Source organism: Platalea leucorodia (assembly GCF_965183815.1).
Source record: "Platalea leucorodia genome assembly, chromosome: 5".
NCBI classification, from domain to species: Eukaryota; Metazoa; Chordata; class Aves; order Pelecaniformes; family Threskiornithidae; genus Platalea; species Platalea leucorodia.
In genome coordinates this window covers 19,672,382-19,960,739 of record NC_138827.1, presented here as the reverse complement: position 1 = coordinate 19,960,739, position 288,358 = coordinate 19,672,382, and the positions used below count along the sequence as shown (strand labels likewise).

General features: G+C 38.3%; 1 protein-coding gene across 1 annotated transcript; it reads right to left on the bottom strand.

The window, feature by feature from the left end:
- Nucleotides 1-77,390: 77,390 nt before the first annotated feature.
- Nucleotides 77,391-270,796, bottom strand: SHISA9 (shisa family member 9; the record flags this gene model as incomplete). Its single annotated transcript, XM_082312460.1, has 4 exons — nucleotides 269,972-270,796; nucleotides 262,599-262,726; nucleotides 97,979-98,134; nucleotides 77,391-77,761 (listed from the first exon to the last, which is right to left on the bottom strand). The coding sequence occupies exons 1-4, from the start codon at nucleotides 270,580-270,582 to the stop codon at nucleotides 77,391-77,393; spliced, it is 1,266 nt and encodes a 421-aa protein (XP_082168586.1). The 5' UTR covers nucleotides 270,583-270,796.
- Between the last annotated feature and the right edge of the window lie 17,562 nt (nucleotides 270,797-288,358).

Below are 288,358 nucleotides of genomic sequence, written 5' to 3'. Positions count from 1 at the left end.
GCATTTGCAAGTCATTCAATCTTTTTTTGAATAGTTGCTTAAGCCTTCATTATTAACTAAACATCGCTTTTTCTTTTTCATACATTGACTAGAGGTTTGGGATATGAAAAGCAAAGCTCAGAGGTCTGATGGTGTGTTGTCTGATGCTTAGAAAATGGATACTGTCTGCAGACTCAAATACAGGAAAATGGGTCTCTCTTCTCATTTTTTCCACGGCATCAATATACCACAACCAGTGTAAGCATAAAACAGATTTCTTAATGGGCCAACATCAATAATAAACTATTCTAATTCGTGTGACATGTTTGAAAGGAACAATGTGAATAAAGAGTGAATACTACATGGAGTATTTCAGTCTGATACATTTTCAAATAGAACTACAAAAGCTGTGAACCATTACATACATACAGGGTTGATTGATTTTGCTTTAAAATCACATTTAATGGGAAAAATTGTCTTAAAAATAAGCCAAATCAGGCATGCTAGCATACCTGGCATAAGTCAAATCAGAAATGTGAGTGCTTATTGAATAAGACATCAAGATCAGTCTTGTGACTAATGCAATAGACTGGAGCTGAGGAAAACCTGATACCTAATTATTTTTCAGTTTATTTGTAGGGTGGAGAATAATATGGGCAAGAGAATAACTCTTAATTCCAATTATGAAATATTTTGAAACAAATGGAAACAAATTTGGGTCAGCCAAGCACTGGTTGACCTACATATGGTCTTTTCAGTAAAAAAGTAAAATTCAGACTGAAGTATTCACCCAGCTCTGAAATTGAGGGCATCTTCTATATTCAGTCTCTAGCTTTTTCACCAGTCTCTTATATGCTTGGCGGAAACACACGTAACCTCCTCCTGTCCTCGTCCCAAGTCTGTAATAGGTATTAAAAAAAAAAAAAAAAAAAAAAAAAGGAAAAATAGCCTTGTGTAAGAGGGCAAAGGCTCTTCTTTATGCAGTATATGCACATCAACTAGCATAGGTGGGCTTTACCCTTCTTGGGTCTATAGGCTCTACCTTTATAAAGCTGCAATGTGATTGGGATTCTTTTTAAGCTATTTGTGTTGGCACTGAATGGGATCAGTGAAGATAAAATCTTTGAGAAAGAGAAATCTCATTCCAACATCATGAAACGCCTTACTAGCAAATCCTTTGGATTAATTCATCACCCACAGTCTTTCCAGATAGATATTTATTCAAAACCTTTAATTTTCATCATAGATTTAACTTTGTCCTAAAGGAAACTCTGACAGAAATAAACTTTGTTAAACTGTACTGAGCACAAATATAGAGTGTAATTACAGTGAGTAAATAATAGAAAGACCAAAACCTGGAGGTCAGAATATTCAAAACATTCACAGAGAATAAAAATTACATTTGATTTTGTAAACATGTTGCCTGCTAACACTGGTATTAAGACCTCATCCAATAGTTTAGGAGCATGTTTAAACGGGAGCTTCACATTATTTGAATCTCTCAGCCTCTATTGACAGGCTGTCTGTAGAGCACCTCCTGTTTTCATTTTAGTATACTGCAAATGATAAAAATGATGTTCCAAATCCAGTAAGGACTTAAAAGTTATATCAGAGATATTAACAATTTAGTAAGCAATCTTGGGCTGCAGTACCATCCTTTAACAACCACAGTCAGACTGATGGTCTAATCCACACAACTCTTTTGTCACTATAAAAAATAAAGTACAACAACCAAAAAGTGCAGTAAAAGGCCAAAACAGTTAGTTTAGTGAGAGGCTGATCTGTAATTACTGCTCCAACTCCACTGAGAGTTCCAAACTTTCTGTTGTTTCTATTAACCTCTCTCCTTCCGACTGCCTCCAAATTACGCCGCTCAGCCTCTTGCACCAGAAGACAAACTGGAGATGAATTTGCATGTTCATGTGCTGATACTTTACCAGGAATTTAAGGTAATTTTATTGATATAATAATATTTATATTATCTGGGTACTGAAGTTTTGTGACAACTTCTAATAAACATCCAAGATTTTTTTTATCACAAGCACAATAACAGAAGCAAATATTATCATATTATTAAACTGTTATGTGCGACAGTATATTTTGTAGTCTACCTCAGGCCATCTAGGTTTCCAGCAAAGTAAGGGCCAAGAAAGCAGAAAAGCTACAGAACACCCAGGGAGATTAAATATCACAACACCAACTCAATAAAGCTGAATCTTGACTCAAGAAAGCTCCAGCTGTTCAAAAAACTTTTAAGTATCACTCTTCATACATATTTTTTTTTTCTCAAAGATCTCTCTAATGTTCTGATCTGAAAATCTTGTGCATTTGCCATCATTCTTTTGCATATGACTTTATTGTTCACTCTGTGAAAAATAAGTTTTGTACTTTTATTTCTTCTCATGAAGTAGGGATTTTTAAGACTCCTGTCACTTTAGTGCATCAGCAATAAATAAAGCTTCAAGTCAGATTGAAAAGGAAGTATTGCCACACCATTTTCAACTATCTTATATATCAAAAGGTTTTATGTATTCTCGTGTTTCACTTTTTTCACTTGTGTATTTATGAGGACCAGGCAAGAGATCCAGCTGTAATATAAGGAATCTATTAATAAGAAAGCAAATTTGCTCATCTTAAAATCTCTCTAAGACAGAAAGCAATTTTGAAAAAAATGTGATTTTCTTTTAGCTAAATTTTTATGTTACTGTGTTATTTTTTTTTTTCCCTCTGCCTAGCTATTGGGAATTTCAGGGGGGTTGGTCAATTTTCTGTTGAAGGAGAAACAAATGACATGAAGTCAGTGCATTTTCTTAGTATAAACTCTTTCAGTTTTAGTGTGCACAAGCAGAAGTACTTATAAATAGCCTGCAGTCAATCTTGTTTTTAAATATACCAGCCTAGACATCAGCAGTACTTTTCTAGAAGGCACTGTGCTGTAAGAGCTTGCTGTAGTTACACAGAGAGTTATACTTGCCTATTGCAAGGGCATCACAAAATTATCAATACATCTTTCTTCAAAGTTAAGCTATGGCTTTATCAGGTGATCATTAATACCTTTTCTCACTGCTATAGATTCACCTGGATCAAGAATCACGGTCCAGATCAGGTGTACAAATCAGCCAGAGTATGTAGTATGAACTTTACACTTGTTTTATTTCACCCTTAGGACAGATGATACTCTCCTGTTAGTGTTCCACGAGATAACACATTATTTGGGTTGAAGGATTGTGTTTTGATTACATAAATGGTTGATGCTGTGATTGCACCTATGAGCCCCAGCAACTGGGTAAAATACACCCTGGAGTAAGTGGGTCACCTTGCCCTTACACCTGTGTCTTGTGGAACAGGATATATACGTTCTATCAGGAGGACTTTGGAAGCCTACAGTTCTGTCGCAGGGAACTGCTTTTTTTTCCTCCATCAGCCTTATTATTTTCTGAAATGAAGATTATAGTGATTTGGACTCAGTCTCTTGGGGAAGGAGAGGGGAGGGGCTGGATTAGATCAAGGGGATGGCAATCTTCAGCAAAGACTGGCCATGTAGGAGTAATAGAGGTGAATCACAGAACTACATGATAGGAGAGCAGGAATGGATATCATTGGGGTAATTAGCAAGGACTTTCAGGCTCATGGGAATTGTTTGTGAATATATTCTGGAGAACAGAACATTGAACAATTAGTGCTTGAAGCTGAAGGCATTACAAAACACCAGATTAACTGATCCGGGCTATGCTCATGTAATTGTTTTGCACATTAGCTTCTAAAGGTACAGACGATTCCATGTTACAAAGGCTCCTGAGAATTTGCAAGTGTGAAAAGCTACTTAGTAGGCTAATGAGAGAGGTTAGATTTTCATTTCCAAAAGCTAGATATGGGAGTATACTTCTGAACAGGGACTTAGTTTTATTTATTTCAGAGAAGATCCTGTGAGGCAGTATGAACCTTCTTGTTATCACTTGCACTTGATGTTTACTGAATAACTATTCTTTCATAAAATTTTCTACTGAATTATTACTGAAATATCTGTTCAAGTTTTTATTCTGTGGATCTAATCAAGATTATAAGTTCCAGTAGAATTAGAACAGGGATACATTTGTCCCCCTGTTGCTGTTTCTAGTTCTTATGCTTTTCTGTATAGGAACCCTGAATCTATGATTAAATGTTATTTATTAGGCCCTTTCCTTTGAGAGCTGTTTCAGAGAACAAATATGTGAACAGACTGGTAAAGGAATTTTCAACCTTTACTTTCAATTGATCAGACTTGAAATCATTACTGCTTTTCGTTTGGTCTTTTTCTCATTTCTTTAAAATCAATCTGTACTCAAAGAACAGTTTATAAACTGAATACAAACTAGGGATGTCCTCTCAGCTCTGAACCAGAGTTATATTTGGTGAGCCTCAAAAGCACCTTCATATGTGTAACACAGAAGTTTTATAGAGTGCCTGCTGTGGAAATAGATTAGCTACCTTGCTGATAGGCCCCTTTAACTTATGGTAGAAACAGAGACAAAGGGAGAGGATAGATTGCCAACATATCCCACCTTTACAGAGAGAGTTATTTTCCTTCATTAACTTACTATGTTTTTCTTAAACATCATATACTGCTTTAAATATATTACTTCTGTTAGATTTGGACTAGGATTATTTTTACATGCATTCCAGGATGCATGGGATATGTATGCATCCCACAGGGGAAAAGATGATTATTTTGTTTTTGAGACAGTTGTGGAAAACTACTGCTACTGTTACTCCGAACGCATATGAAACTCATCTGGTTTGAGGCCTTTCCCTAAAATACTATCTAGCCACGGAACTGGCAAGAATTCCTTGTGGCTTGCAGATACTGAGAGAAAACTGGAAGTTAAATACCTGGCTTAGTCTAAATATAGCTGAATAATAAGAAACTGAGGCAAACTTAACTTTCACTCACATCTGGAGTAGTGTGTCCTGTTTGACCGCCAGTACAAGAAAGACATTGACATACTGAAGCCAGTCTGGCTGAGAACCATGAAGATGATTAGGGAGCTGGAAGATGATGTACCAGAAGACTGAGACCTACATGTGTTCAGTCTTAGAAGGAGAAGGCCATGGAGGGAGGGGATCTGATTGCTGACTTCAGGGAGATTATAGAGAAGGCAGAGCCAGAGCCTTCTAGAGGTGCACAGCAAAAGGACTAAGGCCAACAGACACAAGATGTAGCAAGGACAATTCCAATGAGATATTATGAAAAAGATTTTTCATGGTGACGGCAGTCCAAGACTAGCACAGTTGCCCAGAGATATTGTGGAATCTCCATCCGGGGATATAATAAAAAAGATCTCTGAACTATTTGATCTAACTTTGAAGTTGACCTTGCTGTGAGTGGGGCTGGATGGGATAACTTCCAGACATCCCTTCTAATCTGAATTTTTTTACTGATTTCAACTGCGGGTTTCTTAGTATGTACATAGGGGATGTAAAATCAGAGCTTGGGAGGCTACTCAAGTGAGAAGGACAAAGTATACTGAGAGAAAAAAGAATGACAAAACAAAAGAAAGAAATCTGTTTACCCTTTGGAAAAAAATCACACATAGTAATTCTGTCTTGAGTTGCCAATTATTGTTTGCAGATAATAAAGGTTCTTTAAAAGCTTAACAGCTGAAAAGTATATTATTTTTGCCTTGATATGAGAGACCAACTGTTATAAAAGTTTTAATGTCCTTTAAATATTGTAGCATGCGGGAAAAAAATCAGAACAAGCTAACAAAAAAAAATTAAAAATGTGTTCCTCAAAACAAGTTAACATTTTCAAATGCCTTAGCTTAGTGATTCCTATAGAGGCATGGATGATCACAAGATGTTGGCCCTAATTTTGTCTCTAGCTGTTTCTATGACTGCCTAAGCTGTTCAGTGACGAGATCCTGGAGATTTGTAAAAATATTTAGAAACAAGGAGGTTATTATACAGCTACACATGCTGCTAGGGCTATGTTTGAGGAGGAAGAAAGAGATCCCCACAGAGACAGGAGATCTAAGGCACCATGAAGAGAGGGGAGTGCAGAGGATAAACACCAGGTATCAGAGGATGGCACATAGGCTGGAGGAAAAAGTACTTCTAGACATTGGAATTTTTATGGACTTTGGTCCTGGTTTCCTCACACACCAGTATATAGGTACAAGAACACTGAAACAATGTAGTTACTGTGGTGTTTACGTTATTATTTTTGAGTTAGCTATTTGCAAACAGCCATAGAAGTTTAAAGATTTATAACCATCTGTCATGTAGCTAGATGTAATGCACTAACACATGATGTTCAATCTTCTTTGCTCACCTTATTCCTGCTGTCTTAGGTTCTATATCTGGAAGTTAATAAGTGACGCAAATAACAGAAGTTCGACAACTTACTACATCCCATCTTCTTTAACACAGTCTGTACTATTAACATGGTAAGTGCATAACTTGAACAGTTATGTTTTAGTGATCCTGCCAGCAAAATAGTTGCTGCTTTTTTTAGCTCATTCCATGGCAGAGATTCTGTTGCAGGGTGCTGGATATTGCTGTAGAAGGCTCCAAAAATTTTCTGGGAAAAAGGTATTTTCATCTGCCATTTATTCACCTGCTGGAGGTTTATGTAAATACTGGGAAGGAAGTTACAGATAAGCATTTGGAAGAGTTTTTGTCAGGATTTTTATTGAAGTTCTGTAACATATGAAACTGTAAGGTTACACAGCTTCAGATGATAAATGCCATTTAAATACAACGAGGAAAATATTATCTTGCTTATATTTTATATTTGGTGAACATACATTCTAAATACAGATTTGGAAAGGAGGGCTTCCAGCTAGATGTGTATTAAAGGTAATAAATAAAAAAGCCAGCCAGGCCAGTGGAATGATTTAGTAGTTCTAAGAGAGCTGGAAAATAAAATAGTATGTAGTAATGACTTCTGTTGGAAATTGGGATGAAACATTGAAATTTGCTTTTTTTATACTGAGTAAAAAAAACCAAGATACAATAGGTGATCTCCCAAATTTGCTGGTTTTGTTCCTTAGTGCACAGAAGGAAGATGAAATAGTTTTTTCTTATAGTACAAATGCACCGCAAGAGGAAAAAAATCAGATAAAAAAAATACATCAAATTTTCTTCTCTAGGGTAAAACTCTTTGAAGTGTCCTTCAAACACTTGTCCAATTTCATTGCTCCCCTGGTTGCTGCCTATGGCTCTTTCAATATATTTGTACTTATATGCAGGCCGTGTTTCACTCCTAATCTATGAGAGCTGGGGGACAGAGGTGATAGGAATAATGGTGTAAGTTGCACATCACATACTGTAGCTCTTTCATCTTGCATCTTCTTTCATCTTTTTTCAGTTTCAAACCTCTTGTCACATAGGTTGCATCATCCTGCACTAATAGGCTACACTTACCCAAGCTATAGAAATGTGTAAATTGTGTTAACTTATACCGACCTATCAAACTACTTTTCTAGGTGAAGGTTCCTTAAAAAGAGAACGTACTGTGCCCCTCCTTTCTCTCCATCTGCTAGAAAAGCTCATTTCTTATATCCTGTGAGAAAAGGTTACTGACGGAATGTACAGAACAATCCTATTACCTGCTTCTTGGTTACCTGACCATTTTCTGGGATGTTGAGATTTTTTGTACGTTATTTAGATCCAAGGAGTTTACCTACTCTTGAACTCAAACCCACTTTTTTAAGCCACACTTATATACTAACTCAGGGCCTGTCTCCCATTTGCTGTGCTTCTGATCTTGGTCTGTTGTGTAACAACTGTAGTAGCAAGAGATAGAAGAAAGTTTAAACTACAGCTTTCTTGAATGATATCATGCCTTAATGTGTATTTTTTTCTTTGGTTTGTCCTCAGCCCGTAGGGACTAGAAGATATTTTTGGGGAATTTTTCTGTTCTTCCCATTATGTTCTCCAGAGGGTGGAAATGGGAGAAGAAAGGACAACAATGTCACACACTTAAATACATGTGAGTAATGGCACAAGCACTTATTAAGTCAGATGTTTCTCTGAAACATCAAAAATGATTAAATATTCACAGAAAGCTTGAAACACTGTATTAAAGCACAGTCACTGTGCTTCACATTTTTAATAGCAGCCCTTGACTTCCCTTTCTGAGACCATCATGGCAACATCACATACCCATAGAATGATGCTTTCTTGAAATGATTATACAAAAATGGAATCGTAGTTCAACCCGCTGACATTAAACATTGCATGGGTGTCAAAACTGGCTAATTTTATGTGAACTGTTCTACAAGGCATAACTACTTGAATGGCAGCCTTAGCTTTTCACTAACCTTGATGAAACTGAGGGTTTGGAAGTGCATTTTAAATAAATGGTCAAAACAACGTGCCTTCTGAACTGTGGCTTTGGCTCCAATAATCTGCAAAACTATGATGAACTTTCTCTGAGCTTCTTGTAGAAATCCACACTTGGGCTGTATTTGTAAACAAAGGGGCAAGGCCAGCAGCTCTTAGTGGCATAATCCATACACATCAGTGACATGAATGCCAGGTCAAACATCACTTTTTTTCTAGATTAGACTGTGTTATTGTGTAGTAACATCTTGTAGCATAATAGTGCCAACTCAGGCTAAAATTTGTTCTACAGTCTGGAGCTGCTGCTGCACAAGTTTATGCATTAAGATAACTTTCTGTTACATGAGCACACGTCAGTTCCAAGAATTAGCCAGAAAACAGCAGCAATCAAATGTTCTAAGCTTCCTAGATGTAAATGTGTAGCACCTCATAGCATTATGTTCAAAGTGTATATGCTGGGCAGTATAGCAGATCAAACCGTAGAATTTTTTTTCATTACCTTGGTTATACTTCATACCACCATAGTTAGATTTTTGTATGCATTTCAAAAATATAGTTTTGAAAGTCTTAATTATTTAAATTTAAATATTTAAATAATAAATAAATAAATTTAAATAAAAATAAATTTAATTATCCAAGTATCATTATTTCTAAAGATTTCATAATCTTGATTTGCTGATGCAGTTGCATTTCCATTTATGTAAAATAGTAGCAATGAGAGGAAACAACAACAAAGAAAATGGAAGGGGTCAACTTCTGTTAACCTTGGGGCCAATATTTCTTAGTTCCCTGCTACAATATTAAGCAGCACAAGTGAGTTCAAAATCTGTCCTATTGTAATGTCATTGTTCCTATGGTCACCTGTTATGAGTAATGTACACAGTGTTACGAGGTTCAGGTGAAAGCAAAGATCATAACTGAATACACATTATATTCCCCCAAATTTTTTCATCAGTACAAGAGCAGGAAGGGGTTCTGATCTCATGACTAAGCCTTGGCAGTATCTTACTCTAGAAGTTGTCCTGCTATTCAATGGACAGTGTGTAGACGGTTTCACTGGAATCTAGTCGTCAGACAAGTTGCCATACACAGCCATGGCTTGAAGCTAGAAACTGTTGTTAATTGACGTAATAATACATTTGCACACACACACAAAAATACACAATTAAAGCTCTCATAGTTCTTAAAAGCTTAATCCGTACTTACTGAGACTAGCATTTATATTTTTTTTAGAAGCTGGGCTGAATACTTATTTGAACTATAAAATTCTAGGTTACTGCATAGGAGAAATAGGTTCCCTCTGTGAAGTTACCTCCTCTCCTCTAGCTACGCTAGAGAAGATAAAGACATATTCCACTGAGAAGAGAGGGAGTGCATCTCCGGTGGCAGCTTCTCTGATTTCAGTGCAGGTTCTTGTACTCTGGATAATAAACATGAGACAAGTTGGCTCCTTAAACACCTGTGTGAGATTGTAGCAAGGGCATCATTCATCTGTAAGAGATTAATGAGAGGCCTTCATTTGCCAGCCCTCCTACAAGCACCTTATGCTTGCTGACATCTGATATTTCCCATGGTGACTGGAGTTAACACATTTCCAAGGTAGTGCCACATTGGAACCTTTATCACCTCATCAGCATCTCTGCTTGTGTTGGCTCTACACAAGGGACAGGTCTTAGGTCACCCCTTCTTGATCAGTGCCAGGCCAGTCTCCGCAGCGTGCAAATGAGGCTGCTGAGCTGCCAGTTGCCCTGATTTTTTATTTTTTCTTTGCTGTGCAAACAATCAGAATGCCTGAAGGTAATTCCTGTTGTTCAGACAGTCTATTAGACAGGTGCATTATTTTCAATTTTGTGACTCTACAGGTCTGCAAAGCACATTGGACATATATGATGTCACATAAGAATTCTTCTACTTAGTATAAACATAAAACTTGAGAATATTGCCTAGAGAAGAAATGTCCTACTAAGGAGAAGAGAAAATCTTTTATCTTGTAAAACTTACCAAAATCTTATTTATAGTGAGCAGAGAAACAAATACTTCCTCCATGCAGGCAAGGCTCTTCCCTTTTCTTTATATTATTAATACTGAAGTTAAAAAAAAAGTCATCGGAATAACCTACTAGCAAAATCATTGTTGCAATACAGGTCAGAGGTGGTACTTAGTACAGATGATATATGGCACAATGCATGGTGTAAGAGTTAAGTTCCTTTTAAGATATCCATGGTAGATTTGAGTGGTAGGTGGAATGTAGAGCACCCTTACCAATTAAAGTTTTACGAAAGAAAATCTACTTGTTGTTCAAGTTACATATTCTAACTACTTTGATATTTGTTTGTGCTAAGACAAAGAAACATGCCATGAATTTGTGAGTGACTTTATTAAAGTCTTTTCAGATAAAGTACATTGATTTTCATCTGGGCTGATATTCTAACATTCTGTTCAGGATTTGACAATTTCATTTTGTAGTTGCTTGCAAACGTTTTTTGCCTTAGATGTAGATATGTATAATAGTATAATAGCATTAACTGTAGTATAATACCATGCTCAATAGGGTATATGTCTGTTAATTGCTTTAATTTGGGTTAGTACATCAGAATTCACGATTTGTCTGTGATTAAAATTTTGGACACTTACAACACACACAAACACCCCCCACCACACATGCCATGCCATTTGTTCTGAAGTACCTTTTTGCTAAACCCTATTAATGGATGGACGGATCATTACCTTACATCCGGTTCTCCTAAATACATCTGCATATATTTAGAAAGTTAGCATTGTATCAAAAGGACCTAAATTCACATTACTCGTTCCCTACATAGGGAAGATCTACATTTAAAACACCAAACTTTCTAGTTAGTGTATTTAAGTGGCTGCATTACTAACAGTTCTGGTAGAACAGAACCTCGGATGTGTTTTCTCCTGAGCAGTGCTCATTGCATACCCAGGTACTTTTGGACTCACTCCTAAAGGAAATTTACAATATAGAAACTTTCTTCTTTTGTTTCATGCTTGATGTTATCACGGGATACAAACAAGTGGTCTGAAGCTAATTTTAAGGAAGCATATGCATATGCTGTTTTTCATTTTCAAATATATCTTCTTTTCTTTGGAATTGTAATGATTCACATTGTGCTTCATATTTTCAGCAGATAAACAACTTGATTGTGCCAATCCCTTAACTCCATCAATACCAATGCTTTCATCAGCAGACAGGCTAAATTCTCTTTTTGTTTGTCCTTCTAAGGGATTTCCTCCTTTCTTCCCCTGAGTTTCATATTAGGTCAGAGGACAGCATCAGGGAATTAGGAGAGGTATTCTCTTTAGTAGAAACTCCACATGGAATTTCTTCCTTAGTCCTAATGGTCCTCCAGCTGAATGCAAAAGAAGCCATTAAAAGCAAACTACGCCTGGTGAAAGCAGGAAAGATATAACCTGATTTCTGTTGTAACACATTGACATCTGTGGGAAATACGTAAATGGGATGTTAGCATCCCACAAACTTCACAATACATATCAGTTGGCAAAAAATATTAGATATTTTACTAAAATGCTTGTACATTTTGGAGGTAATTGCTTTAAAGCATGATCCTGTACAGTCATCTGGTTTAAAAATCCAGCCTAGTAGAGCAAAAGACCAGAATGGGGGATACAGATGTTTATGCTGTGTTTGAAGCAGTTTCTGCCTACCCATCCCCTCTCACCTCAGAGCATGCTCTGCATCGTTAGGGCAGAGTTCTGCTCCCTTTCTCCAGCACCATAAATCTGCTTTTACTTTCTGTAGAGCAGTATGGCTTTGATGGAAGGGGTAAAGAAAGCCCTAAATGAGTTGTGAAAATAGTTTGCTCTCCAGAAAGGTGAGAAAAGTGAGTTTTTACTGTTACTTCTTCAGATAAGCAAGAGACTTGACTTTGACTCCCTTATTCCAGATTAGTGCTCTCCTGAACACAACAGGGCAGAGACGGCAACCACAGATCTTTTAAAGCAGAAACAAACCTTTAAATTCATTCAAGTTTGGCCTTGCAAACTTCAAGTGGAAGCAGATGCTGCCTTGCAGTAGCATGTAAACCATTGACTCTCATGAAAGGTAAGTTTTTCAGGAGCTTACCCTGGATCTTTCTGTTCATGCTGCATTTAAGCAGCTCTTTGATCATCATAGTAATAGTCAAGGATCTCGTCGTGAAGCCTGTGATTCCCTGTGCCTTTCACTAAGGTTTCCAGACCCAATTCAGAGCTGTGTGTTTAAAGGCTCAGAAAGCTCAGTGCTACAACTCCTAAACCTACCCCCCATTTATTTATTTATTTATTTATTTATTTATTTTTAAAGTTGACCTTTTTGTACCTCAGGAGGCCTCAATTTAATTTGAGTCTTTGACTGAAAAGTCTAGAAGCCCCAGCTGAGGAGGCTGATGAGCAGATGCTGCAGGTGGGGAAGGGAGGAGCTGGTTCCTGTGAGGAGGCTCTGGGGGTGGCAGTGGCACCTGTGGGCGATTGAGGTAAAGTGGCTGGGCAGGAGGCTGCATCCAAGGGCATGGAAATGGTCAGGCTGGAGAAGCTGGAGCCTGTCTCAGGAGGAATGGAAAAGTTTTAGAAGAAGGTGTCTGTAGCCTGTTGCCTCACTCACTGTGGACTTTGGAGGGGTTCACCTGCTGCTGGGCTGCAGTGGCTGTGCCGTGTGCAGCACTGGGCGGGAGTGCAACTGCTTTATCTGTGAGTGATTTTTGAAGCACATAAAAGGGCTGGGGTGTTACTAGAAAGCCACAGCTGAGACTAGGATAAATAGACAGCTACGATGGAAGGACTGCCTGGTATTTTTTTAGAGCATGAGGGCATGGAAAAGCCCTTCCTTGGGATATTAGCTGGAGTGTGAATACGGTAGGGGCTTGTGAACTAAGATGGCTGCTGAGGTGATGTGAGGAGAGCGACTGGGGCAGATGCACGTTAATTTTGTGTTTAAAAGCAAATAGCTCAGAACATAGAATTTTAGTGCCTTGTCTTACCTTTGTTTTGCTGAGGAGAACTACTGCTCTTATCCATGGGATGGACGTTAGATCGAGTTTAAAGCTGAATTTTAGATGGTCCTTTAGAAGGCTGACTAACTTCCTGCATTTTCTCTAGGAAAGTATATGTTCTTTGGTTTAGCTGAAAGACTAAATAATTTGTGTGCTTTAATTTTACTTCTTGAAAACAAGGGCAGAAAACTCCACAATAAGATGAAGAAAACTTAAAGCTCATAGGGACTGAAGTGGCGTACGATGGTTTGGTGGGTTGTGGTCTGAGCGGGGATGGACATGCTTTGTTTGAGTGTGACTGCAACAGTCAAAAGGCTCTTATGCATGGTTAAACTTCCAGATTTCATGGCATGGATAAAGTATAAGCTACTAAGTTGTTCATAACAACATCATTTGAAATAAGGCTCCAGTGATGAGGATAGAGCTAACTCTTGTAGTTAAATGGTGCAGTGTTATAGTTGGAGGAAAAAATGCTGTGTTAAGCTAGCTCCTTGATGGGATAAAAACCATATCTGCGATAAAGGATTACTTAACTAGTGCTCAAATTGAGAATTATGTTACTCAATAGACAGTCATTGTGCTAGATCATTGCCACCTGTATTAAAAGTCATGTAAGTAAAGGAATTGATTTCTTGTGGTTATCTCTTTACATTTTTTTCCCTGTGGGCTGTGAGGGAAGGTGATGAGAGAAGCTGGAATACAGGCCCCTTGCTCACTAGCTGCTGAATGCACCTTCCCTGATCCTGCAGACAGCCTGCACTAGCTCCTGGGACAACTGGGGACTCTGCAAGGTGAAATCGCTGTCTTTTAAGTAGTAAACTTAAGGTGCAATCAGGTGCAGTTACCATTTCTATCTGCCTTTTCATCCTCAGTCTCACTGATGTGTAGATGTCAAAGATGACTGTTGGCAATCTTCAGGAAGCTGATACTCAGGTGTGTCTAGGGCAGGTACAGGGACTAATTCTGTGCACAACAGTGATAGGTGCTTGGTTTAATGATGGACAGAATGTGAGACTCTACCAGAACAAGAGAAGAAAAGCATGAAAATCTGTCTCTGGTACATTGACTTATGTTGACCAGAACTCATACTGGGTTCCTATGGGTAACGTACAGCTGAAGATGCTATGATGTGTCTTAAACTCCTCTGGAGAGGAGTGAATTGCACGGCTGTTGGTCAGAACTCAATTTAATTGTATTTTTTTTAACTCTTCCCCACACCGCTCCCCACCCCTAGCACATTTGGGAGAGAGGGGTGACATCCAATGGACTTGCCCTGCCTAACCTTTAGTGTACTCAATAGAGGGAAGGAAAAAGAGGCTTTATCAGAGGTTATGAGTATAGTATGAGTGCTCTCAATGCTCTTCTGGAAAAGCCCATTTCTCCCCATTGATTAGAGATGCAATTTTCTTCGCATCAGCTACCTTTATGGTCTGAAGTTAATTTCTACTGTAGTGACAAAAAGGCTAATGCAATCCGTGTATAAATGCTATAAAATGCTAAGCAGGCATGAAAAAGTGCACAGCCTCTGCATTTGATGCTCATATAATTGCTATTGGAGTATTGTCTGGTGTTTACAGTTCTAGGAGGCCAAAACCTGCAGGGTTTAGAGGAGCTCTTTTTTTCTGACTTAAAATATAGAAAACATCTCCCAAGGTCAAGAAGCCTACTCTATAACTGTATCAAAGCAAAGGCTGAAGAACAATGTGATTGGTCTATAAATACATGCAACCAATTCAGTAATTTGATAGAGAATTAATCAGTGAATTCAGCAGACAAAATAGAACAAAAAAAAATAATCTTTTAGTGGAAGAGGAATCAACTTGCACAATGTTAGGAATACATACTTAATCATTTATGTAAATTAATTGTTCTTGGAACAACTTACCTTGGGTGATAATCATGTTATTGAAACATCTTTTAATCCACTTGGGATGCTTTTCAGGAGTATGTGCTGTAGTTCAAGTAGAGATATCATACATGAAGCAGTAATATTAGGCAGTCTCATGGCCTCTGATATGTGGGCCGTTGGGATAAAAGATTATAGAGGTTCCTCTGATCTGAAAAAAAGAAGGAATCATAGTAACAAATTTCCTTTAATTGAGCTACAAATGTGACTGTGTATTATGTGAAGTAGGAGAAAACTGCCGCCTTAAAGGTGAAGCAAGCCTATGTGATCCAATGCTCTGCTTAATTGATTAGCCAGCACCAAAGCACTGCCTGAATGAGGGAGGAGAGGAAGTATATTTTTGAATTGACAGATCCCTACTTTTAAATCCCTTAGTTCAAAAATTTATCTATAATTAGAAAAAGACATCCATATGGTGACTTTTCTAGTCCCAGATGGGTAGCTGTCATTTTGCACATGATCTTTGCTTCTCTTTTGAAGTAGAAATGAGTAATCTTGGAAATATTAATCTGACTTCAACTATATTTATCCTTCTATCAACAGTGGTGACACACTTTGATTTCTTTCTTGGCGTATGCAGTATGTGCTGCGGTGCAGAGGATTCCAGTTGCCATAATTTTCAATGGAAAGAATAATTATTACAGGGAACTGGTAAGTAAGTTGTTATGGAATATTTGTATATTTAATTAAGAAAGCCAAAATTTTCAAGAGTAGTGACGCAAAGATACGCCAAACTTGAAACTCTGCTAAGGGGGTGATAGAAGGTGTTCTGCAAGTGCTTAAAATTGGCTCCTCTCTTCAGCAGTGTGTTACCTGGCACAGTAGCAGCTGTACACCTGCTCCTGCCTGGCAGGCTTCTGCTGGGAATAGTTACATCAGAGCAAACAAAGAAGTAAAAATAATTTACCATATCAGAAAAGATGTTTAGGTATCTGACTTATCTTTTTCTCCTAACTACTGGAGTATTAATCCTTAGCATGGATCTTTCTGTCCTTGTCAATATAGTTTATGCGGTGACATAACTATAGGCATCTTGTGCATTTAGACTTCCATTTTCTTTTTTGGGGATGGGAAGGGGAAAGTTATTGTGTGTGTAAGGGGAAGGTATTTCGTAGCAAGTGTTATGTCTGTGCATGACTTTCCCCTTCTCATTTTACAAAAACTAATTTTGGTTGTTTGTGCTTAAATATCCATATAGAGAGGCTAGCAGTCTCTGTAAGTGGTGCAAAAACTTGACATTCCTCTTAGTAAGCATTCTCGTTAAAATGCAATCTTATTTTGGAGGGGAAAAATGTTACAGTACCCTTTTTTTACCACAGGCAGTGTCAGAGGCAAGAGGCCAGATCCAATCAAATGAAGTAAATGGAATTACCCTGAATTTACTCCTGTATAAGTGAGAGCTTGTTTCAAGCCCCAAGCTACATGAAAATGATTGCTGTTCTCTTTGCTCGCATTGCCCATATGAAAGCTGACATAAATACGACCTAGAGTGAACTTATTTAGCAAGTGATAGGGTACATTTTTTTTGCCATGATTGAAAGGCCTTAAGAATGCAAGTCTCAGATGTACAAAGAAATAGAGGTGCCTGAGTTCCATTAAGATCGATAGGAATTAAATGCTTAAGTGACTCAGGCCTATGCCTCTGAAAACATTCAAGCATTTTTCAGCAACTCAGTGATCATAGTTCCTTCTTTTTAGGACTATCTTTATGACAAAATTTGATTCTGGTTTTTTTTGTTTTTTTTTTTTTAACATCTATGAAGCACAACTGATTAGAATGAATGTCAGAAGTTTATTTTTTAGGTTAATGCTTTTTATAAGCTATTAATATTTTAGTGTTGCTGGCCTAATACTAGGGGAAATTTTACTGTAGTTGTAAATTTTTCAAGTTACTGAAGGGGTAAAAGATTTGAAAATTAACTTCGTCATTACAAGGGTAGGGGAGACCTGCACTCCACAGTGAGGAGAAACCCCACACAGTCAGTCATGTGAAATCAGAGAATACAGTCTTGTATGCAGCTGTGTTATGACTTCAAAAGAACTTTAATACCTCATATCTTTTTTCTTGATCCCTCCCCACCCCCCCCAGCTACAGCAGATGGCAGAAGAAAAATATTCTGTCCCTCTATCAACCTTATTCTTAGAACTTCCTCTGGGATTTCAACCCACTACTTCAAGTCCCTTTATTGTTTTGCTTTAGATACTCTCTTAACGCTGTTGTACGGAAAGATGCAAACTCAGTTAAGAGACTGTCTTTAGAAATAAACCCACGTGGATTAGATCAGTAAGAAACCAGTAGGAAAATAACATTGCTATTGTCTACTTGCATGTTCTAAAACAAGATGAAAAAATGTATGCATCCAGTGATGAAGTAGCTTGCTAATCAAACAAGTGATATGTGGCTTATTTTGCTCCATGTCTCTTTAAAGTCATGAAGATTAGATATTAAAAGGAAACTGCATGTTTTACAGTTACAAGATTAAATAATCATCTAGCACTTAATATTTGGTAATTTTAAGCTTGAGTTGTGCCTCTAAATGCTTGACTAAGTAAATAACTTTAATAAAACTTGTATATATGCTTGAAATATATGCCAAAGATTTAAATATTGTGGCAGAACAATGGGTATAGTAATATTTGTTGTGTACCTCTCATCCTAATAAATCCTTCACAAATTAAGCAAGCCACAACTAAACTGTAACTAAGGCCAACTGATTTGTGCAACAGCAATATTCAAATCTTCACTTCTTAAGAGCCTATGGAAAATGCAAAGTCAACTGAACCAGTACATTGTGGTTAATTAGAGGGAGGGAAAAGATATTACTCAGATTGAACAGTGGGTACCCAATGCAAATATTTGAATTGGACAGTTTCCAAAAAGATGTGCAGGTGCACTTGGGGAGCACTTGTACCTTAAAACATGCAGAGTGAAGCTCAGCTGGTTAAGACTTAATACGTACCAAATTTTCAGTTTTGGCTATGGAATTTGAGAGTTGTGGATTCTCTCAGCTGACTTTTCTTCAGTCAGAACCTAACGAGTACCAGTGGGGAAAAGCTTCCTAGGTTACAGCTCTTTCCATGTGCAGTTTCTGCAGGAGACTTGCTACCACACTAAATTGGCAGGAATCTTGCAGAAAAATACACAAGGTAACAAAGGACACTTAATCACACGCAACACACTATGAAACAATATTTTCTTCCTTTTAGAACAACAGTAGACACCATGTCCAAATCTTTCTATCAGTTAAAATGATTCAAGACGAGGAAATTCTGCTGCTATGTTTCAGGACTTATCCTAATAAGTGATCGATGCTTAATAAGGCTTAAAATTTGTATACGTACCCCTATGGGGTGTTGGGATTCTCTCCCAGTTTGACTAGGTACAGTCAAGAACCAAAATTCATATGAAATGACAGGTTAATGAGTCCCTAAAATTACTTAGTGCCACCTAATTGTGTTTTGCTTGACTTCTCTTAGAATTAATTACAACTAAAGAAGCAAAAGGCTGAATTCATGAGAGTGAGAATGATTGCCAATTTATAAAGAGTTTTGGGGTGACCAAAATATCATGTAGCTCTAGCTGGTAATACTTAGTTTTCAGCTGTCTTTAATGCTTGATGCACTTTTGTTATATGTTTGCCAAAAAATATTACTGTCATATAAACCTTCAAAAAAAAAAAAAAAAAAAAAAAAAAAACCAAAAAACAAAAACAACAAACAAACAAACAAAAAAAAACAAACCCCCCAAAAACACCAAAAGACAAAAAAAAAAAAGAGACCAAACAGGTCAGTAGAAATAGTTAGGAATCCCTTTTAGGAAGGGAAGGTTTGTGCATAAAGAACTTGTAGGGTCTCCGTGGGTGAAGTTGTATTCAGGTACGTTTTTCTTTAGTGTAGGAAAGAGTTATAAACAGTTTGCAGTATAATCACCAAAGTAAAGGGAATAGTCCTATCGACATGTGTGCAGATACGGCACCCTCCAGAGAGGTTTAGAAATCTGATTCCCGTTCTGTTCTCGTTCTGATCTTGTTCATTTAATTACATGCTGTTTGTCAGGATCTGGGACAATTTTAGAGCTGAATGCTCAGAGAGGAGACTCATACTTGTATTTTTTTATTATTGTTAATGAGAGTATGCAGGGATATTTTTATGTATAGCAAAACCTAGAGTGCCTTCTCAAAGCTATGAATTCTGATTCTTTCCTGATGCTAGCTTTAATCTGTTGTATACAGTATGTAGATGACAAAAGCCTTTAGCAAGTGTAACGGGTCTACTTCTAATGCAGATGTATAGAAAAGAGGGATGAGTCTGTGCAAGGAGGAGCCATTTAGAATGTGACAGCAGGGAGCTATGGGAAGCATTGCCCCGTGTTATTCCACATGCTGCTTCCTCACAAGGCTTCAGGCAAGTTAGAAACTATGTGATTGAGAATAGCTTCACAGAAATCTGAGAGGAAAGGTACAATTAATGTCAGTTAGTAACAAATTAATTACACAAAGATGAATGTTCAGTTATTTTATTGTCTAATTTGTTTCCAACACATTTATGTCATCCATCTGCATTCTAAGGCTCCACTGTTGTTGAATTTATTATTGGCCCAAGGTCCATCCACATATTTCTCTATACTTCAGCATGACTTAAACACAATGAAGAGAAATGCTTAGAGACAGTTTTTAATAGTATTGAAGTGACATTTCATTCTGGGCTTTGGCCATACTCTTATTAGTTAGATCTATGTACCTTTTAGGTGGGTTCTGAGGGGCTTATTTAGCAGTGTATGGGTGGGAGCCCAGTTATATGTAAAACCTGTTTGAGACGTGCCTGCTTCTTAGGGAGGAAGCAAGTTAAGATGCTTAAATACCTTCCAGTAATCCTCTGCTGAAGTTTATGTGCACCCACAGATGGCTGTGGGAGACTTCTGTAAAGCCTGTACATCCTTATAATCTGTACCTGATTGTTCTTTTGTTATGTGATATCCCCTCTTCCTGTATAGATGAGGTGGAATGATCAGAAATTACCATGCAGATTCAAACAGTGGAAGCGATGCTGCTTCTGGGCACCAAGAGGAGTCTAATAATAAGGACGTCCCACTCTGCAGGAATCTCTCCATATGGGAATTGTTCCATCCAAACTGCATTGTAATTCTATTTCCAATGTCCATTTCTCAATTACTTGGAAACTGTCTGCTTTCCTAAGGGATGATTCTTATTTTAGCACTTCAAAATTATGCATGAAATTTACTGCTCTATCAAAACAATAAGTTATTTGCTCCTCACAAAAAAAGGAGTCCTGGGACTGTAGGTGATTAAAATGTTGCAAGGCTGCTTTATCAGCCATGTTATAGCCTGAGTTATTGCCTTCAGCTGTTCTTTATCTGGTGTTTACAAATACTTGTTTGCATCAGTGTTTTCTGCTGCTTTATCTCCTTTTTATCACTATGTCACTAAAAGCTGGTTCTGTCACTCTTCTCTAGTTACCCATTTTTTGCCTCTGTTGACTGGGTAGTTGTAACATTATTATTCTGTGTTATTGGAAAGCAACTTACTTTTTATTCTTTTTCAGCTCTCTGCTTCTGAAAGCTGTGATTGCAAAATCACACCAAGCAATTCTATTGGGTTTTTATCTGTCTCCCTCTGCTACTATTTGCATTTTACTGAAAGTCATTTCTGAATTCTTTTTTTTTTTTTAGTAAACATAATTAGCTCCTGTGAATAGGAAACTGTTTTTCTTTATTGCTTTTTATTGAAGTACATTTTTTTTTTCTTCTCCCTCGAGACAGAATTGTAAACAGGACTGTTTTGGAAGGTATTCTTCCTTGCCTTTGGATTTAGAAACAAAGACGGCTAACATCTGTTATCAAATAATATTTTATTGAAGATTTGAAACTGTTGTTAAACTGTTAGAAAGCCTTTGAAATCTGTAAATCTCTACTTAATCTACACTATTTGAAATTCTTACCTAATTATTTTTCCAAAACATTGAAAGCCATGTGCCGGATTTAATCATTGCCTTATACTGACAGGAGTTTCCGAATGTCTTTCTGCTCAGTTAATTAGTTCATTCTCTAATAGGAATTATTTGGAAGGTACCTCTTGGGCATAGTGTGATGAAACAGTATTGAAAGGTGCAGGAGTGTTCAGTGATCCGATCATATCTAGATGTTAATCTGACACTGATTTTCCATATGTTCCTTTTCATGAAAACCACAAAGATACTCTATCATCCAAATTACATTTCCTAATCTTGATTAATCTGCAAGTCTTTAATTCACTGTTCTCTCTATCTGTTAGTAACTTAGATATCTTGTGTCAGCTTTTTTCCTTTGAAGGAATGTATACTTTTAACATAGAATCATTCTGCATTTAGAAAGCAGAAGGGTAGTTTTTGCATTTAGATTTAATTTGATGTGACATATTTTGAGTATCCTCCAGGATACTTTTCTCTTTTTTTTTTTAAATTACATTCTCGGAATAGAACATGAATTCATTACCTTAAATAATAAAATGTTCAATTTATTTACTTTGGTATCACTAGGATTTTGTACTTCCTATGACTGGAAAGTTCTTACAAAAAGAAGCCTATAGGAGGTAGTGGCATTGGGAGCAAGGCAGAACAATGCAAAATGAATGTCCAAGTAAAAGCATTTTAATTTCTCTTGAACTGAGATGAGATTCAGGGGATGATTTTTTTTTTAAGCATGTAACTAGCAGAATCTGCTTGTTTACCTTGGTATTTTGCAAGGACTTTTATTGTTCCGTAAATTTGAAAACAGCTTGTGTGTTTTTATGCAGTCTATCTTTATATACTCATCCCAAGATACCTTGTGATGATTCAACTGTTAATAATATCTATAAGTTGGAGACAGCATGGTTTGTTGTATTGAATATCGAATATCTCGCTGCAGAAAAAGGCCAAAGCTCATATTAAAAAAGCAATTATGTTTCAGTTAGCTGGTTGATATTCTTACTTGGATTTGGTGTCCACTGAAAGCTAGAGCAAGATCTGTCCTCACATGTTAGGAGACTAGGTGTATTAAGTATTTCTTAAAAATCTGCAACTATATTAAAACATGGTAAATTTCCAACTACAGGCTTGACCCTTCTTAAATCCTGCTATGTTTACAAACCTGGCATGCTTATATGGCAAAGATGTGACAAAGTAAGCTATCCCTGATTGACTTCAGGTAAGATATGTGGTGTTGTATGTGTTTAACATGTTAAACTTCACAACTTCTACTGTGGAACTTCAGTGTGGTTACAAAATGTCTGTCAAGAGTTGCTGAAGTATGACACTATAAAATCCATGGCTTATATCCTGGTAGTATTGAACTACTTCTTAATGAAGTTACATGTATTGGAGACCTCTTTCTGATAGGTTCTGATCCCAAATTACCTTTACCTATAACTGTTGCCACCTGCTGATAAGTATTTACTTCCATCTTACTCCAAAAGTTAACAGTCTGTTGAGGTGCAGTCCTTCACATAGTTTGCAAAGGCCTTGAGCTCCTTTGGGAATTTGTAATAAAAATGTAAAATATGTCTAGAAATGACATTGAAAAATATGTTGGAAAGAATTAATCAGTAGTTAAAGCTTGGCACTGTTGTAGCCTGGCTTAAGCTCTGCCACAGGGATACCTAGTACCAATGGGAGGGAAGGGGAAATAAGCCTCTTGCATATGTTTTGGCTGTCATGCTGCTTCTCTGATGCATACCAATACTTTATTGTCGCAGATGCCATCAGAAAGGCTTTTTCCCTTCCAGTAAATACTTTGGGGGCAAAGCAGGTGAAATCACTGGTGACTGGGAAATTTTAGCGTAAAGCAAAATAAACTTAAAGTTGAGGCTACAAATTCTGTTTTCCTTTCTTGATAGTGCTACATGAGAAATATGGCAACATTTACACTTTGATTAAATATAAGAGAGAAAGAAGGTGGGGATAGGAAGCAATCTGAAATAGAATGGACCCTATTTTAATCTGAGATTGTCCTGAGAAGAAATTGCATTTCAAGGGTTAACTTGAAAATATAGTCTGACAAAGTTCTAGGGGAACCTTTGGAAACAGACACCCATTTCCAACACATTTTCAGTGAGAATTTGATGCTTTGTCCCATTATGTCTTTGGACATTTGTTTTTTATTCTATATTGTATTGCTCACCAAACTTATTACAGAGGGTGGTATTTTCAGATTTCCTTCATAGCTCTTGGTATCCAACATTGATGGTCAACCCCAGAGCTAGTATTCTGCCGTTACCCTTAATAACCCTGTCTACTGGCTTTTCTCAGTAGTCTTCTGGTCTTTGAATAAATTGCAGGCTCCTAGATCTTGCTGAGCTCTTCTTACTTTCTACCTCTTTTTCTGCCTGCCCTTATGCTAGTCTGAACCTTCCCTCCCTGAAAAATGAGGTGGCTTGAAGTGGAAGAACAATCTTCGTTTTCTCACCGGAGGGTTCCACCTGATCCAGTCACGATCTTAAAGAACATGAGTTGTTGTAACACAGAACAACTGTTGTCTGCTGTACCTCTTCAGGTGCTGCATTGCTTACTGGTGTCAGGACCTACATGGTCTGCGTATTCTGAAGTGTCTATAGTATTTCATAGATGTAATCTGGTGTGTGTGCCAGGACTTCCCATATTTTTGTTTGTGCATTTGACAAGTCTACTTTTAAAGCCGTAATTTGGAAGCTCAGTTTTCCTGGTTTTGCTTTGAACTCATTTTTTTGTTTGTTTGTTTTTTACATCATAAACAGAAAACATATAAGAGGAATCCTCTGTGAGGTACTACCTTGCAAGTGTCCACCATGCAGATGTAAATCCCAAGCATTATCAACCACTCTATGAAAAAATGCAGCTTTTAGAAGTGTTCCCTGGTTTGGCACAGGAAAAGTTAAAATTTAGTCAAATAGAGGAAATCAAGTTTGATTCAATTGGCACATTTCAAAGCTTTTAAAAGAATTAGATGTGATAATTTGGTATGTCTCTCTCATCCATACTTTCAGAAACTTTGACTTCTGTTTCTTGCACAAAAAAACACCTAGGAGCATAACTTTTCAGCTAAAATGGTGCCTTTTTGTCACCTTCAAGCATTGTTTTCAAGGAGAGACGTTTAACACGTTTCCTAAGCAAAGCATTTTATTTCAGTGATTTTTGGTGTCTTAAATGAAGTTAAAAAAATACTGGCTGAACTATTTCTAAGATATTCTAAACAACTGTAATTACTTTATAGTTCCTAGCATATGTTAGGGGCCAATGTGCTTAAAATGCAAGGGTTTTTTTTTTTTAAATTTCATTTTCTTTCCCTTATAGGAATTAGTGCTGATAAACATATTCAGAATAATTTATCTCCCTTAATCATAGTGACTAGGCACAGCTGCAATGTTAAATAAATGGTTAAGAATACTGTAAGAGCCTCTTTCAGGAAATAAATGATAAGCAAGAAACTTAAGGATTATATGTGAGTTTGTTCTTTAAAGCTTCACTTAAATTCTACTCCTTGTCATTTCAAGTTTAAATAATGGTAGTAGCAATATAGGTCTTGATTGTATATGTAATTTGTATATGTAGGATTTTCCTTTGTCACTTTATCTGAAGTATTTGTTCTGAAATTCTTTGAAGTGGCTTAGAAAACGGTACTAAACATAGCTACATATGTGTCCATAGTGTGCTATTTTATAATACCTGAGGTGACTACAAGGAACCAAGAATATTGCAGTATTCAGGTCTCCTTCTTGTTGTTATTGCTATGCTTCCTAAGAAGCTTAATGTTTGTCACTATAGAAATTTACATCAACTGTGTCATGAATGAGCGGTTAGGTTGTAAGGTGGTCCAGAGGAAAGGGGGTGGGGGGGATGATGCACCACCACAAACTAAAAAAATTAATAAATTACTCTGTATTTACTAAATTTGGACATCCTGAGATACAGTTCAGTGCTGCCCAGAACATGTCTCCCAGAACATGCCCAGAACTCTGACTCCCTGTTTTACCCCCTGCTAGTGGGGCAGAACAGATACCTGCAAAGGTGGGCTTAATTTAGCAGATACTAGCACATCAGTATTTTTGCAGCAAAGCAAGAAATTTTCCAGTCTGTCAGTCTTGATTGTTTTTGTCACAGAGCACAGGGAAAGGATACAGTTCTCCAATGAACAGATTTCAAAACAATTTTGATTCTGTCCCTTCAGAGTGTGTACAAGCTCTTTTAGATTAGTGACATCTATAGCTTTATAAACACATCATGACTCGAAATATCCACACTGTTAAGATTAGATGAACTGTCTATTAAGGACAGACTTGTGCAAAAGTTTCTTTGATATGACCTCATAGTCTGACAGCAAAATATTGGTAACGGTTCTGAGTGCTTCATACCCTTGGCACCTTAAGTATGGTAGCTGATCTCTGATATGGTAGCAGGTCTCTGATCTTAAACCCTTGTAGGTAAACCAAAAGGTCAGTGTCTCACAGATGAGTATGTGGCACTCCTGTTTCATGTCTTACGAGCATAAAAAATCTACCTGAAGAGCTGCTCTTTAGATTTCTGTCTTTGACAGTCACCCTGGTGCAATATACAGCACTATAGTTAGAAAGTACACGTGCAGTCTTGCTTGTACTTCATCTCTTCAGCATGATTGTCAGATGGTGCATGACAACTGACAAACCAGTTAAAGGTAACATCTGTGAGTCAGTGAGTCTAAATAATTATGCCCAGCCTCTAGTGCGCGTCTGTATGCTTCGAGATAAACCCTTTTGAAATGGCATCTCAGAACATCAGTAGGAAAAAAAGACAAGATATGCCTTTTGTTCTTTTGCCTTCATCTTCCACTTACCTTTAGCAGTTTTTGATATTTACTAGTGGTGTCTAGGAAGGCTCTCGCAAAGCTTTATTTTTGTAACATTTTCCTGCACCTCTTCCAAAATGAACTGTTGGGAAATAATCATGGTGACACAGCTAAAGGTAAGTCTGCCGCAGAATTAGGCCATGTGATTGGCATGGAGTCTGAACAGATTCCCTCCTGTGTTGATGTGCTGTCACTTGGTCTATTCTCACCTGTGTCTCTGTGGATAAATTGCAACATTCTCTGTGCCAAATGCCCAAGGATTATTTTCCCCCTCAGGAAACCTTGGGAGAATGTTCCTTCTAAATACAGAAAGATATTTAACAACTCCTGCAGTCAACTGACAGCAAGCACTAGAAGAATAAATTCATGGATTGTATGTAATTTGGGCAAAAACACTTGTAGGGACGCAGGTGAAACCTACAGTGTAGACATAGCCCTTGTGTAAGAGTTCTTTATAGAATAGTCTGCAATAATTTGGATTTAAAGGTGTAAGAGGAGTCTGTGGACTACTACTTTGCTTCTTATTCTGGAAGACTCTTTTAGCTCAATTTCTTAATTGTATCTTTTTTTTTTCCCCCTCGCCCTATTTTTTTTTTTTTTTTTTGCTATGCCTTTCTTACTGCATCTTTCCCTTGAACCTTCTCTTCCTGTATGTTATATTCAAGCTGAGAGATGCTCCAGATGCTTCAAATGGCCTCTCCATTACTCTCTTTGCCCACTAACCCCACCCCAGCAGATTTGCCTGTTCATCCTTCACAGGGGGAACTTGGCCTACTGATACCTCATGAAGACAATGTCAATATGTCCAAGGGTACCCCTCGAGCCTGAGCTATTTATGTTGTTTTCTTCACTTGGGGCAGCACTACTTCTCACAGTCAGTAAGTCTCAGCCATCTGAGTGCTGGAATCTAATTAACCTGCTTTATTCAACCAGCTGCTACAAAAAGCTGAAAAGTAGAAGTCCCTTTGGTGCTCATTATGAGCAGGTTTTGCTGTTTGTTTTGCAGAAGCATTCATGTTCCACATAAATAATAAAGAAGCTCAAACACACAAACTTGCTGTTACACATTGAAAAATAACATGAAGTTTCATATAAACTATGACACAGTTGTATGAATAAGCCAGCTCTTGCTTTACTCAGACTGAAAGGATCACTGCTGACGGGCTTTGGCCTGAAACCCTCCAAATACTGTCCTGAATAGTCCAGAAGTGCCCTCTTAGTCCAGGCGTAGTTTTCAGTCAGTGGCAAGTTATGTGTACCTCACCCTCTCCTCATCTCTTTAACTCCATGTTGACATGTGAATCGCTATTATCTCTATTACTATAGTCGTGTGAATTTATCGACCACTATGATTAATTTATTGGGAGGCTATAAGCTGGTCACGTATGGCACTGTTATGTTTGGGTTAGGGAAGAAAATAAATTTGTAACATGGTTGAAATCAGTGGGCTTTTCCAGTTTTTCACACTGATGCTTAAAGCAGTTTGCTCCAACGTTTTAAGTACCCTGGTGCAGGGAAATACTAAGATTTCTGGAAAAAAGCTCCTAAGTCTGTCTGATCAGTGCTTTATGATGGTATTACACAGCTGTAGAAGGAAATTTGTTTATTGTACATCAACAGCCCTCCTTACATAGGACTGTCAGGTATAAAAATAATTTTGAAAATCAGGAATGTGTATATTCTGTTTGTATTCTTAACTCATCTTTTTTATTTTGACAAAAATAAACAAAACAAGCAACCGCTGGTCACTGGCATAGCTCTGTCTACTGAGTGGTGAAATCACTAGTTTTCTTCTAGCTAGTAAAAGGACTGCTTAAAAAGTGCTTTGCACAGTCCCAGGTGAGAAATGAGGAATTGGAAAGTGGATGGAAATTAGTTCTTTTACCCAGATGTGCTTACCCAGAGTTTTAGATATGCAGGGCTCTGTGCATTTCATTTTTATCTATTTGCTCTACATAAGGTGATCTGAAACTGTACTGCAGTGTGGCTGGAAATCTACCTTTGTGGACTGTGAATCAGAATTCCTAGCATCAGCTTTTTCCCCAAAATTAAATGGATCTATAATAAATCAATTTTCTTGGGAATAAAAATGTCAAATGTTGGCATTTCTAATTAACAAGGCGTGTCAGTTTCTTAAAATTTTAATGTGTCCCATGTCTCTACCGAATAGTCTCTTACAGCTGTAATACTGTTCACTTGACACCTCATAAATAATAATTTTCACATGAAGACTTCTGTATGGAAGACACTTTAGATTAGCTGAATGAATTAATACATAAGAATTTTATGCATTGCGGAGAAATGGGTGAAATTAATACTGAGTACTAAAAGTCACCAACAAAAACTATGTAATTTTGGATGTAATTCTTAATGTTGTTGATGTTGTTATGCAATACCCTTCCTTCTGTTAATATTTTATGTATTCGGGTCAGCAAAGAAAAACTGTCCTGCATTATAGGAACTCCTTATATGAAAGCAATTCGCTAATTCCTTTTAGGGTAGAGAGAAGAAAGTAATCCTCAGTAGCAATAGGGTGACTCTCCTGAGAGTTTGTGTGTGCATGCAACTTTAAAAAAACAAACAAACAAAAACAACTGCCAAAACCCCTGCAACAGATGAATTGAAAATTCCTGTTTCCAAGAGGTGGTAACACATGTTATCCTGCCAGAAGTTGTATGCTATGAAGTTTCAGTGCATTTCTGAAGTTGTGAAGATAAGTTCGTATAGGGCCAGATGAACCTGAAGCAATTGCAAAAAAGACAAACCAAAACCAATCAAAGAAAAAGACCCAAACCACTTGTCTTAAGTTTTAAAAATTCTATCTTGAAGTACTGTAAATGGGACTCTGATATAAGGAGGGCTTCTGACTAATCACTATTGTTAGTAGCCCTTGAGGAAGATGAGTTTTGGGGTCTGGACAAAAATCAGACCTGTTCAGATGATCTGAGTTTACCTGCTGGTCAGAGTGGGGGAAAATATTCTGCTTCTGGAGGAAGGGGAGTGCTGGCTAAGAGTGTGTTCTGAAAGACCAAAGTCTCCATCAGTTTTATAAGGGGGACATTCTCTTGGAGGTAAACACAGTGTGAAGGGCCCAGTGTGGATTGAGGCATTACACAGGCTTGGGGTGAAAAAGCAGATTCCCAGAGCTCTTTTAATCTCCTGTTGCTTTTCTGTATTTTATCTTTTATCTTTTTTTCCCCTCCATGTTTATCTTACAAAGAAAGAAGCAAAAATTCTTAAAACCTTTGTTCCTTATTTCTAAGAAGTACTGGAGAGTAGTGAACTATCCTGGCAACACAAACTGGTAACAATCTGTCATCAGGGAAGGAATTATTCTAATTTTTTATTAGTTATTTGTAATGCGGGGGTAGGACCTGGAGGCCTTGATCAGACACAGCAGCAGTGTTTGTCAGCATAACAAATGGGCAGTCCCCACTTCAGACAAACTTACTACCTTAGAGGCAACAAAAAGAAACTCTTCCTTGAGATGGGAAGGCATGCAAATGAAGAAGGAAACTGATTCTGTAGCATGCAGTCTTGTGGAGAAGTATGGGGAGAGGGAGCTTGCGCCTGCTGTCCTTCAGTGCCCAGGCACGTGACTATACAGCCTCTCCAAACCTATCTCCTAGGAAGGTTCATACGCTCCACAAACCTCTGTCTGTGCTTCCTGCTAGTCCCCACACAGAGTATTAAGACAATCTGAGCTGGGATTTGCCATCTGTTATTGAGTAAGGTATGCTACATTCCGCAAAGTAGTGATACAACTGCACTTTCCTGTAATTTTTTACTTGATCCATAGAGGACCGACCTCACGCATGACACTTTTAATGTGGGTTTGGGGGGCTGGTTTATTTTTTTGTCTTGCTACTACATTTTCTTCCTTTTGAGGTGATTGACCTTAACTAATCACTAATTCCTGAGTCAGGGATGCTCTGACTTTCCTTAGGGATATTTCACTTGCCCAGACTCTGTGCTGTGACTAGGGTACTGATCTGAAGTAAGAAGACATAGAATAGTATCAAGTATATTGCACTTCTCCTGTAACTACCTCACTCATGCACATACTTATCTAGTTCTCTTCCAGATAGGGTTTTTTTTTGTTTGTTTTAAATTAGGTTTAGCAGTCAGTAACCTTCGTTTGTCCCAGGAAATTGGCTGCTAGCTTAAGGCTGTCTATTGTAGTGCACACACCAGCTAATTTTGTGCAAATTTTTCTTATTCTCAGGACCCAAGCTTGAGGCATTCTGTTTACTTGGCATATGTGATGTGGGTACATTTTTATTGCCCACATTCCACCTCTTCATTAGTCTCATTCTCTGTTTTCATCTCATTTAAAATGTCAGGATCTGCCATTTCTCTGCCAATTTCATGATGGCCTACACTGGCAAATACCCTGAATTGTGCTATAGTCATTTCTGCAGGTGGAAAGGGCAGTGTCTCTTGATGTTTCTTTTGGATGATGTCAGTTTTGGTGTTTGGACACTGTGTATTGAAGTTGCATTTTCTAGCTGTTTTAATCTCTGAATCTGATTATTTGGGATGGAAACAGAAACCTCTGACTGAAAGGGACTTATTTTTATAATTAAGTTCACGCAGTAACATGCTGTTTTGTTAGATTATCTTTTATATAATATATAATTGTTTTGTCTGTTCTTATTTCCTGGTTGGGTAAAAAGTAAGGAGTTTTGGTTTCAGGTGTAGCCTTGCATGAAAAAACAAACTCATTTGCATGGATCTATAAACTTCCCCAAAACATCTAGTGACTTGCCATGCTCAGGAAAGAGAAGTCACCATATCTAAATGAGAAACTTTCTCAGCATGGCGTGTGGTGTTTGCTATTTCTGCTTTCCAACAAGTAGGCTTTATTTTTTGTGTATCATGATTGGAAAGTATTTTTATTTAATTGAATATAAATACTTTAACCTTGAACAGTGAACAGTTGAACAGTGGGAGACAAACTGTCAGACCTTCCTCTTCATTGCCTCTTACCTAGCCATACACAACAGCACAAAGGATTGTACCTTCCTAGTATTTGTTACCCCCTTTATACGGTGGTGAAATTATTCTAGATGTACAGTAGTGGCAATTGAAGCATATTGCAGCCACACAGGAAATCTCACACTTGTGGAATGCAGCATTTCTCCTGATGAAAACTCATTGCCCTTGAGGGGTTACAGTACAAGGAGGGCAGCAAAATCTCCTGTTATTTGCTGAACCTTGATGTAAATGAATTGTGTGCTCTTACAAAATAAGAGGATGTTCAGGTTTGCAGTTAGCCAGCTCTCAGCCAAAATAAAATTTTATCCTGGTCTCCTGTGGCAGGCTTTGCAGCAGAGATCAGCTGTGGAACCTTGCTATCAACACTGCATGCTGAGATCCTTCTTTCATGCAAATGATGACTTTTTCTGTGAGCAAGTGATAAGCTTTTTCAAACCGCATGGTAACCTAGCAAATAAAAAGCTTCCGTATTCACATGAAGGAGTGGCTTCTTTTGTATGCCTCTTAGTGACCTTAATTTCCACGTGATAAAATTTTGATCTTTTAATGATTTCACTGTGATGGGTGACAGAGAAATGAGGGACAAGCAGGAGAAACTGGCATATCATTGCTTGCAAATGAGCTCATTTGAAAAATACATAAAATAGATTTCAAAATTCAAGAGAACTGACTTCTTCAAATTAAATTATGTTGTATTCTCCTTGTTATTATTTTTTCATAAAGATGGCTGGATTTCTGATTAGGAAATAGATCATCAAATACAACTTGACTGAAACATATAACAAAAATAATTGGAGAAACCCTAGAAAACTTGAGCCACTTAATATTTCCTATACTGCTTATTTCATATTAAGTATATGAAGAGTACTATTAGTGAGTTTAGTTGGATAATAATTACATGTTCAATTAGTAAGGTAATGTTTATTGTAAAATATTTTTGATGCTTCCACTGTTCGAATGCAGAAATCTCAAAGATTACCTCAGGAAGAGCAATAGGGAAAGTAAACCACTAACTCAACCTAGTGGTCCAGACTCTGAATGGCCTTGCTTGAGTAGAAGTACAATTATTTCCATAGCTTCAAGTATTATTCATTTTAACTAAGTTATTTCTCTGTAAATTACATTAGGATTTGATCCATATATGACAAAAAAGGTGTATGGGGGGGACTTGTCATAGAAGTGCAGTTAATAATACAAGGAGAACATTAGCCAGCATATTGATTCTTGTAAAAGTGTCACAACGATGATCTATTAAATGCACACACTTTTGATTATTATACCCTATACTGAACAATACAAGCTCTTTGAACCTGACCTGATTTGTTTACAATAATATTAAAGTCATTGACTTATTTTTCTGTAAAACAAATGTGAGTTAAAATTAGGCCCATGTTTTCCAACTGAGGAAGACTCTGTTAATGCTGTGTGAGATTATTGTTCCCTGCTAGCTTAAGATCTGATTTCACTAAAAGATTCTTTTGAGCAAAACCACTGTAAACCTTACAGCTGTTTTCACAAGAAAAGGAAAGTGCCACACAGTAAGCTTGAAATCATGACTTTAGGTTCTCCAGCAGCAAGGGAATCCTCTACCTGAAATTGCTCTCTACTAAGACCATAAATCAGATTTTACTACTGAAAAAGCTCTGCTGGCATAAGGTGGTGGTTTTCCTCCGTTAGGTGTTACTGTTTTACAGCAAACCTGTTTTGTACACTTTTCATCTTAATCAGGAGAAACTTAGGGAAAGGTAGGAATAAAAGATAGTAAAAGCCTCTGGAAGACTTTGCTTAATTAAAATCAGTGGTAGCCAGATTTCTTCCCTGAACAGTGCTGAGGACAGTACTTTGTAAAGTACCAGTATTGACAGATATGTCAAAACCTCAAACTTTTTATTGTCCTTTTTTCCTCAGGTATATTTTCCCATAAAATAAAAGTTTTCATGAAAAGGAAAACACTGTTATATTATCTGAAAGATGTGAGCTTTGGATGTATATGTGACAATGCCTGCAAAAGCAAAAAAGAACCTCCTGCCCCCTCAAACAAAAAAAACCAAACACCAAATAAACCAAAAAAAACCAAAAGAAAGATGCAGTAAACCTTCTTCAAGAAATGTATCTGTATCTAAACTCCGACTAGACAAGCTTATAGTTTTTTGCACAGCACAGCTCTCATATGTATATCTTCACATATTTGCTGAGCACTAAATCCCCTTGCTTAAGGGGCTTGATTAAAAATTCCTTCTCTGTGAGCAGCAAGTAGGGTGGCAAATTTAATAACTGCTTTGTTGTGAAGGCTACAAGTAGAGGAATATAGATACAGCATCATGGTGACTTTGATAAGGAAAATACTAAGGATTTTTTATTGTGGCAGTGTTCTATGCATACTGTTTCACCCTTTTATGTTAAACATGCACAAGGAGAAACGTAACATCATAACACTGGATGTTTTTTTTTTCCATTTGTTAATATTTGTATTTGTGGACTCTATATCTGACAGTTTTAGCTGTGACAAGTCACAAGACTTCCTTTGCATAGTCAAACAGGCCTCCTAGATCACTAGACCATCCCCTGTGCCACAGTTGAATGTGGCAGAATCAATCAGGGGAAAAAAAAGACATATGCAGTTACAGGTAGAGATTCAGTGGTGGTATTTTACCTGAAGTTTTGAACTAGCATTAATAGAATGATCCTGATCTCAGAGCAGTTCCTCTTTCAGAGGTGTCACTTCTGATTTATAACTACATACTGCCATCAGTTATGGCTATTTGTAGAATTGCAGAGCACTATAGGTTGCAAAGGGCCTCTTGAGGTTGTTCCAACTCCCTGTTTAAAGCAGGACCACTCAGATTCAGCCTATAAACAACTTATGTGCCTCTGCATAGCACAGGCAAAGTTTGAGAAACAGCCTTGGTATTTATTCAAACCTAAATAAAACACTTGGTCTTGATGGAAGCTTGTAACTTCTGATTGTCTAAAATGTGTGGGATAAATTTCAGGCATTCATGTGTTTTCTATGTTGCTAGAGTTGCCTCTGCATCCAAGCTGAAAAGAGGTATTTCATATAAAACTTGGAGGCAAAGGCAACTCTAGCAATATATAAAACACATGAATGCCTGAAGTTTATCCCACATGGACCAGAAGCATCAGCCTGTTGAGTTACCTGCATAATCTCACTGCTGTGAATTGGATTTCAAATATGAAAACACAGTGAGGCAGACTATAGAATCCTCCTGCATATTAGAATATATTGTGATGAAATTGAAGAGGTTACTATGAATGTAGGTAAATTCCTGTACCTACTCCACCAGAAATCAAAGCTTAGCTTTTGTATTTCCCATCTGTATTTGAGCCAGCTTTTTTAGCTTTAGTCAGGAACCCTTAATCTGGTAAGGGCGATTCCTTTTATATATTTTGTTCTCTGTGAGAAGCTGCGAGCTAAAATGAAATACAACTTCAATGAAATTTGCATGTACTTTAGCAGGCACTGCAGTTCAAAGAAAAATGGGCTCTAACAGACCTTTGAAGCATCTTTGGCAGTTACATGTTGTAATGTGGTGACTACTTTGTATGTAAAATTGTCCTCAACTGTGTGGATTTGGAAGCACCAAAGAACTGTAATGATAAGAGCAATCACAGATGATTTTGTTCAGACACTTCTATATGTTTCAAGAGCATCATCATCTGGATGTTTTTTCCAGTGCTCACATGCACTAAAAATGGCTTAAATGATTAGCACAGCAGCTTGTGGTATGGCTGTGGTTAAACATGGATGAGCCCAATAGGATAGTATTTCCTCTATTCTCAAATATGTCGCATAGGTGTATTGTGTGAAATGAAAGCTGTCATCAGAAGAGATGTTATGATCAAATCACAAATCTGAGAAGCTCTTCAAAACTTCCCTTGTTTTTACTGTTTTAAATAATTTAAATTGCAGAAGTATTAAGAAAAGTGCTCTCCAGTAATTAAAGCAAAGAAAATACCAGCATGCACAAAAGTGGGGGCAGGGAGATAAAATAAAACATAACAAAAATCAGTCAGTACAGAGAAGGAAATGCAATGAATGGTCAGCCTAGCTTTTCTGGCTGTGTATTGTATAACTGCCAAATCTGAGGTGGTGTCGTATGTTGCTCTTGGCAGCAACTTTGCTTTGGAAAGTTATTTTCAGTTTGGATCATTTCAAAACTGTGACAAACTGCAGTGCGGGGAACAAGTATGGCTGGCTTGAGCAAAAGATGTTGTGGCCATTTCTTACAGTGGTTTTGCTACTGAGGAGAATATAATATGTAAGCACATCCTACAAGAATGTCTATGCGGGGACTGAATTATTTTTAGCAGCTTAAACAATGCTTAACCTCTGTATAGGCAACCTTACTCATAATTAAATTGGTCTTAATTCAATTTGATCTAAATTACAGTGAAGGTGAATTAAGACACGTGAAATAAACTATTTAAATTCTGAATTAAACCAGCTACACAGTTTTATGCAATTTAATCAGTCCTTCAAATTCAGAGACCTAGTTAAAGTAGTTAACTTTTCTAACATCCTTAAGTGCTGTGATGGCAATTTGAGTCTGAAAACTCTTGTGGAGTGCAATATTTGGAGACTACAAAGGCAATATCTTTCTAGAATCCCATTGGCTAAATCTAAATAGTTCATATATTATCTTTACAGGCAAAGGTCAGATTGAACAAAGCATGAATGAACTTGCTCTGAGCTGACAGAAAGTGTTCTTATGTACCCAGAGAGAATGACCAGTAGAAGTTTTTGTGTTCACGCCAAGTGCAAAGCTTGCTAATTAATTTTGTCATAGTTTAGAGGGTGAACGGAATTCTGATACCAAGGCTGATATTTTTTGGCAATGTTTCAGGGCAAAGCTAAGAGATCAAGATAATGAAGTACAGAAAATAAAAATGTTTTGATTCCTTCATTGGAACTGAACTGAATTTACACTTCAGTTTTAGATTTAAAAGAAAGATCTGTGAATTAATTATATCCTGAAGAAATGCAGAGAACTCTTTGTTTTCAGAGGTGTGAGGATTAATACCATAAAACATTTCTTTGTTTGAGTTTATACTAAAATATAGATTTCTCTTTGATATAGGGCTTTGTTTTAATCAGGCAGGTTTTCTGATTTTACATATGTAGTAAATTTTAAATTACTTCCAATAATGTCTGCCTGACCCTTGCCTCCTTCCCGTACCTATTTTATATGGTAGTCAGAGACTAATTGCCTCTGCATTATCATCACAGTGGTCTGTCTGTCTGCCTTCCTTTCTACCTGCCTCCCTCCCTCACCCTTCTCCCCCTAAATGTATTCTAGCATTTATAGGGCATTTATTCAACAAGTTGAAAGGAAAAAAATTGAATTAGGTCTATGATGCAAGCTTCCACAGGGACTCCCAGAATTTGTCCATGCGCTAAACTGATTTCTTTGCTCATGTTTCTCTTGCTTAAGGGAACTTCGCTAAGGTCTAGCCAATGTCACTACAATGTCTGTCTTTGTTAGAAAACACCAAGAGGAGATGATTTAAGTGAGAAACATGGTAAATTATTGTAAAAACAATTTGAACGCTTTGACAAGTGTTATTTTAAGGGACTCAAAACCAAGTTATTACTTAATTCTTCAACTATGGCATTTTGTTCCATGCTGGAGCAATGGAGCTAGGGCACTTGTGGGTATTAACAGTTACTACTGAAATCATTTGCAGTGTACTGAATTGTCACTCAGAATGAACTATAAATTGGAAACATATGGTTTTGAGCATCAGTCCATTCTTACAAGCTGTTCTTCAACTATGACTTGAGTTCAACCATATGTATGAACAGGAAACTAGAAACACCTCGCTTGTTTGCCAGCCATTCTTGATTCTTTCAAAAGAAGAACAAGGAAAGTCTCTCACTTTTTCTTATGGGGCGATGCACGGGGTCTTCAAAGCTGGTGAGAGCAGAAGGTGATGGTACATTTTCACCCTCTGAAAGATGTTGGTCTGGCCTATACTCCTCACTCCAGCAAATATCCTGACTTTTATTAAAGTGGAATTAGACGAACCCTTTCTTTTGTAAGGTTCTGTGGATATAATTGTAAAGCTTTAGGAAACATTTTGTAATTAAGCTTTTCAGTTGGTCGTTTTGCTGTTAGAAATCCCTGTGGCTTACATGCAAATACTGTTCAGTGTCAGTAAGTAAAGACAGTATGAATGCTGCTTGAATACCATACCTTCCATGGAAAAACCTTGGGACATCTCACAGACCCACAGTGTCCTCACAATGTTCTTGTGAGTAATGAAATGTACGTGGACATTGGTTTTGAGCAAAGATTTGCTCAAGCCAGTGATTAATAACTGAGTTTTTTAAGACTCTCTATCTGTTATCTCACAATGATCCTATTTAGTTTTATTTTGCAAAAATGTTTGTCCTTTTCCCAAGTGAGAAAGTCCTTTTGAGAACATATTTTCCAAAACTCTTCATGTAAATTTTTTATTTTGAGAGGTTATCCGAACTGTAAGCATCACATGGGAACCTTTTACAGGTTTTTACATGTGCAGAAAGGTTATATTTCTATTTTACAGGTGTATATACTAGAGTTCAGTAGATACAGTCATTATAAGACTAAGAACAGAACAGAAGATTCTTCAATGGTGACATGTCTTTTCTTAGAAGGCATCACTTCATGAATTAAACAGCAAAAGCACTATGTTCTATGTAATCTCTTCCTCCTGTTGGCTTGTTTCATCCTTCTCATATTGGGAATAAATTCAAAATTGTCTTGAGAGCTCCATATTGTAGCTCATCTAAACATCATTATACAGTCTTAATGGGGCCCACACTGTGCAGCTGCATGTCTGTTTTATAAAAACGACTAGATCTTTTGTAAGGACGTCTCTTATCATATTACCTGCTAACTGTTCAGACAGTTGTCTTGCTTATGGTTTCCTTACCTTAGCAAACCCTTTATAGTGAAGGTGTTAAGCCACTGTTTCATATAGCTTTTCCAGCTGTATCAGTAAGTGGAAGGAAACAAAAGAGAAATTAAACTAGAAAGAAGGAAGATAAGAGATTTTTTTCCTAGATAATAGAAATCATAAAAAAGAATGATTCATTCCTCGCTTTTTTACAGTTCTGATTCCTGCTACTTCAGTTAAGATTTCCCACTGTGTATGTTACCTCAAAGTAATGACATTCATATGCTGGCTATGGTATTCCTACCAGTGATATTTTCTTTTGACATATGCAGTGTTCACAAATACACCATGACTAACATGTCCCAAGCACATGACAGTTGTGTTTTAGGGAAATAAACACCAAACTCAAAGGAGGAGCTTGCAATTACAGTTCTTATACACCAGACAAATCTCCCTCTAACCTGGCAGTGGGTGATTTAGAGTGATTTAAATTTCAGTCCTTTCCTTGACACTTCCAGTAAATATTCTCCTTCCCTAATACTGAGTGTTTTCTGTCTATATCAGCAAGTTTGTTTTTTAATGCATCAAATATGAATATAGTTGGCTTGAACAATCTGAAAATACTTTAAAATGTTTATGACTTTTTGATCATTATATCAAAATACTTCAACCTGCTGATCATTTTTCTCTTGGGAACCATTTTCTTCCTACAGTAATGAGGCCCAGGACTTGTCTCGCTCATGTCTCTTTATACCATCCTAACAACTGAGAGGAGAGGAAGCTGTCACTAGGTGATAAACTTCTGCCAGACTTGACTGCCGGTTGAGTCTGTGATGTGCTTCTATGCATGTTTTTTTCCTGTGTTTTTACCTAACATTTCATAAGCATCGTGTTGATAGAGTAAATTTTAGTGTCTGTGTTGAATCTGAAGTTATAATGCCAGATTACCTCTGTGATCTTTGAGGCAGTACCTCTTAAACAAATGCATTTCTCACTACAGTCCAGTCTGTATTGAATTATTTGCAAGTATCCTGAGAGCTGTTCTTCAAGGTTCGTTCATTCCAGTATCAACCTGACTGACCTCTACCCCTCTATCCCCTCCAGATTTTATGAAGTAATTCACTAGAGAGGAACTTGGACACTCACCACAGAGATTTGGTTTTTTTCATCCTTTCAAATGATCAGTGAAGGGAGTCTAAAAATTATATTAACAGAGCAGCCCTGACATAAGACAGCAAATTTCTGTTTCTGTCATACGGCAATCAAAATCTATGTTTGGCTAACCAGCTGCAGATCACCCAAGTCTGTTGGATATTGATGAAGACATTCACCTAAAACATGGGTTAGTCTTATTATTCTGGTTAGTCATCTTATTCTGAGATCTTTAAGTGAAAAAACAATGGAGTATTGAGGAAGGCATCTTCATCAAGTATTCAGTACCTGTGAAATGATATCCTGAATATCAGAGCATTTTCCTGAATCAGAGCTTAGACTGCCTTTTTGAATGGTTTTATAAGAATCATGAGAGTCTCTGCTGACATCTATAGTTAGGTAATTGCTTTGAAGCCGTAGTCTAGCCCTCCTACAATTTTCCCATTTATATATGCTGCTTTTCAGGTTTGGGGGCAGAATTATTGGATAATTTCTAAATCTATAACATATAACTATAAAAATGCTGTTTCTTGTCTCGTTTTTATGGTATGCAATTATCTTTTAATTCTTTCTGATCTAGTACTTCCAAAATACAGTTTATAGTTGATCCACAGAAACATAATTTTATTTTAACTTTTAAATATGTCATTTTAAACAAATTCATTTAAACTTTTGAGTAACTTGCGGATAGCTTTCCTCAGTGTTAATGCAGTGTTTGCACGTGGGATGCATGAGACACATTTTGTGTTTATAATTTGAAATGAGTTTGTGAACCAAATTCCGTCTGTATGTGATCTGTAGTGCTGAAAAAGGTTTTAGAAACGGATTTCCATTCTGTTGTGGAGAAGTTGAGGGAAAGTGACAGCTGGACAGCCATTCTACCTGCATCTCAGAAGACTCATCACATTACTCTGATACTGCGGAAATTTAACATAATCTCTTTAACTTCTGTATGCTGATCTTAGAAGGTAGTGATCATAGTGCCAAGCAGTTCTGATTTACTTCAGCAACAAAGACCTGAGTGTTTTGGAGTCTCTCTGCCTTTGGCATCACAGAAAGGAAAGGGTTGACTATAGCTGTAGTTATGTTGCCTTTTCCTTCCCCTTAGGCTTGATTATTTTAATATGAAAAGCACAAATCCAATTCCATTTGTATTTAAATTTGTTTTTCATCCAAGGAAAGTACTGCCTACAACTCCTTATGTTGTAACAAACTTTCCGGACTAGTTTATTTGGGTACAATTTGATGTTAAATTAATATAGGCAGCAGCATAAATAATAAGATTCCTGGAGATATGTGATAAATTATTACTATCACAGCCTCTCTCTTATAGTCAGCATGCTATTTGGGTTTTTTAATTCATGCTGTTTGCATTTTCATTAGCTGTTTGGAGCTTAGAAGAATGGTGATATTTGCAGAACTGTTTGGACTATTAAAGAGATTTGGATATTATTAACCAAGACTGGACGAATTATGTACAGATAATAGAAGTCTACACAAAATAAATCAGTGGGAGCTTTACTGTCTGCATCAGTGGGGCCAGGACTTCATATGTGACAGACAAGACACAAACATTTTAAATAGAAAAATGTATCTTGTATTCTTATCCATAAATTAAATTATCACAAAGGGAAGGGGGGAATAGCTAGATTTGAAGAATATGTGAAAGCGTTCAGAAATCATACTCTATTTGTCTAATAAAAACATATTTAAATTCAAACAATTTAAAGTCAGTGATGGTTCCTGAGGATTCTATGAGAAGTTTCAGTGAGCACAAACAAAACCCAGCAGAATTGAACAGACCCATGAAGTCCAGATATTTAAAATGAAAGATTTGTTCATATCTCAAAATAGTCAGAAACAGCAAATGATGAAAAGCTCTTAAAATAGGAATGTACATGTACATAAGGGTGTAAACAACTCATAGGGTTCTTCATGTCAAATTAACAGGACGGGTGGGAGGAATAAAGTGTTCTGTTACGTACCATTGGACTATCAGAGGGCTTGAAGTAAAAAGGAAGAAAAGTTGGTGGACTTAATTACTAAAAGCAAGATGCAGGGTAAGCATGAGAAAAAAAAGTCTAATGCAATTTTAACCACTTCAGTATGTAATAGTAATCAAGAACATAAAATAATGTACACAGTATGTAAAATGAAAATAATTTCTTCTCTGAATTATTATTAATACTTTCTGGTGTCACAACAGAGCTTGAAAAATTACAAATATTTAGTTAAACGTTAATTGAGAAAGCATATTTTCAGATTAGTTTCCATACCTGAAGGTATACGTGCAGGTTAGGTGTAGAGGAAAGCATGTATTTTACTAATGTCAACATATTTGAAATAATTTGGGTAATCTTTTCATAGGTATATTTTGTTAAAAAGATTTATATTCCACGTTCTGAAAACTCCATTGATTACAAAATTCCCTGAAGAAACTGAGCTGAAGTATAGCATAATAGCAGTGACTGAGAGCTTGTAGGCATTTTTTAAAATTAATTTGAAGACTGTCAGCGAAGCAGTGGAGGGTCAAGTTCCCAATAAGTGAGAATATGGTTAATGAGTGACAATCACCTATTCCAGATAATATTCAAAGCTGGTGTGAGAAACTTCTTAAATAGTAATTTTTAATGCCTGAGACGACCTCATCCTCCGGCCACCAAAGAGCTGTTTGTTACTCATATAGTGGTCTTGACAGTCATGGCTCAGTCCTCTACTTTCTTCTCCCTAATAGTGCAAGCAAAAAATATTTTACGTTGATGCTAAGAGATCTCCATGTGAAAGTGGAGTTCTGCCTGCAGACTACTCAGTGCAGAGTTGAGAGTTTGGGTCCGTTCTCAGTTCACATTGCATTCAGCACTCCGGTCGGGCAGTAAGCATGATATACTATTGCACTGTAGAAGGACCATCAGGATGACTTTTGAAAAACGAGAATGCCAGTGTCCCTGAGCTGGGTAACACTAGGAGCAACCTTGCCTTTCACTGGAAATTGTGATAGCCATTCAATACCCCTGGAATGAAAAAATGTTACTTTTGTACCACAAAATGAATGTGCAGATCATTGCATATTGTCAAGATCTTCCTACACCAACAGTATGTTCAGCAGGTAAGCCTGAAGTTTCTGTTCTCACCCAGTTTTCAGTCCCTATATTCAACTGTAGAAAGAGCTTCAAGAAGAGCTAGGGATTGCCTCTGAGATACTATAAAGAAAGATTATATTTTTCACAACCCCATTTTTTACACCCATCCATCTGTCCTTATTATGCTCAGCGCTTTAGTGCCCAAACAACTTTGACAGTTCTGCTATTTCCATTCTCAAGTAAAATCCTGTTTTACAAAGTTGCCTATTTTCCTGCACAATAGAGGTGTTTATTTAAATGCAATTTTCACTGGGTTTTTTTTGTTTACCAAAGTTATTTATCATGGGTTAATTACCATATGTTATTACCAGAGATTGATCTTGGATATTCTTTTAGAGGCAGTAACAGGCATAGCAATTTTAATCCTCATAGAAAAGTGCTTCAGTAGTAAGTAAAGTGGTATTACGATAGATTATTCCAGTGAGATATGTTTTACTGTCTATCCAAAGTGAGATGGAAATGTTAAAAATTTTTTTTTAAAGTTTTAACAGGGTAAAACAGCTGAAATATTTAGTATGAAAACAGTTTAAAAAAAATTACTCCACATTACCAATCTTGTGAGACATGATTTATCTTAAAAGAATCCAAACAAGTGGGATGGAAATCTTTTTTTTATTGGCCTTTAGGGTTTTGTGTTTCTATTATTTAGCATCTTTCTGGTTTGTGGACTGAAGGCGAATTAAAAGTCTATTTTGGTTAATATGAACTATTGAACTTTACAAACAAAATGGAAGAATTGGTCTAGTTTCTTGTTAAATGTTTAATCTAGATGTAACAAGCTTTCAAGATTTGTTATTCATTATAGCAAATAAATGTCTGTGAACAGTTTACATAGTTACAGAAGAAACTGGGCATTAGATCAATTTGCAGTCCCTTTCAAGGGCACCTTTCAGGTTATAGGCTTTACATTCTCACTTACCACTATAAAAATAGACTTTGGCATAGAATCTTCTTGCTTACCATCTAAGGTGGGCGCTAACAAATCCACTGAAATTCACTACTCCCAAGACTTTGTATAAAGGAAGAGACGATACTTGTGAAGAAGTAGGGGATATCACCCATGTTCTCTGTGAGGGCAAATCTGGACTGGCTGGGAAAATGCTGGGATTTTCCTGTTAGGATTATCTGGCAGGGGAAGAGACACACAAAAGAAGCATCAGAGTCACATTACCTCCCAGGGTTAATCCTGACCTAGTGCAATTTACTAATCACTCCTTACTTAGAATTTTGTTTAGAGATAGAAAGTAGGTCACAACTTCTTAAAAAATATGTTCTTTCCTTGTTCCCAAATCACTTCAATTAAGACTCATTTTCTGTAGCAACCAACTAGCAACAGTCATCAGAAGGGCTGTTTCTTTGTTTAAGAAGAAAACTCTATGTTTCTCTCCTAGCGCTCTCAGGTCTGATATTACTCTGCCATGACATAAAATCTTCCATTTTCTGCTGGGTGAATAAAGCAAATTCTCTAACTTCCATCAGAACATGTGCATGAATGCTGGCATATCTAATGTTTGACACATTTGTTATAAACAAAGTAGCAGATGTTACCTTACCCACGTATATTAGTTCATTAGAGAGCATATTTTTTTCATTTCAGTTTTTAATGTTAACTCTTATGTGCACTTTTGCTGCTAACAGAAGAGCCAATATGGCCTTAAAGCTAATGCTTTATGCTCCATATTATTTTGAATGTTGTATTAGATGATGTTGTGTTTTTTTTTTTTTTTTTCATGAGGCAGTGGGGCTGCTTTTTCCTTAACTTGGAGCAAAGTACTGTCATTGAATGTAGTCTCCTTCTTAAACTGGATTTGCTTACAACATACAGTAATGAAATGTGTTTGTATGTTTGTTTTATATATATGTATATAAAAGGTTCAGCAAGAGGAGCAGAAGAAAGTTTTGAGCAGGAAGCTGGTACTAGATAAGCTCTTGAGGTCCCTTCCAGCCTGAATTATCCTATGATCTATCTGAGGTGGCTTTCAAATACTAGTGCCACAGGGAGACAATGAGTTAATGATTCACTTCTGCATCAAAGTTTGATTCAAGTCATCCATGAAATGGGTTCATTGGCCTTAGCCTGAAGGCACAGCTTTGATCCTGCAAGCTTCTCTGCTGAGGTAGTCGTCTGTAGAGCTTCACCAAATGCAACTAGTCACCCCTCCACACCTACGGCAATCCAGACATTAAACTGTGCGAGTTGTTGCACTCATTTCACTTTGAGCTTCTAGCTGACCTTAAGCCAGTTCTTGAGGAATTAACCGTTAGTGTGTTATTAGGACATCTGACCCAAAACTGTCTTATGCCTAAGAACAATTGCTTGATTTCTGGGCTTGGAAATCCAGTGATGTCCACAGTATGTTGGAAGAAGTTGTACCTATGAGGTCACTGTTTAAATAAGCTCCCTTTGGAAAGCAGTGCACATACAGTAATAGAAACCCTGATCCTAGTTGATGAGGTCTAATTATGACTTCTAAATTATGAGGTCTAGCTGTATTTTATCTTTAAAATATCTTTGTGAGTCATCCATGTACACTTTTATTTCTAGAAATCTATTTGGAACAAACTAGTAAATAATAAAAATCGGCTTCACCAGAAGTTACTCCTTCAGTGGGTTAAAAAGAAAACAAACACTGTATGTGTACTTTGTACAATAGAGCAGTCATTTTTCTCTGTAAAATAGTTTTTAAAACATAAAATGGCTGCTGCTCTCTGACCATGATAAGTGGATAATGGTTTGGCTGCAGCGGTTGAAATCATAGCTTGTTTCCCACCCTCACTCCTGTCTGTTTGTGGATTGTATGTGCATGCATGCAGTTTTGATGTTTTTACATTTTCTAATGATTCTCAAAAGAGATTCTGAAACTGAGATTCTAGACATAGGTGTGACTATACATTTCTATATGGGTAGTATGTTCTTTTAGCTGCAGTTAAATGGTGTTAACTAGATAATGGTCAAAAGTGGTTTTCTCTCCTCAGCAGCAAGAAAACTAACGTGATACAAAGAAGGAATTTTGTTGTACTGCAGAGAGGTCAATTACTGTGGGAATCACTTGACTATATCTTGTGTTTTAGTTAAAAATGAAATCTTGATTAAAAGCAATCAGCAGAGAAAGAAGACTAAAGTAAGCTGAGGATTGCAAAGTGGGGAAAGGATATAAATCTTCCCATATCTCTTGCACCTGTAAATACATGAAATACAACTGGTACTCTTGCAAATCATTGTGTAGACAATGACTTCAGAGGCAAGGTAGCATTGTATAATGGGTGCAACAGAGACATTCTAGGGTTAGAACTTTGTGACCTGCAGAACAAAATTACCATGGAAATGAGTTTATACATCACTTCTCAAAATAAAAAGGTTTCATTATTTCAGGACTATAGCTGCTGATTCTTCTTCAGGAGGAGCATCTTCTCCTACATCAGCATCAGGGAGAAAAAAAACCCCTTATCATTGGCATTTTTTTGTTTCACCTTTGATTGATTTAGACAGCTCTTGACCAAACTATTCAATAATATGAAAATATTTTAACACCCTGTAAACTGAAATTGAAATTTAGCCAAAACATATTGTATGAAGAAACAGAGGAATGTCTGTACTTCTAACTTGAAACTGAAGGCTGTTTTCTTTAGTAGTTAGAAATGGAAATTCTCTCAGATGCTTTGACTAAAAAGAGAAAAATGGGTAATATAAAGTTGCAGTTTTAAACTGTAGCCAGAGAACTAAGAAAAACACAATTGCCAAACTATTCCACAGTATTTGTAACAAGAAATTCTACTTCCTTTTATTCTTGTGGTAAAGCACAGAAGCAAAAACCTTCTTCTATGTACCTGTGGATGATAAAAGATATATAACAAATTTTAGAAACTATCAACAGTTTTTATATGATAACTACAACTGCTTATTACCAATCTTTTCCCAAGAACAGACTGTATTTTTTTCCCTCATTTAGTAATTTTGAAAACAGACCTACAGTTTTACATACCATTTGGCATTAGAGTGTATGGTTCATCCTATTAATGTTTTCTCTCCATTCTTTTAATTACAGTTCTACATTTTAAACTATATTCTAATTTCCATGGAATTAGACATGCTAATCCATCCTTTAATAATATGTTTACATTTTGCTTCTTTCAGGATGGGAGTAAATTTAGGTGTGTTTTAATTTATCTTGCAGTTCTGCATTTTCTGAAGTTTGCATTGCAGACTGATATTTTTGAATATATGCATGTATCTGTACCTATATAGATGTGTATCATGATACACATACTGAGGACCAATGAAACCTCAGTCTAGTTTTACAGATCCTCAGGCATTATTTCTTTCAGAATTATTTATTCCTGCTGTGACTGCAGAGTAATAAAAAAATATTAAATGGATTTCTTAGGAACCATTGGTAGTCTAGGCACTCCTGGAACTACTCTAATGTACTCCCTTGCAGAAGGGAATTGAGTATGGGATAGCTCCCTCTGCCAATGCCACAATTACCTGCTTATTTTTTGCCAATATTGCAGGAATGTCTTTAGCCAGCTTCTTAGCCCTGTTTTTGTATACATTTCTGTCCCCGGGAGAAGTATACTAAGTTAACAAAGGGTGATATTAATGTTGCATGTAGAAAAACCTTCTATCTTCCAGCCGTCTAAAACCCTCCCAGCATTAATCACTTTAGTAAGAGTTATGAAGCCAAAAGGGAAGATATATGGATATATATTAAATGTGTCCCTTAAAGAAACAGAATGCAGGAGCTTTCGGAGTAGGTCAGACCTGTTTGTGTGTCCACTGTGGCCACAGTTGCCACAAAGTACAAGAAACCTCTTGTGAGCCATTGGGTAGTCAGCTCTCAAGATAACAGTGCTTTCTGTCCTAAGACTAATTATTTTATATCTGGAAGTATCTGGGCTTGTACCCGTTTATTTTCTGTTTAGTTGGCATGCCTCATTAGAAACAGAAACTGTGTATCAACTACATGATTGTTTCAGTTAATGCAGTCTCCCAGGGGGAGTTGTGCTGGTATGTTCTAGCGCTTTTTTTTTTTTTTTTTTTTTTAATTAATTGCTTTAGAAATACCAATATGTAAGGTATTAAAACCTAATTCAACAAGGTACTTAAGCAAGTACCATCTTAGGTATATATATAGTCATGCTAATTTTGGCCAGAGTGCTCAGAGGTTTAATAACTTGCTGTACCAAAACTAAAACGCTTTAAAACCCCTTTTGTGATAAGGCTCATGTTTAGAATGCAGACATCTAATGAATGTTGCTGCAACAGTTCCTGGAATTATGTCACCATCTTTTGTGCCAGAGGTTAACGTGCCCATACGAGAGTTGACAGAGCAGGATGTGTGTGCACATCTCACCTTTCTCAGCTGACAGGTTGGCATCTCCTGTTAAGCTACTGTAGTGAGTGACCGCTATGGAAAGGTTGAGGTTGACAGATTGGGGCAGTAATGTCTTAAGCTGCAAAATTCCTCTGAGGATACGTCAGTACTTAGAGAACTACCAGGGAAAAGTATGAGTGAAGAAAGAGCTGCAGATTAGAGGACTGCTGTGCAAGGAACACCTTTTCATATTTTTGGACCCTCCTTTTGACACCCAGCACAGCAATAGGCATTTGTGATTTGAATGTGTCTTGTACCCATTGCTTAGCTCACAGAAGTGTGTTATGCTAAATCTGGTCTCTGGGATCTAGCCCAAGAAAGTGTGCCAGGACATTAGGTTGCTAGTTAATATGACTAAAGTGTGGGATTCATTTACTCCCTAAGTACTGGGTGTTTTATTTCCCTTTTTAAGCTGCACTAGTGATCTACAGTCCCATTTTTAATTTGAAGCTTTCCTTTCTCATATTAATTTTCTGCATTTTGCATGCTTGTGCAGTGAGGGGCTTTTGCATGTTTTTATTTGTTTTATTTTTAAAGAAAAAATGTGATAAGAATGGACGGAGGCCACGGTTCTCTTCCACAAAGGAGTAGGCAGCAAGATAGTTCCTGGTGATTAAAACTTAAGATGTAATATTACAGGCTATAAAAGATAATGACCCATTATAAAATGCTTCACAATTTGAAGACTCCACATTTTCCTTAAGCCTCACTAATTGTACTGGATCAGACCCATGAGGCTGAAGCAGACAGATCGTCTTCACAAAGGACAGACTCCCCATTGGGCACTGACACAAAGATCTGCTGAGCCATGAGTCTAGAAAGGTTCATTGATGGTGAAGTGAAATCTGAAGTACCTTTGAGAAAAATTAGTAGAAAATTAAATGGGAACTAACCTGTGTGAGATGATTGGATTGGGGTTTGTTCATTATTGTGTAATTCAGCTTTCCATTGGCGTTAACTTGGGCAAAGGCCCTTCCTGGTGAAAAGCTAGTTTTGGATGAACTTCAGATTTGCTGAAAATGGTCAACCAAGTATTTGTCATGGATAGTTTCTGCTCAAAAAGGATGGTAGCTGGTGAAGGAAACCTAGAGAGTTCAAAGCAACGTTGAAACTGTCTGTACAGGCAAGAATTGCTGAAACAGGATGTTGGTGCAAAGATTAGGACAAGAGTGATTACTCTGTTGTTTATACGAAAACTGGCACAACCACATGGTGATCCATATTAGGGTGTTGCAATTACTTGTTATCCCTCAGTCTTGTCAGTGTCTTTCATAACCTTTCTTCAAGTCTGCCTTTTTTCTACAGCATTTCCCTATTGTAACATACCTATATTCTAGTGATCTTGCTATTATAGCAACTTGTAACTAAGAGAGGTTAGGAGGCAGTCTGTCATTAGAAACCATACAGAAGATTTACTGTTTCACTGAGGAGTGAATTGTGTCCAGCAGTGACTGGCATCTGAGCTGGCCTGCGGAAGGGGGAGTGTATGTGAGAGTATCTACAAGCCACTTCAGAAAAGCAATTTGTTGCAGTTATAAAAGGGAATTGACCTTAGTTAGGTGCATCACTTCAGCTGAAACTTTCTCCTGTCTGTTGTATTATGCAGTCTGCAGTTTAAAAGCTACAAAGATACACTAATATCAATTTCTACCTGTTGTATTTTAATTTGAAGGTTTTTCCTTTTAACTTTTGTGTTTATCATTGAAAATGCATGGCGGTGGGTAGGAGAGGGTTTGAGCACTGGAATGCAGCTTCTGGTATGCATACAGAGTCCTATAAACGTTAGGCTGGACCTTGGGTCTGCATAAATAATGTTGTGAGTATGATTTGTTTTTCAAAGAGTGCTTGCCTTTTCTGAGAAAAAGTGACAACTGCTCTGAGTATTTGAAACAGAATCAATTAATTCTTATTTTGAAACAGGCTGTACTGTAACTTGTAATAACCTGTAGATAATACATTGCTGATAAACATACTATCCATAAACTATTTCCATTTGTATGTGTGCTGTGCATTTTTCTAGCAATTTTAGGAGTTACGAAAGGCATGAGGTTTTGATTACAATGTTATGGTCATACACACATCACCTTACACACTGTTGCACCTGTCTACCTGGCAGAAGTATGCTTAGTTTTCCAAGCGATTGCATTAATATTTCAGGCTATCTCACTTTGCTTGTAAAATTATTACCTAAATCTAGTTTCCTGTTCCTTCTTTATATTCTGCCTTTGATTGCATCTATATCTGGGGGGAAAAATGGAACAGGAAAGATAGTGATTTAATTAGTGGTGATGGCCAGAGGGTGTAACTGTCATCACCAGGATGAATGGCTGCTTTCCAGTTGTAGCAGCAGAACTAGTAAAATTGTATCACCAAATTTATCTACCTCTTGCTACACCCTGGGAATTCCCATGTGTGTTGATCACATACTTACCAGGTGACTGATTAGTCTGTAGCAAGACTACTGAACCTTTTCACAAATGTTTTCAGTTTTTCCATATGCAGCTCTTCCATTTTGTCACATCTTGTTTCCCCAACTTGGACTCTGGAGAGATCTGTACAACATGTCTATGCAGATTAGTTTTGCTATTAATGCACAAGTCCTCTGTAACTGATGTGTCCTCCTTCCATTCTGACTAAACTGCTGAATTGTTTCAGTGAATTAAAAATGAGCTCTGCTGTTATTTTCTCTTCTATAGGGATGTACATTTCTAATTTCCAGTTAGAGAAGTTGGTTATTAAAAAATCTGTCCATTCATTGTTTGTGCTTATGAAGGTGGAGCAACTTCATATGCAGAACGTAATTAGCACTTGGAATTGTTTTGATCTAGTTTTCTCTAGGTAAACTCTTCACTGATAGAAGATTTCTACTGGTGAGAAAACTTCTCTTTTAGACTTTCGGCATCAAAGCCTAAGTAAGTAAGTGAATTTCATGATTCAGCTAGGTTTTCAGTGCAGTGCAAATAATTTGAAATACCTTTTCTTAAACACCACTTTTTATGCTAATTTCGTTTGGGGTTATTTTGGGGGGGAGGTAGCATGAAATGCAAAATATTTCATGAATAAATTAAATAACTGAAGCATAGAACTTCTCCCTCAGTTTGAGGGCTTTATAGAAAAGTAACATACTGAAAAAAATCCTCTTCTGGCTGCACAGTAAGATACGGAGAAGAGAATGGAAAATATCTGTCATTTGAACCGCTGCAGGCACATAAGAAAAGGTTTCTTGTGCAAATCTGTCATCTGTCTCTGGTATTTTGAGGTGGTTGCATTAGTCACTCTGAGGTAGCTCTTTCCATAGCTGGTCTGCCTATTACACCCTATTCCACCTCTTAAAAAACCTAGGAAACAGGACCCCTTTCCAGATTAAGGTTCTAGATTAGCCTCATTTTTACTAAGGATGCAGATTCAGATGTGGTCCACATACCAGTAATGACAGACCCATTCTTTTGAAAACTGGGTACATATTTTTTCTATTACTGGTAATAAAACAAGTAATAATGCTGTGAAAATCCAATTGCATTTTCAGCTGCTGGGTTATAATGCTCTATTTACTTTTTCCCTGATGTTACATTTCTGTCTTGTTTATATGCATGTGTAAATTAAGAACAGAAGAGATAATGAGTATAATGCAAGGATTTTCAAGAAATTGTAATGATCAGTCAGGTTCTGAACATGTGAAATCTCAAAAATGTTGTCTTTTTATATGACAAATATTTGTCTGGCTACTAGAATACTCCGTTCCCTATTATCTTTGTTCCACCTCATTTCTAAAGAGTGGAACAGTTGTCTTTGTGTTTCTCTTGCTCTGCTGAAAGTTGATATGAAGCCAGATCCTTTCGAAAGTGTTACATTCATATAATAAAAATATATAGAGATAGAAACACAAACTGCTGCTCCAGGCTAGTATTTTTGGCTCTGTAGAATACATTTGAACATGAGCAACCATGTATCTTCCATTTAACCATCATCTTAATTTAATTTTACTTGACCTAAGGAGTTGACAGCATCAATCTTCTGTATTGATTAACCAGATGGAAAACAATTCTTCACATAACAGTAAGGTGACAGATTTATAGCCAGAGAACAAGTACTGATGTGTTTAATTTGCTTGCAAATTGAACTGATAAGGTGCAGATTATTTGGACCAAAGTTGGAAGTTAATTCTCATTAACTAGTCATTCTTGCTCAGACCATTGACAAAGACTCTAGACAATAGACAGTTTGGTGGATTCTTAATTGTATTTCCATAGGTAAAACAAGGAGTTTCCACACAAAGTGCATACATACTTTATGTATTAATATATATTTATATTAAAAATATGTACACAAAATATATACACATTTTGTGTACTCTTAAGACTTTCCTCAGATTTGTTTTTACTGATAAAGTACTGATAAAGTAAAAACCTAACAGTGCTAGGTTAATGGTTGAACTTGATGATCTTAAAGGTCTTTTCCAACCTAAGTAATTCTATGATTCTATAATTTAATAAATGAGACAACTATCAGATTTCTTCTGAATCTAGGTTATTCTTTTCTCATTCTGTATCGCATCTTCCTCAAAGAGGAACAGGCATCTCCACTGATAAATGTGTACCTCTGCCTGCCTACATAACTTTCAAAACCCTAGATTTGGAATTAAAACCAGCACCACCTGATCTAGCTTCAATTAACAGTTTGCAGAATGGTCTTCCTTCTCCCTGCAATACAGAAAGTCTCCTGTAACATGGAAATTAGCAAATGCAATTGAAACAAAAAATGTCTTTGAAATGAAAAGAGAGTAAGAATTTTAATCCTTAACTTATCCATTATCACTCTCACCCTTCTGTTTAAGCCTCTTTGCTGCAATAATCAAAACTGCAGTTGCTTAGCCACTGATAAACCTACATCATATATTCATTCCATTATTTTCCTGCAGGCCCTAGAAGTACCTTTTGACCATGATGCAGCTTGTCCAGTGATTGACAAGTGTTCTGATAGCTTGTTTCACAGCTTTCTTGCATTTTAGGGGCTGAATTGCTGGAGGCACAAGCTGTGCAGAGAGAAAATCAAGACTTATCAGTGCTTCCCAAATTCTTGTTCAGGTTTTTCCTCTTGAGCTTCTGCCTGCCTTTACTGATTTAATTAATGCTTCTATGTCCTTAGGTTACATACCTGCTGACTTTAAATCTGTTGCCATTTATCCATTATTAAAGTAACATTCTATGGCTGATGACTTGGCTGACAGCTATAGAACTACTGCCAAACTCCCATTGCCATCAGAGATCCTTGGAAACAAGGACATTAAAGATTTTTTTTTTTTTTTTTTTTTTTTTTTTTAATGAAAAGGGATAAAATTTATCTTAGTAGTTTAAAGTCTGACAACCTGAAGCTCTTCAGAAGCTAATTAACTTACATTCCATTGCCTTGGATATTGCCATTTCTCTTTTTGTTCATGTCAGTGTTGCATTGGAAAAGAAACTCTTTTAAGAGCCACTTGACCCTGCTTTTAATGGTGAAGTTAAGGAAGGTAACCGATGGAACTGGTAATATCTTTAGCCTTAAAACTGTTTCTCTTGCTCTGGCCATCTTGCTTTGAAGTTTAAACTCACATGTGTTTTAAAATAACTCCCTGTCCCGGGGATGACCATATGTCAGAGTAAAAGGGGACTTGCAGCAAAACAAGAGGAAAGCATTACCATCTCCATGTGCTTCCTGACTTTGGGGAAGATCCATTCTACAGCCTGATCTGTGAAAGGGAAAGATCATGTCCCCTTCTGAATAAAAAAATCCTTTAGCTATTATATATTATATTAAAATGATGATGTACTATAGCTCTCATTAGCCGCCCGGTAACTCAACAAGCTTAATGATTAATTCTTCCACACAGTTGTCTGCTCTGCCTTGACTTCAATGGGTTTTTCAGTCTTTTTCAAATCACAGGTTAGATTTTCTAAGAGAAGTGGACCTCTGCATAATAGATTTAAAACTATCGATGAGAGACTTTCTTCTTTTAATTAACTCTTCCTGAGGTTGTAGAAGGAGCCCATAGGTCCTTAGATCTCTGCAGATCATAAGTGGAAGAGCTCTAGACTAGGATCCTACAGGATTAGTAGTGATTGGTTTAGGAGACAGTAGGTCCCTCTCTGTTTCCATTTCTGTATAGCTTTCTTCAGTATTTCTATACTAGCATTTCTGCACTCCTCCCTTTTCTGTCTTTTTGTAACCTTAAGCTTTAATTAAGTTACCTTTTAAAACACATAAATTATCATTTACTGAGCATCAAATATAAGGATAACACATGAAATACATGGATGTAAAGTTCCATAAAGAATAGTTAATCTTATGTTCACAACTTCATCTCAGCCTAAATCCAACTGATCTTTCAAAATGTTCCGAGGGCATCAAATGAAATTAGCAGGAGGTAGATGCAAAACAGGCAAAAAGGGATTATTCTTCATACAATACAATATTTCTGCAGGTTGTTGAGGGTCCTAAAAATTTACATGTGTAAAAAGTGAGTGGGAAACATAATGAAAGAAAAAGGATCCCCTGAGAATTATTAAATAGAAAGATGTCATACGCGGCTCAGGAGATCCTGAACTGCAAACTGCTGAAAGCCAGGAGCATACAAGGTAAGTAAATTTCACCTGTTCTTATATTATTCTCAGAACTGCTCCTACTTCTCAGCTTCCCTGCCCATTGTGAGAGATAAGATTCAGGGTGATCCTGTACTATCCTTATTTTACTATTGAAGTGCATTTTCCCCTTGACCCTGTCTTTCTGTTGGACTGCTTCAGGATTATCTCCCTGGTTAAACATTTGCTATCTATAATGCTTTAATAACAGATATTATTCTAGATGTATTCATTCAAATGTTACTACTCTGTGGATGGCACAGGTGTTTCTGTCGAAATTTTTATGCCTGATTTGATTTAATCTTCTTAACAATGTTTGTCCAAGATTTAACATTTGAGTGAATAAAATTAAAATGAACCTCAGCGTTTGAAAACTAAGTTTGGGAATCCCATCTGCCATAAAATTCCTTGTTTTATACACAGCAAGTTTTGAAAGCATTGGAATCCCAAAATTACGACTTTGCTCAGTAAGATTGGCGTCAATTCCTTTTTTTTTCTTTTAACGATCTTAGACATTTTTAAGCTCCAATTGTAGTTGTATTTATAAGTAGCTTTTATATTTTTGGAAGATGACACTATGCAAATAATCTGCTGTGATTAAAATTGTAACATGTAGAGTCTGAAGTACACTGAATAATTCCTGCAAGTATTGATATAAAAATGTTTTTAGCTTCCTTCCCCCCTCCATATTTGAACAAGTTGTGAAACAGGATCTCAGAAACTTTTAAATAAGTGTTTATTGTTATTACAGAAGAAGCTTGTGTCTCGGTTTGAATAATACAAAATGTCCTTTCAGTTGACAACTAACAGTGCACAGTGAATGAATCCACAATTTGCCATACAAATAAACAAGGAAACAAGTACAACTGGAGTTCAAAAAGTAGAAAAACAAAATTTTAAGTTGAGCCCAATGTATATTCTACTGTAAATGAAAGCTTTTAGAATCCTTTGATTTTTTTTTTTTTTCAAAAGTTTGCTTGTATTTCAAAAAGGCTGAAAGAAGGCTAGAATGTATATGAGTTGCTTTACTCTTTTATGAAACGAGTACCCTGTCTAGGAACTAAGCATGCACATGGAGACACTTTCAGATATTAGTACTGTTATGTCAGGAGCTGGAGACAATTGTACATTTATCAAGAAAAAAAAGCTATAGCTGAATGATGCTTAGATGTCAAAACAAAACATTCATGGGGAAATGACATTTAAGAATAATTTTTCAGCTCAGGTTTTTAGAAAATTTTAGGTTCATCAGTCTCAATTAAACAGAGAAATGAACATCAAAATTTCCCATATAATAGCTTTTCATTTTTAAATTTAGAAAATTAAAATTTCAAAATTATTAAATAAGTTTTCTAACATACTGAATCAAAAGTAATCACATTCTGTTGGAGGAGGTGGGAGAGTAATGGTAAAACTGTGTCCAGCTCAGCTGATCTCTGTTGTAATTTAGCTGTGGTGTGGACTGACAAGATAGCCAATATATCCACTGTTCTGTGTCTGCCACTGCAGTCTCCAATATGGTTTTCTTGGGATGGAGTAAAATTTTTCTTGCTCCTTCAGCTTGGTCTTTGCTGCTGTCTTTTTTTATTAATGTTGTCCTAATGTCCATACTGGAGGAAGACAGCCTTGATTTGTCTAGAGGAATCCAAACTCCAACTGTCTGCTCCATACAGAGATGCTTGTTTTGGAAGACTCAAACAGTATCTTTTTCCTGTTTGTTTTCGTTGATAGCAGTTTGCTACATTTATTCTGGGCTGCTCCTTTGTTTTTGCCATGTCGAGTCTCCCATCATCTCTGTACTGGCTACCAGAGAGGAGGTTGCCTTCTCATTTCAAGCTGCCTCAGGCCAGATTTTCTATTGTCAGGGTTTCATGAGTTTCTGTGCTGGTTTCTGCCTGTCTTGAGAGTGTAGTGGATCAGGTCCCAATATGATATGGGAATGCAGATCAGGTGGATCACCTCATTTATTGGTCTTTTTGCATTTTCAGCAGTTAATTTTTTGAAAAGGTTTAGGCATAATCCTGTTGCTCTAGTTTCAGAACCAGGGAATTACACATTGAACATTGCTGCTCACTTGGGTTTGCTCCAAATCATGGCAACACACTGACAATGGCAGATTAAATTCCCTTCTGTTCCTTGTTACAATTTTCAGTTAATAATCAACATGCTGAAGATGTGGCAGTCCTGGTTGATGCTTTTTAGCACAAGTGACCTGGGTATTAGATTTCCCTTGGCACAGAGGGATATGGATTTGTGAGAGTTCTGCAGTTGTCTGTCTTCCTAAAAATCACAAGTTCTGATACAGTTTGAAGCAATTTCAAGACTATATTTAAAAGAGGCTTAGGGTTCCACTGGCAATAATGTTGGGTGTCAAGGCAGAGGCACATTGGCAGAATGTAATAGGGAAAGAGTTTTCTTTCTGCATTATACTTCACTCTGGCTAGTGTTATAAATCTATTTGTTTAATAATCATTCCTATTCACACACACAATAAAAGGAGGTGTACCTGACTTGATCATTTTCATTTTAAGTTTTCTGGTTTCTACCTTCAGCTACTTCTTTTGTCTTCACTTTGCCTCTTCATCCATATTCAGGGGAACCTCATTCAAATCCAGCAAGCAATTACACTGTGGTGTAACCATGAATAATATTGCTATTTACACACACTTAAGATAGCCCATTTCTTGACAGGGAATGATATTATATTGATTGATACTGTCTATTTTTTTTTTCTGACTTGCTATCCATCTTTTTAGACATTTATGAAATATCTGTCTTCATTGTAAGCTTCCATTAAAACTGGAGATGATGTTTTATCAAATGATGTATATTCTGCTAGTGCTTACAAAGCTGGAGAGTGCATGCAGGCTGCATAAAGTCACTTACAGAAGGATAAAGTATGGTGAGAGAAAATCATGAAGAGCTCATCTATGGATAATGTGTGGAAGTGAAAACATTTTATTAAAGGCAACATTTCATCCTTTAAAAACACAGACCTAATACTGAAATCAAGAGGAATCTCATGTATAAAAGCTCACAGGCTAGTTAGATGACTGTAAGTTGTTCCTAGGGGACTGTTACGACAGGCTGCTTATCTTTATTATCAGTTACAGAGAACAAACAAGAAAAAAAATTTTTTTTTTCTTTTATGACCTGAGTGAACATGATTTCATGAATTTCAGTTGAGGAAGCTCCCTCCAGCATCAGAATGCAACTTTTTTTTGAGTTCGGTAGCCATAAAAAAAGTTTAAGAAAAATCTCATGCTAAAATGCAAGTCTCCCTTATGCTTTTTTTTTTAGCAACATACCGCTTACCATGCATCAGTTTTACAGAGAATGAAGAGACCAATCATTTTGAATGTATTTATGTATGGTGCAGTTCCTTCTTCTGATTAATGCTATAGTAATAATTTTCATCAGTAAAGAAGTAAAGATGTGTACTTCCAATCTGAAAATAGGTTTGTTTAGATTAAGAAGCTACCATCAAAAAGAAAAATTCATACAAATTGAAAATTATACAGAAACCGGAACAATATGTCAATAAATTATGAACATTTATGAAGATCAACTAAGTGATCCCAGATCACTTGAAGTTGCTCAGGCCTTTCAGAACCCACCACTTGTCACTAGTGACCACTTTTGTTCAGAAAACTAGGATTAGCTATTGACATAGCTTGAAAAAAGGCTCTTCACTTTACTCTCCCTTTTTGCCATCAGACGCTTACTCTCCTTTTTTCTTACTTTTTTAATTTTCAGAATGTTTATTGAACGGCATTTTATTAAAAAAGAAAAAAAAAAGAGAAAAAAAGAATATTTAGTAATTTTGATAAGTCTGCAATTGTCTTACAACTTTGCAGTTTCATTTGCTTAGAAGATAGTGCCCATTAGAAAAGGGAAATAATACATGTAGAAGTGGAAATAACCTAATATGCAAGCTAGGATTTCCCACTATATATATGTGCCACAAGTCGAGCAGGCGGGGGAGAAGACCGGCCTGGCTGGACAGAGAGCTTTGGCTAGAACTCAGGAAAAAAAGGAGAGCCTACCGCCTTTGGAAGAAGGGGCAGGTGACTCAGGGGAACTACAAGGATGTTGTGAGGATATGCAGGGAGAAGACCAGAAAGGCGAAGGCGCAGCTGGAACTTAAACTGGCCACTGCCATTAAAGACAACAAAAAAAGTTTTTATAAATATGTTAGCGACAAAAGGAAGGCCAGGGAGAATCTCCCTCCTTTGTTGGATACAGAAGGTAACCTTGCCACGAAGGATGAGGAGAAGGCAGAGGTACTTAATGCCTTCTTTGCCGCAGTCTTTAATAGTCAAGCTAGTCATCCTCGGGTTTTTCAGGTCCCTGAACTGGGAGATGGAGATAGGACACAGAGTGAAGTCCCAGTTGTTGAAGAGGTGACAATCACTGACCTGCTCCTCCACCTGGATGTGCATAAGTCCATGGGCCCAGATGGGATCCACCTGAGGATAATGAGGGAGCTGGCAGAGGAGCTGACCAAGCCACTCTCCATCATTTATCAGCAGTCCTGGTCAACCGGGGAGGTCCCGGATGACTGGAAACTAGCAAACGTGATGCCCCTCTACAAGAAGGGACGGAAGGAGGATCCCAGGAACTACAGGCCTGTCAGCCTGACCTTGGTGCCAGGGAAGGTCATGGAGCAGATCATCTTGAGTGCCATTATGCAGCAAGTACGGGACAACCGAGGGATCAGGCCCAGCCAGCATGGGTTTATGAAAGGGAGATCCTGTTTCACTAACCTGGTCTCCTTCTATGACAAGGTGACCCGCTTAGTGGATGAGGGGCAGGCTGTGGATGTTGTCTACTTGGACTTTAGTAAGGCCTTTGACACAGTCTCCCACAGCATTCTCCTGGAGAAGCTGGCTGCACACGGCTTGGATAAGTGCACTCTGCGCTGGGTTAAAAACTGGCTGGAGGGCTGAGCCCAGAGAGTGCTGGTGAATGGAGTCAAATCCAGTTGGCGGCCGGTCATGAGTGGTGTTCCCCAGGGCTCAGTACTGGGGCCGGTCCTGTTCAACACCTTCATTGATGATCTGGACGAGGGGATCGAGTGCACCCTCAGTAAGTTTGCAGATGACACCAAGTTGGGTGGAAGTGTCGATCTGCTGGAGGGTAGGAAGGCCCTGCAGAGGGACCTGGACAGGCTGGATCATTGGGCCGGGGCCAACTGCATGAGGTTCAACAAGGCTCAGTGCCGGGTCCTGCACTTGGGTCACAACAACCCCATGCAACGCTACAGGCCTGGGGAGGAGTGGCTGGAGAGCTGCCTGGCGGAAAAGGACCTGGGGGTGTTGGTTGACAGCCACCTGAACATGAGCCAGCAGTGTGCTCAGGTGGCCAAGAGGGCCAATGGCATCCTGGCCTGTATCAAGAACAGTGTGGCCAGCAGGACCAGGGAGGTGATAGTGCCCCTGTACTCGGTACTGGTGAGGCTGCACCTCGAGTACTGTGTTCAGTTTTGGGCCCGTCACTACAAGAAGGACATTGAGGTGCTGGAGCGTGTCCAGAGGAGGGCAACGAAGCTGGTGAAGGGTCTGGAGCACAAGTCTTATGAGGAGAGGCTGAGGGAGCTGGGGTTGTTTAGTCTAGAGAAGAGGAGGCTGAGGGGAGACCTTATTGCTCTGTACAACTACCTGAAAGGAGGTTGTAGTGAGGTGGGGTTTGGTCTCTTCTCCCTAGTAAGAAGTGATAGGACGAGAGGAAACGGCCTCAAGCTGCGCCAGGGGAGGTTTAGGTTAGATATTAGGAAAAACTTCTTCACCAAGAGAGTAGTCAGGCATTGGAAGAGTCTGCCCAGGGAAGTGGTTGAGTCTCCATCCCTGGAGGTATTTAAAGAACAGATAGATACGGTGCTCGAGGACATGGTATAGATGGACTTGGCAGTGTTAGGTTAATGGTTGGACTCGATGATCGTAAGGGTCTTTTCCAGCCTTTATGATTCTATGATTCTATATATTACTTTAATACTTTATGTAAATGAATAAAATTAATGCAACATCAGATAATACGGTAGACCACAGAATAAAAGATTTTAGGAAATTCTTTTTGTTGAGGTTAGAACAATTATTGCAACACAAGCAACTTGCTACAGAAGTCAATACTAGTCAGAACAACTCCACCAGAAACTGAGCTCAGCATGCAGACAGCAGTTTTTTGTATTGGGTTAAGAAATTCAGCAAATTCAGATGCTATCCTTTTGATTTAGATGACTCCACATGTTTCAAGAGTATTTTCTCAGCTAGAGCCCAGTGCCATAAGATGCTTAAGAGCATGTTTAGCTTTAAGTCTGGAGCCTCTGCCCTTAACTATCAGATAACTGTCAGATATATGGCATGTGCTTAAATACCTTGCTGAGCAAGAGTCATCAGGTGTGAGCTAATCCTCATGGAGGTCAGTAGGAAAGTATCTATAAGGATTACATTTGGGCATGATGCTGCCTCTTCTTGAAATATGTATCTCTGAAGTGATCCGACTGGTATCAGTGGTGAAGCATTTTACTAGTTTTGTCTAGAATTTACAATGATTTTTAGAATACTAATCCAATTCATAATTCATTTAGCAATCTCTGTTTCTCTTCAAGAGTCAAGCTCATGCATATAAACTCTTTAAATTACGATTGCCAGCATTATTCAGCAAATATCACCACTTTCCTCACGAAATAGCTGAATAATTTTTTACATTCACATTTATAAATACTAAGTGACCAATTCTATAGTGTAATGAGATCAACAAGCTATCTCTAAGCTGCAGAGTAACTTAGAGGAGTGCTTTTTATATTTTATATATAATTGTATTAAACCAGGTCTAGACTGTTTATTGTAGAGTATGGTTGTCTATGGATGGTAATAATAATACAAAATAAAAATAAATATGGTATTTCTTTGGCATGTCTAGGAGTTTCTCCCTCAGTCTGCCAAGGGAGATGGATTCTCACCAGTACAAACAAGTATAAAAGTCCTGTTTAATGATCCTCTTTCAACATACCTCACAACACTCTACTAGTAGAGACCATGACATTGGTTCACAAAACTGAAGACCAATTCTCATACAAGCAGCAACAGCAAGGTAAAACAACATCAAAGAAAGCATTGATAGCAGGTAGAAAATTAGTGGTCAAAACTTATGTGAAGTTCTAGAGTAGGTAATGATTACTTTTTTTCAGTCCACATTTGCAGTCACATCAGTACTTTGTATTATTTAAGCCAAAGTATTTCACATTTAAAAGATAAAATATCTGGAAAGAAATAGTTCATCCTAGAAAACAGTCAGTATCTTTTGTTTTGTTTTTTTAGAAAAGGCTTTAAGGGATAAAATTAAAATAATCACGGCTACTGCTAATTTGAGTTTCCTAATGTGGTCCTCGTTTCCTAATGGTGAACTCACTGTGAAAAGAATTAATGTACTTGATTTTTTTTTCTGTTGCAAATGTGAGGTACTCACAATTAGATTTTTAAACAGTTTTTCTGCTTCATCAATAAAAATTTATACAGGCATGCTTTATAAGTATGACTTTGGGCTATGCTTTTTACATGCACATCTGTCCTGTTGATATAAATTCAACTTACATTTATTTTATAGTGCTTTTCTCTGTAGTGGGTTAATAGCAATAGCCTGGATCGCTGCAGTTTCCCGATAGAGGAAAGAAGTCTTTTTTGTCTGTATGACTAGTTTTTACCAATGTCTCTGCTGCAGCCAAGGGTCTGATGTAGGCAGCAGCCCAGAACTCAAAACCAGCCCAAAAAAGTAAATACTTGCAGAATTAACCCTCAGAGGGTTACCCTCAGAGTGCAGAGCGCATGTGGACAACAAACCCCAAACAATACATGTTACTGACATGTACTGTTGTAACAGTTGTTACGGTGGTAATTAAGAATTTTCACTTATGTATTTTGATCTTGGATAGGAAAAGAGGAAGAAAAAGACTCTAGACCACCTTTTTTTCATCCTGTCCTTTGTAGGGTTGATGGCAACATTTCCTCAAATATAATTTAGAGTGTTTTTTAAATTACAGACATAGCAGTGCATAAGGTTTCCTTATTTTTTTTCTGTTGCATCCATGTAATCTTACAGAGGAGCCTTTGCTTGAGTAGATGAGTCCATCCTCTGTAGTGTCAAAAGAATGGGAGGTTACACTTTAAGTTATTCAGTTATGCTAGGAATGTATCTATTGTTTGTGGGATTTGTTTTTGTGTAATTTCTACATGCCAGAGCTGTAGGGTTTTGCGTTTGTGACATTGTTAGAGTCTGGCTAATTTATTCTCAATTCCTCCTCTTTCCATAATTTTCTTTTTGTCTGGGAAAGCCCACTGATTTAACTAATGAATCTAGTACTGATTTCTGAACAGCTGCTAATAATAAGAAAATTGTCTTGATGGTTATTCTCGAGTCTGGAGAATGAGCATGCAAGCAAGTTGTTGGGTTTTTTTTTTACTTTCCAGGATGTTTGGCTTGTTTGGAGAGCTCTCATGTCAAATCCCTTTTATCTGTAATTACAAAGCATTATGATTTCATCTTGGTGCCAAGGGATAGCAAATGACTGCAGGGAATACTGAAAGCCTGTTTATTTATCTTAAGGCCAACTTTTGGTCACAGTGACATCATTCCTAAATTCTCGGTGAATTTATCTGTTTGGAGCTTTAACCCTATGCATGCTTCCCAGGACTGACTAGAGTTTGTATGTGAACTCTACTGGGAGCAATTGGGAATATATGCTTTTTCTTTCTCTCTTAAATAGTATGGGCTAGACTATTTGTCCCAGGGAACTGACAGTCAAATTACAAATATATTATTTTTATCCCCACTTTTTAAATGAACTAATACCACAAAAAAAAAGGAACTGATTCATCCTCAATGACGTAGGAAGTCCATTTCAGACCAGGAGATGAAACATATTTTTTGGAAGCCTAATCTTACTTCTTGGTTCAAAACATTTCTACCTCCCTTCTGTACTCTTCTACCCTTTCAAATGCTTTTTTGGAATTCAGAGGCATGATTTATTCAGATTGTAGCTGTATGCTGAGTGTAAAGGCAGGTTCTTTCCTTACTTCTGAGATTACATCATCTGTGTGGGATGTTACATTGGAGATCAGGATTTTGGCCTTTTAAAGACTGTGACTGACTGCCAGGTAAGGACATGGAATGAAAGAGCTACTGTCAAATGTATGAACGATGTTGCTATTGGTAAGACATAATAATACAGTTAAAATAGTTTGTGCCTCAGGATTCTTTGTTTCCAGACAGTCTGTAGAGTGACCGAATATACGTGCTTTTAGCTACTGTATAAGTCTGTCTAGGGAACACTATGCACTGATTTGCAATTGCAGTGTAACAACACTGAATTCTGGGGAAACCTCAGATACCTTTATGTTACTAATTACAGCTTTCATCTGCTGCTAACTGATAAAAGAAATGTGAGAAAAAACTCATTCCTAGGGGAACAGACTTTCTGTCCCATCTTTGCTCTGGGCCTTGAAGAAAAAAAATGGGAGAGTTGTGAATGACTTTCAAAGACCATCTAGCCTATCTTTCTTCTTGAAGAACTGTTCAACAATACCTAAATCATTCTTGACAGAATCAGTTCAATGTTTCTTTAAAATCATTTAGCAATGGAAACTCCACAGCCTCTGTATATAATCCATTTCATTGCTTGTCATTCCACACTGTTCAAAAGGGTTTTCTTCTAATGCTTGACTAAATTATCCTTATACCAACTAGATCTTTTTCCTGTCTCCATTATTTTCCTCTTTTCAGCAACTCTTTACATAGATGTAATCATGTCTCTCCATAGCTGTCTTTTCTTTGGAATAAAGGGGAGAAATGATCTCTAAAATAACAAAGTTTTATTTTATCTTGGCTTTTGCTCTCTTCTTTATCTTCATAATTGCTAATCATCTGACCATTGCTGTTTCTCATTTCTGGAGTTCATTTATAAATTTCTGGATGCTATTTCAGTTAAAGCCTTACTCATATGAGTAGAAGGATTATATGACATTAGAACTCAAAAATACTTTTTGCAGAAAAGTGTCCTAGTCCATCGTTTCCTACCTTGTCTGTTTTTCATGTCCTCATGTTAGTAGCACTTTGTAAATGCTGTTGATAATCTGTAGTGGTCTGAAATAACTTGGATCATCAAGACCATTTGAATTCCAGTCATGTCTTACAAGCACTTGCAGTCCAAAATTGTTCCTTTCTTCAAGTGTACGCTGTAGTCTGTCCTCTAAGTCATGACTGAAAATACTCATTGGTACTGAACCCCTGGAAAATGTTACTCAATGAAACATTTGCATTTCCCTGATTGCTATTATTTGAATATTGGAGTTGGCACCCATTTTACAGTAGTTTCATTTAGACAAGTTGTGAGGGGGGAAAAAAGTAGTTTGGGGAGTGCTGGAGAGATACATGCAGAATCTTCCCCTGTTACATGATGAAGTGCCCTTCTGTTCCCACTCAGAGTCTGTCTTTCTCTTTCCACCTCATACTTCTGAAGTGAGTTTGTGATTTTTTTTTTTTTCCCTTTCCTGGCATCACTTATTTGCCCTGTGAAAAGAGCTAAAGACAATATGAAAATTAGATCCCTCTCTTTCTTTCTGAGGCCCCTTTCCTCACCAATGCTTTGATCCTCCTTGGCTTCGCATTTGCACTCTTCTCCCAAATGCTGTGATCCAATAGCAGAACTCTAAAACTGCTGTTGGAGTGTCTGCCTTCTTCTATTAGGATAATGCTAAAGTCCATTGACATAAATGATCAAAACCAGATTCTCTAAGGAGTGGCAGAAGGACGTCAGCCTTTTCGAACACAGTGATGTCCTGGGGAGGAGGGGCCTGGCTGAATACAATTAGAATCCTGGGTGCAATTACTGACTTTGCTGTAGAGTAAATTGAGCAAATCCTTGAAACTCATTCAGTGTTCATTTCTGTCTGCTAGGTAATTCTAATTCAAATATAAGATCTTTGGAGAAGGGACTATATTTCTAGAGTATACATAGTGCAAGCAGCTTCATACTGCCATCTAAAATATGATTTATTGTCAGTTATTGACTATATTGTGTCTTCTTAAAAAAACATAAAATCCTCTGTGTGTGTTAAATATCAAGGGACCAGTATCAACACCGATGTGTGTAAATATGTCACCCTTACCTTGCCAGTGGTATAGGCAGAGAAGCTGAAGACTTGGAGAATAGTCCAGGTTGGAAGGGTCCTTGAAAGGCCATCTAGTCCAGCCTTCATGGGAAAGAGAGCCTAGATGAGATTATCTAGCACCCTACCCATTTGTGTCTTGAAAACATCCAGTGATGGGGACTCTGCCACATTCCTGGGGAGGTTGTTCCAGTAATTGATTGCTCTCACTGTAAAAAATTTTGTTTTTTATATCTAGATGAAACCTCTCCCAGTGCAGCTTGTACTCCACTGCCCCTTGTCTTCTCCATGTGGCTCCTTGTGAAGAGAGAGCCTCCATCCTCTTTGTAGCCACCCTTTAAGTACTGGAATACTATGTATGAGGTCCCCCATGAGCCTTCCCTTCTCCAGGGAGAAGAGACCTAACTCTTTCTGTATTCTCTCTCCACTAGACATGAACTGTTTTATCCTCTTTTCAGTGACTCCCTGTTACAAATTACATAATCTGTACATAATATATCTCTTCAGTTGCCTGTTCTGTAGCATAAACAACTGTAGGGTTGTTTTGTTGTTTTCCTCACAGTTTCTTTTCTCTACACCTCTGCTTATTCGTACTGGCTGTTTAAGTAATCACTGATTACAATAATCTTACTGATTTTTCTTTTCCCTGGTACTCTCCAGCTGACCCTTATATCTCTGGAAGCATGATGGCCAAGGCTTGGCACAGTATTCTAGCTGCAGCTTTATTACATCTGAGCAGAGTGGGAAGATTACTTTATGTGATTTTCCTGTTTGGCCTGTCTGATTTTCTTGACTCATAGTCAGTTTGTATAGTGTTATAATTCCCAGCCCTGTGTTTTGCAGATCTGCTGCCTGAGCTGTTATTCTGAAACTTGTATGTCTATGTTATTATTCCTACCTATAATGTAGAATAATTGTGTGTACATGATACCGTGCATTAGTCCTCAGTGGTCTATCCTGTTTATTTCGTACCACCATGCTATATGGTGAACACTTTTTGATTCTTATTTTGCTTTCCTTTTTTAAGCTGACAGGAGTTACCTGTAAATGTAATACTTTTCCTTACTGACTTAGACAATGATATACAAATATATTTTGATATTTTAAAATAAACTCTTGAAGAATGTTGCTTGATTCTTCTTTGTCGTTTATTAGAGGCTTACTGATAACTATGTTGTTCCATTATGGTCATACTTTACAGTAAGTTAATTTAACCCACATTTCCCAAATTTTTTATGAAAATGTGACACAAGCCAGAGTCAGAAGTCTTGATAAAGTGTATGATATCTACTGCTACTTGCCATCTTTTTGATTGGAGACCTTACCATTACAAATGAGCAGCTGACTTCGAAGATGTCACTGGGTAAATTCAAGACAGAAATCTGCACCTCTGATCAGGATGCTCCAGAAGATACTTTCTGTGCTCACCAACAGAGTGCCAAAAGTGTCTTCCCTCCTAGCACCTCAGTCATTCTGAAGTTTTGGATGAGAAAACTATAAAACAGCTTTCTGGCAATTCTTCCTCTTGTTGCTGAAGGAGCAAGATGAAAAAGATGAGAGCAGAGGGCTTCTTTCTCTATCACAGCTTCAAGCCTTACATATAGGAATATGCACAAGGGGTATTAGGATTCTGTGTGTATGTGAAATAGTCTCCCAAGGGAAACAGGCATGTCATACAGCTTGAGAGATTGTACAGCTTGAAAATAGTAGAAAACATGATATGGAATAGTATGCTAGGAGATAAGATGCTTTTTATTCCCATCTGTGCTTCAGGGGTTGAATTGGCAGCAAATTCAAAAACCTTTACTAGGCAACAGAAAAGATCAAGAAATATAGTATATGCATAGCAGGGCTTTGGCAGGAGGTAGTGTATGTCCTAACTGGATAATAGAAGCAGGTATAGGGATTAATGTAGAGCATGTACTTTGCAAGTGTTTCTTCTAAGATCTCATGCTATGTCAGTTTTTGCAGAGTCTTTATGGGCAATGGTTTTTTGACCTCTAGTTAAAATGCCTTTGAATAGAGATCTCCAAGAGAAGCCCCAACACGGTATTATTTTTCTGGCATTCATTATTGTGTAACATATGGATATGTCCCTCTGCGGAGGTTGTGTTGTCTGTCTCAGCTGCTATTCCACATTGATAAAAATACTGGTTCTCTTCTCACTTGTATATATTAACAGCTTGAGTGTAAGTGAACATATATGCCACAGGTTCTGGAGACTTATGATCTCCAAGAGGGAAAAAATACCTCTGTTTATTATGGTGTCTCTCATGTGGTTCCCTTGTGCAGCTGACAAAGGGGAAATTAGCAGATGGTGTAAAACTTCTGTAGGTATTAACAGGCAGCATTATCAATTTTATACGTTTTTTCTTACTGCAGCCTTAGTCACTTCTTAAGTTTTATAACCTTTCTCTTAATCTAGTGGACATTTTTGATAATCTGTCTTTTCCTCAGTTTTCTGTTTGTTGACAGGAATATGGCCATTCTGATATTAACAAACACAAAATCTACCAGCCAAACAGAAACAACCAACCAAACCCCAAAGCCAATGCAGAGTGTGAAAAAAAATAACATTATGTCTTTATAAAGTAATGCCCTCTGTCTGCTTAAACATATTAATGCAAGCTTGCTTCTGTTAATGTTGGTCATGTGCTCTTTGGCTAGCGTTCTGTAATGCTGACAGCATTAATGGGAGCTGTTGCACACCATGCTGCCTTGCCTGTTTTTATCTCTTTTTTTGCTTCTTCTTTTCTTGTCTATATATATATATATATATATATATATGAGGTGCGATACATGTTCCTCACATTTTCAGATAAGACAATAGAAAAGAGTTTTCAAGGCTACTGAATACTGTAATATTTTACAAAGAATAGCTATGCAGGTTTTTATCTCATCTTTTTCTGAACCTGTGACCCATCCTAAAAGGTCACTGTTGGAGAGTGAACAAATATAATAGAACATACTGGAAAGTCATTATTGGAAAGTCAACTTCATCTTTCCCTGAAGCTGATTAAATGCATTAGCTACACTTCAACCTCTATAGTACTTTTGTATGAGAAAGTATTATTATACAGTGGTTGTGGCTATAATATTATAGATGTGGGGAATGGGATTCGAGCTGGTAAAAGACTTGATATTCTTTCTTTACTTAAGTGTAGTGTCCCTTCTTTTCCACCTGTTCACTCACACTCCACACAGACACAATGTTTTTGCAAATATATGTGTATTCTCTTCCTGCTATGAAAAGAAATACGTTTAAAATGGCAGAATAGTTTTTGTAGGGTATATAGGAGCTTTTCAAAATTAAATTTTTCTATTACTACCTTGTCAAGGAAGTGCAACCCCAAAGATAACTGAACTGTGATTGTCAGTAAATTTGGGGGTGATAAAAGAGGCGTTTCCTGCTGAATACTCATCTAATACTGCTGTCTTTGGAGAATGATATCTCACCTAATAAAATCATCAGTTAATAATAAAATAAATTGCACACAGTGAAGTAACAGCATGAAGAATACCAGTATTTAGTGTGGCACTCATTTTGTGTAGAAACATGAAAACTGTTTTAATAGGTAAGCAGCCAAATACTAACTAAAAGTTGAAGAAGTTAAAGAGTGTCTAGGGCAGCAGTTTCTAAGAAGCTAGGCAGCAAATCACAAGGGACTTGGAACCGGGCCTCAAAATTCAATATATTTTGATGCTGTTTGTAGAAAGTGATAAGTTTTATACCTACACTTTGACTTTATGCAGACTTCAGTATCCTAGTGGCTGTAGTAACTGTCTTTCACAAGGACATTGAATGTGCACATTGAAGCCAAGCAACAGCCTGAGAGTGGAGTCTTCCCTGCTCATTATGAGCTGTGTCAAAGCTACAAGACAACCAGGTAGATGAGATCCTGGAAGGATAATTGCATTTTGCTACAAGACAATGCTGCAACTGTTAATTTGTTGAACTGCAGTCTCTGCTGAGACTGAGTCCAGGAGATCTACGCAATCCTGTCGTTTATCTGCTACATTTTCTTTCCCATACCATTTAGGTGGTGTCAGATTGAAAAAAATTACTTGTAGTGGAGCCTAAAAATTTTTGCATATCAAAGAGTGAATGTGCATTGTCTGTGGGTTTTGGTCTTCTGCACACTGACAAGCCTACCACTAACTCAGCAGTACAGGATCAGGGCCTTTGCTATTAGAGTCATGCTGTACAAGGTTGTGTGTTGTGCTGTGTTCAACAGGGCACCTTTGTTATGAGCACTCTTAGCCTTGCGCTTTTTAGATGCAACTCTTAGAACAGAAAAAAACCCAAGCTCATAAATCACTGTTAGTAAAAACCAGAACAGTTTGCTCTGCATAGGCAGACTTGTGCAGAGTCTTGTGCATAATAGCATACACAAGCTGTCTCTGCCTTAATGGATCCTGTCAAGTTGCTCTCTATCATCCTTAGTATTATCATTCCCCAAGCAGTAATGGTAAAATATATTACAGCCTTAAAGGACACTTTTCATCCCTAAACTTTAGACTGTCTCTTCTTTAGAATGTCACATTCTTTAGTATTTAAAGCACAAAAGTAAATTAGGGATATAGATCCTATCTTGAAAAGCGATATAAGGCCCCTAAAATGCAGCAAGGCAGTTAGGTGGATTTTCCAAATCAGTGTCACCCTTTGATGGTATTGCAAACACAAATGTTTTAGGGAGTCAGGCTCCAAAGGTCAAGCGACTGATGTGGAAAATCATGTAAAATATGCGTGTGCATACACATGTACACAGAGAGAGAAGTTTTTTTTTTTTTCTGAGACTATTACATCAGTATGGAAGTTGAGAGCCCAAGTGAGGTGCTGGGTGTGAGTGGATGCTCAGGGAGACTGCAGGAGTTCACTGGAGAACATCAGTTTTGAAAATACCACGCAGTCCTCCTGGCCTCTTCAAAGGGGTGTTGGAAAGTAGCCACTGAACCATGGCATATGGCAAAGACAGCACTGATGCCACAGTACTCCAGTCTATCTTTATTTCTTTCAATTGCATGATTTTTTTCATTCCTAGTATATGGGGGAGTCAACAGGATGTCTCTGTGCTCAGTAGTCAGGGCTGCCTCCTGCATAGTGTGTATGAAAAATCCCTACTGAAGTATAGCACTGCCTTGAAAAGAGACAGAAAAGTAGGCATCCTTGAGCCATCTCCTTACCCCTGTAAGGACAAAGCAAAGCCTAGTTTCTTTTCACCTGTAGCAGGGAAAAAGAACACAATTATGATATTTTTGCAATGTTTCTGTTGCTTAAAGAAATAGTAAGTAGCAGGTAAAGTGCTCTTTCCCTTGGGGACCAATTACTTTGGGGAATTATATGCACTAACATTGGCAAAAGTCTCTCAAATAATAACTACTGTGATCAAAATGTTAGTGTAAGCCCAAATACCAGAGAGTGAAAATGAGGCCAACAGCTGCGTGCAGTATAAAGAAGAATGTGCTTCTGTTCAGGGAGTATTAGTGGCTCCACTGACACACCTGCTGCTTGGTAGGACTTGTTTCCTTGACAAAATAACCCTGCAAATGACCACTGAGAAGGCTTGTGATTATTCCCATTTTTCAGTTCTAGTTTGTAGCTGCACCTCAGATTGAGCAGCAGCACTGCCTGACATTCTCTCTTGATTTGAAATCATCACTGTTGATAGCCTATTGTGCTCCCAGCCTTATTTATTGTGAGGGATGCACACAACACTTGGTGTGCAGGTTCAGAAGATGAACTCTGCCAGTGCAAGATCAACCCCTATTAACAAGCAGCAATGCCTCTTACAATGCCTCTTACAACGCAGGTGAAGTTGCTAAGCAAAGGAAGCTAGTGTTGACTTAAACAAGGTGCAACTGTGTGTGTAACAGTGTGAATGTATTGTTAAAGCCCTGGAGAGAAAAAAAAAAAGAATTTTACCTTTACTAAAAAAAAAAAGGGCATTTTGCAAAATTATTTTGTTTTGGGATGCAAAATTGCTCTCAAGTTACCTGCAGAGAAAGATAGGTACAAAGAGCCTCTTCATGCATCTGTGAAGACCAGACTTATTATAACATTGCTTCGTGCACTTAGGTACAAGTAGCATTTCATTCTTTTCTCTTATGTGAAACTGGAGCAGCGGTGATAGACTGGGGTTCTAGACCTATCTCAGCCTCAGCTAAGCTTGAATCCATATCTTCTGCTTCCCAGAAAGCTCTGAAGCTCTGCAGGTGAAAAATAAAATGAAACTGAAGAGAACACCTTGCTCTTGAAGCAAGACCATGATCTTGTCAGAAGAGCAGTCCTGGGATGAGGAGGGCCTATCCAGGGAGCCCTGGCTTGTTCAGGCATTGTTTATTTGGCATATTCTGACATAGGAAGAATCCCCAAAACTAGAGGGAGAATTGATTTTCTTCCAGTGTCAAAAAGTGTAATTTGTTGTCACTGGTGACACATATGTCTGTCTTACGTTTTGCTAACCTGGTAGGGCCAGTACAGCTGAATGAGGTGTGTCAAATTCTTCATGGTGCATCTTCTGCAGAAGAGTTTACTAGGTCCAATCAGCGGCATTTTTCTGACAGCAGCTTTTGTGCAGATACAGGATATAACCAGTAACCTAATTTGGTCCTGACTTTCATTAATGCAGCTGTATGGGGAGGAAAGGTCTGATTTAATGCCTATGTTCCATATTGAGTTGGCAGGTATGAGGACACATCTTACTTGCAGGCTGAGCAAATTTGAGTCTGGAAGTCTCTAAAGCATAAAGCATGAATTCCAAGAATTGTTTTTTTACAGCCACTTTTCAAATTAGAGCTGTAAGTTGGTGTTTACATTGAAAGTTTTCCCCTGGGGTTTTAGCTGTAATAGCATTTTCTGGCTCTTTTTTTTCCCCATCTGTAGGCTGAGATTAATGTGCTATTATGTCACATTTTTCAAATGAATTGATTTAGTAGTTTAGCATAAAACATTGAAGTTTATCTTCCCTCATTAGTCACACTCATCTGCCATTGCCCTCCTAAACATGGTCCTACACAATGTGTACTAGGAGAGCCAGCTGGGCTGATTGTGCAGTTTGCTAGAGCAGAGCACGAGTGCTACAAGAGGTGTGCTCTGTGAGTAATAGCCCAAGCTGCCAATGACAAATTCACATTGCACAATCTCTTTCTTCATCTCTTCTAATGTCACCCCATGACATCAAGCCTGTTCTTCAGAAAACCCTGCTCATGTTTTGGGCAAACACTAGAGATAAACTTGAGTTTGAATCCAAAACTGTCAGGTTAGACTTCTGCGCTCTTCTACAGGCAACTTAGTGGGAACTGCAGAATATGGCATGAAGGATCATCCTGTACGTCTCTTCAGGTGGGCAGCACCTGGACAGAGTGATCAGAACCTGATAGGAATGTAAGGTAAATGTAATGCACATCTTGTAAACCGGGACAGTGTCATGACCCCAGGTGACTTTTGGAATAATGCCATTATATGCTACATCTTCTGCCAAACTACTGGTAAATCAATAATTTTGTCTGCAATTAGAAAACATCAGATTTTTTTCTCCCAAACCAGTCTCATTTCTAGAGGATTAGTTACCAGGAATTTTCTGAGTAGTTCCTGGTACTTAATACAGCCAACAGCATTAATAATAGTTCCACCCTTTTAGGACTTTGTTATTGAGCTAATATAGTGTAATATCAATAGACACAATGATTTGACTTTCCCATTCATAAAAATAACAATGCTCACTTGTTAGTAATGTGGTGCTCATTCTATTTTCACATTGTCAGCACTGGGTGATATATGAGACGATATAATCTAATACAATAATGCTTCCTGTCATAACTGTTTTTAGCAAAATAAAATTAGCCATGCCAAATAGAAAGATGATATAATTACAGTGAAGACTATATTTATCACTGGAAGTCATTCATGTATTCAAGTATAGAGACCAGGACTAAATAAAATGCACAGGATTGTGTGCAAAAGGGATTTGTGGACTAGGGTTATTTATTTAGTACCCAAAATTCAATAACCATTCTATAAGAACAGAGCAAAGCATTAATCTTTTCCCAGATCTATTAAAACGTAAAGTATGAGTTGTGGAGACATGTTGTAGGTAGTGTGAAATGTCATGAGACCTGATCCTCTATTTATATAAGTCACCATGTCTTCAGTTTATGTAAACTGAGGATCATGCTCAAAAGATTTAGTCATGAGAACAGATGTTTCCAGGGTAAAGGGGTCTAAACCAGATAACCTTTAGACTTTTAGACTCCATAGCTCTGTATATAGACCATGTTCATTTCTTGGCAATACACTTTTTTGTTTGTAGTGCAGCGCATCTGTGTTAATATCAAAGAGCCTTATGGAAGAAATGCTTATGGGAATCCAGTGCAGTTCTTGCTCATGGTGACAAAAGGTTCAGGCTAACATAAGAGAAAAAACCATGCAGGGACACAAAATCAGATGCGAGGTGGGGGGGTTGAGGGGTTTTTTTCATGTATCTAGAAGAATGAAAGCCTAGGCAGAGGCACTTCTGCTAGCGAAGCAGTTGTCCTTTTTGCCATCCACGATTCCAGTAGAGGAATTTGCTGATAGAAACAACATGTGAATTAGATGGATTGGTGGTGGAGCTGTAACAGTAAGTTGTGTCTACCATAGGTTAGGCTTGTATTCCACGGGGCTCCCCAGGCTTCCCTGTGGGTCGCAGGGCTGCCCAGAATTTTTCAGGCGCTGTGGCCATACTCTGTATGTCTCTCCGGAGCCCCCTGGCAGAATAGGGTTGTTTCTGTAGTTGTGCCTGAGGCAGGAAAATGCTCCTCTAATCAGAAGTGGGGCTTTTATGGATTATTTCATGGCATCCATAAAGGCATATAGTGAAAATGAGACTTTTGTACTGTTTAATGTGGCTGACTCCAGCCAGATCTGAATTGATGTTTTCCTTCTGGTAATGTGTCATGGCTTCCTAGGAATCCTAAATTATCTAAAGAATTTGCACCAAGTCATGCACTAAGTTGATTCTGAAGCTAGGTATCCTGATTCTTAGTTTCTTCTTCTGAAATTGATCTGGTATCATTGCAGCAAAGCAAAGAGAAGCAGCTACCCAAACACTCTCCTTTTCTGAGGTTCTGTTCATTGTCAGGTTTGCGAGCCATTAGCAGCACTAAAAGCCTTTAAAGGACTTTCTGTTCCAGCAGACTTGGTACACAGATGTTATATACAGATTCTTCTGTAATGAACATAAAAAAATTTTGAAGCGATATACACCAGTGTTTCATCTGTTCTTACTGGGTAGTTCAAATCCTGGGATGTGGCTGAAGCTTATTGCAAAATTCCCATGCATTCATGAGGACCAGGATCTGGCCCTGTGCATGCTTACCTTTTTTAATTTCCTCAAAGCTGTAATTAACTGATCAAGTGACACAAGCTGTGTGTGGTGCTTGGAGGCTTACAGGGCACATGGAGCTTTGCAAGGCTTGCATTCCTTGTGTGTATTATGTTACATTCCATGTAACAGGCATTGCACATATGTAATGCATACAACATGCAGCTGCTTTCCAAAGAACCTCTTGTTCACAAGACTACCAATGGCAGAGTCAAATCATCATTTGTGCTGAGATCAACCCCACTGGCTGCAGTAAGAGGCTCCAGAAGCTCAGTTAATACTCAAAAATTGACCCAATGATACAAGTTTAGGAATGAGCCAGCAAGTTGGATTCACATAGAATCAGTTTTATTGCCAGGTAAGAAATTCATAATAATATAGTGAATACATATGTTTACAAATAAACATTCTTAAAAAACAAACAAACATTTTATTGTAGGAAGTATTATTGGTATCATAAACTCTGTAGTTAACAAGTATTAACACGGGTTTACTTACAGAACATACAGTTACTAAAATATTTCCACATAAAATATGCTCAAGTTACACGAAACCTGTGTAAATTAGAGTGCAGCTGTAATGTGTATCTAAAGCATATGGATTAACAGCAACATTCCATAAAGGGTCAAATTAAGTCAGCCAGTTGTGAAGGCAATAAAGATTAAAGGAATAAAAATAAGATAGTGGAGAATCTGGGTTGTGTGCAAAGTGTTTGTCCCGTGGGCTTTGTCCACTTCTGATAGTCTTGAAACATATGATCATACAATTTAGCAGCACACTTATGGAGAGATGCCAGTGCTCTCAGGATGCAAATCAATCTTGATATAGCTAAAAAATGCTCTCTCCATTTAACCACATTTCAAATTCTTAGCCCTTGCATCCTTGACTAAGAAGAAGCACTGCCAGTCAGTTGAGTACAGTAAGAAATGCCACTTCCAATTCTTCTTACAACATAACAGTTCTCACTCCTCCCTGCATACTCTTCCAAAACTAATCTCCAGAAGAACTGACAGCTGGTGAGAATGCAACTGTAGTAAGATAGCTAGTTGGGATTTAGCCAAATGACTTGTTTTGGGGGAAGGGCAGGTATTTAAGTGAAAGACTGAGTGTGTTGCCTGCCATCAGGCTATTGCAGCACTGCCATCCCATCCCAACTCTTTTTATCTCTTTGTGGATGTGCTGAAGCCCTTACAGGCCCAGGACTGCAAGTCTGCTACCAGTGCCCAATTCAGGAGTGGTTTTACTCATACAAACGAGGCATCCTGCTCCTCAGAACCACAGTCAAGACCACGAGTCCAATTGTTTGTTTAGTTTAAACCCAGATCTCTTTGAAGTTTGAGGCTAGTCCATTAGCCTCTTCCACCAAATAGTCCACCAAGAGGGAATGCCACTATAGAAAGCCAAACGATAGAGACAATATACCATATAACATTTAGTTGAGCTACAAAGAACTACCATGGCTAAAAGCAAGTACAAAATGAGAGACTAGAGGGAAAAAGTTTAAATTGGGAAAATGGAGGGGCTAACTAAATAGTCTTGACTGTGCAACCACTGCATGGAGATGTAGTCCAATTTCCTTTCGGGACAAACAGAGGAGGTTGAGCAGGGCAGAACCCTTGTCATCCTTAGCAAAACATGAGGAAATAGCTTAAAGGAACAGAGGGGTCACTCTGAGAAACAAGACTGTCATTGAACAATAGTAATACAGTAAAGGCACCACCCACGCTTAATTTCAGTCTGAAGCAGTTGAAGATAGGCAAAACATTTATGTGAAGAAAAAGTCCTGACAGTCTGCAAAGTGAGAATTGTTACCATCTGCCTGAAAACAGGAGGACTGAGAGGGAATATTCTGATGCCCTTATTCCCCCAGCAGCTTTCTGTGTCATTTGATATGTCTCTTCTTATTTTGGAGGTTCCCAAAAATTTCAAATCAAACGGAGTAAACTGAAATAAAATCTTCTGCTGTTTGTTATCATCCTGCAGAATTCTCTACCAGCCAGAAAGGTCCCATATGCTCTTAATCATAACAGTCTTCATAAATTCCATGTAAAAGAGTCTTTGTCCCTTATTGTATATATATTTTTTGCGCTTTCTATAGGATGGTGTGAAAGTACAATAGTAGATGTTAGGGGTTGTACCAAGATGTTGCTCTTGGCTTTTCACAGGTCTAGTGATTATTAATAGGTTTTATACAAAATTCCTCTCTGAAATAATATATTACAGTATATTTTTCTCTCTTTCTTCCTCTGTCTCAAGGCAGGAACATAGAGTAAATGTTTAAGCAGACATAAAGTTTCTCTAGATTGTGCTACTTCTCATCATGGATTTTAGTTTCAAGTAAAAAAAATTTAGTCGCAAGGGTTTGTGTTCCATTGTGAAATACAAATGGAGTTTATAATTCAACCTTCAGTGTGTATTGCTGAACGGTATTAACCCACTCTTCGGCCTACAGTTGGCTGGATACCAAGAGTGTCCAGGTGGAAGTTCCTTCCTTCATTCTGTTTCCTTTTATGTTTAATTTTATATTTTTAAATTTATTTTTTGCCTTTCAGTTGAGTGTTTGTGTTGTGTGTGTATTTGTGTGTGGTTTTTAAAGGATTTCATTAAAAAAAAAAAAAAAGGAAAACAAACTCAAACAGTTACTTCTGTCTTGCTGTTAGTTATGAAGTATGGCTGTGGGCCCAAATAATGCTGGCTCCGGGTTGTCAGTGGGTCGCTTAACGTTGGGTCTGCCATACCATGCTTTCCCTTGTTTGTGTATGCTTGCCGTCTAAGAGACTGGTCGTTGGGATCCCAGGTCTTGTAGTGGGAATTGTAACCGAATGGGTGTGTGTGGATCTTTGCGATTTTGGATTTCTGCCCATTCTGTTTGGTTAGGCCACTGTCGATCGTGTAAGCTCTGTCTTCATCTAGGCGCACTGGATGGAGTGGCAGGCTCCCCTTGGCAGCCAGTTCTGCAAGATGTCGGCGTTTGGTATAGAAGTCATCGTTGACTTTGTCAGCTATTTGGATTTTAAAGGGGGAGGGGACAAAAAAATCAGTTGGACACAAGAAAAATATTACACAGTCTACAGTAGGTCATGCACAGTTACATCTGTGGACAAGATACAGTTACAGGTACATCAGTAGGAGAATCCATGCCACCTCCCACCCCTTATTTTCTCTCTGTGGTATATTTTTGGATTCCATTATGCTAGGCTTTTCATATATGCAGATTAAAACCTATTGACCTTTAACAAGAGACTGTCCCTGGCCCAAATCTCTCAGGCTGTGCTGATATTTACATTATGGGGACAGGTCCTATGAATCTTATCGCTGCTCATCTCACATAGCATAAGAAGTTTAGGAAGTGTTCAGAAGTATGCAAACTTTCCTGGAAATATAGGGGCATCTTGGGATGCCCTGTTGTATGAGAGCACATCCTTTCAAATGCAAAGTGTCATGTGGGTGTTTAACCAAGCCAGTTGTAAGGTCCAATGGTGTATGAGGTGGACACGTTTCTGTTGAATAATGCCTTAGGGCAAAATGAAGAACGGGATCTGTTCTTCTAAATGGTTGGAAATTCACTAATGCTTTATGGGGCGGAAAATACTTTGGGTTGTTGAAGGTTAGGTATTTACCCTGTGATTTTACAGACAATGAAAATCCTAAATTCCAGGTTCTGACATCATTTTCTGGGGCCAGTGCCACTAAGAAATACAGCAATAGCCCTGCCAAGAAATACTGCATTGCAGTTCTCTAATTAGGATTTTGCCCTCTGTGATTTCCTGGACAAGTGTCTTCCAGTGCATGCTTTTGCTCGTTTGATTGTTGTTTTTGCTGGCATTTATTTGGCCTTGCTTAAAAGTATGAACCATGCTCAGGAAGCTAAAGGCATTCTGCAGCAGTCCAGCAACTCATTTAAATTTTGAGACTGAGTATCAGGGGCTTAAGGGGAGCTTAACTGAATTTCATTTTCTAAGATCTTGCCTTTTACATAAAGAGGGTTTATTTACCTCCTTCAAAAATGTAGATTTTGATTTAAGATAGTGCAAAATATGTAGATGAACTAACACAGTGGTGTGTTAATCAGCAGTGATGTGCTTTGAATATATGATTGTATCGGCCTGGATTTGACTTTTGCTGTGCCCTGGCTAGATCCATCCATTTTCCTTGAAGCTATGCCATGTAAGGCTTCTCTGCAGAAGTCTTGTACATGTACAGCTCAACTCCTCTCGCCTTCATGATGAGTAGGTTTTTAATTCCCTGTGCTGTTTTTGTTTATTTTGCCTTTTTTACTCTTTCCCCAGTATCGCTAGGAGGCTTTTGTTGCACTCTGAATTTTCTCCTTCTCTCTAGTTCTGAACTGGACCTTTATGCAAGGCGGTGAAATTCCCGTGAACACCACATTAATCTTCAAGATCAAGCTTCAGTTCCGCATCTCCCTTATCCTGGCCTCTCAACAGGGAGGAATATTACCAAAAGCAGTTGCTGTTTATCATCTCATGACATTTTTTGTATAATGACTGTGAGACTGGACTTTGCTCTTAAATCCTTAATTTTGTCATTACTGAGGTGTTTCCTCTTCGGTGAACTGGAATTGCTCTTGTCTGTGCTGTAAAGTTAGGCTTTGCATCCATCTCCATCTGTCTCTTTTTTTAATTGATGAGTGAATGCTTTTCTATAGCATACAGGTGTCTTCTGTTTTAAACAAATCACAGAATGTGGATAATGGCCTATACTAATTTCAGTAGAGGATGTGCACTTGCAATCGCTGATAGACCTGTAATGTGTTACAAAGATAAACCTGCTAAGTTCTGCTTTGATTTTGGGGCGAGTTGTTTCATTTAGAGACCTGTAATCTGAATAATTAAGAAGTTGTACCTGTTCCTGCTTGGAAGAGCTTTTTCCAGTTCTAAATGTGGCTTGTCCTTTTAATTTGTTAATATTCACTGAATACCGCAAAACACTATTATATACAAGTTGAATAAAAACAGGAGGGAAATTCAGTCTGTATTGCTAATTTCTCATGAATCTGTTATCAATAATTGAGAAAAACAGTTGCAGGAAAGGCATTGTGAATATCCACACAAGTATTTATTTGTATAAATTTTTACATCAAAGGCACTGCAAGTCAGCTGGTTAGGGGAGCGAACTTCTATATCTTATGACTTAGACCTTGTCTATATATGAAAAGTCACTAGCTTATGTAATTTAAATTCAGCGTAGTTCATTATGTCCAGCTCCTAATATAGATACATTTGTCTGCCTATTTCACATTTAAATTAGTTTAATTTGCATAGAAAAGTTAAAAACTAAGCTAATCTCATGTAAGGGTAAAATTCTAAGTTTGTACTTTTAATTTGATCTTAGTTAGGCTGCAGCAATTTATTTTACATAACCAAGGTCCTTGATGATCAATTACAAGGTAAATAATGACTTCTATTTAGAAAAATTAACAGTGGTGATGCAGTTGTGTAAATAATGACCAAAAATCGCAGACATTTTCATTGCTTAATTTTTCGTGCCATTTTTCTCTTCAGTATGGCTAAGTGAAAAAGGCCACAACAAGCTCAAGCTACTTGCTTAGTTTCTTTTTATTTTTTCTTGCTCACACCTTTTCCCACTGCCAGCAATGGTCCTGGATCTCTGAATTTTGTCAGATATTACCTGTGTTACTCAGATCTCCAAACACATCAAGTTTGATGTCCTCACAGAAGAGTAAATTGTGTTACTGTTGCATATTAACAACACTTCCACTGTAAAAACTAAGGAAGGAAGAAATCAGCCTCACAAGGACTGTGCCTATTACACATCTGTGAGATTGAATTTGCTCCTGTTTATGCCATGTTGTATGTAAAATTTTCAACTCTTTATTTGTTTCTTATGGAAGATCATACAGTAAGTGAAATGATTAATTTGTTATTTGTAAATATGGTTACATTAAAGTAGCTTTAATTAATTTAGTCCATAGTCCCTTTCGAGGGACTTCTCAACTGTTGTCTGGAAAATGGGCTTGAAGAGAACAAACTAGGCTTTGATCTGTAAATCCTTGTCAGCAAAGTCAAGCAGAAAGCTAGAAAACATATGACGCATGGCTGACTGCGTGTGTTTTGTGTGGCAGTGACAGTGTGGGAGAGCTTCTGTTTGTATTTGTCCTGATCAAATAATGGTTTGCAGGGTTTTGTCTGAGAATTTCTTGTGTATGCCTAGGATCTAAATGCTAACAGGTAAAGCCAGTCTCTTTATCTAATGTTTTAATCTCTTTAAAACCGTCTTCTTTCACCACGCACGCGCAGACTTACACAGAGGGACATGTACAAGAATTGGGTAGGGGAAAATACCATTGTAGCAAATATGTAGCAAAAAAAGCATTGATAAAACCAATTTTTTCAGTTGTTCAAAAGGGCTTATGGCAAGTCTTGAAGCAGTCCTCATTCTTGCATACTGACTGGATTATAGTTTTTAATACCAGTGTTCTATGCCCCAGTGTGAGTGACAGTATGATGCCAGTATAGTGCAGAAACAGGTTTTTTTACTTCTGATTTTCAAAGCAGAAAAGATTCGAAGACTAATATTGAGCATGGTTTTTTACCAAATATTTTATCAAGAAAAGCGTATTTATAGTATCCTGATGCCAACTACTTTGAAAATCAACTGTGAATCGCAGGAAGTTCATTTTTCTTCTTAACCAGCCCCTATAAATATTTTGTGGACTTAAAACATGCAAAGAGACATTTTGGACTTACAGGGTGGATTTATTATGTGACCTTGGGTACGTGACTCAACTTTTCTCTGCCTTGGTTTCACCAGCTGTAAAATGAGCTGTTAATACATTGGAGGAGGTAGTTAAGTGTTATGAAGATTAATTGCTATTTGTAGAGTATACTGAGTTTTCAGATGAAAGGTTCTATAGAAGTGCCTTTTGCATTGGCTTCTGTATATAAATCAGTAAAATAGGATTTAAAGATATCACTGTCATGTTTGCAAAAGGAGTAAAGAATTAGAATTGCAGAATTGCCAAATGAACAATAGTAAAAGAAGGGCTTTAATTCTGAGTGTTGTTCTTTGTGTTCCCTCCCTCCAGTCTTGGCAGCTAATTATACAAATATTCTCAGTTTCAATATTTTTGTAAGGTTTTTACTCCTTTAAGGTAATGCACACACAAATCTAGTTACTGTTGTAGCTGTTCATCTGGAAAAAATGTTGAAATATGAATTTTTTCCAACGTAAAGCGTGTGCCTGGGAGGGGGGAGAACTTGGGCTTTTGTTCCTGCTGTGCGTGAAATGAATAACCGAAAAAATACAGAAACAGTAAAGGATCAAAAGCAGGACTCCTTCCTCCCAGCTGAGTGCCTTAACTATTAAGCTAAAGAGAAGCTTTCTCTTCCTCTGTCTTCCTAGACTAATAAATCTTGAATTTTCTTCTGCTCCACAGCACAAGTTCATCAGGATGTGAATCTGGGTGGGGACCATCCTAGCAAAGCTGGGATGCACCTTGCTTGGTAGGGAATGTAGATTTAAATCCCACTCAGCTGGAGCCATGTACAACCATGAGCCTATCATCTAAAAGGTGGATCACTCCACTCCTCACTCTTCTCTGAATCCAACAATGCCTTAAAGTGACCACAACTGTCTGTTTTATTTTGATCTTGACTTCGCCAGTACAGATGTCGAATGTCTCAGATTGGAACCCTTGCCTTATTCCTTGAATTTTGATTTTGAAAGGAGATGGCTACTAAGCTGCTTGGCATAGCAAGGTCATGGGAATACCTAGGAAAATTTCAGTGAGTTTAGGCCTATTTAGATGAGGTGGCCAGATAGGAATGGGCTTTTGATGGTATGTTTTGATTCAAGTTTCACCATTCTGCCTAAATCTGTCACTAACAGAGACAAGCTTTGTTCTTTTGCTGGTTCATAATTGGCCCTGACCAGACTTGGAAGTTTCGCATATTTCTTCAAAATCCACAGTTATATAACAAAAGCATGTAAACCAGTGAGTTGCTTATAAACTAAATACCATGGATTAAAACATGTTTTCTTGAAAATCAGTGGCAAAAATCCTTGTGGCTGTAATAGGGCCAGGATTTCTCAGTGCGCTTATTTGAGTATATGTTATCTGTGCTGAGATGTGGCCCTAAAGCTATGTAATATTGTTCTGCTCCCTAAGTTAAGTAGTCTTCAAGGTGGCTGTGTAACCACTTTTGGCATAGAGAGTCATGTGAACATGCATCAGCATTGTGTAATGCTTTCTTTTTCTTGTAAAATATTGCAGTTACAAGCATTTCTGTGTAGAAAGTACAGATAAATAAGGTGGTCTTGGGTAATTCTGAAGCAGTATTTTTTTAGTCTTTTCCTCATTGACAATCCTCTTATCTTTGTGGGTCCATAAAATGGCTCTGAATTCTTGCACCACTTCTTACAGTTGTGGGAGGAGTGTAGAATCCTGAAAGACAATTATGTCCTACAGCTTTTGTGCAAGTAGGCACCTAGAAGTGGGAAGAAACCTCTGAAGTAAGAGAGGAGAATCCACAAAGGAGTGAGCCTTTATAAAAGCTCTGAAGACATTAAAAAAAACCCCAACAAAACAAACAAACAAACAACCCCAAACAAACAAGCTTCAGTGAGAGCTTGCAGTCACAGTCAGAAATATATAGGGACCTCTGTTTCTCAGTAGATGTTTCACAGAATTGTTTGTTATCTGAACTTATTTTAGGAACTACTTTGTGAAACACAGAGCTTTATTCTAGCCACAAAGAGTCTGTATTTCAAATTTAGGGCTAGAAATATAGAAAGCAAGTCAATGGAAAGTGCTGGGGGACAAGGTAGCAATGAAATGACTACAATGACACACCAGATAACAGCTAAAATACACTAACTGCCTATTTGTAGATGTTTTCTGTGTAACAGTAAAGGTATCCCTATGTAATATTTAACAGTTTATAACAAGATTTTGCTTCTCCAGCCATGACTTTGCTGAGATGTTAGTGTAGTTACCTGAAGCTATGAGAACCTTACATTTCTCTCTCTAAGTAATCAAAGTGAAAACTCAAGGAAAGACAAAAGTGTAATGAATCCTGGCTCAAAGACAACACGAGAATTTTGCCCAGGGAAATACTAGGATGCTGCCTTTGGTCGTGCTTTTGTTGATCCTGTCTGAAAGTGTGATTGCTTATTCATTTGCTTTTCTAAGCTGGCATCTAAGGCAATATGTTCAAAAGCTTCCAAGATATAAGCCAACTCTATGTGAGAGTTTTTGCAGGAGTTCATCTGAAAATCAAAGGAATATCATTTCTACACTAGCACAAGTTTTTTCTTGGGTGAGAGGAAGAAACTAACATGGACTGAGTTCAGATTAGCTGTTCCCACGTATGAATTAGATCCAATAAATTCACTGAAAACTGTGTTCCATCCAGTAAAACAAATAACTAATGACCTGTGTTTTGAATGAAGGGGTTCACCAGGCATCATGGAGCATAGAAGAATTTGCTTTGCATAACATGAAGTCTATTGGAAAACAGAATACAGCTAGAGGTTGCAGGTAGATATGATTCTGTTCATTTAATGCCAGCAGTGAGTAGAATGATATGACAGATCTGTATGTGGGTAAGAGGAAGGAATGTAGCTACTTCATGGTTGGTCACTAGCTGTTCTCACCTCATGGGCACTGGTGTGGCTGTGGATAAGGTGGGGCAATTTTAAACCATACTAAATTCTAAGAAAGGGTGAAGGCCATTTTAAATGATTTTTGCATCACTCCTTCTCCATTCTTGTATTGAGCTCTGAGAATGCAGAATTCAGCCTGTGGGCTGCAATGAATTGATTTCTGTCCTAAATATTTGCCTTTCTTCCCCCAAAAGTTCTAACACCAGTTTGCTTTTATTTAAGACATTCTGAAAAGGAAGATAACATTTATGTCTGTGGATTCTTTCTCATTTTTATTCCCTATTACTGACAGAGGTAAAGAAAAATACATAATGCATAGAACCACCCACAAATTACTTTCATAATTTTGGTAGAACCTACTTTTTGTGGTTCTGTGTTATTCCTCTCCTGGCCCCCTTTACCACTTTATCTATTTACTAATTTCTTACGGTGATCTGGAGAGACACCAAGCATGAAAAGACATATCATATCAACTTTTACTTCTGCAGATATTGTTTGAAAGGAGCTTGTCCACCTCCAGACACAAGACTGCAATTTTTTTCTCAGTGAAATAAAATTCTACTTTCATGATATGAGACATGATGAAACATAAATATGTAGGCCCATACATCTCTTCTATTGATTACTTTCATGACAGTTTCTGAAAGGCTGAAGAGGCCAGAATATTTCTGGGTTTTGAAACGCATTAGGAATGGTTTAGAATAGGAATGTAATTAGACTTGGTAAGTAGAGCCTCCAGTCTCAGCAATGTTCTCTTCATCCACTACAGGCAGTGAAGGCTGCTGCTTGGCTGGGAACGCTGAGACAGAGTTTGATTAACTCCTCAGGCACCACACATCATGTGTGGTACCTCGTGTCCAGGGTTGCAGTGCCCTGGAACATAAGAGTAGCCATATGTCTGTGAGCAGAAGCACCTCTCTTCTGACAACGTGCCAAAAAAGCACAGCACTGCAAAGTCTATATTTTCTTCTTCTTTTTCTTTTTACAAACATTTATTTACTGTGTAAGTTTAGGCAAGTTTCTCTTTGGACATGTAAAACAGCTTTTCCAGTTGGGCTTTGTATACTTGACTGCATTGATTTACATAGTATTAAATTGCAGTATTTATGATTCAATTTTGCAAAGTGCTGCAGTGATATCATGATTTGGTTTTGGTCAAAGTACTCCAGACACACACACATTGTACCGAATGTAGAGACGAACGACATGCAGAATACTTGTATCTAACCAGTGTAAGAAAAAAAGAGCTTTTCTGGTTTACCAGAATCAATAGGTTCTGTCAACCTGGAAACAAATGGTGGCTACATCATGTTATTGCAAATGTTTTCAGGAGACCTGAAATCTGTTGCATGCAGATAGACAAAGATCACACTACTTTGTTATATCCTCAAGTGATTTAACATTTTAAATTTAAGCATCAAGATGTTAAATTGCTCGTTCAGTATCGTGCAATGAATGATAAATTTGAGAAGGAAATAAGATTGACAGTTCTATTCTTGAACCAATGGATGAAATTGTAACAGAAGTCTAAGAGAATTATGTATTCAGATCTCTGACTTTTCTTTGAAGACGCAGCCAGTGGCTGTCCTGTAAGTGTAAATCTGTTTTTTCTTTTTTTTTTTTTCTTTTTTTTTTCCTAAAGGCCTCAAAGCTCATGTCCTTTCATGGCATCTACAATGGCAAATAAGTATGAAAAGTTCTACTGTGAAATATTTATTTTGTTTTATCTCATTTAGGCATATTTATCAGTTTGAATTTTACTGGAAACCTCATATATGGCAAGCAAACTTGCCTTTTGAAATAGAAACTATCTAAGGAGTCATGCTGTCATGCTTAACTTCTGAATAAAGCATGACTGCAGAATAAACAGATTATAGGAGTTGAGGGTTTGGCTTGCTTTCTAAAAATGCTGTCCGAAGCCAAAGAGGTTAACAGTTAGGAGATTTGCTTAAAAGGCTTCTTCCAGTTCTTCCTTCAGTAATCTTGCTTGCTTTTTTCACTAGGTAGTTTTTAATGCTTCTCAAGCAATTCAGTTAGGACAAATCTGATTGTGTCAAAAGTTTGCAGCAATGCTTTCATACATCAACAATAATATGAAATTGTTCGTAACCTTTTTGGTCAGTGAGGACCTTCAGTTTGTTTAAGGGCAGGCCTCCCTAACTATTCCAGGAGCACTACTTCATTGTACATTTGCAGAAAAAGTGTGCAGTCATGTGCAATAACAGGACCTACTACTGCAGTCAGAGTAATTCAGGCAGTCTGCACACAGCAACGTGCCTTGCTCCTGGGAGTGGACCACAAACCAGGTGGACTGTCCTGGCAGGCTGCACACTGAGTAGTATGTGGGTCATGTTGGAAAAGATTTCACAGTGTTCTGCAATGTGATTCAGCATCTAAAAATGTGTGTTTGTTTTTCCTTAAGGTGTCAATTTATCTTATTTAATGTTGACTGAAAAAACTGTTATACTCCTGACCACATTTATTTGAAATAACTGTTCTTAGCATGAACCTAATTTCATTTTCTTCACACATCGCTGTTGGCATTCTTCTGTGTCCTGAATTTCATTTTCAGCGTTAATACTTTTTATTGGATGTTGTTGTTTCTTTTAGTATGCTGCTGATTATAACTCTTAAACATATGTCTGAATCAGCTAGGAATCAGCTACAAATACTCCTAGTTGTGATGATGTAGAAAGCTTCATGAGGACACAGAAGACCCAGTTCAGGTCTCTGAATACATAATTAAGGAGTGGGTTTAGTGCTGAAATAAACCTGTGTTTTTCTGTCTTTCAACTGACGTCACACTAGATTTAAACCATTATTTCTGAATACAGGGTGAGGCCTGAAGGCTTTTTGAATTGTACTGGTTAAATGAAAAAAGTCCCAGTGATGTAATAACTGGTTTTTGCAGGAGTTATTTTTATTTGATGTTTCTTAACTGCTGTAATTTTAAAGAATTTTTAGCAATCATTCCGGAATGAAGTAAATTTTTTTTCCAAAATTAGCTGTGGCACAAGTTGTTTCTATTAGAAAGTTATCTTTTTTAATGCTTTTTTACCAGAAGGAATCCTTTTCAAGAGAGAGTTATTAAGCAAGAGAAAAAAAATTCAGAAGTAACTCCATAGCTGTACTTGCACACATTCAGTTCTGGTTTTTTCATCTTCTTTTCTTCTCTTCCTGTCTGCCTCCTATTAGACTGCGTGGCATTTGTATTATTAAAGTCTTGTGCATAATTGTCAGAGGTTTCCAAACCAGAGATGTGTGTCAAACTGAAAAGAGCGTTCCCTGGCAATTGCCAAATTTGCACTGTCAGAAGAAAATCAGTTTCATAAGGTTTTCATACAGATTGGGCAAACCCAAAGGCAAAGCAGAACTAATGCCTTGTCCTGGTTTCGTCTAGCGTTATAGCGTTAATTTTCTTCCTAGTAGCTGGTATAGTGCTGTGGTTTGGATTTAGTATGAGAATAATGTTGATAATACACTGATGTTTTAGTTGCTGCTAAGTAGTGTTTACAGTAGTCAGGGTCTTTTTACCTTCCCATGCTCTGCCAGGTGCACAAGAAGTTGGGAGGGGGCACAGCCAGGACAGCTGACCCCGACTGGCCCAAGGGCTATTCCATACCGTATGACGTCATGCTCAGCATATAAACTGGGGGGAGCTGGCCGGGGGGCAGCGATTGCTGCTTGGGGACTGGCTGGGCTTCGGTCAGTGGGTGGTGGGCAATTGCATTGTACCTCACTTGTTTTGTATATTTTTTTATCATTATTATTTTTTTTCTTCCTCTGCTGTCCTATTAAACTGTCTTTATCTCGACCTGTGTGTTTTACTTTTTTTTCCGATTCTCCCCCCCATCACACTGCGGGGGGAGGAGGGTGAGAAAGTGGGTGTGTGCTGCTTAGTTGCTGACTGGGGTTAAAGCACGACAGTCCTGCTTTGAACAGAACCCTCTGAGTAGCCCTCACATAAAGCAAAAGCATTTGTGACTGACAGACAGTCAAGGAAAAATCAGTAATGTAGCTCACTTCAATGAATATTTAATAGCGCGCACACACACAAGACTTCTGCCATATCGGAGTGCTCAGCTTCCACCTCTACCTTTCTTCCCATGATTTGCAATCATAACTATCACTTGTGAAAATGAGACCCAACAGCGCTGAGCTGCACATCTTCCTCCCCCACTGTGGCAGATCCCTTGCAGGGGAAGGTGAAATTTTCACAGGGACACCTTCCATAGACTAGAAAGCTTTGCAAACTTCCCAACTATAAAAATTACCTATTGTACTTAATATTATCATTAGGATGGGGCAGACTGGTAGTTTCGTGGTGATTTTTTTGATGCTGTAGTATCATAGCTACTACATATCAGATCTTTTTTTCCAACTTCTCTTTTCCTCTTATCCTTCTTCAAATAAGCTGTTGGGGGAAGGACTTTTGGAGAAATTAACTGTGTGCATTACAAATCATGTTATTGCTCTTCCTCCCTCCATGCCTCAAGCCCTTTGTTATTATAGTATGAATGTGTAGGAGTAAAGCAATGATCTCTGTGGCTTTTATCTGTGTAATTTCTCTCTTAAACACACTTACTGTCTTTAGAACATCCTTTGCAGAACCAAAATAGCAGATAGATGACTGCTGCTATTTATATTATATTGTTAATAAGGGATTCATTCCTATCACTTGTCTTACTAGTCTTCATTGGTATTCATGGGTAATTCTGAAGAAAATCACACTACTGCTGTTGACATATATCCATGTACAAAGCTGTAGAGTATTAAAGCATCTCTGGTTTGAGTTTTTTAATTTGGTTAGAAGCAAAGAGAGTATTATTTGTTTACTTAAGTAAACTTGACTTGCAACAAAGTAATCCTCATAACTGCTTAAAATTACCAAGCCAAACCTGAATGCATGTTCACCTCACAAATATCATAAATGCAACAGACTTGAATGACATAGTTTAAAGCTCTATTGTCCACATGGAGGCAGATTCTGATGTACTTGAAGAAATAATACTTTCATACAAAAATAACCCCAATGTGAATCAGTAGAACTATGGGGAAAAAAAGTGTGAATATAGGAATTGAAGTCTGTTTCTCACTGAGTTTGCTTCCCAATCCCAAAATTCCTAAATTTATTCCTGAATTAAGCATATTGATTGTAGAGGAATTTCAGAATTGTACACTCTGTCTTCATTCCATTATTCTTGTTCTCTTTGGTCAGTTCTTGGGAAAATTTAAATCAAAGCCCTTCCTTAAAAAGCTAGTTTTCATTTTTACCTTTTGAGTTTTAAAAAGAAAAAATCCTGGATCAATCATTATAACCTGATTTATATTTGAATATTGTCAGCATGAAAGACTACTCAATAAATAAAAGTGGTCCCCAAAAGTCCCTAGTTAGAGAAACTTTTAATTTAATTCAAGAAAATTCTCTTCAAGACTTTTTCCCCAAAATTCATCCAAAGTTGACACTTTGAAATTGTTTAGAACTTCACTTCCATGTGCTGAGTTTAGAACACTTTCTAAGCACTGCAGGTATTTAAAAACGGTGATGAACTCAAGACAGATTCTCAAAATCTCTGATAATTTTTTGAAACACATTGCGGGGCGGGGATTTGAGTCACCAGTAAAGTTATAAGTTTTGATAATTTGGCACCTCTGAGAACCACTTGCAGGATATCATATATTGAGCATCTATATGAAACTCTTATTGCAAAAATATTGCCATAAATGAGCTGCACAGCCAATAGTCCAGGAGGAAAAAATGAGTGGAGTGTGTTCAGAACAACCAGTGCAACTGATGGGTAGGCTCCATGGTTGGAATTGTAGAAGTCACACTTCAGATTAAACCTAGATTTTAGCTGGGATCCCACAGCGTTGCTATTTATCTGCACGCATTCACAACTGTTTTCATATCTTTATGATCAACCACTACTCTTAAATAATCAATAAAAAAATTTGCATTGCAGAATGAGAAATACGTTTATATGTAGATATATGTTTATAGTGCAAAATAAAACAGTTACGGAGAAGGATGTTTAAGAAGGTTGCAAGTGAAAATGCTTAACATTGTTAATTTAGTGGTATAGCCTAAGCAAAAAATTTCACTCCCTCGTGTCTTCACATCATTTAATGTGTAAAAAATCTTGTGCATAATTCATTAATGTGTCATAGAAATAGGTTTGAACAAGCCATGCTTGATTTAGATTTACTAGTTTCCTTACTGTGGCCATCACTGTTCATAACAGATGGAAATAAAGCTGGTTATTGTAAGCTTGTTACCTCCAAAGACTGCAGTCTTCAAAGACAAAAGACAAGCAAAAGACAGTAAAAAACAAAGACAGACTAGCATTCTCTAGTGGTAAGCTGGACTCACATTACTGTTATTTTAGATCTGCCTGTTGTGTGTTATAAAAAGGACATTATTGTTTGTTTCATTTTGATTCATTATCACATAATAAGGATTTTAAAAATCAACTCGTTTCCAGAGAACCAACCTAATTTTTAGTGGAAGGGTTTGAGTTCACTATGATGTATAACTACAAATGGACTGTGGAGTGGCATTTATAATCTGAACTATTATGACTTTATTGGTGACAGTTTCATTTTCACTGTTTTAAAATACATGTTGGTAACAAGAAAAAATGGATGTTTCTCCATTGTAGGGTATCCACTGTAGGGAACATAGGTGGAAAGAATATCAATTTCAAGAACAAGAATTAAGGGTACACAGATTTAAATTTGCTATTTTGGCATGAAAAATAGGTTAAGAATTTAATAGATCCTTATAAACATTCTTCATCCATCATAAAACCAGGTAGTGGACCACATTCAGACAAAAAAATTCACTAGGTGTGAATCCAACCCAGAAAACTAAAAATCCTGAGATAAACTAAATGGACCGGATGGTCAGATTTCCTTTCTTTCACAAGTTCAACATGCTGCTAAAGTCTTAAAAATGAGAACGTAGATGGAAATGTTTAAAAGCATCTTATTTTGGTGTTAAAACTGCTTCTTGTAAAAGGACTATTCGCAATTTCCTCCCTGCAGCCTAGATGTCACTTCTGCTAAGACCAACGTATCCCCAAAGAGTTACCTTTTTACAGCTTCGTTTATTTGCTAAAGGATGGCATGGGCAGTGGTTCCTTGGATGTCTGAGTACTTACAGCAGAATTCCCCAGCCTCAGAAAGAATATCATCCTGTAGATTTTATAATAAAATGTTGTTTCTTTAAAAGACTGTAAAAGAATATCAGCAATGCAGCTGATATTGCTCAAGATGCTGAGGCTTTGCACAAACAACACATTTATAATTAAAATATGGCTACCTCACTGGAAGAAGAAATGAGTGTGCTGGATGATAAAATGGGAAAATATTTTGATCAGGACTCCCCAAGCATTTTTTATTTACCTGTGACAGAGTGCCTGTGGGTATCAGAAGCCAATTTGGTAAATAACAGAGAAAAAAATTAAATGATTTAGTGGAAGCAAGAAAAGGACTTGGAGATCTGCACACACTGGGAAGGATGTGAAGTTTGGGGGATCTCAGCAGAAGACACAGGTGGAACAAGTGACACTGGCACTTCATGTGCTTGGGAAATGGGAAGGCTGAGGGAACAGTGCTAGCAGGGGCGTTGGTAAAGTGAGGCTTGCTACTGAGTGCTGCTTGGCTTTTCTCCTGTGCCTGAAGGAGAAGCAAAGATTAAAGCATGAAAGACTTCCTTAACAAATGAACACTCAAAAGCTTCAAATTCTCCAGCCACACTGGGCTAAGTAAATAATAATAATAACAAAAAGATACCAAGCTTTTATGTCATACTTCCTTGACACAGATCCGTAGTTCTAGTGTTGAATTGGGCAGATTGCCTAGTCTAGCATTATCCATGACACTGAATATACCTCTAGATATATGAAATCATTAACTGAATCACCCTCTGGATATGACAAATGATGCATTAATCTGTACTTCCCTGTCTGTTTTCGTGGTGTTAAATCCAAGGCGATACTCCCATGTCCCTGATATTTTTAAACCATTTTTGTGCAACTGCTTATGGAAGTAGTAGCTGAAAATTTCTTTACTCTTTGAAATGAAAGCACAATTCCTTTTTAAGCTTTCCAAAGAAATATGAATATTTACCTGTCGGTGTAACATTGTGGTTGGTATAGGAAAGTAAAGTAACACAAACATATTGTGTCCAATAATTCTGTAGTTTTACTTTTTCTAAAAGTTGACCGTATCAGCCCCTGCGAAAGCGTGGGCAGGCTTTTATCCCTATTGTGTGTTTCCATTTTTCCAATTACAATACTTCTTTCCAGCCCTCCCTGTCTTTGTACAGAGGCCCCTGAGGCAGAGCACAATGAACTATAGGGAACAGTACAGAATCTCATCTTCTGGTGAGACAGCTATCAGATTCTTAGGGGGCAGTTGTGAAGTCACTTCTATTCTCATAAAACAGATCTTGTATCAGCATAGAGTTACAACCATTTCTATGGAAATTGAAGATCTGAAGCTTAAGAGAAGGCATGAGAAATTTCACATCAGACAGGAGGATGGTTCAAAGATAACACCTTAGAGTTAACCTTATGGTGATCTAACCCTTTGGATCCTTCTGTGTGTGTAGGTGTAAAGGACAAACAAACTGGACAGTTTTCTCACATGCTTCACCTTTTTGAGGGAGACATTGCCTTGTGCATTGGCGCGCTTGCGGACACAATATTTTCTACATAGTAACAGTGACATAAACAGGAGATATTTATTCTTTAGTGTCATATTTGCAGACTCTCACTTTGGAGTTTTGCAGCTGCAAGCACAGCTGGACCACTGTCTAACATTTCCATTGGGATCAAAGAACTGTAAAGCTTCAAGAAATGCTGGGAGCTGTAGACTCAGAGATGTGATGGTGAGTCTGCTGCCAATTATATCCTCCTTCTAGCTTCACTATATCCAATCAATTAGATCTGATTTCATCTTACAGGAGACTACAACTCCCAGCATCACCGAAGGCCTGAGTTTCAAGGAGGAATTACGTCCATTGTGGTGTTTTTTTTTTTGCAAAAACTTTAATAGGCTGAGTTATCTCATCTTAAGTCATGCCCAGTCAGTTCCTCAAAGGTCTGTGTGTGTCTGTGTGTGAGAGAGGGGAAGAAGAAAATTTATGAAAGAAATATAAAATCATGATAAACTGTAGAAATACTTGTATTCTCAGTTTTTACATGTATGTCTGTGCACCTCTCCAGCAGCTGAGTGATCTTTCTCTCAGTCTTGTAGGGCTTTAGAAAGTTGGGTTTTGGGTATTTTTTAATTTTTGCAAGAAGTTCTAAAGAAAGTTAGTCACATTGCACTCCCTGAAAATCAGGAAAGAAAATTAACTGTTACGGAGCCAGGCTCACAGAACAATGTGAGTGACTGAATAAATATAACTAATACCTCAGGATAGTGAGGCCAATTGGAGCTCTAGGAAACTCTCATTAAGCAACAGGATGGACTCCAACTCTTGCAGCTTAGCAGAGTGGAATTTGAAGTTGGATTGTTCATGCTTTCTGAATGAGTGTCCAAATGATGTGTATAAAAATTTGTGATGAGCTACCTTTGTGTGTCCTGGGACTTGAATTTCATGAAGGTGTTCACATACAAGATCCCAATCCACTTGTAGCTTTAGGCATGTCAGGATTGCTTAAATGAGCAATAACCGTTTAAGCATGGAGTAAAAACATGGTTGATGAACTGGAAATAAGAATAATTTATGCAGAAAAACCTCTTTCTGCACTTTTAATATAAATAATCAAATACTGCAAAAGCACTGAAGGAAACCAGAATCATGTAGTCTCAGGTGACCAAAAAACTGAAATATCTAAACACTGGGTGTTTTATTGCCACACAACATTCAGTGACCACTTTTGGTGAGACTGGTCTTAGAGCTTGTTAACCCTTTTCCCTCAGATACAGTCTCTGATATTCCTTGGTGGGACAAATTTGGCACTGTTGAAAAAAGATTCTCTGCCTCAAAAATGGAAAAATAATGGATGAACAGAGTGCACTTATCAATCAGTCAGGCTAGAGATGCTAGGAGATGGATTGCTTATCTATTCTTTCAAGAAGTGCATGTTGCTCTGTCTCATTTCCAAGGGGTCCTCTACCTTCTGCTGATTATTCCCTGGTGGAGTATGTGTTAAGGTAGAAGGAGAGTAAAATTCTGGTGCAGTGAGGAAAACAGTGATCAAATCGCAACTCACTTTTACCTTATTGCACTTCAAGCACTCATCTGAGAATATAAAATAGACACAGAATGTCCTTGCATTGTTCAGAGATGTAAATGCCAGCAGACAGTAAGAGGAAAAGGTGAATTTGGTCAGTAGCTGCTGGTCAGTACTTAAGGAATTCTGGAGGCTGCAACAAATAAAGAAATTCCTAACAAGAAATGAGGAAAATATACTTTTCCATTGAGAGTGTAAGGGTTTGACTGTGCGGCTTGAACGGGTTCACATAAAAATATTTTGCTTTTTAAATAAAATACATTTACATTGGCCTTTTCAACTCTCTTCTCCCCTGTTGTGCTGAATCAGACTCTCTGCAATGCACATGTTGCATTGCATACATGCATGAACAGTCCAACTTCAAATTGCACTCTGCTAAGCTATATGATTTGGAGTGTAGGATGTGGCTTTAAAATAGCTTCTTAGGGATCAACTTGGCCTCACTACCAAGGTAATGGTCATTCTCATTCAGTAACACAATGCAAATGAATAACAATGGCACTGTTGTCTCTTGTTTTCACAAGCACTTGAGTCTTAGGTACTGAATTTAATGCAGGTCCCAAACAAGATCCAGAACAGAGATTACTGTGACTTGCTACTTTTCCATGAACGGAATTTTTACAGCAGCCAGGCACTGAGGGATGAGTAGCTCACTTCTAAAATTAGACAGCCCAATATTTAGGACATCTGTAGTTCAGAAGGAAGCAGCTGTGTGGAAATTAATTTAATACTGCCTCTGGTAAAGCATCACTTTTTCAGTTATCTAAACTTCTTACCACTTATGGCCACATTATGATGAGTGATGTTAATGTAATATAGCTACAGTTGCTACAAAGCAATAGGAATGCTTCTTCCTCCACCCCCCATTAAAGAAGGGAATTAAGTACAGTGGACTACACCCAAACAATGGCATCATGCAGAGTAAGAGGCACTTAAATGAATATGGTTTGCCTCAAACGCATGGAGAAATATAGAACACATCCCTTATTAAATTTCTGTTGTGGCAAATGAATCCACCCTCAAGCCACTATCAATGAATGCATAGGGAAATGGACTACACGCACCCATTAACCTGCTATGGGGATCAGTAAATGCAACTCAATGTTAGCATATGGAAAATGCCATTGCTCTGTGACATGAATACCAGGTCAGGGTGAACTTGGTCTATGTCTATTTGTTCAAAAGATGTTGCCACGTTAAATTAATATTGGTGGGCCTGATGTAGGCCGGTTGCTATTTCCTCTCAGAGCTCTCATAAAGCCAATATGAACTCTGCAATGTGCAATCTGGCTAGCTTGATGTCAGCGTGGTCACAAACCCAGGCCTGGCTGGCATCATGGAAAAACTGCTTTGTGATCTTGGGACGTACTCAAGAGGTGCCTCTTGGGAGGAATCATGGGCTTGAGAGTCTGAAAGTGGTTAAAAACTGAGCATATTTAACCATTGCTCCATATGTCCAGACAGAAGGTATGAATGTATAACAGTTTCAAAATCTCTATTGTTTTCTGCTGAAAAGTTTGGATAACAATGCAACAGTTTTGTACTTTTCTTGTGAAAATCCACCTGAATCTAAAACTTGGCTAATGTGGTCTAAGACCAGTAGATCCACAGGGAAAAAAAAAAGAGAGGGGATAGGAAGGATAGGGGAAAAGTACAGGAAGATGGTGCAATCCTCCTAGAAGAAAATGTCCCTGAAAGTTATGTATAATTTACTTTAAGATTCTGAGAGGCATCGTACAACTTCTGGAGCTGAAGTGCACAATCTTTCAAGGTTGATTTAACTGTATGGTTATAACCTAGCTGCTTTAAAAACTTGTAGTCAGACACCCAAGAAATATCTAAGTTCTAATTTAATATTTTTTTAAAAAAAGTACATTCAGTGGCTCTTGGGCAGATGAAAGAATTTTCTTTTGAGTGTTTCATCTCTCGTTTTATTATGCTTAAGTACCTTTTAGCTTTGATGGTTGGCGTGACCTAAATTGACATCTGAAAAAGAAGCCTTATATCAGTGCATAAATCTGTGATAATCACCACATCATTACACAGTATCACCTTTTGAAGAAGGAATTGTGAAGTTACTCTGCTCATATCCAAAATTCAGCAGAAAGCTATTAACCCTTGCCTTTTATAAACAAATTAAAAAATGCCACTTGTGAGAGACAAAAATGGTAATCTAAAACAAAGATAAGCTATTTGAGATGGGACTTGGATGTACATTTTGTTAGAGGTCTGCTATCCTGACGATTGGATAAAGGAATGTCAGTTTGTGATGAAAAATTTTTCTAGCATGATGAATACTAGATTCTTAAGTCAGAATGTTCTCAGCTGTTCTGCTGTTTTTCTGAGCCAAATAGCTCTGTCTGGAAATAGGCAGTGTGATACTGCTCTAAATTCATGGGGAAATGATGTTAACATCCATATGTGTAAGCTGAGCAAGGGTTAGTGAGAAGCTGTTTATGAGCAGACCCTCCCAGTTCTTAATTTATTATTGTCTAGAAGGGGCCTGAAATGTAAGGCAATAAAGGTTTTCTGTCTTCACGTGGTGTGCAGCAGGTATTTATAGCCCCTGAAAAGTATTACCAAGTTATGCTTCCAATAAGAAAATTTAGTTGAAATCTATTGTTCTTTTCCCTCTCCACAACTGTTTCTTTGTTGATGTTCCCCCATTTACTTCAAATAATAGTGTATGACATTAATCGGTCACAGAAAATAGCCACCACCGGAATCTTTATTAGGAGCTTTATGATGCACTAATTGTTTGAAATCATAAGGCTTCAGAATATTCCTCCAGTGACCTACTAATGCACATCCTGCAGAAAATGTGAAAGCTGGTGTTTTGGAAGTTTACAAGCATCTTCTCTTTTTGGAAGTATTTAGCAGGTGTCTAAATTATATGCTTTAAATTTTCAGCATATCTGGTGTTTTTCTCTCTCATTTGTGCAAATAGATATGGAAAATACATACCAAAATGCATAGGTAGGCATATTCAGGGCATAAAGAACTAGGGCTGAACATTATGCATACAACATAGCTGAAACTCGCTGAAAAATGGTGTACAGTAGGTATGGTGTGGTTTTGTATGCATATATAGACACACATGCATATGATCACCAATTCTTACATGTAATTTTCTTATCACTAATTGTAGTCCCCCTGTTAATTTTTAATACATTTCCAACTAACATGATATTCTATATGATATTCTATCATGAAGTAGTCCAGATGAGCAAGACTTTGTTTTTAACTTTGAAGCAGAACGTCAGCTGACAACAGCAAATGCAACATACTGATCTAAAGGAGAAGTCATGCATCGTGTTGCTTACTTACCAACTGCCTTTAGAGAGGCGTACTTGTTAAGCTCTTTGCCTGGGGGCTGTTGCTCATATGGGTTTGTGATCTGTCCCAGGCTGGGATATGAATGTTGATGTGCCATCTGAGGAAGGAGGGGAGATGTTGGCATGACATTATTCATCTGTGGTGGATCTGTATTAAAGAAAATCGACAAGCATTGATAAAGAAATAAATGAGTCTTAAGGTTTTAACATCATTACCCAGTACAGATTAGACAGGATATGTCATGAGATTTAATGCAACAAAACACTATTTACTACAAAGCGGGAGTTTGAGTACAGCAAACCTGTACTTCAAATAGTTAATGGCATGATTAAAAGCTGATGGATTATTGTAGCAATACATGCTAACTTTTGTATAAAAAAGATCTCTGAACTAAAAAATAGGGTTTCAAAACAATTGAACGCCAACACAAAGACTGAAATTGCTGCAGTATTAGGATACAACCCAAAACTCGAAGTTTATTCCAAGGTAGCTTGAATACAGGGCAGTAGTATCACTCTGTCTGTGCAGTTAAATAGCCAGGCTAATTTAAATTGGCTCAGGCAGCCTGCTGCATATATGCAGTTACACTGCTTTTAATACCAGAACCAGCCTGATTATTTGCACGGCATTATGTTTTGTTCTGTAGACATGCCCCACAGTGCCAAATGTGCAATTTTGGCTCATGACTACCATCAGGTAATTTCTTCAAAGCTCACACTTCGTCCTTATGTTTTCTCCTTTTCCCTGACAGTAGGTATCACAATATCGTACCAAGATAACATTTTCTGTAGCAGACATACCTAAAAGCAGGAGCTAATTACTGTGTATGTCCAGTTTTATACAAGCACTCACCCGATATCCATTCTGTAGTAGATTTATTCCTTTATAGTAGAGAATACAGCCTGGATACTTTTCTTTCTAAGATATACCATAATTTATTAGTTGTTTTTAATGTTTGATTCCAGCCTCTAAATAGTTTGGTCAGAATTGTATGCTGCATTCAATTTGCAAACCTAAATTTCAACAGATTTCAACATGCTCAGCATATCTTTTTTGCTGAGTCTTTCTCCAGGCTGTGTATTTTGAGATATTTGGAGCTGATTGTCAGTCCTAGAACTTTATGGCTTCTGAAATCACAGATGAGTGCATATTTCTCCTGCAATGAAAACCATGGTGCTGAATTGGTGGCAATACAGTAACTCCCACAGCATCAAGCACAGGCTTATGATCATGTAGAAAGAAAGCTGCGCAGTTAGGGGAAAGAAGGCTTATTATGATGGAGTGACTGGACCACCCCCCAAGTGCCCACAGGATCTGGCAGGAGCCAAATATGCCTGCAGTTTGCCAGGGTTTTAAGGGAACTGAGCCACTTGGCTTTCCACAGCTCGTTAATGAAGCTGAGTGCATGAGCAGGAGTTCTGAAGCCAGTGAACAGATTTACTGCTGTGAGAGAAAAGGAAAGCTAAGGCATTTTTTAACTTTCTTCTTCACCATTGCTGTTGCCTGGCACAATCTCTGCTGTTCAGACTGAGGCTGCCCCTGCCTCTGCAGAGCAGCGTAATCACATCCTCCTACCACACACACATACAAACAAGTTGTGAGGGCACCTCGAGGCAACTCAAGAAAAATGGTAGAAGTGCCACCACCTAATAACAGTATGATTCTTCTTGCTGTTACTGGTTATTAACAGGGAACAAACTGGTTGTGGATAGTAGGTACAGCTGAATGAGAAATGATTTTCCCATAACAAAAGAGTTTTTCAGTAAGTGTTTTTTTTCTTTTACCAAACAAATGAAATCTGAAGTTGGACTTTTTTTTTGCAAATATTGTGTCAGATCAGGAGAAACATTTTGTTATGATTTCAAAATTATATATGTTTATATATAAAATAAATTGGCTCAGTTTTTAAAAGAGAAATGTTATTTCGGATTGAAAACGAGAAACTTTTCTGTTCCAGAATTTCCAAAAAAACTATTGGAACACTTTTTGCATCTTTTTTGATAGGCTTACCTTGAAAGGGTATGTTTATTCAGTCAATTTGTTCACAGAAACATTTGTTATTTTAATGAATTGCTATTTTCTAATAAAGAAACTCTCTCAGGAAGTTTCTGTTCAGCTATAGTACTCGCACATCTGATGTAACTAAGTGGAGTGACTCTTCTAGAGCAAGAATTTGTGAAATCCTATTGTGTTCTCATTCTATCTCTAGAGTACAGCTGAGGAAAGCCTCTTACTCTAATGGCTTGAACCATAACATAGCTGATCACTCTTTCCAAACCATCCATATCTTCCAAATGTCTCTCTCTATGATTGCATCTACAAGTACACTTTTGGGAAGGAATGCTAGCCTTATTATTACCATATTTCGGTAACAGGGCAGCTCTAAAGATACCAGCACGGGTGGGACCTTTAAGATGAGGAAGGTGTCAACCTTTTAGCACTACATTCACTAATTTTTTTCTGAGTAGATCTAAATCAGCACTTCGTAGATGCTACTACCACAAAGTTCCCTTGTGGCAATTCTTATCATTCAGTCTGTCAAAACATCATGATTTCACTGTGACGAAAGTACTGTGAGGACCAGTATTTCGACTCTCACTGCCAAAGTGACTTGCAGCTGTGGAGACTTGCAAAAACAATGTAAATAAGGTGTAGTTATCCAGGACTGTTTTTCTACCTCTGTCTCTTACTTAGACCTATCATTTTTACTTAGTCATCTCTTTAAGCATAGTGAAGAAAGTTATGCCAGAAACGTACTGGGGAAAATTAATTAGCTGTACTTGTTTTTCATCCAGGTGTTCAGTGGCAGACTATGTTGTTACTAGGTTGCTGAGTTACTAATGTTGCTGGGGTTTGGTTCTTTAAGTGTTTATGAAGATGTAAAGAAATATGTTTTCCATTTCCAGATAATCTCTGACTTCTCTTTTGTCTTCTTAAAAGCCCAGGACTCTCCTGAATTATGAATTTCAAACAAATTAATGACAGTCATTCTTTCATTGCCGCACTGGCTGCACACTGCCCCTCAGTCATACCTAGATGCTTACACAAGACTAAGTCATCACATAGAAGACACAGTTCAAATTACTCATTCCGTTGGTCATTTGCAGAAAGTAAATTAAGCAAAAGGCCAAACTCTGGCGAAGTGCATTGAACTATACTGAAGAAAGATTTGTATTTATAAAGAGACTCTCATTGGAATGGTCTCCTAGGGCCTAAAAGGAAAATCTCAGCTTGATATATACATCTGTCTAAATCTGAATCATACTAAATTTTCGTCTAACTGGCCATAACTGGTGAATGTTGCATTTGTTTACAAGCTCACTAAACTGTGTGTGATCTGGTTCCTTATCTTTGGGTTTCTAGAAATAAGTGAGCAAATGGGACACTTACATTGTTTTCTCCACACATAGTTAATGTACTGATGATGGGTAAATTCACCCTTATTTGGATGTTATTTAGGAAATGTTCGTAATTCAAGTAACAATGGTGTAACACAAATTCTGCAGCAGGCACGGTGATGGGGAGTATAAGTCTAACTGCTGGGGGGAGCTCAGGCTTAGCAGTGAGCACCGAGGAGGTTTTAAACAGGACTTGTCTTGCCCGCTCTGTGGCAATCCACATTTATAACTAAAAAAGATATTGGTCTTGGCAGTGTTGTCTTATACTTCTAAATACTGCTTCAGTCTCAGCAATACAGTATAGGGACTCTCTCAGGAAATAGAGAAATTTGTCTACAACTACCTTCATAAGATCTCAGTGTGAAATTTGAGGTTTTTCAATTTGAAATTTTGACTTTTTTCCTGAAATTGGAAAAAAATAGTAAATGTTAAATTTTGGGGAGCAAATAATAATTGATTGGATTATTCAAAATATTTTGGGATATAAGGGATTGGTTTCAATTGGAAGAAAGTTTAACCAGAAAAAACCCTACCAGATTTAGCACTGACCTCTAGTGCCAAGTTAAATCCTTTATACTTATAAACCAGATACTCTGTGATTGGTGTTTGCAAATAGCTGGCTTCACTGAATGGGGACAACTTTAACCTGAAAGCTGTGGCTGTGCTGATACATTACCTTTGGCAACCTGACACTGGTACATTGTCCAGCACGGTATTCCATATAACCAGCTGCACTGTGTCACTGCCAATTTATGTATTTATTTTTAAAAGACAGAGAATACGAACATCACAAAGAGTCAAAAATCTGTTTGTGCCACAGCTTCTAGCATGAATAGTCAGATCTGATTAGCAATGGTGATATTGTAAAAACCCTGCAATATTCACAACCTGTCTTATTTCCTGCTGAAGCAAGGAAATGCAATGCCAGGCTGCTTCCTAACCTCCCAAGACTTTGAAGAGTCATTCTAGAGGTAGTGTTGTTAGTGGTTTGCTCTCTGTCTTCCTACTACCAGCCCAAAAGGAAGAGTTTGAAGAAGTGTGCTGAAGCTCACCACTCAAAAGCTGTCTGCTGGGCAGAAAATGAGACATACAGGAAAAAAGAAAAACAAAAAACTGAAGAGTGCTTTTGACTGTTATACCCTTAAGAGATCTAGGTATAGAAAAGCTTGTGGGAGACAAATAGAGCACAAAACAAGAACTGGAAGGAAGCTACACCAAAACCAGTTTATAGCTAGAGAAAGTGACCTTGGCTTCTGGTCCCAGTAGTTGATGAAGACTGATCATTACGTTATCTGTTTATTATCTTGACCTATATCTCAGCCTGTGCAATTGAAACTTGTGTCCAGATGTCACAGCTAACAGCTTACTGCATTTTTCAAGTGAAAATACTTTTTTTGGAGTGTTTCCACCCTTCCCTGAATGCGAATTTTGGAGTTGCTTTAGTGTGCATCATGGTGACAACAATAACATAATCGGTTGCTGCAGTTATAGAATCATAGAATCGCTAAGGTTGGAAAAGACCCTTAAGATCGTTGGGTCTAACCATTAACCTAGCACTGCCAAGTCCACCACTAAACCATGTCCTCAAGCACCATGTCTACCCATCTTTTAAATACCTCCAGGGATGGAGACTCAGCCACTTCCCTGGGCAGCCTGTTCCAATGCTTGACTACCCTTTTGGTGAAGAAGATTTTCCTAATATCCAACCTAAACTTCCCCTGGTGCAGCTTGAGGCCATTCCCTCTTGTCCTATCACTTGTTACTTGGGAGAAGAGACCGACCCCCACCTCACCACAACCTCCTTTCAGGTAGTTGTACAGAGCAATAAGGTCTCCCCTCGGCCTCCTCTTCTCCAGACTAAACAGACAGCCACCTGAACATGAGCCAGCAGTGTGCTCAGGTGGCCAAGAAGGCTGGTGGCATCCTGGCTTGTGTCAGGAATAGTGTGGTCCAGCAGGAACAGGGAGGTGATAGTGCCCCTGTACTCAGCACTGGTGAGGCCGCACCTCGAGTACTGTGTTCAGTTTTGGGCCCCTCACTACAAGAAGGACATTGAGGTGCTGGAGCGTGTCCAAAGAAGGGCAACAAAGTTGGGGAAGGGTCTAGAGCACAAGTCTTATGAGGAGAGGCTGAGGGAGCTGGGGTTGTTTAGCCTGGAGAAGAGGAGGCTGAGGGGAGACCTTATTGCTCTGTACAACTACCTGAAAGGAGGTTGTAGCGAGGTGGGGTTTGGTCTCTTCTCCCTAGTAAAGAGTGATAGGACGAGAGGAAAAGGCCCCTGCCTGCGCCAGGGGAGGTTTAGGTTAGATATTAGGAAAACCTTCTTCACCGAAAGGGTGGTCAAGCATTGGAACAGGCTGCCCAGGGAAGTGGCTGAGTCTCCATCCCTGGAGGTATTTAAAGAACGGATAGATGTGGTGCTTGAGGACATGGTATAGTGATGGACTTGGCAGTGATAGGTTAATGGTTGGACTCGATGATCGTAAGGGTCTTTTCCAACCTTGACTATTCTATGATTCTATGATTATGGGAAATACTCAGAGTCAGAGGAAGGGATGATAGTAGCCTGCTAGCAATAATAAGCTTGTTCACTGTTTGAGAACCAACAACCTGCCATGAATGTCCCTTAAACTCGGCCATTATCCTCCTCCTCTTCAGCCATGGGAGAGTGAAACCTGTTCTGTAGAGTGGTCTGGGGATTCTTTCTTTTCTGCAGCAACAAAGTCAATGATTCAGTGCTTGAAGACAGGTAAAATGAAAAAAGTCCACAAGCACAGAATGGAATCTATTAGTGAATGAGCAGTTACAGGCATAAGGAAAAGAACAAATGAGACAGGTGATGCAGTAACAAAACAGGAGAGAATGGGGGAAGGGCAGGAAAGCAGAATGAGATTTTGCTGTAAAAGCCACCTGCAGGCACACATACAAAAGAAATGAGGACAAGACAGACGAAAGAAGACTGGGAAGTCAAGGGGGGAGAAAGGGAAAATTCAGAGCAAAATATAATAATAGCTGAGCATTTTCAGATATTCAAGAGAAAAAGATATGCTCTGAACTAACGAAAATTGAAAATAACAGCCATGAAAACAGGATAGATCTGAGTGATTAGAGAATACCAGTATAAAATTGCTCCCCTCCCATCCATAATGGCACTGCCGCCAACATGTGTATTTGCCTCTTTGTTCTTGAATGTATTATACTTGATTATAAAACTAATCCATACTCACATTCCTACAAGACTCACCAACAGAAACCGCAGGTGCTATTTCTGAAAAATCCCAAATATGATGAAAGTTGTGGGATTTTAACAACTTGACTATGCCTGTTAAGTAATTCCTTTCAGACCAGTTCCTTCCTGGATAAGACAAATGTTTTCCATGCATGGCACTGAGCCTCCTGTTGGGGTGAAACTCCTTGGCCTATATACTTGCTCTTGCCTCTCTGTAGGTTGTCCCAATGCAGTTGAACTGACCCTCCCTGAGGTTTTGTGTGTGTTCATTTTCCTACACTTATATAACTTGAGTTTTTTTCTCTCTTTGTAGTATTGTATTTCCATTGTCATTGTCTTTTTATTTAGATTCTTTGCCCCTTCCTTCAGATTTGCATTAAATGTTGTGTTTTTAAAGGGTATTTCAGAACATCATTGCATGCAGGCACATACAAGGGTATGTTTTGCAACAGCTTCGTACCTCAAAATCAGGCTGCACACCCATTAGGTAATGCACTGTTTGTGCACATACAGACATGTACGTAATATGTGTGGTCCATCCAGTTTAGTAGCCGCTCTCTGTCCAGTACTAGATGTGTGACAGGAGGGTGCAAGAGCCCCAATGGTATTTATATGCAAAATTGTCTCCGAAAGGTGTGTGTTTATCCCTTATGCTAGGGGTTATGCCCAGAAACAGCAATGCAGGTTATTCCCCAAAACTGCAATCTTCTTAAACCCTTTGTTTTGCATTAACTTATAAATCTGCATGGTCGTATTCTCCACATAGTCATAAAACGGTATTTCAGCTCTCGTTAAATTAATGGCATTCTGCAGCAACATTTTCCACAGTCTAGTACAAGTCCTAGGCTGAAAAGTGTTCCTATTATCCAATCTTAATTTTTCTGCCTTGCAATTTAACTGATTTTGTATTTTAGGAAGAACAGATACTTGCAATCCAGCTTCTGTACCATTCATTATTTCCTATGCTTTTTTCCCACTTTTCAAATATTTGTCTCTTTTCTGAAGTAAATAATTACATTCCTTTCAATCTTTCTTCATCTGACAGTCTTTCCAAACTTTGATCATTACTGCTGCTATTTCTCAACACTTGTAGCCTTGCAATTCAGCTTCTGAGATGAGGTTCTACCCCCAATAACACATGGAGTTGTGTCATTCTGTATATAATGGTATCGCAAGTCATTCCTATAAGTCTCTGTCCCTTATGATATAAAGACTTTTTTGTTTTCTCATCAGTGATGCACAAGTCATGTGAGTAGTCATATTTTCCCTAAATGTGATAGCTCTGAGACAATACATATTTTTCATGGCAATTTATGCTAGCCAGTTATCTGTTCTGTCTCTACACCATATCACAAAAACATTCTTGTAACACAGACAACCTACCCGTCTAATCACCATCACAAAAAGGATCCGAGATGAGTGGGATGGCATTTCATCCAGCAAGAAAATGTTTCTGTTTAATGGAAGTGACAGTCTACAGTGTAAATGCCTGTCATCAAACATACTGTCTTGTGCCTTCCCCTCTCCTATCAAGCAATTGTAGGAGTTAGTCCCATGCTACATGCTATACTCTTGATTCTCCATGGTGCCACTGAATGCGACTGTCTCTCAGCATACTGGTGTCTAGTGCTGTATGTTTTCTATTCACTTCCTACACGGTTAATCTCTTGGTCTGTTGCTGTCTTCCATGGTAGGGGTTGCATGGTCTTTCACATATGGGTATCCTCAGTGGATTTCTGAGGAGAAGCATTTTTCCCCAAAACAGAAAAATGCTGGACGCAGGAACTTCTTCAGTTACACTGTCAGATTCAAAAAGGTATTAAACTTCTTATGACACAATGGTGGTGTGGGCTGTGCTGACAGCATAGAGCATAGGAAAGTGAAGCCTATCCCCTGCTGCAAGCGTTTATGAATCAGCAGGGTTTGTAGTGCTGACTGACACCAAAATTCCTGTTGGTTCAAGTTGAAAATTGGCAAGAGAGAGTATGGCACTGTAACTCTTAGCACCTTGTTGATCTAATTTGACACACTGATGAACAAGGTTATTGTGGATGCAGTCTTTATGAGAAAGCATTACTGTAGGGAGATTCATGAGCTGATGTTCAGAGACAACGTCACTCATCTGGTCATGGGAAAGAAGGTCAAGGAGCCAGGTCACAAAATCCACAGCGTTCTGCCCTTGGTGTGTATCTTGGGAGGAACTGGCTTTCTTCTGGCAGGAGAGGTAAACTGCACAGACATACCAGTGAGCTGTCTAGTCAGAGTGCTGTTGTTGATGGCACAATGCCCCATGCCTGTTTTTAAATGGCAAAATTCCCAAGTTTCCTTCCAGTGCAGTGGAATGCTGTGCTGCTATCAGATGAAGGCAATGCTATCTATACACACTCAAAAACAGCTGGACTCTTCATTCTCAATACTTTTATCTGAAGTGCAGATGAGGACATCACTAATTTTACAATACAAATCCTCCCCTCCTTCACCTCTTTAATTTTCTATCTACATCCTTCAGGCACTCACCTATGTGAAAGTCAGAGATTATATTTCTTTGAATAATGATTGTAGGGAGGGGGTGAAACATAAAAGAAGGAAAATTAGTAGTAATGTGGCCAAAGAGGTGCAGGGCTCCACTGCCACCTGAGTCCCGCCAGGCAAATGCACACAATGTTCCTGTAAAAGGGCCTTTTTCTTATTGAATATGCTGCTGCCACTTTATGTTTAAATCTATGGGAATTATTTATATATATAAGAATCTTATGCCTGTGATCTCTTCTGAACTCTGTGTGACAGGTTACAAATGGGGAAAGAGACAACTGCATCTTTGTGTATCAGTTAAATTCAAGAGCCGGTGACTGAAACGTCCCACTGTCTTCTAGATGAAGCCTCTGATGTTGTGAGGTGCTGAGTTCTCTCTGGTCACAGTGATTTAAGAGATGTGGCCTTCATCATGTTTCAGGTTTGGGCTCCTCGTTTCTGGTTATACTCCAAGTATGTAGGAGCAGAGCTCTGTGAAATCAGTTGGCTGTTTTACTGCCATCCAAGGAGGGTGGAAGTGGGCTATCACTGGCCTTGTGACTAAACTGGCTGGAAGCCTCTCTCTTCTGCTTTTCATTTCCCTTGGGCTCCATGCTGTACCATCGCACTCACATTCTTGTAATATTTTCTGGGCTCTTGCTTTGCAAAAGTGCTACAGTCTGAGGTTGGTTTTCCATGTAGACTTTTATTACGTGACACCATATCTCCTTTTATGAAGGTTATTTTTGTGTCCTCTGAAGGTTTGCTTTTCCTTCATAATTACTCACAACCTGACAGATTTATAATCCTCTGATAGGATTTGTGACATTGTAATCTTCTCTAGAGCAACCCATTGTGGCTTCACAAACAGAGGATTATAACCTTTAAGAAGGCAATAAGCAGATGAACTCTTGAGATATCAAGACCCTGCTTTCATATCAATTTCCAGTGCTTGAGTTGTGGGAGGGCAGGGAGCGGTGCTGTGTTCTCACTCCCACCCACGTTTTTGGTTTTCTTCATCTTCTTTTGCCTCAAGTAGCAGAGTTGAGAAATTAATTAAACCCACTAGTTATACACACTTTGAGCACTGCAAATATCCTTAGCTATGCAAATTAGGAAAAGATAAATTCAGCAAATTTGACTTACACAACAGATTTTTTTTGCCCAGAAGAATGTTCTTTACACTTTCCCATAATGTATCAGTTGTTTTACAAATCAAACACTTCTGTGCCTTTTCACAGAAATAAAAAGAGTCTGCTAAGATGTACCAGCCAGCTCAGATTCTTTGTTTTGCCTGTTTTATCTCTCAGTGAAATTACTTTTCTTCCAACAATTAATATACTTTTACTTAATGGGAATGTGCCTGTCATGATAATATTTATTCTAAAAGTTTATATGCCTTCCTTGTTTATTGTTTTCTCTTACTGTAATGATTATTGATGACCAGTAAGTATAAATTTTTATGCAGCTCGAATACATTAAAAATTCCTTTACTTCAGGCATTCCACTAGTTTGTCTGTTAGCTGTCCCAATATAGCAAGTGTTTAGAAGGAAAAGACTAGACAGTATTAAAATTATAAAAGCAAACATGTTACCGACTGTTATGTCTAAGCAGTAACTTAGTGGTCCCCTGCCTATAATTTGTGGGTAACAAATTGCCTGCAGGATTCTCGCATTGTTCATGGGCAAAGGCAATTGAAGAGTTGAGATTTAAGGCAGAGATAGAGTTAAAATTAGAAGGAAGTTGCTCAGCATTGTTCCCCTTCATTCAGCAAAGGTTGAGGACAATTTCACTAGATAATCATCCAGCTAACGTGGGGTTTGAGAATTATTTTACCTAAATATGTATCTCACCTGAGCATATCCCAGTGGCATATTCTGTCCTGATATACCTGACCCAGCAATGGAGAAGAGCGCGCTTTTTACTTTCTGGCATAATTTAGTTTATCCTTTTAGAGTTTCTCTAGAGACAAAAATATATCAGGGTGCTACAGTGTGGCTGTAAAATCCAGTTATGGATCTCCTCTTTCCTGATCTGCATGTGCAAGTCTTATTAATGTCAGTGCCATTTTTGTTTTGTTTAGTCTGTGTTTAGCAAACAAAAACTCAGAGAAAGAACTCAGAAGGCTGGTGAAGAATTATAGGTCTGTTCTCAGAGAAATAGCCATAATTTGGTATCTTTTAGAATAGAGGAGAACGAAATTTACTCATTACGGAGGAGGATGCATTTTATCTTGTTGTATAGAATCACAGAAAATACAAATGACTGGCTTTTCAAAAGATTACCTCATTTATCCCATACTCCTCTAAGGAAGGATTACCTATACTCTTGACAGATGTTAGTCATGTTTTGAAAAAGCCTCCAGTGAGGGCCTCCAGAGCCTACCTGCACAATCTGGTCCAGTTCTAATGCTATTCTAGTGGTATCCTCACCATTAGAGAACTTGTCCTATTATCTGTTTTACATTTCCTTTAAAGCAGCTTAAGTCCATTAGTTCCCTTACCCTCCAAGGATACGGAGAGCAGATGATTACTGTCCCTTGTGCTGCAGCATTTTATGTATTTTGAAGTCTCTGCACTACAGAATAGGAATGCTTTCAGTCTTCTCATATAGAATGATTAGAGGTCTCAGAAATCCAGCCTTTCTGAATACATCTTTCTTGAGGTTTGGCATCTCATATCTTCTTATATTTCTCGTATCTTGTAGGATCTCTACTTATTTATGCACCCTAGCATACCATTCATTCTCTGGCAGCAGCATGATCTTCTTGATCCATTTCTGCCTTCGTTCCCCTAAAGCCCAGAAATCTTTTTATGTCAGACTGCTCTTTACCATCTCATTCCTATCCTGATTATTCTTATATGTAGAATCTTGTGTCTCATTTAATAAGGATGTGCCTTGGTTTTTTACACCATTTTTCCAGCTTCTTAGGATCTTTTGAACTCTAATTCTGTCCTTCAAGGCCTTTGAAAACTCTTCCAGCTTGGTGTTGTCGACAAATTTAATAAGTGTATGTATGCTCTGTCCCATCATCCTCCTCATTAACAAAAATGTTGCACAATATTGGAGACAGAATAAGTCCCTACAGAACTCTGTTCAGTATATCCTTCCATTTAAAAAAATATGAGTCATTGGGGACTATTCTCTGAATGCAGTTTTTAGACCATTTTGCACCTACCTTCTTGAAACAGCTTCTGAAATCTTATTAAAAATCAAGATTTATTATATCTACAGCTTTCCCCCATCTGAAGGGTCTGTTACATTGTCAAGGAAGGAAATTGCTCAGGTTTAGCTCCATTTGTTCTTGACAAATCTTTATTAGTTGTTATTCATGACCATGTTTTGACCAGATGCTATAAGAAGTTTGATGAATTAACTGTTGATTTCTATTCCTTCCTCCCTTCCTTTCCCCTGTTCTTTAATTCATAAATTAAATTATTACCAAATGATTTTAATTGTGTTCTTTCTCCTCTTTTAAGGCTTGACAGCACACCTTTGTTTTTGACAGTTTTACAGAACTTCATCCATTGGGCGAGTTCTTAAAGATAATGGCACTTAGAGGACTCGAGTCCTTCCTCTAAGTGTGCAGGATGAATCAAGCAGAAACAGGTTATAATTTTTCCAATTTTTACAGCCTGCCCGTCCTGTCCTCAGGTGTGACCCCTCCCTTTTCTGATGCTGTTTTGGTTAGTTTCTTGAAACTACTGCCTTTTTTAGTGAATACTGAGACACTGTCTTCTAAAAGGGACAATTTGATTCTTTGAGTCTTCAGATGTTAACTTTTAATAACTAAAAATTACACAAAAATGAAATATTTCACAGTCCTATATATGGTTCTCTTTTAATCAGCACCAAGCCTTATATAAGAGAGCATTTATATAAGCCACAGTAATTTGGATTGGCCCTTTATGTAGAATAATAGCTTAACATTTAGCTGCTTAGTTATGATGTGTTCCACATTGTTATTTCAATAATTGCTACATTCACATTATTTTCTATTTAGATAAAGTTGTTTTATCCAAATATACACACAAGAGTTTTATGGGAAAAAATTAGGTGAGACAGAAGATCAGACAAATAGCTTCTTTTGAGAAAAGAAAATGCTATCTTTGGGGGGAAAAATAGTATATTCTTAACTTCTCTCTTATTTTTAGCCCGTCTCATTTGCTTTAGGCATCTGAAGTGAAACTTGAAATTCAATAATGCAAGCAAAGTAGACTAAGTATACCTTATAAGAGTAAATATAAAGCTAATAAGTGTCCAACTCGTTTTCTTTAAAGTAAATCACTTCTAACCATGCAGCCTAGGAAAGAGGTTATCATGGTACCTTGCAGATAGGCAGTCTGACTAAAAGTTATATATCCTGTTTACAGAGCTTGACATTCTCACCAGAAAGAAAACATACTTAAAAACCCCTATGATTTGAGAAGAGGCATGCATTGTCAGCTTACAAGGTCCACTGGTCTTTTTAGTCATGGCATTGTTACCAGTGCGTGGCAGATGTTTAGGTTATAACTCTTGCTATGTACTTGACACTGGCCACAAACCAGTTACTTGCTTGTAAATTTCTCATTACTCACAAATGTTTACTAGTGTAGCTACTAATGACATTTCAGCAAAAGGTGAAATAACTCTGTTTGTTTCATGCTTAGGCACTAGAGACAAGAAGAAAAAGAAAATGGAAAAACAGATTTTTAAAAATACTTTCCTTTTTGTACTTGAAATTGTGAATTTCTGAACCTATCCTGAGAACCAGGGGAAGAATATCTGTCCTTTTTTTTTTTTTTTTCCTGGAATTATCATCCAGGTATTTACTAGGGGAAGGGACTTATTCCTAGGTTTTTTATTTGATTTTAAATTGCAGTTTTGAAAGGAAATTAACATCATATTACCAGATGCCATTTAATTTTAGTATTCTAAATAATCTTAAGGATCATTCAAAAGTATACCAAGTGACTTCAGCCTCCCATTATTATATCCTCTCTACTGATGATGTACATACTGACATATTGAAGGAAGTGCCAAGTAGATATGAGAGTGGAGGAAAGGGAGGACAGAGAAAATCTTTACATAATTAGGACATAGGCAATCCTCTATCAACAGGAACATTCTTTTCCTTTTTAACATTTCAGTAACGTTCCCATTTTATTTTGAATCTTTGGACTTAAAAGGCAACTGCGATAGCTGCTCTCTCAACCCCCATGTTATTTTAAGAACATCTTATGTGTAATTTCTGTGATCAATAACGTCCATGCACATCCACTGACGTGCAGCATAAAGATGACCTAGTTCTATTTTTGCATTTTAACACCCTTTTGTAGAATGGTAACTCTACTGTTAAAGGGACAATGATGTACATATGCTTCAATAAATGAAAAAATTCTGTTGCTTTGAAGAAGCAAATTTCAATGGCTTTTAAAGGACTTCAGCCACCTGAAGAGTGATTGAGATTATCCATCCTATTACAACCTTTTTGCCAAAATGCAAATATTTTCTTCTAAATAGCCTTTACTGAAAGCAGTTATCAAAATAACTGCAGTAGGCTAGGCACAGGTCACTCTGAGAATAAGGCATAATGGGCTACGTTATCATAGGCAAGTTGCTTAGTCAAGAATACTCTTCAAGATATGCAGCTGACATGAAGGGAAAGCTGGAAAAAGCCTCCAGCTGTCCAATGGTGGAAATCAGAATGGATTAGTCATGTAAGGCTGTGCACGTGAGCTTGTGTGAACTGTTGTGCTATGAGCTGTAGATGTACTACACTTCTCCTTTTTAGTACGTATTTACATTAACACTGTTGTTATCAGTGCTGCAAGTACTACAGCTGGGACCGTTTCGTTGGATCAGTGTCCTGAGGGCATACGCTCATGGCTTATGCACCGTCCTCTTTCATCCTTCCATGCCAGAGGTAAATCTGAGACCTGCAGTTCTTCCTGCCAGAGAATTGTACTGTGTTGCCGGTTTCTCTCAGAGCCTTTTCTTTTGTTATTGCTTATTTCTGTTCTATGTTATCCTAAGTTAGACCTTTTTCTGTGTCTTCCTCCTCGCTATAGGGAATGACCGCTTGGCTGTGTGGCATCTTCAGCCATGTCTTCTCTTGAAGTTTATAGCTGTCTGTGCTACATTTCCCTGAAAAACATCTGCACTGCAGTTGTCTGCACTATCTCAGAGAGGCAGGAATTAGGATATGGATCCACGAAAATATCTCCAGCCTAACTCTTTGGTCTCCACCCTATGTCTGGAGAGCCAAGATAACTGGCTCTGGAGCTATCCCTCATCCCCTGCTCTGCCTCAGTGCCCAGACACATCATTGGTGCTAGTTGAGGTCTCTGCCAGGCACTGCAGGTGCCCTGACCCAGGCAGAGGTACACTGACTCCAGAAGAGCCTCTGGCACCACCATTGGGACAGACTCCCAGGCTTGTGAGGGGCCAGCACAGCTGGAGGTAACTCTGCAGTCTCTTCAGAAATGTAGCCGTAGCCAAAAAGGCAAGACAGAGAGAGAACAGTGTCAGCAGTCCTGTCCTCTTCCTGCTAGCTTATCTGGGGACCTGTTGCTCACCCTACCTCAGTACGGATTACAAGCAACATCTCACCCCAATCCAGCACTCTCCATCACTGAAGGCGTATGTAGAAGGGCCTTTACGTCCTGGCTGCCAATACCACCCATGCTGGAAAGGTGGACAGTGAAGGCCTTCTGGGTCACTTCCAGGGTCGGAAGGAGGATCCGGGGAACTGTCAGCCTGACCTCGGTGCCGGGGAAGGTCAGGGAACAAATCATCTTGAGTGCCATTATGCAGCAAGTACGGGACAACCGAGGCATCAGGCCCAGCCAGCATGGGTTTATGAAAGGGAGATCCTGTTTCACTAACCTGGTCTCCTTCTATGACAAGGTGACCCGCGTAATGGATGAGGGGCAGGCTGTGGATGTTGTCTACTTGGACTTTAGTAAGGCCTTTGACACAGTCTCCCACAGCATTCTCCTGGAGAAGCTGGCTGCACACGGCTTGGATAAGTGCACTCTGCGCTGGGTTAAAAACTGGCTGGAGGGCTGAGCCCAGAGAGTGCTGGTGAATGGAGTCAAATCCAGTTGGCGGCCGGTCACGAGTGGTGTTCCCCAGGGCTCAGTACTGGGGCCGGTCCTGTTCAACACCTTCACTGATGATCTGGACGAGGGGATCGAGTGCACCCTCAGTAAGTTTGCAGACGACACCAAGTTGGGTGGAAGTGTCGATCTGCTGGAGGGTAGGAAGGCCCTACAGAGGGACCTGGACAGGCTGGATCATTGGGCCGGGGCCAACTGCATGAGGTTCAACAAGGCTCAGTGCCGGGTCCTGCACTTGGGTCACAACAACCCCATGCAACGCTACAGGCCTGGGGAGGAGTGGCTGGAGAGCTGCCTGGCGGAAAAGGACCTGGGGGTGTTGGTTGACAGCCACCTGAACATGAGCCAGCAGTGTGCTCAGGTGGCCAAGAGGGCCAATGGCATCCTGGCCTGTATCAAGAACAGTGTGGCCAGCAGGACCATGGAAGTGATAGTGCCCCTGTACTCGGTACTGGTGAGGCCCCACCTCGAGTACTGTGTTCAGTTTTGGGCCCCTCACTACAAGAAGGACATTGAGGTGCTGGAGAGTGTCCAGAGGAGGGCAACGAAGCTGGTGAAGGGTCTGGAGCACAAGTCTTATGAGGAGAGGCTGAGGGAGCTGGGGTTGTTTAGCCTGGAGAAGAGGAGGCTGAGGGGAGACCTTATTGCTCTGTACAACTACCTGAAAGGAGGTTGTGGTGAGGTGGGGTTTGGTCTCTTCTCCCTAGTAAGAAGTGATAGGACGAGAGGAAACGGCCTCAAGCTGCGCCAGGGGAGGTTTAGGTTAGATATTAGGAAAAACTTCTTCACCAAGAGAGTGGTCAGGCATTGGAAGAGTCTGCCCAGGGAAGTGGTTGAGTCTCCATCCCTGGAGGTATTTAAAGAATGGATAGATGAGCTCGAGGACATGGTTTAGTGGTGGACTTGGCAGTGCTAGGTTAACGGTGGAACTTGATGATCAAGGGTCTTTTCCAACCTTAACGATTCTATGATCCTATGATTCTATGATTCCATCCCAAACATTTTACCTTGATCCTTTTCATGGCTGCGTTTAAGGAGACTATTACAGCAGGAGGACAACATACTCTTGTCTCTACATACCACACAGATTGCTCTCCCGTCTCTGAGAAGGCAAGAAATATATATACTGGAAGTTTTTGGTTCTGAAGAATAAAAATGCCAAGCTAGCCTGAAGCTGCAGGAACAGGAGTACTTCCATTGACATAGTTGTGTCCAGAATGGTCACACCAGACACATTTCTGATCCACTTTCTTTTCTCGTCTATTCTTACTTCCATGTTTCTGGTTTGAGAAGACAAAGTTACAGGCACGTGCCACCCTTCTGTGGCATAACAACAAGAAAAATAAAGGAATATGATTATTCCCTTCTAATTGCTGTTAAGTCAATTTAAAATAAAAGGTGTCCATCTCTTATGATTATAATATAAATTCCCACAGTGTGAACCTACAGCGAAGAAACTGGCCTCCATAAACTACTTGTTTCTTTTCTTTGGAATAAAAAAAACCCAAAACATAATTAATGAAGTCTCTCAGGTCCTAGGTTACTCCTTTTATGACCTCTGTTGGCTTACTATTATATTCATTCTTCTCTCTTTCTCATTACAAGTTGGTGCATTGTACAATTTGTAAGTTGAGGCAAAAGTATGAAAATGTAGATCTGATATTTTGAAAACTATCTTATTTCGGGCAAGGTTTTGATCAGTGCTCAGGCTAGCCTTTACTATGTTCCCAGTGAAACTGAGACTTCAAGAATAGCAGAATCAGGCAAATTCAAAACATTTCCAAAGCTCTGTCTGAATGTATTTTATGAACACCTACTTTAATGGAGTTAGGCCAATATTTAGAAACTGAATTGCAGTAGTTCAGCGTATCTTCTGTAGTGATACCTCATCATTGTTTAATTTACAAATATGGTGCTGATGAATTAGATTCACGGTACCTTTTATATCCTCAACACAGTGCACATGTCAGTGTGTTTATTTGCACTCCTCATTGCTGGTGTGCCCTGACTTCACACAGAAGCCCCGTATCTCACTGAGAACTTCTCACCCCATTCATCTCTTTCTACCTTCCTGATGACACCAGCTTCTTATTAGTTTCTCTTTCAGAGCTGTGTTTTATAATGTGGTCACTGGAAAGTGACTGAGATCAACAACAGTTTTCACTAAAACCACTGAATAAAAAAGAGTTGTTAAATTAATTCTTAGTCCCTTGCAAACAAACGTGGGTTATGTTTGCACTTATGCCTTGGAGGTGGGGTGGTTGTTATCCCATGACAGTTCCCTGAGCTCTGGTTCTGTCTTTCATTAAACCATAACAACATTATTTTGAGTCTAATATATAACTGCTCTCACTGGTATCTGTATTCATGCAGTATTATCTTTCCTAAATGAGGCAATGTACCGATGACTGACATTTCTGACTTAAGGATTTTACTTCATTTATTTAGTTACAATCCAAATAAAAAGCTGTTGTCTCGCAGTCCTTTACCTTTCAGCAGGGTAAGTTGGATGGGTTTACTGAGTGTGAGAAACCTTTCAAAACTGGACCTTTTCCCTCTTGATAAATTGATACTCAAACAGAAATACAGGGTGTTGGGTTTCAATAATTTGTCACAGTGCCACTACATCAAATATAAGCTCCTTTAAGAACCATGATTAGCTGATACGAAATGATGAATGGGGGACTGGGGTAGTTTATTTAGCAATAGTGCTAATTAACAGTGCTGTTGAACCCAAGTGCATCTTGGCATGAGAACAACAACCCAGGACGGATTTTGAGTGCCTGCCCAATGCTACCTGCCTAAAGTAAAATGTGTCAGAAGGCAGGCTGAATAGGGAACACAATTTATGTCCCTTTATAATATGATCTTTTTTGTCACTTCTCTCTCATTACCTGGACCGTTGTCACCCAGTGGTCTTTCACAGTACAGTTCTTCATCTCAAAAATAAAGTACAGGCCCAAAAGGAAAAGTAAAATTGATGTTTCTATTCTCGGACATTTCTAGTTATAACCTATTACTCTGCATACATTATTTTTAATGAATTGTGGAATGCCTCTTTAGCTTTCTCAGAATGTCTTCCAAGAACAAGGCTTTGTGGACTCCTGCCAGGCACACACACGTATGATTTGTATGCTGTCCTTTTCTTTTCTTGTTGGTAGCAAAACAGTTTTGACAACAGCCTTCCTACGCTTCCTTCAATTGCATCTTGCTCTAAAACTTGTAGAAGCCAAAGCCTCAACCTTCTCTGCCTTAGTGTCAAGTCCAGTCAGGTGCTGAGGGACCAGTTTTCTGTGGGCTTTCATTTATGACAGCTTAAATGAACAGCCCCTGGAAGAACTGAAATTCTAGGCACAGCAATATCAACAGGAGCTAGACGTGGGGTCAGGTTTTCATCCCTGAGACTGTTACCTGCCTGGAAGGCTTTGCTTGTGAGCAAGAAGCTTCCTGCGCAGCTGACTGAAGCAATGAACTCTTTCAATGTTACATAGATTATTATGAAAACTTTCCCATGCAATCTTATTATTATTTATTTATTCCTGATGCGTTAAGAACTTGCCAGGCAGAAAAAGGCACAGTCCCTGACCCAAGGGGAGCCTGCTGGAAGCTCTGATATTTGGATGCCTGTGAACTTCCTCTGTAACCAAAGGCTATGTCCTTGTATTTATTCTGTCAGAACTATTGCTTCTCACAGCGTGTTACTGTAAATAATCTCTGTTTACAATAATGGATCATTACTCAAACTTCCCACAGAAACTCAATATGCTGTAAATGTATTTCCCTTTGTCTTTATTTTACCTCCAATTTTAATCAATGCTACTTCAGGAAAATTCTCTCTGTATTGCATATTTACAGCCAGAAGTACCGTGGTTAATAGTTCCCTTCCAGTATAATTAAAGATAAAGCACACAGCAGTCATTTAATCTTCCTTCTCTATCTTAATTATGGATTTTTGGACCATGTTCTAATATTTTATGTAATATTTCTATGACCTGTTAAACAACTGTCATGTTTCACGCAAGGGTGATTCTTGCTGATAGTTGTAGTGTTCCCTTTGCTTGATTGGTAGAGTAACCTGCCTCTCTTTCTCTCTTTCCAAGGAGAAAACTAGTAGTCATTTAGTAAAACAGTAGTAGTAGACTCAGAGTCCAGTACCTCAATTTCTGACTACACCACAATGGCCTTGTGTACTCATGGTGAAGTCACCAAAAGTCTTGCAATGTAAACAGTGTGTCTAGCATATTTTTTGGAAACACTTCATAGACTTCTGCTAGTGTTTTTTGCATTTGCAGATGGAGAATTTTTATAATACAACAACGTTTTTTCATTTTAACTGGCCTGTACAGACTTCATGGCAGCTAGCGTTTGCTCATTGCACTGGCCTGGCAGAATGGATTCACGTATGGTTAGAAAACTAGGTATTATCATGAGGCAGCTTAGTAGGAATGTTTCAGTTTTCAGTGGGAAGAAATGATTGAAATGTATGATGACATCCTACAGCCTTGTTTTATCAAACAGTTGGAAACAAAAATCAAGTTAGACAAAACTTTGTAAGCAAGGAAACAACAATAATGTCTGCAAGACAGAGGGGTCTGCCATCCTAATGCAGCACATTTAGTATTGAGCCTTTCCACATCCAGTATAATCCACACACAATGTAATTTTGTAGCCAGTAGCTCAGATGCCTGTGTTAGAACTTGTGTTCTTAGTGCTCAGAAAGTATATGGACAAGGAACCCCCCATTTTATTTCAGCAGCAAGAACTTTTTCATTAAATTCCCTACCTGGGAGAATCACTTATATCCACAGAGAACCACTAATGATTTGTTATATCCTCTAGTGCTTACGGGAATTCACGTCAAAAAACCAAAACAAATGAAAAAACTTTGAAACAGAATGTGTCTTTTGTTAAATACCAGTTGTTCTTGCAATTTATGGTGAGCAACTGAATATAAAATGTAGAGAACATTCTATATACAGAAACAGGATAGGGCACCAGAACCGTTTCTCTTCTGAATACTCCATCTGACTTTTGTTGGGATTACTAAATGCTCATTAATCCTAAATCTTGCAGAAAATTGTAGGGGAAAAAAGATTATATACTTATACACTGTACATATTTAATGGAATGTTATGGATATTAATGATGCAATAGCCACGCAGAACATGGAAACTAGAAGTGTGTCCAGCTTCTCTCCATATTTTGATTAGGTTTTTATTTAAATGTTTGCAATGGAAGAAACTTGGGTGTGTTTCCAAGTCATAGCAGAATTCTGTGTTTTGTCTGCAATCAGGGTAAGATGGAGAAAGCTGTACAACTCAGACTTTTGTCCCACAAATAAATACCATAAGAATGCCTCCTCTGTGTGTCAACAGTTATTGCATTTATTGAAATAAATTGCAAGATCTTTCAGTCTTCAGATTGAGGCAGACCCAGAAGGCAGATAAATATGTGCTTAGCTGCCAATTGTGAATCTGTTTGGCCTTGGCAGGACTAAAAAATATAATAGGACTTTTCTGTCTCTTCTCTTTGAAATTCAATAAGAAGAGAATAAAGATTTTTCTGTTATGTTTTATTTGTTTTCCTCATAGGTGGATGAGCACCCTTTGCTTAGCTATTTCTTTTCACAAAATAATAGAGGCACAAAGGGCATTTCTGTAATTTATTATACATGCATCAGTCCACTTGACTAGAGATTTGTGAAAGAACCTGACCTTTATTATGATAAAAGGAATATAAGTGGGGGACAATTTTGATGTTGTAGGCACTCTGCCTTGTAGATGTATATGAGTATCTATTTGTTTTAGAATGTTAATTATTGTCACTTCCTAGCAAGGTTTTCTTAGAGACTAGTTCTTGTTCATACTGATCCTCGGACTTCTTACTGTGCATTTAAGACAAAAGCTTGAGAGATTTCGCTTAGCTAAAGACAGTACCACTTAAATGCATCCAGAGGAGGGCAACAAAGCTGGTGAAAGGGCTGGAAGGAATGTCCTATAAGTGGCTAAGGACTTTGGGCTTGCAATTCTTTTCCAGAAGTATTTTTTTGCAAGTAAACTACATATTCTGTGCTTCAGAATATTAAAATATGAGGCTTTTCTGCGGAGCGAAGGTGAAAACAGGTGCTGTGTTTTGTAACGAGTGAGTTATTCTGCTAGCAGCAGGGTTGCTGACTTTTTGTTCATTTTATACCAGTCTGCTTGGGGAGTCACATTGCTCAGCCACCAATGTCATCTAGTGTATAACAGGGTAACACAAACAGCATAAGGGGGGAGAAGCAGTATTTTTTATTTTAAATCCGAACCTGTAAAATCTCAGCTCTGGACAGGAGTACATTTGAGTTAGAAGGGCCCCTGCATACAGATATCTCGGCAGCGACAGCTGTGTCTGGAAGAGCTCAGCAAGCCAGATCAGGTACTACACATAACAGTGCCAACAATGTAGACACATTATTCATGTGAAGTCCTAGCATGGTTGAGGGCAGGAAGGGACAACAGCAGGCTTTCACCCATAATATTTTATTTTCCATATGGGACCGATTTGATAAAAAGCGCTTGAGCACAATGTATTAAACGTCTAAAGCCATCCCACACAATGGCACTATGCAGGCACCTAAGTCTTTTTCTGGATAAAGACCACATACCCTCAGTTTAATCCCTGATGGTGGATCATTTTCATTGTATACAGTGGGGTTTGGAGAAAACCCCAGGTTTCGGTAATACTGCTTACAGGAATTGTTGTTTTCAGGATTCAGCCCTTTGCAGTTCAACCTTCAACCACGCAAACTGATTATGCAGGGAAATAGCCAAGTTTTGCATGAGGCACTGGAAAATATGTTATAAAATTTTCATATATCCTCCTCCGAATAGCTTTAGTTCATACCTATTTTTAGGTAGAATTCAATTAAGCAATATCAGAGCCAATATCAACAGTGCAAAATGATATAGCTGTACATAGCCATAAGTGACAGCACCTGTTGATAATCTAAATCATTATATTACTTTTGTATGTTATTGTTGTGATTGTTTCCAAAAACACAATTGAGAGAGATGTGCTAAACATCTAAAGTTTCGGCAATTATCGTACATTAGCAGCAGTTATATGTGAACCAGACAACCACCCACTCCTACATTTGTAGCTGTGTAATACTAAACATGTTTAACTGTGTTGATATACTGTAGCCAGTGATTGTATATGTGCCTGGTTCATAGAAAATCTGTATTTTGACAGTGTAACGGATTTTACATGAGAGCAATACTTTCAGTAGAAGAAATGGTTGTAGGCTCTGGATGCTGAAGTCCGTTGTTATTTTGCCCAGTGTGGCTGCTATACAGACAGCATTGATACTCTGTGTGTCTTATCCATAACTACAACATGAGGAGAATGATGCTTTATAAAAGTGATTTGAAATAAACTATGGCTGCTTTGTTTTTAGGAAGAAAGCCTGATATATTTACTCTGGAAAAAGAGTAAACTTTTCTAAGTAAAACTCATAGGAGTTTTGGCCATATAAGAAAGGCCAGCTTTGACCCTTGGTTAATCAATAGAGTAGGCGTATGCGAGTTGCCTGTCCCACTGGCATACTTACTGTGCTAGAACACGATGCTACTAGACTTATATATAGGAAATCTTTAAAATTTTAGTTTTGGCAGAATACAACTGTAAATACTGTATGAATGTTGTATTCATAGAAAGAAGTAAAAACACACATAGAAAGAATTAAAAATACATAGCCTGGAAAGATTAAGGTAAAATAAGTGGTTGTTGGGAAAGTTAGCAACCCTCTCAAGAACAAGACAGTTGAATCCTGGATTCAGGGTATGATTTTTTTTTTTTTTTTTTTTAAAGCACTAAATCTAGAAGTGTTAGTAAAAGGTAATAATTCTGAGCAAATACAAAGGACTATAATTTATGATTTGTTAAATTCTGAATTCATTTTTATTTTCCAAAACACCTGAAGCTAAAGGAGTCTGTGCAAAGACCTGAAGCCTTGTAGTAAAACTTCAGGTCCATGGCTCAACACTGGTGAATCTTGAATGAATTGTTCTGATTTCAAAACAAAGTGCAATTAGAACAGGCTATTGAATGTCAACTAAATACAAGTAGCATGACCCTCATGTAAGTAAAACATTGAGTCTTTATTCTAGCTATGTAAAATTATATAAAATTATATAAAATTCAGTTGTGAATTAATGTTTTCCTGTAGTAGTATCAGTGAGGGAAAAACAAGCAGAAATAAATGTCTCTGGGCAATTCAATTATAATTGCTGCTGGCATTAATGACATTTATTATTCATGTTTTTTTCCCCACTCCTAAATAGCATAAATCATTAGTAAATTTTTCCTTCTTCAAGAAGGATAAAATGAGGACTAAAAATGTAAATACTGTAAATTCATGTAAATATAATGTTTTTCTCTTGTCCCGAGTCTTCAGAAACAGACTATTTCACAAATGTCTTAAAAAGAATGCTGTTGTTTATCTCTTGGTTGTTCTTAGTGTGAAATCCATTAGGCTCTAATCCTGAACACATTAAAGCCCATGGCATCAGGCCTGCATCCCAAGAACGTGGTGCTCTCAGAAGAGTGGATTTGCAAAGGAGTCTGATGGAGACAGGCATCCAGCTCTTGTGGAATTTGTGATTTGGAGCCTCAGCTAAAGCTGGTCGGAAATACTTTGACTGGTGAATGCTGGTTTGTGAAGATCAAAGCATTACCCAAGGGCAATTTGGTTTTAACCAAAGGCTAATGAAAAATGGACAGGTTTTGAAAGTTGTAACAGTGTCTGCCAGCTTATCTGCCAAGCACCTCTGCTGCCTGCCCAGCGAGCTGATGGGGAAGCAAAAGCTCAGAGCCGCTCCCCAGCTCCCTCATCTTCTGCTGCACATCTGATGAGCTGCCGGGGAGACGGCTCCAGCTCTTGGCTGTTGTGCAGCTTTCCTGGTGCGCTGATGTGGCACTGGGATTTTGCTTTTCCAGTTTGCAGCTCCTCGGCAGTCGGTTGCCCAGCTCCACAGCTGTGTCCCGTCCAGCGAGGTGCAGGACAGCCAGAGCTTCAGTGCTGGTCTGACCTTTTGCAGAGTGCGCCAAAATACTTAGTTTTCATCCAAACCAGATGTAAACCAAATCCCGAAATTTCAAAAGCCTTCCAAGTGCAAAGCATAATCTGCTCTCATTACTTTGTTACTCTTAGTTGTAACTGTTGTGTTTTTTTTCTGGTAGTAAACAACAAAGGGGTGCATATTCAGTCATTACTGAGCAATAATATGTATCCAGAATTTCTCTGTCTTGCAGCTACTATCTCCAAAACAACCTCAAAGTGCAGAACATATTCTCCTGGCAAATGCATAAGCAGAAAAAAATTCATATAAGCAACGTTGCATAATCTAGTTGCACTAGAAAAGCATCTTTCAGCAAATGAAGTTTTAATAGTAAATAATTCAGCATTCTGCTGACCTTTACAAGTTTAGCCTTTATGTAGGAATGAACTGTTTGAAAAATATTTCTAATTCAGTTGTCACAAACAGACACCAGACTTGTGGCTGATCTGTTTCATGAGCAGAGGCATCATTTTGATTTTTTACAAGCATCAAGCTTGATTTTATGTCATCTCCCATAGTTCTCAGCTGCCTGATCACTTCTATTTCCTCACAAACAAAAGGCTGCTTGAAAAAAACTGTGCATGTGACTAAGATAATGAGGATAATAAAAAGGTAATCTTGGCAATTATTGTTGCTTACACATTCAAAACCAGACCCTGTCTCTGTTCCAGGAACCCCACTGTGCCAAGCTGGTTGATGAAGGAGGAAGGATACAGACTTACTGCTTATATGCACACTTACATACATATATACATGAGTGAGAAAAATATCTTTGATCTATATGCTTATAACCAGCAACAGTGTAGACTGTTGCTTGCTATACAGACAAGGGTATGAGACATAATAAGAAACAACAGCAACCCAGACTCCAGCTGTAGCTGGTCATTATGTAATGACACTTGCTCACCGATTTGGACTCCTTTCCAATCAAATTGAGCTCCTGATTCATAGCAGCTAGCAAGACAGAATATATTAAATTGTGATAGAGGAAGGAAACGCGAGGAGTGGCAGACAATGTCTGATACCGTAAGCCCTCAGACCAGCCAGGCCTCCTCCAAACAGAGAATTAAAAAGACAAATATGAAAGAAACTAAATATTTCAAATCAAATTTTGCTACTTGAAAATGTGTGAGAGGGCATGTCAGGACCCCATTGTTGTTAGAAACAAATAATGTCAATAATAAGCAAGAAAAAATGTTGTGGAGAATATTCTAAACTAGAAACTGACTTTCTGAATCTAGTTTTCTAGTTTTACTTACTATCAGTTCTTTTCCAAACAATGCTTATGTAGGTGAGAAAGTACTCTGCCCATATAAAAAACTGTTTCTATATTTCATTAAGGACAAAGGCATAATTGGATTATTAAACTTCATTACTTTTCTGGAGCTAACGTAACGCTCCTTTTGCTGTGGATACACTGCAGTGGTAGCAGAGGTTGTTTACAGCTGGACTTACACATCGTGCAGGTAGTTGTTATGAAACATGCTATTATTTTTGTAGATTAGTTACTGTAAGATAGAGAGCAGTTTCAGTGAATCACTAAATGCTGTACTTTACAGGTAGCTGAGTCAAAGGTCATCTCTGTTCTCCTGTTACTTAGTGTAAAAATGCACCAAAGATTATGCACCAGGGGTGAGATTCTCTCTTGTGAATGGAGTGAACATGTAGCCCGCATGGCAAGTGGGTTTTGTTTATACACTATATAAATGTTCTCAGTGTATTTTGACTGGCATCCCCTAAAGCAGAGTGGCTTTTCTTTCACAGGCCTACAGGAGTAACTTTCAGACACATCGTGGGCTCACGTGCAGTTAGCAGTGTTGCTGTGTTTAGATGGATGGCTGGATGTGAGCTCAGTCCTCGCAGCACAGAGCAGCCCATGGGAAAACCCAGGAGAGCTGGGATGGACCAGCAGATGGGCGTGTTGCATCTTACCAGAACTCTGCTCCCCAGAGCCAGAGGAAATGTAGGGGATTACCAGGTTCCTCCTAGCCCTGTGCTACATCAGTCCAGAGCTGCTGGGATCCTTGTGTCCCACCACAAGTACAGCAGTGGCAGAAGGGCCTGTTGAAATCTGTGAACGCGAGGAAGGGCTTGCGGCACACCCAGTGCCTTGGGAGGGTGATTCAGTCTGCTGGAGCAAATTGTTTCAGTGTCGCAAAGACTGGGTGGCTGAGTGGGACGGGAGCCAGCTGGGCTTTTTCTTCAACTAGCGTAGACATGAACATGAGTGTGAGAATTATTTTGATGGGGTCAGAGTCACAGTAACAAGTATTATGCCTGTTGCAGTGGCGTGAATCTATATTTTGCCCAATTTCCTTCCTCCGCTTCTTTTTAAAAGGAATAACAAGAGAAGAATGGCAGAAAAGAAAGCCATGCAGTGCAGCTCTGGGTAATAAGGCATTGGTGCAAAGGAACTGCAGGAGGTCTTTTGCCAGGCCCCAGAGGAGAGGCTGCCCAGTCCTTTTCAGGTTCATTGTGCGTACGCTGAGTCCTCTGTCCCTGCCTGGCTGCTAGGGCTGCTGTGGGGAAGGAGGGAAACGCAGCTTCTCTGTGCCTGCTGGGGGCATTGGGAATGCCTGTAAAGAGCAAAAGGCTCCTATGTGTGTCAGGGATCATATTTTTTGTCCTTACAAATAGCTGATAGGAGGCAGGGGAGAATTGCATCTATTTCTCCCATGTGCTGTATATTTGAAGAAGTATCATATAAGAGCTGATGAAAAATACCATTTTATTTTAATTTTTTTCGTTTAGTTTCTTTCTCCCATTAGCTGGTTTTTACACCCAGAATTGAAACATTCAGCTCTTTATGAAACGACCTTTCTAAGGAAAAGAATATGGAAAGGTTTATGAGCATAAACTAAAGCCTCTCTAATTAATACCTCAGAGAAATATTTTTATTTAATGATTTCTTAATGCGAGTGTCCTAATATTATAGGGAAATATGTTAAATTCCCTGCTACTTTGACTTGACTGATGAAAAGAAAGGAAGCATATTCTGTCACCTACAGTAATCATCCCACCTAAAATGGAATTGTTTTCCATATTTACATAATGTGCTGGTAGTCTGCATACTCCCTAACTGTACTGATGTTTAGAACCAACTAATCTTTAACAAGTTTATCATCATCATGTTTTTATGCTAGGGATTCATCTTTATATCCAGACCCTCCAAAAAATGTAATAGTAAATGTAAGTATTACTACACCAAAGAGATTGTGCTATTTCTGTTAAGTACGTCTCTGATTTACAGGCAGTTGTAGACTTAAATAAATAGCTGTTTCCATTCAAACAAAATGAGGGAACAGTTCTGTCTCTTTGTTACGTGTCCCTTTTTGATACAAGTTGAAATAGCGTAGCCTGCCGTCCGAGGCCTCTACTAAATTCAAATGTAGGAGTTTGATTGATTTGTTAGTAACTGTGCGTAGAAAGCAAGAAGATGAATTACCCTAGGAAAAACAAGTAGAGCTGCCAGCTCCAAGCTGCAGAGGAGTCGCCAGGGCAGCAGAGAATAGTCTTCCAAATGTTTTAATAAAGGGAGCAGGAGAAAAAGATCAGTAGCTGATTAATCATGTTGCTAGTGTTTTCAGGGACATAGGCTAATAGAGAACCAAATGTTAGGAAAATATGTTTCAAGAGAAGGCCAACAGAAAAATCAGAGGAATGCACCCACTGACAATGTTGTGTAGAGATTTAGAAGGAAATATGAAAGAAAGAAGAGCAGATGAGAGGGCAACTCAGGAAGGATCAAATGAAAACCACACAAATAATTATTTTTAAAGGTCATAGCAATAAAAGAATAATAAAATGAACAAACAAATGAAAAAACTAACTCCCTGACATTGTGTTTTCTTGTGAACAGCTACTGTAGGTGTTGTGGGGTTGGTTGTAAATGACAAAATGGCAGAGTCATCTGTGTCTTCAAGTCACCATGTGTAAATTGAATAAATACTGAAAATCTACTTTGACAATGGACTTTGGAAATAATTTTTCATCTTTGACATTGGTATTTCCTAAGCCATTACTTGTCAGCTAACTTCTAGAGGCACTTCCTTCTGCATCCCTTCAGGCTGGTCTCCCCTGTTACAGAAACATGAACTGGGAATTTTGAAGGCAGCAAGATATCACCAAATGCAGGCAGAAATGGCAGCCAGCCAGAGGGAAGAGACTCTTCAGCACATTATATATATTGAAAATTACCACACTGACACTATCCAGCATCCCTGTGCAGTTGAGACCATTCTGTTTCAGTGTAATAGCTGAAAAACATTAATTCTGTATCTGACAGAATAGTCATAGTTTCATTTGAAAGATTTAATGAGCTTCACAGTCTTACTGAAGAACAGGAGGGATTTTTTTGTTGTCAGGATGATTTATTAGTAATTGTATCTATTAACATTTTTAAAATATTCAATAATTCCTTCAATATACCTTGTAAATTAATCTTAATAAATATGCAGTAGGAATCAGCTTACCCCAGTAATTGACATTTAATAGCATACAATAGCTATAATTTACGAAGATAACTTCTCAGAGTAGTTTAACTCTTAATTAGCCCTAGGGAAAGAGCTAAGCCTACAGACAGTTATTTGTTTTTAAAAAGTGTAATGTGAGAAAACATGCATGAATTTGTTTTTGCAGATTTCTACAGGGTAAATTACGTGTATGAGAACAGCTAGCAAATGGAAAACAGAAGAGGATAAATATATTTTCACTTTAATCTGCTGCATTTATCACTTCCAAATTACAAGTGCAACTTTAATTTTTTTTTTTTCCTTTCATGCATTTTAAAAACGTATCATTACTTAATTTTACTGTGTGGGCAGACTTGGACTAACGTGAATTAAAAGAGACAAGATTCTGAGCAATTCTGTTTCTCTAAGAGAGTTACAGCGCTCTAGACCAATTTTTAGTGGGGACTCACCCATGAGACTGGCACATGATGATGGTCGTACCAGAGTCTGAAAGAAAGCTGTGATTATAGAGAGAGATTCCTTCAGATATCTTGGCCTTATGGCCCAAATACCTTCAAATCTGCTAATACTTGATCTTCACTTCCCAAAGTCTCTCTTGATGGTTCTGCAAAACTGATCCAGGGTAACCTCCAAAGAAAACTGTAGGTGTCCAGGAGAGAGGCTACATTCAGAAGTGTGAATTGCTTGGGGTAATGCAGATACTGAAGAAATTGTTAGTCACCCGCTAACACTTATCTTCAGAAATTTCCTTCTAAGCACTCTTTCAACTGATTTAACTAGTTTAAACAGTCTTTTGCAAAGCCTTTGTTCCTAGTGACATTTTAGTTCTTACTAAACAGACTAATCATGTAACTATATCACTGCTATTAATTATTAGACCTCTCACTTTTCCTGTGATTGCTACCTTTTTTGGGCATGTTGTTTTAACAACAGTGACACATCAGAAGAAAAGACACTTTGAATGAAGTATATACCAGCCAAATTCAGTTTTCAGGTGTTATTGTCTTTTTCTAATATTACCAAGCCAAAATGTTCCAATTTATTTTGTGTATAAAACTATATTTGCTACGCAAACCCACTTAACCAATAAACAAAGTAATAATTACTGTCAGAGTGCTTAATAATATGACTTTATTTTTGTTTGATTCTATTTCTAGTTCCTTTTGTTATCTTTTATGAGGTCATGCATCTTCCACATTAGTACTCTTGTATTTTGAGGCTGCATTTCCATTGCGGTGATTTTACTTGTAATCTTCCTCCCTTTCTTCCTCTCTTTCTCTTTCTCTGTCTCTCACTCCCCCTCTCCCCTTCCCTTGCCTTTTTTTCTTTGATTATTTTTCTGGCCATACTTTGCCAACTGTGCACAGCCATTCAACTTCTGAAATGTCTGTTCCATTTAAAAATAAATAAATGGCAGCACATTAACTTTTGCCTCTTCTCCGCCTCATGTCAGTGAGATTCTCTTCTTGTTGCAATTACGCAGGAGTCTAAAATAAAGTTTTCAGCCTCACACCATTATAATCATTCCCTGCCCACACCACTTTGATATAGCTCCATGTGATTGAGGTTTTTCCTAGAAAGCATGAAGTACTGATTCCTTCTACCAGCTCATTTCAAGGTTCAGGGAAATTGGCTCACCCTTAGAGAACACAAGGATACATTCAAACAGTATGAGGTACATTTTCAAAGTGGTACTTAGGAATTACACATCTCATTAGCAAATAATTGAGATTCATCGGCACAACTCACTTGCTCCTTGGAAAATGTTCCCCCATAAAAGCTATAATTTGCTGAAGTTAAAAGAGGGCAAACTATGTTAGAGTGCATCTTAATTTTCGTGAAAGCATATGTATGTGCCTGGAAGTTCTGAATCAGCTTTAATCCTGGGTAAATGCTCTGACTCCCCTGTCACTGCTGCTTACCCTGGCCTGTTGGACATGGAGATGGCATGGATTCCTTCTCTTACAGCAAGAAGGCATACTGAGGAAAAAGTGTAGTTCTTCTGCCCTATACTCAACTGTACCTAAAATAATGGAAAAAGACTTTGTCCATTTTTATTGCACCGCCTGGCCTACTGTAGAAAATTAAGGAAAGGTTGCGGCTTGGAGGAGATAGGGAGCTTGCTACTGCATAAACTGAAAAACAAAACAAAAAAACCCCTGAGAAATTATACCAGGAAAGACATATTCTTAAATATGAAAAAGGCTCACTAATTAGTGCTCCCCCGCAAAACAGAGTTTTTCTGTGTCTGAGCTCCTGCTGTCACTGAGGTTCCTCTAAAGTTATCAGGGCCAAATACTCCCATCTCCAGTTCCAGGTACATTTCTGTTGACTTCTATGGTTACCAGGATGCTAGAGGGCAAGATTTGGTTTACTGCAGTCGTAACTAATGAAATAATAGTGCGAAATTTCCATTTTCCACCTGAGACTGCTGAACACTGAAGCATAGACTCTCCCGACACAATCTGCTTGGTGTTCACACTGAGTGGGCTCACCTCATGGGCAGCAGCCCAAGGAATTTTAAATTCTGTTCTCACATTCATTCTGGACCATGCTTGTCTCATTTCGGTATAGCTAGGTATCAATTCCCATGTAACAGCTTGAAAAGGTTCTTTGTCAATTCTTGTATCTGTTGTATCACCCAAGAGAAATCACTTATGCATATTGCTTTAGAGTGTTATCTTGAACAGAGATGAGTTTCTAAGCTGGTGCCGTTGTAAAGGAAAAAGCAGCAGCCTTGATTCTCGATACTATATACAGAAATATTACAGAATGACGAAAAAGATATGCTAAACGAGATTTTTTTTATTTTTCTTGGTGGGCTGAGTGACTATATGGGGGAGGTGTTCTATGAGTTTTTCCATTGGGAAAGGCTCTTAGGCTCATATCATTATACTTGCTTGTATACATCACTTGGTCCTAGCCAAACTGAAAAGACACATTCTCTGGAATTCCATGGGTGTGTTCTAGCACAGTGCTCCTCCATTTAAGATCAGTGGTAATCTTGGTTATGAAACTTGATATGTCAATGTGTGACCAACCTTTCTCCCCCTCAATTAATATATGTTGTGTAAAACCTACATTCTTTCTAAAATTTGACTATATTGATAATCAATATAATGACAACAGAATAAAATCTCAGAATAGTCCATCGAAAGAGGAAGCTCTAAGGAGAAGCTTTATGTGAAATGCTAAATCCTTGTAACCCAAAAGATAAGAGAGTCCTGCATCTATATGCAGCATATGCCCTGATGATAAAAAATGTAGTTCTTAGTAAGATAACCCTGTTTTCTACTGTTGCTTGTAGCTTTGAAATACTGCTGCCCAAACATAATAACATATTGAAAAAAGTGGTTTATACTTATAAATATATATGTATATTTAAGTCATTAACCTGCATTCTCTAGAAAAAGAAAGATTATTTCTCTATACCTTTTCCCCAGTGGGGACACATAGCCCTTACACTCTTTCGATATGAGTTGATAGATACAGGTGTGCATGATGTAGCAAGCTGAGAAAAACATCATAAAGATGAATTACAACATCTATGAAGGGACACAGTGAACTGAGATTAATTTCACATCAGCGTATAAATTGACATACAGCAGAAAAGCATTTCATGGGGCTTGGCATGTATCTAAGTGAGACAGCCATCTCGAAGTATAAATAAATACAAAACAATTGTATGTGAAAGATGCATTTCAGAAACACTGAAATTTGCCCTATACCTGCTCTTTTATGTCAGCGTCTGATATTTTTTGGCAACAGGAAGTATTGAAATTTATATAACCTCTTTATTAGAGATTTCTGAGAATTTATTAAAGTGAGCATCTTAACAGAGACAGGCAGCCACCCTATTTGGATAACAGAGCATCTCTCTCCATTAGTATAACTCTCTCTGTTTTCCTTATCCTTCTGTCTGATACATTATCTTTTAGGGACAGGATAGATTATGAGAGGATAGAGAATTTATAAGAGAGTCCTGAAAAGGAAAAGACCTTTTCACCTTCAAACTTAGTTCTGTTTTTTCTAACAAAGTATTTATTAAGATTCAGCATTAGACAATATGCTACCTTTTTTTAAATAAAAACCAAAACCTCTTGACTGTCAGAAAAAGAGAGAGTGAGGAAGTGTAGGTTTTTATGTGTGTGCTTATTCACAGACTGCAGAGGGGCAGGATGGTGGCAACGTGCTTAAACCAAACCAGATTTAAAGAGAGTACAACAGTTCGATTCCATTTTGAAACAGGCAGTTTATAAACTTGCCAGGGTATCCCTCCTCTTTATTCTTCCACTGATTTCTCTTACATTTGTTTTCCTTGTAATCTGTTTATCTAATTTCTCTTTACTACATGTCAAAATGAAGGTCCTATGTTAAAAATACACAGATTGTAACCATTCTCCTTTGTATGGTAGTCTGTGTGCATGTTTCCAAGGCAGGTCCACATGCACTCCTTCAGAAAACCTCTTTCCTTCTGAACGACATAACTACTTCTGAAATGAAGCTTAATTGCTTAAGTCTGGCTGCGGCTTTATATGTACTTGATGGAAGGATGTGAAAATACTTGCTGCTTAAAAGCAAGAAGTGCCCCAGCTGACTGACCTTTGGTCCTGGTGAATCTTTTCTACTCCTACCAGAAGAGGAGAAAAGCATATTAGTTTTGCAAACCTAGTAGCTTTCCCGGTCATTTATTGATGACTTCTATACAGGGGTAGGTGAAGCTGTGAAGATGAGAACACATGAGACAGAAAGTGCTGCCTAAGAAGCGTCAATGGGCCAACAAGTGGGTTATGGCCCCAGTCCTCCCACCAGTGAATGATCCACTGGTGCCATTTGCCCTGCTCTGGTGCCATTTGCCCTGTTTGGCATCCACTGCAGTGAAAGTTGTGATCTCCTCCAGAAGTGCATCTACTTCACCTCTGCTTCAACTCCTGCTTGTAAGTGGCACACTAAAGTCAGATATCTGCTATTCTAAGAAAAGCAAAGATGTTTTAATGTTTAAACCACTGCTAAATAATTCATAAGTGCTTACTGAAGAAGTACTTGACCAGATCGGTAAACTATGAGCCATCCCTACCTATTCTGTGACTACCTAAAAGTTACCATAGCAGTACAGGTTGGAAGGAGAGGAAAGCCCTGCTGCTCTTTTGAAATCTGTTATTGAGAAATATATATTGTATATTGGAGAGATGTATCTTGGTATCAAAGTACCTACAGTTGTATCTTGAGTATTAGTTCCCTGAGGTACATGAGTGGAGTTAGGAAAAGAGTTTCATGGATTTCATATTATTTTTAGAAAAATGACCTTGTTTCACAGGTAGGGAGAAATGTTATCAATTTCCTTGAGATGAATGTGAAGAAAATAGGAACACTGGAAAAAACCAGGTACTTAGGCTGTGCCAGTAGTCAGAGGTTGATTCATAGTTTCGATAAGGCAATAATTCTGTGGGAGAGTTATCTGCAGTGTGTTTGCACTCCTGATTTCTCCTTCAACTTCAGTGCTGCTCTCTCACCACTCCCTCCAAGTGTCCTGGAAACGCTCAGGCTCTGTGCTCCTGAGATTAAATATGCCTCAATCACTTAGTAGTGTTTTGTTGTCTAAGTGGATATTGGTTTTTCCAATTTTTAGCAGAACTTATTTCTTCAGTTATGTTTAGGTTATCTTTTGGTATATAACTTAACTCTACAAATGCTCTCAAGTAGCTTTTACAAAGAAATAGCACTTAATTAATGCAACAGCCTACAATATGGCCATTGTTTTTCTAATTATAAAGCAGTTTCCCTTCTTTATTGGACAAATGGATGGACAGGAGGAACAGTATTGTGAGAGATAAAGCTTTTTTTGCAGAATGTTTTATGCTTATATGCTTGAAATAATGGCTGTATGTTTTTTTATGACTGCCTCTCTTTTTATCAGTTGCATTAGGAAAAGTATGAAAATATTACACATTTAACTTTAAGGGTATTTCTTGTATTTTGTTGTCATTTTTGTCATATATTCTGATACCATATTCTTAGCTAAATCAAGTCCCAGGCTTAACTCAAGCAAATGCTTTATAAAGCAGATGTACAACGGCCATTGCTCTGTGACATTCAGATGATATGAAATCACATGAAAGGTACGGTCTGCCTTCCACTCTCCAGAATGGAAGTTCTTCTTATGGAACTGTGTTTAGCCAGGATATGTCACAAATTAGACCTAAGGCTCATACTAAAATATTAATTGTTTTGGTTAAAATAAAAAGTTAAAAGATTAAATGTTAAAACAAAAAAAAAATCAAATGCAAAGTTCAATGCAATTGGTAAATTGTGCTGATCCTTGTCCCAGTGATTTACTTTAATCTCCTTGTGTAAAAGAAAGTGTACAGCAATGATAATATATGTGAGAAATATAAGGAGCCCATTCACTGTTAGATCCAGGTGCAGATACACCGAAATTTGTCTCATATCTGTGTTGCATTCAATCTCTGCATTATCTTTAGTGTTTTTCCAGCTAACACAAAATGAACACTCCTTCTGCTCCAACAGAGCCTGAGTCTGAAAAATCTAGTTACCTTGTTAACCATGTGCACTCCCTAAGGGTTTGTTAATAAAGGAGTCCTTTTGAATTGTGGTCTTTTTAATGCATAAAATATGCTTCAAGTAACACATTAATATTTTCTTTTTTATCTCATTTTTAAAGAAAAGTACAGAACAGCAAGGTGCTACAACATGTTACAGAATATATCTATCCTTCAGTGTGTTTTGATAATACCACAACTGAAAAGCAAAGAAGCTCGGACTTAATGCTTGCTTCATTATAAGTTCCTCAGAAAAAAAACCAACCCCTGAATTTATAATTAAGGCAAGACTGTGACAAATCTTGGTGGTTTTAAGAATTATTTTTTCTTTTTTAAAAGACAAAAATTATCTGGGAAGAGAATTTTAATCTGATGCTCGCAGTCATAGAGGACGGAGTAGTTTCATTGGCCGCATAGGTCTAAAGGCATGAAGCAGGCCAGAATTCAAGGGCCTGATGCCAAAAGCACATATTTAATCCTGCAAATTCTTGTTGATTAGAGTACTTCCCATGCATATCACTTTACCACAAGAAGGGTAATCTAGGGAATATGTACCAAAAGGTGTAATCATAGTGCTACTCCTTTCTGTGCTGTTCCAACCCAAGCAAGGCAAAGGAACAAACTCTTTTCTCAAGATTAGCAAGGAGCAGAATTTACCTCCATGGCCAGTCTGTCTTGTTGCATCCCAAAGATGACGTGTAAAGCAGCTTGCCTGGTGTTCCCCCCCAAAAAGGACAAACACCAAACATTTACTAGGGATCTCTAGGAGGTGGAGTTAGGAAAGCAGAACACGTGGCTCTGCAAGGAAGGAAAAACCAACTACTTCAGTAAACCTATATTTACTATAGTAAGAAATATTAATCAGAATTTTAAAAATCCACCAAAAGCTATCATCCAATTAAAAATAACCCTCTGCTGTCACTAGTCTAGTGGATAATTACACAATGAGTAACGTTGAAAATGTCGTTACTAGAATTAGATTAGGCGAATTTCACTTAATAGACTGAGTCTCCCTGGTGACAGTGGCTGGGGGTACCTGGACAGGCAGTGAAATGCACCATCCCTGCCTCCATCCTTCAGCATGTTGCTGGCTGCCAGGGGAGAACCCCAAGGGCAGTTCTGAGGTTACATCCCCAAACACATCACATGGCATTATTCCACATCATAAATTGTATTTGCTATCATGGATGTCCTGTGAGAAATAGTGCCCTGGCAGTCTACAGATCTGAGTCAAGTATTCTCTATACTTAGTTGGTTAAATATAGCAGTAAAGTCAACTGGGAAATCTTAAGCTCTGCTGTGGAGAGCAGAGCTATTAAGAAGCCACACAGCTGTGGCATATAAAATGGCGATACATTCACCCATTGGACCTTTGTCTCATTTGCTCAGCTACCCAAATTTACAGTAAAACCACAGTGTTTTGTCTGCTTGTTCATATGATCTTATTATTGAAAATGTTCCTTGACAAATCTTCTATCGAGCAGAAGTGTTCATCCATAGGATGCTGGATAGCCTGGCCAGAGACTCTATGAGCATCTTCTGTTCATATGCCTCAGTCACAGAAATACAACACACTATGAAAGATTGAGAAGGGCTCTTGCTGAGGACTCAGGATATTATTGATTTCCTTGATGACAGAGGCAATCAGGAAGTTTGTGCAATGTGTGTATTTGACAAATAAGAGCCACGGGGGTGTTTAAGTTACGGTAGCAGAGAGACTCCATCTGCTTTACAAATTTCATAACAATGATACAGAATGGGCCCAAGTGCTGTCCAAATCAGCTATTAGTTGCTGAGCATAGTTATTATAAGTGGTGGTAGAAGACTTACAATCAACACGAATTACCAAGCCCTCATATTTTTATAGGAGACAGAAATAAATGGCAAATTTCCTCAGATTTGGTTTTGATGCCCATTTGAGTATGACATTTACCTAGTGGGCTATAGCCACTTAAATCTGAAATTCCTCCACTGAAAGGACTGCATAGCAATTTCCAAATGACTGTGTTTTGCATTCTTGCTTTTCTGAAAGATACATCAGATAATCAATGTGCTCCCTGAGAGAGGTCAGTGCATCTTAGCAACCAGAAACTTCAGCACGTGTAATAATTCTAATATTGGTCCTCAGTATACTCAGAAAAGTTTGTTCAGCCTACGCTGAACTTCTGAAACAAAATGTTTTACTTTCACATCAACTTCTGAGAAAGCAAGTTCTCTCCTATACCTGTTCTGAGATCCAAACTGGGCTTTTGGAGGGCTTGGTGGGAAATAAAGCTGTTCTGAGCAAATAGTTAATTGATATATGTGGCGGTTTTGTTAAGCATTTCTTTCTTTAGCTATATTCACATCTAGGTTCTTTGCACTTGTTTATTCACCCTGAGCGGTGTGTTAAGATTAACATGCTGTCACAGCTAACACACAAGGAGTGTAATTATCTGTTTCCCCTGGTTCATTTTTCAAATGCTTGGATTTTGGCATAGTTGGAGGTTCTCACCTCTTTTCACTTCTATTATAATTCATCTCAGTAAAAAGAAAAAAGACAAAGTAAAATTCTGCTCACATCTTTGGTATGTTCTCTTGCAACTTTTATTGCCATCAAAGCCTATTTCCAATACTCTCACTCTTCCCCAATCTCTTATTTGTCCTGCCATGATGCAGTTTACCATCCACTCAGTTGCACAGATGCAACTGTTCATAGGTCTATATGGTAAAACGGGCCATGAAATTATCAGGTTTAATTTGTTTGTTTGTTTGTTTGTTTTGGGTTTTTTTTGTTTTGTTAAAGAGCAGCACAGGGGAGAGGGGGAAGAGATGAGGATGAGTGCAGGTCAACTCTTCTTCTGAGGTGAAAATTATTTATGGAATTACATCCGTACCAGTTATAACTCATCTATTGTGCTCCATAATACAAACAATGCCATAATAGCTAATACAGTGTAGTACAGTACTGGCAAGACAAAATCATATATATTGATGGTAGAGTCATTCCTTTCCTGATAGGTCCCAACCAAGCACTTGCCATTTGGTGCATATTTACCTTCTAAAGATTTGTGGGTTAGGGGAGTGGCAACCCTCTGTCAGGTTTCATCTCTGTGCTAATCAGTTATCTTTTAGTGGCAGAAACTCAACCTCCACTTTTATCGGAGTGATGTACCACTGCAGTGTACAGCACAGGGGAAAATGAGACTATAGATGACATACTAACTGTGGACCTAGTTTTGGCCTCAGGAAAAGTCCAATCAGAAGGTGTCACAAGAACTGCACCTTCCAGCACTACTTCCTGCCTTTCACTTACGTTATTTTGTTATTTTTGTTGTTTTCCAGTACATGTAAATGCTGTATGTGTTCCCATGGGTGCTTTATATACTGCATAGCATCAGAAGTTCTTGTATAAAATACCTGCAGGAATGAGCCTATCATGCTATCATGGTTTTATTTTGCTTCATTGAGTCTTATTTTGCTTTCTTTTGTGGGATCAATTTTTTTTTCTTTTACAGAGTTCTATCTAATGAGGTTCTTTTTTGTGATGAGAATCCTGCTATGATAAGGAAGATAGCAGGAAATCGGGCTAACCCCAGTGAGTTCTGTTCATCCTTGAGTAATTGTGAACAACATCTGATTTTGTTTAGCTTCTCTACTTTGTGGTGCTCTCTCTGGCAATCCTATCAAGCCTTGATTCAACAGCCAATGATTTTTTATTTGTTTCTTGGGAGAGTTTTTGGGGCTCTGGTGCAGGTTATTGATGAGACTGAGTTTTATTGCTCAGGAAACACTGACATTGCCCTTTGATAACTATTCTTTTGTCTTCTGTCTAGTGAATCATATGACACAGGTACTCTTGGCAGACAAAATGCTGTCGCAGGTGGACTTGCACTTAAACTAAAGGAATGCTGATAAAATGTCTGGGTGAGTGACTAGATTGCGTTTTAAGATGTTACACAAAAACAAAGGGGGGTTCTAAAAGATTTCTAAACCCAGAGGGACTCATCAATACCCCTATTACATCATGCTTTCTAACATCAAATGCCAAATTTACTGCTGCTCAGCAATCCAGATTTACTGTTCCTTCTCTCCATCAGCAAGAATGGAGAACCAGTCCCTCCCATTAGGCAGACAAATGAAAAGGCTATTAAACTGCATGGAAGTTATATTTACATTTCCTTGTGTTTTGTGCATTGAGTGTACTGTGTTAAAGTGAGTAATGAATGTAAGTAGAATGGTGTTATGGCAATAATGAAGACGGTCTCTAAGTTGGATGGTCAGTAAATGTGTTGGACTCATGACAGTAACAAAGAGAAATGTTCCTGTCTACACCTATTGCTTTATCTTTCTCTTTAGATCAATAAACTCACTCTAGTTGCTTTATTCTGCTTTGGACTGTACAATTGAATTGTACCCTGTGCTTCCCTCTGTCTCCTGATACATAATGCAGAAGGTTCTCCATGTCATTACAGGAAATTCAGCCTCATTTAATTCATAGGTGGTTTGCATTGCCAGCATACAGTCTTAGTGCCTTGCAACTTCATTCTTTTCAGTCCTCTCTCTTTTTCAGAAGTTAGGGGGCTCATTTTCTACCTGACTCTTGTGTAGTGACCTACACACCGTCTTCCCTTACACAGAGAAAAATAGATTGAGACTCTCTACAATGTAGTCTTCATCTTGCTTGGATTTTTTACTTTCTCTTGCTCCTTTTTCAGGCCCTATGATCACCCATTTCTAACATAGAAAAGTCAGTCTCCCTGCTGAAGGCAGCTGTCTATCTTCTGCATATTACCCAAATACTTTCTGATGCCTGCTTCATGCTGATTAATTTCTCTGCAAGAGATCTTGTGTCCTTAAAGCAGAGATCAGAAGCTGCTGGTTACCTGTAATGATATTGCCAATACAGTTAACTTCTAAGTACAAATAAAGGAAAAAAAGAGGAGGAAGAAATGGTTGTTAGGCACTGAGTAGGATGAAACAGGTAGTTTTAGGGAAGTTTTTTAAGGTAAAAATAGCACTAAGAAACACAGATCTGTTGTAAACCTTCACGTCTGTTGTTCTGAATTCTTTACCAAATTGCTAAAAATACTTCATAGTTGGTTTGCAAAGGTGATGCTACAAAGTCCAATATTTTTGCCTCAATTTTTACATCAAATATATGCTATCCAACTTGCAGTATAAATCAAAAGATTTTTTTTTTTTTTTATCCACTAGACATCTGCAATCTGTAAACAAACTGGTTTTATCTGCCTCAATGGTTGCAGTAGTTTGTTGTGGCAGACTGGAGTCCATGTCACTGTAACTTCTGCAGTGCGAACTCCTGCGGGCAAATTTGAGCACTTGTTTCACTGAAACAGGCATCTGAAGCCTACTTACTCTGTTAGAAGGAATTTATTTTTGTGTTCGCTGACAATTGCATTGGGCTTCAGTGTAAGGTCCTGTTTAAGTTGAAACTGCCTCATCCCATCTCACAAACTGGAGAATGAGGGAAAGCAAAAAAGGAGGAGAGACTCTACCTTCTGCTTCCTCCATCTGCAGAAGGAAGAAAGGAAGGAAAGAAGGAAGGAAGGGTGAGCAGTTCCCCAGCTATTGTCTCACCTCTCATTTGGAAAAGCAACCAAAAGGATCAGAGCGCACAGCTCTGACTGTTGATGTCAACGCCCTATTCCCAGCGCTGGGAGAGGCACAGGCGATAGCTGGGACTGTGCACAACACTCCAGGAGTTTCACCCACTAAAACTGGAAAAGCAACAGCTACAGCCGGGTCCTCATCAGCTTTTGTCAGTGTGGTCCTTTCTCTTTTAGGCTGGGAGTGCCATTACCCTGCTGCTACTTGTGCCTGGCCTTTCCCAATCCAGCCTGTGCTGCCTCTGTGAACGACTGAGCAAAGGCTGCTTCGTTCTGAGCTTGGGCTCAATTCCCCTCCTGAGGGAGCCATGGCAAGGCTCTCCCACGGATGTCTGTGGGAGCTCTTCAGCCCTTTTTACTACTGCCACCAGAAAAGACATTCTGAGTCTTTGCCATTCCAATGTTGCATTTGCTGTGGTAAATATTGTGGTATATTCTGTTGAGTAGTGTGTGTTAAGTGCACATGCTGGCTGTCATTTTTCATTGCCCTACACCTTGTAAAGTCTTTGTTCCAGTACAAAATGGATGTCAGATACTGATCTAGCAGCATTTTGCACCCAGGGCTTGTTTTATTGTGTGGTGGGATCATTTATCAATCTATATCTAAAGTACCTTCTTCCCTGGAGACAGATATTTAAAATCAGTTGCTTAGAACATTAAATTCTTTCACTAATATGAATGATCAAAATGTGTAACTACTTGAGATATTTTATTTTGTAAAATGGTTAACGTATGTGTACTGTGACTAGTTACATATCAAATTTCATATGCATGTTTAATGGTCACAAACAGGATTTGTTTATCTTAGTATAATTTGGATTCTGCACTAAAATAGTATCTTTTCCCCCTTTGTTTCACTCTTTCAATAATATTTCCCACTTTCATTCAGCCAGAGCTCGACTGCTCTCATTTACACAGTGGACGAGAGGGAACTCAGAAGAGGACAGATTCTGGCCCAGAGAATTACATAAATGCTGATGAGTACCATCTCATGTGAAATGGAACTTCTATGTAACTTGTTGGGAATTGGTAGATGAGCAAAAAATCAGGTTTTTTATTTCCTCTCGTTTTACTTAATGCTTATGAAGCATTCTCTTGGCTCACACAACAGTGGCCTCAGGAAAAATGGCTATGTAGAAAAGATATTAAAAAATATCAAAGCTGTTAGTGCAATATAAAATATTTACAGAAAAGGTTAAAATGTCCCATGTGGAATCATCTTCTTCTAATAAAAAATTTGGAGCACATCAGCTTGGTGTTCCTGCACCTATTGTGCCATACTGGGGGAGTTCCATGTGCCTGACCAGAAAACACTGAAATACATTCCTATTTAAATATACTTTTCTGTCTCCATCTTCCTATTGTTCTAAGTAATATATTCCATACAAGATGAATTAAGCAACATGCTTCTCAACTCTGACATTTTTCCTCTTATGGTTCAAAAATAAGTATAGACTGGTATTCCACAAAAGTACACACTGAATCATTCCCATTAATTAAGGATGGCTTTTACATCCACTTCAAATTATTTTAATAATAGTCATGAGATTATATGTTTTGTTAAGCTGAAATATATGAGCTGCTGTGTTACTCCTACAGCTTTGGGCAAGATGCAGGAATGTAGCACCTATGCGCAGCATCAGGGTCCTGTGAGAGCAGACATAATTGCCCCCATCCATGCAGTTCTTTTGCATACCTGGGGCCTGATTGCACAATTAATATTTGCATTAGTATTTGTATTATTGTTACACTGTGATTCTCAGCAAGCAAATACTTCTGGCAGGTTGGTAAGAGTAGCAGAGCTGGGTCTCTTGTGGCTTTTTTTCATTGAAGAGCCTGAAGCTGGTGGTATTAGTCATCTGCTTAGTCAAGCATGTGCCTAAACACCTTGCTAAACTGAAGCTGTAACATGGAGACAACCATAAAAGTCTATTGCCTCCTGGTTGTACATAAAAGTCTGAATACCAGCACAGTCTACCTGACCTTTAAATAGCTTCCATATTAGCAGCAATGAGCTGCTGATAACTACGGTAAGATAACTAAGAGGAAATAGTGCTGTGTTGTTGTGGCTAAGATCCTTTTTCATACCGAGAGCAATGGTGACAACAGTAACAGTGGCAATACGGCTTGGACGGCTGCTTTCCCTGGTGTCCACAAAGAAAATACCTTTTTTTAGGATTGACAGCATGCTGGTGACAGCCATAGCACTACTCATTTTGACAAGTGCAGCTCCCTTCATGCTGATGCTACAGTATTTTCAAAAGCAGGTAGGAGCTGGATGTCTTCTTAAGATAGTTTTCCATATGCATCCCACTTTGTGTTCTGATCCAGTTACTGGCTCCTAGCCACTTCTCTTGTCTCTGATCTTAATCTTCTGAGTGACCAGCAGGTTAAGCTACTGCAGCAGATCTCACTTTACCATGACAGCCGGGCTTGACTAAATCCTGGTAGGTGACAAACCTGAGGTGACAGTACACAGAGGACTGGGCTCACTGCAGAACAGACTTTCAGATGCTGATCATCTTTGAGGCCACCTACAAATATTTCGTAAAGCTTTCTTACTATATCTGAAGTTTTATATAATACACCAAACGTAATCACTGAAACGTGCTCAGTTTCTATGGTGACGGGTGCTGGTGGAGAACTCTGAGACAGATGAATTGGAGAACAAAAGAGCGCAGGAAGCTGAGAGCCTGAAGTTCACTGTGCAGATCTAATTTGTCTGTGTAATGTTTAAAGAATAGAATGAGGAACACTATGGAAAAAAGTAAAACAGATGTAACTAACCACAGATCTCATCTGATACTAGCATACCTAAGGTTGCAATGTTCCTTCCCATGTTCATTTCTTTCTTCAATGTTAAAAACCATTGCACAGGCTTGAGGAAGCAATAGGGAAGCTGGCAGCTGAACTGGAACTGAACAGTACCTGGAAAGGGATCTGAGTTTGAGGTCAATATTGTCAAGTGTTAGTGGAAATATCTGTGGGATCACTGGAAATTATTCGAAGACACAAGCTAGTATAAGAGAGTTATGGGATAGCATCAAGCAAAAAGATAGAGCCATAAGGGAGGAGAGGTCAAGCAGCCTTATACCAAGTCTATTTAATGTTTGATCTTCTGCTCTTGCCTCACTGCTCTTTTTGCCAGTATTTGACTGAATAAGGATCACAAATATAAAAAAAGGGCTGTTCAAGTACCAGGGAAGCCAAAACCACTCTACATTTGCTAAGAAAATGGAAGTCTCTTTAAGCAGAAAAAATAATCTGTATACATTTTCCATACAGTTGCAGTTACTGCCAGCAGTCATTCTAACTTTCTGTGGTTTGAGCAATGTTTCAAAATATTTGTTTCACTTTCCTTGCCTGAAATCACTTTGTGTTTCCTATAGCACTACTACTGTGATAGTCACCGTGCTGTTTGGGAAGCATTACGTGCTTGACTAACTTCCCACTATTTAGGTTCAACAAAATGAATTTCCTCAAGCTCCGTACAGCAAGATTTACAGTTACTGTAACAAAGCAAGGGGAAGATGGGCTTGAGCTCATTGACCACAGCCCTGCAGCTTGACATTCTGCTGCAGTTACTGACAAAACTCTAGGAGGCAAATTGCAGCTTTATTGTGTCGATAAGCACAAGAAGCATAGTAAATGGTGGCTTAGCAAAATCAATTTGCATGTCAAAGGTCAGTAGAGTTTTTAAGTGCATCTGGTTAGAGAATTGCAGCCTAATCTGTCCATTTGATGATGTTCATAACTCATTCACAGCTAAAAGTTGACTATGTCCATTTTATGTGGAGGAAAGAGAGCAAAAATGTTAGCTTTTGGAATAAGACATTGGGCTAAGAATAGAAAAGCTTATGTATTTTGTTGCTAACTCTGCTGCTGAGATTTTACGCAGTATTCATTTGCAAACGTAAGGCTGTATCTTGTCTGAATCTCAGATTTGAATTGGAAGGAAAGGAAAAAAGAAAATGCATTCTTGCCCAGTAGTTCAGGAGATGTACAGTAGACAAAGATTTACTGGATTTATTGCTGGTATTAGTTCCCCTGTAATGGGCAGGGAGAAGGAGAAAGTATTCTTTGCACCTTTTATATATGCACTGCTTAAATAATGTGGAGGCATTGTGTTGACAACAGGAACAAATAGTTGAGACGGGAAGAAGAAAAGCCAGGACTAATGCCTCCTGTTTTTTCACTGCTGTGGTAGCAGCTTGGTCCCAGATCCGAGTTTGAGCTCAAGAATTCATTTTTCTCTCCAACTGGTGTTCATGTGTCCTGGGAAGCAGCTCTATCAGTGTACCACACTGAATTTCCTTAAGGATTAGAATGGACTGCATGCTTATTAGATTAAATGCAGTTTATCTAACTGCTTTTTCATTATTGTTTTCCAGCATGTTACCAAATGTAAAGGACGAGATTTAGCAAGTGTAACTTGCTGCAGTTTCGGAGGTCGCTATTTTATTGGAGACTGCCAGCCCCTAAACATTTCTGTAATATGGCAAAGATGGGACCGAGAGATTAAGGAAGTTTTAAAATCCCTTCCTAAGCATTTTGTAAACTCTAATATGATGTGACTCAATAATTACTAGAAACCCCAGAGAGACAACTGTTCAGATGGAAGAGTTTTTAACAAACCTATTAACTTTGTAAGTGAAGTGAGTGTAACTCTCAGGAGTTTCACTGATCCTTGCCTTTTTTTAGTGGTCTCATGGCCCTCAAGAATGTTTTGTTTTAAAAAGATGCTGAGTCCGAATATGATCCTGACAGAGAAACCGAAATGTCTGCAGCTTCACCTAAACAGATAGTCACATTTGGCAAGTGTTTCTAGCTTACTAAGAATCACTATTTGCTAACTAATCCCTTCTGGACAGGGGTATTGACTGGTGAGAGACTGTTGCTGCAGGAATGCTTGCTGGATTAAGAAATAAACATCAAGTCTACCAGACTTCCAACATTTATATAGAAGCATCTAGAATTCAGTGCCTTTAGAATTCAACTTGTGTGTTTCTCCAGGAGTGACAGAGCACCGTAGTCGCATAATACCCATTATAGGCTGCATTGTTAATTGTGCAAAGTTGTTCCAATCACATTCCTGTCTTCTGCATTGCAATACATCTTTCTGTTAGTTTTTACTATCCTAAAAATAATTCAGGAAGTGACTTATGCTGATGGAAAGTCTTTTTCAAAGCGACTAAAGCTCTGAAATGAAAATGTTCACAAATTACTAATTTCTTGTGAAACTGAAAATAAAATCAGTATAGGTGTTGTACATAAGGAATTAAGACTTTAAAAATGCAAATGCTTCCCTTGAGATATACTCGTGAAAATATTATTCATGTGGTAATCAGATAAGTATGTAATATGCTTTTTCTTTTCTCATCTGTGTATACCATCTTCGTGGCTTTTGTATTCCATTCTCAGGTTATTAAGTAGTTGCTCAGATATAGCTACTTGGTTGGAGGCGGAGGAAAGGGGGTGGTTTTTTATTTTTTGTCTGTGAGTTTATACTCATTGCTTAGCTTTTTAACAGGTGAAGCCTTATTCTGGAATGTGTAGTTTGTGAGACATCATACTGTCTGAACTATTTGGCATTAGTCGTACTTTGTAAACTGTTTATTAAACTGAGCATAAACAATAAGTTATGCAGAATAAATATATGGAATAAATAACTATTTTTAGATTACTGTAAGCTCTTCTGAAATCTTCATTTTACTGAAGTAACATTCTCTGTAAATTGATGTATTCAGAGCACAGTTCTGATACTACTGTCATTTAAAGCAGCATAAAAAATAGCAACTCAGAGTACTTACATTACTGTGAAAGGCAAATGTCAAAGGCGCTTATGAGCTACTGTCTTCATGACGCAATTCTGAAGCAATGGCTAAATATGCAAGACGCACAGATCTGGCTTGGTGCTGTGGAGTCAGCTGAGATAACTGAATTCCCAAGCTGACAGTCTCCCTGTTACACCAGCCCTTTCAGGGCAAGAGGAAAGAAGCCAACAACTACAACAGGACAGAGCTATTCCCCTCCTTTTTCTCTCTTCTGTAGGACTGAGTAACTGTGATGTTTGCTGTAACCAGGGAATTGTGGGTTTGTGCTTTTTATGCCATTGAAACAGCTGATGAGTTTCTCACATATCTGTGCTTGGAGTTAATGTAGTATGCTGTCCACGTTCAATACCAGGTCCATGCACTGTGAATATGCCAAAGGTAAACCTGCCTCGGAGCAGCTGAACATGGTACAAGTCAGAGTGGTCCTCAGTGGGTGGGTCTGTGTGGCCACCCTGACTCCACAGTGGATCTGCAGTAGCCACAGGTGGCTGTTGTTTCTGACCATTTCTGATATCGAGGGTTTCCTGCCTCGCCTCCAGCTGCCTCTCTAGAAAGGCAAAGGTCTTGTAAGCCCTGTGTCTATGTGCCAGGCCCAGGAAGGTGTGTCAGCCACTGTAAGGTGTCTAAAATGATAGGAGATGCCTATGCTTAGGAAAACGAATTCCACCCCAGGTGTCAGAGCTGAGGAGCACTTGTAGCTCTGACCTTCCAGTTTTCCTGTTATGGAATCTGTTTCAGAAGTCAGACCTTGAGCCTTTTTTTAGCCTGTTGCGGAGTCTCCTCATTCTCTTGCTCTCTGACAAAAGGCAAAAACTACTGCAGCCATTTCACCAACTCACTCGTTCAGTTGACACCATAGGCCTGGCTGCAAAAGCCTTCCCTGCAAAGCTGTGGCAGATGCAGTGACTTTAACAGGTTTTAAAAGTGGTTATTCCTCCCTGTTTCACACTTGGGAAAGTACAGCTGGACTACCATGTAGAGTTTGAGCCTCCCCAGTACACAAAATGTGTTGACATAGTGGAGTGAGCCCAGTGGAGGGCCACTAAAGTGGTCAGGGGCCTAGAGCACACATACTGTGAGGAGAGCCTGAGGGAATGGGTTTGTTCAGCCTTAAGAAGAAAAGACTAAGAGGAGGCCTTCAGCTCCCTGATGGGAGAGTGAAGAGAAGGTGGAGCCAGACTCTTCAGAGGAGAAAAATGATAGAGCAAGAGATAATGAGCATAAGTTAGAACATGAGATATTCTGGTTAGGGAAAAAAATTCACTGTTAGGGATGTCCTGTAAGAGGATGCCCAGAGAAGTTGTGGAATCTCCATCCTTGGAGGTAACTCAGAATTTGACTGGACAATGTCCTGAGCAACAGGATTTAAGTTCACCCTGCTTTGAACATAGGGTTGGACCTCTGAAGGTCATTCCAACCTGAATTATTCCGTTATCCTAAATACTGACGTGAATAAGAATAGGCCCATGCGCACACTTCCTTTTTTTACCAAATCTGAGCCCAAAGCACAATGCAATACACCTTCAGGATCTATCAGAACTGGGTGCAGTACTGTTTTGACTATAAATTCCAATCACTTTTTTTAATTAAGTTTCCCGGGTAAATCACTGCATGACTCTTAAGCTTTTAGAGCTTCAAGTTGTCAGTGTTATTCAAATAAGAATGCTCTGCTAGAGCTCACTTGGGAAATTAAATAAGTGTAACTGTGACGTGTGTATTGGTCCAGTAAATCTATTGTAATGCCTTCAGAGACTCTCAGAGGGCAATTATATCATGTAGTATCCTCATGTGTGAGGCTTGTACTCAAAGTTTTTGGGTGAATCAGTAATACAAGCCTCAGGACTTGCATTTAGTGGACTTCACAGTTTTACTAGAGCTGTTACACTTCCTTGGATGTTTGCTATGCTTTTTGCAACATTTCCATGAAGTTTTAATGAATGTTTTCATTTCATGCAGTTTACTGCTGTCTTGTTCATGATGCAGTTCAACAAAAACACTTCTGTTCCAGTTAAAAATCCTAAAGCACTAATGGCAAAAATGTTCTGTGTAATTGTTGAACTGCAGCATTTGTCCATTATAGTGTTCTTCTATTGTTCCTATCCCAAGTGTTATACATTAACTATAGTATCACATAATTTTATAAAGGTGGGATTCATTTTCCATTTCCTCAGTGGATGTTGTCAAGGAACACTCCTACTTGTTTTCTCATACCATTGCTTTAAGCCTATTTGGACACCATCTTAATTTTGCCCCATTATTCTTATTCAGAAACATTTTGACTGAGTACTTTTGCTAGTATTTAATTTTAAAGAAAACTGACACAACATCTTAAAAGCTCTAATGTTTAACTCACAATTCTGGAGGTAATTATCCAAGTCACATAAGATAATATGAGTGCATAATACTACAGTGTATGGGATGAGCTGGCCACATCAGTCATATGAAGTAATGTCCATTCAGTGACTTCCTCCATGGTACTTAATTTGATATAAACTCAAGAAATTTGATAGTGAAAATCTTTTTCTATAAAATTAGCTTTAAAAATAAAACGCAGCTTGAGAAATGCAAAGGGAAATCTATACAAATACCACTATTATTCAAGTATATGAGTCCTGACAACACCTCTTTTTTTTTTTTTTCTTCAAAAGAAACAGCAGTAACTGACGGAGATCCATCAAATGCTTTTGCGTGGTTCATTAGCTGTATTACCTCCACATTTTCACATTTTTTTAAACATTTTAAGTGCAGTCACTCATGTAGGTTTTGACAAATAGAGCTTTGCTTCTCATTTTAAAATGTGTCATTTACCAAGGAAAAACAGAATCCTGAGATTTCTGATCAGACTGAGGCTTTCACAAAGATTTTGAAATAATTTATTTGTCCTTTCGTTGGACAAATCCTTGAATAATCACACTTTCTGGGAAAAATGCCATCATTTCAACTGTTCATCATTGCATGGCAACATTTTGAACTCCTCCCAGAAAAAGCTTCTTTTTTGAGTAGGAGACATTCAAGATAGCAACACCAACTAGCCTTCAAAGGGCATAAATATACATGTCCTGTTGGTTAGCCAGCTTCATTTAAAAGTACCCAGAACTAACTCAGTTCTGGTTAAACTTTAGCTGTCACCATACTATGTGCAATAAACTCCAGTTATACTTTTCACTTATGAGTTTCAAAAGCATGGCCAAATCAGGTCATGTTGCAGAAATTACTGCACTATTAAAATTCTTTAAATGGTACAAGAGTATTTTGAAACAAATCTTTTGCCAACACTTGCTGTAGTTGAACAAGCTATAATATTAAATCCCATAGAAGTCCTATACAATAAATATAGTAAGTGACGAAAATAAAATGTTATCATCAGATAACAACATAAAATCAGTTACATCACTGATTTCCTAGAGCAGACTATGCTTGCATTGGTATTTCAAGCATTTTCCTTTTAAAATTAACCGGCCATTTCAAGCAACATTTTTATGTACCTTATTTTCTACTTCTTTTTTTAGTCTTGTGAGATTGGAATTTGGGGTCTTGTTTTGGAGTTTTGGCTGAACCAGTCTTGGAGTTATGTGCAGCTCCACAGCTCAGGGTTAGCCTTTGTCCAAGCTTTACGGTAGGGAGGAGGTTGTTTATTTGAATGGGGGACAGAAAACAAAGAAGCAGATTTGACCATATGTTTGTCGTTAAGCTAAGAATGGTGATGTGGTCACCATGCTCAAAAGAAAGGCATTGAAGTTCCCCAAAGTATTTTTCTCTTATGTCCATTCCTAAAAGAAATCTGTTCCTCTTTCCCACCCTCCAAATTTCAATTAGTATGCTCCAGTGTAGAGAATGGAAGTGATACACTTGCTCCTTGTTGGACCTCTTCCAGCTCTAGGGAGAGAAAAGGAGCTGATCAGCTCCTGTGGTTTGGAAAATGCTGGCTTAAACATTTTAATTATTTGTTTGTTACGCAGGAACCACTGTGCTACAGTTACAGAAATGTTTTGATTTCTTGCTTCTAAACTCCTTCAGTACATCTGCGTCTTCTCAAACCTCTGCTCTATCCTGAAATGTCTCTCACACAGAGCAGTACAGAGTGCTAAGAAATCTTCTGGAAAACAATTCTGAAATCTTTATGAAATCCACGTTCACAGGAATTGAACATTTCCAGCTGTTTTCCTCCTACTACCAATACACTCTTACAGAACAGCAGAATATATTATTAAAGGCAAAGACTTTAGGTGTTTATTTTATATGCTTCTTTGATAGGAAATCCAGAGATGTCCTATAGAAGTAAGGAAAAGATGGGGAAGAACGTATTGCAATGTTCAGTCTTGAGTATTTTCTGTAACCTGTGAGTTTTGGAATCAGATTATATCTGCTGTGTGCACATGAGATAAACCCTCTCATGCTCAATATAATGTTCAGTTGGAAAATACATGGGTATGATCAGATTACCCTACTTTTCCCAAATATGGGTGTGCTTGCTGTTCTTGGCAGAACTGCTACCTCTATTTTAACCCTTGCCTCTCCTTTCTCTCATCTCTCATGCTGTTCCACAGTCAGAGCTGGCTAAAATAAGAAATTATGGAAAAATATCATTCATGACAAATGATAAGTTTTTGCTGACCTTTAGTGCGTTGTTTTTTTTTTTTTTTTTTGGTGGTTGTTGGAAAAATAGAAAGCAGAGCCTAATCTTCATCCCAGAGTATTTAGCAGCTGCACAGTCCAGTTCATCTGGCATATCAAAAACTGCATCTGAATCCAATCTGAATCTCAGAAACAATGTGAGTTGAAAAAAAGTCAATGCTAGGAAAGGTTTCAATGTCAATATAAATATTTTTTCATAAAGGTCTGACCATCTCTACTTCTGTACTCGTTTCCTAAGTTTTTCTAATGCAGACTAAAAGGTCTTCTGGGGGTAAGCATCTTGTCTAGTTTTGCTATCACCCTACATTTTCAATGAGTGCTTAGTATCTAGTTAGTTTATTTGAAATTCTAGATAAAAGCTGAGCTATTTGGAGAATCTGGATCTCATTTTGCAGAAAAGCATCTCAAGAGCTTTTATTTTTTCAGCCAAAAAAAGTTAATGTCAAGCTTTATCCAGATAAACGATCTCCCAATGTTAATGTTTCACTGCCTGGAACGCCTTTGGACAGCTGTAATATTTGTAGGAGTTCTTTTAAATCATCACTTCTGTCAATTTGAAAATGCCACGGTATAAAGTTTGCAACCTTTTTCTTTTACAGGGCCACCCATTGTAAACACTGCTGTACTAAGGAGTCAGTAAATATGGCATTATATTATACGGTATCTCTTGTGACAATGGACGTAGAATAATATCATAGCTGGTACATGTCATGTTAGCTTGAAATTTCTACACAGATTGTCATTGTGATTTGCATTCAACTTTTACAAAAAATGTTAAACATTCTCCAGTCTTTTTTTACATACTGCTTCATTTCAAAACAGAATTCTCAGAAATACAGTGCTTTTTGCCTTCTAGATAAACGAAAACCAAAGCAATAAAGAATTATATTGTGTCAGATGACTTCCAGCTGAGGTGAGTTTGTACCTTTCTGGGTTTTGGAACACATACCAATATTCCAGTAACATTTACTGTAGAACTTTGCAAAATCAGCTGTGATACTGCAGATGAGCATGTGCTTTCACAATTGCATTTTTTGATGATTCAGACTACCTCATGGACTATCTTTACATCTTTCCATCATCTAAAAGACTCTGCGTATTTGATGAAATTTGTTTAACGTGTAACATTATATAATTGCCAGCCTCTATGACTGTTCAAGACTCTACTTTCTGTGCAGTCAACCATGGCATACTGACTTCCAAAATGGTTGGTAGTAAATGGAAAGCTGTAATTGAAATTAATGGAAAGTTTGCTGCTTTTCAGTAGGCTTTTGTGTAATAGTAATAATACAGCATATTGTTTGCATTTTAAACTTGCTGCCTGAAAAAGTTCTGTGTATGGGTGATACGGGGTCTGGAAATAGTCAAAACGCTTTTAAACTGCATGGAAACAGAAGATCCAAGGTGCTCGTTCCATTTTCTCTCTACCTCACAACCCGTCTAAATGCACAGGTCCTGTTCCACAGACCCTGTCATTCATGTGAAACTAAAAAGCTCTGTCAACACGGAAATTCTCCAGACTGTCAATTCCCTTAACTAATCCAATTTCTACAGACAAAGCATCTGCTGTGCTTTTAGTAAGTGCTGTATTTGCTGATAGGAAGGGAGAAAGATATTGGTGGGGGATTGGATCTGGGAGCTTCTGTAGGAATCACAGCTCCATTTGCAAATGACTAGTAAAAGTAAATATAAAATAACAGCCAGTTGTGTTGAAGAAGAGCCTTTGGATCTACTCAGTGAGAATCTGTGTTACAGTTATAACAGGAAACTGTATAATAAGAACTTGGCCTGAAAACATAATGGAGTTATTGATTCATCTCATGGGATAATCTTCCTTCAGTGGTTTGAGCAGATATCGCTCTACATACTATTTTCAATCTTTTACTCATTCCCATTGAAATGAATAGAGCTTCTGCACCATTGATTTCAAAACCATTTCATGTAGCAGGAAGAATATGTAAAAGTAGTAAAAAGACACTCTGGAGTAAGAAAAGTAGGTTGTTTGTGTGTTACCCATGACACAGCAGAACCCAGATTTTGTAACTGTTCAAAGTGCTTGCTTGGCAGTTACTCCTGCTCCCAGTAAAGTCTTGGCCTCAGGCATCTTGCCATACATTTGAGGTGGGAATGGCACAATGGGAAACCCTCAGCTTTCTTCAAAGCTGAAATAGAACAGGAGTTGCAGCACTGCGACACAGATTAATTACTGCCTTAAAATCACTAACTTTATTGTTATTTAAAATTATGTAATCGAAAATAACCCAGGATCCTAACTTTGATACATTAACTCATGTCAAGAAAGTATAATAAGTGGTCCACTCCAGAGTAAAATGTATGTACTAAAATGTTTTCAGCTCTCCACTGTGTGGGGCAGAGAAAGGCGTCAAGCTGAGCAGGAGAGGCATCTGCCCATCTGTCTTGTCTTCAACTAAAATATCTGAATTTCTTCCTCCCATCTGAGTGATGCCCCTCCAAGCCCTTCCTGATCTTTACATGGTGACTTGGTCCTTCCCCACAGCAGGTACTGCTCTCCCCCTGCAACCTTTTAGCGTAAGCTATAAACCTTGATTCTGTCAACAGAGGCTGGCAGCCTCTTCACAGCTGGCTTTCTAAAAGGATTTCTTCCAACAACTGACTGGACTGGAACTGAGAAGAAAACAGATTACTGTCCTAGTATTTTCACCTTCTGCTGAATACAGATACCACCTGGCGCTGTTCACACTTTTGTATTAGGAATTATTTTGTTTGGTCGGATGTGCCCTTGTCTTTTATACTATAGCCATAGCATCCCTGATATGAGTAAACAGGCATCGGGGACAGATATTTTAAAAGTATCTAAGTGCCTAAAGAGGCAGAATATCACATAAGAATTTTTGCTTCATATTTAGGTGCCTAAATATCTTTAAAAATCTGAAGTCCAAAGCTTCAGTTTCTGAAATTGTACTTGTATCAGAATCCTGGCTCTTGTCCAGAAGAAAGTAATCTAAAGAGGAGCAAGGGAGAGGAGGGATCAGTTGCATGGATGTTCAGGCCTTACTTATACAAAAAAGACTGAAAGTTTTACAGAAGTATATCCTAAAGTTTAAAAATCTAAAAAAGAAAAAAAAAACCAAAATTTCATATTTTAAAATGATCTAGTGGGGCTCTGTGGGCTTTTTGAGGCCTAACTAATTTTTGAAACATTGGCTTTGGCAATATTATGTTCTTAAATAAATACCCAGCCTGAATCACTTACCCTCCTGCTGAAGTATATACAGACAATGGGAAGATTTTAGCACAAAGTAGCAGCTTCATGTCTGAATATCTCCATTTTTGGCAGCTTGTATCTCATTCTATTATTCAAGCATGGGGGAAGGATTTGAATGTAGAGTGTTGGGGGTTTTTTTTAGTTGTTTAATTATTAGCTTAGAACCAAAAATAGCGCAAGTCCTGATTTACTTTAACACTAAGGGTCCTATTCATAGAGTACAAGCCACAACCATGAGAGAATTGCATAACTTAGGAACATAATAACTGTAATTACTGGAACAGCAAAGGTCACTGGGTCCACATCATTGTTTCTTAATTTCCCTTTTACTTTTATCCCTTTATGTGTCTAGTCCTATTTTATCCATTCCTTCTTTAAAAATCTTCTCTTGTTATAAGCAGGAGTTAATTTGCTGTCCCTGAATTAGGCAGCACACCAACTTTTCCTGAATGTCTCATTTTTTTTTCTAAATGCTATAACTTTTCAGTGCTTCCTTCTTCTGCTTCACATTTTTGTTTGAATTTTTAATCAATAGGGATCCACTGAGAGTGGTGGTGTTCTTGTCATCAGCTGTCCTTAAAGCAATGTCTATGGAATTCTTCCACTGTGGAAAAGCATTTAATTGCCTTGCTCTTCACAATATTAGTTTGGCTAATAAGAAATTGTATTTTCACTCAACCCTTGCCTGTTCAAGGCTACAGAGCTGTTACCTCTCTATTTAAATCTAGTTTATTGTGGAGTCATGGTTCTTTCACCACATCCTGGGGCTTGGCTGCTGCTTTCATTTAAGAAAAAAACTTCGCCTCCAATGCAGTACTTTATTATAATATGGAGCACTGCTTGCAATGCTTCTAGTACACCAAGGCAGATTATCCATGAGACAGGTTAGAGATGCTCTCCCAAAAGACCATTACCAAGGCAGCTTAGAGCTTCCCCTCCTGTAAAAGATCAGATTTTGAAATATTTGTCTACTTAGCTCAAAAGGAATGCTACCAAATCAACGCAAAACTATCTAGGGAGCTATTTGATTTGCATCCTTGCTTATCTCAGTGCTGCACTATATTCAGTGGAGTTTCTAAACTTGCTTGTGTGATTGTTCCCTTTCATCAGATAGGGCGCTGAGACTGAGGACATTAAATAACTTCTACTGAACCATATCAGGGATCTGCATCTCTGCCATGAATCAAACATAAGTCTTCTAAATCCCATATCAGCAACCTTGGCATAAGTCATACCTCTCAGAAAAAGTCAAGTTGCGTGGCATTCAGGATTCCTCAGAGTTTGAAAGGGACTAGTTTTGGGAGATGTTTGTCTACTTCTATTTTAAAAATTCATGTCTTCCTAACACATTTTTTCACAGCATGTTACAGAAACAATATGACTGACTGGCAAAGTAACATTAGTCTAGGCTAAAGTGTCAAAACAGGGATTTCTTTCAAACCAGGAACCTCTTAGTGGCAAGCAGACTTACAAGAACAGGGTTAAAAGAAAGCAGGTCAGATTATTTTTACTTATGCTCCAACTTGAATTATAACTTTGGTAATAATGCTGTCATCTGTCTTAACAGTTCTGTTTATCTAGTAAACTCACCACGCAATTCCCTTTTCTTTTACTAGTACTTTGAATGTAAATTTTGCATTTGACTTGAATGATTTTTTGAAATTTTATCATACTTGTCTTTCCAAAGAGCTTTGTGACTGGTGCAAGTTTTCATTCCTCCTGTGGGATTTTGTAGGAAGGATTCACATATTTTCAGCGTGCTCTAACGTGTCAACCCTGCCCAGTGCATTGTCATGTCAGGATCCTACACTCAATGAAATAGCTTGGGCACTGGTCATGATAGACCTGCCTTACACTCGTGGTTTGCTCCCTGCTGAGAAAGCTGAATTAGCCCAGCTGGAAAAATGTGCCCATGGGGCCACCTTTGCCCTCTGCAGTGAAGATTATCTCCTGCTTACCCAACATTAGCGAGATAGCTCACTGTCTCAGACAATATTCAGTTAATATTAGCGTGAGCTCCCCAATGTCTGGCTCAGGAAAATCGGGGACTGATAGTGGATTAAAGGAGCAGCAACATGGAAATACTGAAAGTAAAGTCAGTCTTTACTGGGCTTATAGCTTAGCAGCAATCATGGATCCTGAAAACTCAGTCTCTATTGAGTTTAAATGTGCTTGTTCTAACCTGTAAAGCCCCTCAGGCTTAATAAATCAGAACTAACATTTTTTCCTCACTGTCATACCTTACCTGAGAACAGATGCTCAGAGTAAACCCACCTTGTGAATAAAAGTCCATTAATATTTTCTATCTAAATGAACAATAAAAAATAAGAATAATATTTGTGGACATGAGAGATTAGTAAAAAATAATTTAAAATATATATGAATATTTTAATGTAAGTTAGTACTAGCTATCATGACCTGTTTGTCACAGTCTAGATGGACTGCTTTCTTGATGGTCTCCAAAGTGAAATTAGAAGTGTTGAATGGATTAGAAAGAACATGGAAGGCAAAACCCCCTACACACTGGACAGTGAAGCTCTGTGGGCCGTTGAGAAGAAAAGAAAGAAAGTAGAATGTATACCTGAGGTACTGTTCGCGGTGGAACCTGGTGTTTTGAGAGAAAGGAAATAAGGTTTTTGAATGGTGCATATTACAGATTAAGCTTGTTAATAATTAAATTCTCAGCGGTTGGTGCGTGCACATTCTGTGACTCCCTTTACCCGAAATACTTCCCTTTCCAAGTGATAATATACTGGGCACTGAATACTTGATAATAAAATAACTGTTTTGCGATTGAACTCATAAGAAATTCATCTTTATTGAAAATTCTTGGAGTAAGGGGGTTTCCAAATTGCATTGAGTCACAATGTTTCCTTCAAAATATAGCATAAAATCTGTGTATATATAGCCATATGTTTGTATTGTGGCCATGATCTAAGGGTTTAGTTTAGCCTGTTCCTTGAATATCCAATTTAGGCTCTCTGGCTTTTGCTAAGTGCAAAATTGTGGAACTCTTTCATGGAGATATGTAGCAACTGTGTAAAGAGGAGCTTGTACTGGTGCAGTGTAATAAATTGTCAAGTCTCTCTGCAAGTGACTTTTCTGCCCCAGTGGGGTGTGTTAAGCAGGAAAAGTCATATTTGAGTAGTTGCAAGAGCCAAAAAGAGAAAAACAATATGAAGAAGTAGAAAAAAAAAAAACTGTTGTAGAGGAGAAGTTTGATTTCTGTCAGAAAGCAATTAAGTCCCTTTGAAAGGTACTCCATTGCTACTTAATTCACATGTACCTAATGTGTGATTTCAATTTAAAAGGCTAATCCCCTTGCATGAGTTCAAAGAGTTTTTTTTAAAAACAAAAGATTTCAAATACCTATGAAAATGCAACAAAACTTGAAAGGTGTTAAAACTTAATCGAATGTATTATTTCCCCAAAAGTATATCTAGAAAGGATTTGTGTGAATGGGTGTCTGTATACATATATATGTAAATACATTTTTATGTGTATGACAACAGCTGAATGAGCTGATCTACGATAAGCAAGATGTTAATGAAGATTTCTTAGTATTTAGCCTTAAAAAGGCTTCAAATAGATATATAAAAAAATATTAAATTACAGAAAAAGCATACCAAAATATGAACTTTCAACAGTTATAAATAGAATTCCTGTGATGCTCCAGTGTGGTCAGGGAGTTCCCTATAGAGATATTTGAATGGACCTTCCCCAGAACACTGCCTCTGAGAAACGGACTTGAAGTGCGAGAAACATGGAATGACAACAGAGACTAGTGCTTATCTAGGAGAACTAAATGCAGCAAAACAGTTTTATCCATATATGAAGAAACTTCATTCCAAATGTTGATCTTTTGACAATAAATATCACTTTTTTTTTTTTATTTGAAGATTCCAAAGAACAGAATGTACTAGAAAAGTAAATTTCAATAAACATATAGGCATTTTTAAATTGAACGTTTAATTTTTTATATCAAGTGACACAGAACTTGTATTTCTTAATTTGGAAATGCATAGAAAAATCAGATGACAATAGACACCCAGCTGTTTTCAGAAAGCTGCATTTTTTTTTTGAGAAAATGCAATAAATTCTCCCAGACCTCTTGCATACTGCAGTGCTTAAATATATTTATTTTCTGCTCTATTATTTATTACTTTTCTCCTTCCTTACACTCTCTTGCCAACTTCATTTATCTTTATTCAAGATAACTGGAGACGGTGGCAAGGAATATTTCTTTGAGGACAAACACTTTTGCAAGATAATGAAACTAAGTCCTGACCTTCAGTTAGGAAGAAGCACTGTGGAAATAATACTGTGAGGAGAAACCGCAAAAGAATTAACCACAAGATCCCCCTCCAAGAGCTAGCACAAGCCTTGGGATGGGAATGCAGATAGCTGGAAGTCCTGCTAGTCATGGATATATTCCATGCTCATCAGCAATTTCAAATCTTAGAAATGCTACAGCTAGTACAGTTTAGGAAAAGGCTGCATTAAAAAAAAAAAAAAAAAAAAGTTCTTTACATCCAAACATACTACAGTTTTAAAGTGTATGAATGTTGAAACATGTATCTTGGTAGACGGACCTGCATTTAGTTCTCAGCTCTACTATTGCTTGTTTATTGCCCCTTAATCTTCTCATGAGCCTTTCCTGGACTCGCTCCAAGATGTCCGTGTTTGTTGCTCTGGGGGGCCCAGAACTGGACACATGACTCCAGATGTGGCCTCACCAGTGTCAAGTAGAGGAGAATAACCACCTCCCTTGACCTGCTGGCCACACCCTTCCTAATGCGGGGAAATGCAATTTAAAATTAAACTTTAAATTTAAATTGGAAGATGAATCAAAACAGTTGTTATGATTTGCCAAGTGCCAATTTAAAAAGTTGAGAATTTCTGACCAACTCTGTTCTATCCCTCCCTGCCAGACAAGGTATCTACCTATGAAGCTTGAAGTCTTGAAGGTTTACCTAATATTTGTTAAGCATTTTTTATCCTTGTACAAACACTCCTTATATAACTAAAAAAAACCCCAACAAAACACAAACCCCCCACATCTCTCAATGTGAGCAACAACTTGAATTTTGCTGGTTAGCAGCTGCATCTGAGCTCCGTGTAGGCAGGGAGCCTCTGAATATCCACTTATTACATTGCCATTCTCACAAAGTGTTGAAAAAGGATATAATAATAGGTCAGGACAGAGAGAATATCAGAAAATCCCAAATAGATTTTTCATGTGGCTTATTGGAATCAAATATATCCTGGGGCAATGAGAAAGAAAGGAGTTTTCAGTCTGAAATAGAACTTTTAAGATTTTTTTTCGTCCTTTTCATAAAGCATCTGAAAGTCTGAGGAAAAGTAGGGGAAAGGAGGATGAATTAGGAAAATACCTTGAGGGATTAATGTTCATGTCTCAAATAACACTTTCATATTTTGCAGCTTTTAAGCTTTCTGGTTTGCTTTATTTTTTTGTTCTGGGAATAACAGATTTATTTCCCATAATGCAGAGTGTTTGGTATGTGAGGTGGACACTCTTCTAGCTGTGGTCTAATGAGTGCTGACTAAAGGAGAAAAATCATTCCTCTTGATCCACTGGTGGCACTCCTGTTCATACAGGCTGGGGGTACTGTGGGCCTTCACTGCTGCAAGGGCACATGCTGGGTTGCGCTCAGCCTCCTGTCCACCAGCGCTCCCAGATCCTTTCCAGCAGAGCTTTGTGGGAGACTTGTCTGAAGGTGCAAGACTTTACACGTGTCCTTGCTGCATTTCATGAGGTTCTTTTTGGTCCAGTCCTCCAGCCCTATCCTAAGTCTGTCTGAAGCCCTGCCCTCGAGCATCCTGACTTTACCTTATGTTAGTCAGTACTTCTCAAAGAGTTTCCCTAACTACAGAGAAATCTTATGGGAAATGTCTGGTAGGGGCCTCGTTAATATTATTTGGTTTGCTGACTAGCAGCAAAGGGTTCAGCTGCAGCAGTGCCATTTTAAACAGTCTTTAACATTGGTTTAGCTGATGAGGTGTTTGTTTTTCTTTGTGATTCTGTACTTAAATGTCACATGGATTTATTGTTTCCTTATCCTCTCTCTTTTCCAATCTAGTAGCACATTTTTTCATGGATATTTTGGTATTTAGTTCTGTTCTGTTTATCATGTCTTACGTTCAACTTTGGTCACTTATGAATCTTAATAGTAGCTAAAAATCACAGCCTATACTGAGAAGTGTTCACGTGCCATTTTCTATTTTCTACATGCAAACCTTAACTGACACGTGCAAATCAAGACTCTAGACACAAATGCCTATTTTCACAAAGAAAATTGATGCATGTTTAGTTCTATGAGTGACTAAATACAGGGCAAAGACTGAAGATGCATAATTTTTGACAATTAAGTTCAAAAAATATCACGTGGTTTATTTTTAACAGCTTCGTTTTGTTTTTTTAACTAATTGCTCTTGCTCTGATTCATATCTCTGCAGAGCTGTATGTCTGTTTGTAGCTCAGCTCAGACTTCACAAACTGAGCAGTCAGCAGTCAGCAATTAGTCAAAGTCTGAGAAGCTTGCTCATATTAGTATTTCTGCTACAACTGTCACTTTGGGCTGCACACAAGGCTATGACTAAATGTCTTTCTTGGAAATGCTTCTTAGAAGTGTAAGGCTGAAAACATTCTTCTGGTTCAGAACAAGCTTGGTAGTCTCTTGGTGAAAAGGCAGGAACAATTTAGTAATAGCATAAATATCAAGCTGGTTTAGGCATCATAAGGATGCACTGACTGTGACCAACAAGTATAGGATGGCTTACCTTATAAATGTTTATAATACCATCTTCGCTTCGATAATTATCACTCAATAAGACATTTTTACTTCAGAAAAGGCTACAGGCAAAGATATTAAAAGATTATTAAGGTTGCAAAACTAAGCATGCAGAAATTAAGAAGTGCCTTTTATCCAGTTAGTATGAATATGTTATAAGATAATCTTTAATCACACAATCACATGTTGTATTTTCTATGTTTTCCTAGTGCTGCCAATTCATTCAGCTTTTCAGGTGAAGGTGAGGTAAAATATGTCTACTAATTAAATAGCAGAGAATCTGGGAGCGAAGGAAGGAAACTGTTAACCTGTTCAGTGCTGCGTTGTCCCAATAAGCCTGAGTTTGACCTGTCTGACTGCTGGGAGGAAAGCAAATTCTCTTTTTTCTTGTTCCTGAAGGATCTCGTTAAGTAGGGTCCTTTACATCCCTCTTGTCTTATACATAATACTTGAAAAATGCAGCAGGCTGTTAAAGACTAGAAAGTGAAATCCTGTTGGAAAAGTCTGAGCGTGCCTTTAGGGAAGGTGAGTCCTGTGGAATGACTCGTGCTTTACCTGCTGGGAAGGGAAAGCTCTGCCACCACCCTTGGCGTGGGTGGCACAGCAGGTTTGTGGTGGAGGGGTTTTGCAGAGATTGTACAAATTAATAGTGCTGATGTCAGGGAACTTTTGCTGAGTAACACAAGCGTGGCTGGTATATTTGACATAAGCCAGTGCTCCTCCTAAAATATAAAAGTCTCTGTTTAAGACACTGGGCCTTCTTAAGGAGACAAGCAGTCTTTTTTTCCTACGCCTCTTTCTTAGAAATGGATGAATATATTTCTTCAGTGGAACTTGCACATTTAACAAGAGTCAGTATGACTCTAACATGAATCAGAGAACTGGCTTGATTTATATCAGATTTATATATCAGTCCGAATAGTTAAAATTCCAAAAAGTAATAAGCAACTGAAACCAAAGTCAAATGGGAAAGAATTAGAGGCATAGGAATGATCCAGTGCATAATAACTTTTTTAAGTTTCCCTTTTCTCCCTTAAGGATTGGGTTTTTTTGTCCTGTCCCAAGGAAATGGCATGGTTTAGGTACAACAATTGTGTAAAATACTCTTAGGAACTTTTTGGGCTTGTAGACAAGAAACACTCACTTCCCTTACTACATTCAGGCAGCTGCCTTTGGAATGAAAGCTGACCTTGAGCATATATAGCACTATAAGAGGTGGAAAAGATGTGCCCTAGGATACCAAGTCACAACCTCACTTCCTCATAAAGTACATGGGGTCTCAAACGCTCCTGTCTAAGATGTGGTAAAGATAAATGATGGATTAATACCTACAAATGTATCAACGATTTGGTTAGAGTTTAAACTTTTTTATTATAATCAGTAAAATCTTTTTGTGACAGTTTCTGATATAAAGCAATATTACTGAGAACACATAATCATTGCTTGTATATGATAAATTTTAAAATCTTTGTTTATGATAAATGGTGTTATTTTTCTTTTCTCACATCTGACAATATAATACAATAATGCCGAGCATGACTCATACATTGCAATGATTCAGCAAGCTTAGAAAGTCAAGAAGTAGATATAGCTGACTTGAAAATTGGAGAGACGGAGCAGCCAGAGCTATATAATTTGGCTGTGTAAAAAGTAAAGCAATTTCAGTGAAACTGTTATGTATTGTGTACATTTACACAAAAGTACATATAGGTTGACCAAAAATAATATACCAGGGCCTGAAATTGCATTTATTAAAGTCAATGACATAACTGCTAGTAACTTAAATGCAAGTAGGACTTGACTCTAACTTTGTATAATATTCCAAATATTAAATAATATGAGCAGCTATACCTGATATTTCTTAAGAATCAAGACATCTGCAAGCAAAAGCTTATAAATATCAACAGGATTAAAAGAGTGAATAGGCTAATTTTTCCACAGAAAATATAGTCTGGTTAATTGGGTGACATCAGAAACAGCTAGTTTTCAGGCAGTTAGCTGATCACCGGTCCAACTGTGTGTCTTCACCTTCTTCATAACAAATCCTGTCAAAATACTTTCATATTTTGGCTTCAGAACATGCAGTCAGATTTGGAGAATGGCTGCTCCCAAACACAGGGAACCACTTAAGGAGTAATAAAATAACAAGGCATGGCCTTATTAAAGGGGGCCAGCGAAGGAAAGAAAGATAAAGGTCCCCGAGGCTGAGGGTGGGAATGACAGGAGGAGGAGGAAGCAATAAAAAAGAACTAAATGGGGAGAGGCAGATTGAAATTAGATGGCAATTAATGAAAACATATCATCCATGTCCTTCAAATGGTGTTCTCTGTGATTCAAGTGCCTGGAAAGATCTAAATACCCATTTGTTGCCACTGGGCAAATTCAGATGCTGAGCATTTCCACTTCTGATTCCTCCAAAAAGTTTGGAACAGTGCAGGTGAGATCTTCAGTGAGTGTAAGTCATCTTTGCTCCACTAGCATATGATGTATGAAGTCACTGGAGTTGAAACAGTTTATGCTAACTGAAATTCTGGCCCTATAACTCTTAATTTATATATGTAAGTCATATCCAAATCCCTTGTTCATTTGGTAGGCTAGCTTCTATTTTCTACAAAAATATGCATGAAACCACACTTTCCAAAGTTATATGTGTATTCTTTATATATGTAAAAACATCGAAACATTAAAAAATCCTCTAGTGTTACCAAAATTATTTTTTACTTTCTAATAGCTTCTTTATCTTTAGACAGCTTTATAAGACTCAATGTCTAAGTGTGGGTGATGGTAAAGGCTATGCGGTAGGCAATTGCCTAAAAGCACGTTGTGTGTTGCACAACCTAATAGCTTGATGCTTTAATGAGCTTTGGTTTTTATCTCTAACTAGCAGGGATGAAGATTTGCCTATGATGAGAGGACCCTCTGACATCTTAGTTTCAGATTTGTAGACCTTTGTACCTGAACTTCCCAAGATTTGGTTCTGTCATGAACTCAAATCTACATAGTGTAATCTGAGCTATCAGTAGCTTTGGTTTGACAATGTTGAGGTCTTTTTTTATTGTGTGAGCATTTAGTGCCTTCTGCCCTTGTCTGGACTAAAATACCATAAAAATACATCATTTGTTTTATTGTTGCCTTTCAGCTCTGCCAATTCTATTCTCAGCTGTAGCCTAAAGTATTATGATAGTCAACTGACAAAAGAAGTGTAGTGTAGATGTTGGCTACCCCCTAAAAGATATTCTTATATGGGCAAGAAATTAATCTGAAGGATCAGTATTCATTTAATCAGGGGCATTTCCCTATTTCAATACTAGAGCAAGTGATTCTTCATGTCTATGTTGTTGTTTTCCTCCTTTTAGAACTGATGTTTGATACTTTTTTCTATACTTATCAAGGGATCCCATCTGGGAAAACCTTAAAATGTTCTAACATGTATCGCATAATTTTTATGCCATATCCTTGTCTCACCTGTCAGCCCTGATGTTCTTAATACATCAGCTCCCAGCCTCTCTTGTACCAGTAACATCAGCTTGATAACTCATCTGTTACATTTTCAAACGCAGATCTTCGCGCTTAACGTGAGCTTCCTAACAGCATTCACAGAGCTAATTGTCTGCCTTCATATCCCTTCCTAAAGCCTTTTTTCCCATATGATGACAGAAAATTTTGAGTGATTATGCAGCTGGTATGCTTTGACCTCTCCTTTTCTTTTCACCAAATATTGTCTCACTGTTACATTGGACTCCCCATTTGTTTCCTGAATCCATCTGTTGCCTCTTTCTTATGCCTAGATGGCATTCTCTGTGACAGCTTCCATTCATGGTTATGTAGGTGCTACAGCAAGACAATGTACAGATCAACAATAACAGCATTCTTATCTCTCTTTTTTTTGATAGAAGCAGTTTCATAAGAAAACGTGTCTCATTTAGTTACCCTGTCTTACTTAAGGGAAAAAGAGTTACAAGCTGTAAAATCAGCAGACCAAAGCAGCAGAAACACATAACTTCAGTGCTTTAATCAAGCAGACAGAAACACCAGGTTAGGAAATTTTCCCAGTTCAGAATAACAATATTCACCAGCTACTCATGTATTCATAGCTACCAATGAATGAGTTATAGACAGAAACTGTCAATGTAAATTGCATTCTGTTTTAAAGGCTTCTTGCAGGAAGATTGTTCTGCCTCTTGCCCCATAGTACATTATCATGACTGAATAAGCAAGAAAAGAAAGGACTTTTGTGGTATCTGCCCTCTGCAAGGGATGTACTGTTTACTGCAAGTGATTTATTAGGGCTTGAGCTTGAAACTGTTCAACATTTAGCTTAGCCTCTATCAGGCAGGGTGACGTCCCTCACGTACTGAGAGCTTACAGTGGATTTGCTAACCGCACATATGCAGATGGTACATCTTTGTGCACAGACTTCATCCCAGTAGCTGTCCCCATGTTTACTCTTTGAGAAGTTTACTCCTATTATCTTTGTATCTGTACTCTGGCAGTAAACTGTTTCCATCTTAGATGCTATTAGCACTCCTTCACTAAGTCCATTAGTTGAAACCCAAAGTATAAAGTGCCTTTAAGCCTACTGGTGTTTACTTACAAAAGAGAGAAAAGGTGTGTTTAATGAAATGCAAAAAAAAATGCATCTCCAAGTACATCTCCTGCCTAAAGAGGGAGTTAACAAAAGTGAAATCAGTTCAGGCTTTCAGATTTATCAGAGCATGACCACAGACACAGCTCATAGCTCAAAGTGTTTGTGTCAGATGCAGATGCTGGCCTGATCTAAGCAAATGCAGGAAAGGGAACTACACAGGACACTACAAAGCCACAGCTCTGTCCCATGGGCAGGAGCACATACCGAATTGGCTGGTAAGAACACGAAGTGTTATCCTTATCTGATAGCCAGCTGCATCTCCAAAGGGAAGTGTTGTGTCCAGTCTGTGTATTCCTAATGGGGCTGGCTGTTAGTTTGTAGCCCTTAGGTAACTTCAGAGGCTCTGCCAGGAGATATCTGAAAACTTCGTTACCAGGATACCCTAATTGTCTTCTTTTGCTATGCAAAAACTGCTGTATTTTCTAATTGACAAAAACACTTAATGAAGTTCAGTACTTTGTGTTAAACACTAATTTCTTTTTTGCATATTCAGCCACTTCAAAGGTCTTTTCTAAACTTCAAAGACTACCTTTTGAAGTCTCTTAAATTGCGAGCCATCCAAAAAGGATTTACATCCTCCATTCAAGGAGCATTTAAATAAATACTTCCACTGGAATACATTTTTTGTATTTCACGAGTGTCCCCCCCCACCAAGAATGAAAGATGTCCCTGCCCACAGCAGGGGGGCTGGAACTAGATGACACTTAAAGGTCCCTTCCAACCCAAACCATTCTATGATTCTGTGATTGTATGATAAGAAGCTTGCTGTACTGAAAATTCCTGTACTGCTCCTTGACAGAGAGACATGTTTCAGTAAAATAGCTATTAACACATGACTATTAACTATTTACAAAAATACTACATAAAATAAAAATCTGAAAGAAAAAGGAAGAGGGACTCAGCATCCTTCTAATACTGAGAATATTATTTTCTTAATTCCAGTGAAATTTATGATGGTGCAAATAGATGTTTTGGGTGAAGTGCTATTGCCAGCAAAGACCATCAATGATTTGTCAACCTGATTGTAATTATAACTCAAAATTTCTGTCAACATCTTTTAGAAGTAGGCTATAATCCGTAGGCCACAGGGTAACTGTGGATATGCCTCTTCTCCTTCCACTATGCTCCTCCACCAGCCACAAGAAGAAAGAAGCAATAATTTCTCAGCAGAAACGATCATCTTCCTCCTTTTGGCCAAATGGACTGGCTATTCTCGATTGGCAGAATAGGACAAAAGGTATCCAGGACTCCTATATCTGGGACTGTACTTCCAAGTTTATTAATCTCAGAGCCACAATTATAGCTCAGGAAGAGTCCCGAAGCAGGTGTTCTCAAGCATTTCAAGATAGTTTGTTATCACTAGTTTATTCCTAGTCTTTGCCACTGTGAAATCATGAAAAGGTTAAATGTTACTCTGGTGTCTGCTAGTTTATATTTTCTGAAAATGTACTGCTCTCTATATAAATCGCTGTGAATCTCATGTGTCTTTCTGGTATCCTGATTAGCGACTCGGTTGATATTTTTTTTGTTTAAGAGATTTTTGGGTCAAAAAAAATAATTTTTAAATCAAAATGAAAAGATCTCCAAAACTGAGTTAGCTTTGACAAGAAAACAAAGTAGGAAATGGAAAAACTCCAGCAAATTATAAAAAATATAATTTGAAAAGCAAGAGTTCATGATGTCATTTAATAATTTCATGTTCTGTATGAATTGTTCAATGCTCCATCTTCTCTGTTTAAACACATGTCAACAGAAGTGGCGTATTAATGTGCCTGGCTATTGGCATGCAACCATATAATAGGATGCTTAAATATCAAGTTATGGTTTTTAAAACATTAAGCTCAGCAGTTACTTAGTACTAACTGATAAAATATCTTAAGCTTTTTTTCTAACGTGTTTTCAGCATTGTTTCATCATCTAAAATGATAAGAGGATGACACCTATTGTCTCTGTCTCATCAAGAATTCATTGGTTTTGCCTTGCTGTTTTGTCTTGCTATTCCCCTTGTACTTTGGCTAGACTCTGGAAGAGACCATCAATTTACCCCTTCTGATTATCATTTAAGTTAGTAAATATCTGAGACTTCATCCCTCTATGCTTGCTTTTCGGCTAGGAATAGATTTAGCAATAAGAGTAGAAGACATCTTTGACTTCCAAATCACAACTTTGCAGTCACAAGAGGCTTGTGTTTCTGGGAGGCCAGAAATAGTGTCTTTCTAAAACACTGCCCCAGCTCAGTTGCTAGTTGATTGAACTAGCCACACTCACTCAAAATGCAAATTCTGAAGCTGCCTTCATAGTTTAGTAATATCATTTTAGGCATACTAAATAAAAATGATACGACTTTCAAAGATGCTGAGTGCAGCTCCCATTTTATTTCCCTGGGATTCATAAAATGTAATTAGGCCACTTACATAGCAGGATCCTTGAATGTGAAAGCATTTTATTTATCTAGGTTAGACTATTTTGGCCTATTGTTTATTTCATGCCCAAGGCTGATCTACTTTTTATATGTATTACAAGGAAACAAGTTTCTTCCAGTCCCCTTTAAACATGTTGTTTCATAAATATTATCAGTGCTCAACCTCAGCTGTAAATAATGACTCTCACTTTGAGGTAGACCATAGCTTAACTGGTAAAATGGCTTAATTGTCTTACTTACACACTGTGTTCTCTGCTGAGTTATTTAGAGCCCTTTTTATACAAAATGCATTATTCAAAACGCAATCTGTGCTCTTGACTTGCAGACTTCACATACGTTACAGAAACTCGTCTGTTCATTGTTTTACTTTTTTTTCCCTTCCATATTCCAGCACCTACATCTCTTAATATTTATGTTCTTCAAAAAAATGTTCTGTTCAGAACTTCTTCACCCTTACAAAAAGCTAATCGAAAGCACATATCAGGGAGGACAGAGACAGCATGAATACGCTTTAAGATGATAAAACTCCCTCTGCTGTCCTTTCCACGTCATTGAACGATAATGGCATCAACAACAGTTTTGCTCATCTTTCGGCCTTTCTGGTGGTTTTCAGCAATTGAAAACATCCTCTTTAAGTAAAAGAGCAGAAGCAAAGGCTCATATGCTCTGTGGAATCTTTCTTTACCTGACATATTGCTAGGAAACTACTATGTTACAATAAAACAAAGTTATAAAAATCCCATTGGAAGGAATGAAAAGGCAGGTGGTATTGTTCCCTAGGAATGTGCCAATATATTGCATCAAGCTGTTCTTGACATCTGTGATTGCTGTGTGCTCATTAGGAGAACGGGCAATACTGTTGTAAGCTGCAAATGGGAAGAATGAAGATTCCCGGACTGTCTGTCATACCTGTTCTCACACAAAAGCATAGATGAGATACTATTATAAGGCAATAATAATTATAAGGGAAGTTCATTAATTATTTAAGACCTTAATTAATCAGGAAGCAACATGAAGTTCTATCAGCAGATGCTAAGAAACATGTGAAATCCCTTTGACTGTTTAACTTCCTAGATCAATGCCTTGTTCAGGCAGTGTCTGCATTGCACCACTCTTCTCCTGTTGCGTAACAGTCCACAGCCGTCCCGCTGTGATCTGCTCCGGCTGTTGGAGATTTCTCTTTGTCACTTCACCTCGCTGACAACCCTGTTTCTCGCTCACTAGCAGTACGGTTAGCACTCTTGGCAAGTGCTGGTGTTTGGGATGGTTCTTAGCTACCTGTTGTCTTTTACATAGTGCTCTGTAGCTACCTTATAGTTTTATGAGTTTCTCTTTTTTAAGTCTTTCATTAACAAGAAATGGTAATAGAACTGTCTTTAATTCTCGATGTGTAGAGTAGGTAGCCCCAGGAATAATCTTCACAGGTCTGAATTTTAGCCCTCCCCAAATGCTGACTTGCTCCAGTGGCCAGGGATCTAGGATTCTTTTGAAATGTTTTATCTAAAAAATATCTTTCCTAAAGTCCTGGAAGACTTGGAAGAGAAGTTTTCCATGTTATAACAGATGGAGAAAAAGGAAGAACATTCATTGAATTAGTTTGAAGCTAAGGATAAGTTTAGCTTTAGTCTGAGCTTCAGGAGAGACTTCCATTACTGATATGTTCCCAGCTGATTGGTGATCTCAACTATGTTTCTCTCCATCAGAACCTTAAAGCTGTCATTTATATTTTTACAGGTACTTAAGATGTTTTGCGGTTAAGCTGTGCACAATAATTCACCTTCAGTTGCAGTCATTTTCTCTCCCATAACAAGACTTCCATAAATCATTCCTAACAAAGTAAATAAACCTCTCAGTTCCCACTATGCACCATTATTAAATTTCAATCCTTCTTTAAAAATAAAGATGAATGCATTTAGTAACTGCAAATAACTAGAACTGCCATCCTTTAAAATATTATCTCCTGGTATGGAATTTGAACTAGAGAAATGCATTTACTTTTAAGAATTTGAACATTAATCATCTGGCAGAAGTGACATACTATATACATGAAAGTTGGCAGTGGAGTGGAGCTGTATTTGACACCTTGAGGGAACATCAACAATAGCCTACAAAAGTAAGAGAGAAATACAGTGAAGCTTCATAGTGAAATATGAAAGCGCTCATGATATATACCACAGCGCTGAGGGCCATTCTGTGCCCTTGAGAATCTTTGGCAACAGAAGTGTTCAATCATTTGCATTAGTTTGGGTGTTAATTTTTGTACTGTAAACACTTGTGCAATTTCATTGAATCAGCCTCACTGTATTGAACAGCTACTGTAGTAGACTAAACAATGTTTACAGTTGTCTGTCCATTAGGGAACTGTGCTTCTCAAAAGTGAACGACGATCTTAAAATACAGCCCACCAAGACATAGGGGAGATGTGCTTCCTTTAAGCAAGTTGTATATTTGCACAGTTTAAAATTTGGTCCAGAAATCAGTGACAAGTATCTGTATCTTACCAGCAGCGATCACAATACCTACTAAAACCTGCATTCAGGACACCTTCAGCGAGCAGCATCTGAAATATCAGCAACAAGTTTTATGTGCAGGGCTTTTTGATGTGCAATGAAAGCCTCATCTTTATGAGACAAAAAGTAACTGTATGCAGACAAAAGTAACTGTATGCACATAAATAGTATTTCTCATCTCAGGGGAACTGTTTGCATACCTACATGCACGCAGTGGCAGAATGGGGTGAAACTTTTTGGTTTCTTTGTGTGATTCCCCCCCCCCATTTTAATTGCCTAAAACAGCATTTCACTTTACAGTAAAACACATAGCATATAATATCCTTCTAATGTGTTAGGTAATCAAACGTGAAACTAACCACAAAAATTAAAAATACAACTCGCTTTATTTTAATCAAAATTGATGTTTCTTTATTTTCCTTTTCCCAGTTTAATTATAAGGATTCTATGCTGTGTGTCTGAATTGCAACTGCAAGAGAAAATTCTTCATAATTTGACTTACGCTTCTTTAAGGATTAATACAACCAAGCTAAAGTCAGTCTATGCACTGACTGCCATAAATATTTATTTTTCTGTTACCAAAAAAAAAAAAAATCATTGATGATTCTATTTCAATTTTTTTTTTTAATATTTACAATGCATCAAATACAGTTAAAGGGCTTGCCGCAACAAGAATCAATGGTGCCTTAGAGGTACGTTACATATAGTGATCCACACTATAAATTAAGTTCCAGATCTCTACAAATATTGTAGTTATACCTCTGTGAAGTTGAAAATGCGAACAGCTTCTTTGTCACAGCCTAATTGGAGAGAAAAAATCTTTCCACTGAAAATTTTCAGCATACAATTGCTATTGTACGTATTTTTGTTTGTATGATGCAGCTGTATATGGCACATGCTGTTATCATCTACTATACAGATAACACTATGGAAAGACCTGGAAACGTGACAAGAAAAGCTTTTCTTGTACTTGGTTAAGCTTGCCAAAAATTGCCATGTTGCGAGTTTTCTTTCTTTTTCTGATGAAAAGAAAATTCATGTCACTGCAGTTGTGGTGACAGAAATAGCCTAAGGTAAATAAATACACAGATCTATTTTACTCTTTCTCCTGAGTTTTCACAAAATAGCAATAGCATGGCTCCCTTGCAGTTAACACAAAACCATTCCGACATCTCCATTACTCAATAATTTAATACCTTCTATAGCAGGTGATGTAGTCTTGTGCTTTCTCTTGATCTCAGCTTTTACAGGTTTAATAATTTCCATTTAATAACCAGAAGAGACCATACATATAAATACTGTCCACGACTACCTGGTGACATTAGTGAAGTAGATTTTTGCCTGTTTACCATGTCAAATTCTTGAGAACAGCATGCATGCTCCTTATATCCACTTAAGCACTTAACAGAATGTTCATGTATCGATTTTCGAGTGTCTTTTAAACCACTCAAATGAATTACATATGAGCATCGGAGCATTAGTGGGTTGTCCAAATGGGCATTGATCCTACAGAAATGACCTTGCTCCCACAAGGATCATTCTCTTTATTCCTTTCCTTCTATTTTTCTCTTTGGTTTGTCTAGCCATCATATAGCATATTACATTAAGATTCAGTCCCCTATCACCAGATGTGTCAAACATTTTTGTCGTAATAAAAGAAAGAAAATGATATTCCACACACTTGTCCTGGGTTCTGCATTAACCTCATTATAGCATTAGTTCTCATTCAAATCAATGTAAATGAGAACACAGAGTTTTTCTTTATAGAGGATCTTTCACTGTGAATACATAAACTGCCCAGTGAACCTCACTAAGCACGGAATCAGACTGCTGGAAAGAGAAAAGCTTTCCTAGTCAGCCCATACAAAAAACTTACAGGATGCTTCATCTTTTGAGGTTTAGCAAAGCTTAACACTTCATCGTTGCCTCTTAAAGTATCCTGCACGTACTCTGCCTTGCGAAACAGTTTCTTGAAAACTATGGAAGAGCTCCAAAAGATTTCTCTATATTGTTCCAGCTTCACAAAAGTATGCCTGGGTGAGGTTGGGCTTTAATGCTCCGTTAGTATGGCAGTAGTCGTTGCCTCCTGTGGGCGTCACTGGGGAGACGCAGGCGTGGGTGGCCTTTCTGCTGCCTGCAAGTTCCTGCTTCTGTGTTCTTTCTTCTCGCTGCTTCGGCTTTCTGTGTTACTGCCTTACTTTCTACCAAGACAAATAAATACTTATTGGCAAGAAAGCAGCACAGATTTGCCTTATAAAAAGGATCAGAAAGCCATTAAGTGACCAAGCCCATATAATTTAAGCAGTAGTCCAGAGTACAGTGTGAAATCTTTAACACAGCCCTATCTTATGAAGTCATGTTGATGGCTGGTGATTTCTATCCTTTCTCACAAAAGAGCGTGTTGTTTAGCAGAAATGCTGCAGTTATTCTGATATATAGAGGAGACTCACAAGCTGCATTTTTCAGTGACTCTCAGTTTTTACCGTGAGGGCTGTGTTTTTGTCTTGTTAGTTAAATCATTTTTAGTTGCAGAGGCAAAATGTTGATTTAGTTTAATACAATTGGCAACACAGAGTTTCACCTAGAAAATTACAGGCCTCTGTTAAGAATCAGTCCTCCCCCAGCCACAATTCATATCAATACTCATTGAACATGACTGTACTTCCATCTTTTGCTGCTGTTATTCAAAGGCTAAGAAATGCATTGAAAGATTTAAAAAGATCTTTTGTTCTACAAGTTTACTACAGGGGTGTAAGTTAAAAACATGTCTAGACAGGGACACATAAGCAAAATTAAACCAAATTAATTTACTGTAGTATGCATACATTTATTTCAAGTATTCCTTTCTGTGATATTTTCATCAGAAGCTAATTCTCTTTAAGTAAATTCATTTTACTTTGGTCAAGTAAAGCTTTATTTTGGAATTACAGTATCCACATGAACTCAAGGCTGTATTAAAGATACTTTAAATTTACACCTCTATTTAAATAATTCTACTTTGCTTTCCTGCTTATCTTTCCCTATGTCGACATAGCATCACAGCTGATAGAAGAGAACCCAAAGGGTCTGACCTTGACAGTGTGATGTAAAGCCTCTCTGTGTAGTCTGTCCCTTGGTACTCCCTGTTCCTTTCACCTCCGCTGAATCACAGTGATGTACTTTGTGGCATAAGCTGATAAAGATCATTTATAACTGGGACTGTGTTTATACACATAAGACGACAAGATAAGTACATTTATTAAAACTCAAAAAAATGGGTAGGGTTTTTTTTTTTTTCCCTGGGTTTTTCTTTTTTTGTTGTTTTTGGGTTTTTTGTTTCTTTGTTTTTTTAATTTATTATCAGGCCTTTATGGAGCCGTATTTCTTTCAATGGATGGATGACTAGATAGATAGACATCCTGGCCTTAGTGACCCAGGAATTGTCTGTCTTCCTATGAACCTGTGATATAGTTTGCTTCTTAAAATTAAATCATCTTTAGGTTTTCATAATGTTTGGAAAATGTCTTAAGGTTGTTACATTTATGAGATAGGAGGTCATAAAAAGAGTTACTAATTCAAATTGTGAGAACAGCACCAAAGAAACTGAGGGACGGGGAGGCAAACCATACTGAGATGTGAAAGGGAACTTTTTGCTGACCTTGCTAAAGGTTAGGGAAGGCACTTCCCCTCCAACAAGATTCCAGTGGAGAGAGGACACATCTCTCCTCCTCTCAGTGTGGTAAGAGTGCCAAGGCAGGTGTTAACCCAGTGAATCAGGCTTTTTCTCTTGTAGACTGTATGCATGAGTACACAGAGAATATGCAGAGCAACAAAGCAAACGCCTTCACATTCTACAGTGCTGTGCCCATGGCTTTCCAAATACTTATTTCTACATGCAACACTTGCAGGCTTGAATGCACCTGTGCCGTGCTTTCCTCTAAGATGATAATGTTCAATTGTAATAGAAATAACTGTTCAACCACATAAGTCTGAGTTAAGTAATGGGAGCACACAGTGGAGAAAGCAAGTAAGTCATGCCTGCCAGTTTGGTATCCTTGTTCTTTATTTTGGTTTGTAAAACATTATGTTTCACAAAATACGTTTTGCACTTTGCTCTTCCATGCTGTCTTTCATCCAAGGGACCTCAGAGCACTTTACACACATTATTAATTAGGCCCCAAAACAACCCTGGAGGTAATTAAGTATTTATTATTGTACAGATGCATGAGCTGAAATAGTGTCTGAGACACAGCGCCTCGTTTACATTAAAGGCCCCTTGGACTGCTCTATTAGCATAAAATGTCCTTAAAATAGTTGTAAATTAGATTCTTAGGAATGTTAGTGCTTCTTTATCCCTCAGAACAATGTAAAGAGCTAGCTTGTTCACAGGCCAGTTTATGTACCTGATCTTACACTGTGAACTGACAGTGCAGAACCTATTCTGGTTTAACTTCACATACGGGCATCTGCAAAGACCCTATTGTATAGGAAACCCAGTGCTGCTCCCAATGTCATTTACATCAACAGCTCCCCACTGCAAAATTTATAACTTACACATTTAATTGCTGTCATGATCTCCCTCTGAATCTGTATTTCCTATTTACAGTGCACAATTTCAAGAGGAGGCAGGAGAAGTGTCCCTATCCTGATCTGTGTACGGTCTGAATTGTTGAACGTGGCTTAGGTACAGTTGATTGAGTTTGCATTGCAGTGAAGTAGAAACAAAGTGTCTGTTAAGTTGTCTCAGAATATGGGTGATAACTCCCATTTGAAAAATGCTCATTTCTTTTGTTTTTATTATCTGATCTTGCCTTTAGTTTTAATTGCTGAAATTCTGCCTAAGTTCCCCTCTAAGTACCTCTGTTCTTTGTTTAATTTGTCCCTAAATTCATCTGTCGAGCGTGGATTTCCTTTGTTAAAACTTTTTTGACGTTTTTTTTTTTTTTCGTATTCTCTCTCTTTCTTACTGTTTCCTCAGCAAGTTTGCAGCAAGAGAGGAAATTATATTGCTTTTTTATACACAACATAACAAACACTATGCTAGGAAATTCCTTTGCAGTCTGCCTCTGCCCTGACCTAGGACTTCTTGCTGTAGGGACAGCAGGACTTTGCCTCTGCTTCTCACTAACACAGCTTAGCTGAAGCCTTACCTTCCCACATCTTCATTATTCCAAAGCTCCCAAAGGAGGTACAGTAAACTGCTTTTTCAGCATAACAGAGGTAAATAAAACTGACGTTCGACAATAACAACTTTCCTAAGAAATCTTCATAGTATAAAAAAAGGGACCGGCTTGCCTGGTAGTCTGATTGGTGGCTCCACTTCCTCTCCTGTGGACAGTGATCTAGCAATTTTTCAAAAAAGCTTTTTTTCCTAATCAGACAAGCAGATCCTGTGCATGAAAAACTGTGGAAAATAACCTGGGCTACACATTTCAAATAAAGAATTGAAGGTGAAACCAAGTGCAAAGTTTCCTTTGTTTGAACTTACTAGGCATGTTTCCCTCACAGAGTGGAGCTCAATTTCAAAATCCCCACATCTTTGGAGGTACCTCTGAGTATTAGCTCCCACTCTAAAAGCAGTGTGACTCTATATTTGTGTGGCACTGCGTAAAGGTATATAAATTCTGTTTCACATTGTGGCTAATTGGTTCACAATGTCAATCTACTACAGCTTCTTCTAGTCCCAGGGTTCGTGTTGTCAGTACTGATTCAGGATCTTTGCTTTGTGGCACAGACGTCCCTAGAGGTTTCTTCCTGTACAGGGAATTCTCGGTGTCAGATGCTGTTTAGAAATGCATATAATTTCTGTTTGCTTTTCCATTTTCACTGAAAATGTCAGGGTAGTTTTTTTAGTTAATCCAGGCACCTTCTGCAGTTACTGGAGTAGCAGAATAAAAAATACAAGTAGTGTTTATTGCCAGTTGATTTTCTCCCTCAGCAAGAAGGCTATGAATTTAAAATACATGTAGTTTAAATGTGGAGGGCATTCTGTACAAACTTCAAGGTTGATTTGAATTTTGGGCATAAACCACCTGACAGCTTCCGTTTCATATTGTGCTATTTTAGCTTTTAGTAAGTATAGCATCAGTAAGAAACACATATGCAGCTGATGCACAAGCTAGTAGTTCTTTGCCTCTACTTAATTTATCCTGACAAGAAGTTGCTACTGTTCAGTTTAGTTTAGGAGTGAAATAACCTTGTGTTGATCCAAGTGTATACATAAGAGAGTTTCAGGTTCTAAATAGGAGGTGTTTCACATTTTCTTCCCTATGACCAAGATTTTAGACATGAAGTTACACATTTATATATCTCAAATACTCTATGGCATTTAAATGAAACCATCTCTCTCATCACTGCACTACCATGGCAGGAACATGAAAATAAGATTGCATGGGACTTTCTGGATTATCAAATCCTGTTGTTTTCTTTCTCAGGCAAGTATGGTATAAATGGCTCATATTTGCTTTGAGGCCAATTGCTTTCCTTACTCCGATAGAGATATTGGTTCAGGAACTCACTCCTTTCATGATTACAAATCTATTATTTGCAACCTCTGTATATGCAAAGCCAGTCTACACCAGTTTGTACTTGGACCAACTTTGTTCATTAGCCCAAACAGCTCTTCTGCTTGGTGTTTCCCTCCAATATACTTATGCCAAAAGCAGTTTTGCCTCTTGTTCAGCTGTCATTTTGCTTGGGTTGCCACACCAGCTCCTTTTAATCTTATTCTGGAAAACAGATTTTTTTTTTTTTTTTTTTTCTCTCCTTGACCTCTCTCATAGTCCTCTACACGTGTTGCACTTTGAATTAGTATATCTTGCTTGCACAGGACCAGATGACCAGAGTTATCAAGTAGTAACCAGGAAGCCTTTTTGGTGCCTTGGATCATGGCATGAATACATCATTTGTCATCAAATAGCCCTTAGATTTTACCAGAACTTTATATTAGTCCTCAGTTACCTGCATTCTATTTTATAATGGCAGAATACATCTAATTTTTGTTATTTCAATCCCCAAGATCACTCTTCTTGCATGATGCTGCTATCTCCCATATGGCATCTACTTCTCACCTTTTGTCATCTGCAGATTCATTTAGCACTTTCCTAGTTTTTGTTATATTTTTGTTGATGAAAAGATCAAATAAGCTCAACCCTTGCACTGGTCCTTGAGGAATTCTCCATGTAAAGTCCCTGCAGTTCGATAGTTGCTTTCAGGATGATCTGCAGTTCTTATCCACTCTACATTTCTAACATGTCCCATCTTCTCCATCTTAAATGGTAGTTGTATATGTGGCATCGTATCAGAAACTCTGCTTTGCCTTGCTGAAGTCCGCTTTCTTTTCTCTAAAACATGGATTATCCTTTCCCAGAAAGATATTAGTTAAATTTGGCATGTAAATCTTGAAAGTATTTCAGTAGTTTTAAGCAGCATTTTTATAGTCTTATTCTTTGCCTTACCAAGAGAAAAAGAGACAAACTTCTATCATTTGCAAAAGAAACAGCTGTCCTGTGCTCCTCCATAACATAAATGATGACTTTGGTTTAAAATGCATTATGCCACTAATTAGTGTACACTGCTCTTGGAAGAGTAAGCAACTACTTTCATGGACAAAATAGGAACTCATGGCTTATGTGCCCTAAATTAATATGAGTAGTGGTTGTAGTGGATGTGTCACATCTCTGATTCTTTACATGCTCTTTCAGTATTGTCCTTTTGGACCATTGCTGCTGAATTATGTCCCTACGCTCAGCTCTAGCAACCACAGGGTTAAACTAACTCTATCTCTCCTAGATAGCACTTGAAAATAGAGTCAGGGCACTAGCCCATGCTTGCTCCATTTCCTAGCAATCAGCTTGCTCCCTACTTCAGAGACTATTTCAGCTTGTTTTCTCTGGCTCCTCCACTCTCAGGCCAACTAGCTCTACGCAGCGTAGTTGTGAGCTGCTGAGTGTCGTTTGGCATTGGCACTGGGGATCAGTCCTCAGACCTCCTTTATTTAGCAGAAGCAGATCAAGTGGTTCCTATGCAGTACCCTTGTGACCTGGGGACATAATTATTATTTAATATGTCTTTTGCATTCAAAGTGCCTGAAATGCTCTTAGGACTGTGCTTTTATCATATGATGCCACTTGTGTATTACATGTCCCTCAGTATACTGTGGGGGCATATGAGGGCACAAGGACTATTGCTGAGAAACTGTCCTTGGAGGAGCCAACAGAACATGGTAGGATCAATACCCACATTGACTGTTTGGTGGATTTTAGAGCAAAATACCATAGCAGCTGTGCCAGGGTGTCCTCTCATAGAAAACCAATTGGTCACTTCAGAAAGGAACCTGGGAGTGAATGAGAACGAGTGTGGTGAGGGTAGTCAGGCAATCCAGGTCCTGGCTCAAAGAGGGAGCAAGGCAAACTGGCAAAGCAGAAGTGACTGTGCTTGCACCATTTCCCTGCCATGTGCTGTCCCAGGTCTGATGATGCCTGGAATGCTCGAAAGCTCTGTAATCCATGATTCAGTGAAACCTGACCAGTTTGATAATTTGGAAGTTTATCTGATGCCATTACAGCTTTTAGATCTTGAACAAAGTATCTAAAATACAATCCTTTGGGAACTACTTATTCTTTTGCTCATTGCTAGCTAAGTTTTTTGCATTGGCTATTTCCTCTAAGGAATAAAAGGAGACATTTACTTCTGAAAAGCCAATAAGACTGTGATAATTTATTTTAAATTTTAGGCAAAAGCATTTTTTTCTTTGTAAATGAATATTTTAAATCTATGCACACCAAAATTCTGTGACTGTTGCTTTCAATTAGAAATAATAAGGTTAAAGAAGCAACCTCAATTGAACTATACAGGTAAGGAAAGAAATTATTTTCAACTGAGCAAGAATGAAGAGTCTAGATGTTGCATTAGATGTTTAAAGTGTACAGTGAGAATCCCCAATACACATTTTAATTTGCATTTAGTATCTGAGTTCCTCTGAGTGAAATCCCAGTTGCTTATGAAAAGCTGAGGTTTAAAATCTGTCTAGTGGCCATAGTCTTAAGGCTGAAGGTGAAAGAAGTCTATTACTGAGAGAATAATTAAGGGTCTGGTCCTCAGCTTGGCTAATTTGATGCAGTTCCTCTGAGGTTAATGGACCTTGACTGATTTACATGAGCTGATAACTTACCTTCAGCTCCATGTTTTTAGTGAGTAAAATTATTTGTAAGAACTATCTCATATCCATTTAGGAAATATTCCACAGTGAGGGAACAAATGCACAAAGAAACTTAGTGATATACATCACCTACAGGGCACCAAGAAAGAGGGAATGATGACAGAGGTAAAGGTCGAGGTCTGCTCAAGTTTTAGGGAATCCACAGGGTGCACTTTTTGTTCACTTGCTTATGATGAGTTGAGTAACATAGTGCAAAATATACAGGACTGCTGCTAATCCCATATGTGTACCTCATGTAAGTAGATTGATTGTCATTGTGCTATTGTAATATACAGTGTTCATATAAACTAAACGCAGATAAGGTCTGTGTACAATTTCTCCAGTATCAATGGAAGAAACGGTGTCTCATGGAAAGATCAACAGTTCCTAAAACATGGATGTTCAAACATACTGCACTATGTTAGTCCAAATATCATGATACTTAACATCTCATTTGCTGAAAAATACTTGAGTTGTTAATAATGTATGAGATTACTATAAATCCACCAACAGGTAGTATCTGTGAGAGCTGCTGAATGAAATGAAAAGCAGGATAATTCAGATATAAGCATGCATTAGGAAAGGATTTAAAGGAACAAACTGTCTCAGTGTTTTCTGCTGCTCTTTGATGAGGGGTTAGCTTTGAGTTCAGTAAGAAGCATTCAAAGTTCAGGAGTTACTCTTTCTTAACAATGATAGCCAAATCCAGATGAATAAATCATGGTCTTCTATGAGAACAGATGGATGGTTCTGTGATCAAAACATCAGACAATGTTCTCTGCTGTCTTTGCTATACACTTAATAAATGTGAACAGACTATTCACTTAACTTTCCTATGTCCAAATTTCCCAACAGTAATCTGCAAAGAACATTTCCTTGCCAACGCTTGTTTCTTTTGAAAGTGGAAACAATTACAAGCTTGTTTAATGTTAATATATACAACATGCGCAAACAAACATGACCGAAGTATCTGCTGTAGATGGGCATGACAAATGTCAGACTGGTTGTCAGGGTGCTTAGCTGGTGTCCAGGTTAGAGAGCCACCTAAGCCATTTAAAGTGCAACACAGAGCAACTAGAACTGCTGCTTCAATTTCGATGAGGGAGTATTAACCCTCAGCAGGAGGAGTATTGCATCTGCCACAGAGGTCCTTTTCCTCTCCTGCACGCTGCAAACCCATCACTCCGAGAACAGCATTGTCATGGTCATTGTTTTCCCTGATGGGTGCTGACCAGGACAGGACTGAGACCTAATCCAGCGTACTCTGGAGAAAGCATGAACTCTGATGTCTCGACTTTCCCAAGTTTACCTGAATCCAAATTTTCTGTGGATCAGTTTGTATATAAAATAAAACTGTGGGAATTTAGAGTACAACCAAGGATAACTGAATAACAAAGCAAAGCTAAGAACTTTTTAAACAGATTTGTTTCCACATTTTATTCATTTTAGTCCTAGCAGAATAACAAGTCTCCATAAGAAAGAACTGAATCCTATTTCGGCTAATGCATTTTCAGCAGAAACATTATGGTACATTTAAAGTATCTTTTTGCTTTTTAAGTTTGGATCAAGGAAAAAAAACCTAACAGCCATATCATAGTCTGAATTTAAACCACAGAAAGATAGAAAACCAGCTAGTAAGTAAAATTGATAGAAAAGTCATAGAGACAATTTATACAGAGCTCCACAATACTGTTTTTCGGGAAACAGTGATAATTGAGATTAACTTGGATGGAGTAAGTCTTTGGATTATACAAGGGGTGCAAATGATGCTTCTCTCCAACTACAGATGTGTAATTTATGAAAACTGCAATATTTTCATGCAGAGTCTCAAAGCAGAAAAAACGACAAATGTGCAGTATTGGTTTTGGAAATTACAGTCTAGGAATAGGATAATCGGATCTAACTGGAACATAGGGGAGTTTCTGCAATCATTATCCCAAGTGAGATCGCTTGAGGACTGAGAAGTTTCGCAGTTGTCAAAGAATGTGTTTAATAGGTTTCTTCATAGATTTTTCTTAAAAGTAGTATTTTTTGTTTATTAGCTGTATCTGTATTTATTTTCTAGGTTGTGGTGGGTTGACCCTGGCTGGATGCCAGGTGCCCACCAAAGCCACTCTATCACTCCCCCTTCTCAGCTGGACAGGGGAGAGAAAAGATAACGAGAGGCTAGTGAGTTGAGATAAGGACAGGGAGAGAACATTCACCAATTACCATCACAGGCAAAACAGACTCAACTTGGGGAAATTAGCTTCATTTATTGCCAATCAAATCAGAGCAGGGTGATGAGAAATAAAACCAAATCTTAAAAACACCCTCACCCCACCACTCCCTTCTTCCTGGGCTCAACTTCACTCCTGAGTTCTCTCCCTCCTCCCTCCAATCAGCACAGGGGGATGGGGAATGGGGGTTGTGGTCAGTTCATCACACGTTATCTCTGCTGCTCCTTCCTCCTCAGGACTCCTCACACTCTTCCCCTGCTCCAGCATGGGGTCCCTCCCACAGGAGACAGTCCTCCATGAACTTCTCCAACATGAGTCCTTCCCACGGGCTGCAGTTCTTCACGAACTGCTCCAGTGCGGGTCCCTTCCATGGGGTGCAGCCCTTCAGGAACAGACTGCTCCAGCGTGGGTCCCCTGCAGGGTCACAAGTCCTGCCAGCAAACCTGCTCCAGCGTGGGCTCCTCTCTCCATGGGGCCACAGGTCCTGCCAGGAGCTTGCTCCAGTGTGGGCTTCCCATGGGGTCAAAGCCTCCTTCAGGCATCCACCTGCTCTGGCTTGGGGTCCTCCACAGGCTGCAGGTGGATATCTGCTCCACTGTGGACCTCCATGGGCTGCAGGGGGACAGCCTGCCTCACCATGGTCTTCCCCATGGGCTGCAGGGGAATCTCTGCTCTGGTGCCTGGAGCACCTCCTCCTCCACCTCCTTCTTCTTCACTGACCTTGGTGTCTGCAGGGCTGTTCTTCTCACATATTCTCACTCCTCTCTCTGGCTGCAATTGTCATTGTTGAGAAACCTTTTTCCCCCCCCTTCTTAAATATGTTATCCTAGAGGTGCTACCACCATCGCTGATGTGCTTGACCTTGGCCAGCGGCAGGTCCGTCTTGGAGCTGGCTGGCATTGGTTCTATTGGACAGAGGGGAAGCTTCTAGCAGCTTCTCACAGAAGCCACCCCTGTAGCCTCCCCGTTACTAAAACTTTGCCACGCAAACCCAATACATAGGTATAGCAAGATAAAGGCGGGACTATGATCTGTGGGCTACAGTCCTACTGGCTTCAGTCAGTGAGGCACAGACTTGCTCACATGTAGATGAAATAGTATAGCTGTGCAAATCACGACTGCCAATATCCCTACACTCCCACACGTGTTGGCAAACTCTTCTGCTATTTTTTTTTTTTTTTTTTTTTTTTGTTAGGATTTCCAAAGCCTTATGGGAACTGGGTTCTACTCTGCGGGCTTCCAACTAACAGTATATGGAAATCAGGCAGGTCTAAAGGATTTTATCTGGGGGAGAAAATACCAAACTCTCATCCACTACACATGGACAAAATAACCTTAGAGACCACTAGCCCAATGCACAGATTGAGCAATCATTAAGAAATTCTGTCAGTATGATGTGTATTGCACACTCTGAAATTAGAGATAATGGCTATTAATAACATCTAAAGCTTTTCAACTCTGCCTCTATAAGAAGGTCAAATGAGCCAATATAATCCATGAATAGAAGAAAAATATTATTGCAAAAATCTTATAGCCTATCATTAAAATTAATCAGGACATTTTAGTTACTCAGTGATTAAATGTCAGGATGCTGTGTTTCTGGTGATGGCAAGGAGAAGGAAAATACCTGAGTAATGGTTAAAAAAAATGCTCCTTTAAAAGATATTGCTCTGATTTTCTACTATGACAGCTTAATAGCCTCTGACTGATGCAATAGAAAGCACTCACACAGACACCAAAAACACACACATACACAGACACTATATTGCCTGCTGCAGAAAGCAGTGTCTTCCTAGAAAAAAAAAAAAAGGAATAAAAAGATCAACACTTAAATATCAACATTCTTGTTACTGTTTAAAATTCTTATTAGTTCCTTCAATGTCTTTGCTTGGAGCAATGTTCTTCATAGCACCAAGTAATATATTGATGTATCAGGTTATACGTGATTGTGACTCTTCCTCCTCCCAGATGCAAAGCAGACTTACAGTTTCTCAGGACAAATTTCATTTTCAAAATAATGGCCTCTCCTTAGCTTGTGTGAGTGGCAAGAGTTCTGGTGGAATAAATGGTTTGGTCCCATTAATTATGTTTTATTACATACCATATTCAAGAAATATAGTTTTCTGGACAACTTTGATCACTCAGGCTTGTGATAATGGTCACTCCCACCTCTAGAGTCCTCATGGAATTTTATTCTCAGGCATAACATTTTTTCAAGAGAATGACCTTTTACATCAAGTTTCAGAACTTTTGTTACACTGTGCTTTATTTCTGAAAGCTCCAACTATCCTTCTTCTAAACGGGTATCTATCCATGTCAGATGAGTTAAATACTAGGATATTGTTTAGTTTGCAGAGCCTATTTTTTCAGCTTAGTTATAGCACTAGGTGCAGCTCTAATAGAGACTGTTATCAGGTCAATACAGGTATTTTTAGTATGATGTTAACTAAACCCAGGTCTTAGCCTCATCTATGCCATGCGAGTTAGCCTGGTTAGGTATAGTGGTTCCAACTGCGTCACCTAATGTAAGTATCCTGTCAAATGCTTAATTGGAAAGGCTCTAGCATGCTTGAACTCTCTCTTTTGCTACATATTCCTTTAAAATATCATCAGCTTTTAGAGTTTTTATCAATGCATCTCTGTATGCACTGTCTTAATTATAGACCATTCCTCTTCTTTTTTTTTTTGTTCATTTGAATGCAAATCCTGTTCCTCACTGCTGAACAATGGAAATGTCCACAGCCCTCACTTCCTCGGATCAGGGTTCAGATTTCAGGAATCAAAAGAAAAGAGCTGTGCCAAGCCTGAAGAAAATTAGACAGCTTAAAATGCTGTTGAATTGTAATACTGCACATGCAATGTGATATTAATAGTCCTGTGCGGTAATGAGGAAATATATTGTGTGTATATGCTGTGGCCTACTACATACAATAATATGTCAGCTATTAATTGGATACTGTTTTCATTTATTGAAAAAACCTTCTGTATGCTGAAATAATCTCCAAATCCATGGAAAGAAACCACCTGTATTTGTAACTATTCTTATTAAGCCCTCAAAAGGAGCTCTTCTGATAAAGAGTGCTGACAACAGATCTGCTTCAGGTGGAACTAGGTCAGTAAGCAATTGTAAGTCAATAGTTGAAATAATTGAATAATTTAAATCTGAACGCAATAATTGAAAGATTCAGTCTTCTGAATCTATGTACTGTAAGAGTGTCTACGTGACTGCGAAATGACAAAGGCTATTACAGTGGAGAATCTCCTTTCTGAAAGATATGACACCAGAAATTATACTTTCCGAAAGAAAGAAAGAGACATTTGGAAGGTATTTTCTTAATGAATGTCAGTACAAACCCTGGCTAAGTTTCCTATCCTTAGGCATACCTCACACACCTTGAGATTTATACTGGTATTTACCGGAGAGGTAGTGCTTGTTAATTTTGGCTAGACAAGCCCGTTTTCTGCCTATTTTGGTGGGCTTGTGTAACCTTTGGGTTCCTAGGTAAGTTGTTAATTCACGTATGAGGAAGGAAGTTGAAAAGAATGCTAACAGAATTTGTTTTTTCTTGGTTCAATCCTCACATTTTATGAATGTACATATGGTTAAATGTTTTTCTTATTGTCTCTGTATTATGTCATGTACAGCATGTTTCACCTTAACTGAGTTCCAGAAGGAAAAACAGTAATGAGCCCAAGTGGAAAATAGCCCTTGTATTTATTATCAGCATTTAATTTGGTGCTGTATTCCTCTAAGGATTAAAGGGTGGTCTTTGTTCCAGCCGTGTCAATGAGAATCCTTCTCTAGAACGTGGTGAGCTCTAGATCAGACCCTAAAAAAGAAGAAAATCTCACCCAAATGTTCAGAATCAGTTACAAAGACCATGAAGAAGCAGCTTGCTATGTTGCACCTTGTTTAATGAAAGTGTAGAAATTAATCATTTTCTTACTAGCATGTTGATAATTAAGAATATGGACAATATAAAAATGGTGAATTAGGGAACTTGTTGATTTTTGCATGTCATTAACAACTCATGATCATGTGTTATGTTTCTTCTACACTTCAGTGGCATCCTTGCCCTTCTGCTAAATTGGTTCCAGAGAGCCAAGATCAAAATGTTTAACTGGTTTGCATGGCCCAGGGGGCTGCCAATGTTTTGTAATCACACTGGGCCAAATCCTTCTGTATTTTGATCACTAACCATTAACAAATGATTACAACAGATGAACTCATGCAGTAAATGTCTTGGACATTGGTACTGTAAGATAGAAAACAGTGTTTAAAACACAAGTCTTTTAAGCTAAAATAAAATATGTTACCAAGTTTATATTCAACATCTGTTTTCCATAATAAATGGAACAAAAGTCCTTTCCTATAAAAGGAATTCCTTCCTCAAACTTAAAAATATCAAGTTGTAATAGTGGGAAAATAACATGTGCTGCTAGCATATTGTGATTATATTCAATTAAAGCTTTTTTCTCCACTTTCCAGACCATAGTAAAAAGAAATTTGTTCTATTTTTGTCAGCACTGCAGACAGAACAAAGTGAATTAGTTTTCACTGATTTTCACAGTCATCTGTAAACAAGATTTATTAAAGTAATTAAATGAGGATTTTGTAATTTGTACAGCATTTAACTCAGAATTTCAAAGTGTTAAAAGTGCTAATATACTTAGAATTGATTTGTCTTTAGATTATGTAAGACTTGCAGATATTGCTGTTTCCTAATGGAATCGTAATCAATTATAAACTATTGGGTTCGTGCTCATTTTTGTAAAGTATACATGTGAAAGAAGACCTGTGACATTGCAATTGGGAGAAAAACAATCTTAAAAAGTCGACACGTGTGGGAATGCCGCACACAATGCTCATGGAAGGACTGGCCTACATCTTACCGCAGGCAAATCTCTAGTGCTGTTTTGACTAAGATCGAATCTGAGGAATCTGACCATTGACATTTCTTACTTTACATTCTTTTTCCTTCTGTTCCACCACATAAATTTTCCTTTCACAACAACCAGACTATATTATGCTAATCGCCCCAAAGGTTCATCTCCCAGTCTTTTCATCTTCACATTCACTTGTTTGCCTGGTGTTCCCCATGGAGCCCACCACAGCCAGCGGCTGCTGCTGTCCAGCCTCCACCAACCCCCCCTGCCAGCTGCTGCTCTCTCCACCCTCCCAGGGCTGGGCTGACTCTTGCAGCTGCTGCAGCTGCTGCTCAGGTTCTCACCACGTTACAGCCCACTGCTGATGTGGCTGCATCTCAAGAGACGCGGCTCAGGAAGCTGCCTTCTTTCTTTTTGTCAGCATTTTGTCTGTTTATTGTTCATAGGAACTCCAGCCAGTTCCTTTTAGCAGTCTGTTCTAACCTGGTGTGTCACCACCAGATGTGTGGCTAATTCTAAGAGATTTTTGATGCTTTCAGAAAAAAAGAGTGTTTCTCTTGTAAAAACATGCATTTTTCTTCCTTTTCCATGCCTAAGTGGGTTTTTTGTTTGTAAGATACAATGTAATTCTTTATAAGGGAGGTAAGATTTTGCTCATCTTAGTTACTCATCTGGTCTGCCTTCTGCATGGAAGAATGAGATAGAAGGGTTATGGAAGCCACATGCACTGTTTGTTAATACATGGAAAACAAATAACTTTTTTCATTTTTCTGTCCTAATTGATGATTTCAGTTTTCAAGTGCAAAAGTTACAAAGGGTGCTGCCCAGAAATGCTGTGCTGCCACATCTGACTGATGGCTTTGGGAAGTTTGGGGAACCGCTCAGTTAAATGTCTGATAAAGTCAGAACCTCCAAACACTTTCAGTTAATGAATCCCTCATTCTCATGCGTTTCTTACTATTCTTTCAAAACCTTCTGTATGAACTGGAAAATTAATCTTATTGTTTCACCAGAAGAACAATATTCACTTTATGTCTTCTCATGTAAACACTGAGAAAAATTAACATTTATCTATTGCTAAGTTTCTGAGGTAGAATTCTCTAGAGGGGTTGCTCCTCTCCAATAGGCAAGTGAGAAACCACAATGCTCACCCCCTCTTTCAATCCAGGAGGCTGCTGAGCAAGATGAAAAAACAGTATGCTCTACTGCAACCTGATCTGCATCTGCTGGAGATGACTGCCGGACATGCAGGTGATACAAATTAGTGCTCAACTTTTCCCCCAGGCTATGGCAGCCTCTTGCATCTGTGCTATGGGCTGAAAACCTCAGCTGCGTTTTGAAGTCCTGCCTCTGATGTGCTCTTGCAGTAGGACTGCTTGGCTGCATCCATTTCTGCCAGCCTTGTGCAAGAGACTTTCCATTGCCAGAACTGTTCTTTGGGCAGTGGGAGGTTGATTTAATTTGGATTTCTTGGGGTTTGTGTTTTTATTTTTTCCTTTGATCTATTATGTCATTCACTATAAGTAGATCAGGCTAACGTCAATTGGAATAAATATTGACTGGATACTGTGGGTCCTCTGACAGAACCCTGTTGCTTATAGAGTGATGTAATTGATGTAAAAATATTATCTAAAGTAATTTAGTAACAAATTAAGGGGACCGTTCCTAATTCTTCCCTGTACATCATTCAAATCTGGAAGCATCTTGCTTAGTAATTTTGTTTGATTTCTTCTTTTCCCTTTCAGTAATATTTGCATGAAGTTATCTTTCTTTCTACCTTGCTCTGACCACCTCACCCTTCTATATCTTTCCTTGACGCCTCATGTCATGCTGTTTTAAATTCAAGATTGTGAGTAATTAAAATGTCTGCCGCATTTATACTGAATTTAGGCAAGTTGAAAATAAAATTTTAGAGAGAAAAAATCAGACTTTCTTCTTCACATTTGTGTAATGGGTGTGCAAGTAGAGAACAATATTGGCAAATTTCTATTTATGAAGTTAATAGCTAAAGTAATAGCTGAGGTTGTTCCATCAGCAATGATTTTACTCATCATGCAATCTCCATTGCTGAAGAACCGAGGAAGCTGCACAGTTTTTAAAAAAAGAAATTTTAAATATTTGGAGTAGAAGTGCTGAAAGGCACTCGGAGCCACACAGAGCAATTGCTTCCCTGCTGAAAAAAATATTGGCTACTTTACTACTCATGATTTCACAGATTGCCTTATAACCATGGTTAAGAGAATGGGGCCTGGTGAATAATGTATTTTTTTTAATGCTGTAATTGTTTCATGTTGATTTTCATTTTACTGTATATGCAGCCTCTTTAGAAATGGAATATTTTCACAAGCAACTGCATCTGATCGGAAGTTTTGCCTAAAGATCTGGGTGGGATAGTCCTGACTAATGTAGCTTAGCTGCTCTTCCTGTAGCGTCCGGACTTCTGAGCTATACATAGTAGTGCTCTCGGTGTGTGCATGTATCAGAATTGTTAAATATTTTTTAGATCTATATATTTTCCATTATTGATCACAGCAAAGCAAAATTTAGCATAACATTTTACACTGTTTTGTAACACAAGGGATTTTCATTCCATTCTTGTGATCAGCGGGTTTGGTGTGGCTCTACATATTATTTGATACAATGGTGAAATTTGTTTATTTTATTTTCTGATAAGAAGATATTAAGCATTCAAACCTTTATAAAAATAAGTATGTTTGATGTATTTGAATGTCAGTATGAGTGACATATTCATTTAGTGCCATGAATATTTTCTGTTACCCTTTTCAGTTTCCCCTGTTCTGCCAGCTGGTAACACTCCCTCTAGGGTGGGTCCTGACACAAAACCTGGCCCGCAGGGCTTTGGAGCACTTCCTGAGGACTTACCTCATTCACTTTTGACTGGCAACTTTTTTTAATTTTGGTTATTCTTTCTCAATTAAGGTTTTTTTTCAACAGTATTGGAAAATATTTTGTTAAATTCTAGGGGGTCTATTGTATATAATTGAAAAAAAAGAAGGTAACTTACGCAGGTAAAAAAATTATGAAGGTAAAAAAAGGAGGTAAATTATGTCTGTTCTAATTCTGTTTCTCCTCCTGGGACCTACAGAAAAGCCCACTAGCACCAGCACAAGTAACCCCATCAGCTTCCCTGGGCTTTGATCTTGTGCCAAATTTAGAATAGAGCAATCTGTAAACTGATGAACTGAGGCTATGGATAAATAAGGCTACAGGTAACCTTTCCTGGAGGTGCGTAAAGAAGGCAGGACTTATTTCAGCCTAGGTCACTGTATAAGCATGAAGTAGTACATAGGTACTTTATCAGTGCAATAGCAATACAATGCTGTGTGGATTTCATGCAAAGATTGCATTCCTGATTACCCAAGAAAGCCAATTTGTATCAAAATTCAGATCATTATCAGGCAATATATTGTGATGCATGTAGAAAAGCTCCTTTTTTTCCTCTTATATTCACATCTGCCTGTTTATTAGCTCTGACCTCAAAAATTGGATTTTCTTTCCATAGGCTATACTTGCATACATTATTAACTAAAAATTTCTGTACTCACTCTCAAAAATTTTATCAGAACATAATAACTATGGTTTCATAAGTCATTTTGTTGCTGCCATTTCATTGTAACAATACCAGCTGAACTTTATGAGGAGGGTTACAAAACAACAAGAGAAGCATGCAACACAGGTTAAAATCTGGTGCGGTTTCAAAGTAATCATTTTAGACATCTAGCATATATGTGCCAAAAAAGGCTCCAGTTCCAAATCAAAGTTTGAAGGACTCCATCTCTCTCTGTTGTCTATGGAAAGAGCCCTTACCTACAGCCAAGCTGGGTATTTAAAGTTGCTCAGTGGTTTTAAATTGTAAACAAAATGACTAGCTTTCCCTCAATATGACTTAGAATGTGTGTATTTATTTTTAAAATCACACTGTAGATATAGCTGTGACATTAATTACCACATTGGGTGTATAAAATGCCAATTTATTTGCACAAAATTTCCTCCTTAGTGATTGCTAGATGTGCAAATTAGGACAGCACTTACTTATGCATAAACTGGAAAAGGTGTGCCTTTTCTACAGAATAATTAAACATCGAACCCATCATGAAAATGAACAAAGCACATATCATTTCTACTGTACAACAAATAGGAGATGCTGTGTTAACCTCCCCTGCTACAACTGTTCCTTCTCCAGTAATGTTATAACACATAACACCTTTAATATGTTTAACCCTGCAATAAAAAAAAATCATTTTTGAGTGAAGACAAGGTCTGTGAAGCCAAGTCATTTTCCTTTTGTAATGACACAAACATAACTGGTTTTAGAGCATACTAAAATTATAAGAGCACAACCCTCTGCCCATTTTCCATTCATGTTTTCATTATCATCAAAATATGAACATGTCGGTCTGACCTTGGTGCTGGGGAAGGTTATGGAGCAGATCATCCTGAGTGCCATCATGCGGCATGTACTGGACAACCAGGTGATCAGTCCCAGTCAGCATCGGTTTATGACAGGTGGGTCCTGCTTGACTAACCTGATCTCCTTCTATGACAAGATGACCTGCTTAGTGGATGGGGGAAAGGCTGTGGATGTTGTCTACCTGGACTTCAGTAAGGCCTTTGACACCGTTTCCCACAGCATTCTCCTGGAGAAACTGGCTGCTCATGGCTTGGACGGGCATACACTGCTGGGTAAAAAGCTGGCTGGATGGCTGGGCCCAAAGAGTTGTGGTGAATGGAGCTAAATCCAGTTGGCGGCCAGTCACAAGTGGTGTTCCCCAGGGCTCAGTACTGGGACCAGTTCTATTTAATGTCTTTATCGATCATCTGGACGAGGGGATCAAGTGCACCCTCAGTAAGTTTGCAGACAACACCAAGTTGGGTGGGAGTGTTGATCTGCTGGAGGGTAGGAGGGCTCTACAGAGGGATCTGGACTGGCTGGATCGATGGGCTGAGGCCAACTGTATGAGGCTCAACAGTGCTGGGTCCTGCACTTTGGTCACAACAACCCCATGCAATGCTACAGGCTTGGGGAAGAGCAGCTGGAAAGATGCCTGGTGGAAAAGGACCTGGGGGTGTTGGTTGACAGCCGCCTGAATATGAGCCAGCAGTGTGCTCAGGTGGCCAAGCAGGCCAAGAGCATCCTGGCTTGCATCAGAAATAGTGTGGCCGGCAGGACTAGGGAAGTGATCGTCCCCCTGTACTCGGCACTGGTGAGGCCGCACCGCGAATCCTGTGTTCAGTTTTGGGCCCCTCAATACAAGAAGGACATTGAGGTGCTGGAGCGTGTCCAGAGGAGGGCAACGAAGCTGGTGAAGGGTCTGGAGCACAAGTCTTATGAGGAGAGTCTGAGGGAGCTGGGGTTGTTTAGCCTGGAGAAGAGGAGGCTGAGGGGAGACCTTATTGCTCTCTACAACTACCTGAAAGGAGGTTGTAGCGAGGTGGGGTTTGGTCTCTTCTCCCTAGTAACAAGTGATAGGACGAGAGGAAAAGGCCTCTGCCTGCGCCAGGGGAGGTTTAGGTTAGATATTAGGAAAAACTTCTTCCCCAAAAGGCTGGTCAGGCACTGGAACAGGCTGGCCAGGGAAGTGGTTGAGTCTCCATCCCTGGAGGTATTTAAAAGATGGGTTGACGTGGTGCTTAGGGACATGGTTTAGTGGTGGACTTGGCAGTGCTGGGTTAACGGTTGGACTTGATGATCTTAAAGGTCTTTTCCAACCTAAACGATTCTATGATTCTATGGTCCTATATCTGAACTTAGGGGAATATGCTATATAAAGTACCAATTATTTTTATTGCCAAACATGGTATTTGTTTTATTTTCCTGTTTGCTGTTCTCAAAGATAAAACAAGTTAGGATTCTGAGCATATTCCCAAATTAAAATTTACTAAGAAATACTAATGTAAGGATCTAAAAAATGTCCAGAGAAGTACCCAGTTATATGGAATGTTATATAAAATTCGGAGGATATGGGTTGCAGCCCACTACTCCTCAGACTTCCTGTATTTCTTGGTTTCAGACCTACCAGAAGTATGTATTTGATGGTATTTCAGGTCCCCTCCCTGTTCCTGAAATGGAAAAATGAGTTGTGGGGGTGTGAGGGAAAATGAAAAATTTGGATGAACTACCAGAATTTGAAGACTGCGACCAAGTTTTGGTTCAAGCCCACTTCGAGTGTGGGGCTACCATGTGGGTCAGTTATTTCATTTAGAAAGATTCATCCTTCCCTAATTAGAAATGGCATTCTGGAGCCAGAAATTACACTGCTTCTTCAGAAACTGAGCATGTGTGGGTTCGGCTCCTGTCAAGGACAATTTTTAGCATTGAGATAGTGTGGTGCCCTAGAAATAACTGCGACAGACAGAAAGAATGAGTGAGGTTAGCATACTAGTCACAGTTACAATACTGAGTCATATGTATATATTTATTTCACTGTTGATTGCCAAAGGCAATGCAAGAGTTTGAGACTGGGTCACGTTGCACAAAGGACGTCTGTGATATTGCTTTAAGAACTACACTGGCTTGTCAAAGCCAAAATATGAGATATAAAAAGAAAAAAGCTCCAACTTTAGAAACATAGATACAATGGTAGTGCTGAGCTTTCTAATGACAAGGAATTAATTTGACTCTTATTTCATACTGGATTACATTCAACTCAAACTGTGTATAAACTGTCCAGTGTTGATTTCTCTAAAATAGATTAAATGATCTGTCTTTCAGTTGCAAGCTCCTCAAACAGGGACAGTCTTTCTGTGTGTTTTGGAAACCATCTCGCGAACAGTTTGCATTCAGAGTGGAAATGATAGAATTAGCGAGAAGATCCCAGAAATTCTGCTGGGGAGGTGCTTGCAAGGATTAAAAAATAAATAAATACTCTAATGCTTCTCCAACAGCCTGCGGCTATGCCAGTACTCAGGATGGGTTTAGTGGAGGTTGCTGGAAGGCTGGCAAAATCCTGATTTGACAATGACTTGCAATGATTTCATGGAATTTCTTTGTAGCTCTTAGGAAGAGTTAAATTATCTATCCACTTTACTCTGGGGCATCCGTAAAGGAGGCTGGAGACATAAATATTGATTATTGTCAGCCAATGCAAATTCTTATTTGAATCAGTCTGTTTGGGTAAGAAGGAGAAATTGTATAATAACAATTTTTTTCACAAGAAGAGGCAGCTGAGACACCCTCTACTAGTGAAGCATTCATTATCCGTTTCCTTTGCAGCAGTTATTTTTCCTTGCTCTGCTCAAAAGGATTTCCAATCTGCTGTTATTACTTATCCTAATACCAGAAGAAGAATTGTCAGAGCAATTAGGATTCCCAAGCCATTTTGAAGGCTCATTGCATTTGATTTTGTAATGTCTTTCCCAAGAGTTTGCCATCCAGCTACAGTTTACTATCCACTAAAACTTAGGGGAAGAAATGGAACTGCTCACAGAGAAAAGAAACCTTAGGGCAAAGAAAGAATCATGTGACTCTCTATGCAGCTGTTTGATAAGATGAAGTTTCTTGAAGATACCAAATATTTAGTGCATTGTACAAAATCACATGATAGCTTGCTTAGTGTACTTCTTGGAGGTAATCTCAGAGAGAGCATTGCTGCCTTACAGATTAATTCCGAGATGAGCTCCTGCGTAAGAAGTGGCAGACATGTGCCACAGCCTTTTTGTTTGAAAGGGCTGCTGCAGTGCAACCTACGCTCTACTGCTATTGCTTTTCGATATGCTTTTCAATGGTTTTGCTCAGTTGCCCAGTTCTGGTAGCAGCATCCCATTGTAATCCTTATTTCAATCAATACCACAGAAACGGGCAAAGCTTTCCACGCAGAAATCTCCACCGATACTGAATCACCTCAACACTTTTATTCAATTTATCTCTTCAAACCTCCTGTCTCCCTGCAATCGCAACTCTTCTGCTCCTGCAAAATCAATCCGCTCGCACGTAACTCACTTCAAAAGAAGCACCCACTTCATTTTCAATTAAACTTCTCGCGGATTACAAACAAGCCCCTTCTGCGTTCAGGCGTCAGCTGCCGGCGCGCGCCGCCCGCGCAGCGCGCGGGCTCCAGGCCCTGCCCTCCGCCGGCGCCATCGGGCGGCGCGGGAGCCAATGCCCGCGCCCGCTGCCGCCGTCCCCCCGGCAACCGCGCGTACCGTCGCCATGGAAACGCGCTGCAACACGCTGGAGGAAACACGGGGGAAAAAACGTGCGGCCTTTCCACTTGTAAAATTACTTTAAAATTGCTAAAACACGGTATAAAGAAAAAAAAAAAGGGCAATATTGAAAAACATTGCCGTTTCTGCCAAATAACACACAAGATGGATGGCCACAGGGATAATGTTTTTGTCTTCACTGTTCAGTTTGTCAGGGAAATGGCTTCGTGATTATCTTTTCCTTTACTTGTATGACAGGATAAAAATAGGGCACATATCTAATGCATATGTGTAGAAATTACGAGTACAAAAATGCGCATGTACGTCACAGTGAGAATAGATAGTGTATCCATAAATACTTGTGTATAATATGCTATGTCTCATGGTTTCGATTTAGTCTGAGCAATTGAAAAAAGTGAATGCATGAGATAGAGTGGTTTATTTCTTTATATATAATGTGTTTCTCTTTTCTGTCTGTTTTTGCACGTGTTTGAATGCATGTATATATGTGGTTGTTTCAATAGATATTCTAAAGGGGTTATTGGTTTAAAAAAGCAGTAGAGCAATCTTCAAATATGATTTGCATTTTGCAATGCAGAATATATTTGTCTTCCATTTTGCTATTGTAATTTTCACAAGGATATTTCTTGTCTTTCTTGTATAGGTGCTGTTCTTCCACAACAGAGGAAAAAGAGACATTAAAGGGCCTGTCACACAGAGCAGAAGGGAAGGCTTTCACAAACAGCATATTAGTAAGGATCTTGAACACACTAAGGAGTATCACATTCATCTCTCCTCCAGGGGGACAGTGGCCATGAGAGATAAATAGGGCCTACCGAGCATAAGAGAGGGAGATGTCCTTTCACCTTTTGGCAGTTGTGTCATGCTTTCTCTTCCCGAGGAGACGGACCCACAGCCAGTTTGACAAAGGTACATCATCAAGTACGTGTTAGAGGGATTATGTAGGAAGCTGGAAATGTAAGACTAAAATTACAGACTATTTAAATCCTAACCCGTAATTGAATTTCACTATACCTCAGTGGTTTTGGCAGTCAGAATGCAGAGGGCATAATTTGTAGGTAGTTTGTAAATGAGAGTAAGAGGCTGTTTTATGCTAACACACCATGCAAATCTCCAGGCTGACTGTGAGACCTGGCAGGTAGTGCATGTAGCAGCACTAGGCATTGCTGCGATGGTTTGAGCCACCACAGTGCAGCTTGGGGTGTAACGGCAATTCGGCTGACCCTCTTTCAGCCTACTAAAACTGCTGAACTCTGCTGCTGTAGGGAAGGTTCCCTTTCAAAAGTGACTTATTTTAAAATTTTGGGAAAAAAATTCAATGCAGCCATTTCTGAGGCTCATGGCCATAAATAAAATATATCAACTCACACTTCTGAAGACCTGTTCTAACTGTTTCTATCCTCTTGTATCTCCAAAGTGTCCTTGGTTTAATACTTCAAATACAGCTGCATGTAGCTAGGAATGGGCTGTTACAGCTTATACATATTTCATAAAGAAATACAAAGTTCTGAACTTTTGAAAACTTCCTACCCTGCTGAGCATAGTTTTCTTCTACATAACCATTGTTGTCATTTCATCTTTCCTCTTTCTTTTTTTTAATTTATTCACTTGTATTTTCTTCTTTCTAGTTAGTATTTGTGTTCAGACAGAATTTTATAAATATTTTCCTACTTCTTTCAAAATACATGATCCAGTTTCCTATTGTTTTAGCTACAGCCACATAAATGGATTTATTGAGACCAAACGTAGGCTGCAAATACTCAGGAAGGGTTAAAAGGTGTTTGGACCTGAAAATATTACTCAACAACGCACAGCTATAAGCCATGTTTTCTTAAGGGTTTTTTAGGGTTTGATTGTGGGTTTGGGTTTTTTTTTTGATCAAAATTAGAGTGGATTTGGGTGAATTAGCACAATTTAGGGAACAGCTATTGCTATTCTTCCTATTGTGGTCTCTCTGCATGTTATCAGATAGTACTCTTGACCTTGGTTTGACACAAACCTCCTTTGTTTCTCAAAGTTCACAATACTACACTTTTATACTAAATGTTCAAAACAGTTTATTGGGATATGTGCAGGTTTTTTAATGAAGAATTATTATACACATCTGCTATAGATAATGTCTTTCCCATACTATGCAAAAATGATTGTCACTCCATTATTGCCAGTAAAAAGACAGAAGATAAATGTGTATCTCAAACTGTGGATGTCCTGACAATATCTCAAAATATATTTGGGGTTTCTGAGTGGTATATGAATATATTCGGAAAACTAAAAGGATTTGTGACTCTCATTTTTCTAGGCACATTTGGGTCTCTCATTTATGTTAGATGAAGATTGCTACTAAATGCAATGTTTCATATTTGTCTGGTAGTAGAATCTGAACCTATATCTTGGGACTTCACCTTGTGCCTTGACCTCTTAGGACAGTCCACACAAGTTTTCTCACTGATTCCAGGAGAAGAAAGGTCAAAGGCCATAGCGAATTATTATAGAAATATTTTGTAATTATCCAGATTCCAAATGCTAAATATTAAGTAGAAACTGAAGCTTTACCAAAACAAAGAAGCGCTCTTCTTGTATGGGAGTACCAGTGAACTGTACCAGCAAAGCCACATCCCCCTATGGATGTACCTATAGTAGTAGCTGTCTTTGTATGGATAGTTATGCTCATGTATGATGACTTTACTGTATCTGTACAGAGTCACCATATACAAGTAAAACAATCCCTACCTCTAAAATTATAGTTTTGTTCTTTTTAGCTATTAACTTTTGAGCACATTTTTGTCTTGTGTCACTGGACTGCAATAGCAGTACAATCCCTGTTGCTTTTGGACTGGAACCACATTTGGTCACAGACATTCAGGAATATTTACACCCGCTTGTAATCCTTCGGAGGACATTTAACCTTACTATACGACACCACTTATTAACAGTAATTAGTGTTTAGGTTTTATCTTCACAGGAGGTATATCCCATACAGTCATTAACTGAGTACCTGCTTTTGAACTAAATGATTCATAAGTATTGAAAGCAATTGTAACCAGTGATTTGATTCTTTTTTTTAATTCAACTATTTCAGAACTCTAAAATACAGCATACAGACAAGGCAACCTTAGAAATGTTATCAGAAAAGTGCTAAAGTTTTAGGTTGGTACTGAAAGTTTGTTTAGCCCCTTTTTTACTTTTTCAAAGCAGTGATTACTTTTGAAATGCTGGTTTCAAAAATCTATGTAAGCTTTTGAAATCTGAGTAAATTCCAGAAATATATATACAAGATGATCTATCATAAAGTAGATGATAACAATATATTACATGTGGATATATATATGTCTCTGTGTGTGTATGTATATACACACAGTTCTAGTTTGATACAGGGGGCCACCATACATCATCCACATAAATTCTGTATAAATCACCATAATTCTTCTGGAGCTTTTGAAGTCCCTGATTCTGGCAGTGAAAGTCTGTGGGTTACTGCAGGGTTTTTCCTTCAGTACTTTGGTATTTTGAGCTGGCTGCCTCACTGTGACGATGTGGAGCCAAGAGTTAGGGCTGGTGAAAGGAAAGAAAATCAATGTGACTCCTTTCTCTCTAGCCTATGCAAAATACTATCCATGGTGAAGGTAGCCTGTGCAAGAAGTGCTGCCTTCTGCTGTTGCCCCAGCTCCTGTGGATGTACAACTGAGTCCACAACCTCAGAAGAGGCACTTCTTTGGAAATTCAGGGTGTTAATTCTTTCCAGTAGCACACACTAGCACTCACATAACACGAAAGCAATTGCACACCCCTCTTCAGACTCTAACTGTATCCAGCTCTGAAAATACTATTTTGAGCTTTCTTTCCCTTTCCCGACTGGACTCAGAATGGTATGACGTTTTATTTCAGCTAGTGATAAGCTCAGGATGGGTTCTGTTTCCCTCTGGGGCTAGTGAGAAAGCCTGACTGTGTCTGCTTAAAACATTTGTTTAAAAAAGATGTTATTTAAAGTTTATCCTCTCTAGTGGGAGCTGTTCAGCTCTAGCCCAGACAAACCAGCAGTATGGACATGCTACAGGTGTGCCAGAGATTTAAATGCTCTAAAATTATTGAAGAAATTCCAGGGCACAATCTGTTTAAGATGAGCCCCAGAATTTTCTGTCTTAAAAGCTAGGCAGACAGTGAGCCTTCAAGTTCAGACTCAAGGAAAATTAGAACTTGCTGAGTACTCACGTGCTTTGAGCATGCCAAGGGAACAAGGAAGCCACCGGCATTGCCTGGGCACGCTGCCTGCAGGTATGCTTCCAGATGTCAGTAAGGAAGTCAGATGGACAGGAGGCAGAGCACGGTAACGCTGTAACTGCTCCAGAGCTTACTATTTGCAGAGCAGCACAGATTTAGCTAAAGTGCAGCACTGGCCCCCAGGCTATTGCTTTCCTGAGAGAAGGTTCTAATGTGCTGTACCTCAGTAATTCAGGAAAATTCTGCCTTTTGCAGTGGCAAAACAGTGCTCAAAGCAAAACTATTGCATTTCACATGGGTCTGCTCAAAAATGTCTTCAAGCACATAGTGTAGCAATGGATAACTTGGATTGCAAGAGCTCTGTGTTATTTTTCATTTGCAATCTCTAATTCAGTTTACTACAAAGTTGGACTCCAGATAAAGATGACACTTTACGTGTAAGGTATATTGATTTTGTTCAACCATTTTCCCCCTTTCTAGCTGTAAATGTATAGGACTCCAAACAATATAGTGGCTGCTAAAATACTTGTGACATCTGTACTTTAAATAAGTATTGCAAACATCTGAGACAGTAGACTATTTACTTCTTTGGGGTGATTTTTCACGTATCTTTACAATTCACACATAAGTGAAGGTGGCTGTGTGGTACATAACTGTAACAAGTGCTTTTAAGTACATTATAAAATCTCACCATGGCAACATCTTTCTGCTCATCGTATTTATAGTGAGAAAAAGAAAACAAGCAAAAATAATATTAAGCCTGAAACCTTTCTGAAATTTAGAGAGTGAAAAGGTATCCTAAGTCAGGGTTCTTTTTTCGTAGCTGTCTGTAAAGATCCTTGAGCATGTTACCAGAGAAATAGTAATTGAAGGTAGAAATAGAAAGTTTTCTTCTTTTGATTTCAGCTTTACATGAAACTACCAAATATCTAGTTTTTGTTTGGGTCACTGTGACCAAGTACAGCTTGATTTTGATAGAAGAAAGTTAGAAAAAAGATGGCACATTTGCTTAGCTCCTCTGAGACCTAACCACACTTGGCATGATGCAGAAGCCCAGGTATAGTCATAGAAAGAGATACAAGTTTGGAAATTACCCCTTAAGCATCTTCCTGTCACCCTATAGTCTGGCATCATGTAAACATGGCTCAAAATGGACTGGAAGCCTTCTTGTAGGGGCTTTATGTGTCTTTAAGGAGTGGTAATATTTTCTCTATTCTCTTGCTACCTCATTTCTTTTGAAGGCTTGGAAATGCCTGGGTAAATTGGGAGAAATAATTGCGAAAGAGTCCGTTAGGGTGCCTGCACTAGAGAAGCACACTTTAAGTGTTCCTCTTGTTTCCATCTACAACTGGGCTACAGCTGAAAAGATCTTCCAGATAACACGATTCAGAATAACAACAATTATCTCTGTTCTTGCATTTTCTCTGTCCCTCTACCTATAGTCTCCACAGCCCTGTGTTATAGGAACACTTTATTCAAGCAGTGTGAAAGAGAAGGAGTGCAGGCTCAGCGAAAGGCTCAGAGCTAAATGCAAATACAATGTCTCAGGCCATCATTTCTCAGGTAAAAAGTGCAAACAGACAGATTCTTAGGGAATTCATCACCTACAAATTCCTTGCAACTGTGGATAAATCTGTGGATGGTCTGACTATCTAAACAAACCATACCACTTTGACACTTAGGTATAGATATAGGGTCTAGAGTTTAACCACCTACTTTAGAAATTATTGGATTTATTTCTTATTTCACTCTAGTTCATTCCCATTCATCTAACTTTTTTAGAACAAGTTCTTTGTTTATGTTCAATATAAATAGGGAAGGAAACTAAGGGAAATATAAAGAGATTCTGAATTAAACCCAAAAAATCCAACTATTTTTAATCCTTCATGAATTTTTCATTACTACTTCCCACAAAACACCTCCTGCCTTCTCCAAATGTTCTAAAAAGTGCTGCCATTCTTGGTAGATAAAAGCAGTATAATATAATTGTATTAAGCAAAATTCCTTCTTTGTTTTTCTCAAATAACTGCTATGTAGTGACTTTCCATCCAGTGTCTTCTGCAGTGGGAATAGGTTCTTTAACTGTCAGGAAAGTAAAAGCAGTTAGCTACGCTTACAAATCTGTACGGGAACTTGAGCACAGAGACAAACTCAAAGGGCCCTTTTGCTCATTTACACAGAGAATTACAGCATAGGAAGTTCACTCTCAATCACTTCTTTCTGTTACTGTTTTTAGGGGGAAAAAAGTGGTACTGGTACCAAGGCAAGTAGGAGGTGCTCGTTCTTTACACTGTGCCCATCAACTTCCTGGCCATGGCAACCTGAGTAAATTGGAGTAGGGAAGATTGTGGAGGAGAGGCCATAAGACCTGACTGGAATGATACTATTCTAGATATCTCAGGCTGAAAGAAAAAGACAGTCTAAAATCTAGCAGAGATGGAATTTATTACAAATTAAGTTTAGAACTGGTTGAAAAACTTGACAAAGTTTGGCTTCCTTTCTTTCAAAGATGTTTTCCTATATAAAATCAGGTGCTCTCATAGAGCTTATCTTTGTTTTGGTTTTACAGATGTAAAGATTTCACCAGTTTCCCACAAGACTTTTCAGAACAGGACAAAGAGTAAACTTCCCAGACCATCTTATAATTCTGTATTGCTATTTTGAACCTAGCACAACAGATTCCTGACCTATGAACTATTTCAATCTAGTAAGTTTCGATAATACGCACTGTGGCATACACCTTGGAGCAGAATTTTTTCTGCTTGTACAGACATCCCAAATCTTATTCTATGAAGCTGCCTTAGGTAGGAATGGGATGGGACAGGCAAAAGCTTGTAGGTTGAATCACATGCTGGAGGTGCCCAATCTGACAGCTGACATGACCCGCTGGCATCCCACCACACAGGTCACCTGGATTGCCAGGACCACTTTATCAGATAAATATTCTCTGGCTGCTATGCTGCATTTAAGCTTTTCTCCTGCTTCAGGATTAAATGCATAAGATGCAGCCAGTAGTGAGCCAGTTGTTTGTGTCCATCATTTAAGTCCTGGCAAAAGAAAGAGGAAGCCAATGCAGTGAGCATGAGGCAGGGAGCACATCAGTTTATTTTGGAAATAGTGAGTAATACTTATCAAATCACTTGGTGTGGGGGTAACATGTAACGACCTTGATCAGTGATCAAACCTGACTGTGTTAGGCGTTCAACAGAGAGGGCCTTACTTGAGGAACATTAAGTGTAAAATGACACCGGCCTTTAATACTCGCTTTGCTCTTAGTCCAGGGCTCTGATACATCAGAAATGAAGTCCTTGCTAAGTATAGGTTGCCCTTGACTACTAAAACCAGAAACCTCGAACTGCTTAATACCATGGCGTGGGGAACAGTGAGTGAGAAAATGTTTTTGTTCCGGATGTCTTCTAGGCTACAGAGAAAGTGCATATTTTGCCACTCTGGTGCTCAGAGTGATCAGCAAAGCTTAATTGTTTGCTTAAGCAGCCTTTGGAACAGTGAGAACTAACAGAGCTATAAATTGGCAGGGCTGGCCAATGCAGTTGAACAGCAAAAAGACTTTCAAAGAGACAGTTTTGCTCCCAAGTGCTTATTGTCGGCTCTTTGAGTTAAACAGATTTTAACAACCCAAACAAAAACTCCACAGGGGAGCTTTTTGCAAACAGAAAACAAAGCAGCCATGCTCCAACTACATCAAAGCTTCCAGTCCTTTATAACCTCTGGTGGCAGTTTGTTTCATCCAAGGCCCCTAACTCAATGCTAATGTCAGTTTTCCTGCCTACCAATGAACCATTTTTCTGCAGTTTCCTGATCTAGCTTTTAGCTGACTTCAGAGTAGAAACAGGATTGCTTTAGGCAAAGCTACAACCATCCCCTTTACCATACCGTGGTTGCCCCCATGAAAGGTGTCTGAGAACGCCATGCTGTCATGAAGTTTTAAAGCCTTAGGTGCCTCTGGATTTGGTCACGTCTTGAAGCCACCCTGTTCAGGAGATTTCCCTTGCTATACCAGCTGCCTTCTCTTGTGCAGGCTGGAGAACTGAGAGGCAGATTTGGGCTGGTAAATCTGAAGATAAGATGATAAAATTTATTTTATTCTTTTTTTCAATTCCATGTTTATCCCCCGATGTAAATAAGGGATAGTAATAAGAGATTTGAATTTATAAAAAGTTCATGGTAGTGAAATCCCAGGCACATTTAAGAGAGAACAGCATTGTTTTGCATAATGTGTGGTTTTTAATGTGGTTTTGTTCAGAATACGATGAAATTTAACACTGCAGTTAAAAGGGGATGTTCTTGTAGCTCTGGATAATTAATGGCAGAGTAGGATGCAGCCACATCTGAATAAGAGGCAGAACCATCTCATGGCTGCTCCACTTTGACATGACACAAAGGAGTACATGCTGCACTGGTAAATCCATACCTAATGCAAAAAAATGCACTGGTTGTTAAAAAACAAGAAAAGAAGATTTAGGCAGGGTGGAGAAATGAAACATATGGTTGTATATGAAACATTGTAGGTACAGTTGAGATTTCAGTTGTATGAAATCAACTGAAAGTTCTGAATCATCAAAACCCACAGCATTACAGACCATCCAAAAGTTATGATTTTTTTTTTCTTTCAAAATATGTGCTTGTAGCCAAAAGACGTTAATGAAATCTGAATAATTAATTTCTCAAATCTTTGTTATACTATATAAATTTGGGGGGGAGCACTGAAAAGGGGAAAACAACAAGCCTCATCCCAACACAATATAACAATCTCAGATTCACTGGAGTCATCCTGATGCCTATATTATCACTTCAGTTTTCCTGCTCGCTTTAATTACCCAAGTAGTCCCATCAGTACAACATCTACTTCCAAACACATTGCGTTGCCTCCTCCTACTCTGCAGATCCTCTCCTTGCTGCTGGAGTGCTATGTTCAACTCAGCATGGCAGAGACTTAAAGTGCTGGTTGGATCTAGCTTTGAGTAGAGAGTAAATATGAAGTGACAAAATGCTGTAATGCAGAGTGCTGTATCTGTCTCAGTACCACACTGTGATGGGAGTACATAAGAATATGTCTCTAATATTTCAGTGTTATTAACAAAATCTTTAGAGTTTCTAGTTATTTTGGATATGTCAGGTTTTGGGTACCTAACTTGAAATCCTTGAAAGAACCATGAATTTTAGAAATTTGTGGGGAAAAAAAAAGGGGGTTCAAAGTGCTTCAGGTTAAGGACACCTGATTTTTTTTAACCTTAAGCCAATACTATCTCTTCCCTGTAACATGCATGTAAAAGCATACAGTTATCCTCCTGCATGAGAGTCTGTATTCTGTACTCAAGAATAGATGGTGGGAGTTGGTTAAGAATGTGTACTAGGAAGAACTAGGACTACACCACTGTTTTCCAGATAAGCACTTCCATTTGCTTCTGCCTGACAGTAAGACCTCTCTCTTTGCTGAAGTCTTTCTGCGGTTAACTAAATTCCTTTCAGGCCAGCAACTGTCTTCAGATTTTAACAGGCTGATAGGAGGAGGTGAAGAGAAAGAAGAATTCATCCTGTAACATCCTTAATCCAGGGAAGAAGTGGATCGGCTGAGCAGGGGGAAAGATAAGTAAGAAAGAAGCTTGTAGGTAAATGATGCTGTGGGATTTGAAAATTAAGGAAACAGAAGACAATGCATCTGGATTGAGTGAAGGATGGGAAAGAGAAATACAGAAAACCTGTTTTAGGCCGTCAACATTAGAGCAAATAACTAGGCCACTGACTAAACTCTGGCCTGAGGTTAGGTAAGGGAACAGGATGTGGAAAATTACTGGACATTACATGAGAAAGTGCTGAACATGATGGACAAGAGTGTGAGAAAATGACTAAAGTCACAGATAGTGCTGTGCAGGATGGCTGGGTTTCACAGGTGGTTAAGGGGGAGTTTGGTGAGAAATGGAACAGAAGGCCCAACTTCACAGATAACTGGGGAGGTGTTCTGGAGACCTTTGGGGGAGTAACATCTTGCAAGGCACCAAGGTAACTGCATCACTAAGACCACAAAAGGCCAAGATTACCTAGGTAATGGTATCAGAATTGCCAAATTTGGGGTGGATGTAGCAAAACTGAGAGCAATGGGGAAAAAAGTAATTAGGTGGGTGTTGTGGAGGAGACGGGGCAGAGGAAGTGGGTGGTAAAAAGGCGGGAAATGAAAACAGGATATTAAGGTACACAAACCATAGGATCAGTGCAGTGTGGGGTATTTTTTGGGCAGCCCTGCACTTGACTGCCATAGCTGGATCAAGACAATAAACCAAACCCACCCCTCTGACCATATCACACAAGCAAAACCTGCTTCCCCACCAGTGGGAGTGAGGCAAGCAGTGTGTTTTCCTGGGGTGCCACGGGACCACCCCTCCAGATTAAATGGCCATCCTGGTATCACCATGTCAGTGCCCAGTCCAGGTCCGCCAGCATCCACAGCTGCCCATCACTCCCTAACAACAACACGACTGACTAAACTAAAAAGTACTTCTGCATTTAACCTGCAAAATCATCGACTTAAAAAAATTCACTAAAACCTGTTGACAGCAGCAAAATGTTTTTGCAAAGGTGATTTTTTTTTTGCATAGATGAAATGTGTGAAAATTTAGAATTCTTTCCCAAAGACAGAATTGCGCCCTTACTGCCCACAGGACATGTAGTTTTTATCAAGAATAAAAATAATTGTAACCCTTCATTAAAAAAAGAGCCCCCACAAAGTAAAGTTGTTTCACACAACTGTTAAAGGAGACCTATGGGGCTTGAAAGAAACAGTCATATTTTTCATGGTTCACTAAATTCACTGTTCTCTTTACTTGTATGGCTTTTTCAGACAATATTTTGGTACCTTTAATAAACTGGGCAGCTGTGAAGACCTCATCCCTTTCTTTGGTCTTCTCATCTCTGTACCTCTTGTTTTCTTAAGTCGAATGATTGCGTAATCCTGAATAGTGTACAGACTTAAAAATATCACCTAGGATCATCCTGCTTTTCATTGTGTCTGTGTAGGCTGAAGAATTCTGCCTTTGACATTGTATGTCAAAGATTTATTTCTGTCATCAACTGGAGCATGCCATATATACAGACTCTTCTTGAAACCTCCATGGCTGGTTACATTTTTAACAATATCTCAGACTGTGAAGTGCCTGACACATCAACCACATACTTATTGTCTTTAATGAAAAATTATTTTTTATACTGTCATGTTAAAACTTGAAGGTTCAGATTCCACCTGCCTCTGAGTACCACTTTTTCCCTCTTAAAGAATCTGGTCAAATTAAATATTTGTTTCTTGGGAGGGGGCAGAGGGGAGTGAGTACAAGTGCAAACATGTTCATTTTTTCTGCTGCATTGAGCCCTCTTTAATTATGTGAACACTGACAGTTGTCACAATTCAGAGTAATAGTTTTCAGTGTATAAATGACATAAAACAGAAGTGTAAACTTCCTGTGGTGGTGATTGCAAGGTCACACAGGAAGGATGCCATTAGTCATGCAGCCTCTTCCAGGCACAAGAAGTAATTCACACAAGTTTCTACCCAGGGTTGCTGGCAGAGGGGCAGGTGGCAATGTTCATGGGGGACTGACATAGCAGGGAGCTGGAGTATTGCCAGGCTGCCTGAGGAGCTGTGCTACATGTGTAGTCCTGATATCCCTAAATTAAATAAAAGCAATGGAACTTGAATCCTGCTCCCATCCCCACAATTCCTTACCCCTCCGATATATTCGGCAGAAAAGTGACTGGCTTTCTGTAAGCTCATTTCTACAATTTTGCTCTTAGCATTACTAGGCAGTAATCATAAATTTTCAGAGGAATTTTAAATATTACAGAATATTCCGTAGGTTATGTGTTTATGTGCTCTTTCCTGCTCTTTTTGCAATAAAGAATGAGTTGCTTTGACTCTGGTGAGAAGATTTTAGGTCTGGTTCAGAGTTTCACTGCATATCATAGAATCATAGAATCATTGAATGGTTTGGGTTGGAAGGGACCTTAAAATATTGTTTGTGTTCCCAACAGTTCTGCTTCAAGGTACTGTCCCAGTCTTCTCTTCTGTGCTGGAATACCAGATGAGGAAAAAGATGTGGGCATGTTAGATTTAGGATACCTGCAAACCTTCATGTGCCACACCTGTGGAAAACACGCCTTTTACTAGCGAGTACAGTGTTTGTAAGTACAGATGAAGTGTTTTGCAGCTGGAAAAGGGGAAATACCAGTGTTGCTATGGAAAGTATTTGAAAGACTTTCTCTACACTATTGTTCTGGACAGCCATATTGAAATGTTGAATTCAAAACACAGGAAATGCAGACAGGGCATTCCCAAAAGAATGGGCACAAGAATACTATTCTGCAAGAGGCAGTTTAACAGTTTAGCTCATTTAGCTCAACAAAAGACGGCTGAGAGGAGATATGATTACTCTTGGAAAATATGCCTGCAAAGTAAATACCACAGAGGAAGAAGGGACAGCACAAAACCAGTTGTTTGTAAACTGACAACAGATAAATTAGAAGCAGATTTCTAGCTAGCAGAGAAGTTAGGTTGTGGAACAACCTTACAGTAGTCTCAGAGAGAGACACATGTTTAGATGGACTTAAGAAGTACTGAAGGTCCAGCAGCATGTGGGCACTGACTCATCCCATTTGTTTCAGTCTCAGCTTGCTGTAAAACCATGCTGACTCCATGGTTTCAACCAGGTTTTAACCACAGCAAAATACTTATTGAATGGCTTGTATTCTCAGTTTTGAAGTTCATTAGTTCTAAATCTCTTTGAAGTGAATAGGAGAAAAGTTTCTCACTTTGCTGTCTGAATGGCAAGTATTGGATCAGAAGTGCATGTCCCATCTTTTAGAAAGAAGAAAACTTTGTCTAGGTGGAACTTAAAAATTTGGCACTAGAGAATCTGATTTTTTTGAAAGATAACAGGGGAGAGTGTTCATGTTTTAATTTTCTAGCTTGGGCTTATAGCTAAGCTTTAAACCTGTGAAAATAAAGGAATGTAACAAAATATGTGACAAAGCTGCAGTGGTTACAGTACCATAATTCTATACAAAATGTGTTCCATTATGTTAATGAAAATGAAATATGTATTTTTCCTTGCAATGTAGATGTTTTCCATTACCTTATTTTCTCAGTAATCAAGATATGCACACAGTGTAAGCGCTGAGAGAAATGCATGATTAGAGACAATTTAAGATATATATTTCACTTCAGAGAAAAACACAGATAGATAATTAACTATATACAAAGTTCAGTATTGTGTCTAAGAAATGTGTTATTTCTAACGAGACTATTTCTTATACTACCAGAGACACTCTTGTACTTTTCATTAGTGAAAAATCTTCTAGGTGTTAATAATGAAAGCATATTAATAAAAATATGAGTCACAAAGTAAAGAAAAACTGAAGGGCTGTGACAAACAACAAAACCTTCTGATGTCACCACCTATTCTGCTGAGATATAAAATACACTGTCATAACTACATGTAGAAACACTTCAAAGTTTGCAAAATCATCATTTAAAAATTGGAAAATGCCAAAATTTAAGACTGCCTATGTAGTTGTACTTATATTCTTCAGGCATACTCATTTCGTAATCTCTCAGCACTTTTTCCATAGGACCCTTGCCTTTTTTAAGTGCCAAAGGGTGAACAGTTCTCACAAAAAGCTGTTCAGCACCTTCTGATACACTTTTTATGCTGTGTGTGGCACCAGTCTTATTTGTTTCTCACTGTTCAAACCGTCTCAGAAAAGAAATAGTTCCCGCATAGACTTTTCTGTCTCATTTATCACTACTGTCTCTGAGGGATTCACAGTGACTAATTAATTTAACTTCACAAACTCTTGCGAGATAAGGGCTGGCATTTAATTGAGGCACAGAGAGATGAAGGTCAAAAGTATCCTCTAACTTGGAGGCACACTGTTGAGATGCTCTGAACATGGTGTTTAGAACAATAAAGCTCTTTATGTTCAAATTACAAATCATTATTCATCCCAGTTGCAATAAATAGTGCTCAGCATTTCTGTCAATCAGAACCTAAGCTCAGGACAGACAACTAGAACATAAGAAATGAATGGCTATGAAAAATTTGGTTTAAGTAAGTGCCTCACTTAATGAGACGAGGACAGGAAACCTTTGACAGACACAGAGCTATAATGTGATTTTCTGAGGCAGCATTTAACATCCGGGATGTGTTCTCTTTTCCAGCAACTCTCCTGCCTCATTTTCAGAGATCACCACCTCCAAGTTCAAGAATGATCCATTTCTGTGAGCAAGAAATCAAGCAAAGGCAGCAGGAGGCCTGAATGGATGAATAAGGAGTTGCTGACTAAACTCAACCATAAAGGAAATGGAGACAAGTTATGGAAGCAGAGACAGGTGACTGAGGAAAATAGAGACACTGTCCAAGCTTGCAAGGATGGGGTTAGGAAAGCCAAAGCCCACCTGGAGTTGAATCTGATAAGCAACATGAAGGGCAACCAGAAAGGCTTCTACAAGTATATCAGCATGGAAGGAAAACAAGAGAAAACATGGGCCCACTACTGAATAGGGCTGGGGCCCTGGTGACAAAGGACATGGAAAACCTGCTGTACTCAATAACCTTCTTTGCTTCAGTCTTTACTGGTAAGACCATCCTTTGGGAATCCCAGGTCCCTGAGACCATTGGGAAAGTCTGGAGCAAGGAAGACTCACCCTTGGTGGAAGAGGATCAGGTTAGGGGGCATTTAAACAAATTGGATGTGCACAAGTCCTTGGGACCTGACAGGCTGTACCCATGAGTGCTGAGGGAGCAGCCGATGTCATTGCAAGGCCACTATCTATTATGTTTGTGGTGATCAGGAGAGGTTCCCAAGGACTGGAAGAAAGTAAATGTCACTTCTCTTTTCAAGAAGGAGGATAGAGGGAACTACAGGCTAGTTAGCCTCACTGCGGTCCATAGGAAGGTAATGGAGCAAGTCCTCCTTCAAACCACTTTCAAGGCTTGCCCTGTCTCTCCAATAACTTTCTTCCAGGGTTTCTGCTTCCTTATCCAGTTCTATTCTATCTCTGCCAGCTCACTTTTCAAGACTCCAGTTCAAACTCATCTCTGTCATTCACTTTAATGCAGACCTCGCTGGTTGGTATAATACCTTCCTCCATCCTCCTCCTCTGAGCTGTCTTTCCCCTTCCCAGTAACTGTCTCTCAAATTAGTTTCCTTCCCTTGGGTTCCTACTTTTCTCCATCCCCACTGCCACTTCCTATGCCCTTCTCCCACCTATTTGATGAGCTAAATGAAATGGTTTTTAAAGGCTGAGCTGCTCTGTCTGAAACTTTCTCTAGCTAAAAAATAAGTGGCCTGAAGCAGACAGCACAGAAAATACAACTCACGCGTTTGAAGTTTCTCAGTGCTTGCAACCGAAAACATACTCTTACAAAGCAGTGTTAAGTAACCTTAATAAGAGACAGAGCTACTAACATGCTAATAGCATATCTCTTTAAAAATGTCCAGGATTCATAAATGCTGTCCCAAGCAGCTGTTGTCCAGTATAGCACAAAATAGCATATATACTAACCATCCATTAAAGCATCTGATAAAAAAGCAGAAATTTTTCCAGGAAATACTTGAAAATACTTAAAGAATACGTTAAGAATCCAATGACTTATACTATAATATGCATCATTAAGCTTCTCTAATTCTAATGACCAAGATATTGAAAACCAAAATGTGCAAACAAATGCTGCCCAAAAAGTAATAACATAGAGTGACATTTTGCCTGCAGAAACACACACAAATCCCACTGATGTCAATGCATAGTTCCTAGAGGCCATTATTTGGAGCTCATGCCTGCAACCATAAAGTTGCATTAACAGTCTATTTGTGTGAAGAAAATTAACTACCAACCTAAAGAATATAAATTACTCTATTAAAATTTTTAAGAGAATGTTTGTGAAAGCTATAAATGCATTCAAGAAAAATCACAAAGCCACAATTATTTTTTAAAAAGAAGACAGTAAATTTATAGTTGAAATTATTTCCGTGGTACTGTTCACATGTATACACATATATAAACAATAAATGCTGTGTTAGTGGCAAAAGATTTTTAGGATGTTGTTCAATGGCTGACAAGGATGAAGTCAACTGAAACGTGTCTTTAACCAGAGGATAAATCTTCTTTGAAGGCTTTATAAAGGAATCATAAATTTAGACCAAAAGCCTGGATTTATTTTATGTACTCTAGACCTCATTTTGGCCTCTGATCACAAGAAAACTGGTGTAAATCTGGAATACCTCCTTTGAAACCAACTAAGCCTTTCAGAATTTATGCTCCTGAATCCAAGAGAAGAATTTAACCCAAGGGCCCAAAGCCAGCTTTATTGAGCGAGAGACATTTGGTTTGGCTGCAGGGGGATGAGGCTGTGGCAGCTGGCCAGCCTTCCTCCCCAAGAAGTGATGTCAGATTAGTCAGTAGATCCCTTTGGGCATTAGACATCATGGGAAATAGCCAGACTCTCTTCTGAATGGGAACTGTTAGAGAAGGCTCAGGCGAGATGACTACCACCTGAAAGTGCCTTACTGGTTGTCGGCCTCTTGTTTCAGGGCTTCTGTGACTTGCTCTCAATCCTCATTCTTCTTGTAACATAATGTAATTTAATTTACGACCACAAAAAGTGTGACAAGAAAGGGAAAAGATGAAAAATATTATGCTAAATACAGCCAGCCATATAGTTGAAAATGTAAACATCAAACTATTCCCTAGATATGTAATTACAGGCAGCTTCAAAGAGGGAAAGGCACATTTTTAGCAAATGCATTGTATTTTGTATATGCTGCTTTTGCCTCAAGGACAGTCTGGTTTTCTACAGGAGCACAGCAAACTGCTTTTAAAGGGATCATCAACCAGAGTTTGTGGCTAATCACTTGGAGCTCCCATGAGACATACAGAGGCATGACATGGAAAAGAAAATAAAAATACAAAAGCAAACGTTGCACTTCTCCAGCATGCTCCTCTTCCCTTCCCAAGACCCTGAAGAATGGGGTACCAAAGACACACATTGGGGTGGTGGGTAACAGGAGGAGCCATCCTCTGACACATTCCCCCTTCCCAGCTCTATGAAATTAATGCTGGGAAAAACATCAGGAGGAAATACTTCTGCTCCTCCTCTGTGGTGTCAGTACCATACAGGGAGCTAGAAAGGCTGTGCTGGAAGGCTGATTTAATAGCACCAACTGTTAATAAATGCCCTTAACAGTCTCCCATCCCACCTGGCTGCAGGGCCCTCTTCTGGGAACTGCGCTAGACTGCTGTAAATGTCTCCTCCTTCAGCCTCTGCTCTCAATCAGATCCCAAAGTCCTGTCTCTGGAGAAAGACACAGGGGTAAGCCCTGGCCCTCATGAACCCCCATGTCTCCCTCCATGCATTTGGACTACACTGCCAGAACCAGCTCATAGTCTTTCACTAGTACATTCCCCTTTGCAGGGTGCAGAATTAACTGAGGTGCCCACTGCGCCTACTGAGCCCAGAGAGTGCTACGGAGTGGCCTCCCTCCGTGGCAGCTCCAGTACTTGCAGCATGAAATTTCCTTTCAAACTCTAACTCATTGCCTCCTTCTAATGGCCTTAATCCTCTCCTGTTGGAAGGGAAAGGCATTCTGTAAGGTGGGCTGTTACGACTTCTTTCATCAGTAAAATCTTTAGCACATCATTACTAGCAGACCTGATCTGTTTTTCAGAGCTCTGATAGAGGAAGAGTAAACAGGAGGGCAATGGCTGTTTTACTGTCCCAGTTTGCTGCCTTGGGCAACTGCCTGCTTTGGCTGTTCCAGGTGAGAACCACCTAAAAGCAAGCACTGATGAAAAGTTTCCTGAATAAATATCCAGGCAAATTTTTTGTCATTGTTTTCTTTTCTAAAACATTTTTCACCTCAAATAAAAAAGCCTGAGAAGATCAATACTAAGATCTGAAATGTTTGACTTGTGTGCTCTTTCTTAACAGCTTTCACTTTCTGAAACATGTTAGCATGTTTGTGGGGAAGAGCAGCTCCTTCTTCTGTTGGTATTCTTTGTACTAGCTAAAAACATACCTTGGCCAAAAGATGGTGAGGAGTAGATCTAGTAGATTCTTTGTGGGTGGAAAGAATATTGTTTTAGTTCCAATTTATAAATTAAGCGATTTCTTATTGAATTTTTCTAAACTTTTTGCTTAGATAAATGGAAAAAAAAAAAAAACAGAATGCCAGTAAGGATAAAATAAAAAAATCTGGTAGCATAAGGATGAGCTGAGACCAGCTCTCATTTGCGCTCCAGTGTTCATCTTTAGTCAACACAAAGGAGAATCAGAAACAGAGCCCGAGGATGCCTCTGTGAGTAATTTAAAATCATGTTTAAATCTCTCTTGTCTGTGGCAGACCATTTTACCTCTGGCAAGTAGTTCCTGGTGTCCTAATTCCTAAATATTCATGTTTTGCATTTATTATCTCCAGTCCTCTGTAATGATGTTTGTTTCAGAATGGTTGTGTGGTTTTATGTGGCTGCATTTGATTTGTCCAATGCTTGAAAGCAAAGGGACTAACTTAAAATAGTGAAACTATTTTCTTGGATTGTGGAAGGGAAACAATAAAACTTCACTTCTTACATGTTAGGAAGGCTTCCTCAGTCATTTTACTTTAAAAGGTTTTCATTTAGCAAATGGAGTTTGACAAGAATCAAATCCTTGGCATAATGTAGCACTTCTCTCTTTTTGAATATTTGTTTCCATTGAATGACTGACCTTCACTTTTTTCCATTTTTTGTGGGCAATAGTAGAGCAATATCAACATTTTATATTTCTGATAAGGGAATCGGACTATTTTTTATTATTACCCCAAGACATTAGTTGTACAAAGGACCTAAGGCTGAGTTTTACTAGCAGATAAAATTAGTAACTACAAATAAACTTCAGGGCTGAAAGGCAGAAAACTGTAGAGGTGATGAATGAAAAAAACTAACGTTATATGAGAGAATTCAGTGCTAGCCATATTAAAAAGTCACCGTGTTGAAATATGGATTTTTTTAAAAAAATATTCAGCATGAATTAATGTGAATCTGTATGTAATGGTTGGCTAAAATCTCTGCTCTGTTTTACAAGTGCATTGTCATGTAAACAGAAAAACATATGGTAAAGAAATATAACAACATAGGAAAACAAAAGACTCTTACAGTAACACATGAACATAGATATCTTCCTTCAACATGTGTAAATGTGATGTGATTTTTATGTAATATTTGCTATTTATCAACTTTTTCTGTTGGTTGAGGGATTCGTTGAGTATTTCCCAGTAGTTGAAAGGCAATTCATGAGTTGGAAAATACAGTCTTGTTCTTTCTTCGTGCCACACGGTGTTTGACAGTCAGAGTCCCTTCTACGAGAATTTAATGAAGAAATATTTCGAAGCAATTGTTTTGCTCGTGAGGTTTTTCAGCCTTTCTTTATGCTGACGAGTGAAGCCTTAACTCCTCTCCAGGGCTGGATTCAAAGCCTGCTGTAGTCACTGCAGTGACTCCCATTGGCTATAGCAGGCCGCAGACGAGGGCCCACGTGCCTAGTGTTGAGCTGGGGATGCAGAAACCCTGTTGCTTCAACTGTAGCTTAGGGGACACAACTCATACAGAGATGCGTTCTTGCATCCACTTAGAAAGGGTACAGCATGTGCTTCCTCAGCGCCTAGACAACTCTCCTATCTATCTGCTTTATCTTACAGAATAGAGGAGGAAGAAAAACATTCTGAGCGTGGGGGTGAGAAGCAGCAGAGCTGTGCCAGGGCTGTAAGTGCTCCTGGTTCTTTCTCAAAGACCCATGCTAGCCAAGGAATGGGTTACTTGACCCCATCCCTTCTTATGTCCTCCAGGTAAAACAAATACTTTTCTTTACCAAACTATAGAGTAACAATTCAGTAATAAGAAAAAAGTGATTCCTATGATGAAAACATGAGTTGATCTTGTCCACATTCCTCGTACTCCTGCTTTACATTGTTTTACTGCATTTGCTTAATAGCACTCCCTAGCACTTAAAAAATCTACAAAGGATAAGATATATACACCTATTATTATGCTAAAGAGCCAAAACAGCATAGTAGCAAAAAGTGTAAGAGATTCTGTTGTCTTTTTGAAAACAAGTCTAATGTAATGCAACACGTGAACTGCCTTTCAGAACAGCCAGAGTCTCCTGCTCTACTAATTCTCCTTTGTGAGGAAATGTATCTAAGACACAGTTTTTAAGAAAGAGCTGCTGTCAGAAAGAGTTGTTCTTCAGTTAGATTAACATGGGAACATATCCAGTTATTCCTACCATAAAACAGCCTTCTTTGGCATGTACGTCCTTTGAAGCAGTTAAACTTTAATCCTAATGACACAGGAACTAAAATTAAATACATTTTTCCATTTATGTTTTTGTTCTTAAAGGGAAAAGTACAGAAAATATTTTAGATACAACATATTCCTACAGATATCAGTCTACAGATTCTTTAAAATTTTGAGAAAATTATTAAAAAATTACACCTATATATGCTCTAATTTTGTCGAATATGTACACTTGAAGCATAAGTTCTTGGTTTCCAAATCTTCCCATTACTCAGAATGGGGGTATGAAGTCTATGCTGGTGGCAGAACGTTCCTTGAATAAAGATTCTAAAGGTCAGATAAAACAGCCCAAACACCTGGGATAGTACTTTACTTCTACACTGCAGATTTGTTTCCATATAACTCTTATAGATATATTTCAACTCATACTGATTTTTTCTCCTGTTGCATCTTGGTTTTGTCAATCTACTCCCTCCCAGGATCTTTCAAATCTCAATAAAATGAGAGAAAGTCTAATGCTATTTGATTTAATTAATGACTACAGAGTTCATAATCCTCCCATTCAAGGAGGATTGTCTGAGTCTACTTTATAGCCATGGCCCCACCCGTCTGTCAGGTGGATCATGGTGGGAGGGTGGGGAGAGTATTTCCTGCAGGGTCTGGGTGGGTGGCTGTAATGGTTTCCTCAGTCCATACCAGTTTATGGAAGCTCAGAGTCAGAGAAGCAGCTAACATGGAAATTAATCTCTGGTAGGGTATTTCCTTATCTTACATTTGTTTTTAATTTAGTAGTTTAGTACTGCAAAACCTGTGCCAAAGCACAAGCCTTATATCCAGGTGGATTCTGAATTTTACACCTATATTTAATTCTGAAAAGTCTAGAAAATTATAGTGTTTCTTGTATTGGTTGTTTGGGTTTTTTTAAGACACTGAAAATGTCTTATTAACATAAGCACATTAACTGTGCTATTAACATACAGAAAATCACAGTTTGAGGAATGCCCATTATCAGGTCTCCTAGGGAAGATGCATACTCCAGCAAAGTGAATATATGTTCCAAATGGGGAGGAGAGGAGACAAGAAAGGGAGAGGTTTTAAACCAAATAAATACAGTAAATTAGACACAGTCTGGAGTATGCTATTGCAAGAATTAAAAGTGTGCATATGGTTTCTTTAAAGTCTATTTCTAAGTTATTGTAATTATGATGTTACTTAATACCTCTTAATATTTAAAATGTATTTGTTTTAAGCAAGTGTTTTGAAGCTTCATATGTTGCTGCTTCATGGGCACGTTCTAGATTTGCTATGTGGACTTCTGTTTGCAACTGTAATGGTATGGGAGAAATACATATATCAGTGGAGTGCAGAGAACTACTATGAATTAAAACTGCATTAAAAATTCAGAACCTCAAAGGTCAATATCTGTTGCTTGATAAAACAGAAAACAGCAAAACAATGATTAAACTAATGATTGATCGCATGTAACTTCAAAAATCTAAATCCTGAAGGCAGAAAAAACAACGAACACACTATCAATGGCATTACTTTCTATGGCAGCTGTGGTATTGATTTCTAGCCATCAGTCAAAGTGGTGAAAGCTGAGCCAAAGAATCCGTAATCGTTATTCTTCCCAAACTTCCATACCGTAGGTAGTCTGCCAACTCCAGGGTGCGCTCTGAAGTTGCATATTTTAATAGACATTCTTCAATTGTCAAGCTGTAGAAATAGCTCGATTTTATAGTACTCATTTTCATTTTTTTTAATTGTGAGACATGTCTCCATCTCATCCCTTTTCCCCCATCTCACTGAAGTTATAAATTAACTCCTGGGTGAAATTTAAAGAGGTGTAACAGAATTGTCTACATTTTGTTGTTGTTTTGTTTTTTTTTTTCCCCTCAACAACAAAGTTACTTTAAGTAAAATAAAGGAATCCTTGACAAAAGATCCTTTGCATTTTTATTTAGGCAAATGCTGGGGATGCCTATGTTTGGAATTAAATCCTTAAGGATACTCTGCTGGATAAACATCCTTTTCCAAAGAAATGCAATGAGACATATTGTATATATTACAGTCAGCTGTGGACAGCATTCCTTTCACTAGTTTTGATTAATATGCCATTGTATCCTGCTAAGATTAATGAACCGTGAAGGATATGTGGACACTGTCTCTTCATTTCAAAGAAAGAGTGTGAAGAATTTAAATAAACATAACATTTAGATGGTCTATTTTGTCAGGATCTGATTGACTGTTTCTGCCTTTATAAAGCCTGTGGGGTTTTTGTTTGTTTGCTTGTTTTATAGGTGGTTTTGGAGCTTGCAATTTTTAGGCAGTAGTTATGCTGGCCAAGAGCAACTACGAGCTATTATTTCAATGAGCAATGAAAACTTATGCTAGATGAGCTGATTAGATTTGTATTAGCTACGAGGTAATGGTGTGAGATTTTAGAGGTGTTTTGAAAAGACAAATTTATTGTAATATGATTTCTCTGAGAGTTGCTATAAAACATGAGTAAAACAGAAGAGTAAAAGGAAAAACAAATCTAAAGTTGGAAAGAAAGAAAGATTTGAATGAAGCTGTAGCTTTTCTATTACATCACAATCATAAAGAAAACTTTAAAGGCCATCAATGAATTGTAGGTCTGAAACTATTTCTAAGTTTGTTTTCTATCTGTAAATTTTGGCTTAAGTACTTTTTCGCCCTTGAAATCATCCACAATGCCATCTCCAGTAATTACAGTCAAAAATACCACTGTCAACCACAAAGAATTAAATTCACTCAATGGCTAGGGAATGCTTCTAACAATTGTTTCTAATGCTTGTAAGTGACACAATGTTATATCCCTACTGATTTTAAAGTAGTGCAAATACTAATGTGCTATTGGTTAGGAACAAATAATAAGAATTAATTTTTAACTGTTTTTGTTTTTGTTTTTTTTTTTAAATCTCCTTTCTGTTCCTTTCTCATTCACCATACGACCTTAATCTCTCCGTGTAGACCTACTTTACATTCTGAAGTATGTAAGCTATACAAGACTGAAGTATGACTAGGAGCCTGGAGACTGGAATGATTCTTCTCTCTACGATCAATTGTATAAAATTGACCAATAAGCAAAAATTGCTCATTTCCGTAATAAGTGTTCATTGTTCTACATGAGCTGACCAGACATTGTAAGTTTAGTTGTCACTAGAAAAGCTTTGGTAATTGAAAAAGCAACACATGCATATATGGTACTAGATATTACTTTTTCTTGCAGCTTTGGTAGAAAGATTACCAACTCAGTGATTTGGGATTCTGAGTTACTCATCTGCTCTGAGCTGATGGCTGTGGGTCTCACACAGGCGTATGTTTACTATTACAATATGGGAAGACCAGTCCAAATGCTTTCTCCCCCAAAAGCCGCATCACAAAATTTTGGTCTGCAGATCTATTTAATCCAGCTCTTTTCCAAAGTTGTAGGATAAACTTCTGGACAAATCTAATCCCTACCAGTTCTGGCAGATTCAGTCATACCTGAGTGAGGCAATTGATCAAACATCGCAAAGACCTGAAAGGGAGAGAGCCCCCTGTAACCAGGACGAAAGCTTTTCCTTGTTCGTCAGAGCTTAAATCTCCAGCAATCAATTCAATATAGCTAAAATAATTTTATATTTATCAGTGGTTTTTAAATTCTTATGTTTTAGCTGCATATGGTGATCATTAAACAGAAATCATAAAGCACAGATCACAGCCAGGAGAGAGGTTTAAGGTCACCAGGCACAAGAACAATGGCCAACACCATAACCAAAGGCCTTCAGATTAAAAATTAAATATATTTGTAAATCCCCTTCCCCAACAATCAACAACATGTAACCATGGAGTCAGTGCCATACAAATTTTGAAAGTCTGAGGAAACACCTGTGATTTGTCCTGAATTATCTTACACATTTAACAGTGAACTCCAAGGTTAGCTCTCTATGCAGTGGTGTCAAGGTCTTCAGAGCAGATACTTTTTCTGGTCAAAAAGCTGAAAGAAGGAGCCAGTCTGTTTGAAAGCTTGGCTTTATCAATCTTTAAATAGCATGGGACTTCCTTTCCTAGGATATTCTGACAGACTTAAAATTTTTATTTAAATTTTTGCTAACTTTGTGAAAATCCTGATGTTAAAGAGATCACAGTTGTCAAATTAGAAATATGTTTGTTTTGCCAAGTTTTAGGCAAATTTGCCAGAACAGGTTTAAAACTGTGTTTTTTCCCTCAGCCTGGTGGAACCCCTGGGCCAGTTTTTTGCTGTCATCTACAACATATTTAGCAAAATAGCATATATGTCACTTAGTCATACGTATGAGCGGTACTTGATGGTTCAGAGGTAGATAGAACCCGGGGAATTGTTGCACTCGATGCAAACCTGCCACACTCAAATTTTCACTCGGTTGTTCTATGCTCATATAGTATTAATTGCCACATAAAGCCATCAGTGAAAGTTTGGCTCTTAGAAAAACAAGGGCAAAATTCTTGCTAGCTTCGGCAGAGCTGGGTTTTCAGGCAAAGCGAGTGTAAGTCCAATCCAGTGGCGATGCTGATGCCCTTGGGGACTGCTCAGGACTAGTCTGAAGAACTCCAAATGGCTCAGTCTAAATAAACACGCTGCTTTCTCTCTTATGTCTGTCCCACAGTATGTTCTTTGTTATCATCTGTGAATCACCAAACATCCTTTGTGACGTTTATATGGTATAGTTATAAATAACTCTAACACTTGCATGTTAAACAGAAGGTGATTTACAAAGTGCTGCTCAATCTGACAGCTGTTACTACAGCATAGCCAGAATAGATTACTTGCAAGTTTATTTTAATTATAGATAGGCCTACACTGAAATACCATAGTCACTTGTTTTGTACCGGGACTGCAAAATAGTGGTAAATAGTAGCATGAGCTATGTTTGCCTTTGTAAAAGAGAGTGCTGGCCTTCACATAGGTAACTAGTTTTCAAGTATCAAATTTTTACCTGGCTCTTTTTAGCAGGTTTGTGATCAAGTGAATCCACTTACAGAATTGGCTAGACTTCTATTCAAAATGTATAGAATATTCAGAAAGACCCATTTAAAATGATGAACCAAAAGTCCAACCTTCACAAGGAGAAATTTGCCTATCACTCTAGGACCAGTGACTGTACTCAAGTACTAATCCCAGCAAGTTTTAATTTGAGGAAAAACTGCCATCAGTAACAGGCACAGTTCTGCATTTGTCTTTCAAATGCTTCTTTTGTGATACAATGAGTCACATCTATGGAAACAAACAATGAAATGCATCAAAGCTATAATTCAGTACTGTAGAAATTGCCTTACGGAAATAAGGAACTGTCCACAGATCTTGTTTTATGGATTAAGCAGGTGAATTGGAAGAACTTGGCTCTCTGGTGGGCTTCGCAACATCAAGAAGACAACTTCCAAAAATACTAATTCAGAGAACTCTTATGCAAATCCTATAAAGTCCCTTACATCACCCAAATGATTCAGAATGTTACACAGTATGGATCATAACTCTGACCATGTGTAGTGACAGTTGTGAGAGTTTTGAACAGTCTTTGAATTTTGATCTCTAGAAGACCCTTATTTACAGTAAATATTGGAACCTTTGTAGCAGTCAGAAAAAGTTATGCTGTTCTTTCATGAATATGTAATTTTAATAACCTATCGGAATAATAGGTACTCCAAAAATAGTAATGAAAGACAACTTCAGTATATGCACTGTAATATCTTGCACTCTGCGTTTCCTAAAATAGATCACTGACAGAGAATCTCTGGTTCAATTTTAAATGGTAAACCTTAATAGAAAGTGCCTCACTTATCTGAGGTGATGTGACCTTCTAACCGAAAATTACACAATAGTAGTTTCAGATACTATTTTCAGTGTCTCTGTATTTGGACAAATTTTGTCATGAAGTAATTCTTACAGTTGAATAGCATAGCAAGGTTACATATATGTTCTGTATTCAAACTTCAAGGTACAGTAAGTTCATTGCAATAGCTTAACTTGTATATTAATGTTCTTATGGAAAGCCTTGTCAGTTCTGTCAGCCTCTCAACACCACTATAGCCCATCAGGGCTGACTTGTTAATCATATGCCCTCTGCTGCTTTGCAGGAATGGTCATTATAAATCACTCTCTGCCCAAATGTAGATAGAGATGGAATAAATTAATTTCTGCTTGCCTGCTCTGAGAATGATTATCAATGCAATATAGCTAAGCAATACTAACCTCTAGTAACCATCTGGAACCATTAAGACAAACTGCATCTCCTTGCCCAGGGCAGGCAAAAGTTTTGGAAGCCCTTGAGGCACATGGCCTCTCTCAGAGTTGCCTACAGTTACAACCAGCTGACAAAAAAGCCAAGAGCAAGAATCAGGTCTTCAGCAGAGCTTGTATTACCTATACCTTTTATGAAGAGCTGAATGGGATTTTGTGGTAGAATGGAACTGCCAAACTTAGTTTTTGGTGAAAACAAACGATGTCATTGAACGTAATAGCAACTCCAGGATCAGTAGAAGAAACAAAGAGCTTGCTAAAAGCCTGGGCATGATCCCAGATGGACATAAGACCAAAGAAATGTTGAAGACCACCAGATGGGTGCAAATGCCGTTTTTTTTAAACTCCAGATGTGCTTATTAAAAGATATAGTTTAGTATTACATACTCTGATAAACTTCTGGGTATCTTGGGATCCAAACTGGATTTTGTATGGCAGGGATGGTAGCTATAAGCCCACCCAAATCCTGATGGATCCAAGTCTCTCCAAATGAGAGGAATGCATACCAATGCAAATCTCTCGGAATCACAATCTTACTGTGCTATTTTGAGGGTTCTCTGCTCGTTGCAGAGTGTTGTAATGCTTTCTTTTTAAAACTGTAGCTGTTTGCAGTAAGGTAGCATTAGAGCGCTCTCAGTAAAAACACTGCCTCTGCTATCAAACTGGCAATCAAGCCTGATCCAGAGCCTGAAGAAAAGATGCATCTCCATTGAGTTCGATGGACTTGCTTTTGAATCCATAGATAAAAGTATTCTTATGTCTTTTAAATCAGTTTAGACCTTTTCCTTAAATAAAGCAAAATCCTTATTATTTCTAATATTGAGCAAATTTAAAACAAGTAATTGCTCCTTAAAAGGATGGGGATTTTTAAACCTTATTCACATCTTACAAGTGCTCGCAAAGTCTGGCAACTTTATAGAATTGAATACTGACATGTGAAACCACCCTTATTTTCATATTTGTTTGCAGGACCAGTATCTGAATCTTATTTTTGGTACTAGAAGATTTATTTTCACTTGAAAAGCTTAATACAGGAGACCAGGAAACTGTATTGTTCTCCTGACGATGAACTTCACCTCACAAGGAATATGGTTTGTTACAGCTTGTCATTTCCTTGGAAGCTTCTCTGATACCAGTCTCTTTACAAGCAGAAACAGGAATTTTCTGTGTCGGAGAAGAGAAAGGGCTGAGGTAAGATCTGTTTTATTTCATAAATGGAAGATTGAATGAGTCTTTCTTAGCCAAAGAATTTTTGTTTAGCTCTACATTTAACAAAGTACTTCAAACACATGGCTAACATGAAGTGCTTGGGTCAGGCTGTTGGAATCAAAGGAACTATGAAAACCTTAAAATGCTGCAAATGTGCATCTGCCTCACAAAATCTGTGTCTAAAGAATTATTCTAATATTTCACTGGTTTTGGTAAAAATATTCAAATGTATGATTCAAATAATCAGAAAATTTCATATACATATATTTCAGTGTTTCAGATATGCAGCCTTGAAGAAGGTGGAAGGCCTCTCCATATATGTCTTTGAGAATTATAAACTGAGAGAGAGGTGCAGTAAAAGCAAGTGAACCTTTATAAACCCATTTAGCTGACTTACCTCTTTTAGCTTTATGAGCTACAATTCTACCTGCTTGGTATGCAGGTTCAGACTTTTGCTAAGCAGGGTTATTGTTGGTTTATACTATGGCAATAAATATATGAAAAAGAGCAAGATTAATTTATAAAGGGAGGGGAAACTACAGGAAGTCATGCAAGGGGAAGGTAGAATCTCCCACCTCGTGGTTTATTTTCATTTGTTTCGTTTTAAGGGTGTTGCCTTAAAAAAAAAAAAATTAAAAGGCTCAACATTTTATTTAAAAAATATTAAAAAGGGAAGAGGCCTGTGTGTGTGGCGGGGGGAGCTTGCTGTAGTAGACAAGGGCTCATGGAGTACACGGCTTTTTGACAGGAGTTGATTCATGTCTGGCCAGTTCACGTTGCCAGTAGCGAAGGGGTCCAGCTCCAACTAAACCTGCCTTTAGAAATTACTGATGCACAAACCTTATGCTGGTGAAAGCCATCTCAGTGCCTACTTTTATTTTTCACACAGAATTTGAGATTAATAGGAGCTTTGTCCAAGTGAAGTACAGCTACTCTAATAGATTAAGAGCAGGCTCTGACTGCTACCTCTGTTTATGTTGCCTTTAAGTTGATCTATGTTCAGAAGTTCAAAGAAAATTTTGCAGATATTAGCAGGTAGGAGAGAGAGAGAAAGTATTTCATTTCAGGATCTGATTGGTTTTTAGGCTATTTTTTGTGCTCTCACTGTACACAACGCAATTCTCTTCCTGCTTCCCTTCATGCTAAAGCATGACATCTATTAACTGGAGTGAAATAATGCAGGCATTTAAATGCAAGTGATTAATTTGGCCCTGGTCAAACCTTGTGAAATGCAGAGCACTAAAACCAATAGGAAGAAAGAATGGTTGGCACTTTCAGGCCTAGTCCCTGCATCTTTTCCTAAGCAATTCCTTCCTGCTTGACATGTTAACTCAGTGATGTATTTCACTTTTAATTGAGGGAAATCGTTTATTATGCAGAAAAAAATATAAAATTGCATGTGTTGGTAGATAGGTAATGGCAACTGTGACTTTTTTTTTTTGTAAGTGCTATCATACGACCTATCTTGGCCCAAGGCTGGTAGATTGAAAATTTACTGGCATCTTTCCTTTCAGCAAAATTAACTCAGAATTTGGAACTAACCTTGATATTAGGTGTTTCCAAGTAATTGATAAATAAGTATCAAAATCCCCTTTCTTGGCAATCAAGGAATGTAGAGGCAATTATTGTCTTTTTAAAGACATAACAATAATGGACTGTTTGCTCATAATTACAGTGTCAAGGTCATCAGAATCTGAAAGGAAATCATATACTGCCTCTGCTCTGCTGTCTCCACTGCTACAACTATTACTTCAAGTTTATAATGTTCTATATATTTCTTTCAGAAACATCTACATCTCTTTGAAAAAGGATCTTTAAGCCTGATAAGACCTTGAACTGCTTGCAAATCTAATGCAGTATTGGATTATCTCTTTTGTCTCCTTTTTGCTGATTGGAAGGAATTATTTGTCCCTGAATGCCAAGGACAGTTCTGCAAAATTGGCTGAACAAATGAATGAATAACCCCAACCTGTGTATTTATCCTCAGTATAAGAAAAGAATACAGAGAAAAATAGCTCTCAGTGTGTGTACACAGACAGTGAGAGAGGAAAAAAGTGTTTAGGGTTTGGTTTTTTTTTTCGGCTTGGAAGTTCTTTGACATTTTTGAATAACTAATACTGAAAGAGAAAAAGGAAAAATGTTGCCTTGAAAATAAAATAAAAGCCATTTAAATGCCAAATCCTAGTCACAAACTCTTGGTGCTCAGGAGGCTTGATGGCTGACCTTCAGAGAAGCCATGATGCAGTAAATAGATGTGAGGAGAGAAGGAACTGGAGCAGGTTGGAGGAGGCATGCTCAACACTGTGGTCACGTCTCTGTGATTCGTTGTGATTGCCAGCCCCAGAGGGCAGTGGAAGCCACACAATACTATAGTGTCGGTAATCTAGCAGCACCAGCTGCTCCAGAATGGGAGATGTGCTGTCCATGAGTATGATTAATTTGGCCCAACATGCATGCATGCCTTGAGAGGCTGTGTACCAGGAAGCCACAAAACTTGCACGCAAAACTCTTAAGAGATTAAAATTAGCTTGGGATAATTTTAGGCTATTGTATTTGTACTTTGTTAGTTGAAATCTGCTTGGACCTCCTTTCTGCTGAACTGTGAATCTTTCAGATAATCAAACTGTAACAGTAAATTAAACAGGGCCTCTGTCTCAGCCACGGCATTAGCACACAGTTGTCTGTACTGTTCACTGGTTTGCACAGTCTCTGCAGATTTGGTGCAGGCCAGCAGCACCTACCTGCATGTCTGGGCATGGCTTGGGTGACAGCACAGGCCACAAACTGTTCCCAACAAGCAGTTTGGATGGTGCCACTCTGTCTGAGATGTGAGAATAGTTAGCTGTGTGGACTTGTGCTCTGCCATACCATCTGACCTCAAACCAGAAAATTATTTCTAGTTCATTCTGTTTACTAGTACAGTTGCAGGCTTAAGGGTCTTGTCTGTCCTGAAAAATCTGACTTTCCTATTTGGCAGCTTGCTTGTGTTATCCTGACTCACTTTCTTTACCACTTCAAACCACAGTGAAATCCTGTTTATCGGTTACTGGTTCATACAATATTTTTTAGAAACTCAAACCTGAGCATTTTAGCTCTCTTTGTGCAAAATTCTGCTACATGTTGAGCCCAGTCATTCTGTACCACAGGTAGAGTGGTGCTCGCTGTTCCACTGGTGTGGTGGGGGAGGAGAGCACAAAGAGCACCACAACCTATTTGGGGCATAATTTCAAGTCTTAAAATCCTAGATACCAAGGGCTGAAACTTGTATTCAGTGCCCAGGAGCAAAACAAGCAAAAAGAGTTTCAATCCTGAACTCAGAGGAAAAAATAGGCTGCAAGTCTAAGGACTAAAGCATGGAGAATATCTTCCCTGTGCATCAAGAAGTTCCACGTTTGAATCAGAATCTTCTGCAGGGCAGGACGCAGGGCTGAGCTTTACAGATATGGTTTTAGAATGTCAATAAGAAGAGGGAATCCCAGAACCAGAGAAGTAAAACAAAATAAGTAATATTTCTGGAATCATTCAGTATGGTCATGTAGGAAATCTGGTTTTTAAATAAGAAGTATAGCTGCCCCATATTGTGTAAGAGCCATTATATGCTTTCATAAATCTGTCACAAATTGATTCTACTTAATTTAATTTTTCAATTAAATTATTTATGCTTCTATTTAGCATTGCAAGAAGGAAGTGAAAAATAGATTATGTTTAAAAATTCGATTTAAAAAAGCAGTTAAGTGCTTAGTTCTGAAGATTCATGCTTTTATTTTGGAGGAATGGGATTTTGGTTGTTTTAATTTAATTGTCAAATTCCAGAACTATCCTAAAAATATATAAAGTTGTCTTTATTTCTTGACTTTAGTGCATGGAAAAAATTAACTTCCATTCTGTATATTGATTCTTTGGTCTGAAAACAGCAGATTAATATTTCATATTATTTAGTTTATATATACTGTAATTAAGACTGATACACTGTAATCAGTCTGCTTCAAATAATTTTCTAAAGTGTCTCATAAATTAGATTGAATCCTGTTTACTTTTCTTTCCTAATACTGATATGAAAAAATAATTACATTTACAAAACAATATATCTGAATCCACCAGTCATGACACATTTAATAAAAGACAGAAAATCTATGGACAGGAACATTATTTTCTTTATAATCTATTATGTTCTTGTTTCCTCCCAGAGATGTGCACAAAGTAAGTGCAATGCCCACAGGTTAGATGTAGATCCAGCAGATCCAAAGTAGATCCAGCTTGTGATCCAAACTGAATTATCCTCAACTTAGCTTTGTTTGAAAAGCTAGTTTTTCCTCTCTATCACTGCATGCTGTTGGATGCTAACATAATGCTGTACCTATTAGATTGAGGATGAGGTTCTAACAGACCTTTTAATGCTATGTAGCAATACGTATACAGAAGTCGTTATAGTTCCTAAATATAGATGCTATAAGGGTATTGCAAACACTAGAGCGGAAAAGGACAAACCCTGTACTGATGATGCTAATCAATGTCAAATTTCAACTGTTAGGCAAGAGCTGAGGCTCCCACAAGTTGTGTAGTCATCTGCCTTTGCAAACGAGCAAAAAGTCATGCGGGGGGTAACTACAGCATCAGCAAAGCCCTAAGGCGTAAATATTCCAAAGGCATATAGTGCTTTAACCATTGAAGTCACTGATAATCAGATAGGTATGGCTGATTATAGGTAATCATTTAGCAAAGGCTGCTTGCGACTTTTGAAACATTTAGCTCAAAATAGTGTAATCAGACATGACACTGGCTGAAAACTGCAGAGAGCTCACTGCATATATTTTACAAATACAGCAATTAAATGCTTGTGAATTTTACAGTATGTCAAATATATGCACCCTACACTGGAAACATGCCTCCTTCCATTTTTCCTTTGTAAGAAATTTCTGTCACAAAACATTTTATTCAGCACTTAAACTATTGTACAAAGTTATTTTTCACCATAAGACAATCTGTTGAACTCAAATATATTTCTGTCACCTTTAATCTTTGTAGAACATTGTGCAGACCATTTACATTTTCCATTTTGTTATTAAAACCACCATTCAAAATAGTAGGTATTTATTTGTTATGAAGAATTCTGTTCATCTAACAGACACCTATACACTCCACAAAGCAGATTTTCCCGTGTGTTTTCATAGGGTATGTAGAATTGTAGAATGTAGATCGTAGAATGGGACGGCTGACATGATGCCAAAGCAGCACTTTACCGCCTGTACTATCTCTTCTCCAGAGTTCCTTTCACACCCAATATACCTTCATTCTGTTGGTCCCCCTGTAAGTTTTAAGAATCCCTTGCCCTAATGTGGCCAGTTTGCAAATGGCAGTAACTAGTTTTGTCTCTGTTGTCAGGTGCTAAGTATATGTAGTGTTTTATCCTTGTTCCTGATGAAAAGATGATAAATTATTACGTCTATGGTGTATGAGCTATGTTTGTCACAGTTTTTTCCTACGCTACTTTAATCACAGCTTAAATTCAGTTAACTCAACAGAGTGCTTCTGGTGAACACTGAATACTGTAGGGAGACAGGCTTGATGTTTTTCATCAGGCTGCAGTAAGATTACGTTTTTATCCTGAATTAGTATGTGTAACTGTTTCTTTAAAAACAAGGATTATGCTATTTGCATATTTGAAGAACACATGAAGGATCACTTAAATAGACATGCATACAGCACTGTAATTAACTAAGCAAACCACACTTTGTATTTCTGACGTGTGATACTCATTTGAAAAATAGCTTCTCGACACTGTCTTAGACTGATAGTTCAGAAAAAATTGTCAGAGGTTGAAACCTGAAAAAGTAAAAATACATCATTACACTTAAACTACAGTCTTATATTTTGTTATGTTGCTTTTCATTTGTTTAAAATAATCAATAATATGCAAGTATGCAAAGCTTTCTAGTGGAACGTACAGCATAATTCTAGAAAAGAGAGTCTTGTTATGGAGACAACCTGACTTTTCAGTAGGTATGAAAGGTATGCTTATACCACTGGGCACATCTGAATCATCATTCTTAAAATGCTAGGATACTTGGTGGTTCCACCACTTTAACTCCATCTATATATTAATACCCATCTAGAGATTCACAACTTCTTTACCAGTGAGTTTCCCCGGAGATGCTGACAAATATTATCTAAGAAGAAAGAGAGTGATTTATCATATCATCCTAGATTTTCAGATTTCTGGAAGTCAAGTAGGAAGTCAAGTCTACAGTAAGTCTACCTCATGCTAAAAGGAATACAGGTGCATGCACAGAGCAGTAAATTGCACTGTGAGTTCAGCATATCTTAAAGGTATCAGACTTGCTAAGCAGTATGTCCACCTCTGCTTTTCTCCTGAGATTTCCAAGACAGCTACCTGCATGCCTGAAGTGCAATGCATCATTCATTACAGGGAGCCAGGGGTATAGGTGCCCCTCATTTGTACACCACTTATGCAATGGCTTGAATGAGTTAAACTTCACTATAAAACTGTCAAAACCTCAAAAGTCAAAAATATTGAGAGGGCTAATCAAACTATGCAAGTAAAATATGCATAGCAAATTAAAAAGAAAAGGCATTAATTGTTTGGGTTTTTTTTCCATTTTAAAGTTCAAAATGTAAGGCACGGCTTTGTCAAGAAAATCCCTTGTTTACCTTTGGCTTTATCATTTGTGAGAGTACTAACCATGCTCATCTCATCTCACATGGCTGAGAATACCAGCTGAGTACATATCAAAACCTCCCTGCAAGCACCGAGTTCCAGAGAAGTTCACATTCAGCTTTGACCCAAACCCTGGAGATAAAGCTCACCTCCATAGAGGATTATTTTGGTCTGGGTTTACCAAGTAACTACTCACATCATGTAAAATATTTGCGGTAGATGCCTAGGCAAAAAGACAACAGACTCCAGATTTCTGGAAGTCCAAATATCATTACTAGTGTGGTATCGGTTAGTGAGTTAAACTAGGATTATCTTGAAAGGCTTAACAGAAATACTGAACACGAGCAAATGTTCAGGACAGAAACAGCAAGATCTGTCCTGTAGCATGTAAGGTATTGTAAGCTCTTGGAAACGTGCTGGAGTGTCTGACAAATGGAATTTCAGATTTCCAGCTATTTAGAATTAAATTATTTAAACAAAAAGTGATCTTCATATCCTTGCCTTCCATTCCAGAATAATGGTGTGCCACTGAATATTCAACGTATTTGAATCAGAAAATTGGATGATTTGGTTTATGAAATAAAATTAATGGTCAGCTGGCATATAATTAATCAATTATTTTATTTTCGTCTGCTTGAATTTGGAAATGCAAACTCCTGAAAACAGGCTTTAGGCAATCGTTTTTAAAAGACAAGCATCAGATTTTAAACTCAGGATTTTTCCCTAATACTTTTATCACTGTGTGCTTTTTGAACTTTGTCTCATTTTCATAACTTGCACCATTTTCCTCATGGAAGCAATAACTAGAAAATAATGCATACCTGTTCATATGAATATTCATGTGAATATTTAAACAAATTTCTGTCCATGTTCTTTTCTCCCAGTTTTTGCCTTCTGCAAATATTCCGGTGAATAAGGTCAACATTAGGAATGTTGATGAAAAGAATTGTTTTCAAGAGAATTAATACTATTTTTTTGCATTTTGTATTGTACTGTAAATTTACAGTAGCAATTGTAACAATTTGGTCAAAGAGCAGTGGCAAGTTATATGCCACAGATACAAGAACAGCAACGCGGACTTCATGTTTCTGAGTCCAACTAGACAAATAATTCTTGTGATTATTTGTTGACTGTTTTCTGTTGATAGCAACTAAAATGAAATGAGGCAAGACCAGCTACACAAAAGGAGGCTTTATGTGTAAAGTTGAATTCCCAGGGCAAATGCTTAGTTATTGGTAGCCATTCTGAGCACACCACTATGCATGGCCTTGGGTTCTCCTTCAGGTTAAAACTGCATAAAGTTGGGTTTGGGGTTTGGTGTGTTGTTGGTGGGTTTTTTTGGTTTTCTGTTTTTTTTTTTTTTCCCAGACAAGGCCACTAAGGCTTGGCAATGGGACCTGGCATTGCTAAGGAATAGGGTTTTCCTGACTTGCCCAGCAGGAGAGGTCTGTGTTAGCACTGACCTCATGGTATTCATTCTCAATGCCACAAAAAGAAACACGTTATGTAGCTCAGTTATGATATATTCAGTACCACTTTATCTCTCTTGCCTCCTTATTTTGGATTGGGTTTAGTTCTGTTTTTTACATGGAAAATGGCTGTATGATTTTTCTGCCTTTCACCATATCTAAAACTATTGGCTCCCACTGTACGCTTCACTACTAGAATAAGTAGTATAGATAGAGCAAGCAGTATAGTGTGGCTGCATCATAGGTTCTGCAGGATTGCTGGCAGCTGGCCCAAATTAGAGAAACCCCACACCGTACCCTGACTTGCACTGCAGAGACCAATACGCAGCTCCCCTTGTCTAGAATGGAGGAAGTCCAAAAAGCCGACAGTCACCTTTCCCCTGCTCTTAATCATAAACAGTGAAGATCTGGACCATATTCCTTTACAGAACCTTTTCCACTAGTGCCATGCCAGGTTTGTATTCAAAGGGCGTTTCACTTCAGATTAAGTGGTATAGACTTTAATATTTTCCTTCAAAAGAGTTTGCAGAGTATAAACATTAATGCATTCATTAATAGAAATCATAATACAATGCAAATACAATTAGTTTAAAGCCAATTTATGTTTAATGACATAGCAGTTATCAAAGCTCAATTATTCTAATTAGAATTTTATTCAGTAAGGCTCACTTTATTCAAGTGTTTGCTCAGCACTTTACAGGATGAGTCCCAAAGAGTAACAGTGATTTAGGTTGGGGTTTTTTTTAAATGAGTTTCTTATTCACACAGCCTCAGAAATGGGATGTTATTTATTTGCCTTTTAACAAAGTATATCAATAATTTGTGCACAATAGTAGCAAAACACCTCTGTTATAGCAGTCTGGTAAATTAACTGACTCATGGTTATCTCATATATTTTGTAATATGCTGCTTCCATCCCTCTTCAGTCAGTGAGATGTTTCTTGCTACAAACAGGTTTGTAGCTTTTTCCCATATTTGAAGCCACTGACTTGTAGTATTAAAGTACATAAAACTTACAAAGTAATTTATTCTGTGTTAGATTTTTTTTTTTTTTCACTGAATGCAAGTGAAACAGTAACAACTCCATTTATTGTAATAAAATCCCGTGATCAGCCTTACTTTGGTCCTTGGTAAAGTTATGGATATTAAGGGGATTAGCTCCATTTCTAAACACATGAAAGACAAGAAGGTGATTGAGAGCAGCCAGCGGGGATTTAGAAAGGGCAAATCATGCCTGATCAACCTCATTGCTCTCTCTTGGATGACGTTACCAGCCCTATAGAGAAGGGGAGGACAGTGGATGTTGTATACCTTAATTTTTATGAAGGCCTTTGTCCCAGTCTGCCATAATCTCCTTATCACCAAATTAATGAAATACAGATAAATAGGGATAAATGGGATAAATAGTCAGGGTGAGTGGAAAACTGGCTGGGGTGCTAGGATCAAAGTATTGTAACCAGTGGTGCTAAGTCCAGCTGGCAGCCAGTAGTCAGTGGGGTCCCTCAGGGATTAGCAGTGGGACCAATGTTATTTAATGTCTTCAATAATGACCTGGAGAATGGGGAGAAGTATGGTCTCAGCAGGTATGGGGGGAGCCAAATTCAGGGGAGCAGTGAATACACTGGAGGGCAGGACTGCTCTTCAGAGGGACCTGGACAGGCTGGAGAAATGGATTGAGCAAAACTTCATGAAATTCAACAAGAGAAAGTATGAGGTCTTGTATCTGTGAAGGAATCTCATGCAACAGTGCAAGCTGCAAGGATGCCGCTCTGCAGAAAAGTAATTAAATATTGCAACAGGTTTCCCAGCAAGGTTACAGAATCTCTGTCCTCCAACGTGTTCAAGACTCAGTTGGACATGGCCCTGAGCAACTTGATCTATTTAGACCTGTTTTGAGGATGTGGTTGAACTAGGTATCCTCTGAAGGTCCCTTCCACCCTAAATTTTGATTCTATGACTATATATTGCTTATTATATAGCGCACCTTGTATGCATGAAGACTTTGAGGAATGTAGCTTTTTAAAAATGTATGTTAATTTAGGTAATTATTATGTGCAGATCTATAAGATGGCTACTGCCATGTCATTTTATTTAACTTTTTTCTGTGAGTTAGAAAACTCTTCCCACTCTGGAAAAGGGCTGTTTCATTGACTTCAGCTCCAAGGTAGTGACACAAAGATATTCTATAACTTCTCTAATTTCTCACTAAAACGCTGATCAGTGTGTTTGTGCAACTTCTAGGAGATAAAAAGACAGCATAACTTTAACTGTATGAGAAATATGTGAAAGAGATATGAAAAGGCTCTAAAAGCCACAGTCCTTAAAAATGGGCTCATCATTTTAAAGGATGTGAGCTATAGCAATGTAGAGATCTTCCTTTAAAATAAGTAACGAAATCTTGGAATAACTCCTTCACGACAAGGGTTGATACTATGACCCTCCATATGTTGTTATGCACCACAATATAGAAATAAAGGTCGTCTTGAAACAAGTGACCTGTAGCAAACTGTCCACTACTTTTCTTTCCTCTCTGGTAATATTGGATCCCCATTTGCAGTGGTTTTTAAAACTCACTTATGAATAGTCTAAATTGATACTGAGCAACCTTTCTAATTCAACCAACATGTACTTTCCTTCCATGTGATATATAAACATGATCTGTCTATATAGGTGCATATTAAGTCCTGCCTGGGAAGGCTGGGGTTTTTTCCTCACAAAAGAATAATGGATTTAAAGTTAATGACAACTGGCAGCCAAAAGCCCTATGGGATAATTCTGGCAGCCAGGGATTACCAAGTCACGGGGATGTTCTAGCCACATACCTGCTTTCTCAGAAATGCCATCTCCAGCTGCAGGAGCGCAGCGGCACATAACAATGGGAGAGGACCTGAAACTCTGCCTGCAGAATCCACATATTCCAGGAAAAATAATAAAAACGTTCAAATTTGTGTACCATGAAAACAGGAGCTGACTAATAGGATTACAAGCTCAGCATTACTAGAAAGAATAAGTCAGTTATAAAAATTTTAGGAACTGAAGTCAAGCCTTCTAACTTTTTCCTACAAGCTATTAAATCATTTATTTATTTTACATAGCACCTGTACAAAGTTGTTAAATAACAATCAGTGGTCTCAGTCTGCTCAGCTAGCTAATGGGCCTGGATGAATATTTTACTGGTATTAAAGGCATTTTCTGTAAAAAGGAGAGGTTGTGGAAAAGGGAGAATTAGTAAGCTGTCTTAAAATGGATTGGTTTTGTAACAAGAACCTTAGGAACACCTCAGAAGATAGTATTGTATTTACAGGACAAGCACATAGTGTTAAGACACCTTCCAGCTTGTCAGAGTGAGCACAGAAGTGTAGTGGCAGTGCCTAGCTGACTACAATGCCTGTTTTTCTTCCACGGAGTCTGTAGTACTTAGCATGGTGAGGCTGTCTCAGCATACCCTGTAAAGCATGCTTTCTGCAGTCCTACACTGGGACAATTTTCTCATGGGCAAGTCTGAGTCTTTAAGAGATTTTCTGTGTCAGGCTGGTTCCTTTTGTTCTATCTGTAAAGGCTGGAGCAAAAGAATCTTGTGCTCTGGCCAAAGCAAAAAATAGCATTTACAATCAGGGTTGAAAAATGCGGGAGACAATTTTACACAGCACCACTAAAAGATAACAGAGAGCCTATTAGCAGCAAGAAGAGAGGTGGTTTCTTTTTAAATGCATATGTAGTTTCAAAGTGCCCTTCCTTTGCTTCACTCCACAGTTTGAAAAATCTTTTCTAAAATGGCATGTTTTGATCATGGATTGGTAACTTCCCTGAAATCTAGTTAAGTTCATCTTTTGAAGTCTAAGTAGGATTATTGTTATATAAATTTATATATAAATATATATATGTGTGTGTACATACATAATTATGGTACAATATTTAGTGATTTAATATATTTTATACAGGTAACAAACAGTATCAAGTAACTACATATACATAGAAAAATAGTGTAATATTGAATAACTTTTCTTTTTGAGACAAGCAGGTTTAATTCTTTCATACCAATAAATAATATGTGAGGGATAATGATACCTAACTACATTCCAAGGTCATTGAATGTATTCTTATTTCCACTCTTATTGTCACTGCTGGTGGCAAAAGATCTTCATTGCAGGCAGCTTTTCTGACAGCAAATGCAGCAGGTTTGTAATTTTGTTTTTGTCAAGTGGCTGCATCTTGTAGCCTGACTATGTGCGCAGAACAAAGGAGGCTTTCAGCTCTCCGGGTCTTGAATTAGTCTGAATCCTGGCATAAGTTATGAATGGCTGCTTGGGCTTCCTCTAATCCATCAGATGATTGCATTTAATGTTCTGATATTAATCTGCTCAATTAATTAAAATCAATATCTTTATGAAATATGCTGTTACAAAAGCCTTATGGAAAGAAGATCCTCTCTCATCAGTATGTTCCATGGCGATAATGGCAATGCTATGAACGATGACATAAACATAGTTCAAAAGTTACCAACATGTATAAAAATGCTGTTAGAAAGGCTTGTCTGACAGGAAGAAAAAGAGGGGAAAGAAACCTATTGTTTTTATTTAGAAAACATCATTGTGTAAAACGTTATAATGTAAAGGCTGAATATCTGCTTTCCACAGTGCAGTCATTGAGATGCTGAGTTCCTTCCAGGGTTGCCTGATTGCCTGCATAGACTGAAAGAAAAGACAAAAATAATCAAAAAGACCATGTTTGCATCTTCCAAGATAAATGGAAGCAAGGCAAACAGTTCTTTTTATCCATGGGCTCCACAGCAAGGGGACTATTTACTTATTTTCAGTGTGTTCTGTGAAAGCTTCTGATGGGCAAAGAGTTGTTGCGCTAGAGCATATAGCCGTCATAGTCGTTTCTCAGGCTCACGTTACCATTACTGGTACTCTCTTGGCCATAAATGAAAAGTCATTGGCCATGAAAGAAAAATCACTTTGTTTCCCATTCATTCTTTTATGCCTTTTGGATTGAAACCTCATTTCTATTATTTTGATGATTGTTAATGGTTTTCAGTTAGAAAAACAATGTCATTTGGGGGTTTTATAGCACTACCCTTCCTATACCTGCATCACAGAGCTCCTAGGTGACTCAAGAAAACCACAGCATAGTAGACAATTTATGCATATACTCGGAATTATTTATATTGAAAGATTTCTAAGCTAATATCAGAAAATTGAGCGGGATGGGGAATCAACACAAGCCTCACATTTCTCTTGTTTGTCCCTCACGCTGTTGAGGAAAGAAACTATTTTATTCAAGGCACAGAATTAAAACAGTTATTTAAAATCCCTGTGAAGGCAAGCAAACGTTGTTTCATTTGGCTATGACCGTCAGTCAAGTACTCGTTGTAAAATAGTGGTTCATATTACTAAAACAATGAAGAGATTAAATTTTTATTATGTGTATTAGGCTGACAAAACAGAAAAGATGGACATAAAATGAACTGATTAAATTAAAACCTTTGATTAGCTCTTCTAGGAAGAATTACTTGCCTAGTCTATTATGTCTGTATACGTACGTGAAGAACACGGGATTAATGTACAATTACTTTATCACTATGCAACTTCTGTTGGTATATTGAAATATGTGAATGGATTTGCTTTGTTTAATTCTGAGCTATTGGAAAATCAGCAAGAAAGGAAATCAGAGGTCCTTAAAGGAATTAAGAGTCCTTAAGAAAATAGCCATTAATTTAGGGGTGCCCACTTCCTGGCTCAAATCTGATTAGCGGGCTTATTTATCTCATATTTCAAACTCAGAAGGACACTAAATTGTTGAAAACAAACCTTGTGTCTACAGAAGAAATATGAGCTGCCTGCAGCTAAAAGTGGAGGGATGCCAACAAAAGAGCTTGTTAATACCCCCAAGCTGTAGCCGGCTGCCCTGGTGTTCTTCCAGCCCCATTTTGTGAAGCCACACTGAGGACTACGTGAGAGGAACCAATCTAGCTTTAACTACATACACAGGTCTTTTTTTTTTTTTTTCTAATTTATTTTAAAGTCGTAGCAGCCCTTCAGTCTGACTCAGAAGACAGCCGTGAAGCAGCGATGCTATTGTAATTGGTGGGAAGGAGGAGGGTGATACTCCTCAGTAAAGAGGTAGGAAAAGGAAAATGCCTAGGAGTTGAAATGAGCACGCTCTGAGTGGCGTTATTGCTGAAAATGTTGTCTGGCAGCACCACAGCCATGAAGAACAGAAGGATAAAACTTGCCTGAACCACAGGCTTCCTGGGATATACCTGAGGCATGTGGGTCACCAAGGTCCTAAGAAAAATGAGCCAGGCACACAAACCATGCATAATTTTAATATTTTTGCCAGGTCTCTCTGTTTGTTTTTGGTGTGTGTGCGTGTGTGTGTGTTAAGGGATGGTGCATTGTTTCAAAGGAGCTACTGTGGTTTATCATAATCATAGGGTTGTAGAGGACAGTATGGTGTATGGCAAGTACGGCAGTCATGAGGCAGCTGGAGCTGGGTGAGAAAACCTTGAGTTTTGCCTGTCCAAAAAGCAATAGGACTGCAGGATGCACAAGAGGACGGTTTTGAGGGACTCACCAGAGACCCATCGCACCACTAACTGCATTCTCATGGCAGGATGATGGGAACAGGGTGATTGCAAAGCCTTGTGATCTAGAGTAAAAAATGGAATGACCCAGCAGCAGAAGCAGGGCCTGGCAGCTGGAGGGAGTACCCACACAGAAGCAGGGTGGTACCAGGGCTGCTAGTCACCCCTGAACCATCACAACATGACACTCTATTCTTCTTATGTAAGAAAATAATTTGCACAGCTAATGATTCTGTCTATCAAGCCTTTAATAAAAGAGCAATAACAAAACCTGTGGGTGTACTATAAATGGAAGGCATACTACCCCCTCATAGTCCTCAACAAAATCCACACAAAAAGCAAAGTTCTGCTTAGCTTTGCGGGAGGAGCTGGAGGAGAAGCACTAGTTTCACAATTTGAGCGGGATGGTGTTCTTAAACCCAATGTAAACATATTCTTTTTACTCCAGAGGTCTTGTTTTCTGCTTCCAGCTCAACTTCTCTCCTAATTTGACCTGCTTCATACTGAATAGCTTTTTGGTACGGGCATCACTGGCACCTACTGAATGGGGTACCTGCATACTCCCGTGTGAACCAGCAGCAGTTCCCCTACGAACTGTTGGCCAAACTAAGTGCTTATTTGTTGGAAAGGACTGGACAGAAATGTAAGAGCTTTAGGTGGAGACATTCTGCTTGTGGATTATGTGGGCACATATAATATGGAATTAAACATTCTGAAATATTTTCAGTTACATTGCTTCATAAAGTTAACTTACAACAATGTTCTACTGAAATGTTAGTAATCCATGGAGCATTTTTTTTTCTTAAGCTGTGAAGTATCACTTACTGTGAAATAGAGGACCTGTTAGCTAATCTTAGAGTTCTATGTCTGAGGTTCTGTTGATTTTGTAGATACAGACTTGTTATAGACTTTGTGAAAAGCCTCTTAATCATTTGAGAAATGTTTGTGCCTCTTCACTTTTATAATTTTTCTAATATTTCATATTGAAAACACCGCCATGGCCACTATAGATAGATAGATAGAAACAATGAATTGATAGTAATGTCACTGATGTAGTAAACTATAGCCATAAATTTGTTCAGAAGTAGAATCATAGAATCATTAAGGTTGGAAAAGACCCTTGAGATCATCGAGTCCAACTGTTAAGTACATGGTATATGACCTTAAACTGCTTATTTGATGTTCCCATTTATGTAAGTATCTTGCTATATAAAGTTAGTATAAAGAAATTATTGTTTTGGAAATATTTTTAAATCCACTGATCATTCATGAAATCCAATTATTCACTTACTTTAACTCAAACAATTCACTATACAATATATTATATTTTAAGTATATGTTGGAATAATAGGTTGTTGTATTTATTTGTGTGTACAAAGTCAAGATTGGTACAGTGCAAATGTTAACATTGTGAGACTCGACACGCACACTTTCTAATTGTGTCTGAAACAGCCAGCATAGCTGTTGCCGTGTATGTTGCTGACTTGTTTAGTTCCCTAAAGAAGTTGTGTTTAAAGGTGTCAGAATTGTGGCCAGTAGGCTCTAGTATCTCCCCAAAACTAGGACAGAAATTTCTAATACATTAAGAAATAGAAAATAATTAATACCGTTTACCTCAATTTCACCTTCAAACCAAAGAGCTAAAAGGATCATGTACCATATGTTACCTTGAACAGGACTTATGCTTTACATTTCCGAACAGTACATGATGTACAATGAAACTGCTGTTCAGACACTTAACAGGCATAGGATTAAACACAGTTCATGTTAGGAAGCAAAGTAGTAACAATTAGCACATTTCCTAGACGGGAGCAACCCAGACAAGGAGGTCATTCCTCAAGGGAATGGGGAGAAGGAAAGGAAGATTGTGGCTACGTGATACAAAGGTAATGAAAATTACTTTGCACTATGTAACTGGTGTGTAATTTTGGATAGTTGCCCAAAGCTGGCATTGGCTGTAGTCCATTTTTTTTAAAGCTTGAAGGAGCATTGTGGGATTGCAAAGTTATTTGATATGGAATTCAGACAGCACGAAAGAGAAGTGAGTGCCAGAGAAATTGTAAATAAAAAATAAATTACACCTATCAATATAATCTCAGAAATTCCACATACAGCTTTTTCTGTGAATTCACTGCACATTCATCCTATGCCCCGAAAAAGTCAAAAAGTCATTTCACGAGATATTTAGAAAGTATGTGGAGTGTACACAGTGTTTTTACATGATATATTACACTGACTAGAGCATATGCTTTGGAGAGAAGAAAAATACAAGAGTCAGATCAGAAAATGTATTTTTAGTTTTGTCTAATTTTGAGGACTTGGGTAATTTTGTATTTTAGATCATCATTGTAGCTGTGTGGAATGGAAGATGGAAGGATTAACATTGTCCTTCAAGGAGGCTCTTTGATTATTTTTGCATAGAAAGGACTACTGCTTGTGCTACTCATTTTCCCAGAGTGTTAGCAAAAAATGGAAAACAGAAAATTGAAACAGTCATCTTCTATGTCTTTTTCTTACTATGAGAGCAGGCTCTTAGGAAACTGTAAAATAGTCATATAGTTCAATTCCAGAAACACCTGACAATGCCAGGGCCCAGTAACTAAAGTACTTCAAAACCAGTTTCAACTTAAAAATAAAATCTATTACTTAAATGTTCAGTGCACCTCCAAAGCAGTCCACCAAGTGTCTAAACCAAACAACAAAAATTTTGTTCATTAGTGATGTGAAGGGAAATTTCTGATACTTGCGTAAGACTTAGTTTATGTGGTAACATTTCGTCATGTTAGATAATAACCTTTTCCACAAGTGACATTCAGCAGTATGATACCAAAACCCTTACAAAATTTTATTTCATTAACAGAGAATAGTTTATTTGGCAGAGGTGACAGGTGCTTATAGTAACTTGCATCTTATTAGTCCCTAAGCTGTGTAAAAGCAAACTTAATGACTTGCAAAAAAAAAGAAAAGAAAAAAGTCAGAAGTAGTCCTATTTATTCAGTCCTTTCTAACAATTTAATTTGTTTCTGTAAAAGTCCGCTTTACTTTGTTCATCTGCCATTAATCTCTATTTATCTTGGTAAATAAATGAGTGGTATAGTCCCCCATATTTAAATGTCAGGGGCAATGTAGAGTTTAAATCATTTCCTATTCCAAAAAAGGTCACATGAATTTTAAAGTTTGACATAATTGAGAGTATCTGACTGAACTATTGAGTAAAACTTTTTTTCACACATGTATACTAATAGCTTCAAGCAACAGTGAACAATTGCCTTTACGGGTTTAGTGATTTTGTGATTGGCCTTCTGATAGAAGACTAACCTAAAGGGCTTTGGTATTTAAGACACATTTTTCAGTGACAAGGATAGTTGATATGTTACCACTAGGTATTTTCAGTATTTGGCCTGTATTTCATGGAGATTCTCATCTGAAAAATGTTAGTTTTGTCATCTGTATTTTTAAGTTAACTTGTTGTAGAGGATTGTTCAACAAAGCAGGTGTAAACAGTTTTGTTTCTCTCTAATAGTGCTAGGTCTGGTTACTAGCACTTCAAATGCTATGTATTAATGCCATCATTTACCATAACAAAAAAACTCCCCTGAAACAAAAAGACTTTCTAAACAAAGGCCACCTTTCTGTCTGTAAATATATTTAAATGTCCAGGAAAGATGTCAGACCGCAGTTCTCTGTTCGTACCAGTATCAGCAGACACTAAACAGCAATGCAACCTTCTCTCCTGTTCACAGTCTGCACTATACCCCTGCAGGTATGAAAGGATACATTTTAAGAGCTATAGCAATTACTTTGTAAAGTGAACTGTGCCCAAGAAGGCTGGTGAAAATATCTGTAAAAGCAGGAGAGGGAGCCTGTTGCAGAAGCAGACGACTGACCAGGGACAAGCCTTTAGAAATCACTGCTGCTTGCATTCCGCCCTCCTCCTCTCTGAAAACCCTCCACAATACCATGTGAGTTATGACAGTGATGTGGGCATAAAGTAAATATTATATTAGTTCCCTTTATTTAGGAAGCTGGAAATTATCTGACTCAAGACAGCTGCCTTGACTGCTTGGACTTTAATAGATTCCCTGATCAGGCGGAAAGCTGCAAAGAAAATGAGATTCAGTAACTCGCAGTGGTGCAAGGAGATGTCAGTTGCTTATAAGGGATGTGCACCGATAACGTTTTTACAGCACTGACTGTCTAGGGCTTGATCAAAAGCTGCTAATCTTAATACACCTCTTTTCTTTGACTTCAATGAGGTTTGGATTGGGCCCTTTGAGAGCAGATATAAGCTAAAACTATTGCAGTGCCAAGACTGTGTAAAGTCAGTAGAGAAATATGATCAAATTTATCATTATAATACACAGCAGTTTGTAAACTCATTAACATTTGCACAGAACATGCTGTTTTACCTGTGACCTATAAATTCTGGAAAGCTCAGGAGGACTCTGAGAAATGTTGATGGCAAAGATATTTTGGGGGAAGTATGATGAAGCCAAGTGGCATAGTTGAATTGAAGTTGCTATTGTTAAAAAAGCTTCATGGCATGCAAATGACAAGTCACTATGCATGTAAACAATTACAGAGATTGGAGAGAGTGAGGTTAAGGTTTATGAAATTATATAGGAAAGTGGGAGTCAGTTAGGCTAGCAAGATATTGCCCACAAATTAAAACACATTTCATACGGTAGGGACCATTTATAGCAACATGAGGATGGATAATACTAACGTCCCCCATTCCAACTATGCTAAATGTTGTTTCAAACCTGCAAGTATTGAGGGCAAAAAGTATAAATTCTGGCTTAGATCAGTAATATCAGCTGCACACAGGGATCGTATGTAGGCACTAGAAAGGGTATTGGAGGAGAAAAAAAGATCTAACAGGCATGAAAAGATTTACAAACTGAATAGAGAATTGTGAATCTTTAGCTGTGGCAGAACGCATTGGAGAGTCAGCAGCCATTGTCTCATGAGAAAGAAGAACATATACAGTGCTTGAAAGCTTTTTATATGAAAAGACCCTTTCCATTAAGAAATTTTTTTAAAAATTGTATGTTTTTGCCAATATGTCAAGACAAAAAAAAAAAAAAAAAGTAAAGATTGCTGCTAGCTTTTGTTGAGTCATAAATCCGTAGCACTGTATATGCAGTAGTTAGAGCTCATTGTCATTAAGGCCTGTCCATAACTAAAGGAAAAGCTGAAAAGAGTCTTTTGTATTTCCACAATTTACATCCTAATTCCGTATTTTCTTCAGTCACAATGTGCTTTACAGCAGCCTCAAAGCTATGCCAGCCATCCTGGCTCCTAGCGAGTTAAAGCACTACCTTGGGTTGCTGTTAAAAGGACAACTTCAGTGATGCCCTGTTCTTCTTCCTTGTAAAAGGGCTGCAATCCCTGGTGTTTGCTACAGTTCCTAAAAAGGATGGTGCAGCTCTAGCTATTAAAGGAACTTCTGGTCAACAGCACCAAGTTTCTGGCCCTTCTCATCCCAAGCCACGCAGTTGGGCAGGAATGGGCCTGACAAACTTTTCCATAGTTTGTATACGGTACATTACATCATAAAAACCAGTCCACGTCCCGGCCAAGATCAAGCTAAAACATTATGGATCAAAGTAAGACTGATGGTTTCCTGCTAGTTTTATATAGAGCTGTGGGAGCTACATGTAACTGTGGTTTGCTGCAGAGGTTATTTCAACATGTTTTTTGAAGTGCATTATTTGTGCAGGCAAAATCCAAAAAAAGACACCCAAATTAAAGCCAACGATAATTGTGCCATGCCAAACTAACATGTATTCAGTGTTTGTTTGTGTTATGCTATGTATATGCTACATTTTCTATAGAACTACCACTATTAAGGAATCATTTCAACTTCTTTTAAAAAAACAGTTAGAGCTGTGATCCATCCTGTATGTCATTTATTACAAGTCTATCACCAACGAATCAGACTAACTACTGAAAACCCTAAAACATGATTTTACTCTCAAGAGACAAGAGTATTAATCTGTTTATATCAGGTTGGCAAATGCTGTTAGGAGAAGATCAAATTTTAAGAATATCAGAATAGATCTCATGGAATAATTTGGCAAAATGCATGTGAGTTGATCGGTCATGCACAGATATTCAGGAAATTAACTAATGTCCTGAATCTCACTGCCATATATGCGATAGGAATTTATTTGTGTGCGTATCTTTAGCTATAGAATGAAAAATAAAACAGCTTTAAAAATGCAGCCTTCTCTCTCTTAATTCAGCCTTTGGCTTCGCTGCTGAAACTTCCAAATGTGCAGCTGGGAGAGGGGAGAAACAGGAATTTCTGATGTAGACATTTGTCCGGTAGGAACTAGATGGAACTGTCAGCTTATTACACATGGACCATTGAACACCGAGCAAACACTGCTCTCTCCCTCCTGCACATTTGCAGTGTCTCTGGATTTCATCATATAGTTACTTATCCTATTAGCTTAAGGGAAAAGCTCTAATTGCATTCACATGAAAGCAAAATCTTCAGTGTTTGCTGCTTCCATTAGTATTCTCCTTTTTCCTACTATCAGTTAGGGTTTAACAGAACTCTCAGGATCATAAGCATATTTTACACTGCTGGTTTGTATTAATATATGATGCCAAAGCAAGTAAAGAAAAAATTAAACAAACATCATTAAAAAAAAAATCTGTCACTAAAATACAACCCTCAGTACAGAAGGATAGCAGCAGTTTGGCTTCACAGCCCACATGCTGATTATAGGAGCTGCTGGCTAAAATTATAGGACTTGTATTATACAGGGTGTGTCTGTATAGATCATAGATCTAATAGAACTCATTTTTTCTTTAAAAGCTGTGAATCCACACAGTCCATGCAGATAAGAGGTGGTCAGAGATGGTGGTTGGCCACTGTGAGCATATTGCTGGTGGATCACAGTTTTGCCTATTCGCTTTTCCCTTTTTTTCTCGCACAGCGAGGGGACTTAGATACCACTGAGATTGCTTTAGCCTGGAGCATGTTGTAACAACAGTGGGAGAGAAGAGAAAGCAGAGGCACGCCACCTTACCAGATAGCCCAGTTACTCTGTCAGTCTGTCACAGAATTAGTTCCCCCAAGTAATGATTCTACCTGAAATTCAGTCAATCAATAAAGCTAACATGCTTCTGTTTAAAAGACCTTTGTTTTTCTTCCGTAAGACCAAATGTGTTCATAAATTAAACATTTGCTAATAAACACTCTTACCTCTGTTTTTAGCAAGTCTGTCTGTTTAAGAGAACAGGTTACTGACACTATTAAGAAACTGTCAAACTTGTTTCTTTCCAGAATATTTAATGCTCAAAGGATTAGAAATCTAGTGACAGATAGTTTAGGCTGCAAACTTACAAACTGGCCACTGTTATACTCGCTACGACTGTATTTAAACTCAGGATCCAGATGTGACAAGCTCCACGTTCTATTTAATCACTATGCAGTCCCTTCAGGCTTTTTTTTTTTTTATGACAGCATGTTTTTGTCAACGCCTACACTTTAATAGAAAGAGTTTTTTTGTACGCTCGGATTTTATATCTGATTTTTGAACCACCATTGCTAACTAAGCTAATTTCTTTAGTGAATTGTGTAAAAAATAATAAATTAGCCTGGGTAGTCATTTTACATTTTTTAATATTTTAATACGCTTATTTGAAGCATTATAGATATTAGAAAACCTAGGGTTCTCCCACTCTCCCCCCAAAATGAACTCCTGATTAGTAGCTATTCTTAATTTTTTAAAAGTGTTTATTTTGATAACTGTGTTAACCTGGAGTTGCAGGGAAACTGGAAAGTGTTCTCTAGTCAGCAACTGTGATCCTGGCAGACTGCCAGTATGTTTGCGACCTCTAGAAATCCTTAAGGTTTTGATCAGCATTTCCTTATCCCCAGTACTCAGTTGTTTCTGTTTTAAATCACATCTCAGTGTACCCAGGGCAGGTAATAATGTTAATGTAAGTGATACAACAGATTGTTACAAGCATCCTTGGATTATGAGATGGGAATATCTTGATTATGTAAACAATGATAGTGTTTATTGTATTATATTTCTGAAATTATAGTATTATGCTGATACAAATCATACTGTTGCATCTCAAGTGTATTTATTTAAAACATAGTGGATGGAATTCAAAGACTGTCAAAGACAATGAAAGACAGTACCTGACTTTCCCCAGTTTCGTACCAAGATCAGTATGCTATAGTAACTTTCTGTCGTGGTTTAACTCCAGCTGGCAACTAAGCACCACACAGCCACTCACTCACTCCCCCCCCGGTGGGATGGGGGGGAGAATCAGAAGGGTAAAAGTGAAAAAACTTGTGGGTGAGATAAAGACAGTTTAATAACTAAAGCAAAACAAGGAATTCATTCACTAGTTCCCATCGGCAGGCAGGTGTTCAGCCATCTCCAGGAAAGCAGGACTGCCTCATGCATAACGGTTACTTGGGAAGACAAATGCCATAACTCCGAACGTCCCCCCCTTCCTTCTTCTTCCCTCAGCTTTATATGCTGAGCATGACGTCATATGGTGTGGGATATCCCTTTGGTCAGTTGGTGTCAGCTGTCCCGGCTGTGTCCCCTCCCAGCTTCTTGTGCCCCCCCAGCCTGCTCGCTGGTGGGGTGGGGTGAGAAGCAGAAAAGGCCTTGACTCTGTGTAAGCACTGCTCAGCAGTAACTAAACCACCCCTGTATTATCAACACCGTTTCCAGCACAAATCCGAAACATAGACCGATACTAGCTACTATGAAGGAAATTAACTCTATCCTAGCCAAAACCAGCACACTTTCACATTATTTTCCATGAATTCCTAAGATCTGAAGATACAAATTTCTTGACTTTTCTGTGCCTGTAGAGTGAATTGTTACCATAATTATAAAGCATTGTAAATAATGGGTGAAAAGGTCACGCTGCCGCCGCTAAAATACATTTTTTTGCTTCAGAATGTGCAATGAGTTAGTTCAGGGAATCTTGTAATAGTAACTATGGATAATATTAGAAAATGCATCTCTCAGAAGGCACTTTTTGTTTATATATTCATATAAAGGTGTATTAATAACAAACAGGTTCTTACCCTACTAATACTTAAAGGCGAGACAATAGCAAAATGAGGATTGCTTACACAGCTGAGGAAAAAATGCATTATGTTACTCTCCATTTACCCTTTTGATCCAATGTCAATGGTGGAAGCTTACACATGCTTTGTACGTGAGTGGCCTAAATTCAGAAATTGGATAGGGAGAGAAGAGTAATGTCATATTCCATTGTAGAACATATATAGAGTTGCAGTATCTTGAAGTGATAAGAATGTTGAAGTATGTAAGAAAACACAATTATTTGTTCAAAAAACCCACGTTTGTTATTCTAAGCCAAGTAGCACAACTTCAGGCTTTTAGAAATCTATAACACTTTTTCAGCTAGAGTTGGTGTTGAAACTGAGACAAACGTATACTGTCTTTTCCTATATCACCTTTATGGATCCTTGTGCTGCAATGACACTTTAACAGTGAGTTATTTTCTTCTATGCATTTATGAGTGTTTTCATGGATTTTTTAATTAATGATGACCTTTAAGCAAATGCATTTTTTTCTATAAGAGCATGATATAAATTTACATATTGTTGATCACTTCCAGAAATGGATGTCAGGTATCAGCTATTTCGTTTCATCTCTTCTGGCAGAATTTTTCTAGAATACTTGCCTTGTCACTAACCGTGGCATATCTTCATTACAGCTGTCAGGCACAGAAAAGCAGAATTGCAAACATGAAGGCAAGAAAAGCTTTGATGGGTGAGAAAGAGATCAAGTGAGAGAGAAAGAGAGATTGAGCTGAAACAATGGTATCATCCACTAGATACTCCTTGGGGCGCGGAGAATGAGACTTCGCCTGGCCTGCTTTTGAGTCACAGCTGAGTAAATTATTACATTGTTGTTACTATTATTGTAAAATGAGTTTGGTTTTCAGGCTCATTTTTGTTTACTGTCTTTCTGATATTATTTCTGATATTATTTATCTGTGGCTTAAAAAGAAAAATATAATATGGTTATCATTGAAACATCTACCAAACAAGTTAAGTTGATACAGTGCCAAATGGTCAGTCCAGGTAAATTTACCCATGGGGTTAATGACTGTTCTGCAGACACAGCTCTCTGTTCTGAAAGTTCAGTGAGTTATGTAGGCAGCTCCAGGTGTTACACACTAACTAGTCCTGAAATTTTGAATCCTTTTTGAAAAAAGAATCTCTGGAGCATTTTAAATCGAACCCACTCTCTCTGTGTGCTTTCTGACATCTTCCTTGTGAAGTGAGGCTCTTCATTGTCATCTTCCTTTGACAGCTTCTCTCATCCCATACGTTCAATACATCCACTCTGAGCAAGTCACCTTTTCATTTGGCATTTCTTTATGTTAAGGCTGTGCTGATCCTTATTCGTGAATTCGATCTGCCAGGCTTGCTGATATTGTATACTGTAGTTTGCCAAACCTAGTTTGCTCTGACTGGTAGTGATAGCAGTGGATACAACTTCAGACAGCTGTGGCAGCAGCAATCTGCGCTATCCAGTTGTAGGTATCTACCCATAAATATGATAATGTTGTATTGCTGGACCACAGCCAGCTCTGCACTAGCTTCTGCAACACCTTTCTACAGTATGAAGCACAAAGATAATCTGATGCTCAGAGGCGCTCAGCTTGCATGCAGTCAGACTGAAAAAAAACTCAGGTTTGCTTTATACGGACATAGCTCCCGCTGTAAGGCCTCACCATTTCTTATATGGTGTCAGGAACTGTTTCAACACAAGATGAAGCATGTACCTGTTTTAGTCCTGTGTATGATGTAAAAAAGCACTCCATGTCTTAATCAGAGGAAAGCTGGTGAGAATGACACAGTTAGGAGCTGTCACTGATATCAAAACCACAAGACAGAGCAAACAGTCTGCGTAGCACTTGCAATTATCTCAGGTCAAATCTAGTGAAATCTGTGGCTGCAAGTTACTATGAGAATATTTCAAAAGGATTCTTCAGATGACAGAGTATCGATCATGACATACTGACTGCCAGGGTTCAGTCATGCCTGTGATGTTGGGACTATGACATGCATATGTTCTAGTTTTAATTTACTGGGATGATAATTAAGATAAAATTATTCCTCTTCTGTTAATTCCTTGAAAGCTGAAAAGACTTGTCAGTAACTATATGAGAAGAGTGTTCTTAAAGTTACTAGCTCACACTCACCAACTTCCAGGGTGCGCTGATCTCAAACTCTATATAGGCTACAGGTGTATGGGGAAGGTAAATCCACTTCTACATACACAGATTTCACACAGGGAAATATGCCCTTAGGACTTCTCCCTTTGCAGGGAAGCTAGTTAGCCTCAGATTGCTTAACACCAGTGACTTTCCATCCTTGAAGCTGTGCGATATCTTCTTTCCCAAGAGTGTTGCAAGCCATAAAGAAGGATTAATGCTGCTTTTGAACTGCATTAACTATTGTGTGGATTTTCCACTTGGAAGCTTCTAGCATACACTTAATATCATGTAAAGTAGAAATAAGAATAATTAGCAATTAATAAATCATCTGCCAAGTTTTCAGCTTGTATTTTCCTCTATGATCTGATCTTCTGACATATCCCAACTCCCTTCAGACTTTCCTATACAATTAATTTAGACACTACAAACCAGGCATCATCCTGATAGATAACTTCGTTGATCCACGGGGAAGGGGATGTGCCATAGTTTGTTCTATCCTTCTGTTCTTTTTTTCCTGGCATTCCTAGCCTTCGATGACTAGATCTCCCTATTTGATGATTACAGACTCTCAGAGCAGCATCTCAATACTTATTTGATTTATGGATCCAAATTTCGTGCTAACAATGCCCTGTAGCATTTTATTTCACTCAGTAAATAACTCTAGATTTATTGTTCTTAAAAGAGAACAAGGCTAATGTAATTTTTTTTTTTTTCTAGCTATCTGTTACTCCCTCTAGTAACTTTTACCCCATTTGCCCCTTCTGCTGTTACTGAGATCTCAAGGATGAGATGTTTCTACAGCTGTTAGGAAAACAAATGGCTGAATGGAGACAAAAGGCTGAAGTACAAACTCTGTAGTTGTTTGCTTGGTTTGTTCGGTCAACAACCCCATGCAACGCTACAGGCTTGGGGAGGAGTGGCTGGAGAGCTGCCTGGCTGAAAAGGACCTGGGGGTGTTGGTTGACAGCCACCTGAACATGAGCCAGCAGTGTGCTCAGGTGGCCAAGAGGGCCAATGGCATCCTGGCTTGTATCAAGAATAGTGTGGCCAGCAGGACCATGGAAGTGATAGTGCCCCTGTCCTCGGCACTGGTGAGGCCTCACCTCGAGTACTGTGTTCAGTTTTGGGCCCCTCACTACAAGAAGTACATTGAGGTGCTGGAGCGTGTCCAAAGAAGGGCAACAAAGTTGGGGAAGGGTCTAGAGCACAAGTCTTATGAGGAGAGGCTGAGGGAACTGGGGTTGTTTAGCCTGGAGAAGAAGAGGCTGAGGGGAGACCTTATTGCTCTGTACAACTACTTGAAAGGAGGTTGTAGCGAGGTGGGGGTTGGTCTCTTCTCCCAAGTAACAAGTGATAGGATGAGAGGAAACGGCCTCAAGCTGTGCCAGCGGAAGTTTAGGTTAGATATTAGGAAAAACTTCTTCACCGAAGGGGTGGTCAGGCACTGGAACAGGCTGGCCAGGGAAGTGGTTGAGTCTCCATCCCTGGAGGTATTTAAAGGACGGATAGACGTGGTGTTTAGGGACATGGTATAGTGATAGCCTTGGCAGTGTTAGGTTAACGGTTGGACTTGATGATCTTAAGGGTCTTTTCCAACCTTAACGGTTCTATGATTCTATGATTCTGTTTGCTGATCAGTCAGCATATATATACCAGAATGGATAACTCTGAAAAAGCCAGAGAATATTATTGTTTATCCAGACAAAATCAAGAAACTCAAGAGGAACCTGAGGTACTCCATATGGGTTATTGAGGTGCAGAGGGGTTGGAGTGGAGAGGCACAATCCTTCCTCTTCCTGATGAAGAGACACAAGAGGCAGTAAAGAGGAAAGGGGAACACTAGTGTTATTCCAGTGGACAATTTCAGCAGAGTAAAGCACTAAGTTACAGAGACTAGATTTTGATGGACCACTTGTCTTCCTTTCTAAAAATGTTTGCATGATTCTGACGCTTACAAAATCTGAAAATCTTTTCCTATGCATAGAACAGATAGGTGATTCACGTTTTGCAGCATAACTCTAGCTCTATTTCTCTGTATTTGTAGAAATGGTGGAAATGGTGTCACCTAGGAAATAAGGTGTAGCTTGCAAATAAATATTGCAAACCAGATTTTCACAAGTAAATGTTAATGGCTCTGAAATGCTAAATTATGACAATGCAAGATCATCATATTATAAAGTGTGTCATTTGTATGCGCTTGAAAAGAATCCTGCAGCACTGGTGTTTTTTTCTCTGTTGTGATTTTCTTACTCTGAGAGGAAATAAGCCTAATCTATTTGCATATAGTTATTTAGACCTCTCTATAAGAGGTGTAGGATCACAGTCGGAAAAAGAATTAGTGAGTGAGGTAATTCTTAGATGGGTGCATTAAATTATTAATATAATGAACAAGTCAGAGAAAGAACTACCCTAATAATATAAATTATATTTTATATACTTGTCCTCTACAATACATCTGCTAAAATGTGGACATCTTCCAAGAAGCATAAATAATTTTACTTTTAATATTCTTCAAGATTCAGAAGTTTCTGGTTTACTGCTTTTGCTACAAACATTTTTATCCAGGCTTAGCTCCTGGCCTCTCTGTCATCACAATCATACCTGTGCATGGTTAAGGAATAGTATACTGGATTCCCATGGTAAAATTTTAGTTTCCTGGCTTTGACACAAGAACTTGCAGACACAAGATAAACCCCAGACACATACTAGAGAATAAAAAGATGGCTGTTGTAAGTGAATTTTGCTTATTATAACTCTTAAAGAGATCTTTATTCTAGTTAAACGTCTATGCAAAAACCTTCTGCAAATGTCTTATCCCACAGAATGCATGCTTTTTTTTTTCTGATTTTTCTGTGGTTTCTTGAAGATCTTTGTTGGGGCTAATTATTTCCGAGAGAAACGATTCCTTTTCACGCACCTCTATTCTTAAGCGGAGGTGCTTAAGCAAGGAGGAAAAGCAAGAACCAAAGAAAAATAAAGTGTTAAAATGATGGGAAAGAAGTAATAAATTATAAATGTAAATTATTTTGCTTAAAAAAATCCTTATAGGAATTCATTTAACTAAGTAAAGCATTTAATGGCAATTTAACTACAGAGCTATGACTAGAAACTTGAAAGTGTTCTAATTGAAGTAGTGGTCAGGTTTGTTTTTGACAAAGGATAAGGAACGTTTCCTCATAGTACTGCTGGCTGTTCAGAAATTAACTTGCAACTTTAACAAGAATCTGGATTACTATAGGAGAACTGTAGTTCTCCAACCTTCCAGCTTTGGAAAAAATGAGAAATAGTTTAATCCATTATTATAAATGCAAAATATATTCTTTAAACTAGAGTTAGTCATTTGATGAGGTAGAGCAAGGCTTTTTAGGAAAAAATCGCATTCCTGATTCTTAGCCCAGCCCCCAGCAGGAAATTCTGAGAGCATGTTGCACAGCAACTCCTTTGGGCCCTCAGATGTATAAAAGAAAGAGTAAAAATATATAAATCACCATCAGCTTCCTTAGTTCAACTCCTGGATGAGAACAATGCTGAAAGGACTAATTTTCCTTTTTGGAAGCTGTTTATAAAATCTGTTGGTAGGCCTCATTCTTTTTAACACAGGGATGCTCAAGAATTCATGTATTAATTTGCTTCCAAATGATATAAGCATATTGTTTTACATAGGCCAAACTCACCTGGCCAGACTAGCAGACCAGTTAGTCTGCTCTTGGCCAAGTACCCCCTTGCAAACGTGCTGACTTGGATCCCTCCGTACTTGGAAGGGCCTCAGTGAAACAAATCTCCACTGTGCTCAGTTCTCTACTCACGTAAGGTTCCAGAGAAATTTTAGACCATTTATGTAAGTGAAAGCTGCCACCTGCAATTCTATTTTGTGCCAGGGTTCAGTGGTTGAGAATTCAGTATCCGCACAAGCCCTCCAAGAGGCCTGTTCTGCATACTGGGGTGACAACAGTTGTTCAACTACAGCAGCTGTGCTGCCAAAGGGGAGGAGTGTGGAAGAAGAGCATGAAAGGTTCCCTTTCTCCTCTGTGCCAAGGGCACGGACATTTTCCTCATTTGCAGACTCCCAAACTTTCCTGAAATCAGAACAAAAATGGAAAGTACATCTAGCTGGAAACTACTTCTAGGCTCCTGGCTTCTCAAAACACTTCTCAGGAGGGTTTAATTTGGTAAATTATTTGGTAGTTTTCACTGCCCCCCTCCTGACTAGCTTTTCTTACTCTTGGCAATGAACATGCATTTTTCCTTCTCCAACATCTAATTCTCTAAGCTGTATAGTTTCTTTGCAAAGCCATAGAATAAACTTCCTGCATATCCCTTTATCTTTCTCCTTATTCAAGATTAATAATTCCCCTCAATAAGATATATATGAGGTCCTAAGTGAGTTTTAGTGCCCGTGGGTAAAATCCTTGAGCCATTAAAGATGGTGAATGCTTTACCATGACTTTTGACCAATCAGAATTTCATCTAATTGGCTTAAACTAGCCATTACTGTAAGCACTGTCAAAATCCTACTTTTGTTACAGGGCTCACAGACTGTGTCTACTCCCACCTCTGAATCGCATCCACTACCATTTTGTAATTTATGGCTGAAAGTAGTTAATCTTCAGTGCCCCATTGATAAGATGAAATGCTAGTAGACATTTGCCATACTTTTCTATGTTGTGGTATTCTTTCATATGTTGTCCAGAACGGCTGACCACAGACTTTCTAAAACAACAAAAACTTGCATCATCAAACAGTATTTGTAGTCATGGAGGACCAGCTTGTTATAGGCTGCTGAAGAGACAGCAATAGGAAGCACAAGGTTTAGTATGCATGGAGAATATGTTAAGAGAAAACAATAAAGCAGTTCAAAAGTGATAAGGAATGATCAGATTAGCCCTGGAAGAGCAACTGGAAGAGTGTAAAAGGCGAACTAACACAGTGAGAACAAACTTTTCAGGGTAAAAAACAGGTCTGTGTTTGAGACACTTAGTTCATCGTAGACACTTCCACTTCCAGCTAAACAAATTGCTAACTGCAATAGTGTCCAAATTTTGTCATGCACACTCTCTTTTGTGTATACTCGTGTATGTGTAAAAATAACTATTTATCAAATGTGCATTTCCTTTAATTGGTAAGGAGTGGATGGTAAAAGACAATTGGATTATTTTGGATTATGTTATAAATTCATTACAGATTCAGAAATATAGCTTTAGGCCTGGGTGCAGAGACGTATTTCTTAAACGTACGAGTTAAAAACAAAATTATGTTACTGAAGGGTTCTTAAAAGCTATTTAAATGTGGTAACTAAAAATTAAAGATTAAATTTATTAGTATACCTGAGAAAACATTAAAATCCACATTGTAATCATCTGGGAATGATTATCAATGTAGTTTTGTGTCATGGTTCCAGAGATTTTTTTCAACTATTTTTTCTATTATAAAAATCAACAACAAAGCTATTTCATAAATATTAAACATACTCTGTTCCCTTCTTGACTTTATCATGGTAATAAAAGTGGAGTCAGAGCCGATGTGTACATTTCAAGGAAAGTTATGATATAAAACAGAGAACATAGAACAAAGGTACTGAAAATCATTTATGATTGAAACTGTAGATTGAAATTTGTGAAAATACCTCTCACTGAATAGCATATCACAATTGCCTCATAATACTGGGATGTGTATTCATAAGCTTTTTAATGTATGCAGCCAACCTCTTCTACTTTATTTCTTAACCACCGTACTGATTCTGCTTGGCAAAGTTGGTATGACTGATTAAAAAATGAAGAGGGAAGTAATTTTACAGAATGTTAAATTTCTGATAAGAGCATTTTAACATCTAAAATATAGTATCAAAGTTCCACAGAGCCAGAGTGATAAAAAAATGTATGTTTAGCTGTGGATATATCAGTTTGCAATAGTTAATGTTTGTGCCTGAATGCATGGATGGAAACCGATGTATTAATGAATTTATGGTTGTATCATTTGTGTTACAAATCTATGATTTTTGAGACAAAATGTGAGGGTGGGAGTTAATGGATTTAGAGAGATGATTAAGCTGTAAGTCAACAGTTAAAAATGATATTGTTTTGGCATAGAAAACGGAAGTGTAATTTGTCTGTGTGATGATGTTGGCAAACCAACAGTGAAAGCAAAAGGTACTTTTTGTTTGCCTTTCAATGAGGTGACTCATGCCATATTAAAAAAAAAGGTAGCTCAATGTCTATCCTCCTCATTTTAAGGAGCTAAAATCTGGCAGAATACAACCATAAAAAGGTTGTGTTGTTTGGTTGTTTTTTGGTTTTGGTTTTTTTTTTTTTTTTTCCAAAACATGATTCCTATTAGCTTGGCATTGTTTCCTATACCAGTTTTTGACATCAAGAATCCCAGTGACATGAAAGATTGCAATAGGCATGAAGCATTGATGATTCATCTTGCTGACAGTTGTGGTTAATAGTGGGAATATTTTGCACTGGAAGTTATTCAACATTGAGAATACTATTATTCAGTGTACCTGTCCAAAGACAAAATACAATTTTAAATACTAAATTGAGTAGTGTATAATAGGAATAGCACCTCATTAATAAGATTTAATAAGTAAAACTTAGATTGCAAAGTGCCAAAACAGTAGAAGATGCTTATTCTTCTAAGCATTGCCTTTGTTTTCAGGTGAATATTTGATGACAGGACATATCAGTACCTAATAACAAACACATGTGGAACTAAACCCTTATTAAATAATTATGCTGATAGTATGGAAGTAAAAGTGGAATCGCAAGGGAAACATATAACTGTTTTCCAAAGCCAAACCACATACAGATATTGGACTTTTCATCTAGTAGATGGTAAATACATCCCTGTACTATTGGGCAACATTTCCAAGTGCTTTAATCTGCACCCCAATGACAGCAAAATAAGTCTTATCCTTTATATGTGCCTTTCAAGTCTGCTGTTGTGTGACTCAAAGCTGCCTATATAATAGTCTAGTACAGCAATGCTCTCTTCTGTTATGACAATAATTTTTGTTTTATTAAATAATCATTCAGCCTTTTAAACTACACTATAAAGTGTAAAAATATATTTTAAATAATTTTTATTACCATAATGTTAATTATTGCCACTACAGGATAATGTCAGTGATTAACTGTATTTCTCCCAAATACGTTTTACATTGATGAATATTTTTATTAAGATATGTCAAATTTATCTGAATTAAAAGCTGACTAGAAGTAAATGATAGGATGCAAGGCAGTAATCTAATCTAATTGTTTTATTGTACAATAAATGAAGAAAGATAGAGCAAAAACTTCATTGTTCAGTCCTAATGGGAATAGTTATGTGGAGCAGAGCTTATGAAGACCTACCCACTATGGTTCAAAACATATCCCACTTACTAAAATTGCAGATAGGATGCAAACATTCTCATAGAGTTTCCAATAAAATCGTATATAACAAGAAATATTTTAGAATAAAGAGACCCACTGAACATAAATAATGATGCTAAGTTCACAGTTTTACTTGATTATAGACCCAGGATGCAATCCCTTACTCCTTGTTCATGCAAAATTTTGTGTTTACTATTTGCTTTAGCTTTTTTTTTTTTTTTTCATTTGCCAGATTAAGCCAACAGGGTGATTGCAAAGGCATGGAATTAATTGTATGGTAGGAGCATTGCTAGAGTTCTGATATATTACACTTGGTGAAGACTGAGGCAATTATTAAGGAAAAGCTATTGTGTATAATATATATTAACATTTTCAAAATCATCCTGTTTTTGACAAAAAAAAAAAAAATTATGAAATGTACAACAGTCAATGACAAATGATACATTTCATTTGTTTTACTTTTTGTCTTTCCTAAATAAACTCAGAAGCTCTCATTCTCAGGTTGTAATTAACTTCCTTGAAAATACTCAAATTTTTTGTACTAATGATTGTGAGGCTAAAGACACATTCAGAACTGATTAAACAGTAGTGTCTCACAGTAACTGACTGAGTTGCAAGAGAGATGCATCTTCAGACTCTTAAGTTTATATGGGAAATTTTGTTTCCAGCATGGAAGCCTTGGAGCTCTGGAATGCACTGCTATAGCTGTAATTATATTAACAAAAATTCTATCACCAATTTGCTAATGCAAACGACAAGTTCTACTGGTAGCATAATTTCAGTTGAAGTCAGTATCTAGAAATTCATTTAAAGTGGTTTAAAAAGTGGTCTCAAGATAGCTGTGACAGAGCAGCTTGCAGCTTTTAACCTCAAACAGAAATTATATTTAAAAAATACAATATTTCTTTTGACATGGCTGGTGATGGTAATGTGGGATTTTTCTTGGATGATTAGTTTTGTAAAGTGTATAATTTAAATGTGGAATTTGTCCTTCTTGTTGCATATTACAATCAAAATGTAATAAGTAGCCCTCTCCTAGGTTTAACTTAAGTCTACCAGTTTTTAGCTCAGGAATTTAATCTAAATTACCAGATTTTTTGGAATAGTGTTAAAGTGCTTCCTGGATAGATCATAGAAACTCCAGTAAAATGAGTTTTGGCATAGTGGCAGTGAAGACTAAGGCTTTAAATGAAAACAAATTCCCAATACTTACTGACTACAGTCCCTTCCCTCTATTGTAGCACTGTAGTTTCTTGCAAACTAAGTACATCCTCCAGTTAAGCTAGCCATTTTATTCTCCCTAGTTCTTCACTGTCTCGGAGCACTCCATCAGCAGTACTTCTTCACTTCTCCTTCTGTCACTGTGCTAAAACTATCTTTTTCTTGGCTGAAAACTTATTAGTGTTTTCCATCTTTTCACTCATAAAACATGGCTGGAGCCCTGTCTATACAGCTCAGCTTTTCTGACTGTACTGTGTCCTTCTAAGTGAGGAGGTGAACAGCCAATTGAAGTTCATGAAGAACATAGTCCAATTCCTCTGGGCTAGACCCATGCATAGAGCCAGGCCTAAAAAAAAAGCATTTTACTGTAATCAAGCAACCTAGACACCAACAAGGCCAAACATACAGTTATTTGCTCAGTCCTTTGGATTTTGTAGCCCTCTGTCTGAACAAGGTTTTTGGTAGAGTTTCAAGGCCCATATCACCAGAAACATATTGTTACAGTAATACCTGCACATTCTCAATGGTTACTTCTTCAATATTATGCAATTCGTTGGCCAACAGTTACTGTGTAAATAAATTAGTTATCATGTTTTATATACTTCAGGAGCTTTGCATTTCAAAGAATAGTACTTTACTAAATTTTCTTAATATGCCTGTATGTTTATTTCCAATGAGCAACAGTGGGAATTATGCTTAGGCAATGCGATACAATGAATCATCTGATATAAACATGTTTATGTACGTTAAACAAAAATAATTAGTTTGCCAAAGACCACTGTATTCAACACAACAACAAAAAGCATATTCACCAGGGATGAAAGAGACGGCAAAAAATTCCTGCAAGTTCTAACTGTATTTTCACAGTGTAAAACTAGTCACGGTTTCTCTCACTGGAAAACAGAGGCTGAGCTTCTATTGACAGAAATGGGGTAAAGCATGGGAATACACAATACAGAACGTTTATTCTAATATGCAAGAACTTCAAAAAATACCCTCCTATTTAAATGCTTACTGTCTCAACACAGAAACAAAGAAATAACAAAAGTTAACTTATCATAAGGCAGCAGTTACAGAAATGTCTTAGCTTTGTTTTCAGCATTAGCATTTGTAGTCAGTAAGTATCCAGGACAACTGACAATCAAATGCAGCAGCAAACACGTTATTCCCTTGCATATATTTAAGAAGAGAAAAAGTCATTTTAATCACATGTGCTGCAGATTCTTGGCCAGTATTAAAATTGGCTATTTGATACAGTGCACCACCTCCTTCTTTGAGTGGTTTGTTTACAATTAATTTCTTTTTTTTTAATGTTAAATTCAAAATAAAGAAATAATCCATACACGTCAAACTAACTAAAAGCTAGCATTTTTCATCTTATGACCTCCACAATCTAGAATTGACTTCCCTTTAAAGTCACCTTTATCTTGGGAGTCTGGATAAATGCTTTAAATATACTAGTGCAAGGCTAGTTATTATTGAGGAAAGAGTAACGGAGCTTTTATTGATCATTAGGAAAAGTGACTGTGGTTAGCAATAACTTAAGTATTTGTTTCACTTTGCTGTCATAGATCATGAATTAGAAATAATAGCCGTAATCATGTTTCAGAAATGAGGATGTAGCTACAAAGCCTCCTAACTCCCACTGCATCAGTGTTATAAGCCCAACATGTTAAATAAATTGCTTACTTTTAACATAATAAGTAGAAAGAAAAAAAAAAAAGAAGAAAAAAGAAGATCTTGAATACTACTTTCTTAAGATTCATGGAAGTCAGGGATGAACAAAACAACTCAAATTCTGCAGGAAGGTTTGATTTTGGTTTGATGTTTTTAAGATAACTTTTAAATGTCCTCTTTTTTTCATTTTTTTATTTAACATTCCATGTTAGAAAACTTGAATGCTATAATGCTTGGTAGATATCTGCTGCTTGTTTACAAAGCACGACTACATTCTAATGTGTATGAATGAAGGGAAATAACAGAAAACTAATCCTAAGTAAAGCACAGTACTGGAAGAAAATTATGATGACTAAATACCGCTAAGGACAAAATAGCTTTTACTAAAAAGCATCCAGGTTGTCTGGATTGACATGGGCAAAGAAAAAAACTTGTTTTTTTCCAGAACCTCCAATATGGCTGTTCTTTCCTGAATATTAGAAAAGAAGGGACAAGAAACTGAGTAAACTACAAGATGCTGAAAAGAGATCTCTACTTTTGACTACTTTTGGCAAATAGTTGTGCTAGCTGCAGGCAACTTAGAAAATCTTTGTCCTCTGGTAACAAACAATCCAGAAACAAAAACACACTCATTTTCAGTGTCAGAGATCATGCAAAGTTTGTCATTTTGACAGAGCTTCCCTTCATAAAACACTTTCAGACTGGGTTGGCAGCATCAGCAAAATGTTTTTCAAGAGGGCAGAAAGAGCAAATGAACATTCAAATTAGAACATTTTTAATAATGTTTGGCCTTCAATAGTTTGTCTTCAGTATTCTGAAAGACACAATACGGAAGGGGTACATAATGCCTAAGACATTCTTCCTGCCCTCTTCATATCTATGGACCAATGTGAAAAGTACATCAGTCTCAAATTTTTAAGTCTCATTTTGAGAGGGCTAGTAGATAGAAAGTGGTAACTTAGAAAACTTAAGAAATACATATCAAAGTGTCTGATGATATAATTTTATACCATTTCATTTTCTCTGTGTAAGTAAAGATCTGGAATGGAATTTCTACGAAAGCTGTAATTCACTCTGGTTTATTTGCTTGTAAAAATACCAAAAAAAGCCTGTCACTTTTCCAGCATTAGTAGTAGGTAATGCTGCACTGCCAAAGTTTCTGCAAGTAATATCCACTTTTGTAGGGTTTCAGAACTCCACTATAAAGTTTCAAATTGCTAAGATACTAGACTTGGAAAATTTGTCTTAATAATTTCTCTTTATAAAGATTTTTTCTGCACCATAAATGCACATGCTCTCAACAGACTTTAATCATTTGTGATGTTCTGGCTAATTCTAGTAAGTCATTTAGTCATGTTTTAGATGAGTTTATGAGGGAATATAATGGCAACAAATATAGAATAATGATCTACTTGCTTTGAAGTAAATGTATGTAATACCGGTTATAGAATGCCTTGAGTAATTTCACCACTTGAAGGTCTGCATTGAACAATCTAAAATGATTGACTTAATCCATAAAGTTGATTAAAGACTGAAACAGTTACCATTGTAGCTGCTTGCTTCTGAGGTTTCCATCTGTGGCAGGAATGCCTGAGCTGCCTGTGAAGCAGTCTTGGGACTGCCCCTATTCATTACCCAATGGATTAAGATAGCTCCAAAGTAGCAGTAGTGCTTCTATGTTGTAAATTGCAGTGGCGCAAGAGCTGTTTCACATGTAATTCTTCCATCTGTGCCAAACAGCCAAATTCTGTGACAGAGGAGGTACAGCTGTCTGAGGTCATCATAAGCCAAGATCCTAAGGTACTATTAAATGTATCTTTTTTTCCTTCCTTGATGCAGTAACTATGTGGCTCTGAGTTGCATTTATATGCAAGAGTGTGTGTGTGTGTATATATATATATATACACAGAAGCAAGGCTTAAATCTGGTTTCAAATCCAAGCAAGAATGAGTTTAAAGACCTGCTGTGTTATGTTGTATATTGTAGTATACAAAGAGTTTTAAGCAAAATATGTCCGTGTGATGATTACAAAAATCTCGATACAATCAATGTAGTAAGAATCTCTTTACTTTCTAGCTCCTTCATTAACTGGGATTCTGAATAAACATTTCACATATGAGAAAAATAAGGGTTGTACCCTAACTTCATTCCCGTTTGGCAGCTTTCTTCTTGAAAACATGGTCACAGGAAGGATCAGAGATCAGCAAAGAGCTAATACACAAAGAGGGATATAGTGCATATTCCCATCCTCCTTAAACCTTCAGAAGTTCACCACCTCAGCTCCAGGGGGCTAGAGAACCTTTGATTGAGAGAGAAGCATAAGTTCCCCTGCAGAAGTGGTGTGTTTTTATACAATTAGGGGTGCAATGCTGCAGTATGTATGTACTTCCCCCTCTGCAGTGTAGAACTGCACAGGCCCAGGTGGAAGTACTTTGCTGGAGAGCAGTGCAGACAGATTAGGTGTCACACTTCACTATATGTGGTGTCTTTATTAGAGGTCACAGCTTTAATTCTCTCCTATTACTCTGTAACCACGCGCATAAGAAATCACAGTCAGCCTCTACCGCAAAACAAGTATCAGGAGTGCATGCAGCATACGAATCTGCTGTTTTTCCCATTTTTACACCCTTCCCCTAAAAGTAAAGCAGTAAAATCTCACAATAACTGCACAGTGCAGCCCAAATAAAACTCATTCTTTGTCCAAATATAAGCAAATTTTCTGCTTTCTGCAGTTACAGAAAGATAAGGAGACTAGTGCATATACTTTAAATGTTTCAAAATCCAAATACCAATGCAGTAAAAGTATATTTGCAGTAAAATGCACATCTACATTGATCTACAGCACAGAATAAACCCATCCATTGCCTAACAATCTAAATCTTCCTGAAAAATACCCTTTTCTTTTATAAATAAATTGAACTTCAGTTTGTAAATATATTGTCTATAATTTGTATGCATGTATACTTATATGTTTAAGATATAGATGAATATAAAATACATAAATATATATGCAAATTAAAATTGCAGTGGAACTGTTCATCATAAAAGGAAAATGTGTCTCAGCATGAGAAAGATCTGTACTTTGGTCAGGACAAGACCACAGTCATATGTGGTTATATGAGTCTGAAGCTCCAAGGTGCACATTTTGCATGCCTTCAATAACATAAACATGTAATAGCAGATACAGAATAAAAATATTATTTAAAATTTAAAATAATAATCTTCCTCTCGCCTTTCCTTTAGAGAGAAAAAAAAAAGAAAGTGAAAACCACATACAACTTGATGCTCTCCAGGAAAGTATTTAACTATTTTACTAGTGGAGATGATATAACAGCTTAGTGAGACTGCTTTCTTATTGGATGTTACATCATTATGAAACATCTTGTTAAATCTTGCTGTAAGCTTAACTATTTGTATTTTGGTATAACAAAACATAGAATAAGGCATAGCTTGTTAAGCTGAGCAAAAACACCAAGTAGAAGGAGACAGAGACACAAAACCAATATTAGTCAACCAAGACAACTAATTAAAAATAAATATAATAACTAATTTTTCTATTCAAAATGGCTTTCTCTTAGTGTTGCACTATTTGCACTAGGAAATTCTAAATATTTCTAATTCTGAAATAAAGAATATTTCTAATTTGCAAGAACCCATATACTGTTGATCCTCATGTGACATCCAGCAATACTTGTTTCATTATGTTCGTTTTGGTGCCAGCATTCCAGATATTCATAAAGTTATAATGCAACTTACGTAAATTATTTGGAGGAGGTCTCGTCTCCATGTTTTCATAATGTTGCACATGTACTACAATGTTTAGATCTCTTTCCATATGATCTGTTGTACAAGGACCTTGAGGTCGCATAACATCAGCAAGAGCCCTGAAAATGAAACAAAATCAAAATGAACCTGTTGTAAAATCTGTAAGGCACTACCAATATATTCCAAGGTTTTTTTTTTAGTTTGAGATGCAGTCCTTCATAATGTCTGCTGGAGAAACCAGCTCCATTCACAGCAAAATCAGGGAATCAGATTCATTGTGAGACTTCGCACCTAAGGCTCTTTTTAGGTTGTCTTAGACAGTGTGCTAGCAGTAATACACAGAAACACATTAAGTTCTTTAGCTGTCTTGGCTTTGTAAGAACATAATTTAGGCTTGTTGAGACTTGTAGAGTTCTGCCATTGCATGTGCTCAGTAACATTGCCATCTTGGTTAAGCTGAGCACCTCAGCACCTAGCCCCGTCTATAGCTTTCACAAACTAGGTATCTTCACACCTAGATTACCAGCAGGGCCTGTCGAAGTACATTCTCACACATGCATTTGCACAGAGCACCAAACAACACAGTGGTCTTGGCCATTCTCATTCAAAAATGTCAACAAAGTCACCTGATTTTCATGTAGAGATCCAGTGGGCATAGCACTCTTCATGATCAGGGACTTAAGCTTTTCCCATCCAGAAAGGGAGATCAAAAATGTCTTTTCTAACTTCTGTGTGTGTCCTAGTCATTAAGATGGAGCAAAGCTTACACAGGAATACTCCTTGCTGCTTTGAAGCCAGTTCAGGAACAGGATGAAAGCTTTATGCTAGCAAAGAGGGAGCAAGCAAAAGGATTCCTAACAGTTAGGCCAGGCCCAACCTGATGCTGGTTGTGGGCTTTTTCTGCAGAGCTGCAGGCAGTAACTATATCTGAAAGAGAGACAGATTCATCCCACTCTGGTGTATTTTCTAAGGACTAGTTTCACTGCCGAGTGTCCTGCTGAGTGTAAGTCCATTCTTAGGCATACAGATACGCACACACATCTGTATCGACCTTGTGGATCCAGAGTTAGTGACTAAGCTTTAAGCTCTGAAACTCTCAGCATGGCAACATCTAACTCTCTCTGTGATTCTGGGATATGGAGTTTTACCATTGACTTCTGTAGGAGCAGGATTAGCCCTTAGCGTATGCCATATAGCTACCTGCTGAACTACCGTGCCCTACAAAATAATTGGCCCACCTGCAGCTGTTGCCTTAGGCAAAGGAAAGCTATGGTATGTGTTACCAGTGTCTTCAGGGTTCAATGCAACTCTTCTCTATTCAGGTCAATGCATTACTGACCATTACTTGCCTCCTTTTTGTTTTACTAGTTTTAATTTTTAGACCCCTTGAGCTATTTTTTTAAGGGAATGGATGCATTTTCTGGACACCGTGCCCAGTTTAGTTTAATTTTCTGCAAAATTATATACAGCGTCCCAGATACTGCATCAAGAAAGACTAGTTTATAAACAAATAAATAAAAATAAGCACATTCACAGGTGAAAGCCATGGCAAGTGCCATTTAGCTCCTCCACTGTACTTCTGTGACATGATGATTTCTTGATCAAGAATCACTGTACTTTTAAGTATTAAAAAGGAGCTTTCTTTAAGTTACAGACGGAGAGGAATCCTGAGCTGGATCTTGCTTTCAGATTGCAGGAACGTTGCTTTGGTACACAGCGGAATGATACTGATGTTTCATTGTGTTTATGGCTAGCATTATATTATTAAAATATTAGTTACAGTTGTGATCAACATGTTACAGAATACGCTGTTGATACTGTAAAAGGTCAGAAGACAGTAACCAAATGATTAATGGTATCAGAGCAATGCTCCCATTTAAAGCAATGCTTATACAGCACAAATAGCAGAGCTGGCCTACATAGCAGAAAAATAAAAATTCAATAGAAGAGATCTCACAAAGGTATGTAGAAAATGATGCAAGAGAAGAGCACTAAATTGCAAAATATAGTTTAAAATAAGTGGGGACCAAAACCATTAATATCTATCTTTTATTCAAATATGTCTCTATACAAAGGAAATTATTGATATCTATATTTATTCTAATTCCAGAGGCAGCTGGGCACATTTCTGGGAAGGGAAGAAACGCAAATGAAAGTTCCTAACTTCAATATGGGAGTTAAAACCGTGAGATCTCGTAATACACAGATTAGTATTTCCCAACTTTGTGAGAGCGGGTTTTCAGAAATGCTTTCCTCATTGCCGTTAATCTCTGATGGTAAATATTGTTCACTGTAGACTTTAAATAACACCCTGTATGATAGCCGATTAACTAGTGCTTGTCTGTGAAAATGCCAACTAAGTTTTCTACCATTTCAGAGTGGCTTTTTTCAAAGGGGTTTTAAGGAATTAGCTGTCCGACTCCCACTATATTAAGAAAAAAGGAACTACTCACCATCAAGTTCTATTTTTAACACCACAGCACCTATGTTTATACTGTGTTAGCCAAAGTTGTACAATCTTCTCAGGGCAGAATAGCTCATATAACAAAGAGCTTGTCCTTATCTTCCAGTGATGTCAGGGAGAGTTAAAAATGTGTAGCAGCTTGTATCACTGAAGTACAAAGGAAATGCTGTACCTGCCTTTTGTTCTCTTAGGGATTTGCCCATATAATTAAATGGATAAAGGGAGGTTTGTGCTGCAGTACGTGACAAAATCCTTGAATAGACGTTTGCTTCAAAAAATTCCACACAGGCCAACAGACTGTTACAATACCTTCATGTATTTGTCTCACCTGAATATCATCATACAGATTTTGTTCATTATCTGAAGAAATTGTTAGAGTGGGTCCCATTGAAAAATTATATATACAGAGGGTCTTTATCTACAGCTTTGCTACATTGAATGATTTTTTAAGGAAATACAAAATACAAGATAACCTTCTAATCAGGTAGCAATATCATTAGGTCCTTTGTATTGATACTGTTTGCGGTATTACAAAAGTGGAGAAATGTCACCTACACAGGACTTCATGGCCCAGAACTATCCAAGTGTCACAAAACTTCAGCATTTTTCTTGCCATAAGATTTTTCTCTTTGGATATGTAATGCTACTTTTGGGTGTTATAAAGCATGTGGAGCCAGGCATTTTTCACTTATGGGTACAAGCTTGAAGAAGCTGAAACACAGGTTATTTCATGAAAGGTCACTTGTCATATTTTGCCTCCAAAACTGGGTCAAAACCCATAAGGGAAATAATTTCACACATAGGATTCAGGATTTTGGCGAGTCAGACTATTTTTGGCCCCAGGTACGTGCCTTTTGAATGATCAACAAAAGACTTAACTCGTGAGCCCAGCACATTGTGAAGGAAGAAAGAAGAGCTCAGATGGTTCACAATATTTGGAAGGCTGCTAACACACTGTCAGAAGCACTGCTTCAAAAAAACAGGAGCTATAGCATACGAGCATGATTGTAAATATTGTCCTTTCAGTTCTTGGTTTGTTTGCACATTCTCCACAAGGATTAGGGAAGAAGACAAAGGTGTGGTTTTATTTACAGAAAAATCTCGTACATGAAACAGAAGTAAAGCTTCTCCCTTTTCTACTCATTTTCGAGAGAGAATTCTCCACTTTAACTTATGGAGCCTGGAAGTCCCCGTTGATGTAGTCGTAAGCAGCAAGAACATGCTGCCCTCATAGGCCTAACAGAGCTTCTAGATCGGCTTCAGGAGGCAGATCAATTCTCTTTCATTTTAGGCACAATACTGCCACATTCATTCGCTTTCCCATATCTGATAGCATACACCATCTTATTCCCTTATTCTCTTAGAAAGCAGGAGGGTAAAGGAAGAGTTACTCTGTTTGGATACTACTATTACTGCTTAGTTCTTGGACGCTGTAGCTGAAGGGAATATTTATCTCCTTTTAATGTCAAGTAATAAATTTAAAGATGAGGAGAATGATATAAACAAAATATTATCATATCATGTCTAAAGCGAAATATGCCATGTAGAGTTAATACTGTACTCCCCTCTCCGTTTTCATCTTCCAGATTTACAGTTCCATGCCAACAGTAAGAGTGCTTTACTGAAAAGCACTGATCTAACAAGAAAGAAAATGTCAACAGTGCCACACTTGGCCTTTTTTTCTCAAAACAAAAGGAAGTAACAAGCTCTCTAAAAAGGACAAATTTTGACTCTTTTTTCCTAAAAGGACTTGCCCAATAGAGATTTTTTCCTATGGATTTTTTTCACTAAATAAACACATTTCCCCAATGCTTTTTCATTGTCAAATATTTCAGGAAAATTCAGTGAAATTAATGGAGTGTTCTTCGTTTGTTTTGGTATAGCAGTAAACAAAACGTAATGAAAGACGAGTGTATAGAAACTACGCTCACCAAGCCTGTGAAGTTTCCTTTATTAATATTGTACCACTCTTACACATATCAGTGTCTTACTTCAACAGCAGATCCACAGACTGCAAGATGAAACAATGCAAGGAATTAATAAGTGTGGCACAGTTTTGCTTCCTATTTATAAGTCAATGTTCTTATTCCCATGTGTCAGGTCTCTGTTCATATTTTTAAATATTTTAAGTAAATCCAAAATGGAAATATATAATTCACACCAGTTGTATTCTGTTCACTTTTTTAAAAAATCAGCCCTTGTAAAAAATATATCAGTTTACATTATGCATTGTCTGTTTTGATAAGCAGTACCATCCCTTCCATAGGTGAATTTGTTCATAGGAATGAAAAGGATTCAAGTGTTTCATGTAGCCATTGGCTAGGGAGGGGAAAGGAGACAACCTTAGCTAAGGAAATAGATGACGAATCAGCCTCCGTGTGTTTCTTGCTGCCAGCCAAAATGGAGTAACACTTAGTACTTTTGGTTTGGCCTACCTAACACTCTCAATGCATTATACTTTTGCTTATTAATAAGGTTAATTACAGAAAATAACATAAGTAGTGTTCTTTTTGGGTTTGTTTTTTTTTTTGATATTGTAGTGATGAGTGTTATAAAAGAAGGTGAGTATTAATATAGGCTACATATTATTTTAATTGTTGGTACTAGTAACTGTTTAAACAGATAAATTATTTATTTCTTAAGCATTGCAGCCTTTTTTTCAGAACATTAGTAGTGTAAAATGAGCTAGGATGGCATATTTTAGTTAAACACACATTTGAGGACAAAAAGGTTACTTCCATTCTTCACTCAATGAACATATTTTTAGATTGCCAAAGGGATTTACAAATCTAATTTCTTGTCAAATTAATGGTAAGCCCACCCCACAGCTGTAACAGGAGTGTGAGAACTTTTTTAAAAAAAAAAAAAAGCTATAGCACTGCTTTTTCAGAACATGACTAGCTATTATGTGTACTGAGTGGGTGAGTGTTTTTCCATGTGATCATGACTTTCCAAGTTTCTGTATAATCCTGACTTGAACATTTTCATGGCAAGTACAAGATCTCAGACACTGTTAAGTAATCAGGGTAACAGACGACCTTTTCTAAGAACCACTTCAGAAACCTAATCTTTATGCATACATGACTGAAGGATTTCAGAATGATTTTCCAATCCCCTGTAATTCTGTTTCCATAAACTAAGACAGAATACCCTTTCAGAATACTTCACACCTGTACTTTAGATAGCAAATATTTCTACTAGTAGAAATAGGACCTATTTAAGCCATATATAAGCAGGGATGACCACAACTTCGCTCTGCCCTAGTTTTCGTAACTGTTACGAGCCCTGCCTTTTTGTCTGCATGAAGACACTACAGAAAAAGGCTGAAGCAAAGGAGGGCTTTTTCCAAACAAGCTCTGTAGTTTAAGAGTAAGATTTAAAAAAGAAATTGTGACCCATGTATTCTTTTTCTCAATTTAGTAGTAGAGAATATTCAAAATGTCTAAAGGATTATTATACCTTGCTCAACAAAAAACATCTTTGCAGAAGTATCACTGACACACAATGTTGACTAAAATTCCTGCAATGTGCTTTGTTCCTTGGTAGTAACAGCGTATCCATATCAGCCAGTTTATGAATAGCAAATAATTGCTAGTGAACTGGTGATGCATTTGCAGGAGTATTTTTGTGGCTTTCTCTGTTTCTTTCAGGATAAGCAGTTAATCAAAAAGTCATGCAGAAACTTCAGTTAAAAAATAAGGCTCCAGGTGTTGAGTTGATCTCTTGGACTGTCTTTCAAAGGATGACTTTTCATCTAAGCTTTAAAGATTGTGAACTACACCATTACCAGTCAGGGCAAGAGGAAGCTTTCTGCCACACTGCACGTCCAGTAGAAGGTATCCTTTTAATTGCATTTCATCACTAAAGTTGCCCAATATGCTGAAATCTATTTAGACTCTTTAATGGAGCTGTTTGCCTTTTTTAATGTCTTTCCCCCATCTGCTTTACTTTCATGTGCCTGGGATTAGCATAAAGAATCAGACAGACTGCAAACTTGACAAATGTGTTATGCCTTGATTTTGAACTGCTGTGACAATCTGGGTGTGGAATATGTTGTTAAAGCCATTGGGCTCTGTCCTGAGTTGCCCACCTGCCTATCCACCACTAGGCAGCCTGTATCTGGAGTAGACGGTACACAGCATGCCTAACTCTAGGTGGGGGAGGTTCTCTTTGATATAACTCAGCCATTACACTGTAGATAAAGAGTATAACACACACATATATGGATGAGATGAGACTTTCATATTCCATTTTTTACCTCTCAACAGTAACTGAAGAAATGTTAAGAAATTCTACAATAGCTTTTCCTTTTTGTCTCTCCGTCTTCCCTTCCACCCTGGCTCATTTTCACAGCTTAGAAATTTCACACACTTGCAAGGGCTGGGGGAGTAGGGAAGGTCCTGCCAAAACCATTTTGCAGCTGGAGAGGGAGGGTGAGATGACATTTGTTTACTTCCTTCTGTTGAGAAGTAAAAACATTTTCCAAGCTTTGAAACAGTTGGAAGAGGGAACCCATCAGGCTTTCTATAATTCAGTGTTGCTGCCTTCAGGATTTTTTTGTTTTCCTATTCATGCACAGTATATCCGGGAACACTTGCTAGATCTTGTTGGGGAGAGGGTCAGACACTGCAGATAAAAATGGACTACTGTCTGTGCAGACTCCACAATTATTTCTAGTCTTCCTCGATATGCATGTGCTTTGATAATCTCGGCTTGGGGAACCACAGGAGCTGTGCTCTCCAAAGTTGGTCTCTCTCGGTTGCCTTGCAGGGGAATGCAGCCTGCCTGGCAGGAGATGTTTGTTTTGCAGGAACATATGGGCTCCTCTCTCCTCTTTGGGGGGGGGGAGGGGGGGGAGGGAGGGGGGAAGGGGACCCTGCTGCCTGGCACTCAGCCTTACCTGGACATGTGCTCCCGCTGGGGTCTGTGCGCCTTCTCCAACCCTAGTTTGGTGAAGATCCCCACCAGCACCATGACTGCCACAACCCCACAGATGATGTAGACAATGAGGTTGGTTTTATCCCTGGTAGGGTCATGCAGAGGGTCGTCTATGCGGGAAGGAGGCTTCCCAGTGTTCATCCATAACGGCGTCTCATAGTTTGTGCAGGTGCTTTGATCAAGCCTTGTCTTCTTGAACTTGCAGCAAAACCTGAAGCCACAAGTGCCGCAGCAGAAGATGAACTCCCCCGAGCTGCAGTTAAAGGGGGGGTCCCACTGCCCCATCACGTCAAAGTAGCCCCTGCAGAAGTCCGGGGTGGGAGGTGGCTCGGAGGGGTCTAGCTGTTCCGCAAGGCTGGAGTGGTTTCCTCCTGAGAGCACCACGAAGCTCCCCAGCTGCTGGCCAGCTTTCTCCTGAGCCCGACACACCAGCGTGAGAAGGTCCGCCACCAAGTAGCCGAAGAGCAGCCGAATAAAGCCTTCCATTCTGCCTCCCAGCCCCGGCTCAGCGATGCTGCTGCCGCCGCCGCCGCTCGAGCTGCTGGATGCTGCGCTGCGCCAGGAGCTGAACATAAAGGGGCTCCGTCAGGGGCCGGGCGTCCGCTCAGCCCGCGCTCGCCTTCAGCACCACGGACAGCCCCGCGCGGGCCGGGCCGGGCCGGGCCGGGCCGGGCCGGGGCCGGCGCCCCCCGGGCAGCGCCCGCAGCCCGTGGCCGCTCCGCTCCGGAGGAGCGAGCGCGCGGCACTTGTGGAGTGGAGTGCGCGGGAGAGGGAGCGCGCGGGAGGAGGATGAGGAGGAGGAGGAGGAGTACCGAGGGGTGGAGGTGGCGGCGGGAGTGCGGGGCACGGCGCTGCGCGGCGGGCTGCGGAGAAGGGGCTGGCGAGAGGGGCGTGGAGGGGCCCACGAGGCGGGAGGGCTGAGACGAGGGCGCTGCAGGGGCGGGAAGGAGGAGAGAGGGCGAGCGAGGAGCCTCCCCGCGCCGCCTGCTGCCAGCGTGCAGGCGCCGGGGGCACCCACCTTCCGCTCCCCCCGCGGAGCCCGGCGCGGTTTCTCGCCCAACTCCCTCAGCCAGACACGGGGCCCGCCGAGCCCCGCCTGGAGCCGGGCGAGCCCGCGGGAGGTGACGGCCGCCAGGGCAGAGCGCGGGAGGCTGGACGGACTCGCCGCGGCATCCAGCCGGCGGGGAAGGGCTGCCGCCACAGGGGAAGTCCGCCTTGGCGGGCAGCGTGCGAACGAGAGCGAGGGCGAGGCAGCGGGGCGAGCCCAGCCCGTCCTCCGAGGCGCCCGCGGGAGGCTGCGCGCCAGAGACCCGGGGCTGCCCGCCCGCCTGCCCCCCCCGCCAGCAGCCCCGCTGAGGGGCCGGCGCCCTCCCCCTCCCGAGCAGCCCCTCTCTGGGGCTTTGCCCCCTCCCACCAGCCCTGCCGCGGAGCCGGCCCCCACCTCGCCCCCCTCCGCCCCGCCGCGGGGCCGGCCCCGCTCCCCACCATCCCTTACATAAGAGACTTCCCGCCCAGCCGGGCGCTCCCCACAGGTGCGTCTCCAAAAGCGCGGGAGCGCCTCCTCCTCCCCTCCCTCTCCCCCCCCGCGCGCCAGGCGCGCGCCGCGCTGAGGGGGGCAACGGCCGAGGTGGGCGCCTCGGGGGAGCCGGCGGCAGCCCCGAGGGAGGAGAGCAGGGCGCCGCTCTCCGATAAGTAGAGCGCTCCGTCTCCCGGTGACTGCTCTCCTCACAAGCTAGCGCTCTCCGGAGATTCACTTACCTGTGAGGCAAAGGCAGGTCCTGGCGGAGCGGTGTCCATGGGGCCGTGCCTCCGCTAAACCATGGGCGTGAGCGGGCGCTGCCCTCGCCCCGGCGCGCTGTGCCCCGGTGCAGCGTTACTGGTACTGCATGCTTCCGAGCGGGGCTACGTTTATGTCTGCTGAACATGAGCTGCCCCTGCACATCGTTTATTTAAAAATCTTCTTATAATGTCAGTCAGGCTGGCTCCAGAGGACACAGTGAGGCTGCAGGTTGTTTGCGAGACACAGAATTAAAATAACTTCCCCCAAACAGAGAACTGACTCTGGGAAAGACTTTTTAGTGATTCACTCCCCATCCCTGTTATTTAACTCTCTCATCTCCGTGGTTTGGTTTGGCAGTAACCTGTGCAAGTAGCGATCATATTATCCTGAATACTATGCTGCCACCAAATGTAGGAAATGAGCCCATTATGGCGCGATTTAACAGTGTGGGCTGGCGCTTAAAGCAGCTTCCCCTTTCCTCGGGGGCCCGTCTGTGACAGCCTCGCTGCGGCCTTGCGGGCTGCGGTTGTCTCTGGGGAAGAGGGGCTGGTGTGCTGGGGCTCTGCCATGGCACCGTACCCTTCCTCTCCTCTCCCACCTGCGCTTGCGAGGGGGCTATATTGCTGCCGCACTTCAGGAACTTCGGCCAACTCTGTGTGGAGTTGTTAAGTGGTAAATAAACAAAAAGGTGAGGCAGAGGACAAAGCAGACGTTTGGAATCGGAGAGGGCTGTAGTTAGCTAATTGCGATCCTTTGCCTTCTCTTAAAAATAGACTCTGAGTACAGTGATGTTTCCACTGAACAGTTTGACAGTAAGCCTTGCATCCTTGTCCAGGAGGTAGGTTGGAAAGGCCCTTTATTTCTCAGCAGAGAAAAACAATCAGCCCCAGCCAAAACCAGCCTTTTCAGTTTTTAATATTTAATTCTTAAAACCTCCACCTCATCAACATCCCCTTTCAAGTCTCTTCTGAAATCATATCATTCCTCCCTTGTGTATACTTCTCCCTGCTATTATTTATTATTTAACACTTTGTGATGCAGTTTGTGCTGAAAATACTGTACAAAATGAATCTGTTCTATACTTATTATTGCGTCTAGAGACATTTAAGGTCCAGTCCTGTCAGGCGCTTAAGATTATGCAAGTTTCCCTGTTGATCTGACTGCTAAAAAGCTGCTTAAATATTTTGCATGATCAGTGCTATGCATGTGCAGAAATAATAACATCAAAAATGATTTATTTTATGGGCTCTTAATCCTGACTAACTGTGGTACAAGTTTCTTGTTTCGCTGAGTTCCTGGGGTTTTCCTTAAGAATTCCCCTATAGCAAAAAAGCCCAAAGAATTTCGGCTAGAATCTAACATTTGCGGGATTCAGGTGCATGCAATCAGAATCTGACCCTATGTGGCATGTGCTTGGAACAAGAGCCCAGAACTGGCGAAAACAGGAGGGTGATTAAAGCTCCTTGGAAAAAAAATGTTTCCTATGGCACCATAAGACTTTGGATCAGACCCATAGAACCCAGAACCCATAAATCATGTTACCCTAATTAATCATAAGTTACTCTAGTTGTTATGCTCTCTGTGCCTGTTAGCCGTATTGGCAGTGAAGTTATTTTAGCTGTACCACATCTTAGAGTTCTAGTAATGAACTAGAAGTGTTCCAGACTGGGGCACGAACCCTTTTTACTAGACCTGCAGCAGTGTGTTTTAATGGCTTCATAGCATGTAGTTGTAAGAACACCTGCATGGTCAAAATATCAAACCATTAAGTATAATAATGGAAACAAGAAAACTAATTGAGAGAAATGGGTATTACACAGAATACTGAGGCACATCTTGGGTCATTATGTGGTTTTGTAAAGCTTTTCTCAATGAAGTCAGTCAATAAACTTGTAATTTATTTCAGTTGACTTTATCAAGTTGAGAAAAAAATTTCCCAGTTTAGCATCGTCACCTTCCACTTTCAAGACTTCTCTTTTTGATGTTGTTTTAAGGTAAGTAATAATTACCTACTTTTCTACAGTTTTATCCCATAAGGAATGTATTTTGCCTCTGAAACAATTGAGAAGATGAATGTTTCAATAGAACCTACAGACTTGTCTTTACTCAAGCATATATCCATTTAGTTAGGTGAAATACTTAATTTTAGGCACAGACCTTATACGAAATTAAGTATTCCTATTATATTTTCCTCTAATTTCTTTCACTTGTTTTCACTGAGACTTTCACATGTGGATCAATGGCAATGCTTGTTGTTCAACTTCAAGCTAGAAAATAGGCTTTTTTTTAATGGTAAATCCTGTAGCAATGTATAGCCGTGTCTCAGTGGAAGTTATATAAATGCGTACACATTCACACTCTATATGAGTATGTGTGCATTATACATGTTCAATTCTGTGTTTAATTGTATATACTCTTAGAACTGATGCTTGCAGGTTTTTTATGTAAACAAGAGAGTCTGAAAAAGAGTAGAATTAGGAAAGTTAATGAGTTAACCTGAATGTTGAGGTGGCGATAAATCTGAAGAATATAGAAAAATTAGAATAAATAAAGCAATTGCAATTATCATGTTCCAAATTCTATATTTCATTTTTGTTAATAATATCAATCTTGATGCAACCTCTGAGTATTTCCCAGGGACTGATTACTTGCTAGAGAGAATAGTCCTTCACTGAGCGCTGAGTCAATGCAGCTTTCTAGCCAATCATTAATTCCCGAGAAATGCCATATAGCTCCATCATTATTAACAGACATTCCAGAGCTGTGAAAATCTGTCAAAAAAGCAGATAGACAGGTCTGATCTCAGGCAGTACTGATGTGAAAGGTATTTTGTGATAAGAAATGTCGTGTGGAAACTGGAATGAAGCAGTCAATGTCTGTTTCCTTGATAGTTATTTCATACTGTAATGGGATGTTTGGATGTATAGATATAAAATGTATTGCAGTGGAAACCAAAAGAGGTGATGATTCTACTATAGCAGGCCAACTGGCAGCATGTTTGCAATCACTAGTCTTTACAAGTACAGTTAAATGTTAGAAGATGTCTGCTGTGGAGCAATAAGGTAGCTTGAGACATGAAAGAAATACCTTAGCAGACATGAGTTGAAGCAGCAAAATGTGTTTAACGAGGAGGCTACAAGCGACATGAGGTTTATAGATACTGAGAACAGTCCCGTGATTTACAAATATTGTAAACAGCCCTGAATAAAACAACACAGAAGTTTGTTGTGAGCACCTCTACATTCTTGAATCAGCATGCATCAGACAGCACTCTTTGCTTCTACTAAGTTCTTTCATTCCACTATGAGGAGTATGCTTTCCCACTGGTATTAGGCTTGCTGGATGGTGAAAACACAATTGGTTCTAGACCTTTCTTTTAGTTACACAGCTAACACTTCGTAAGCCTTTGTTCTTTTGCCCAATAACTACAATCATTAGTATTGTATCAGTGCAGCAACGTGTGAAATCCCAGCCTGCAGTGTGTTGACACTAAATATACTTCTCCTTTTATAATTACTGAGCACACATCTTTTAAACTAACCTTTCTCTTTTCATTAAAAAAGATGCACATACAGATTGGGACAGAATTAGCTTGTTCTTATAATTTCATGAATTCATAGCAACTTTAACTAGAACATCTTACAAACATTGAGCATTTTTTAGTTATTGTCATCAAGTCTGAAAAAAATACCCTTTGCACATAGCAAAGGGATCACCATCAAGAGATCCTAATAAGCAAGGAGATGCTTCATGAATGAAAAAGCATGAGACTTGTTTTCATGGCTCACTGAGGAGGAAGATAATTTATTGCAATTGTACAATGTAGAAATTACCTTTATCACCTAATATTTTTCTCTTCAGTCTTCTTGTAAAACCAAAACTATAGTAATTGCACGGGTTGGGGCTGAGGCAGGCCATAACAGCATTCACATTTGGAGTGGACTTAATGAAATCCTGAGAGTTCTTGTAGCTTCAGTTTAATTCAAAGGAAATACAGAAAAATTCAGATAAATTTAGAAGGTAAATGGAGTACTTGCAAATATACAAGAGGAAACGTATACTGTAAATGTCTTCAGTATACAGCAGTGGAAAAAAAGTGCCAAAATGTCTAAAGCACCTTTCAGCAGTATAGCTGAAAAATGAGTTGTGCCCTCAGGTTTGCCTGTTGCACAGCTATTCCTCTGATTCTGAACAAGGAAAATTGCCAGTCAGTTTCTCTCTTTGGCAAAACTGATGTTACTTTTGAATTGTAACAGTATTGCAAGTACCTGCGAACAAGGTACCTTTCTGCTTGTTATAAATTAGACTACCATGGAATTTAGATCTGGAATGATTGCCCAGGTGTCTGAGGATTACTGCAACTGACAAAGAAGGCTGTGCAGATCATTCCAAACTCATGCCAACAAAATACTTATGTCTTGTTAACAAAAAAGACAAGAAAGGCTACAGAGGATCAAAAAAATTGGAACTGCTTTTTTATCCTTCCAACTGAAAACCCAACCACCTTTGTTCCCATGAGTTCAACTTTTCAAGGCAGAGAGGAAGCCTTTCTAAACAGACCTAAAATAGCATTAAAAATTTTCAAGGTTAAAGTCAGTATAATAGGCTGTATACTGTGCCTGAGCATAGAAAAGCTGTGCTTAGACATAGAAGAGGACACATAGCAGCGAAAATTTTCTAATCCTCTGCTGCCTGACTCTGGCATGTGTTAGAACAGCTGAGGAGCTGATTTAACCAATACCTCTTCTAAAAACTCCTCACTAACTGAGATTAAGAGGTAGACAAGTTTTAGTCTAGAATGTGCATTCTCCAGGCCTGGAACGTCCATGGATGGAAGCCGGAACAGGAAGAAGTCAAATTAGCGAGTCAGTTATGGTCTGTTAGTTTTAGCACTATTAACCCTCAAGGGCTACAGAAGTGAGCTGTAAACCTCAGAAGTGAAGAACTTGCTCTTCACAGAAACATTAAGTTGCTGTATTAACTAACAAAAGATTTTAGCCACCATATATTTTGCATGTCTTCCAAAATGTACTGCCAGGCAACCAAAATCAAAAGTTCTTACTGAACGTTAGACCTTTTTAGTGTGCTTCCTTGATAATAAGCTTTAATGATGTCTCTCCATATCATTGTCACAACATGCCCATCTGAGGCTTGATGTATTTTGTATCTTACATATAGTAATAATATATAGACATAGGAACTTTCAGATTTATGAAGAAAATTTCTCTGACAGTTCCATTTTTAAAGGATACTAACTGTTAAAAGATGCTCAGGATTTTAAAATGGTAAGTCACAAGACAGATGAAATAAGAGGTACAGAGAAAGTAATAATGGTCCGAGTTCTGTGATACATTCTTGATTATATGACACTGCAGTTTTCATGTGGCTATCAGATTCACTTATGTGATTACCATGCCCGGCCAAGAGTGTCAAACGTGGTTGCCAAAGGTTAAATATCCACAGGCCAACTCGGTATCTACTAAATTCAACAACTGTCTTTCCACTGATTTAAAATGGAAACTGCACTGGGTGATTTTGTTCAAGAGATGCTGAATAATCACAGCTTACACTGAAATCACCAGATGTCTGAGTGGTCAGTACTTCTAAAAACCGGGTCACATATTTGAAAGCCCAATAATGAATTCCGAGACTAAATTTAGGCACATGTGTTGGAAAACTGTTGACGTGTACAAATACATATACAGGTTCCAGACCACGCTTTTAGGCAGATGGTAACAACTGTCCCTTCTTGACTCCACTTGACAGCCAATGTAAAGAGCAGTACTAAAGCTGGCTCCAAAGGGATTTGCTTCTCTGTCCTTTAGCGTGATAGTCAGTGAGAAGAAATAATCTATCAACCAGGTATACTGACAGATGGGTCACAAAACCATGAAGATCTCAAGGTGGAAAAGTAAATGCCATTTCTCATGTTTTCTTTCTAGAGAGCATTCTGATAATGTTAACAGGGTTCATCATGGATATTTCTCAGCACAGTGCAACTCTGTTATATCTACATATATGGAATATCTACCTAGAACATCTATCTAAGTATTCTATTATACCTCTCTGGAATGAAAAGGCATCAATCCAGTGTCCTTGCTCTTTGCATCATGTCAATAGTAAACGGAAAAGTAAATGCTTAAAGTAAATAACGTGTAGAAGAACATTTTTGATAATAACTCTTTTTTCTTTTTCTTGGGGTTTTGTAACATATATTTGCTTAGAGTTTTTTTATTACTGTGAAAGTGCAGTGATCCCACAGCTGGATAAATAATAGGACAAATAAAAGGATTTTAACTGTAATGTGAAAGGCACCTTAGAGAGTCTTGAGAAGCGATGCAAAAAGATGTTGACAGCAGATTATAGTGGTATCTTTTTGTTGTAGTGTTTACTTAAATCAGCAGATTATCTCTAACCTGCTAAATATAATATAATGTTAATAATATATTTAGGATATCTGCTCCCTAACACATATATAGGAGATTATTGCAGAGTATAATAAGGTTAAACACATTTTTAATACAAAACACTGGCACCTGAGAGTACAGTTTTCAGAATGGATTATTTGATATTTATATTTTTACAGGCAAGTAACATCAGAGTAAAATGTAAAGCAGCTGCAAAAGAAATACTCCTGTATGATATGGAAATAATAAATATACAGGGCCAGTTGTAACTGAATACTTGGTAAAAGGACAACTCACAATTTTCTTGGGTGTGTGTGGGAATTAGTCTGTCATTCACTCCTACACACCTGACAGAAGGCTGGCCTCTTTAAAGTCAATTTTGTAATTTATATACACCTTGAAGTCTTAAATATGATTTTCCAGTTTAACAAATTCTCCCTGTGAATATAGTGATTGTTCTTCTTTAAAAAGAAAAAATAACAAAATTAAAAAGGAAATTGTACGTAATTTTTATGCAAACTAGAACAGTTGAAGTGAGCCTTGATAATATGATGAAGAAACAGATAATTTAGATGGCTGAATAATAGGATCGCTTTCATACATAAACAATGCAAGTATTTCAACACATAAAATGACCATAAGTGAAAAAGAGCAGATATCGCATAATACCCAATTATCTCACTTGTTTCTGTCATAATGTTTAGCTCAAATTTAAAAAAACACTTGTGCAGCAAGATCAGAAATAGATCCTCCATACGAGCCTGAACCTGGGTCCAGTTTTCAGTCTTTTCATCTCATTGCAGAGGATTTTTTTGAGTATTACGTCTGTTGGTTAGCATTAATTACTTATTGACAGCTGTATGCAAAGGACACAGTCTTGACTCATTAGTGTTAACAGGAATATTACCATTAAAGTCAATGAAGTGAAGATGCCAATCTAAGGATCAAGATTTAATAAGTTTATTCTCATTGAGATGTTCTTTATAGAACATAAAATTCCATTTGTTTCAATGGGGTCATTTTATAATGCTAGTGTTATTCATAATGAAAGCAAAACCAAAATCTAACATTAAAGGATACAGAAAAAAACATACAGAAAAAGTTAAAGACTAAAATAACAAAGATAAGGGCCACATTCTGATGCCTATTATATGAGAGAATGTAGAAATATTTAAGGAAATAATACTTTCGCATACAGTGCACCTTTAAGCTCCAGTGCATATAGCTATATATTGCTCAAATTGTATTCAAATAGAGCTCTGGTCTTTATGTCCATCAGTACATTGAAGCCCAAGGGAGGCATGGTCTGCTGGCAGAGCGATAAGGACAGCTCTCTAGCACATATGCTGAGGGAAGCTGCCCGCACGACTAGGGAAGCCAATAAAAATCAGCAGCGTATTCAACAATCCTTGTTTCTACCTTCCTGTCTACATCCATCGTAAGCAACTTTTCTCTGCCCTGACAGTGTAATAGGATGAAGGCTACTTCTCGCTGACTTCATGACCTTTCACTACAGGTGCATTCCTCTGGGACAAGAAAAGAGTCATCCGTATACCATGAACAGATAAAATTTTCTTGGCAGCTGACATACAGCTGTGGAATTCATTCCCTGATGATATTGGAACAATTACAAATCTCAGCTCCTTAAGAATAAAATGTAAAATCCCTTATTTTCACCTACCTGCTCCACAATAATAATAATGAGAATAACAAAGCCATCCCTCCTAGGACACGAGAAGAAACTAGAGATCCTTTACTGTGATTACTCTTAGAGCTTGTAAAGGTGTACTGATACCATGGTGATGAACACAGTATAATTGCCAAGATAGATGATGGATCCAGCTGGCACTTCTCCCTCCTCCCCCACACATCATGGTGCTCACCACAACAAGTTTATGATTTTGCACTAAAAATCTGTTGAGTCTTGTTGGTCTTTACGAATTTACTTGCAGAAACCGCAAAATGCTCTCTTCACTTTGATTTAGTCTAGACTGTATGAGAGAGGTGCATGATTTTTTCAGAAATTACACCCATATGATATATTATTCTGTTGATAAAAAACTCCTTTAAAACCCTAGCTGATAAATAAATAAATAAATGTGAGTTCTCCTTCTTGGCAAAAAAAAAAATATTTTATATACCTATCTGTCTGCTCAGTCATCTTAGGCAAGTTTTACCCAGAATGGTATTACTATGTTTGTTCAGGTGAGATTTATTGTTCAGAAGCTCAAACAGAAAGTCCTCCAAGTTAACTTCTACCTTGCACTTTTTCTGTTTACATAGGGTTTACACAAGGATGAGGTTTTTTAGTCGTTTGGTTTTTTTTTTATCTAGAAGGTGAGATAAATACTTGCAAGATTAGGCTATGTAAGAACCCAGAAATATTGCTATTTTCTCTTCTTCAAGAAAGGAAAAGTGTGAAAAATAATAGCAATCTCATTGGTTCACAAAACCTTTCTCAAGATATTTACTCAAGTCTAAGTTTCAAATAGTAAGCACTGCTATTTTAAATTTCCAAATTCTTAACAGCTGCATTGTACAAGAATGCCATTGCACATTATGCTACTTTGTGACCTTGCTGGCAGTCTCATTATAAGTCAAAGTCTGAGTGGGTACGGACAAGGTGCTAATCTTTCACCTGCAGGAGTAGAACAGGGTATTCTCAGGAGTAAGTGGGAGAACTGCTGTTGTGGGGAAACCCCATGCCAGTCTCCAAGGTTTATAAATCTGTTATTCAATGTATAAGGAGTTAAGCGTAAAACATTTTTCACTGAGAAATTAATTTTGAATGAATTTTAGGTACTGAAATACTTTATCTGTGTACATATGTGGATGCTTCCAAAACAATTATACTTCAAAAGCTGGATGAAGTAGTAAGTACTGGGAGAATATTAGTAGATTAAATTCTAATGGATCTAAATTGGACCAGTACTCCTTTCACCCAGGGTGAATTTCGCACATTATTTGCTTGAGTTGCAGAAATCTGATTAACCAAAGTTTATCCAGAAGCAAATTAGTGCTAAAGTGTGAAAATCAGAGCTTTGAGACTACGAGCATAGCCTTATGCTAGCTTTTTTCATCCAGAGAGTCCAATTAAGCAAACCTGGCAGAAGCTTTAAAAGTAAGTATTCTCTGCTGGTTGTTAGTAAAAAATTGATCACTCTTTTTATTAAGACAAAGGGTGCCTGTTTGCCCAATGAGGAGCTGAAGGGGAAAAACAGAGTGCAACACCAGAACTACACAGATTTCTTCTGGCTTTGGAAGCCAAGAAGAAAGACTGGAAATTCTAGTACCAGTCTGTTACGATATTATTATTTCTGGCTGACAGCAAGGTCACAGATGCTTCTTCAGGTCAGGGCTTCCCAGCCTGTTCCTAGACTAGCTTCTCATCCTTATTTATGGTAGATGGACTTCAAATATTGTAGCATGTCAAGTGCATGAATAGACCATGTACAGATCTCGCAGTGCCTTAAAATGCACAGTGGGAGGATCCCTATTACAGTTTAGCAATACTGGCTTACGAAACCTGCACCAGGAAAGAAATTTAGCCTCATACAGTCAGTTCAGGCCCAAATAAATTCTCAAAAGAAGGCTTAGGGCAGACAAAAGTTATGCACAGTCTTTATGCTGATTCTCCGCACAGATTCCTCCTCCTTCTTGCTAGACGAAGGAAAATATGCTGACTTGCATAAATAACTTGTTTATGTGGCTATAAATTTTACATTTAACAATATTTAAACTTTGACTATAGCTTGCTTGAAAATAAATATGTAAATCAACCTGGTTTCCAGTTAAGTTTGACCTTCTCTTGAGCCAAATTAGCCTTGAAGGTTTCTAGAGAGGCAAACAGAATAGTTGTTTTCCCATTAGCCTGTTCCAGCAAGGAATGTGATGATCTCCATCTAGGTAAGCTTGGAAGTATAACAATGAATACTATTTTGCCAAAAGTTCAGTACTGGCAAATTCTCACCAATTCAGAATTCTTTAGTACTTTTCACAGAAATAATCAAACAATATGGTGGCAGACAAGACTAGGTTAGAATTGCTTGAGAACTGATGAAGGTAAAAAGGTAGTGTCAGTTGGGAATCAGGAATAAAAGAAATTGGTCATATACAGAGGTAAATATTGTAGTGAAGTGCAGCTTATTGATACAGTATTACATCATATTTTGTACGTCAAACAGGCATAGAACATCAATATCTTCACCCACTGAATCAGATTCATCAATCACACTTTTTATATATTATGTACCTATTTTGCGTGTATATATGTATATTGTATATACATAGATAGGCTTTTTCCCCAAAGTCAGTTCTTCTGTTCTAAATGCCTGACTTTAAACTGTTTTTCCATAATGCCTGTCTTTTGGAGAAGAATCTCAAATGCAGACTCGGATAAATAAGCTCTCTCTATAGGACAGACAGAGAGTCAGATGCCTCAGAAGGATGAACCTAATAGTCTACATACTGAGTGGAAAACATGACAACCAATAATGAAGCACTGATCACAGAAGTCTTTCTCACCCAGTGCTCTTCTATGGAGGTTAAATAGCTAGCAGAAGATAGCAAGCAGGTGCCTCTTCCTAATCAATTCAAGAATCTGGACTCTGAATCCTACTTTCATCTTCTCAGCATAAGAAGAACTTGTCCCTGGTTTCTTTCTGTTGTTTTTGTTTTGTTTACTTAACAGAAACCATTAATAAGAGATGAAGCTGCTACTTCAGATTAATATGAGGAAGGACAGAAAAAGAAAGAAGAGGTTCTTTTGTGAGCAGAATATCATCTTGCTTACAGTTGTCATCGAAAGCCTAAATGTGAATCATTTGGACTTCACTTTGCTCTTCAAAACTGAAGTGGTAGGACAAGTATGAGTACTACACCAACACTCGATATACTCCACTGGCTCTCCAATCAGTGATTACTTGTTCACATTCAAGGCCTTTCTTCAAGGTTTTCACTAGAGTACAATATAATTCCTATGGCATCTGCAACTCAAAAGGTCACTGCATTCTCTGAAAACATTTTGAGTTATGGAACTCATCATGAAATGGGAGTAAGGAGACACCCCTTGAAAGTCTAAGCCTAAACACCAAAGATCAAAGCCTTGTACTGCATTTATAAGCAGTTGAATGTGATGTACATTTTCCCTGAAAAGATTTCTTCCATTCATGCCAAGATACTAATATAAAAAAGCTTTATAGGGAAGAGACACATGCATAACCACCCATCTACTGTGAATTTGCGTGCGCTACAGATTTAATTAAAAGACAGTAAAAGTAAACTTATATTTTCTTGGTATTAAAGTTAATTTGTAAATACCAACACCAATCAGCAATCTTGCCATCTCTGCGAGAGCCTTGGCTAAGTTGTTAATATGCAAACACCACCAGCCTATACTCTATTAGGAATGATAAGCTCATAGTTTTCTTACCCGATCTCTTTCTATTCAGGAGCACAAGTACATAGGAATGTACCATGTTTTTGATTTATGCATGTAACTCCAAATGACAGCATATACAGTGTGTATGCCATAGCTTCAGTTATTAGGAAAGTTTTCAGTTTCCACTTATTTTAGTTTTTATTTCCTCCTAGGCACTTATTATATTCTTCCTAGCATGCTGAGCTCTTCTAATGTTTAGAAATATTGTGGAACTGCAAAAAAGGCACAGTCAGTTAATTCCTTCATTTGAATAATTAAACATTTTAAATACTCCCTCCATACCTTATGTTCAGTTATAGATATATTATTAATAGTAGCTTGTACTGTGTGCTGCAGGAGAATGTTAGGCACATAATTCCTAGAACCTGGGGAGGAGAACATTTCCTGACACTATGAATTTACTTTCCCAATGACAAAGTTATCTTGTTCTAATTCAAACGTGTTTCACACTGTAATAATTACACCGTATGAATGTTGTGCTTTTTTTATGAAAAGTTCAGCACAGTTAATTATTCAAAAAATTGTTATGGTTGATGAATCCATTCCATTGTGTTCAACAAAAATGTTAATCGTGCTTCACTATTTTTAGGATGTTCCTGTTTTATCATTCATTCCAGTACCTGAGTCTAAAAAGTTAGACCATTGCATAAGTTCAAGACCATAGGTTTGTAGCCAGACTGGTTGTCAAATGGGTGTCATCAATGGTTAAACATGGTTCATTACATCTCTGCTTGTTGAGTGCATCCCTACAGACAAATGGCCTTCAGTCTCTACTTCTTTGGATAGGCATGATGTAATTTTCCCACTATCAATCAGACCCACTCTTGAACAACAGCATTCAATGACTCCACCATGCTTGTTGAACAAGCCTGACTAGGCTTCATAGTAGTAGGGTCTTAGTTTTATCTGATTTTAAAGCTGGAGTGTCTGAACCAAAAACGGATGGAGCAGTTCGTTTTGCAAGGTCACTGGGTAAATTTGCCACAGAGTAAATTTGCTAAGCATTGAATGTAGCACTTTTCTCATTCTCTACTGCATAGGCCTGCAACCAACTGGCAAACATCAAAATTATTTTTAATGGTTCCAAGTCATCTGGAGAAGGGGCACTTTAGTTAATTTCTTTATTTTGCCTGCTGTACAGGGAATGTATCTTTATTGTGATCATCCTTCAGCAAATGTAGGAATGTATCAATAAGACCAAGCAATATTTCCACGAATAAAATTTTAGTTCTCTATTGTTTTAAAAACAGAAGAAATTCAAAGAGTGGGAAAACCACTTTTCTATTGTCAATTAAAGTCTGCTTTTTTATATTTGGACATTGGACTCTGTTATATTTGTAACAGAGATTTGAAAAATATTGGAGGGTTAAAAAATTAAAAGAACACCACTATGGGAATACACACAGTGTTTGCTATCAGTGACTTAGTTGTTATAAATAAGTACAACTGGAAGAAATCTGAAAAACATCATTGCAAACACAGTGAAGGAGGAGAGCAGTTGAAGTGAAGGGCTAGTACAAAACAGGTGGATTCCTTTTGCCTTGCAGGGCATGCAGTCTTGTCCTCATTTATTATTAATTTTGAATGTAGAAGCTTTGTGGTGCATGCTATGTCTTCACTCATAAATCAGCCTCTGTATGCCTCTACCTGTGTCCAGATTTGATCTTTATCTCTTTCTACCCAAGGCCTGTAAAACACCTACAGATCCTTAGACCAGGAACCTGAGAGAAGTGGAGAATGTAATTTACTACTGAGATAATACTGTTGAAAAATGGATCCTTCTGGTTATCTAATACTATCATTGATGGAAAAGGAAACGTCCTTGAAATTCTGAGAAACAAAAGTGCCAGACACAGCTGAAAGAGAGTCCACACTGAAACCTTAAAAATCAAGTACTATTTAATTTTCAAATCATATTTCCTACAAATTAAACTAAGAGGTTTGTAATAGCAATAATTACTTATTCCGCATCCTTCATCAGTCCCTGAACTCATTTTCTTCTGTCATTACTTGAGTGAAAAAAAAACTTAAATAGGTTATTTATGCTTAAATTAATCTGTGGTTTTCCCAGAGTACCTTCTTTGTTCATCTTCAGCTTTAATTACTGAAAAACATTTTGTTTTGTAGAAATCTGTGGCAAAATAGATGCATCCTTCATAGTCATCCTGTTTGAGGAAGTTCAGTGACTGCTATATTAGTGACATCACAGATGGTAAAGTCAATTTTAAGATCTATTTCACATGCAAAACCTGGCACACAACATGAGTGAATACTAATGTGTAGAAGAGTTCTACGAAGGTTTTAGGGGACATAAATCATTCTCTACGGCAGCAAAGATTCTCTCAACTGCTGATGCAATCTATTGGTAAGGCTGTATTTTGAGGGGAGAGTAGTGGTAGTCTGGACCCGTGAAGGCCAGTCAACAAGAGGGTTTACTCATCCGAGGTATAACTACAGTTTCCACTTACACAGAGCACAGTTCTGCGGTGTCAAACTTCACTCTGTAGCAGAAGCTGCAACTTTGCAAAGTGGTACGACAACGGTTCCTCTTTCACAGTTTTTTTGTAATCACTAAGACTATTTTTTTTTCTCAGAGTAATCTGATGATGTTGTTTCTTTATGTCCAGTTTGTTATATCCTGTCAGAATGGTGATGTACATGTGCTTCTCAAAAATATATTTGGTTCAACAAGTGAGCTGCAAAGAGCCTGCCTGCTAAAATTTACGTGACTGAAAAAAATTTCCCCTTTTCTGAAAGAGGATGAATTCTCTTTATACAAGGAAGGAAGAAAAAGGAAGTATCATTTTTTCAAAAAACCCAAGTTATTTGCATGCCACCTGTAACGTAAAAATGAGTTTTTCCAGTCTGAAAAATAATTTTCTGCTTTGAGCAAAGGGATTTGCCCAGTACGTTTGCAATGTATTTTGAGTTAACCAGTGTAACAGTAAAACAAGAATGTCCTTGTTGTATGCCTAGCTGAAAAAACATCTAAGTGCTCTGATTGTTTATTGAATTTTAATACTTGAAGGATTGCTGTTTCTTTGATTTTTTTGGCAGAAATAGCAACTGTGGTTAATGATCATCTGGGTTTTATTTTTTTCTAATAAAATGTCATTTATCAGCAAAGAAGGAGAAAGGAATCTGAGAATCATGCATACAGATGCGTAAACTAAATACTGCTTCTTCTGCCAGATTGCTGCTTTTGCTTGTACATTAACGGAAAATCTGTTTGTTTAAAAATAAGAAAAGTCCAACAAGTCCAAATTTTAGATATAGATGTGAATTAAAAGCTCTTAAACCTAGATTTTCTTCATAGACCAAGTCCAATAGTATATACCAGATGTCTGTAGTACTCTAAAAACACACACACATATATGTGTGTATATATATACTGAATAGTTTCTTAAAATCTATTTATATGCCTAATTCCCTTTGATTTGTAACTGGACAGGTCTTAATGAGCAGCAGGAATCATAAACTTTAGATAGTAGGTAAATGCTGTCCAATTCTGACTGGAATAATTCTGGATATGCACCTACACAGAACTCAACATGTATAGAGAACATTTAAGTCAGAAAGTTCTTAAGATAGTTCGGGATGAGGTGGCAGTCAATCACAAATTTTCTGCATAATTTTGGAAGTGGGTACTTCAATTAAAGCCTTGATTTTTGCACCTACCGCTAGCCCTGCTGGACTCCTATGCATTTTTTCTGTATCTAGTCATTTCTATACAAACTCATGACCCAAACATCCATGACTCTTCAGGAATAGAAACCTAATGTGTCAAAAATATGCACCAGATCAAAGAATTGCTCCTAGACTAGCTCTCTCATTCACTGGAGTCATTACTGGTCATGACTTTTGGATTTGCTGGCAGCCCCGGCCTCAATTACTCAATGAAAGGTGCAAGTACTCAGTGTACCTGAAAAGGAAATCTCAGGATAGGGAAATCCAAAATCAGAGGCACCCTGAATAAAGTAGAACTCTTGAATACTTGGCAGTACACAAAATGAATGAGACATCTTACAAAAACGACCAGTAGATCTAGATAGAACCTGTATCTGTGTCAGAAATGGGAATTCAGTGTGCAAAACAAATTGAGTTAAATAGTGTGTTTAACTCATTACATCAACTTTTATATCTCTCATAGTTACAGTGATTCAAGGAATATATTACAGGTTTCTTGAACAAATGGAGCCTGCCCACACTAAATGAGTCAGATATAAAAATCAATTACATTGTGGATTCTTAACTGTGGAAATAATCAATGTCATCATTGTTCCCTTCCTAACAACAAAATATTGGTCCTGGTCAACCAATCTTTTTAAGTTGGTTTGTGCAAAACATTTTTAATATTTTTTTATATTTTTTGTGGGCACTTTGAAAATGGAAAGCCATTTGGTATCAAGGCCAAATATTAACAGGACCTTTTTTTAACATGGATAAGCACTCTTTAGTGTAGTAATTCATGTTCATATAGAATGTCAAAGGAGCAGACTTTAAGTTTTAGCATGTTCTGTAACGTTTTAGGCTCAGATTGCTCAATTTATTTATACCAGCATAGTCATCCTGGAGTCTTTTACTCTCAGCAATGGAATGGGAGATAGAGACAGAGTGGGCTAGTATGAGATACTACTGTAAGTTTTCAAAACTTACTATTTTTTATACATCAGCTGTTCTGGGGAGAAGAATAGGAGGGGTATCATATGCCAAACCTTCCAA